The 288358-nt window shown below is 40.1% G+C and overlaps 1 protein-coding gene across 6 annotated transcripts; it reads right to left on the reverse strand.

The window, feature by feature from the left end:
- Nucleotides 1–80216: 80216 nt before the first annotated feature.
- On the reverse strand, nucleotides 80217–213535 carry LOC149205409 (uncharacterized). 6 transcript variants are annotated; one of them, XM_089395051.1, is made up of 5 exons: nucleotides 213345–213502; nucleotides 213213–213266; nucleotides 213049–213100; nucleotides 211413–211455; nucleotides 80217–80823 (listed from the first exon to the last, which is right to left on the reverse strand). In XM_089395051.1, the coding sequence occupies exons 1-5, from the start codon at nucleotides 213352–213354 to the stop codon at nucleotides 80674–80676; spliced, it is 309 nt and encodes a 102-aa protein (XP_089251177.1). In that variant the 5' UTR covers nucleotides 213355–213502; the 3' UTR covers nucleotides 80217–80673. The 6 variants fall into 6 exon arrangements, with proteins under 6 accessions (XP_089251177.1, XP_089251180.1, XP_089251175.1 ...); XM_089395052.1 differs by lacking the exon at nucleotides 211413–211455 and adding an exon at nucleotides 116937–117082 and having other exon boundaries at nucleotides 80675–80807; nucleotides 213345–213535; XM_089395050.1 differs by lacking the exon at nucleotides 211413–211455 and adding an exon at nucleotides 116937–117082 and having other exon boundaries at nucleotides 80675–80823; nucleotides 213345–213532.
- Nucleotides 213536–288358: the final 74823 nt, after the last annotated feature.

A 288358-nucleotide genomic window follows, 5' to 3' on the forward strand; every position in this document is an offset into this window, starting at 1 on the left:
AACATGCAGATCATTAGGCATCTACCATTGAGATGGACAGTAAGCTTTGTGATCAAGTTATTTCTATTTTGATTAATCATGGATCTAATTATAGTTATGTTAGTCCTGACTTTGTGGATAAGTGTGGTTTGAGTAAGGAATTTCATGCATAGTCTTGGTTAGTGTAGTTGGCTACAGGTACAAAGAAGTGAGTTCATCATTGGGTAAGAGTGTGTGCATTTGATTTGAATGGTATGCTTACCATAGCACACTTGAATGTATTACCATTGGGATCATGCAGTATGTTGTTGGGCATGGATTGGTTATATCTTCATAGAACCAAGGTAGACTGTTATGACAAATCCAGTGAGTGTGTTGATAACAATGGAGAACCAAGAGTCTTACAGGGTAAGAAGAAGCTGCATTAGTTAGGATGGTGACAACTATGCAAGCAAGGCGTAGTCGCGGGAAAGAGTGTAAGCTATTTGCAGTGTACATTTCTAGTGATAATGGTAAGGAAGTTGAAGATATAGATGTCTTCAGCAGGTACCCAATTTTACATCATTTCAAGGATGTATTTCTTGAGAATGTTACAGATTTTCTACCTCACAAGGAGGTAGATTTTTATATTGAGTTAGTTCCAGGGGCAGCTCCATCATCAAAAGCACCTTACAAGATGAGCGCACCTGAGTTGATCGAGTTAAAGTTGTAGCTAAAGGAAATGTTGGAAAATGGATACATTAGGCCAAGTGTATCACCTTGGGGCACATTAGTACTGTTTGTGAAGAAGAAATATGGTACTCTCAGTTTATGCATTGTGTTAACACTCAGGTTGTTCCCAAAAGTTGTAAGAAAGGGAAGAAAGGGAATACAACCAAGGTAACCACAGACCAATCTTTTAGACACGGATTTTGGCCAATCTGCATCCAGAGAGGGCTCTCTCTTTATAATTTAGCTTTGTTTTGAGGTGTATTAGGCTAGTTATGAAGTGCAAAGGTTTGTTTTTAGTTTTGGTTGGAAGGATGGGGAGTCAAAAGAACAGTGAGGTAAAACTGAAACATTTCAGTCCATTGGGCATGATGGAGTCAAGAAGGATGGCTTCCTGGGTTAAGTTTCTTATTAGAGAATTTATTACAGAGCAAGGTATGCAAATATGGAACAATTTTAAGCTGAAATCTAATGGAATGGAGTCAATGGGTGAAGTGCAGTTAAGAATTCTTCATCATGTTGACAGAGGGAAAATGGATGATTATTACCAAGGAGCAATTAAGAATTCCTTAGCTAATATTCAAGATGAAAGAACCAGGGGAAACAGGAGCAATAAAGAATTCACTGTTTATGCTAATTCTTGAAGAAAACATTAATAATAATAGAGATTGAACACAAAGTGCAAACAAGCAAATTCTGGGTTATTCTTTTTCTCTATTACTTAGATCATGAAACATAGATGATATAGTAAACACAAAAACTATAAAACACAAGTTAGAAGGGACTTATTAATCCATGAAATGATTCAAGAATTCTGCAACATGGTCCTTAGCATCAAACCTCCATCCAGTAAGCAAAACGAATGGTACCAACAGCCTTTTATTCCAAAAATTGTTTCAGTATTACAATCACAGCTATGAGCTTTCACCACCAACCAACCCCAAATACTTCTTCTGAGGGGGTATTTATACAAAAATTCTAAGACATTTGTGCAAAATATCTTATAGAAACAAATATCTGTAGACAATTAATGTTTCATTTACATTGATAGAGACAGGTAGTCTTGAAAACAGGGAGCCAATAAATGATGTAGTAAATTTGTGCTGCGTTGGTTGATCCGATTTAAAGAGAAGTACTGGAGGTAGATGTTGTAAGTCGGTCTTCCAGCTGTTTTCCACTGATCCTATGCGCTGATCTTTCTGTTCTGGCCGGACTTCCTTTAATTCTGATGTGATACGCTTTAATTTGCAGGACCGCGTTTCATTTTGTTCTGCGCATTTACAACAGATGGTGCACAATTTTGGTTTGACTGATGATAAGTCTGTAGGATCTCCAGCATGCTCTGCCACCACTCTGGTCCTAGTATTTGATGTCTTTGCAGCTTCCTTAAAGTCTCATCGGTCTCTGTGTACCTGAAGAAATTAGGTGGGGTAGTGAACAGATGCTTAACCTCATGCTCTATGTAAAAACGATTTTCTAGGCTGTCATAAAGAGACTGGCCAGATGGAAGAGATTTTTCTGTTGAAGTACTCGAGGATGCACTAGCTTGACTGACAGAAAATGTATTTAATTTGTGTATATAGTATTTGTTCTTCATCAAACTCTCATTATCACCCACAGGACTTGGCAAACCCTTTTGATTCAAGACCGTAAACTTGTCTGTAAAAGAGTCAATTTCTAGTTGCATGTCTTGGCATCTTCTGTCCAAGTTTTGCATTAGAGTTCTCATGGTTAGAACTCTCTTGACATCCAAAATGGTACTTGTTTGTCTCTGATATCTAGTGCTACCAGTTCCTCACTGGTTTTGGTGTTCAAAAAATTGATTAGCCTGTTAGCTTGCTCAGGCATTTTCCCCAATACAGCTCTTGTTTTCTAAACTTCCACTTGGGCTAGTTTTATCAAATCAATTTGTTCATAAATGGTCTGAATAGACCTCCATATACCATTGAGTGATTGAATGATGTTGTTCCACAGGATTGCTCTGATTTCTGCCAGAGGCTTGTGCAGAGAGAGATCTCTTTCTAGAGATCTTACCTTATTTTCCAATGCTTTGACTTCTCTTGTTTTTTCTGCCACAGTGATTTTAGATTTATCATAGTTCTGCTCAATCTTAGCTAGTTTTTCTTTTACTTGCTTTAATTCATATACTTGGAGTTTTAACTCCTCCATGGCTTTAATCAGTTGCTCTGTGGTCATGGCTGTACTGTTGCCTGCTGATGTTGCTGTTGATGTTGATGTTGCTCCTACTGCTGATGCTGGGACAGTGGAAGGCACTGTTGTTGAAACTGTGGGAGGGGCAGTTGTGGCCGATGGAGTTACCTGAGGTGGCTGGGAGGTCGACACTCCCTGCTTTTCTTATAATTCTTTCTCCAATTCCTGCTTTGTCTCAGTTAATCTTTCATTCAACCTCATGAGCAGGTCCATCATATCCTCCTCAGATTTCTTCTGCACAACATCTGCTGTCTGTGGATGCATAGAAAGAGGCATTTTGAGTTGTTTCCTGAGGGCAGCAATGTCCTCTTCCTTCTTCCTCATTAATTCTTTTATGCCCTTGGCATCTTTTGGATCATGTCCCAGCTCAATGATAATATCCTCCAAAGATTTTATTCTGTTTTCCTTTGCCAGAGAGGAAGCTTTCTCTAACTCTAACTGAGCAGAGGTGTTCTCCAATGAATTTTGAAATTTATGAGCCAACATTGCCTTGTCAGCTAGTGTAGAATACACCATTTCTCCTGTCTATTTGTGTATCTCAATCTGATCTATTGGATGAATGTCCTTGGCCAAGACCTCTAGATTTTTCCTTATATAATCAGCTGCTGACTTTGGTTGCTGCACCTTGGGCTTGAAGTAGCTCATGATCATTTTGCCCTCCTTTATATCATATACAGACATCAATCTTTGTTGTTTTGTGGGGGGCATCTTGAGATATTGGTCATAAATTTGCAGCCTCAATGGATCATTTCTAGCCTTAATCTCTGTGAATGTTCTTTTGACATCAGAGGTCTGCTTGCTTGGTGGTCTTGAGGATGAGACTTCCACACTATGCTGCCTTTCCAGCTCTTGCCTGTGTGAGCTGACTGATGTATCAATTACTGGGGAGGTCTGTGGGCTGGTTGCCCTCTCACTTCTTAGGCTTTCTAATGTTTCTTCCATGATTTCCTCTTCAGAAAGAGGATTCAGTCTTCGCCTTTTAGCACCTAGCTGTTTTGTAGGTCCACTGATGGGTGTGGCCTCTTCTCTGTCCCTTTTCTTACCTTTTTCCTCATTAAGAGGAGTCTACAGTGCTGGTATCTCTGGTGCTTTGGTCTGTACTGGAGGAATTTCCTCCGGCTGATCAATCATTTCTTGCTATTCGGTGCCTGCCACCTCCTTGCCCTTGAAGAACTTGAAATTGGTATGCTAGCCCCTTGTATAGGTTGTTGTGAAGTCCCAGCAGAAGATGTACCCACTCTCGTTTGCTGAGGCAGCTTGAAAGATACCTGTCCAAAGAGTCCAGGTCAAGGGTATTTTCTAAATCTTTCATAGCTTGTTCCGTTTTTTGTTGCCGAGTAATTTCTTCTACTAATGTGCCCTCTATCCATTCATCCTGATTGGCATATTGTTCTACCTCAGGGATCCTATGATGATTGTAAGTGGATAGCGGTTTTTTACATTTCTTTCACTTATAAAGCCATTTGGGTCATATGGTACCCACCAGAAGCTTTTCTTCAATTTAAGCTCTTCCCATAATATTTTATCAGCATCTTCCCATGCTTCTCTTTTGTTAATGATAAAGGGGCCTAATTGGTTTCTTATCCTCAGCTGAGCTTTCTTTTTGACATTGCAAAAATGAGTCAAATCTGCATTAATAAGTTGTCTGAAATATTCCAGAGAAAACAGTCTCATAGGCACATATTTTGGCAGTTTATAGGGGCACAGCTCACAGCCATATATCCTGATCTCAATGTGATCCTGGTAGAAGTACCAGTCACCTATCCTGTAGTTCTTGGAGAGCTGTAAAATTTTCCTTATGTCACCAAATAGCCTAGGAGGAGGAACCCCTATTAATAGAGTGGAGGTTGGATGTATGAACAGGTCAATGAATTCACAGTAAGTATAAGGGGTATCAGCAATTCTATGGAAGACAGAGGTCCAAAAGATTACAGACCTCCTCTCTCCTTTGGCATCCAATTTTCTTATGGGAAATATAAAAATGCCTGGGTGATAATACAACAGCAGATGATATATGAAATTTGTGTATTTAAACACTCCTTCTCTTTCCAAATTCATAAATTGACCATGGATTTTGTCAGCAATGAAAGAGGCATAGTCATACTTAATAGCAGGGGGTTGTCCAGGAGTGAAGGTAGATAGCAGAACCAGGACAGTTTCATCCAAAAATTCACTGGACCTGAATCCCAAGATTACTGCTATCATGTCAAGAATAATTGTTCCAATTTCATTGAACCAGACATTTAAATAAGGAGGAGGACCTTGGGGCTGGCAATCTGGTTTCATGAATAACTTAGCAATCCTGGCTATTTATGCACTGGACAATTGAGAGCCTTGCTCCAGCAAATATCCCATGGACAGAGCAGCAAGAGGCTGAACTAGATGAAATTGCAACATTTCATTGATGGACTCAGCAGTTATGTAGAAAAGGACAGTCTGTGATGGAGAGATAACTGCTTTACTGACAGGGTCATAATTTGCACAGCAGTGGCGAACAATATCTGGGAATATATTGACTGAGGGAAGGTAATACCTGGGGAGATTGGATTCCCATACTCCATAGATATCAGAATTGTCCAAATGACTGTTTCTGATTAGGCAGAAAGTTTGCAAATGATTTTGTATACCAATTGGGTCTTGTATCTGGAAATATCTGTCAGCCAAGGGTAAATGATGTTGGTCTGTATGAGGAGCATTGAGAGGCGCAACATTGAGGGCCATCGGGGCTTCCATTGTTCAATTTTTTGTGTTTTTGGACCGAAGGTTGGAAATCTGTGGATAAAAGGGCAACAGAGCAGTTTTGGTGTACTTCTATGAGAGCTATAGACGGAATTTAGCTTGAAATTCGGCTCTTTGGGTATAATTTACAGAAGAAAACAGAAAATACAGTTTTGGGAGGTAAGGCAGGGTAAATACATGTTTTCTGGAGGTGACCGAGTATATTTTGCAAATTGGACGATGAATTGCAGAGCGGGATGCTGGATTATGCTGGTCGGGTGGCGGACTGGAGCTCTGGTAGCAGTTTGAACGTAATTTGCATGCAACCGGACGTATTTTACATGAAAACAGTGCGCAGCAGAATGGACGAAAATGACAATTTTTCGCGTTTTTAACAAAAATTTTGCTTTGGTGGGCTTTTGGCGCTTTTGGTCGGATGATGTCAGCATGACGGGATAGTTTTGTCGCGATGCGGGGTACAGAATGCTGACGTGGAGGTGACGTAAGTGGAGGCGTCAGCGGGGGCGGTAAGCGGAATTAGCCCACACCACTTATGGGCCAAGGTGCTATTGGGAGGAGGGGCCACGAGCATGGTGGGAGGGCGTCGCGTGTCCTCTGTACGGCGAGAATACCGCTGGCTCCCCAGGCGGTAATCATTGGAGGGGAAAGGTGTCACAATATGCCTATGGGCCATCCGATCAACCGGACCAGATCCAACGGTCAGCGCAGATCTGAAGCGGCGGAGGGCTACGGCGCGGGGCCCAGCCATAATAAACATTTGTTTTAAAATATATCGGGGGCGCGTTGATTGGCTGGCGGGGGTTTAAACTTGTTAATTAACCAGGTGTTAATTAACCGTAAATTTTTGAGCGCGGGGAGGGTTTTATAAGGTTCCAGATGAGCCTATAATCCCTTTGTAAACAAAAATATGGCCGTAATCGACCGGGGGCGGGATTACTAAACATTTTGGGGTTTTTTCATATATTTATATAATACGGGGGGGAAAAATTATATAGGAATTATATAATAAAGTTAAGGTTAATATGAAAATTGGTATATGTAAAGAATAAGCGCTAAGTTATAATGTTTTAACAACTTAGGCTTAGGAGAAAGCAGGGATTTTTTACACAAGAAATGTGGCTTCTTTGCCTAAGCAAAATAGAGTTTTACTCAGGCTTTTTCATGAAAATAGAGTGACTTAGGAGTATTGAGCAGATCTCAATATCCTTAGGGGATAAGTTAGTAAGTGATTTTGGGAGAAATGTGAGGGGAAGTTAGATATGCGTCATCTGTTTTGTAGCCAAATAATTGCCATTGTATTTATGATATCAAATGAGATGAACCTACTGAGAAACAAAAGTTAATCATAAGCATGCTTCTGCAACATCAAAACTGCCTACCTAGCCTACTATACCTATCATTTTTTCTTCCTTTTACATGGGTGCACTTGGACTAGAAAACCCTTGCTCTCTTCTTTTCTTTTGACTGCAATCCTATCTAAGTCTGCCCTTATTTCTTCCAAGGGCTCAGATTCAACAGTTGAGCTCCTTTGCTTCTCTACCTATCTACTTATCTGCCAAGATTGGGTTGTTTGGACAGATTTTATTCTCTATCTCCAAAACAAGAAATTTAAACATGAACTGGCCAAGATTAAGCTGTTTGGCCATCCATCAACTGTGGCAAGAGTTTAACTAATTGCACACAAAGAAATTCTTTGCAAAAACAAAACAATAGTGGCATTTTGGACTAGCACACTTTCCTGGTCTTTTCTTTGGGGTTCATTTCTTTTCTTTTTGACCATTTCATTCTTTTTTCCCTTTGATCTTTGTTTTCGGGCATACCCTCTTTTTATCTTTTAAGTTTTTTTCTTTTCAAAAATATGGAACCTTTGCAGCAAGGAAAGGATGAACATATTTTGGATTTTACTAGTCAATCATGAAATATGACACCTATTGGTATAGGAGCATAACACTTTGACTACATGCAGTTGAACAAAGTAACCATCAAGAATAGGTATCTGTTGTCAAGGATTGATGACTTGTTTGATTAGATAAAGAAAACAGCAGTGTTCTCTAATATCGACTTGAGATCCAGATATCATCAGGTACACATCAAAGCGGAAAACATTTACAAGACCGCATTCAGGACCAGGTATGGGCATTATGAGTTTGTTGTTGCTCCATGTGGCTTAACTAATGCTCCAACTTCATTTATGTGCTTGATGAATAGTTTGTTGTGTCCATATTTGGATAATTTTGTTATTGTGTTCATTGATGATATACTAGTATATTCTAAAAATGATGAAGAGCATGTCGAACATCTAGCAGCAGTGTTGAGTTTGTTGAGAGAGCATCAGATGTATGCTAATCTGAGCAAGTGTCGTTTCTTTCAGACTGAGGTACACTACTTGGGGCATGTTGTCTCCAAGGAAGGCATGGTAGTAGATCCAGAAAATATAAGAGTCATCATGGAGTCGGTAGCTCCCAAGAATGTGGATGAGGTGAGATCCTTCATGGGTTTGGCAGGCTACTACAGGAGGTTCATCAAGAACTTCTCACAAATTGTTTATCCTATCACAGCATTGCAGAGGAAAGGTAATAATTTTGAATGGACAGAGGAGTGTGAGGCTAGCTTTGAGCATCTCAAGTAGTTTTTTACACATGCACCAGTGCTAAAGATTGTGGATCTAGACAAAGAGTTTATAGTATGCACAAATTCTTGCAAGAGAAGACATGGTGGATTCCTTATGCAGGATGGACAAGTGGTATCGTATGAGTCACGGAAGTTCAATGAACATGACAAGAACTATTCCACACATGATCTTAATTTGGCAGTGATTATACATGCATTGAAGATGTGGAGACACTATCTTCTAGGCAGGATGTTCACATTGATGAGTGATCACAGTGGTTTGCGATATCTATTTGACTAACCGAATCTGAATGGTAGGCAGGGTCAGTGGTTGGCTACGATCAGTGAGTATGATTTTGAAATCAACTATATCAAAGGTAAAGAGAACAAGGTGGCATATGCTCTTAGTAGATGAATGCAAGTAAATCACTTAGTATTTATGACCTCCTATGAGACAGATCTACAGGATAGGATCTTGCGGGCAGGTCAACAAGATGTCAGATATATGGATATTGTGCACATGTTACAATAGAATATTGGCACAATTACAAGTGATGGTATAGGTATAGGTACAGGTGATGGTATAGGTACAAGTAGTGGTAAAGGTATAGGGACAAGTAGTGGTACAAGTGTAGGTGCACAGGATGTGGATTATTTCCTTACAGTAGATGGATTGGTCAGGTTTAGAGATAGGATATATGTGTCGAATAGAAGTGAGCTCAAGAAGATGATCTTGAGGGAGTCTCATGCAAAACCTTATTCAGGTCACCCAGGTTATCAAAATACACTGACAGCAGTGAAGAGATTTTACTATTTTCTGAATTTGAAGAGGGATGTACCAGAGTTCGTGGCTAGGTGTTTTGATTTTCAGTGTGTGAAAGAAGAATGTAAGCATCCAGGTGGACTGTTGCAGTCGATCATGATCCCAGAGTGGAAATGGGAAGTAATTTCCATAGACTTCATTATAAGTTTGTCGAATATAGTGAGACAGCATGATTCCATCATGGTTATTGTGGATAGGTTGACGAAGGTTGCACATTTCATTCTAGTGAAGTCTACATTTTCAGCTAGTGATGTAGCACAGGAATTCATTCGAGATGTGGCCAGATTGCATGGTAATCCGAAGAATATTGTGTCAAAAATGGATGTGAAGTTCACTTCCAAGTCTTCTAAGGATTTATTTGCAGGTTTGGGCATAGAGTTGGCCTTCAATACGACTTATCATCCACAAACAGATGGATAGACAGAGAGGGTCGACAAGATATTGCAGGAAATGTTGAGGATGTATGTGATGCATCAGCAGCGAAAGTGAGAAGAGTACCTTCCATTGGTAGAGTTCACATACAACAATGGGTATCAGGAATCTTTGCGAATGAGTCATTTTGAGGCATTTTATGGATGAAGTTGTAACACTCCCATCAGTTGGAGTGATCTAGTTAATAGGGCATTGATTGGACCAGATATGTTGGCAGACATGGAAAAGGAAATGCAAGTTATAAATAAAAATATAAAGGTAGCACAAGATAGGAAGAAAATCTATGCAGATCGGAACAAGTTGTTCAAGGAGTTCCAGGTTGGGGAACAAGTGTACTTGCGCATCAAACCGAAGAAGAGATCATTGCAAATTGGATCATGTGCCAAGTTGGCACCACGATTTTGTGGATCCTTCAATATTGTTGAGAGGATTGGGCCAGTAGCTTATCGACTTACACTGCCTCCGACAGTGAAATTCCATGATGTTTTACATGTGTCATTTCTTAAGAAGTATGTTAAAGATATTGGATTGACTCGTTTATATTGCGCGTGGAACCAGATGGAGAATTACAACCAGAGCCTTAGTGTATATTGCAGAAAAATGTGCTCATGCTCCAAAACCGAGCAATCAAGCAAGTTAAGGTGCATTGGGAGCACTTTGGGCCCGATGAAGCTACATGGGAGATGGCAGATTAAATGCGGGCTATGTATCCTTCCTTATTTTCCAGTTGAGGCAAAGCATTTTTGGCTTGGTGTTTTGTTGTGGTTTGTGGTGTATATTTTGGTATATGTTTTGATGATGATGGTTTATGTACATACGTATATGGATGTAAATACCACCATGAGCTATGTTATAAAGCTCCAATAAGTGGTATGGGTGTCATATCATGATGATGTTATGTTGTTATGTTTCATGTTGGTTTGCTTCTCAATAGTTTGATCATTGTAAATATTGCATCGAGCTAAGTTATAAAGCTCCATCAATAGTATATTTTGCTTACAACAGTTTTGTGGTTATAGGTGTTGTTGAACACCGAGGACAGTGTTCCCCCAGGGGGGGGGGGGGGGGGGGGGGGTTTATAACAGCCTTGGTAAAAAATTCCATGTAATAAAAGTAAATAAAGGAAAAATAATAACCGCGCTTGATGGGACACTTATTCCAAGTTGAATGTTGGGAAAAATCATAGTGATGGGGATCACTTGTGATTGTTATTGGCTAAGGAAATTGGCAAAGGCAATGGCTAAGGCTTTGGAAAGGAAAAATGGAATTTTTGGCACGTGTGCTTATGAAAATAATAGAAATTATGAGAAAAGGGAGTTGAAAGGTCACATGTTTCATGTGAGGAGGAAATTGAAGGAAAATAATGGAAAATGAAGAAAATAGAGGCCTAATTCTCTCATTATTCTCTCTCTCTCATATTTTTGGAGACTTAGATTTTTCTTGGAGCACTCTTGGTGGTTGTGAAATACTTGGATTCTTAGAGAAAGAAGGCAAAGGAAGAGAAGGAAAGCAAAAGAGGACATCAGGATCAAAAGCTACATCAAATTTGCTTGCAGGTACTGAGTTGTATGTATGTTTTCTTCACTATTTTTGGCATGCATGGCATATGCATGTCGATTCTTAGCCATTATCTGTCATTGGCATGGAGGATTGCCTAGATTGACAATGGATTCCCTATCCTTGCCATTTCCTAGATAGCCATGGTGATTGTGGGTTTACTTTCATTATTTGTTTTATGGTTGGTTCTCATGTTTCCTTAGCTTGGGTTGAGTTATTATTTCCTGGAAGCCCTGGTCAAACAAACACTTTGGAAGCCCTGTAACATCTTGTGTTGAGTTACTAGTCCTGGAAGACTTGGTTGGACAAACACTCTGGAAGCCCGTCAGTAGCTTTGGGTTGAGTTACTAGTCTTGGAAGCGTTGGTTGGACAAACGCTTTGGAAGCCCTAGAAGGCTTGGATGGAGACCAATCTGATGATGGTTTTTTGATGTCCGACCGTGAGGTGGAATCACTGTTTGATGGGTTGGGGTGGATGGCCTCTGGAAGCGCTGCATGAGTTTTGATTGATGTATTCTATGAGATCCCACATTCATGCTTGGAATATGGCACAGTGGTGAATGGTTGGAGAGAGATTTGGCTCAGCCATTCTACGGTCGATTGGAACGTGGAATTCCCATCCCGGGTTTAAATTTTGCATCATCAATGAAAGTTATTTCTCCTTGTATTTCTATAAGAATTTTGATGAATATGTGGTCTATATGGACATACTTTCATGAGTATTCTTGCTGCTATTATGCGTGTTATATATGTGTTTTGTGATAGCGTCTATGTTAATGTATTTCATCATGTTTTTACTTGTAATTGAATGATCAATGTATCTATGACCTAATCGATAGAATGGAATTTGATGTATTGAGGCATCAATGGTTCTTAGCAATTCTCAACTAAGTATGAGACCCCTATGCTCGGAATTGTTATTTACACCTGTAGATTACATATTTGTGATATGTTTAACGAAATGCATGTCATGGCTAGTAGGGGTCCAATCAAGGTCCCATTCAAGTGATTGCATTTATACTATCATTTCCTTGTTAGTTTATTGTTCTGAAGAGATGGTTAAATTTTGGGTAGTGGCCTAAGCTCTGGGCATGAAAAAGTGGCTCAAATCTTGGGGTCGCTAGCATATCACTGACAAATTTAGTCTATGGTTGCTGGCAGACAAGCCTGTGAGAGTGACTTTGGGTTTCTTGACATTGTCATTCCTATAACATGAGAGAAATTGAGGCCTAAGTTGTCTAAAATCTTAGTGGGACCCAAGGGCAAGTTGTTTAAAGTATTGGATTGGTTCCTGAGGGTCCTATAGCTAATGTTGAATGTTTTTATGGTGTGTTTCTGTCGGTTCCACTTCCTTAATGTGACTTAGAAGGTCGAATCATATCATAGTGGCCTCGTGTCGCATGTTTACCCCGGTTGGTCAAATGCTTGAGTAAATGTGGGAGGAGGGTGTTATAGTATTAGATTGATTTTGATCAAATCAAGAGCTCAAAGACAAAGAGGGAGAAATTTGTTGTTCAGAGGAAGTAGCAACACAATTTCTCGAGGGTCTATGCAGGACCTAGCTAGACAATACGAGTAGAAGAGTAGAAGTTACATTTCCAGTTGCAAAGTGGAAGGAAAAGTTTGAATTTCTCAGAGTAGAGCTCCAACAGGTAGAGGTAGAGTCTGGAAATAATCCCGAAGAGCAGTGTAGAAGAATTGATGGGAAGATTTAAGCGGAAGAGGAAGAGAAATTGCACACACAAAGGGAGTTTCTCTCAGAGAGTTTCTAGTTTTAAAAATCCAAAATTTCCAGTTGCAGTAGGAAGTAGTAGCAGGCATATTTTCTCACTCCAAGAAGGATTATGAGTAGTAGTGCTAGCAGCCGAGTAGGCGAAAAAGGGATATTTCCATCCCAAGTCAATTTTTTGCAGTGATGGCTTCAACAGGACTTCGAGATCAAGACATATGAGAGGGTGCATCGAACTATTGTATCTAGAAGGCCATGATGGCATCCCTGCTAGCTGAATATGGTCTGAAATAGTACACATAAAACATTAATGACATGCCTACATATCTAGATCAGCTACCAAATTACAATAAGGAGATGACTAAGGCGAAGTGGTTGATTATTGATGGAGTTCAAGATCATATAGTCTCTCATGTTGCAGCCAGAATATGGCCAAAGAAATATGGGATGTTATTGCCTCACTATATCAGAACCCTTCTTAGCAGTGGAAGATGTTCCTGAAGGAAAAGTTAAGGAATGTTCGAATGCCGAAGGGTGAAGGCATCAACCCCTATCTAACCAAAATTCAAGTTATCCAAGATGAGCTTACAATCGTAGGAGAGTCACCTCCATCTATAGAACTTGTGTGTTTGGCCCTTAGCAGTGTCACCGAGGAATGGGAGACATTTTCCCAGGGTATTCTGGGATGCGATCAGTTGCTTGGGTGGAACCAAATGTGGGCATATATCACACAAGAGGAGATGAGACGATCTCTAGTAAAGAACTCCATCAATGGAAGTAGAAAAAAGGGATCAAAAAGTGTGAATGAGGAATAAAGTGTGGCCCTTGCATTGAAAGGGAAAGCAAAAGGTCTTAGTCATAGACAAGGCTCACAAAGAGAGAAGAAGAAGGATTTGTCCAAGATCAAATGCTTCAGGTGCGGTGATTTTGGCCACTATAGTATCCAGTGTTCTCAGAAGAAGAAGGACAAGGATAAATAAGATCAGGCAGAAACATTCGTAGAGATCGATAATATTTCCTCTTGGTTAGAAGAAGCTTATGCCCTGTATGCAATTATACCTCCAAGAGAGAAGTGGGGCGATATAAAGCTTTAGTCTCAGAGTTACAGAGAGTTGGGTAGGATCCATTGGAGAGAAACAGCAGTTGCAGTATACTCTTCTCATGGATCATTAACCTTGTTATAGGTGCCCACAATATTTAGTAGTAGGAGGACCAGTGTCAGTTGGCGTAGTCAATGCCAGAGCGATAGTTGCAGATTAGTTGCAACCAGATTGTAACAGCCCTGGTGAAAATTCCATGTAATAAAAGTTAATAAAATGAAAAATCAATAACCATGAATGAATGGGACACTTATTCCAAGTTGAATGTTGGGAAATACAACCTAGCAAGTGTTAATTTGGTTTTTTATGGCTAAGGAAATTGGCAAAGGAAATGGCAAAGGCATTAAAAGCCAAAAAGGAATTTTTGGCACATTTATTTATGAAAGTAATGGAAATTAGGAGAAAAAGGAGGTGAAAGGTCACAGGTTGCATGTGAGGAGTAAAATTAAGGAAAATAATGGAAAATGGAGAAATAGAGGCCTCATCCATAAAAATGCTTCTGAGGATCAGTTGGTAACCTTTTTTTAGTTTAGTGTTGGAGCTCTCTCTCATTATTTTCTCTCTCATACTCTTGGACACTTAAAGTTTTCTTGGAGCACTCTTGGAGGGTCTGGCATACTTGGATTCTTGGAGCAAGAAGGCAAAGGAAAAGCAGGAAAGTGCAAAGAGGCATCGAGATCAGTAGCTATATCAGATTTTCTTGCAAGTATCGAATTGTTGTTAATCAAGGTTGTCATTGATGTCAATATGGTATTGGTCGAGATGTAAAATATCCTTGCTATGCCTAATGAATATCATGAAACCCTAGAATGAGATGATAAGGTTAAAGACAATAGATGCTTGGTTCCATATGATGATGTCGTAACTCTTGTTTGATAAGAATGTCATCAATTAATATGTCAAGTCACTAATGAAGAAGTTTTAGGAAGTGCCAAGTGCCAAGTATTTGGAAGCCCTAGATTACATATGAAGGACGACATTTGATGATGTCATATTCTTGATTAATGAACACAATTGATGATGGCACTTGATGAGGTCTTGATAACATGGTTGGAGATCATTTGATGGTTAGAAGATTATTTTGGAGTTCTCCTAATGATGTTGCTCTATGACTGCACTAGTATATGATGACATTGTCCATGTGTCATGCTACATGGATGTTGCACTCCTACCTAATGACTCTATGATCCTCTGATGACATTGATAACAAGGAAGAAGCCAAAGAATGAAGAATCCACGTTGTCCCAAACATTCCTCATGTTGTCCCAAACTTTTTATGCAAAAATTTAAGGACAGTCACAAAGAAGAATTATTTTGGATACCTTGGAGGCATCCTTTCAAAGTGGATCCTAGACCATCTTAAAGAGGATTTTTTCCTCTTTCTAAAAAGCCTTTATTTTTCCCAAAACTCCCAATAGTTTGTGAGATATTGAGTTTTTAAGTTAAGGAAATTATTCCTAGCAGTGAGCCAAACTACACTCAGTCATACAAGTGGCCTCACTTCAAAGAGACATGTCCCTTCAATTATAAATGAAATATCTATAAATGGATGTCAAAACACTTCATTTTGATCAGCAATTTGGGCAACAATTCAGAGATATGAAGTACAGAAGAAGACAGAAGGTCGAGGAGAACAAGAGACAATTGTTTAGGATGAAAAAAAGTATAATTATGTTTGGGGATAAAATCTTGGTCAAAGCTTTCGTAGTTGCCGTGGTCGAAGTTGCCGTAGTTGGCATGGTCAAAGCTATTGTAGTTGTTGTGGTCGAAGTTGTCTTAGTTTCTATGGTCGAAGCTGTTGTAGTTGTCATGATCGAAGATATCGTAGTTTCCATGGTCGAAGTTGCCATAGTTGTCGTGGTTGAGGTTGCCATAGTTGTCATAGTTGTTGTGTTCAAAGTTTTGATTTATTGAGAGTGGACAAATAAATCTTGTTGAAGTCTTCTCTTGAGAACAGAATAGGGCAGAGTTGGAGAACTTAGTGAAGCAGCATATTAAATATTTGTGGAGATCATTGAAGATCATGATTCATTGAAGCCATCATGAGGTGGCCTTGAAGAATTTTTGTTTGGGTAACATGAAGAGAAGTGGTGACACCTTCATGTGAAGAACAATTTTTTCATTGATGATCTGACATGGAGACTAAGTGAAGGCATAGCTAAAGATTGATAGGGCTTGTTGAAGAAGACATTAGGAGTTGTGAACTATAACCAAACATATCTTGATGAAGTAAAGCTAAGGGTTGGATCCCAAGAGCTTGGAGCCTCAAAGAGACAAGGTTGCTGCCTTGGAAGATAGGGTTGGAGCCCCAAAAATTGGAGCCTCAAAGAGACAAGGTTGGTGCCTTGGAAGATAGGGTTAGAGCCCTAGAGGATAGTAGTCCTCAAGAGACCAAGTTAGTGCCTATACCAGAGAAATGGTTGGAGCCCTAGAGATTGGTGCCTCAAAGTGACAAGGTTGGAGCCTTGGGAAGTCCAAGTTGGTGCTTGGCAAAAAAAAAGTCGGAGTCTAGGAGATTGAATATCGATGTCTTCATCTAAGTTTGGAGCCCTACACAAATATTGTACTTGATTTATTGAGATTAATAAAAGTATTTATTTTTATTGTTCATTTTGTGTTCTAATTATAAGTGATCTAACTAGTAAAAATAACAATTGAAAAGAAATATTGATTCACCCCCCCAGTATTTCCAACAATTGGTATCAGAGCCAGTACCTTGACACAAAGCCTAATAACTTGAAGGTTGATCATTAGAACACAAATGGTGAAGCCAAGGAAGAAATTCACCAATCCTCCTAAAGATGTGTCTCCCTCAACCACCAAAACTGAAGTCAATCAATTTGTGAAGGATCCATTGTTCAATGGAAACTTTGATATATGCGAGGCAAGAATGAAGAATTTCTTAAAGACTCATGGCATTGAAGTCTAGAAATCGGTGATTGATGATAGCATGATGGATGGAGAATCCAAGGAACACAATACAAGAGAAATAAAAGCATTCTTGAATGGGCTACATGATTCTATGAAGGCCAATTTTGAAAAATGTTCGTCACCAAAAGGCATCTAGGATAAACTTCATGATCTTCACTCAAAAGGAGAGTTGACAATGATCCCTAGTCAAGAACATTATGGAAAACAAGAAGGAAATCCAGAGCCCATCAAGGAAGGTGAAGATAAGAGTGATAACATCAAGGCTAAAGAAGACCTAGAATATGAAGAGAATGAAAAAGATTTTGAAGAATCTCCTCACTAAACTTATGGCTACCATGGAAGAGATTAACAATTTGAAAAAGGAAAATGAGAAACTTAAGAAGAAAGCACAAATTGGTGACCAGGACAAGGCAAGGAAGGAAGTAGACCTTGTCAAGCTTCAAGTACAAGAAAGAGATGAGGAGCTCGCCAAGATTAAGGAAGAATTTCATCAAAACAAGAGAAATCATCATGAAGAATTCATATCCATGACAAATAAATTGAATAAGGCAAAGAAATGGGAAGATACCTTATCAAGCCACCTTGAACAAGGGCACAAAGACTTAAACAAACTTGAAGCAAAGATTGGTCAATAAAAGGAAGAAGTCTCCTCCCTTAGATCTCAACTAGAAGAAACAAGGAAACAAGCACAAGGACTTGAGAAGGTGATGGAAACTTTGACATTAATAGAAGGATGAGTTGATGAAGCAGAAAAGGAGAGAAACACAATGATATGCAACTAGAAGAAAAGGATGATGACATCACCAAGTTAAAATCAAAAATCACTTCGCTTAAGGCCCAATCATGTGAAGCAACCAAAATGAAGGAAGAAATGGAGATCATTCTATCAAAGAAGGATGAAGAATGCAAGAAAATGGAGTAAATTGTCTTTCTTAAAAAGGAATTTGACTTGCTAAATAAGAACTTGAAAAGTTCTCAAACCCTAGATGACATCCTAAGTCATCAAAGGTCTCCCATTGATAAATTAGGTCTTGTCTATGTAGGTGAATCCTCAACTAAGAATGATAATGCTTCAAACTACAAGGATGTGAGGAAGCCTGGAAGAAATGTCGATGCCCCCAGTGAAGGCAAGAGTCAAATTGACATTGGAAGAAATCCTACTCCAAGAAGAAATACATATGGTGTCAAGTATGCAAGAAGCAATGGTTATCATCAAAGGATCTCAAGGCGAAAAGACTTCAAAAGTACATCAAGGAAATCTCCATCTCCCAAGTACGAAAGTATATTTCTTGGTTATTGTTATTCTTGTACAAACTTTGGACACATGGAAAAATATTGTAGGGCTTATAATGGTCCCCATCAATCTCTTAGAAGTAATTTTGCAAGAATAAGTCATGATTTGTTATTCATGAACAACATGGAATGCTTCAATTGCCATAACATTGGACATATGGAACATGACTGTAACTTGACCTGGGTCCCTCAACAAGCTAAAACTATGTTAACCAAGCCAGAGAAGAAAGTTACACAAGTATGGAGAAGGAAGAAAATTGGATCTGGAAGTCTCTTGATCACTCCAACCAATAATACATGTTGTTGATTTGATGAAGTCATCCTTGATATTCCAAATATTTGATGGTGAGACTCTACCAAAAAGGATACCATGCATACAATTAGGGGGAGTTTGTGATTCTTGATCATTCTTGGAGAAACTATCCATAAATGGGCCCTATGAAATCCTTGATGAGTCATACATGGAAAATCATCATTTGATAGATCTTCTCTCGAGAGAAAATCCATTGAAGAATATGATCCCTTTCTCATCCGATGGACTATTATTGAGGATCTCTTCTTTTTTATCACTAAGAAAGTAATATATCTTGAGGTAGAGGAGTTTATGCAGATAGGGGGAGTTAGTTCATCCATGAAGAATTGCAACTTGGACCATATTTCCCAATGAAAGAGAACTATGACAGGGAGAGAAACATACCTATGAAGAACTATTATTAATGAAGAAAATATGATGAAAAGAAGCAGCTTGACAGGGGGAGTACTTGGGCACCCCGTTTTCCGTTGATGTCAAAGGGGGGGAGAATGTTGGAAGGGCAAGAATATTGCCATCAATGACAAAGGGGGAGATTGTTAATCAAGGTTGTCATTGATGTCAATGTGGAATTGGACGAGATGGAAAATATTCTTGATATGCCTAATGAATATCATGAAACCCTAGAATGAGATGATAAGGTTGAAGACAATAGATGCCTGGTTCCATATGATGATGTCATAACTCTTGTTTGATAAGAATGTCATCAATTAATATGTCAAGTCACTAATGAAGAAGTCTTAGGAAGTGCCAAGTGCCAAGTATTTAGAAGCCCTTGATGACATATGGAGGACTACATTTGATGATGTCATATTCTTGATTAATGACCACAATTGATGATGGCACTTGATGAAGTCTTGATAACATGGTTGGAGATCATTTGATGGTTGGAAGATTATTTTGGAGTTCTACTAATGATGTTTCTATGACTGCACTAGTATATGATAACATTGTTCATGCGTCATGCTACATGGATGTTTCACTCCTACATAATGACTCTATGATCCTATGATGACATTGATAACAATCAAGAAGCCACATTGTCCCAAACATTCCTCATGTTGTCCCAAAATTTTTATGCATAAAATTTAAGGACAGCCACAAAGAAAAAATATTTTGGACATCTTGGAGGCATCCTTCTAAAGTGGATCCTAGACCATCTTAAAGAGGATTTTTTCCTCTTTTTAACAAGCCTTTAGTTTCCCAGAAACTCCCAATAGTTTGTGAGATATTCAATTTTTAAGTTAAGGAAATTATTCCTAGCAGTGAGCCGACCTACACTTAGTCTTACAAGTCGGCCTCACTCCAAATAGACATGTCTCTTCAGTTATAAATGAAATATCTATAAATAGACGTCTAAACACTTCAATTTGATCAACAATTCGGGCAAGAATTCAGAGATACAATGTATAGAAGAAGACATAAGGCCGAGGAGAACAAGGAGACTATTGTTTAGGAAAAAAAGGATAATTCTATTTGGGCATAAAATATCGGTCGAAGCTGCCGTAATTTCCATGGTCGAAGTTGTCATAGTTGTCGTGGTCGAAGTTGTCATAGTTGTTGTGGTTGAAGTTGTCGTACTTGCTTGGTTGAAGTTGTCCTAGTTTCCATGGTCGAATTTGTTGTAGTTGCCATGGTCAAAGTTGTCATATTTGTTGTGGTCGAAGTTGTCATGGTTGAATTGTTGATTTATTGGAGTTGGAAAAATAGAGATTGTTGAAGTCTTCTCTTGAGAACAAAATTGCGCAGAGTTGGAGAACTTTGTGAAGTAGAATATTGAAGATTTGAGGAGATCATTGAAGACCATGATGCATTGAAGCCATCATTAGGTGACCTTGAAGAAGTTTTTGTAGAAATTTCACCTATAGAACAAATTGATATATGCAATGTCCTAAATCATAATACTTGTTCTACTTCTACAAAACATTAAGCAAAAGCATAATCGAATTCATGAGCAACATCAAGTAGAAACATGCATAACTGATCAAGAGAAATAATCACACATAACACAAGATATATATAGGGAAAGCACCAGCATAAAACCCCAACCATGTATTATCAATCAAGTGGAAATCCTCTTCACCATACAAAAAGAATCAATTCTCAAGCTATCTAGTTCTCAATGAACTATGAAGATATGAAGATATGTTTCATGAACCAACCAAACCCTGTTTATATAGGCTTTACCTATGGTCTTTACGTAGTTTTCTTAGGAAATAATAGCAAAAGAATATGCTATTAGTTCCAAACATACCAAATTAACCAATGGTCCAACTACGCAATCCTTGAGGACACTAGTTCCTCAACCATGCAAAAACTACTTACTAGAAATAGTCAAGCATCTGATAGTACACTGCCCCACATCTGATCTCAACTGGGTATCTAACAGAACTGACATGCAACAGTTATCCATGAGTGAATCCTCAGTTATCTAAAATAATAGTTGTCACATGCATGCAAGCATTAACAAACTATATTTTATTATTTTAACAACTTGCTAAAATAATCTAACTGGACTTGACTAGTTAGAACTAAGTCAACTGATTCTCTCATTATAGAACTCATACTTATTCCCTCAATCAGCGGAGGAAATTAAGGATAAATTCTTCAATCAGTGGGACAATTCATGTGCATGCTCACAAAGACTTCAAATTCGAATTTCCTTAACTAATTAACTCAACTGAATTAATTAATTAATATTTCCAACTGCTATTAAGACCAAAATTAATTTTACTTCCTATAGATAGACTAGGGACTGCTATAAATAGGAAGGGACCCATAAATGCTATTTTTAGAACTTTCTATTTTTAGCAGTTTCACCTCTCACCCAATGTGGCCAATGACCTCACTGGCCAAATTGCTATTTTTAGACATGCTATTTTTAGCACATTCTAAATTTAGCATTTCTTGTTGCACATTTTTCAACACTCCCTCTCAACAAGAAATGCCTCTCAAACCTGATCCTATTACTCTGGAATGTTCTGCATGCAACACATCTACCCGATCCACTTGCTCCAACAACACTTGGAACAAAAACACTCCCAACTGACCACTCTATTGGGCTAGGAACATACTCTGATGCTAAAGCTCTACCTGCCGCTGACAAGTGCTCCCTCTCTGACATCTGCGCTACTGCAACATCTCCATGCATCTCGCAACTTTGCACACCTCTCTGTGCCACCTAGCACTGTGCAAAACACTTGTGCCTCTCGCATTGTTGCATCCTACTAGCTATGCGTTGTCGTGGGATTCCTTGCACTGTCACTCTCTCTGCTGCTCCATTCGCATTTGTCTCTACCCAATCAGTCAGTTCCTGCTACTCCACATCGGGGCTCCCGTAGCAAGGTCTCATCCAATAGGTTGGGTAGCTCAAGGATTCTGCCCCTCCTCCTTGGAACGATCACTCTATATCACCCCACCTCCTACCTGGAGGTATGGCTGCATGTGATCCCTCAGCCCACCTGGCTCAAAGTTTCCCCCTACTAGAGGTCTCTGCATGAGTAGATGTCTCTACTCGATCTCCTCTCAGCTTCCCTTGTTGTGGCTCCTCCACAATTGTCTGAGACCTCTTCTGGCGCTGCATGTTGAGAGGTAATATACTCTCCCTCTCAACCACCAAGTCTCTAACCTTTACCTTTCTCCTCAAGGCTTTGCATGCATCTTGAACCTCAAGAGCATACAGGTTCTTGACCTATGAACCAATCCGCTTCACCTGTCTAGTGATGATGTGTCTAAGGAAAGCCTTTCCCTTGCTGAAGACTACATCATAGCCTCTGTCTTCCAGTATCGTGATTGACACCAAGTTTCTCTTCAGTCCTGGTACATACTTGACATCGGTCAAGGTAAGGCGAGCTCCATGCTCCCTCTGAAAAATAACAGTGCCTACACCTGAGACACTATACTTCTCATCATTACCCATCGCTATGAGTATCTAGAGATCTTTCTCCTCCAAAGTACTGAACAAACTCTTGTCGTCGGTCATGTGGAAAGAAGCTCCACTATCAAGAAACCAACCACTTCCCACCATGGATGAAACCATGCATGCGAAGAGTGTGAAATCCAACTCAAACTGTGAAGCAAGTGCCTCACCTTCAAATCCTTCCCCGGATCCCTTCTTGGATTTCCTCCATGGAAAATTTGCAGCATAATGGCCCACCTCATGACAACGAAAGCATCGCACTTACTCGCTAAGGCACAGTTCTCCTCATCATGCATGGATGAAGAACTATCTCTGGTGCTCCATCTAATCTCCTCTTGCATCAAATCCGACCATAGTCGTTCCCAATCTGGCAGTTTCTCCCTTCCATTCACCAAGTCCTGGTAGCTATGCTAGCTCTTAGGAAGGCCAAGGAGTGCTAGACTCACCATATCCTCATCCGATGTCACGACCCCTACACTTGCAAGCTCATCCCTGCATGTGATGAGCTTGGTCAGATACATAGAGATCATCTCATCCCTTTCACACTTGATCTTTCGAAGTTTTTCCTTCACTGCCAACTTCCTATGATCACTGCTATTCTGATATAAATCTTTCAATGTTTTCCACATTGCATGTGGAGTCTCCTTCCCATGGAAGCTCAAGACAATGTGATCTTGCACTCCCTCCAAGAGAATTCTCCTAGTTCTAGCCACACACTTCCTCCATTCCACTTGCTCAGTCTTGTGAGTAGGCTTAGGAATTTCTTGATCAATGAAATCCTTAAGGCCATTATCTTCCAAAATTGCCTCCATGCGATTCTTCCAAGCTATATAGTTTGAGCTGCCATCAAGGGCATACTCAAGCCTCAAACTATAGAACGCCATCAATGAAATAAATGTGATAAGAACTTGAGATCTATATCCCAAATAATAAACTTCAAATTTCTCCTGCTAGTATATTGTTCTTGCTTGATCACCTGTGCTCTGATACCATGTAGAAATTTCACCTATAGAACAAACTGATATATGCAATGTTCTAAAGCATAATACTTGTTCTACTTCTACAAAACATTAAGTGGAAGCATAATCTAATTCATGAGCAATATTAAGTAGAAACATGCATAACTGATCAAGAGAAATAATCACACATAACACAAGATATATCCAGGGGAAATCACCAGCATAAAACCCCAATCATGTATTATCAATCAAGTGGAAATCCTCTTCACAATACAAAAAGAATCAGCTCTCAAGCTATCCAGTTCCCAATGGACTATGAAGATATGAAGATATGTCTCATGAACCAACCAAGCCCTATTTATATAGGCTTTACCTATGGTCCTTATGTAGTTTGCTTAGGAAATAATAGCAAAAGCATATGCTATTAATTCCAAACATACCAAATTAACCAATGGTCCAACTGCGTAATCCTTGAGGACACTAGTTCCTCAACCATGCAAAAACTACTTACAAGAAATAGTCAAGCATCTGATAGTACATTGTCCCACATCTAATCTCAACTGGATCTCTGACAGAACTGACATGCAACAGTTATCCATGAGTGAATCCTCAGTTATCTAAAATAATAGTTATCACATGCATGCAAGCATTAACAAACTATATTTTATTATTTTAACAACTTGTTAAAATAATCTAACTGGACTTGACTGGTTAGAACTAAGTCAACTTATTCTCTTATTATAGAACTCATACTTATTCCCTCAATCAGTGGAAGAAATTAAGGATAAATTCCTCAATCAGTGGGACAACTCATGTGCATGCTCACAAAGACTTCAAATTAGAATTTCCTTAACTAATTAACTCAACTGAATTAGTTAATTAATATTTCCAACTACTGTTAAGACCAAAATTAATTTTACTTCCTATAGATAGACTAGGGACTGTTATAAATAGGAAGGGACCCAGAAATGTTATTTTTAGAACTTTATATTTTTAGTAATTTCACCTCTCACCCAATGTGGCCAATGACCTCACTGACCAAACTGCTATTTTTAGACATGCTATTTTAGCAGGTCTATTTTTAGCACATTCTAAATTTAGCATTTCTTATTGCACATTTTTCAACAGTTTTGTTTGGGTAACATGAAGAGCAGTGGTGACACCTTCATGTGAAGAACAATTTTGGCATTGATGGTGTGACCTGGAGACTAAGTGAAGGCATAGCTAAAGATTGATAGGGCTTGTTGAAGAACACATTGGGATCCGTGAAGTATAACCAAACATATCTTGATGAAGTAAAGCTAAGGGTTGGAGCCTCAAAGAGACAAGGTTGGTGCCTTGGAATATAGGGTTGGAGCCCTAGAGGTTGGAGCCTCAAAGAGACAAGGTTGGTGCCTTGGAAGATAGGGTTGGAGCCCTAGAGGATAGGAGTCCTCAAGAGACTAGGTTGGTTCCTGTACCAAAGATAGGGTTGGAGACCTAAAGGTTGTTGCCTCAAACTGACAAGGTTGGAGCCTTGGAAAGTCCAAGTTGTTGCTTGGAAAAATACAGGTTGGAGTCTGGGAGATTGAATATTGGTATCTTCATCCAGGGTTGGAGACCTACACAAATATTGTACTTGATTTATTGAGATTGATAAAGTTAATTTTTTTATTGTTCATTTTGTGTTCTAATTATAAGTGATCTAACTGGTAAAAATAACAATTGAAAAGAAGTATTGATTCAGCCCCCCCACTCCCCACCCTCTCGTTATTTCCAATAGTTGCATGTATGTTTCCTTAACTAGTTTTGGCATGCATGTGGTTTCTTGGTTGTGATCTATCATTGGCATGGAGGATTGCCTGGATTGATAGTGGATTGCCTAGCCTTGCCATTTCCTGAATAGCCATGGTGATTGTGGGTATATTTTCATTGTTTGTTTTTGGTTGGTTATCATGTTTCCTTAGCTTACGTTGAGTTATTAGTTCCTGGAAGCCCTGGTTGGACAAACGCTTTGGAAGCCCTATAACAGCGTGGGTTGAGTTGCTAGTCCTAGAAGCCTTGGTTGGACAAGCGTTATGGAAGCCCTTGGTGGGTTGAGTTACTAGTCCTAGAAGCCTTGGTTGGACAAACGATCCAGAAGCCCAGTGGTAATTGTGGGTTGAGTTAGTAGTCCTAAAAGCCTTCATTGGAACAAATGCTCTGGAAGCCCTGGAAGGCTTGGATGGAAACCAATCTGATGATGGTATTGTGATGTCCGACTGTGAGGTGGAATCACTATTTGATGGGTTGAGGTGGATGGCCTTTGGAAGCCCTGGATGAGTTTTGATTGATGTGTTCTATGAGCTACCACATTCATGCTTGGAATATGGCACAGGGGTGAATGGTTGAAGAGAGATTTGGCTCAGCCATTCTACGGTCGGGTGGAACATGGAATTCCCATCCCGGGTTTGGATTTTGCATCATTAATGAATTGTTATTTCTCCTTGTATTTATATGATAATTTTGATGGATTATATGTATTCTATATGACTGTACTTTCATGAGTATTTTTGTTGCTATTATGTTGTTTATGTACATGTTTTATGACAGAAGCCATGTGTGGCTCTCATCATGTTTTTACTTGTAATTGAATTATCATTATATCTATGACCTAATAGATGGGATGGTAGTTGATGTATTGAGGCATCAATGGTTCTTAGCAATTCTCAGCTAATTATGAGACCCCTATGCTCAGAACTGTGAATTACACATGTAGATTACACATTTGCAATATGTTTGACGAAATGTTTGTCATGGCTAGTTGGGGTCCCAAGGTTTAGAACAAATATTTTCTTTAGTACTGTCATTTCCATGTTATCTTATTGATTTGAAGGGATGTATCACTTCTCGGTAGTGACCTGGTCTCTGAGCCTAAAAAAGTGGCTTAAATCTCGGGGTCACTGGCACAACACTAACAAGTCTAGTCCACAGTCATTGGCAGGCAAGCATGTGAGAGAGACTTTAGGTTGTTGGCCACTCCCTTCCCCATAGCACGAGCGACTATGGCCCAATAGACCTAATACAGCAATGGGACCCAGGGACAGATTGCCTAAGTGGTTAACTTGTCCTCTGAGGGTTTTGTTGATGATATTGGATGTTTGTATGGTGTGTTTCCATCGGTTCCACTTCATTAATGTGACTTAAAAGGTCGAATCATATCATAGTGGCGTCTCGTCGCATGTTTACCCCAGATGGTCGATTGCTTGGGTAGATGTGGGAGGAAGGCATTACAGAGTGGTATCAGAACATGGTTTGCCCCTCGAACTGGATGGGCTATGTGTAGGTCATGCATGCATGTTAGTTGCATGTGTTTCTCTCACACTTGCCTTCCATGTGCTTGTTGCATTTGCGTGATGTTGTTCATGGCAGTAATGATGTCATCATGTGAAATTTTAGGTGTTATTGGGGAATGCATCATTGTGAGCGTATGACTAGTTACATGTTGATTTACGTCGCTTACATGTATCGTTGCAGTGTGCTTGGTTACATTCTTGCATGTTTGGTTACATTCTTGTATGCTTGGTTGCATGTATCATTCTTGTAGGTTTGATTTCAAATATTATTCATTCATGCTTGGTCATATGTGTTTATGCATATATGTGGATGGTTATGCATCGCTTATGCATGTTCATGTTTGCATGTGGTCAAGTGTATAGTGATGTAATGATGGTGGTTGTCATGCATGAGGTCGTGGTGTGTGTTGTTGTTGAGGTCATGCATTGATGACTGGACCCTAGCTAGAATGACAGTTGCATGGTTATATGTTTATGTACTATTTTTATATATCGTTATGATTATGTTATGCATGTATCATGTTGATCTTTTGATATTGTAGACAAGGTATCCCCCCCAAGCTATCCTAAGTTACGTTGGTTTATTTCGATTTGGTTTAGTTGACATGATATACCTTGCAGGAAGAAATATCAAATGGCTAGCAATATGGTTGACTACAGAGACTCTCCCTTTGAATCCAAAGAGCAGTGTGGTGTTGGGAAGTCTTCCAATTTGGCAGTTTCACTGAGAATCTTAAAGGAAGAGATATGGAGTTGTAAGGCAGATAATGACATAATCATATAGTCATGGGAAAAGTTAGCAGAGGTAAATACAGTCATACTTCAGATCTTGTCGAATTTGCAGTGACAGGGGCCGCTTCAGATCAGTCATGCGCAGGGCAACAAACCTAATGGGGCATATGGATGTAGCTTGCATGGTGGTCATCGATCACATAGAGAGGACACAATCCGAGATGGCAGATTATTGGACACTCCGGAGAGGAGAAGGGACAGACATAGGTATGATTCTAGTTTTGATTCAGATAGACACTATGATCATCATCGGTATCATCCTTACAAGAGGAGTGATAGGGGATACTTTCCGCATAAATTTAATAAAGTGAAGCCACCTAATTTTTATGGGGAAATGAAGAAACCACAGGATGTAGAGGCATGGTTGCTTGGCATGAGGAAGTTCTTCAGGTTGCATGATTATTCAGAGAACATGAAAGCTAGAGTAGCTACCTTCAGTCTCAAAGGTAAAGTGGGAATTTGGTGGGAAGATGTGAAGAATGTCAGGTGTATTCATGAGGAAGATTTTTCTTGGAGTGAGTTTGAGCGACTATTTAAGAAGAAGTACTTGTCAGAAAGGTACTTTGATGACAGGGAAAAAGAATTTTATGAACTAAAGATGGGTTCCATGACAGATGATGAGTACACTAGTAATTTATTGGAGTTACTGACATATTTTCCTTACCTCACAAAGGAGAAGTCCAATATTTAGAGATTCATTAGTGGGTTACCAGTTGCATTTAAAGACAAGATTTATTTCAATGAACCTAGATCTTTGGAGGAGTCCATTCGAAAAGTGAAGCGTTGCTATGAACAATCGAAGCAGGGCATTGAAACTAAGCTAAGCTGGAGAGGTAATGTAAAGAACAAAGGAAAATGGGATAAAAATCAAGCAAGGCCATAAGGTACAAATAACAAGGAGAATGTTGCACCACCTAAGAGGTTCAATGCATCAAATAGAGGACAGGGACATCGATCTGAAGAAAAGAATAAGGATGGAGGCTGGAAGCCTATAGAGTGTTGGACTTGTGGCAAAGATCATCGCAGGAGATATTGTCCGTGGAATCAAGGTGGTAGACCTTAGATATACAATGCAAAGGAAGCGCAAACTGTTGGAGACGTTGTTCAGAGTATTCCACGTATCTATGCAACCTTGGATAACAAACAAGCAAAGCATCAGGCATTTATCATCGAGATGGATGGTAAGCTTTTTGATCAAGTTATTTCTATTTTAATTGACCCTGGATCTAATTATAGATATGTTAGTCCTAACTTGGTGGATAAGTGTGGTTTGAATAAGGAGTTGCATGCAAAGTCTTGCTTAGTGCAGCTGGCTACAGGTACAAATAAGTGAATGCATCATTGGGTAAGTAAGAGCTTGCGCACTTAACTTAAATGGTATGCCTACAACAACACATTTGAATGTATTACCATTGGGATCATACAGTATTTTATTAGGCATGGATTGGTTGTATCTATATATAACCAAGATAGACTACTATGACAAAGCTATTGAGTATGTTGATGACAATGGAGAACCGAGAATCTTACAAGGTAAGAAGAAGGCCACATCAATTAGGATGGTGACAGTTATGCAAGAAAAGTGTAGCTGCAGGAAAGGGTGAAAGCTATTCATAGTGCACATTTCTAGTGATAAGGGTAAGGAGGATGAGAATGCAGATATGTTGAACAAGTACCTGGTTTTATAGCAGTTCAGGGATGTATTTCCTTAGGACATTACAGAGTTGCCACCTCACAGGGAGGTAGACATTTCTATTGAATTAGTTCCAGGGGCAACTCCAGCATCGAAAGCACCTTACAGGATGAGTACACCTCAGTTGGCTGAGTTAAAGTTGCAGTTGAAGGAAATGTTAGAAAAATGATACATTAGGCCAAGTGTATCACCATGGAGCGCACCAGTCTTGTTTGTGAAGAAGAAATATGGTACTCTCAGATTATTCATTAATTACAACCAGTTGAAAAAAGTGACTATCAAGAATAGGGACCCTTTTCTGAGGATTGATGACTTGTTTGATCAACTGAATGGGGAAGCAGTGTTCTCAAAGATTGATCTAAGATACGGATACCATCAGGTACGCATCAAGTAAGAAGACATTTACAAGACTACATTCAGGACCAAGTATGGGAATTATGAGTTTGTTGTAGTTCCATTTGGCTTAACTAATTCTCTACCTACATGCATGTGCTTGATGAATAATGTATTGCGTCCATATTTAGATAAGTTCATTGTTGTGTTCATTGATGATATATTGGTATAAAAAAAAAGAGCATGTTGAGCATTTAGCAGCAGTATTGAAATTGTTGAGAGTGCATCAGTTGTATGCTAAGCTTAGAAAATGTAGTTTCTTTCAGACGAAGGTACATTACTTGGGGCATGTCATCTCCAAGGAAGGCATTGCAGTAGATCCAAAGAAGATAAGGGCCATCATGGAGTGGGTGGCTCCTAAGAATGTGGATGAAGTGAGATCTTTCATGGGTCTCGCAGGCTACTACAGGAGGTTCATCAGGAACTTCTCACATATTGTTTATCCCATTACGTCCTTGCAGAGGAAAGGTAATAAGTTTGAATGGACTGAGGAGTGTGAGGCTAGTTTTGAGCAACTCAAGTAGTGGTTAACACATGCACCAATGTTGAAGATTGTAGACCCAAACAGAGAGTTTGTTGTGTGCACAGATGTGTGCAAGAGAGGACTTGGTGGAGTCCTTATGCAGGATGGACAGGTAGTATGCTATGAGTCGCGAAAAATGAATGAGCACAAGCGGACCTATCCCACACATGATCTTGAGTTGGTGGCAATTATACATGCACTGAAGATGTGGAGACACTATCTTCTAGGTAGGAGGTTCACATTGATGAGTGATCACAGTGGGTTGAGGTATTTATTTGACCAACCAAACCTAAATGGTAGGCAGACTTGGTGGTTGGCCACAATCAGTGAGTTCGACTTTGAGATCAAATACATCAAAGGCAAGGAGAACATAGTAACAGATTCTCTTAGCAGTGTTGGGTTGTGTTATATTCCTTCCACGACTAGCCCCCTAGTTAACGGGGGGGTTAGAGGGGGCCGAGCCCCCCCTTCGTTGCGTCGATTGTGCAACAGGGGGGTCACAGGGGGTTTGATGGGGGCGGGTGGCTCCCCTCTACAGGGTCCAAGGCAGCGCCCCAGGGAAAAAGTTTTTGGACCCTATATTAGGTGGGACGAACCTACCTATGGTTTTGTGCATGGTTTTCACACATGGTTTTAGGAGCGATGGTTATCAGTCCATGGTATTGGATGATTCGGCATGTATATATATGTATTATAAAATTGAAAGGAACATAATGAAAAATAAAGTTGGTATTCCCAGTTTTGGGATCCAGGGGAAAATCTTTGTGTATATGTGTATATGTGTTTTATTTGTTATGCTCTCGCATTGTTTATTTTTTGTTCTTAGAACTTGTATGCAGGTAATTTATGTATGGGGTTAAAACCTACAAGCAAATGGGTACAGGTGAATCACTTAGCAACTATGAGCTCTTACGGAACAAATTTATAGGATAGGATCTTGCGAGCAGGACAGCGGGATGTCAGATATATGGAGATTGTGCACAGGTTGAAACAGAGTACAGGTACAGGTACATGTGACGGTATAGGTATATGTACAGGTGATGGTACAGGTATAGGTACATGGGATGTTATAGGTATAGGTGCAGATGCACAGGACTTAGACTATTGTCTTACAGCAGATGGATTGGTCAGTTTCTGAGACAGGATATATGTGTTGGATGACAGTGATCTCAATAAGATGATATTGAGGGAGTTTCATGTGAAACCGTATTTAAGTCACCCACGTTACCAAAAGACATTGATAGCAGTGAAGAGATCTTACTATTGGCCGAACTTGAAGAGGGATGTAACAGAGTTTGTGGCTAGGTGTTTTGATTATCAGCGAGTGAAAGAAAAGTGTAAACATCCAGGTGGACTGCTACAGCCGATTGTGATTCTAGAATGGAAATGGGAGGTTATTTCCATGGATTTCATCACAGGGTTATCGAAGATAGTGAAGCAACATGATTCCATCATGGTCATTGTGGACAGGTTGACAAAGGTTGCACACTTCATTTCGATGAAGTCTATGTTCTCAACTAGTGATGTGGCACAGGGGTTCATCAGGGATGTGGTTAGACTACACGGTGTTCCAAAGAATATTGTATCAGAGAGGGATGCGAAGTTCACTTCCAAGTTTTGGAATGAGTTATTTGCAAGTTTGGGCATAGAGTTGGCCTTCAACACAACTTATCATCCGCAAACATATGGACAAACAGAGAGGGTCAACAGACTATTGGAGGACATGTTGAGGATGCATGTGATGCATCAGCAGTGGAAGTGGGAAGTGTATCTCCTCTTGGTAGAGTTCGCATACAACAATGGTTATCAGGAGTCATTGAGGATGAGTCATTTTGAGGCACTATATGGGTGAAGTTGTAACACTCTTATTAGTTAGATTGACCTGGTTAGCAGGATATTGATTGGACCATATATGTTGGCAAGCATGGAACATGAAATGTAGGTAATCAAGAATAATATGAAGGCAACACAGGATAGACAGAAGAGTTATGCAGATAGAAACAGGTTGTTCAAGGAGTTTCAGGTTGGGGAACAGGTGTACTTGCGCATCAAACCGAAGAAGAGCTCCTTGTGGATTGGCTCATGTGCCAAGCTGGCTCCACAGTTTTGTGGACCCTTCAGCATAATTGAGAGGATTAGGCTAGTAGCCTATTGACTTACATTGCCTCGACAGTGAAATTCCATGATGTTTTCCATGCCCATTGCTTAAGTATGTTAATCATGTTGATAATGTAATTGACTGGTCTGTATTGCAGGTGGAACCAGATGAAGAATTATATTCATAGCCTCAGTGTATATTGCAGAAAAAGGTACTCATACTCCAAAACCGAGCAACCGAGAAAGTTAAATTGCAATGGAAGCACTTTGGGCCCGATGAAGATACATGGGAGATAGCAGATCAGATGCGGGCTATGTATCCTTCCTTGTTTGTCGGTTGAGGCAAAGCAGCTTGACGTGGTGGTTTGGTATTTTCTTTATGATGGTTTGGTATTTTATTTATGGTGGTTGATATATGCTTTATGATGGTTTGATATATTCTATATTATGTTTTGATATATGCTTAGACATGGTGTTTAGTATATGTTTTGATATATGCTTTGGTATATCATCTAGCATATGTTTTGGTATCTATATTTTGATGATGTGCTAATGTACACCCGTGTATGGATGTAAATATCGTAACCAGCTATGTTATAAAGCTCCACTATGTGGTATGGTTGTCATGTTATTATGATACCATGTGGTTATGTTATCATGATGTTATGATGTCATGTGGATTAGCACTGAGCAGGATGATCATTGTAAATATCGTAATGAATTGTGATATAAAGCTCCACTATGTGGTATGTTGTCATGTTGTCATGATGTTCTTTTCTCTTGAGCAAATCTTTCAATGTAAATACTGCATCGAGCTGTGTTATAAAGCTCCATGATTAGTATGTCATCTTTCAGCAGGTTGCTGAGGTATATGTGTGATTGAACATCGAGGATGGTGTCCCCCAAAGGGGGGGGTTATATAACAACCCTGGTGAAAATTCCATGTAAAAAAGTTAATAAAAGGCAAAAACAATAACCAAGGATGAATGAGACACTTATTCCAAGTTGAATGTTGGGAAAGAAATCCTAGGGGGTGTTCATTTGGTCGTTTATGGATAAGGAAATTGGAAAAGGCAATGGCTAAGGAATTAAAAGGCAAAAAGGAATTTTTGGCACATTTATGTATGAAAATAATTTAAATTAGGAGAAAAAGGAGATGAAAGGTCACAGGTTGCATGTGAGGAGGAAAACGAAGGAAAATAATGGAAAATGAAGAAATAGAGGCCTTGTCCATAGAAAGGTTTATGAGGATCAGTTGGTAACATTTTATCAGTTCAGTGTTGGAACTCTCTCTCATTATTCTCTCTCTCATAATCTTGGAGACTTAGATTTTTCTTGGAGCACTCTTGGAGGGTGTGGCATACTTGGATTCTTGGAGCAAGAAGGCAAAGGAAAACCAGGAAAGCGCAAGGAGCCATCGAGATCAGCAGCTACATCAAATTTTCTTGCAAGTAACGAGTTGCATGCATGTTCCCTTCACTAGTTTTGGCATGCATGGCACATGCATGTGGTTTCTTGGTTTTGATATGTCATTGGCATGGAGGATTGCCTGGATTGACAGTGGATTTCCTAGCCTTGCAATTTCCTGGATAGCCATGGTGATTGTGGGTTTATTTTGATTGTTTTTTTTTGTTGGTTCTCATGATTCCTTAGCTTGGGTTGAGTTATTAGTTCTTGGAAGCCTTGTAAAAGCTTGGGTTGAGTTACTAGTCCTAGAAGCCTTGGTTGGACAAACGCTCTGGAAGCCCTTGGTGGGTTGAGTTACTAGCCCTAGAAGCCTTGGTTGGAAAAACGCTCTGGAAACCCGACGGCAGCTGTGGGTTGAGTTACTAGTCCTAGAAGCCTTGGTTGGAACAAACACTCTGGAAGCCCTAGAAGATTTGGATGGAGACCAATCTGATGATGGTTTTGTGATGTCCGACCAATAGGTGGAATCACTATTTGATGGGTTGAGGTGGATGGCCTCTAGAAGCCCTGGATGAGTTTTGATTGATGTGTTCTATGATATCCCACATTCATGTTTGGAATATGGCACGAGGGTGAATGGTTGAAGAGAGATTTGGCTCAGCCATTCTACGGTCGGGTGGAACATGGAAGTCCCATCCCGGGTTTGGATTTTGCATCATTAATGAATGGTTATTTCTCCTTGTATTTCTATGAGCATTTTGATGGATTATATGTAGTCTATATGACTGTACTTCCATGAGTATTTTTGTTGTTATTATGTTGGTTATGTACGTGTTTTATGACAGCAGCCATGTGTGGCTCTCATGTAATTGAATGATCAATGTATTTATGACCTAATGGATGGAACGGCAGTTGATGCATTGAGACATCAATGGTTCTTAGTGATTCTCAGCTAAGTATGAGACCCTTATGCTCAGAACTGTGAATTACACCTATATATTGCACATTTGCAATATGTTTGATGAAATGTTTGTCATGGCTAGTAGGAGTCCAGTTAAGGTCTTGAACAAGTATTTGCTTTAGTACTGTCATTTCCATTTTATCTTATTGATTTGAAGAGATGGATCACTTCTCGGCAGTTACTTGGGCTCTGAACCTGAAAAAGTGGCTTAAATCCAAGGATTATTGGCACAGCATTGATAATTCTAGTCCATAGTCGTTGGCAGGTAAGCCTGTGAGAGCGATTTTAGGTTGTTGTTCGCTCCCTTACCCATACCATGAGAGATACTATGGTCCAAGAGACCTAAAACAATCATGGGACCTAAGGACAGGCTGTTTGAGTGGTTGACTTGTCCTCTGAGCGTTTTGTTGATGATATTGGATGTTTATATGGTGTGTTTCTGTCAGTTCCACTTCCTTAATGTGACTTAGGAGGTTGAGTCATACCATAGTGGCCTCTCGTCGCATGTTTACCTTGGTTGGTTGCTTGCTTGGGTAGATGTGGGAGGAGGGTGTTTAAGAGGCGCAGAGAAGTGTTGATATCAGTGCAGGAGGCATAGTGCAGAGTCAATAACAAGGTAGATTTCCCAGTAGATAGTTCAGAGGTTAGTAGCAATCAAAGACTCATCATCAGAGACACGGTAGATTCATATACTTTTCAGTTACAGTATTTGCAACAACAACAACAACAGTGAGAGGGAGTGTTAGTTGGGTTGTAGTATAGATGCAGAGTTGGAAACAATACAGGTTTTATAGTGTAGTCTTAGCAGCATCACAAATGCAACATGGCTTAGCTACATCCAATAGCATATGAATAAGAGTTAGTACAGTGGTTGATGGACAGTGGCAAGCAGCTACGGTTGTCAAACTTCAACATTATGTATGGGAGGATGATGCAGAGACAGGGTGTTGTAGGAATGCATCACTAGAACACCTTCCTCGCTAAGAGGGAGTGTTACCTTTTGTAGCATCAGATGTTTTTCGAGTCTCAAACTTTGTGGAGAGGCTAAAACACGTGATTTCTCGATAACCCAGAAATCGTTTTTGGAAATTCCACCAAGAAATAGCTCAATGAAATTAGTTGACTGATAATCAAAAAATGCCTAAGTCTAACTTAGGGAAACCAATTAATTAATAGGAATTAATTGAGAAATGTGAGAATTATGTAGAAACTCACATGGAACAACTTAGAGATTATCTAAGTCGTTGATGAGGATTTAATCATGGTCCTTGGTTCCCCAACGAGAGATTATAAGTGGAGGTCGATGGGGTAGTTCGAGAACACACAAGTTGCAGATACTCAGTGATCAAGGCAATTCAATTCAGTAGTGAGATCGAGCCAGTGGTCGAGTAGCAGGTGGTAGGGGGGAAAGGTAGAAAATTTTAGGAGGAGTTTCCAATTCCGGAAGAATCAGGAGAGGAGGTCGTATTATTTCTTCAGGAGGTTGTGCAGGGGTTCTACAAAGCCTCAAGTGTGCAGATAGATTCAACTGAAGAAGAGTTCAATTCAGTTGCTAGTGGTCAGTAAAATTCCCTATAGGCCAAGCGAATCACTTCCAGAGGCAAAGACAGGAAGGATGTTTAATTCAAAGATAGTTTTGGGCAGTGTGTACAACACACTGTGCAAGTCATGCGCAAGGGTGGACACAGATCATTTCAAGAGTCAAGATCTGAGCTTAGTTTGTGGCTGGATTGCTTGTGGAGAGAGAGAAATTCCCTCAAATATTTTTTTCCAATAGTTCTCTCAAACATGATTGCCAGTTTGGCATCCATTTTATTGTACTCAAAATTTTTGTTGTTGCATAATAATAAAACCTCATCTGTTACATAATTTTTCTTGCATTAGGTTTTTCTAGGGGCAAATGTCCAAAAATAATGATGTTAATTTGTGTGTGTGATTGCTCTATATTTTCTCAGTTTCACATATTTTATTTCCACACATAATTTTCATTTGTGAAGAAACTAGAGTGTGAATTATTCATTGTTTGTCGTAGCAAATAAATTGCTTAATAATCAACCAGTTAGAAGAATAATTTCCAATTGCTACATTTCAAGGAATTTTCACATTGTGCATAAAACTAGTGTGTGTTCCTGGTTCTAGAGAATTGAGAAAGTTGGTGTTAAATTAAATGCATAATGTTCCATATGCAAAACATCGTTACCAAATAATAATTGTAGCAATAAGAAGCCAATATTTTTGGTCATGGATGAAGAAGGATGTGGCTAATTATATAGTTAGGTGTATGAATTGTCAAAGAGTGAAAACTGAGCATGGACACCCAAAAATCATTTGCTACAACAATTGCAAATTCGGGAGTAGAAATGTGAAGTCGTAACCATTAGTTTATTACTAATTTTCTTAGGATGGGAAGGAAACATGATTTGATAATGGTGGTGGTGGTTAAATCGATGGGTTTTCCATTTTATTCTAGTGATTGAGTCATAAGGAAGCTAATATTGCATAAATTTACATGAAGGAAATTGATTAATTGCATGGAGTGCATAAGACAATTGCTTCAAAAAGATATCTGAAGTTTACTTCAAACTTTTGGAGAGGATTATTTGTATGATTTGGTATAAATATGAATTTTAGTATGGCATATCATCCACAAACAAATGGGTAGACAAAAAGAGTCAACCAATTTATTGAGGATATATTAAGAATGTATGTGATGGATAAAGCACTAAGGTGGGAAGATTATTTGCATACAATAATAGGTATAGGGATTCAATAAAGATGAGTCCATGTGAAGATTTTTTCGGAAAAAAATGTAATATTCTAGTGAATTGGGACAACCCAACAGACAAAATAGTACTTGGGCCAAAATTGCTCAAGGAGATGGAACATCAAATGGTTGAAGTCAAATAAAATTCAAAGGTTGCACAAAGATAGGATGAAAATTTATCTAGATAAGAACAAGATAGAAAGAAAATTTAAAGTGAAAGAGGATTTATTTTTAAAATGAAATCAGAGGAGAGTTCCTTGAAGTTATGTAGTTATACAAAGCTGGCAACTAGATTTTACAGTTCATTTGAAATTTTGGACAAGATAGGACCATTTACATACATGCTTGCTGTTACGCAGTAATTTGTCACTGTCTCCCTGTCAGTCTCCCTAATGTCTCATGGAACCAAATGCACCATGCTCATGCTCTCTAAACTGGCCAAATGACCCACTTTTCCAAAGTTTACTGCATCAGCGCGTCTGTTATTAAAATAACCGCGCTGACGGGCGGCTTATAATGTTACTGGTGCGCTGCCAGCGCGGAAGAACACGGGTTTCCCGCGCTGGTCGAATTTTGTGCGCCAGCGCAACCTATGAAAGTATCAAGCCGCGCTGACACAGCCTTCACTGTTATTGTGATGCGCTGTCAGCGCGTCAGTTCAGTGTTGCACCCGCGTTGATCCAGTTTGGGCGAATTTGTTCCAACAGCCAGCCTTCCAGATGGTTCCAGGCCAGGTTGTTAGCCTTGTGAGTGTCGCCCTCCTTCCTATGGCATGTCTGTTCGTCATTTGGAACCACCTTCCTTGAAGATAAGCTTTTCCTCCCACCATTCATGGAGACTCCTTCTCTACTTAAACCTCCACCATTACCATGAGCAGCTAGTTTGGATAGTGTGGAATTCATAGTGCTTGGATTGCTGCTGTTAGTAGGTAGTTGGTGTGACAAGTGTGGTTTTGTTAGAGGAAGCTCAAGGAAGGTTGTGAGTATTGCTTGTGTGAGAGAGAGCTTTTGTATTGGGAGAATCTACCTCCAAGGGTGAATGCTTAAGAGACTTGCTGGCTGGACCCTCAAGAGAAGGACTCAGCGTCAGAACATTGGTTGTACCTTTCCCTGTTATTGATTTAATAATAGATGACTATTGTTATGGTTCCATTCTCATTTGTCTTGTGATGGTTAATGTGAATTACATCCTTTCTGACTGATGTATAATTGCTTTTATTAGATTTCACGCTTGCGTTTGTCTATCTCTTCGTGTGTGCAGGTATCTATTCGCGGAGATCGCGGAAGATCGTGACCGGCCAAAGCGAAGGAGCGAGAGCGGCATCTCTTCATCAAACAATAGCGTTGGAATCCAAGTAGGTGTTCTTTGCCTCTTGTTTATTTGCAATTAGGAACTTGCACAGTAGCATTGATCGATTGTTGCTAGACCCATTCTGGGCTAGTAGGGATCGCCTCTATCCGTAGAGGGGATTTACCTCTCCAACAATTTGGCGACTCCGCTGGGGAGCTGGCCTTTTGTCTCTTTTGTCCATCTTTGTGTTTGAATTTGATTGTTCTCTCTTTTTGAAATTGGGGATTAATTCTCTACTTTTAGCCCTCCTGGTTCAATCTGGGAAGTGTCTTAATTGTTTAAAGAGTTCTGGCCTTGGTTTGGGAGTTTTTGGCTTGATTTTGCCTCTTTTTTAACCTCAGCACGGTTTATATCAAAACAGTTGCGCTGACAGCGCATCGCTGTTTCTTTAAACCTGTTGTCATCGCGCTTGTACGTAAAACAGTCGCGATGGTTCTGAAATCGAACCAGCGCGCTTAATCCGTGTCCTTCCACGCTGACAGCGCCAAGTTGCTACGTGTGACCTCTTGTCAGCGCACAGTTGCTGAGCGCTACCCGCGCTGATCCTGTAAAATTGAATTTGTTTCAATTTTGCCTCCTGAGCCTGTTGGTTTCACTATCTCCAGCTTTTTCTACTTGGTTTATGACTTGATATCTATTGTTTGAACTGTCACACACTTGCTTGCGAAGTCTTGTTGGACGGATTTCATTTTTGTGTCCCGTGACCTAGTGCCATCATCCCGTTTTCACTGGATTGACCTTGTTTTGCTCACTTGTTCACTTGTTCACAAAAATTCGTTGCTGTTTGCCTTTTCTATTGCGGAAACCTTCATCTTTTTGCTTCTTTGCTTGTTTTCTTGAGGTGATTGTTGTTGAACCGATCCTTCAATTGTTTCACTACCCAGGCACAGATCACAGTTGCTAGGGTTCAATCGGCTCTTTTCACGCTTGTTGTGCTTTTCATTGAGTGATTTTAATTCTTTTTGCTCAGTGTTGCTGTCTCTCAAAATTCATTTTAAAGTGCATAAGTGCCATTGAAAGAGAAATCAAACTAGCATCTTTTGCATTCAATAGTTAATGAAAAGAAGAGCATTTCATTGATTTGTGTTCTCAAAAGAAAAATTTTCATTTCTTTGTCATTAGCTGCATTAGATTGTTTGATTGTTTTCGTCTTGTTTGATTGAAAGCTCTTAACCTTCTTATAGTTAGAATTCATCGAACAAAATGATATTCTTTGGCATGTAGTTTGCATCTAGGAAATTGTGAGAGATCATACGATAAGGCCTGAAACCGAAACTTAATTCAAGATCAACCATAAAATAAACCGAATAAATCTAAAAACGCATTGGAATTTAACGCTCATATTGTAGAGGTCTACGCTAGAGACGTGCTTCGGCGTCGTTAAACCTAGTCACTGTTGCTTCACATTACGGTTGGGTGATTCCTCCTCTTGTGACTCGATAGTGGTCTAGCACGGATTTGAGCTCCCACGTACCGTCGCGTATATAGGGGAGACCCCACTAGGTTATCGACCTTGATCCATAGGAAGCCGAGTCTGCCGCCCTGCGAGCCGTAACGCACCGAACACAGCATTCGGGAAGATTGACTGCAGTACGGAAAGTCCTTGGTTCTCATACGATTGCCAAGGTGTATACGCAGTTTTACGGATTGCTTGGTAAACCCTTTGCCTAGAGTCTCCAGAGCAGTCACTTTTGATCCTTTTCGGACTCCCTAAATGAAAAGGTGCCAGTGAGCTTCTTGTCACTTCGTGCTCATTAAACATTCGAAGGAGACTAGAGTCATCTTTTCGTCCTTTTCTCGACTCTTGAAACATGAAAAGGTCAAGTTCAGTTCCTGTGTCTTAAAAATTTATTCGGCTGCGATAACATTACCTGGTTAGATTTTGTATGCGTTAGTTTGAGTAGGGTCTTTGTCGTTAGGTTCCTTTAGCGTTTTGTGTGGGGTTTGTCATCCTGGCTGACCCGTCAACTCCCGGTCCAAGTGATCAAGGTTCTCCATCTTCTGTTGCTCCTGAGGTACCAGTTGTAAGCGATACTCTTCCGGTTATCCCGAGTATCCAGCCTATCAACGTACGTGCCCCGGGCGACCCGGATTACGAAGAGGATTGGAACCCTATCTGGGAGCCTGACGAAGACGATATTCCTGTTACCCCTCCCGGTATGTCGTCTCCGATGTCAACTTCCCAAATGGATGAGAAATCACCCAGCGCAGGTGAGACACCCGCGGTGTCAAGTATTGAAACTCCCATTCCAGCTACTTCTCCACTCCCCCCACGGTATCAATCAATGAGGGATAGAATAGCTGCCAGAATGCCTTCTACGACTATATGGGATCCTAGTGTCATTGCCACCACAGAACCCTTTCTTTCGCAACCCCCTAATACGCCTGTTACCTCAGTTCCCACAAATCCAACTGTTTGTGTAGCGTACTCAACTCCAGTCGTCAGTGCTGTAACAGCATCTTCATCTACAAACTCTGGGGCTGGTCCCTCTCACAGTCAAGTGAGCAGTGGCCAACCAAGGGTTTCGTCTGGAGTCATCGATCCTGCACAAAGTGCTCAGCCCTCTTCTGGTCCTGTTCCAGGAGCAGGGCCGTATGATGCCCATGGGCAACCCATTGTGGACCCAAATTACCAAGGTCCACTCTTCTATTATGATGCTAACGGTCAGTATCTCGAGCACGTTCAATCCCTGCCTCGTCAACCTTTCGTTGAAGTCTCGACACCATTAGACGTTACTTATGATCCCGTTACTCATACGTTTCGTGGGCGCCGGGCAATTCCTGGATAGCCTTAAGGACCACCCAATCTAGGCCAGCCACCTTATGTGCAAGCCCCCCAAGGGCAACCACTTTATGGCCAGTCTTACCCAGGACAATCTGGGGGCCCACAAGGACAACCCTACCTGGGACAACCTTCGGCCATGGGAGGTCCATCCTTTTCCTATCAGAGTCAACCTTCTGGTTACCCAGGGCAACCTGGTATCCAGCAAGGTTATCCGTCTGGTCAGCCAGGGCAGCCTTACATCCAACAAGGCCAACCTAGTTTTCAGCAAGGGTATCCCACTGGACAAGCTGGGCAAAATTACACCCCTCAAGGTCAACCAGCAGTCCAACAAGGGTATCCTTCTGGGCAGGGGGGGCAACCCTACGTGCAGCAGGGCCAACCCACTGTCCAGTCTAGTCATCCTTCTGGGCAGGGGGGGCAACCCTACGTGCAGTAGGGCCAACCCACTGTCCAGTCTATTCATCCTTCTGGGCGGGGGGGCAACCCTACGTACAGCAGGGCCAACCCGCTGCTCAGCCAGTACAACCCTCCAGACAAACGGGCCAACCCTCTGTGCAACAAGGCCAACCCACTGTCCGTCCTACTCATCCAGCTGGACAGGCTAGTCAACCGCAAGGTCAACCAGCCATCCAGCCAGCTCGGCCATCTGTTCCGCAAGGACAACCCGTGGTTGCTCAAGGGCAGCCTGGCGCCCAGCAAGTACATCCTTCTGGGCAAGCAGGTCCATCCCAGGTTCAACCAGGCCAACCTTCCGGCCAGATGATCCAAGCCCAGCCGGTTCAAGGACATTATTCTGGGCCTCAAACTCAAATGGGTTATCAAATGCAAGGCGGGCCACAGCCCCAGCCTTCCTATCAAGCGCAGCCTGCTTACCAGGCTCAGTATGGAGCCCAGCAAACGTATGGCTACCAGCAACCCCAGGGGCAAACTCAATTTACCCCTTACCAAAATTATCAACAGATGCAGGTCACTCCTTACCAAAATTATCAGTATGCTGCACCTGCGGGTCAATTTGCTAATACGTGGGGTGCTGGGGGGCAGACCCAGGGTCAACTGTCTGCATATGGACAGAATACATATGGGCAGAACCCCTATGGACAAGGTCCCTATGCGCCAGGCCCTTTTGGGCCAGGTCCATCGAGACAAGGTTCCTATGCGCCAGGCCCTTTTGGACCAGGTCCATCGGGACAAAATTCCTATGCGCCAGGCCCTTTTGGGCCAGGTCCATCTGGACAAAGTTCGTGGGGGCAACCACCACCTGGTTGGAACCCTAATACTGCCTCGAACCCACAGCCACAAATGTCCTTTAACCCTCAGTTGCCATTCTTAGCGACGTTGGAACTTCCGGACGTGTCCAAGTTAACGAATGATCCCATTCTGCATAATGTGTATTGGCCACCAGTTCCAACTAAAATACCCGGTGATTGTCCAAAATTTGATGGCAAAGCAGGTGAGGATCCTCAAGCACATGTTATGACCTATCACCTTTGGTGTTCATCGAACTCATGGCTTGATGACTCTATCCGACTTCGTCTCTTTCAGAGAACCCTCACCGGTTCAGCCGCTAAATGGTATATTGAGCTGAATCGCGGCATGTTTCAAGATTTCAACTCGCTGGCTATGGCATTTTTAACCCATTTTCAGTTACCCATTCGGTACGAGACTGGGACAAATCTCCTCACGTCTCTTAAACAGGATACGGCTACGCACATATCTGATCACATACATGAATGGAGAAGGCGTCGTCGATTGATCAAATTCTGGATTCCTGATCAACTCCTGACCGATTGGTTCACAACTTCCTTTGTCCCCAAGATTGCGAAGGACATCGCTATGGGAGCTTGTGTAACTGAAGAGCAAGCGATCGCGCGAGCTCAGTACCTAGACTTAGTATACTCTCAGTCGGGTACTCTATATGATTATTTGCCAGACGCCCCGAGGCCTGGACAGACCAAGGCTCCGCCAAAACCATCTGTCGATGGAGTCATTGGCTCTGTTAACTCGTCATCAAAGAAATCGACCGCGAACCCTGGGAAGCAAAAACAGAATGCTTCTAATGAAAATGCTCCTCAGGGCCAACCCAATCCTGGAAGTACCTCTGAGGTAAACGCCGTTCAGTCCACCGCGGCGGATAAATCCTCAAAAGGGAAAAAGAAGGGAAAAGCTAAAGATAAATCTGGTCAGCCCAAGCAGGATGCCCCTAAACCTCCACCGGAGGAAGGAGCTAAACGAAAACCTAAGTATCCTTGTCTCATATGTGATGAGGATCACTACACCAAGGACTGCCCAAGGCGGTCCGAAGTTAGTCGGTTATTGAAAGGTGCTCCTGGGACCCCTGCCGTGCTCAAAGAGCCTTTTCCTTCCCAGCAGACTCAAATGGTGGCAGACCCGTCTCAATCCTCTTCCTCGTTCGGTTCTCAAGTGTTCATGGCTGGCACGATCCCCATCCATGTTTCAACTCGAGCGAAAGATTATCCATCTCGTGCCGGGAAAGAGCCGGAGGTTCCCTCCAGCGCTCCTCCGTCTAGTTCTAGTCCTCTCCACATCGAAAGGCCCAGCACTGAGACGATCCCCCGACCCCCTCAAAAAGGTGTACTCAGGAAATCATCTTACAACCCTAATGCTCGTGCTGCCCAGCACTATAGCATTGTTGAGGACCTAGCCCAGGCCCCGTCTGCTATGTCCGCTTTAGAAGTCCTCCAGAGCTGCCCCTCCCAGAGGAAGTCCTTGCTATCAGCTATTGGAGGCATCGACCCGGCAGATTCGGATTTGATTTCTTTCGATCTCGAGGGTTTTACACAGCGACTGCCTCACCAAGTCGCTTTCCTTATACAGGTCATCATCAATAGCAGAACGATTCACCGTACGGTTATTGATGAAGGTGCCTCAACCTGCATCATGTTCGTTGCTTGCTGGAAAGCGATTGGTTCCCCTGCTTTGAGTCAGTCCCCTACCACGATCGAAGCTTTCGATGGAAGAGAATCTCGCCCTTACGGTATCCTCCAACGCTTACCCATCTCTTTGGAAGGAAAGACCGTAGAAGTAGAGGTTGAAGTTGTTGACGCCAATTTGACTTACAACCTCCTCCTCGGACGGAGCTGGACATATGCCATGCAAGCCGTGGCTTCCTCCCTGTTCCGTGTCATTCATTTCCCTCACCAGGGGAAGATTGTCACGGTGGACCAGCTCTCTTTCTTCGCCTCTTCTTCTGAAGGTAATGTGCCATTCGTGGAGCATACCTCGAAATCACTCGTGAATGTGGGTGCTGGACTTTTCAAAGATCCCACTCTAATGGGAGTCTTTCCCCACCCACCCCCAAATCTCGCCCCTATCAACATGATCTCTGTACGCTCAGATCCGTGGGTTCTTCCTCCTGCTAATCAGGAAGACTCTTGGGGTGATATGATGCCGTTGAGCCCTGCCGAACTCAACTACATCGAGATTGTCGCTGCATCGGCTCCCCCTGATGAACCTGCTCTCCCGGGCAGTGTTCCCGATTCATATGATCATTTCCCTTGGCTAGGAGATGAGGCTACGTCGGATCCATTGAAGGAAATATTTCCCTCCGACGAAGCCATCATAGAGACTATGTCTCTCGAAGAGCTACCTTGGTCAGATCACCACCATCGCTCTTCGTTTCTCCCTCCCCATCCGGAAATGACCGCATGTCTCGAGCGGTTTGCTTCTTGTGTCCCATCCCCGCCCCTCCAAACACCCATTCAGCTGTATCAAGTGTCAGAGGGCAATATGGGCAATATCACGCAAACCCAACCGATCGACATCTCTGTTAAACCAGGGATCGTCGAGCACATCCATATTGGAGTCACTTGCACTCCTGAGGAAGTTCAGCTCTATACTGCTCTATTTCGCGAATTTCGTGATGTCTTTGCATGGTCCTACGAGGAAATGCCCGGCATCGATCCTAACATCGTGGTGCACGAAATACCTACGTACCCAGGTGCTAAGCCTGTTCGTCAGCGCTTACGCCCTGTGCACCCCCGAAAGGCTGCAGCCATCAAGGCCGAAGTCGAAAAGCTTCTTAAAGCTGGCTTTATTTACCCCATTCCCCTTACGGATTGGGTGTCTAATATAGTCCCTGTGAATAAAAAGCAGGGTACTATCCGGGTCTGTGTTGACTATCGTGATATCAACTGTGCCTATCCGAAAGATAACTTCCCTACGCCCTTCATCGATCAGCTTATTGATGAGTGCGCAGGAAGTGAGATTTACTCGTTTATGGACGGCTTCTCTGGCTATAACCAGATCAACATTGCACCCACAGACCAGCATAAGACAGCTTTTATTTGTCCTTGGGGCACCTTCGCCTATAAGAAGCTTCCTTTCGGTCTAAAGAATGCCGGCGCTACATTTCAACGTGCAATGTCTTACGCCTTTCATGATATACGTCACATTGTACAACCTTACCTGGATGACCTTCCGGCTCATTCAGCTAAGCGTCAGGACCATCCTTCTCATCTTCGCGAGATTTTTCTCCGCTGTCGACACTACCGCATAAGGCTTAATCCTCATAAGTGTGTCTTCTGCGTAGAATCTGGCCGACTGCTCGGGTTCATCGTCTCCCGAGAAGGCATCCGCTTGGATCCCCTCAAAGTTGAAGCCATCCTGAATCTTCCTCCCCCTGCCTCTTTGCAGCAATTGCAGAGCCTGCAGGGCAAAGCGAATTTCCTTAGATGATTCATTCCGAATTATGCCGAGGTAGCTAAGGGTTTCACACGATTATTAAAGCGAGACACACCCTTTCGTTGGGATGCCATCACCCAGGAGTCTTTCGAGCGACTCAAGGACCTCCTTGTCTCGGCTCCACTCTTAAGACCTCCGAACTATCACCGTGATTATTCTCTCTATCTAGCTGCCGCTGACACCACCATCGACATGGTTCTGGTGCAGGATGACGATGATGGCAACGAGCACGTTATCTATTATCTTAGTCGCAATCTCTTGGATACAGAAACTCGCTACGCGTATGTCGAGAAGTTGGCATTGGCAGCTGTCTGCGTCGTCCAACGATTCCGGCACTATATCCTGTTGCGCACTACGACCATGATTTCCGACTGCAACCCTATGACCTACATCTTGTTGCATCAACTGCTGGGGGGCAAGTACTCGAAATGGATTGTCATCCTACAAGAGTTTGACTTGGAATTCACTGCCGCCAAGTCTAAGAAATCTCTGGTCTTTGCAGAACTGCTCTGTTCTTTGCCATCCCCTTCTGTACCAGCCCGTTCGGAAGCGCATATCCCGAATGAAACAATGTTTCTAATCAGCACCCTCGACCCTTGGTATGGGGACATCGTAGTATATTTGCAGACGTCTTCCTTCCGTCCTGATGTATCGAAAGATGCTCGACGAAGGATTCGTCACCAATCTCAACCCTATCGCATTATTGGCGATACCCTGTACCACCTCGGCGTTGATTCTGTTCTCCGCCGATGTTTGACTCTCGAGGAGGCTGCGCGGGTATTAAATGACTGCCACTCCGGTGCTTGTGGCCGCCACATGTCTGGATATGCTACCGCCCAAAAAATTCTCTGTGCTGGTTATTTCTGGCCTTCTATTTTCAAGGATTGCATCCTTGCCGTCCGTGCATGTCATGAATGTCAGGTTTACCACTGGAAAATGCGTGCACCTCCTGCACCACTGCACCCTGTTGTTACCGTAGGTCCATTTTCCAAATGGGGCATCGATTATACGTCTTGTAACCCTCGTTTGGCCGGGGGGCATGGATATATCATCGTTGCCATGGATTACTTCACCAAATGGGCCGAAGCGATGCCTACACTGAACGAAGACGGTTACACAGCGGCGCAGTTCTTGTTTAATCATGTCATTACTCGGTTCGAAGTCCCCCAGGCTATTGTCACAGATCACGGAAAACATTTCCGTAATCACATGATGACGGAACTAACGACCCAGCTAGGCTTGCGTCAAGATAGCTCGACACCGTACTACCCTCAATCCAATGGCCAAGTTGAAGCCGTGAACAAAGTTTTGATCACAATGCTCCAACGTACCGTGAATACGCACAAGTCTAACTGGCATCTGATGCTGTTCCCCGCCTTGTGGGCTTACCGGACCTCTGTGAAGGACGCCACCGGTTTCACTCCTTTTCAGCTTGTTTATGGACTGGAGGCCACCCTTCCTGTTGAGTGTGAGATTCCTTCATTGAAGTTAGCTGTCGAGTTACTTCCCAACACCACTCTGGTGGAGGAACGGCTTCTCTATTTAGAACGGCTAGACGAGACCCGTCGCTTAGCCTCTCTAGCTATTGAAGCGCAGAAGAAGAGGGTTAAGGCCCACTTCGACGATACCATTCGACCTCGTTCCTTTGTTGAGGGAGACCTAGTACTGCTCTATGATCAAGCTAAGGATAAGCTGGGGGCAGGAAAACTCGAATCCATGTGGCTAGGCCCCTATATCGTGAAGAGAGTTTTGCAAAAGGGGGCATATGAGCTGATCGATTACGAAGGAAATCCTCTTGACAAGCCCCGCAACGGGCTCTATTTGAAGAAATATTATGCATGATTTCGTGCACCTAGTTTGTACATACGTGTGTTCTTAGCAAGTGTGTCATGTGTGCATGATTTCTTGTTTTGCTTTGGTGTGAAGGCGTGTTTGCCTCTTATTTTGTTTTCTGCTTCTTGTGCAGATGTCTAGTACACCTTACGTTGGCTTCGCCGATGGCACCTGCCGTAGTACTTGCAATTTGTCTTCTGCGGCGTGGGCGATCTACGATCCTCACGGCGAGTTGCTAGATCTTCAAGGCGTGTGCTTGGGCTGTACCACCAACAATGTTGCCGAATACAGTGCTGTAATTGAATTACTAGCCGAAGCAGTTGATCTTGGCATCCGTGCATTAGTGGTAAACCTGGACTCTCAACTTGTCGTCCATCAACTCAACGGGCGATATTCCGTCAGAGACCAACGCATTCTAAGGTTGTATTTACGTGTGAGATTGTTAGAAAGGAATTTTGATTATATCACATATCAACATATTCCGAGACGATTAAATACGTTAACCGATGCAGTTGCAAACCATGTGTTGGATAGACATTTGCGTAATAGATAACCATCATACAAGAAGAGATAGAAAACATAATAGGACCATAGAATAAGCATATGTAAATAATTTCTTTTCAAAAGCATAGTTTGCATGTGTGCCTCCATATGTGTTTTAAGCTTGCATAAAAATTAAAATACATGGGCCGTGTGTGTTGTGCAACTGATACATAGATCACAATTGTGTCAAACATTTGCATAAACATAAAACAGTATGTATATATATATATATCGTGTGGCGCACTAAGCCGCTCAAAAATAAGTGTATATGTCCAAAAAGTAAAGCCGGTGTCCTCAGTACATCCGAGACATATGTCTCTCAAAACATCAGTGGAAAAACCTAGATAACTATTGGTCTAGGTTATGCTCTCTATAGCATACTGCTGCCCGTGCCACTCGCCTCAAAAGGCGGTGCATCCTGGGTGCCACCCCCACTGTGTGGATCTGATGCTCTATAGGGACCTCCTCGACCCCCTGGTAATCCGGCACCCCCTCCAGCAAACCCTCGAGGTTGCGAGCTACAGTCTCCGATGTGTCAACTCCCGGAGGAACTAGGGCCAGGGCTCCAGCTCCTTGCCCCTCTCTCCGTGCCATCGGGGCTAGGCCAATGGGTCTCACGGGTCCCACATCTGCACACCGTGACATTTATCAAGACATGTACATGAAAAATCAAAAACATTAAAAAATATTGAAAAGAGATCAAGTGTCATACCTCCATCGTCCCAATGCTCTCCTGCGGGCAGTAGCATGTCAGGATCATTGCGGAAGTCCATGCCAGCATATGGCCAGTCCTCCACGATGACAACCTGTCGATCCAGCCACTCTCGGAAATACACTCCCCAAGATACTGGGCGGCCTCCACCTCCACGTGGCATGACGCGGGCCCATCGACTGGCCCTCGTCTCCCGAGGACCTCTAGGTGGATCCACGGCCATGGTCTGTAGCTGTAGGGCCGGCACCCGCTCCAGCATGAGCGGAAGTAGAAGCGACCCATATGCAAACTGCTTCGACTCTCCGCGTCGGCAGTTGTTCAGTTGCCTCTTCATGCTAGTGGTCACAGTTGCTGCCCAGTTGAAAATGGTGGGCTGTAAGCACTCCAGAGCTAGTAGTAGCTGGGTCTTTGAGGCCTCATGATTGGCCAAAGAGCCCGCTGCCCGTGTCACCAGAAAGAGTATGGTGCGAAGAGGCATGTCCGCCACTGTCGGAATACCAACTTTCCTGCTCCGTGTTTTCGCAGCCCGTGGGCACACTCGAGCCATGAGCTGATCAAGAGTCTCACCGCTGGGTCGTTGCCCCTCCAGGATGGGCATTTGGCCCCGGCGCGATAATCCAGTCAAGAAATAAATGTCCGTGGAATCAAACTCAATGTCCTGGCCACGGATCGTGAATTTGCCATCCACTGGGTTCCAAGCTCTGATTAGGAACTCAAGCAAGTCAGGTTGCGCCCTCAGGCGCGGAATAAGGAAGAATTTCAGGAACCCGCATGCCCGCATTGCATTTCGGCATTCGGCAAGTGCATAGGCGGCTATATCCTCATCATCATGAGCTCTCTCTTGCCAAACAAAAGACATTTTGCCCTGCAAGACCATGAAAAAATATTAGGTTGCTAACCGTTGAGATTTGTACGTCCAATTCTTAAAAAATAAATCTTTACGGCGCCAGCGCGACTGTTTCTAAAACAGTCGCGCTGAAAATGGCGCACCGTTGTTTTTTCACTGGGTCAGCGCGGAAGCACACGTGTTTTCCGCGCTGACCCATGTGGTGGTACGTGTAAATATAAATCGATCAGCGCGGTCCCGAGCGGGAAACCCGCGCTGACCGAGAGCGCACCAACGCTCAAAAAATTCGCCCAAAGGGCCACATCCCACCGTGGAATTGCTCAAAAAAAGGCTCAAAATGAAACGCAGGGAGAGGAGAACCTACCTGGAACAAGCTGCCGGATGAATGGTGTCTGTACGGGCTGGAAATCGCTCCGTCAACCTTGCAGCTCCTCAACGTTCTTCACAACTCAAAATGGTAACAATGGTAAAAAATGACTTTTACCCCCCTATTTATGGTAAAAAATTCATAATTAGCCATAATTTCTTATCAATGTGGGTTTTTGTCGTATTTTCACCATGGATTTAGCGCTAATGTCACTGAATTATGCCTTTATGCATGTTTTACTATGTTTTTACACATATCGAACAGGTTTATGCGGGTAGTGTTCTTGTCCAGGTACTAGTAACCGGCGTGGTCATAACGATTTTTCGCACACTTGGTCCCAAAAAATGTCATCTTTAAGCTCTTTTCCGACATGAATCAAGAAAAGATGGCCGAGCTTCCTTTCGGTTCGTTAAAGGGAATGAGAGGCGGTCGTTTTAAGCTCTTTTTCGACTGTGCAACTTAAAAAGATTTCCGGGTGTTTGTCGTTTCGCACTCGTTACTGGCTCTAAAACGACGTGCTTCCGACCGTTTTTTTTACTTTTTCGGGTCGAAGCTACTATTCACGAAAAGTACTCCTCTATCGTAATGGTCGGGCGGTTCTTTCAAGCATTGTTTTATACTTTTTCGGGCTCGAGAGACACAACTTTACGAAAAAGGACCCCCCTAGAGTTTCCTTTTCCGCTGTCTTTTCAGACTCTCTAAACAGGAAAAGACGCCGAGCTCCTCCTTTGTCAGGCTCGTTAAAACTTAATGACATCGGATATTGTCAAAATGACACCTCTCCAAGCATATGCTACCCCCGTCAAGCTTGTCATCCAAAAATAACCGGGGTACCTGCCAGAAATGGTGGGGAAAATGAAACTGTAATAATGGTCGTGTCGGCAGTATGTCGCTCTTGAACATGGCACTCCTCTACATTCGTGTCTGGGTGGGGACTTCTCATCTTGTTTTACACTAGCCTCCATGGGTTTGGGTTATCCTATTTGACCTCTCATCTGCTCATTGCCATTGTCACCATGACCTCTACTCATTTGATATCAAATACTGCCAAATCCGTTGTCGTGCCGCCGATATGTTCAAGAGAAGTTGGCCTCTGCAAGATTACCACCTCCCTCTGATGTCTCACACAAAATCTTTTATCCTTCTCTGTCTCGTGTCGATGATGTGGGAAACATTATGGCCCACCTTCGATCACAGTTACCTCATGTCGACTTCAGCTCATTATCCAGGAAAGTGACCTAGAGACTCCCTTCAGGTGCCTTAGAGCCTGCATGCCTCAATGGCAAGTTCTTCGTGTTCGACGTGAGGTTTTCATCATTGGCCTCCGATCGGATGATTCTGCGGGTGTTCGACACCAGCTAATTGATTCACACGCCGCGGATTGTACCTATAAGTACCTTGAGGACCATTGTCATTACTGGTGGTACCTCTCGCGTCTGTTAACGGTTTCCATCATTGACTGGTAATCAGACGATGTTCATGCATGTTCGACTTCAACTCATGTATTCACATGCTTGAACTTGTACTTTGTTCGGGTTGGGATGGAGCGCAAGACCCTGGTTTTTGTCTGTTATGAACCAGGCTGCGATTTTGTGGATTGTTATTGCATGACTCATTGATGGATGGCTGCGCCCATACCTGAGTCTTTGGGATGGCTGCGACCATACCCTCTTATCTTTATGGTCTCTTCAGCTGGGTGGCTGCGTCCATACCACAGACCTTCTTCGTATGTCTTTTGGATGGCTGCGCCCATGCCTAGACTACATGTGATCGAGATATCAGTTGTACATTCATGCAGGTCCTTCCTGGTGGTGTTCCAGTTCAGCAGTTTTGTAAAGCATTTCACCCCTCCCACTCTCTCGGGTCTCATGCTTTAGGGGGCATCTGTTACGCAGTAATTTGTCACTGTCTCCCTGTCAGTCTCCCTAATGTCTCATGGAACCAAATGCACCATGCTCATGCTCTCTAAACTGGCCAAATGACCCACTTTTCCAAAGTTTACTGCATCAGCGTGTCTGTTATTAAAATAACCGCGCTGACGGGCGGCTTATAATGTTACTGGTGCGCTGCCAGCGCAGAAGAACACGGGTTTCCCGCGCTGGTCGAATTTTGTGCGCCAGCGCAACCTATGAAAGTATCAAGCCGCGCTGACACAGCCTCCACTGTTATTGTGATGCGCTGTCAGCGCGTCAGTTCAGTGTTGCACCCGCGCTGATCCAGTTTGGGTGAATTTGTTCCAACAGCCAGCCTTCCAGATGGTTCCAGGCCTGGTTGTTAGCCTTGTGAGTGTCGCCCTCCTTTCTATGGCATGTCTGTTCGTCATTTGGAACCACCTTCCTAGAAGATAAGCTTGTCCTCCCACCATTCATGGAGACTCCTTCTCTACTTAAACCTCCACCATTACCATGAGCAGCTAGTTTGGATAGTGTGGAATTCATAGTGCTTGGATTGCTGCTGTTAGTAGGTAGTTGGTGTGACAAGTGTGGTTTTGTTAGAGGAAGCTCAAGGAAGGTTGTGAGTATTGCCTGTGTGAGAGAGAGCTTTTGTGTTGGGAGAATCTACCTCCAAGGGTGAATGCTTAAGAGACTTGCTGGTTGGACCCTCAAGAGAAGGACTCAGCGTCAGAACATTGGTTGTACCTTTCTCTGTTATTGATTTAATAATAGATGACTACTGTTATGGTTCCATTCTCATTTGTCTTGTGATGGTTAATGTGAATTACATCCTTTCTGACTGATGTATAATTGCTTTTATTAGATTTCACGCTTGCGTTTGTCTGTCTCTTCGTGTGTGCAGGTATCTATTCGCGGAGATCGCGGAAGATCGTGACCGGCCAAAGCGAAGGAGCGAGAGCGGCATCTCTTCATCAAACAATAGCGTTGGAATCCAAGTAGGTGTTCTTTGCCTCTTGTTTATTTGCAATTAGGAACTTGCACAGTAGCATTGATCGATTGTTGCTAGACCCATTCTGGGCTAGTAGGGATCGCCTCTATCCGTAGAGGGGATTTACCTCTCCAACACTTGCATTCCATGCTCCCATGAATGTACATAATGGGTTCCATGTGCCTTTGCTGAAAAAGTATGTGCATTATTAATCCTAACCATCTCATTGATTGAACTCTGATTCAAGTGGAGCTAAAATGAGACTTCTAAGTACAACCAGTGTGTATACAAGACAAGAAGGTCATGGAGTTTTGAAACAAAACCATAGAGCAGTGAAGGTCCAGTAGACATGCTACAAAAAGCGACATGGAAGCAAGAATGTACAATGCAAAATACACACCCTTGCAATTATTTTTCATTTTTTATAAAATTGTGTATATGTGTACACGTGCATGATGATGTGCACTAAGGACAATGCCAAAATAAGGTTGAGGGTAATGTAATACCATGATTTTGATCCTTAAATTAAAAATGTGTGTTTCTACATGATAAAAGACTGGGGAGCCTAGCTATGGAATAATTTTCTAATATTATTAGTTAAAATACATCTCTAATTTCAAATGAACAAGGACAAGAGTTATGGGGGCTATGATTCCATGAGGAGTGGGGGTAGATAGAAAGGGTAGACATTTGTGGAGAAAAGAGAGTTACATGAGCTTCTTGGGTAATCCATATACCACAATATGAGAATTAATTTATTAGCCTTTTTTTATGGTTGGGGGTATTCCTCATTATTTTTTTCATTCATTCTTGCTCTTGCTTCTTGGAGAGAAGAGTAGAATCTCTTTGTAGCAGAATCATTGTTGTTGGTTGTATGAGAGGATCGGTTATTGTCCTGTAATGTGAATTTTCCTAAGTGCAGTGATGCATTGGCATGTTGAGAGTCTATCCACAACTATGAGTATTTAGAGATTCCAACAATGAGGTTTCCTTACTAGTAGCACTAGATCCCTGGAGGAAAATGGAATAGCCTAAAGGACTACATTATAAAGAAAGGGATTCATTTATTTGGGTTGTGCATGCTGAAGGGGAAAGAGAGTTAGTAAGTTGAGATTATTATGTGATTGTTTGAGCAAACTATGACAACATGTGATATCTATATGATTATGAAAACTATGACAGCTTGAGAGTTTTGGCTGTCTATGTGAAACTAGAGTTGGCCTAGGCACTTATCTTTGTCGATTCATAACCTCAAGGCTGACTCGTTGCTAAGAGATTTGGAGAAGTGATATATATGTTGGGTTGTGTTATATTCTTTCCACCTACCTATGGTTTTCTGCATGGATTTCGCACATGGTTTTGGGCATGATGGTTTATTGTCCATGATATTTTGTTAAACCATCCATTATATTTTGTAGATTCGTTCAAGAAAACTAAGGTTATGTTCTAATACAGGGTTAATGGATTAGGGTTTATGGATGCTTCGTAATGTATATATATGTATTGTAACATTCAAAGGGAGATAATGAAAAATAAATATGGTAGTCTCGGTTTTGGGATCCTAGGGAAAATCCATGTGTATATTTGTTTTATGTTTTATTTCTCACCATTGTTTATTTTCTGTTTTTAGAATTTGTATGCAAGTAATTTTTGTATGGGGTTAAAACCTACATTTGGTATCAAAGTTGGCTTCAGGGGGACGTCTTTGCTGCTGAGGGGTTTTCCTCAGGCCTGTGGTAGACCCTATTCAGTGAGAGATCTGCAAGATCAATTCTTGTGGTGAAAGAAGATGGCGAGCAGCGTAAAGATAAAGATCGAGAAATTTAATGGTGAGAGTTTTGAGTTGTGGAAACTCAAGATGGAGGATCTGCTGGTGGATAGATCAGTGGATCGTGGTAGATCTGGGTACTAAACCAACAACAATGTCAACTGAAGACTGGGCAAAGTTGGATCGGAAGGCTAAGAGCACAACACGATTGTGTGTCTCAAATCCAGTATTGCTAAATATATCAGGGGAAGCTTTGGCGAAGACTTTGTGGGACAAGTTAGGGACTTTGTACCAATCTAAGTCTCTGGTGAATAAATTTTTCCTACAAAAACAGTTGTATAACCTGAGGATGAAATATGGAGACTCCATGACAAAGCATCTGAACGCATTTAATATTGTGGTAAGCCAGTTATTATTTGTTGATATTAAAATTTCAGATGAAGATAAGTGCATCAATTTGTTGCGTTCTCTACTAGATTCATGGGATAGTTTGATTGTTGCAATAGGTAGCAAAGCAACTGCCCTGCAACTTGATGAAATAGTCTCATCCTTGTTGTCAGAGGAGATGAGACGGAAAAATATGGAGGGCCATAATGGTGATGCTTTGTTTGTACGAAGACGGTCCCATAACAAAAACAAAAATAAGTCCTCGAGTGGGAGATCTAAATCTCCAGGAAAACCTGTAAAGGTGTGCTAGAAATTCGGAAAGGAAGGGCACTTCAAAAGGCACTGTAAATCTAAAGCTCTTGAGAAAGGAAAGGGATTTAATGATGCTTTTTCTACAGAGGCGAAAACCACCTCAGATGAAAGTGGGGATGTGTACTTGGCTTCTTCTTCAAGTACACATGTAGATCATGAGGCATGGTTGATTGACTCAGGTGCATCCTTTCACTTCACTCCCCATAGATAGTGGTTCTATGAGTATGAGAAATATGATAGCGGTGATGTCTTCTTAGGGGATGACAAGAAGGCTAAAATCATTGGTCGCGGAAAAGTCAAGTTGAAGTTGCAAGGTGGAAGGATTAAAGCACTTCCGGGTGTTCTGCATATTCCTGCATTGGCTAGAAATCTGAGTTTAGTAAGCAAGTTGGATGATGCAGGTGTAAAAACAATGTTCGAAAAAGATATCTACAAGATGGTTCGAGGAGCACTGGTATTGATGTAGGGAGTTCAGATTGGAACTATGTACAAGATTCAAGGTAGCATTGTTATTGATGGGTGCAATAGTTTTGTGGTTCCTGAAAGTGGAGCATAAAATCTAGTGGTATCTGGAGAAAAGACCATGTTATGGCATCAAAGGCTTGGACATATTAGAGAGAAGAGCCTTCGAATACTTCATCATAATAGTATGGTAGAAGGTATGTCTAATTGCTCTCTAGATTTTGATTTCTGTGAAAATTGTGTATATGGGAAGCAGAATCGAGTGAGTTGTCCCTCTGGTGGTAAGAGGGCGAAACGGATATTAGAGCTTGTGCACAGTGATGTGTTTGGACCTGTGTCGGTTCCATCGCTGGGTAAGTTTGTATACTATGTATCATTTATAGATGACTTCTCAAGGAATACATGGATATATTTCCTCAAGAATGAATCTAAATTTTTTGACAAGTTTAAAGAATTTAAGGCTCTGATGGAAAACTAGACAGAGAAGAAGATAAAGGTGTTGAGGACAGATAACGGTGGAGAGTTTTGCAACAAATAATTTGAAGAGTTCTGTAAGAAGTGTTGTATAGCATAGCAGAAGACTACTCCATACACACCTGAGCAAAATGGAGTTGCAGAAAGAATGAAAAAGACGTTGATGGAAAGGGCAAGAAGCATGCTCAGTGGTGCCAGGTTAAGACAGGAATTATGGGCAGAGGCGGTGGAGACTGCATGTTACCTGGTCAACAGATCACCTTCATCAGCGTTGGAAGATAAGACTCCACAAGAGGTATGGACTGGTAAGAAACATTCTCTTTCACATCTAAGGGTATTTGGATGTGATGCATATGTACATGTTCCAAAGGAGAAAAGAACAAAGTTGGATAATAAATCTGAAAAGTGCATCTTTATTGGGTATAAGGATGGTTTAAAAGGTTATAAGCTTTGAAACCCAGAAACAAGGAAGGTTATGTACAGCCGAGATGTAGTGTTTAGAGAGCTGAAATATGTTATTAAACATGAAGTCCTACCAAAGGAACCTGAGAAGATAGAGTTTGAGCTAAAGGAGGAAGAATCATACTCTACAGCAGAAGAGGAATTAGAAGATGAAGAGCCACAAAATCCGACTGTGAGAAAATTAGTTCGAGAAAGAAGGCAGTCAGAAAGGTATAGTCCATATGCTTTCTGTTTAAATTTTATTTTATCTATTATTGATTATGATCCCAGAACTATGAGGGAAGCAGTAGATTCAGAGGATGGAAAACTCTAAAAAAGGCCATGGTTGATGAAATGGCATCTTTACACAAAAATGAGGCTTGGGATCTAGTGGAGTTGTCGGTTGGAAAGAAACTCATTGACAGCAAATGGGTGTTAAAGAAGAAGATGAATGCAGAAGGAAAGGTGGAAAAATACAAAGCTCGGTTGGTAGCAAAAGGTTATTCCCAGGTGCCAAGAATTGATTTTGTGATATTTTCTCTCATGTTGCCAAGGTAGCTTCTATTATATTACTTTTATTTATTGTTGTTGCTTTTGATTTTGAGGTAGAGCAAATGGATGTGAAGACAACATTTCTTCACAGGGATCTGGAAGAAGAGATCTACATGAAGCAACCTAAAGGCTTTGCAGTGAAGGGTAAAAAAAAATTGGTATGCAAATTAAAAAAGTCTTTGTATGGGTTAAAACGGTCACCCAGGATGTGGTATCAAAAATTTGATACGTTTATACGGGGACTTTGCTTCACCAAAAGCAAAGGAGATCACTATGTGCATTTTAAATTAATTGGTGACCATGTTATTTATATGGTCTTGTATGTGGATGATATGTTGTTGGTTGGAAATGACAAAGAAATTATCTAGGATTTGAAGACCTAATTGTCCTCCAAATTCGACAAGAAATATCTTGGTGCTGCAACCTATATTTTAGGCATGGAAATTAAATGAGATCGAGGAAGGAGGAAGCTCTTGTTAAACCAGAGGAAGTATGTTGAGACAATACTGCAGAAGTTTAATATGCAGGATAGCAAACCGGTGAAGGTTCTTATTCCTATAAGTGTAAAGTTATCTGTTGAACAATGTCCCAAGACAAAAGAAGAGGAAGAGGACATGTCCTGTGTTCCATATGCAAGTGCAGTCAGCAGCCTGATGTATGCAATGGTTTGTACTAGACCAGACATTGCACATGAAGTGGGAGTATTGAGCAGGTTTATGTCAAAACGAGGGAAGGAGCATTGGACAACATTGAAGCGGGTTTCAGGGATTTGTGTGGCACTAGTGATTATGGTTTGTGCTACCAAGACCAGGATTGGACAGAGTTTTGTACATACGTGGCTTTGTTGATGCAGACTGGGCTGGAGATCTGGATCAGAGAAGATCTACAAGTGGATATGTGTTTAACCTATTTAGCAATGCAGTTAGATGGATGAGTAAGAGACAGTTTGTAGTGGCACTTTCAACTACAGAGACAGAATACATAACAGCCACTCATGCAAGCAAGGAAGCAGTTTGGTTGTAGAGATTTTGTTCAAGTATGGGGTTAGTACAGCGAGCTATAAGGATAGATTGTAATAGCCAAAGTGCAATTTTCTTGGCAAAGAACCTTGCTTATCATTCAAAGACAAAGCACGTTGATGTTCAATATCACTTTGTGAGAGATATGGTTTAAGGCAAAAGGTGTTGTTGGTAAAGGTGGACACTTTGAAAAATATTGCAGATGCATTGACAAAGTCTGTGAGGACTGAGAAGTTCTCTTGGTGTAGAGAAACAATGGGCGTTGTAGGGTTGAATAAATGACAAAGTTCTCCTGTAACCCCTTGTGAAAAGAAAAGAAGAAGTGGAAAAATGTGGGTTGTCTTATATTATTTCCACGACTAACCCACGTGCGGGGTATGCAGAGGAGTAGTAGCCCCCCTACACGAGGTCCGCAGCAGCGCCCCAGAAAAAAAAATTTGGACCCTATATTAGGTGGGCAGACCTACCTATGGTTTTGTGCATGGATTTTGCACATGGTTTTGGGCATGATGGTTTACTATCCATGGTATTTTGTAGATCCGATTAAGGGAACTATGGTTATGTTCTAATCCAAGGTTAATGGATTGGGGTTTATGGATGTTTCGGCATGTATATATATATATTGTAACATTGAAAGAAACATAATGAAAAATCAATCTAGTAGTCTTGGTTTTGGGATCCAGGGAAAAATCTCTGTGTATATTTGTTTTATGTTTATTCTCTCATCGTTGTTTATTTTCTGTTTTTAGAATTCCTATGCAGGTAATTTTTGTACAAAGTTAAAAACTACAGTATATGGTTGAGTGGAACATTCGATGCTTGCAATCAATTAGTGTGTTTATTTGATAAAAATAAGAGCTCTTTGATTATTGTATTCATGTTGTCTTTTACTCTATTTCATCTTGTTTATATTGTGTATATCTGCTTATGCTATGCACTATGTGATGAATATGTATTTCTTATTTAATGCATAATTTTTCTTGATTATGACATCAATCCTTTTCCATTGCATGCTTCTTGTTTTATCTACTTGGGTATTAGAATTCAAAATTTAGATCAAGAATGCAAGTTTTTGATGTACCTTGCAATTTGGATTCATTATAGTTGCTATCAAAGTGGGGAATTTGTCGTAACATGGCCTAGCACGAGGATGGGTGCATTACAAACACCTTTTATTTCCTAGCTTTGTAGTGGTTGTTTCCCTTGGTCAAACACAAGGCATTTTTTGGATGGTCCCTCATCGTAAGGGGTTATGACTCTTTGCCACTAACTAGTCCATTATAACATCCCCTACCCCAAAGAAAACTTCCATGGATTCTACATCTATATTAAATCTACTTGAAGTTGAGTCACCCAATTTTGCGGGAAATTCTCACCACACCAATCTCATGGAACATCACTCTTTTAGGAGACAAATGTTAGGATATTCCAACACATAGGATATAGTTAAGTTCAACTTGGTCTAGTATAGAGTTAGGTTAGAGTTAGGTAAAGTGTGTTTCTTTACCGTTGTACATTTTGTAACTTACAATCCGACGGTCACGATATGTAGTGATCCGACGGTTCACTCTCACCTCGGTATTACCGACACTTGATCCGTGGCTTGACACCCGATTGGTCCATGAGTTCTATTTAAAGCGCATGGAGGGTCATTGTTCGGGTAATCCGTGCATCAGAGAAGCTTATGTAAATTTTCATTCTTTGATTAATAAATTGCCTGTAGTACCCACGTTGGGACAGGCCGTGGATTGTTTCCCTCCTTGCACTCTGAGGGTTTTAACCACGTCAAAAATACTGGTGTATTGATTTGAGATCTGGTTGTGAGCGGTGTCCTTTTGGTATTCTTTCTGTGGAACTTACCCTGTATATTCCTACATGGTATCAGAGCTATTTGAGGGCCGCGTCCGTTGGTGATCCAAATCTGAAGCCGATAGAACTGCATGCGGCTGTCGTTTCCTAGATCTGCTGTTTCTGACTGCTTTCGGGCCGAGAGGACTGCTCTGTTGCGTTCGGAGCATCTGTTCCAGTGAGGAACCCCTTTCGTTTCACGCGAAAAGGTTTCCGGTAGCCCTAGCTGCGTCATTTTTCAGATCAGGAGGTATACAGTGTTTCTTTTGCAGTTTACTGTTATTTTCTCTCTGCTTATTTCGGTCTCAGTTTATTTAGCCTTTTTTTTTAACCGGATCTATACCTTTCATTTCTGCGTATGCTCTTTGCCCTGCGACTCTGTGCGATCTGGGCAAATCAGAAACAGAAAGGAAGGATTTTTCTCATGCGTATGCTCTTTTCCCTGCACCTTAGTGTGATCTCGGAAAATCAGAAACATTGAAAAAAATATTTAGTTTTTCGGCTAAAGCTAACTTTGAGATTATTTTTTAAAATTTCTATTTTTTTGGCTAAAGCTAACTTCGAGCCGCAAGGTTCGTTTTTCTTTGCATATTCGTGTTGGGCTTTGTGTTTTGTGTTTTGTAGGGAAAAAGAGCCTTCTCAAGGCAAGCACGCAAACCAAGGCCCCCCCCCTCTCTCTCTCTCTCTCTCTCTCAAATTTTTTGTATAGATCAATTGGTTCAAAGCTATTTTAAGAGAGTAGAGGTCTTGGGTTCAAGTCTCCATTTTGTGGGGGCGGATTTTTTCATTCCCGCACATTCGCGCACTTTGCCGGCAACATCAACAATTTTTTTTCAAAAAGCCATAACTTCTTCATCCGGAAGCCTTTTTCAGAGCCGTTTTTTTTAAAACCGCCTATTTTTTCGAGATCTATCCGTTGGAACACTTACTTTCAGCATCTTCAGCTTCAGTTTTTTTTTAAATGGAAAGTCCATGCCAAGTCATTCTTGACAGCACTAACTACTTCCAATGGGTAGAATACATGGAAGATTTACTTAGAAGTAAAGGTCTCTTCAGAATAGCCACAAACCAAGAGAAGAAACCAAAAGATGAAGACAAGGCGGCAAAATGGGAAAATAGACAAGATCAAGCACGTGGTTTGATAGGGATGTCTATTTCTCCTGATCTTAGATTCCACATTGCAGGACTTGAGACTCCTCATGAAGCATTAGAAAAACTTGCTAAAGTTTTTGGGATTAAAAATGAAATTAGAGCCCATCAACTTGAAAATGAGCTGCTTACTTTGGATCCTAATAATTTTTCTTGCATTGAAGATTTCTTGTCCAAATTCAAGACCCTTAGATATCTCTTGGAAGGTGTTAAAGTTAAGAAAGAAGATGGTAACCTTATTTATTCCATCCTTACTAAGTTGGGACCAGCCTACTCTGTATTTGTTTCCACTTTCCATTCTACAAGGGAAGCTTTCATTTGTCAAGGACAAGACTACAAGGCCCCTTCCTTTGACTCCTTTTGTGATTCCTTAATAAGAGAAAAAGAAAAACTCTTACACCTTGGTCTTCTTAATCTTGGAAACTCTTCCACGAAAGCGTTAGCCGCCCAGCAGCAACCAAATTCAAAGAATCCTAAGAAGTCATATCCTCAAAAGAATGGTCCTAAACCATCTCAGCCTCAAAATGAAAGATCATTTCAGCAAAATGATAAGACCAATAAAAACAAATGGAAGAAGACTGATAGACATTGTAACTTTTGTAATCGAGATGGCCACTTAGAATCTAAATGCTTTAAGAAGATGGAAGCCTTGGAAGCCGCAATGAAGAAACATAACATCCATGTGGAGCCTACTTCAACTTCAACTTTCGGAATGGCACTTTCTGCATCTCATTGTCAATCATCTCAATCTGGTTATGCATTAAATGTATCTTCTTCTTCTTCTCATTCTCATGAGTGGCTCATCGATTCTGGAGCCTCTTGTCACATGGCCAAAAACCAAGCCATGTTTTCTTCTTTAAATGATTGTAACACCAAAAATATATATATTGGTGATGATAGATCTCTTAATGTTGTAGGGACTGGAACTGTTCATCTAGACAATGGTCAGTTTAATGATGTATTATGTGTTCCAACCTTATCCTGCAACCTTCTATCTGTCTATCAGATAACTCACTCAGGTGAAGGTAAAATTGTTGAATTTTCACCTCATGATGTTGTAATCAAGGATCTAAAAGATCCTAAACAGATTCTAGCTACTGGTCTTGCTGATGATTCCAAAAGGTTGTATAAGTTTCACAACTTTGGGTCATCCAATCTTCCCTCAATATTTGTTGCTCATAATGATGAAGTGAGCAAACTTTGGCATGAGCGATTTGGTCACTTAAACTATCGCTCCCTTCAGCATCTATGTAAAGAAAATATGGTGACAGGTCTTCCTATGGTATCTTGCAGAGATGGTGTTTGTTCCGGATGTGTACTCGGAAAACATCATCGGGACAGTTTTGACAAACGTGCCTCTTGGCACGCCTCAGCCCCTTTACAGCTTGTGCACAGTGATTTATGTGGTCCTCTTCCTGTTGCTTCATTCTCTGGCTGCAAGTACTTCTTAACTTTCATTGATGATTTCTCCAGACGCACTTGGGTATACTTCTTAAAACTCAAGAGCGAAGTATTTAACACTTTTTTGGCCTTCAAAGCCTTTGTTGAAAAACAATCTGGACATCAAATTCTTAAGCTAAGAACTGATAATGGTGGAGAATATGTTAAAAACACATTCATCAACTTTTGCACCGAAAATGGAATTCAAATGCAACATACTGTTCCATACACTCCACAACAAAATGGTGTAGCTGAAAGGAAAAATCGCACCTTAAAGGAAATGGCTAATTGTATGCTGCAATCTAAAGGACTCAGTCTTAGTTTTTGGGCCGAAGCAATTAATTGTGCAAATTATATAATCAATCGCACTCCTACTAAGGTTCTAGAGAATATCACTCCAGAAGAAGCTTGGAGTTCCATTAAACCAGATGTAAGTCACTTTCGTGTGTTTGGAAGTGAAGCATGGGCCCATATTCCAGATGAAAAGCATAAAGCTTTAGAACCTAAGAGTGAGAAATGTACTTTTGTTGGATATTCTGAAGATGTAAAAGGTTATAGACTTATTCCATTTAAGTCCAAAAATGTTATCATTAGAAGAGATGTAAAATTTGATGAAAATAAATCGGCCTGCGAGCCTAGTCCGGCGGATGTGCCACCTCTTCCTATCTCTTCTACTTTTGAAAACCTTTCTTCTTCAGATGATGAAAGCGAGGATGATAATCCTCCCCCACCTTCTCAGGATCCTCAACTTCCAAGATGGGTCCGCGCTACTCGGGATGCAGCAGGTGATCTTGCCGGTGATCCTACAGATCAGCGACGTACACGTTCTCAGTTTGAAAGAGCCTCTTCTTTACTGGCTCAAGCTCCAGTAAATCATGATCCTGACACTTTTGCAGAAGCTTCAGGCCATCCACATTGGGAAGCAGCTATGAATGAAGAATATCATTCATTAATGACAAATGATACATGGGATCTTGTTCCTCTACCAAAGGGACGCAAACTTGTTAGATGTAAATGGGTTTACAGAACCAAGTATGGACCAGATGGGAAAGTTGATAAACATAAAGCTCGTCTCGTTGCTAAGGGCTTTTCACAGGTTGAAGGCATTGACTACACTGAAACCTTCTCCCCTGTTGCCAAAATGAACTCTATCCGCCTTGTTCTTTCCCTTGCTGCCTCTTTAAAATGGGAAGTCCATCAGATGGATGTTAAATCTGCCTTCTTACATGGGGACTTGCAGGAAGAAATCTATATGGAACAACCCATTGGCTTCATACAAACAGACTCCAGCCTTGTTTGTCGACTTAAGAAATCCCTTTATGGCCTCAAGCAAGCTCCTCGGGCTTGGTATGCCAAAATGGATAACTTTCTTTTAGAATCTGGCTTTTCTAGGTGTCATTCTGACAATACTGTCTACACCAAGAAAGTGGGCAACTCTCTTATCATCCTTGTTCTTTATGTTGATGATCTTATTCTTACTGGTAGTGATCCCAACCTTATAAACCATGTGAAGTCCAGCCTTAAAAAGAAATTTGAAATGACAGACTTAGGACATTTACACTATTTTCTCGGTCTTCAAGTCTTGCAATCCCAAGAGGGTATTTTCCTTTCCCAGTCCAAGTATGCTTGTGATATTCTTCGTCATTTTCACATGGAAGACTGTAAGCCAGCCCCTTCTCCCTTTCAGTCTGGAGTCAAACTTTCAGTCTCTTGTACTTCTCCTGAAGTTGATGCTACCTTATACCGTCAACTTGTCGGAAAACTCTTGTATTTAACCCATACTCGTCCTAATCTTTCCTTTGCTGTTGGCCTTGTTGCTCGTTTTATGCAAAACCCCCGTGAAAGTCATTGGAAAGCAGCTAAAAGAATACTTCGTTATGTTCGAGGTACAGTACAGTTTGGGATTCATTACAGTGCCAAAGCAGCTCCTCTGTTAGTTGGTTTCACTGATTCTGATTGGGCTGGTGACCCTGATGATCGGAAGTCTACTGCCGATTATGTCTTCACTCTTGGTTCAGGACCTATTACATGGGCTTGTAAGAAACAGGCTGCCATTTCTCTTTCGTCAGCAGAAGCAGAGTATCGTGGTGCCATGGAAGCTAGTAAGGAAGCCTTGTGGCTTCGTCAGATCCTATCAGAGTTTGGCTTTGAGCAGCAGCATCCAACCACACTTTGGTGTGATAATCAAAGTGCCATTCAGCTATGCAAAGATCCAGTCCAGCATCAGCGCAGCAAACACATTGAACTACACATGCACTTCATCAGAAAGCTCATTCATGACCATGTTCTTGAAGTGCAATATTGTCCAACAGATGATCAGGTTGCAGACATCTTCACAAAGGCTCTCACAGAGGCGAAGTTCACTAAACTTCGATATATGCTTGGAGTTCAGGAAGTTGTCACTAAGGGGGGATAGGCTCTAGTGCCTCCTTCCTTCTCCTATTGTGTCATATTTGTAAATCCTTCAATCCTATCCCAAGTTGTTCTTAAGGGGGGATGTTAGGATATTCCGACACATAGGATATAGTTAAGTTCAACTTGGTCTAGTATAGAGTTAGGTTAGAGTTAGGTAAAGTGTGTTTCTTTACCGTTGTACATTTTGTAACTTACAATCCGACGGTCACGATATGTAGTGATCCGACGGTTCACTCTCACCTCGGTATTACCGACACTTGATCCGTGGCTTGACACCCGATTGGTCCATGAGTTCTATTTAAAGCGCATGGAGGGTCATTGTTCGGGTAATACGTGCATGAGAGAAGCTTATGTAAATTTTCATTCTTTGATTAATAAATTGCCTGTAGTACCCACGTTGGGACAGGCCGTGGACTGTTTCCCTCCTTGCACTCTGAGGGTTTTAACCACGTCAAAAATACTGGTGTATTGATTTGAGATCTGGTTGTGAGCGGTGTCCTTTTGGTATTCTTTCTGTGGAACTTACCCTGTATATTCCTACAACAAACTTCCCTTTTTCGTGCAACTTTGGAGCTCAAAAAAATTAAAGTTTTATTTGTAATTTTGAAGAAAAGAAATATTTTTATATTTTATCAAGCCCAAAACCTTCTCATTTTTCCATGATTCACTTTTCGTATTGTCCCACTTACAAGAGCACCAAGGGTAAGGGAGTACTCTCGCACTATGAGTATGGAGCCACTTGACTCTATTGCGCCACTCACATTAAGAGATCACGGCGCTGTGAGGGAAAGTCAAGGCACAAAGTTTGTTGAGTTGTTCAAGAAAGAAAAGACCAACAACATAGTTGGGCTCATAACCTTCTTGTACAGCCCTTGAATGATCAATTCTCAAAGCTCACCGTTGTCATTTTAGAGAATAGGAAGCCCACCAATGATGGTTGGGTCCTACAACTTAGGAACTAGCCCAAATAATTATTTATGGTTGTGGTCCTACAGTTGATGACATGGTCTAACTTTTATATGTAGGTATGATCGTAACAATAGTTTAATTGAAATTTATGGATATGTAAGCATATTTTTGTGCCTTAATTGCAAGACTCTATAGTGGTTTTGTTTTCTGGTCAAGTGGGTTTTGGGGACAATAACCTCCTTATTGTATGCCCACGTGGCAATTTTGTTGGACTTTAAACCTCTGGCAAGTTTTAATAGTTTTCAAAGCCTTTTGAGCCAAATTTTATTAGCTTGCAATGGTTGCTAGTCACTTTTCATTTTTGTTGAGAAAAGTTATATATATATATATATATATATATATATATACAAAGAAATATTTTAAATTTTTTTAAATTAAAATGATAAATGGCATAAACATTACTAATAATCATTTTTACAATTATAACATAGTATTGACTATTTTGTAGTATTTACAAAATTGATTGCAAAATAAATAAATAAACAATATCCTTTTTAAAAAGCCATATATATATTATAATGATGAGAGACATTAAACCATAGTGAACACATATGGAAATGAACTATTGAAGATAGATTGGGAAGAATGAAAATTCATATAACTTTATAAGAAAGAAAGAAAAAAATGAAAATGATCAATTTAGAAATAAAAATAGAATATAGCTTTTAACGATCAAACGCAATTAACCCTTTCTTATATAATTAAACATGATTATGGTTAAATGCATCTACAAAATTGAATTTTCATAATGTGTATAATCATTACAATTATTATGAATTTTAAATTTTTATTCTAAAATTTTAACAATGTAAATAATCATCATAATTACCATATATCAATAAATTTAAAACCCTACTCTATTTAATCACCCTTGTCCTTTTTAATAATAAAAATCTATCATAATAATATAAGAAAGCCAATCATATACTTGTCGCAGAGAAATGTAAAATGGTTTTTTCAAAATTAAACTTTCTAGAGACGAACTCCAAACTAGGTTGTTAATCAAGAAGCAGTAAAAAAAAAACTTGCCCATCTTCACAGAGTATAAATAAGCAGTGAAAACAAGATTGAGCACGTGCAACGGAAGGCGCAAGGCGAGGGAAAAAATGAGGTGTTGCAAGCTCGGGATTTTGTTTGAAGTTACTAGTAGATTGGCACGGAGAGCAGCAGAGGAGGACCGCGCGCAGCCATAACTGCTGCAGCACCAACGCGAAGCAACATTGTTGCGCCTCCACGGCCTAGCTGCTGAGATCTGCTCGACAGGCATTGGACGGAGAGATCAGCTACAGCGTTTGGCAGGCAGCTACTGCTTTCAGATCAAATTAGCCCTCAGCGGCCTCCTGCTGCTGAGGTTTGAGCATCATGGATCCATCAGAGGATGAAGATCATCATACAGATCAACAGCAAGAAACAGAAGTAACAGGAAAAGCCTTTGCCTCCCTTATCTCTGCAATGGGTCCGGCAAAGAACAGACCGTCAGTTTCAAAGTTTGTTAAAAGAATGGAAGAAATACCAGAAATATCCCTTCCACCAGCACTTCCAAGAAAAGCAGCACTCTCTCTGGCAGAAAGAGGGTTAGTAGGGCAGTTTACTGGGCTGTGGCCGTCACCCAAGACTGTGCAAAAGTGGGTAGAGAGAAACTGGGCTGCATCAATAAATGGGAAGATCTCAATCAGGTTCTGTGGAAGAGGTTATTATACCTTTCATTTTGAAACCAAAGAGGACCGCGATCTGATATTCAGGAATGGTCTGTATTTTATGGATATAAGGGGATTGTATCTTAATAGATGGAAACCGAACTTTGATCCAGAAATGGATGTCCCAAATGCCGTTCCAGTTTGGGTAAGATTGTCGCACCTTCCTCTCCACTGCTAGGGAGACGATTCAGTTAAAGCCACAGGAAACGCAGTAGGGAAATACATAGACAGATGCGAGCCTAAAGAAAACATGCATGCATGTGCCCGAATCTGCGTGGAAGTGGATCTAGGGAAAGGTCTCCCAGAAGCTATCAAAATCAAAGTGGATCAATGGACGCACATAGAACAACTGGATTATGAGCAAATACCCTTCAAATGCAAGGTATGTCATGAATACGGTCATTTCGCAAATAGATGTACAAAAAATAAGGAAAATGACAGTGAAAAGATTAAAGATCTGAAAAATAAATGGGAACATGTTAAACAAAAGAAGATAGCTAACAAACAACCAGTCCAGCCCTCCTCCCAGCCATCATCATCTGTTGAAGCTCATCTCTCACCAAAAGCAAACTTAGCCAACCAAAACCCCTTTGATCCACTGCTCTCATCAGCCCCCCCATCCCCTGGACCCAAATCTAGATCTAGATCTAGAACCCCTCGCTCCCCAAACCCCCCTCAGTCCCCTACCTCCCCCAGAGGATCAACTCACCTCTCTCCTCCTCCTTCAGTGGACAGGATATTAACAAGAAAACAAGCAAAAGAAGCATTCCCAAATGCAGAAAACCAAAAAAAAGTAGGAAGAAAAACAAATAAAGAAATAAGGGATGAAGCAGCAGCAAAAGAAATGGCTCTAGGAACACAACAACCTATGGATACTTACCTAGGGAAAAGCACAGGAAATATGGAGAAAAGTCAGCAAAAGGGGAAAAGTACCATGCACCACCCAACAAGTAAATAATGATAATAGTCTCCTGGAACTGCAGAGGAATGGGGACTCCTTTTAAGGAAAATGCAACAAGAGATATTCTGACAAAAGAAAACCCGGATATCCTTATGATCCAGGAGACAAAAGTAAACCAACAAGAATCTGAAAATCTAAAAAAAAGTTCAGGAAATATGAAGGGGAAGCAATTCAAGCAACAGGAGCATCAGGAGGTATATGCACAATCTGGAAAAAAGGAATATGGGAATTAATGGGAAAAAGAACAGGGCAGCACTGGATTTTAATGGACCTAAGGAGGATAAGCACAGAAGAGAAATACAGGGTGATAAATATATATGCCCCTAATCACTATAAGGAGAAAGAACAGTGCTGGGCAACAATGAAGGATGTATTACAGGAAATGCAAGCCGAAAAAATAATTTTAGGAGGAGACCTAAATCTGGTGAGAAGTATAGAGGAAAAGTTTGGAGGAAACTATCAAGTAGATCCATCTAGGGAATCTCTAGAAGAAATAATGGAAAAACACAGCCTCCTGGATATTCCTCCAAATAATGGAAAATATACCTGGAATAACAAGAGAGTGGGAAAAAGTAACATAAAAGAAAGACTGGATAGAATTTTGATCCAAGAAAATATAGCAGCAATGTATAGCTCAATCAAATCAAAAATCATCCATGCCACAGCCTCAGATCATAAACCGGTAATGATAGCATTGGGAAAAATGGAAAACCAAGGCCCACTCTCGTTCAGGTACAGCTCAACCTGGGACAATAGCAAAGAAATCAGCGAATTAGTTAAATCAGCTTGGGAACCAAGAATATCAGGTTCACCACAATACATATGGGAGACAAAATTAAAAAATGTAAGGGTAAAGCTAAAGGAATGGGTAAGAATAAATGAAATAAAAATAAAATAAAATAAATAAATAAATAAAAGAGCTACAACAAAAAATGGACAGCATGCAAGCAGAAAAAGAAGGTAAAGAAGAAAGTAAGCAAGACTACCTAAAAGAAAAAGAAATATTCAGGGAGATATACAGGGAAAACAGGAAAGAAGAGGAAGAGGCAAGACTGAAATCCAGAAGCCTCTGGCTCAAGGCAGGGGACAAGAATATATCATTCTTCCACAACAATATGAAAATTAGAAGGGCCAGAAACCAGATAGAAAAAATACAAGTGGAAAACCAAGAAGTAAAAGGAGCGGAAGAAATAAAAAAAGCAGCATACAAGCACTTCAAAAACTTACTGTCAGCGACAGAAGAAACGGCTGAATATGAAGAAATATTGCAGCATACAAAAAGAAAAATCAAAAAAGAACAAAACAAAGATATGTGCAAGGATCTCACAGAAGAAGAGACTGTGGAGGCCATCTGGAGCCTGCATCTGGATAAAGCGCCCGGGCCAGACGGATTCACAATAGCTTTCTACAGGAATCATTGGCACACAATCAGGAAAGACTTTGTAAGAATGGCAAAGAATGTTTAAAAATAAATGGGAAGCAACACAAGATCATCCTATCTTGCTCTGGTCCCAAAGGAAGCAAACCCCTCCACCTTCAACAGGTTCCGGCCCATTTCTTTGTGCAATTCCTCCTACAAGATAATAACTAAAATAATGGAAAATAGAATCAAGAAAGTGTTGCATCTTATTATCTCAGAAAACCAAGGAGGGTTTGTCCCAAACAGACAAATCATAGACAATGTCATAATAGTTCAGGAAGCTGTCCACTCCAGTATTCTAAAGCAAGAAAAAGGTATGATAGTCAAATTGGATATGGCAAATGCTTTCGACAATGTCAGCCATCCATATCTAATGGTTGTACTCCAGAAGCTAGGCTTCTCAAAAGAAATAATAGAAGTGATTCAAGAATGCATCTCCACTCCCTGGATCGCCCCCCTCATCAACGGAAGACCCATTGAATTCTTCCAAAGTACAAGAGGGCTCAGGCAAGGCTGCCCCCTATCCCCTTTTTTATACATAATAATGGCAGAAACATTAAGTAGAGCATTGGAAACTCAGAGGAAAGAAAAAACCATCACAGGTCTGAGAATAGCAAAAGGAATAAAAACCATAAATCATTCCTTGTTTGCAGATGATACACTGTTGCTGGGAGGAGCATCAACTATAATAGCAAGAAGATTCAAAAAAATACTGGATGCATTTCTAAAGGTGTCAGGTGGGCTATTGAATAATACAAAATGCAGGATCTATGGGTGGAACATTCCGCCTAGAACCATGCAAAGAATTTCTCAAATCATGGAAATCCCAGCACAGGAAAATTGGAGCCACTTCCTATATCTGAGACTACCAATATCAAAAGAGAGCATGAAGGCAAATATATGGACAAAACAAATTGGGAAAATTCAAGACAGGATAAAGAATTGGGAAATGATGTGGCTAAATATCGTTGGAAGGGTGATATTAATTAAAGCTCTTCTTGCTGCATTGCCAATATATCAATATGCACTAATCATGGCACCAGCAAGTGCCCACAAACAAATGGAACTAATATTAAGAAGCTTTCTATGGTAGGGTGGGAAGCAGGAAAATAAAAAGTTCAGTTTGGTTAGGTGGGAACAAGTAGTGCTACCATATGAACAGGGAGGCCTATCCATTCGGTTACCTGGGCTCATGAATGCAGCTCTGGGAATGAAAATAGTTTGGAGACTCATAACAGGTAAAGAGAGCTGGTGGAAAAAAGCCCTCATAAACAAATACCTGAATGGTTCCAAGGAGAAATTGCTAAATGAAAACATCCCAATAAGGCAAAGCACCCAAGTATGGAAGCTAGTTAAAAGAGTCATCCCAACAATGAGCAGATACATTTCCAAAACCCCAGGGAATGGACAAAAAATATCGATTTGGGAGGACAGAATTATGGGAAAAGAACCACTACAGGAGCACCCGGAAATGGATGGCATTCAAGAATGGATGAGAGGGAAAGGCCTTAAAACTTTACATTCAATTTCTTTGTGGAATCAGAAAGAATGGCAGGAATGGAGAAGGCCAGCAATACCAACAAACCTAGAAGGACAATGGGAAAAAATAAAGCAGCATTTAAAAGGGGCAGCACCAACTCATCAGGATGAGGAAGATAATTATCTTTGGGACCCAAGTAATGGGCAATATACAGTCAAAACTGGCTATAAAATTCTCCAAGAACAAACCAACCAGCAAGATTGGGAACCATGGAAGATAGCATGGAAATCTGAAAGTTTGCCCAAGATAAAAAAAAAATATCTGGACTTTATTAAAAGGAAAGATATTAACAAGTGAAAATCTTAAAAAAAGAGGCTTCCAAGGGCCATCAAGATGCCCATTATGTCAGCAGGCAGAAGAAAACATACAACATTTATTTCAGGATTGTAAATTCTCAAGAGAATGCTGGGAGCAGCTCTTGAGCCCGCTGGAAGTGAATATAGAGTATGGGAAACCAATGCCAGAATTCCTCAAAAATCTAGAGAAAGCCTATCCATACGCAACAAAGAAGAAAGCCACAATTATAAGAATATGGAAATGCATTCCAACAATCCTATGTTGGCAAATTTGGCTGACTCAGAATAAATGTATCTTCAAAAACCAAAATCCTAGAATTGGGAAAACACTATCAAAAGCATGGGGACTAACATCAGAAATTCTCAATGAAAAAGGAACTGCCCCAACAGATAATAGTATCTTTCAGCAGGAAGAAAGAGACTGGCTTAGCAAAGCCATAATGAACAACAATGGTAAAAAAGAACAGAGAAAAGAAAGCTCAAGAAAAAATTGGAAGCTAAGAATGACTGAAGAAGAAACTGAAAGCTGGAAAAGAATTCAAAACAGATATTGTATGCACTTTGATGGAGCCTCCAAGAATAATCCTGGAAAGGCAGGAGCAGGGGGAATAATTTATGACCCAAGTGGGAAAAAAATAGTCACATACGAATGGGGATTGGGACAAATCTCCAACAATAGGGCCGAAGCCTACAGTCTGCTCATGGGGGCAAAAATAATCAAAAAAAGAGGAATCCAAAACCCAATAATCCTGGGAGACTCAGCCATCATAATCCAGGCAATGGTCCAAACCAAAAGTCCAAGCAATGAGTTTATGAGCAGAATCATCAAAAGAATTAGAAGGAATTTAGAAGACTCAGGCAATGTAACCTTCAAACACATCCTGAGACACCACAATCAGCAAGCGGATCAGTATGCAAATAAAGCGGTGGAGAAGAATGAAGGAAGAGTCAGGGAGAACAATGAAGAATACTACCTCTCTGTGCCATAATATCAAAACAAATATGATAAGAATAAAATTATGGAAAATAAAGGGTCGAATCAAGATAAATCAGGGAGAAAATCAAAAAACAAAAAACACAGCAAGCCAAAAATCATACAGCGCAAAGAAATCTCAGGAAAGCACGGGTAGGCAGAGGAAAAAGCAGGGAAACAAGGATACGCACAAGATAGTTGACAGAGAAGGCAATCTAAGTCACAAGGCCCACGAGCAAGCAAATCTTAGCTCAGGAGATTCTCGAGATTCTGAGGACAAGAGCGCTCAAGTGGCAGCTCCCAAAACCAATGCATGGGTCGATCGTCATAACTATAAGAACAGAGGTAAGCTAGCAAAGTATTTGCATCAAAGGATCGGTCGAATTGTGATTTGCAGACCGCGCACTGAAGCCTTAAATTGCCCGAAATTTGTGACTGGCCTCCAGCTCTTTGCTATAATCCTCTTAGCTCACCATTCCTTCAGCGCAGTCATTGCTCTCTGCACATTAATCATTTGCTATTCACCGCAGATCACATCACGGCCCATAAGGAGCAATCAGTTCTCAGCCCATTGTATTCTCTGTCTATCAGGCATCGCACCCTCCGGCACTCATCGACCTGTCTCTGCTCATCAATTCCTTATCTATCAAATTCTTTGCTCTCTGTCTCAGTCGAACCGGTCTTTGTCTCTCAGATCTCTACTTAACTGCCCTCTGTCTCTATATGACCAGCCTTCGCTTATCAGCTTTCAATCCTCCCCGCAGATTGCTCCATTAATCTATGCCTATTGCCCACCTATCCTAATTTGCAGGCCTCTCACCACCGCTATTTACTCAGTGGTAATTTCCACAACAAATCAAAAGGCCCAGGACAGAGACTAACAAATCAGAGCAACGCATGAACAAGGAAGCGCAGGCAGCAGCAGCAAAGCAAGAGGAAGAAGCAGTTAGATGGAGTTTAATCCCATTGAGAAGGTAGCTAGGAAGGACTCATGCCCAGCTTGCAAAGGGAACAAGGTCATGATACATTGGCTGCAACAGTGTCTCAAAGACCTGAGAAGCGAAACGAGAATCGAGTATAGCCTGCAGAGGCGAAATATGGCAATGCAAAAAGAAGAAGTAATGGAACTGAAATCCAAGTGTAAGCATTTGGAAGAGGTAGTAGACTACTACAAGAGAAAAACTATAAGCAGCGAAGGAGAGAATTTAGCGAACAACAACAATAAGGCTGAAGCAGCTCAAGAATACTCGGTCTATAAACCATAATGCCTATTAGAATATATGTTATGTAAATTTGCTTTCTTAGTAGGTCAATACGTCTGGCAGTATACTAGAATATTTAAAAGAATTTATGAAGTTTGGGAATTAAGCATAGGAGAGGGGACTGCGCTCTCCTCTCACTTCTTAGTCTACTATCCAAATACAGCTGAATGCAATAGGAGCTTGCTCCAAGTCCCTTTTTGGTAATATATCATCTAACCAGTGAAACAGGAATCGGCGATTTTGTCGATTAATCGTGATTCCAACTATGCTCGGCCATGAAACGATCTGAACTGAATCTTTGCGAGTCAAATCGCGTTGACCGAGTTTGACTCGTGGTCAACGCAAGTTTGACTCGCGAGTATGGCGATTATTCCGATTCTGCGTTTTTTTGGCGAGTCCTGCCAGTTTTGCGTTTAGGTTTATCGAGTTTTGGGTTTCGGATTGTGGCGCGTTTATAACTTTATCGGTTACGTGAGTTGTTTCAATGTTTCATAGTCCCGAGTCCGCAGAGTCCTCAGTCGACACCGCCGCAGAGCCGCAGAGCTACATTCGACGCCGCAGAGCCGGATTGCTGAGATATTCATATACCTACATGAGCCTTCAGCCTTGAGGTAACCTGCGTGAACGGTGACGTATTCGGTATTCATTTTAACTTTATATATAATGATGTCTGAGATATAGATGTGAATCATGATACTGTGATGCGATACAGCAGAGAAGAACAGAGATGCTAATGCGGCAATGCCATATATATAACTGTGATGTATCATGTCATACTCGAGTGCCTAGTCGGCTAGTCCATCGACTCCATCCATACATATAACTGCGATGGCATACAACAATAATGCCTGCACTGTCACATGTATAAATATAGCATTGTCACGACTCACATGTATATAACAGCCTTAACGCAGTGACATTGTGATTTTAGCAGCACATACAGTAGCTTAGAGTCAGCACCACGTACTCCAAAAAGCAACAATGAGAGCAACGAGAGAGCAGATTCCAGTTGAAGAGCCAGTGGAGGTCCCACCGAGATCTGAGTTTGGTGAATATTAACTTATTAAGGCTAGTAGCATAGGCCAGAGTCTTAACCTCTTCCATCTTTTGAGTGATGAATGGTCTATATTCATATTGGTCAATGAACGACCACTGACATTGGTCTAGGTTGGGCGATGAATGGCGACCACAGAAATTTGTCATATTGTTAATAGTGATATTGTGATCCAGGACGAAGGCAGTTTCTTTTGTGTCAGTGGAACAACAGAAATCAAGGTTTGAAGTTTGAACGCAATTCTTGGAGCTGAGACAAAACAAAACAGAGATAGAACTGAAACAAACTTTCTGTGTATCAATTTTCAAAAGGAAATAATGGTTGTTTGAAGCCTTATCTTACCCTGACTTGAGCAACAAGCACACTTACCTTAAAGCATCAGTGTATATTCCAGGCATCATTAGATCATCAAACATCTAGTAGAGCATCAGTTTTTAAGATAGTTCTCTGAATCAAATTCTACAATATTTATGATTAGTCTCAGCCTTAATCAGAGCTTTCCTTGGTAACTCTGATCATTGACTAAACTAAATGTTTTGTGGCCTTTGTTTAACCCTTCTCAAGAAACAAAGAAACTATCATTTGTTGTAGAAAGCTTCGATGGCACAACATGATATATCTTCAGAGGCATTCATAAAATAGTGACATATTCAATCTTCAAGTTGATTGTGATACATTGTGAGCCCTTTGATACAAGATAGAGCTGATGCTTGTGGATGGTGATTGACCTAACCTATAGATTCCATTGACAGTGACTTGACATATTAACATATAAACTTAACATATAGACTTGACAGTGATTTGACACATATATTTGATACATGGCAGAGATCTAAGTGATCTTGCAGCAATCTTCATATGCATAGATGACAGATGATGGCACTTTCTTGGTGTGCTTTTGTGCCAATTTTTAGAGCTATGTTGTGCTCCATTGAATAAAACCAGGGTTCTACATGTTTTCTGGTTTTATTGAAAGGCAACATTTCTATATGTTTACTGACATCTGTCTTCATTTAATTTTTAAAATTTCTAGTATATTTTAAATTTTTGGATCCTTTTTAAATTTGATTTTTTGTTGTCTTTCGCAGGAGGCACAAATTAAATGACTCCAAATCTTAACAGAAGCCACAAATTAAACACAAGTTCAAAGCAACAACAATGCCGAGAGAGAAGGACTTTGCTTGGGCTTATTGTGACAAGATTCCCGGAAACCCCAAGCTCCTTTGTAAATTTTGCAAAAAGGAATGTAGTGGAGGCATTTATAGATTCAAGTTCCACCTTGCACAAATACCTGGCCATGATATAGGTCTTTGCAGCAAGGTTGACGATAATGTCAAATACCAAGCAGCCTTGGCCCTTGATATGATAGATCAACATAATTCCAAGAAAGCAAAGCAAAATACTGAAATAGGAACTCCTAGAGTTGATAGATTTTCTACCACTATCCCCATGTCACCTCACTTTGTTGAATACTCAATGTCATTCCCATGTTTTCCACACATGCCTCCAAGGCCAAGTCAAACTCAAAGCCATACGAGTCCTTCGACTCCTTCCTTCAACACTGGAGGTGGAAACATAAACACCTTTTTTGCTCCCCGCACAAAACCCGGTTCCCAACCTACCTTGGATGCCACTGGTTGGAAAAAAATATCCATAGTCAGGCAAGGAAGGCCATTGCTAGCTTTTGGTACTATTCTGACATACCTTTCCATTGTGCCAGAAGTCCTTATTGGCAAGCTATGATTGATGCAATTGCTATTGCAGGTCCAGAGTTCAAAGCCCCTACATCAAAGAGCCTTAGGACAGATATGTTGTTAGAGAGTGTTGAAGATGTCATGCTTGTGCTAGCTGAGTTTCGTTCATCATGGGTAGAAACAGGGTGCACCATCATGAGTGATGGATGGACAGATCAGAGGAATAGAACTTTAATAAATTTCCTTGTATCTTGTCCCGCGGGCACAATGTTTCTCAAATCAATGGATGCTTCAGACAAGGTTAAGACTGCCCAACTTATCTGTGAAATGATGGAGGAAGTCGTTCAGGAAGTGGGAGAAGAACATGTTGTACAAATTGTCACCGATAATGCAGCTAATTATATGGCTGCTAGTAGACTTTATGAGATTAGGCACCCCACTATTTTTTGGACCTCTTGTGCTGCCCATTGCATAGATTTAATGCTTGAGGACAATGGTAAGCTTCATTGGATACATGAGGTTGTGGAGAAGGCAAAATCCATAACCAAATACCTATACAACCACACTATTGTCCTAAACGCTATGAGAATATACATTGAAGGTAAAGAAATTGTTCGACCTGCAGTGACTAGATATTCAACAAATTTCATATCTTTGCAATTTGTGGTTGAGTAAAAGATAAATCTGAAGAGGATGTTCTTGGGACCTGAGTGGATGGGATCTAAACATTCCAAGACCCTTGAAGGCATCGAAATTGCTGCACTTGTGTTTAATGATGGTTTCTAGAAAGATGCCGAAGAGATTATTGCTGTGATGGAGTCCCTTGTTAGAGTTCTCAGGTACTTCAAGTCTTTTAACTTTTTCATTTTTTAAATTCCATTTCAAGCTTCTTTTTATTTACAATGTTTCATATTTCTTTAAATTTGAATGCTTGAACTTTCAGGATGGTTGATGGTGACAAACCCGCTATGGGTTACATTTATGAGGCGATGGATCTCCGAAAGGAGGCCATCAAAAGAAGATATGGGGATGATGAGACAAAGTATATGCCTCTTTGGGACATTATAGATGCACATTGGGATAGGCAGTTGCATTCCCCCTTACATGCTACTGGGTACTTCTTAAACCCACAATATTTTTATGATAAGAGCAAATTTAATGAGGATGGGGAGGTTGGCAGAGGACTTATGACATGCGTGGAAAGGTGCTTCCCTGATCCAGAACAGCAAAGTCGTGTCTTTTCCCAACTACAAGATTATAGGGCACCATCTAAATTGTTTGCCTATACCAGTGCTATAAGACAAAGGTCTAAGATGTTGCCAAGTACCCAGCGTGAAGGCTTCATCAATTCATTAAATTTGTTTAAACTTTATTTTTTATGTTAAATGTTTTATTAAATTTTCTTTTCTTTTCAAGTTTTTACTATTTACTAATTTAGTACTTCTACTCACAAACCCTTACCACTTGCTAGGTCTTTGGTGGCAAAACTTTGGTAGTGATACGCCAGATTTGAAGAGATTTGCCATTCGAATCTTAAACCAAGCATGCAGTGCTTCAAGTTGTGAACGCAACTGGAGCATGTTTGAGAAAATACTTTCTAAGAAGCGCAACCGATTGACACAAAAACGCTTGAATGACCTTGTATTTGTCCATTACAATCTACGACTTCGCAACAAACAAATACAAGGTGAGATTCGAGAGCTTGAATTTGAAGGTTTCATAATCTAGTTCATACTTTAAAATTCAAACTTCAAACTTCAAAGTGAAACTTTAATTCACATTTCAATGTCTCATGATAATGACAGGTATGGATCATTCACCAATCGACCTTGAAGAGAAAGATTTGCAAGCTACAAATGCCGCAGACTGGGTTCAATTAGATGAGCCTTCTCTTTTAAGCCTTCATGACTTGGAGAACTTTGAGAGTCAAGCAAGCGAAGGAGTGGAAGGAATCGCTTCTAGTTCTCACTCTTAAGAGTCTTAGAGACTTAGACTCTTAGTCGCTGATTTTTTTTTGATTAGTATGCAGTTTTTTGTAAACTTTTAGAAGCATATGCTTCTAACTTTCTAAGGACTCAAGACTCAGTGCTTTGGATCATATTTGGACTCATAACATATATGAGATACTTATTTATTCATGATATTTTAGACATCTATTGATATTATGAATTGTTTGGACATGCCTTTACCCAATATTAATGAAAAATGGTTTTTTTAATTCAATATATGTGTATATTTTTATTTAATGAATTCAACAATTTTTTGCCGATTTTTTCCCGATCCGATTAAAATTCTTCGCTCTTTTGCCTTGCCGATTTATTGCCAATTCTGAGTCTGGTAACATTGCATCTAACCGATCTTGTCAACAAAAAAAAAAAAAGGCAGTGAACACTGAAAACACATATAGAATCCATTAGCAAGAAAGCCACACAGTTATAAGCATGGCAAAAGGTAACAACAGGCACAAATGAATCATTTAGGTTTTGGGTATTTTATATAATCGCAACAAATATCAGGTATTCTACATCAATTTCAATTCTATTGGATAAAGAATATTCTTTACATTTAGAAAATAGAATAAAAACTGAAGGATGGTCTTCCAACTGTATGTTGCAACATGGCGCTATACATGTGTCATGCCCACTACTAAGCTATCTCTGATTCTCTCTGTATATTAGTTTCTAAAGAACTTCTAACTTCAAATGCAAGGTGATCAGATTATCGAGGAAAGTCTTGGGTTTCGTCTAATTGAAAAGGCCTTCTGAATTACAGGTAAGTTTCATGGCATATTATTCACCTACCATAAACAAAAAGAGTATGCTTGGAATTAAATTTAAATTAGATGTGAAAGCAATCAATACAATATATAGGAGAAGCAATGGTATCACCTAAAGCAGAGATGTAGATTTCAAGACTGTTCTGATTACAAGGAATTTATCTCTATTCACTATACTCAGCAATCATGGAAAACTTTCAAATGCTAGTTAAATAACACTGCCATAAATAGTATTGACGGCATGGTCACTTAATTTACATAATGATGAGAACATTACAGCTTCATCTCAGGCTTACTTGCAAGCTAATGAAAAAAATCAACACATGGATTTACATGTATTGGATAAGCCACTGCAGATCAAACATGAACTTACTGTGATTTTCCTAATTAATCTCCATATATGAATTCAATTATCTTTCTCCCTCCTTTTGAAATCCTTGATGCAGCAGCAGAACAAGAGGGTTCACCTTCATACTTTGACAAATTAAATGCTTTAAAGCTATTGGAAAGACTTCCCCTTGAATAGTGTCCGTCCAATGGACCAATTTTGAAAATCGTGTCCTACCCTCTTAAACCATGCTTGTAGTAAAAGCCGATGATGAGATGGATTTTGTAAAACTTGCATCACTGAGTCTGCAGTAATGTTAGCCTACAGAGCGTTATAAAAGGAAAATATCAGTCGGTAGTTTTATAAACACATTTCTACCCTAATATCTCATTATTGAAAATATCCCTGGTTAATTGCACATTAATATGCTAGTTTTAATTATGTCATTTCCTGTAGCATAAATGCAAATAATAGCGAGCCTGATGCTTCTAGATAGCAGTAATAATGTTCTGAAAAAAGGAAACAGAGTAGACGTTGTCTAGTGTCATTAAGAGTTTCTTGTAAATCAGGTAGCAGCTAATGTCTTGATGGTTCATATCTCCAAAATTAGGAAAACAGTGAGAAAGTTTGGATATTAATTAGTTATCGAGTGGAAACCAACGTAAACACCAACATATCTTTACATATAATAGTGTCACACTCGTAGAAAGTTTAGATTCAAGCTCAGTGTTCAAGCACTTAGATAAAAATCAGTTTAGATTCAATCTGTCTTCAAGAATTTAGATATAACATCCATGTAGCTCCTGTGCTTTAGGTGTTTCTGCGGCGATAATTTATCTTCCTCGTGTGTCTTTAACATAGTTTTAAAACTAGGCCGGTTTGACTAGGAATCAGCTCAGTTGACTCAGCCATACCCCTGCCCAGACCAACTAGGTCAATTATCCGGTTCGGCGGTCGGTCCATTACCGAACCAGCCGAGTTGGTCACCGATTTGACTGGTTCGGTAATGGACCAGCCGGACCAACCGAGCCCGACTTAAACCGGTCGATCTTGGCAGCAGGATAAAAGGCGTGCTAGGCGGACTTGAAATTAATTTATTTTTTGTTTAAACTATTTCCTAGTTACCCTTCTCCCACGCCTATAAAGGTGACCTAACCCCCTCATATTTCCTCACAACTATCTCATTGCATTTATGTGAGCATTTGTGAGGAGTTTGTGAGCAGTTGGAGTTGGTTTTTGGAGCAGCGTTGAAGAGGTTCTTGTGCGATCTTTGGAGCAGCATTGAGAGTTGGTTTTTGGAGCAGCATTGGTTATGTGTTTTTGTTCTGATCTCTATATATTACATTTATTGGACAGTGCACTTGGTGCCATTTTGATATAATAGATATATTCATGAGCATGCTTTGACCAAGTGTCGTCTTCTCTCTGTTATTCTAATGCTTTGAGTTTGGAAACATGAATGAAAATCTTTAAAAATGTGATTTTTCATTAAAATTTAATATTTAATGTACTTTTTACAAAGATCGAGCCATTGGAATCAACTAGTCCGAGTCAGAGTCTGAGTCGGAGTTGACCGTCAGCCAGTTCCGAGTCTGAGTCCGAGTCCAAGTTTTAAAACTATGGTCTCTAATGCAAGCATGCCTCTTTGAATACATTTCTTTGTTATAACAGTGAATCAATAGTATTTCAGGCTGAACCATTTTCTAGACATACAATTTGTGTCATTGTCCAGGGAAAAATGTATGTTCTGCCGGTGTTTAATGCAAAGAAGATTATGTGCTCTCCAAATAATGGATTAATAATATATTTTTATAGAATTAGGGAAAAAGAAACAGCAAGTTACTCGGATAATAATCAGAAACATGTCAGAAAAATGCACAACACGTGACATAAATCATTGCAAGAATGCTTGAAGCAGAATAGCAGGTATATTAAACATAAACTAACTTGAATCTTGTCATTATCAGATAGATTGACCTGTTATACATACAAAATGGTGCCTGAGGCACACGATAGCCTACATTAATTCCTATAATCATGTTTCCAATTCTCAAAATATAAATTTCCAAGCCTTTCTCCCCTACATCCAAGGAACCACCAATAAAATTGCTAAAATCCCTGGAAAAATACAATCACAACTGTCTTCAAACCTCTCAAGACTCTGCAAAACACTTTCATCTCTGTCAAAGAGAAAAAATTAACCCCCTCTATGAACAAGTGTTTATGAAATCACGCACTCGTGAAAATAGTACTACCTACAATGGCCAAAGCAATCATTCCATTGAAACTAGGCTCAATGAACACATCATTGACACTAATCATGGCGAAGTATAAAACTGTCATTGCAACGCATTCTCTTCAAATTAAACACCACATATGTTATATTTAAACTTAAGTTGCCAGGAAACGCGCATTCGGATACAGGTATTGGGACGGGTACATCACTTTTTGAAACAGGTGTGTGGATTCGTTGAGGGTATATACTATACTATAGTTTATATATATTATTATTATATAAATTATAATATATATGAAATTTCAATTATGAAATTCAAATTATGAAATTTCAATTTTGAAATCTTCCAATTTACAACAAGAAAAATAAAACATTGAACATTCACATTGAAATTTCAAATTTAATATCAAGCAGAGAGATATGAATCATGATAATAGATATATATTATATGTCCAGGACTCCATTGTCATACTACATTCAAAATTTGCCTTAAGGCATTTCCACACATGAAATAGAAAATTCCAAAAAAAAGTGAAACTGAACAATGAACAAGTCTCAAGATAATTAATTTGGCTTCCTCAAGCCATGTCATCACTCATCAGCATCCATGTCATCATGATCAACATCACTAAGCTCATCAGTCAAAAGGCTCTCTAGGGAGGGATCACTCTCATCTGGAGACTCCTGCTCATCCATAGCATCTGGAGGTAACTCAATAAGACCACCTTTTGTTGTCTCCACCTTCTCCTCCTTTCACTGTCGCGCCTTCTCCTCTCAATGCTCTCCTCTTCACCCAACCACAAATGCCATAAGCAATGAAAATTAAACAAAGCAACCACAATTTTTTTGGTTTAGCAAACACTAGGGTTTAGTGGGAGCATGGGACCACAAAGCCATGTCATCATTTTTTAATATTTTATTAAAAATCCAAAAAATTAACTTTGTCGCTGACTAAGTAGGCGTACCCTCCACGTACCTGTTTTCGGGGAACCACAGACCTTTTTATAGGGTATCAACTACCCATCACAAACAAAGAACCCATTTTTAATTTTCAAAGTATCAAGTTCTCCATACCCGAACCAGGTTCGGAAGGGTGTGTTTGAGAAGAACCTAAACCAGTTTCTAGTGCTTCGTTGCACGAATCGGGTACGAGTACAAGAACACCACCCCTAGGTTCGGGTACCCCTGCTTCACAGCTTTAAACCAAAATTCTTGATAAAGACCACCATATTCTACCTGCTTAAAAATGGAAAGCATTAAAATTGACAAGAATCCCAACAACATGAATAAAGAAGATGGCTTACACCTTTAGTCAACCCTAGGTTCCTATCAATAATCATACTTGAAACATCCCTCCTTCCTGCTAATTTTCTCACCATCAGTCACTTGTTTATCTTTAAATTTACCTCCCTCACATTTTTCCTATTTTGCATGAGTTTCTGGAACATGGGAACATTGGGAACTTGGGTACGGATGTCCGGAATGGCTTGAGGTTTCCCCAAAGTTTACAAGAAACAACTAATTGGGAGCGGTAATATTATATAATAAAAAAAAAATCCAAAACAAAAAAAATTATATAATTTATATAATAATCAAAATTAATATTGATTCAAAATATTTAAATATATAAATAATAAATATATAATCTCTCTTATATATAAATATATTCTCTGGGTGTCTCTCCTCCCGAGTCTCTCCCTTTTATATATATAAAATGTCAAGTTCATTATCAGTTCTCTGACATGTTTCTCTAGTTATTCTTACGAGAAAAACAACTCTAATGTTTAAGCATTGACTTCCACATACAATATGCACACACAATATTTTGTGATAGATATACATAAACAGCAAAAGAAATACTCATTAGCATGACATCCCAAATATCGCCCTTACGTCGAGGTGCCACACACTTCCTTAACCCATCAAGAGATTGCTCCAGTTTCTCAATTACGGATATCGGTGTTAAGGATGTCTTTGGCCTTTCTTCCTGCGAAGGTTTCAACATAGGTTCATGGTATGTGGGTAATTCAACATATTTCTCTACCGGCTTTGTATTCCCCTACCCCAGGGAATGTCGAAACTCCAAAAAAACAGTATTCAAAGCTCCTGGAACTTTCCGCAACTCCCATTGCAGCTCCTGCTGAAAAGGTAACGTTCCCATATAGTTCCCAAGCTCCCGAGAGCGCAAGAACCATTGGAACGGGTTTCCCTCCTCTGGGGACTGGTTCCGGTGTAACAGAGCATTTTTCCTTTCACCCCTTCCTTCTAGCCTCATTAGCCCTATTAGTCTTGTTCTTGTTGCCTCTAATTCCCTCAAGATCATTCATAATCAATATTTTTCCCATTTTAACCTTTCAATCTTCTAATAATATCCTTTCTCTCTCCATTTTCTCTCTTATCATGTCTTTTTAATATTGTATCACATCATTCTATTAACTTCCGGTTTTTCTTCATTACCCCTCCTTTTCATATCCTTTTATATCTAAGATTCTTTTTCATTTCTTTAATATAATCACCAAACTAAAATAATCAGGTCAATTCAAAGTGGGCTCACATAGACTTTGGGTAGAGGCAGAGCATCAGCTTGACTAGTCATACAGAATCTGTCAATTGTGCCATCTTTGGGAGGTTAAGATAGAGGAGCACTTCATTTTCTACTACCCCATTTACTACAAGACCAAGGACAATTATACTACTTATTCTAAGAATCATAGGCCCTCTCTAGTTTTTCAAGTACCTTGATCAGAGATGCCTAGCTTCACACATGTAGAAGCAAGGTTGTTGGAAGAAGGGAGAAGGGAGTGGAAAGCGCAATTTTTAAAAAACCTTTGGGGGCAATTTTTATATAATGCATATTTTGATGCACATATATTCAAAAAAAATCATGCATAATGTTGAATCAAGTATAGAAAACATGAGAACACAGATTTAAATTCTAAATTAATGATGATTATTAAAGCATCAATCATTTAGTACAAATATAACATCATTCATCTAGTATTTATAACATTGACATCAAATGGTCAATCATCAAGCTTCAAGTTTCAACATTTAAAATTGGCCATCCAAATTGTAATAGATAACATCAACCATGAAATGAAATAGAGCATCATATTCATTACCAAAGAGTTGTAAGATGCAGTCAATAGTTCAAAGGTACGTTCAAAGTTCAAATTTAAACTATCATATAATGTTTACAAAATTAGCCATAATAAAGACAAAGTACTAAGTTCTTGTGACAACTACTAAATAGGGGCAAAAAAAATATCAAGTATCTACTAGGCTTTCCTCTTGCCACGAGAAACTTCTAGTTCTTTTATCATGATCTATGAAGAGGAACAGAAGCAAGTGGAAATGTTTGTGGAATAGACCAATAGCTACATCGACCCCATGTAATGTTGGATGTTGTGAAGATAAAAGGAAAAACTCCTACATTTGGAAACTTGTTGGTGAATAGCAGTGGCATATCTACTCCATTAATATGATCAACATCATGATCACCCAAAAGTTTAATTTCCAAGAACTAAAACTATGGCTCCATCCTCCAATTTAGACTCCTCTAGATTGTTGTCCCAAGTTACATATGTTTTATCATTTTGCATTGCATCACAATAATGGGACAACAAGCTCAAGTTGTAGTGCACATAAACCAAGCCTTTTTCCAACTCTACATTTAAGTTGTTTCTCTTCAAGTTGTGGATGAAGTTATAGGTGCTCCAACACCTCTTTGTAGAAGAAGCGTTAACAACATATGGAAGCACCCTCAGCCAATTTATGCAAATATGTGGTAGAGGAGCCATACATGTTCCAGTGTTCCACCATTCAATGGGATTCAACCTATCTCAATCCTTAATTACATGCAAATTAGCAAAGAATCCATGTTCACTGATGTACTTGCTTAATTGGATTCATATCTAAGCACAGTCCTCTTCATCAGGGAACTTATCTACTGCAACCATATACCCATTTTGTACCTCTAGAACTGTCTGGTTTTCTCCTAACCCCACCCCTAGGCGTTGGTTGGGCCAACCAAGATGGATACTAATATTGAGTGTAAGGACATATGTTAGGGCATGGGGTGGATCACATTTCTCGACTCTACAATGTCTTTGATTTGGCCTATCATGTTGTCCATCTACCCATACACCTCCCCAATCACTAGTTGATCTATATCCACAAATCGAATCATACTATAATGGGTTTAGTGAACTGCAGAACATACCTACCCTGTCGACAAAACTAACCATCAAGCATTGTGTCCTCCACCTCCTAAAATCCATGTCTATCTGATGTGGATGCAGCCTTGTCTTTCAAATCCCACCATGAATCACTTCAGAGCATTCTAGTCAATGCCTCTCTTACCTTCAAAAGGTGCCCAAAGGTGAAGTAATAGCTAGCACGTTTCGTCTTTGCAATCTTTAGTAGCTCCAACTTGGAGTGATTACGAAAAATGTAGTGGGCCATGTTATGATTGGCAATAAATTTTAGCATTTTCTTCCCTCTTTTACAATGCATAAATCCATTTATAATCATGGTCCTTCATCTTAATAATATCATGCATCAAGCAGTTCAATATAGGGAGATACCCTCAATGATTCCTCTTACTGATTACAATTAGCAACATTACATGTGTTGACTTGAATGACATTGTATGGCCCAATCTCTTGAATGGTTTGAATTAAGGCTTCTGCAATATTATGTTAGGCCCCTATAATACTAGTGATTCCCCCATTACTATTGTCATTGCATCCCTTATCGTTATTATTGTGCCCCTATTGTCCCCATTTTGTTATTAGTATGCTTCATGGAAACCCACTATTGTTATTTTTGTGCCCTTATGTTATTATTGTTATGTCGGCTTGATTATATTATGACCCCTTAGACTCCTATATATAGAAGGGAGGCTTAGTCATTTGAATCATCCAAGAATTGTTCATTTGTGTAATGTAAAGGAGGTTGCCCCCTCGAAGAGGCTGAATTCTAAGGTGTTTATCTATCTTTTCTATCTTTTTGTGAGCTGGTTTCATAACATTTGGTATCAGAGCTTTGGATTCTAGGGTTTCGCTGCTCCAAATAGGTCATCATGGCATTTTCGCTATAAATTTTTTTCTACGACGTTTCAGAAGCTACAAAAAAACCCATTTGAACCGAAATCGTTCTGAACTTTGGGTCCGAATTTCAGAGCTTGTCTTGCTATATTTGCGGAGATATGATCTTAGGAAGTTAGGGTTTTTGCAAACTCCCGAGTTACATTCCAAACAGGTGACCTAGGGACAATCGCCGTAACTTTGGTTTTGAGCATCAGATTGAAATTTTGTAAGAAGTTTCAAAAAGACGATGGCCTGTAGTTTTCTGTGTATCAGTTTCAAGTACTAAGGTCGAAATAGTGACACGTGGCATGTCGTACAGTTCACTCCATTGAACTAGTTTATAATCAGGTCACCGTGGGAGATTTGGCATAACTCTTCCTTGGAGAATCCAATCTTGATCAGACTTGCAGGGTTAGAAAGAGGACGCAGAGGGCTACCGCAGGACGAGATTTCAAATATTCGAGATCCGCAGTTACATAGATACAACAGATTCAATATCGAGCTCTTACAAAGTGAAAAAAAAAAGGGTGTGTAGTTTTTTTTAAATTTTGCATAAGATTGGTTTCAAAAAATAGTTTGAAGGAATTCAAAGGGAATAGTGAAAAATTATTAGTACTAATTAATACCCCGAAGAAAGAAAATGGAAACACCTAGTAAGCAACTTGAAAGCTCTAGCATGACTTGTGAAGAAGCAGAAGACATGCAACATGATATATCAAAATTACAAGACCAAATACAACAAATTTCAATCTCACTAAAGGTAAATGAAGCCAAGATGAATGGCGTGGAAGCTAATATGAATGGCATGCACGTTAAGATGGAAGCTAAGATGGATGGCATGGAAGCTAAGATGAATGGCATAGACGATAAGATGGAAGAATTGAAGATAAATTTGAATAAGTTGCTACAAGAAATGGTCATTAATGGTGAAAGGGTAGTAAAGGAAAATCATGATGAGAACAAAAGAAATGTTAATCATAATTTCATAGACACTAATGTTGGATTGAAGACCCACCATGTTCCAAAAATTGATATGAGGAAGTTTGATGGCAAAGATCCCGGAACATGGATACTACAAATGGAGCAATTTTTCGATCTCCATAATGTGCAAAACACACAAAAGGTACGTATTGCAACTTTATATTTGGAACCAAATCAGTTTGTATGGTATCAATGACTTTGCTCTCGTAAACAAATTGTCACTTGGGCAATTGTTACGGAAGAAATGATAGCACATTATGAAGATACAAAAAGCAACACCTTTTTTAGCCAATCGATAAATCTCAAACAAAAGGGTTCAATGATGGAGCACATTGAGGACTTCCAAAATTTGAACATAAGGGTAAAAGATATTCCAGAGGAGCATAGGATTGATGTGTTCATAGGGACTTTAAAGGATAATATCCAACATGAGGTTTGCCTTTGGGAACCTTATTCATTGGAGAAGGCATTCAGGTTAGCAAGAAAAATGGAAAGCAAAATTATGGCAACCAGGAAGCCTACCACTCATAACTATAAAAATGGAAGTGTTGTTGCCCCTAGCCTTCCACAACCTACAAAGTTCACACCACAAAAATTGGAAGAAAAAAGAGCAAAAGGGCTTTGTTACAGTTGTGATAGCAAATACACTAAAGGTCACAAGTGCGTTGAGAATAAATTACTCTACATAGATTGTGAAGAGGAGGAAGAAAATGAACAATAAATGTCAAAAGAAGAGGATATACTACAGGAACAAACCCTAGATAAAGAAGAAATTAATCCAACCATATCTTGTAATACATTGGCTGGAATTACCACTGCTCAAACTGTCAAGATAAAAGGACATATCAAGAAAAAAAAAGGTAATAGTGTTGATTGATTCAGGAAGTACCCATAATTTTATTCATTGTAAGATAGCAAAGGAATTGAATTACTTCCTATATCCAGCACCAAAGTGTCAAGTGATGGTTGCAAGTGGAGGAACCATAAATTGCTCTAGAAAGTGCCATAATATCAAGCTATCCATGGGAGAATATGTATTGAATAGCCCAATGCTTTCCATTCCAATGGGTGGTGCTGATGTTGTACTAAGAGTCCAATGGCTACAATCCTTGGGTACAATAGCTTTTAATTTTCAAGAACTTTTCATGAAATTTTGTGCGGAAGGAAAGGAAGTTGAATTAAGGGGTATTACAGGGAAACCAAGAAAGATAATCAGCTCTAACGTATGACAAAGCTTCTAAAGAAGGAACAATGAGGTGTAATTGCACAATTATGTTCACTAAAGGTTCCCACATCGAAATCATCTATTTCTCCAGATCTCCAAAAAGTCTTAGACAATCATTCCAAAGTATTTGAAACTCCCTAGGGTATCCCACCTATTCGTGATCATGATCATGCTAATCATTTGATTCCAGGAAATGTTTCTCCAAACATCAAGCCGTACAGATATCCCTATGCCCAAAAGAGTGAAATTGAACGTATGGTTGCAGAAATGCTAGAGGTTGGTATAATTCAACCTAGTCAAAGTTCTTTCTCTGCTCCAGTAATATTGGTGCACAAGAAGGATGGATCATGGCGCATGTGTCCAGATTATAGGGAGCTCAACAAGCTCACTATTAAAGATAAATTTCCCATTCCTGTCATTGATGAATTATTGGATGAATTGCATGGATCAATTTACTTCACCAAGTTGGATCTTCGTTCAAGATATCATCAAATCAGAATGAAGACTGAAGACATTCCAAAAACAGCATTTAGAACTCATGAGGGTCATTATGAATTTTTGGTCATGCCTTTTGGCCTTACCAATGCACCTTCTACATTTCAAGGTTTGATGAACTCCATTTTCAAACCCTTCCTTAGAAAATTTGTGTTAGTATTTTTTGATGATATACTAAGCTACAGCAAGCCTTGGAAGGATCATGTTTAACATGTTGACAAGGTGCTCAAACTATTGGAGGAGAAACAATTATGTGCAAAAAGCTCCAAATGTTTCTTTGGAGTACAAGAGGTGGAATATCTGGGTCATATCGTATCTCATGAAGGTATTAAGGTAGACCCTAGCAAAATTAAAGCCATTAAGGAATGGAAAATCCCCACATCCATAAAGCATCTGCGAGGATTTCTTGGGTTGACAGGGTATTATCGCAAGTTTGTTAAGAATTATGGGAGAATAGCAGCACCTCTAACAACATTATTGAAGAAAGATGCATTTTCATGGACTCTAGAAGCAACAAAGCTCTTCAAACATCTTAAAGAGGCAATGTGCCAAGCACCGGTCTTAGCTACGCCGGACTTCACAAAAACCTTTATTGTGGAATGTGATGCTTCGGGAAATGGAATTGGTGTTGTTTTAATGCAAGATGAAAGACCCATTGCTTTCGAAAGTCATCCAATCAAGGGATAGTATTTACACAAAGCTATTTATGAGAAGGAAATGTTGGCAATACTACATGCACTTAAAAAATGGCGACCCTACCTAATGGGAAGACACTTCAAGGTAAAAACAGATCATGATAGTCTTAAATACTTTTTAGAACAAAGATTATCCTCTGAAGAGCAACAAAAATGGGTCACAAAGATGTTGGGTTATGACTTTGAAATCATCTACAAAAAAGGGAAGCAAAATGTTGTGGCTAATGCACTCTCAAGAAAGGATGAGGATGTGGAAGCATTGTTGTGCGCCATTTCTATTATCCAACCAGATTGGATAAACGAAGCAAGGGAGGAATGGAACAATGACGAAGAAGTGTCGGCACTCATTCGAAAGATACAACAAGATCCCAGTACATTTGATACATTTAGCTGGAAAAATGATTCGTTATGGTACAAAGATCGCCTATACCTATGTAAGAATTCCCAACTCAAACAAAAGATTTTTATGAAATTGCACACTTCTCCCTTAGGAGGGCACTCAGGATTTTTAAAAACCTACCACAGGGTTAAGAAGGAATTTTTTTGGGATGGCCTTAAATCGGATATTCAAAAGTTTGTGGCAGAATGTTTGGTTTGCCAACAAAATAAAGTTGAAACAATTAAGACCCCAGGTTTATTACAACCTTTATCCATTCCAAGCCAACATTGGGAGGATGTTTCAATGGATTTTATCACAGGTTTACCCAAGGCCGAGGAAAAGAGTGTCATCATGGTGGTAGTTGACAGACTTACCAAGTATGCATACTTTTGTGCATTATCACATCCATTTAAAGCCGGTACAGTTTCTACTACATTTATGGAAACAATTCAAAAACTACATGGAAACCCAAATATTATTGTAACCGACAGAGATCCTCATTCTGATGGGCAAACTGAGATAGTAAACAAATGTTTGGAAGGATATCTTCGTTACTTTGTATCTGATAAACAAACACAATGGGTCAAATGGTTGCCTCTGGCTGAATGGTGGTATAACACTTCCTTCCATACTGCAGCAAAAATGACCCCATTTATGGCACTTTATGGATTCATCCACCATCCATCACATCATATTTAAGAGAAAATTCTAAGGTTCTGTTAGTGCCTAGATTTACCTCAGGCTGATAAAGGTAGGATCCAGGACCAACATCAAACCATGCTTAACCTGGGAGCTAGCCCTACCAGGTCGGGAGAGGGCTCTCTCCGGGTCAATCTTAGCAAAACATGGTCGATGGGGGCTTGAGATGACTGATAGAAATACTGATCTTAGGCTAGGTATGTGTGTGAAAGAGTTTGATTGAATAAAATGATGTTTTTGTTGGCTCAGATGAAAAGGTAGATTTTAGGTGCGGGGATTGAGGCTCAGTCTTGCAGAGATCTCAATGGGGCAAGGTAGGCAATTGTTTTTGGCATTTCAATTTGAATGAGATGGAAGGATTAGACAGGTGAGGAGCTGAAGAGGGCAAGAGAACTCATGGATCCTCTCCAAACAGCTGAAAACATCAAAGACTAAAACAAACTTCAAGTAGAGCACTGCAATTTCAATGGATTCTACTTACACTCTTGTTTGTTTAGTTAATAAGAAACAAGATAGAAAATGGCATACATAACACATAAGCAAATTCACCATAACAAAATGAAGCACTGTACCAAGACAAATTGCCACATGGATCCCAAAGAGAGCTGCAAACCCTGGTCTCAATTCCTTAGCCAAAATGCTGATATGAGTGCACAATGAAGCTCCAGCGTTTCTCAAAAGTCCAACCATGCTAATGACTGCAAAACAACATAATATAGACAAACCATAGTTCATCCTAGCCTCTAGGGGTCGAGCTCACATGTTTAGGAGCTGTTTCAACTAATTTTAAACTGAGAACTAGAAATCAGGCAACAGAACAGCATGCCTCTAGAAACAAGGGAACTGATTCATTCAGTTTCAAACAACTTTTAAACTGATGAATCTACCTCCATAAGTGAAAATTTGACATATTTACATCATGATCCATCAATGTACATTAAATTACATCACAAATTTGACATTAAAAAAGTGAAAAAGTCAAACTCGCCAAAGCTAGGCGAAAAACAGAGTAATACTTGGTCAAACTGGCAAAATTTCCTCTATGCGCCGCGCCTGATTCTCTATGCGTAGCGCCTGTTCAGACCCACTTTTGGAGGCCTTCCCGGTGTCCAATTTCGCTCCAAGTGTGCTTGCTCGAAAGATCTGCCTGTCTACTTTCCAACCCAAGGGGAATTCTCCAATTTGGCCTCCATTTGCGCCTCTAAAAGTCAGTTCTCCTAACACTACTTCCTGTGTGTCAAAATAGGGGCAATGAGGTCATTTTTTGAGTGTTTTTGACCTTTTTGAGGGCTCAAAACCTGTCTAAATTTCTTGGCCATTGGTAGGCAAGCATATTTTTTCATGCCAAATCCAAAAATGTTGAGTTTTTGTGATTTAGAGGCTCTTAGCAAAAGCAAGCGCCATGGGGCGCGGCGCATAGGGCAGAAAATCCTGTTTTTTGTGCCAAAAATTTCAAAAATGCAAAAAATGCCCAAATTTTTTGAAATTTGGGCTGAGTCTTCTCCATCAAGCATTGTGTTGGGCCAAGGAAGCCTCAGCCAATATTTGAAGTTTATCATGCTCCTTTCGCCTCCTCGATGCCCTTTTCAACTTTGCTTTCAAGTTTCTGATTCTTGCCTTGCAACTCATATTCCTCGCCATGTAATGGCGGGCCATGCGCCTCAACATTGTTTTCTCCCTATTCTTCTCCAACAACTTCTCCAAATAAATATTCACATTCTCCAGCACATATTCCCAGTCCTCGTCCTTTTGCTCAATGGGTGTCAAATTGCATTGTGCCCTCTTGATTTCTTACCGGTTTTCTTTAATGATTTGTAATTCCATCATAGCTTGCTAATCCTCAAGTTGCTTATTTCTTTGCTCCGATACTTTACTGTCCACTTGGCCCTTTCCAAGTTGAGGGACAACGCATTGATGTTCGCCTGCTGCTCTTGAATGACTTCTTTGAGATTTGTGCTTTGTGGGCCCATATCAGTATCATCACCCTCAATGAGAATGAAATCAGTCTCATGCTCACCTGATGGTCCTTCATCTTGTAGTGGCCTCTTGCCTTTGTCCTGAACCTATTGTGCTGATGACGGAAGCGAGACCCCTTCCACCCCGGGTGGAGATAATACTCGCTTAGTTGCTGCGAACAACTGTCTAGTGCCCTTCTGATAGGTGATAAACACAGGCATGCTAGCGGTCTGTGTCTCATGATCCTCATGCTGATAAGAAGGTACACTTGTCTCATGCAAAGCTTCTCAAGGTCCCTGAGGAGCTCTGAAAAATTCACAAGAAATGAAGTCCTCCCAAGTGATGCCCTGTAAGCCAAGCTGATGGATGACCACAATTTTAATGAGAGCAAAATGATATATACTGTTGAACTGCTGCTGAGGAGTCTTGTGCTGTAATAGGGTGGTCATCTTCTCAATATTTCGGCACATGAAGTAGGGGAGGTTCATCATCCTCACCCTGGTAAAATGCATCAGTAGCCTGATATGATAAGCATATAAACGAAAAACCGGTCCTCACAACTGAAATACTTCATGATCAATTTCATCAAAGGAGCATAAGAATCTTTGAGGTATCGGAAAGGAAACACTCTGCTGAGTTGTCTCAAATAACCGGGTTTGATGTATGGTTCATAATGCTGCCGGTCAATTTGTTGCCTCTTGTTCCATTGCTCTCCAATGTTAGGAATGTCGATTGCTAGTGAAATAGATTCTGGTGTTAATGTGAAAGTGACACCAGTGAGAGTGGCTTGACCATCATGTAAATGCAACAAAAACAAACGAGCCAACTCATGATGAAACTGAATGCTAGCAACCTTCTCACAAAATTCATAGCAGGACTGGTGCTGAAAACAAGGGATGGCAAGAGGGCAGGCCTGTAACTCAGCAAGAGTGGTTGATTCTTCTCGAATATGATTGCCACCTCTATGAGGCCTCCTGGGTGCATGTACCTCTGTAGGTGAGTCACTATGTGTCTCCTCTTCATAATCATATGAGGGATCAGATGCCATTTCTGCTAGTGGGTGAACGGTCTTGGAGCTGCCTTGATGAGAAGTAAGTGATTGTGATGTTTTTTTACTGTTTTCACCAAGGGAAACAGTGATATGAGGCATTGTGGAGGGAGGAAACAATGAGGGATTTAGGGACTGTTGGGACAGGGGTTAGTTAAGGGAATAGGGAATTAGGGAATGTTTTGGGAGTTTTTGGTATAGGACTAGGGTTTGGGAATTTGTATTTGGGATTTGGGAAATGGGAATTGGGGATATGGGATTAGTGAATTTAGGGATATATGAGTTTAGGGAATAGGGAAATGAGGAAAAATGGAGTGAGGGAGTAGAAAGGTGATGGAATGACTTGGCAGCCAAATAATTGATACAAACCCTAGCACTGTTTTCTTTGGAGAGAGAGGTAGGGTTTGATTTTCTTAGCCAACCACCATAAGACAATCACCATAAAACAACCACCAAAATTGGATGAAAAGCAGTGATAGAGGCTCAACCTACTTGCACAAATGATGATCCACACGTTTTGGGCGATTTGGAGTGAGTTGGTGAAGGTTTCGGGCTTGCTGGCTGTATGCGCCGCGCATCAAACCCAACGCGTCGCGCCAGTGTAAATTTGCACTGAAGATCGCGGGCCAATGCGTCGCACCTCTTTTTTTTGGCAAATTTCTCCCACTTTCTCTTGCTCACGCTAGACACAGCTTTGCTTTGCTTCCAAGAGTGCAAATGAGCTTTCAAATTGAAACAATGACTTATATTCATGGAGCCTTTAATTTTTATTTCACAAAACCCACTTTCATAATGTTTGGAATTTGACTTTATTTTAAACTCTGTTATGAACTTTTTCACTATGTTAGAGCTTGTGATGGACTAAATGACCTGTATTTTGCTTGTTTTGCAGGGGGTTGGAGCTACTGAGACTAGGAAAAGTGACCAAGGTTGCAGGTGAAACAATTTACAGATGAAGGGATAAAATTATATAAATTTGTACAATAAAAGCAAAAATACTTTGTTTTTCCTCAAAACAGGGTTTTGAGGAAAGACACATCTCTGAATACTTGATTATAAAATTTATTGAGACTAGAACATCCTCATGTGCCTGTTGGTTATTATTGGACACTTTGAAACACTTTTGATGAAACCCTAATAAAACCCTAGACCAAAATGACAATGAAACCCTAGTAAAGACTTCTGCAATCTTTAAGACAAAAAAGGTGAGTACGTACAATTTTTTATGAATAAACATGAGCCAGCAGGGAAATAACATGAGGGAAACTGTAGGAGAAGCCACTACCGTCAAATGATCCATGCACCTAATGGAATGCAGCTAACTGAGCGGGACACCTAATATGCAATGCAACAAGAGGATTTGATCTCTAACGGAGGGATGAAGATACCGACACTAACATTGGCTCCAATGGGGATGGTAGCTCCTTGGAGGTGCCAAGAACTATAGATCTCTAGGAAAGCAAGCAGTGCCTTCGTCCATTGGGCTATGGAGTCAATAACTTCGACAAACCGAAACCAAACTCTTGACTCAATGACTCAATTTCAGGACTGAATGTGACTCAAAATTGACTCATTTTCAAGACTGAAATTGACTGAAAGACCTGACTCTATCAAACCAAAACAAAAACTGAATCAAACCTCAGCTTTATAGCCTTCACCTCGGGCCCCAAACTGAAGAATGAAAACAGTACACACTTGCAATGGAATTTAAACAAACCGGTATATACAATGATGAGTAGGACAGCAGAAAACATTTCACAAATAATACCGTTTGAGGAGCCGACCATTGACTGGCCCACCAGGATAGTCTTCACCATTCAGCTCTTGCAAAAGGAAAGCATTCTGGCCCCGATATGCAGCAATCTTGTACGGTCCTTTCCAAAGATTTTCAAATTTGTCGTGTTTACCTTTCTCTTCATTCCTTGCATCCCATTTCAGCACTATGTCTCCTATTTCAAACCTGTCCGCCTTTGCTTTTCGGTCATATATCCTCTTAATTCTTTCCTGCAGCTTGGAAGTATTCTGAAATACCTCCTCTCTAGTTTGCTGCAAATGTATCATTTGATTGATCCTCTGCTGCAAACTATCATCTTCGTTGTCGGCTTCTTGCAAAAGTTTGACCATTGGGACTGCCAGAGAGGTCGGGAAAACTGTGTCCACACCGTATGCAAGCTCAAAAGGAGACATGCCTATAGATTTCTTTGAACTTACCCTGTCTGCCCAAAGTGCATTGACCAACTTTTTGTGCCAACTTTTCTTGTTAGTTTCCAACAGCTTTTTGATAATGTTGACAAGAGATTTATTTGAGGATTCCGCCAATCCATGACCTTGAGGGTAATAGGCAGTGGAGTGCCCCAAAGTGATTTGACACTTATGACAAAAGTCAATCATTCTTTTTGATTTAAAGGCTGCTGCATTGTCAGTGATCAACTTATTTGGACAGCCAAAACGATACAAAATGTTATTTTCAAGAAATGAGATAATTACCGAATCAGTAGCCTGCCTTGTAGGAATCGCCTCAATCCATTTGGTGAAATAATCCGTCGCTGTGAGAATCCAATTATGTTGCACTGAAGAAGAAGGATGAATTTCACCAATGAAATCCAAACCCCATTGCTGAAATGGAGCACTTACTTCAATGGGCTTGAATGTAAAGGCTACAACTTCCTCTGACCTTGAAAAATCTGACATTCATGGCAGCTGGCCACTGTTTTGTACACATCAACAAAAAGAGTTGGCCAATAATACCCCGCTCTCAAGATTTTATTAGCGGTTGTTTTCCAGAAAAGATGGCCTCCGCAATCTCCCTTGTGAAAATCTTCCATCACCTGTTTTGCCTCTTCTTCTACCAAACAATTCAGCAAGACACCACTAGGATCTTTCCAATAGAGCGCACCATTCATAATACAAAATTTTGCAACCTTCAATTTCAGTGTCCTACTTTTGTTTTTAGCCATTCCAGGTGGTGATGAGAGATTTTGGAGTACATAAACAATGTCTGAATACCAAGGAGAAAGAAGGAAAATTTCTGATACCTGAGAGGGCAGATTCTCTTCGTCTTCCTTGGACATAGGAGCGATTAGATTAATGTCTAAGGCATGCAAATTTGACTCAGCCATTAGTTTAGCCAACCCCTATCCTTTAATGAGCTTTGTCGGTTTGATTTCCACGTCATACTCCAGCAAGGCAGCAATCCATTTGCCTCTTCTCCCCTCCGGATCCGTTTGCACTAGGACATCCTTAACAGTAGCATTAGGGACATAAGCGAGGATGTGAGAATCCAAAATATAAACCCGAAAATCTTTCAATGCTTTTACCAAAGCAAGGGCTTGTTTTTCAATTATATTGTACTTCAATGCCACATCCCTTATGGTTCTGCTGAAGAATGCAATTGGTTTCTCAAGCCGGTCTCTTTTCTGCATCAAGACCGCTGCCATAGTATGATCCGAGGCAAATGAAAACAAAATAAAATCCTTGGTATAGTCCAGGCTGATCAAAACCGGAGCTGAAGAAAGAGCTAATTTTACTAAATTAAAAGACTTAACTGCTTCCTCAGTCCACCTTACTGCACTATCTTTTTTGAGCATGTTTGCGATTTCTCTCAAATGTTCTGCAAGATTGGACACAAAGCGACGTAAGAAATTTATCTTACCATTGAAGGATTGGATTGCTTTCTTACTTCGTGGGAAATCAATCTTTTGAATGGCCTCCACCCGAGCTAGATCGATGCGGATACCCTCCTTTGAGATAATATGCCCGAGAAGCTTGCCTTCATCCATGGCGAACAAAATTTTCTTTGGATTGAGAGAGATTCCATACTTCCTACACTGCTGAAAAACAACCTTCAAATGATAGAGGTGATCTTCATCTGAATTAGAGAACGTTGTTAAGTCATCAAGATAAACAACTAGAAAGACATCTTTTTCAGTAGCAAATGCGATATCCATCGCCCGTTGAAAGGTTGCACCAGCATTTTTCAATCCAAACGGCATTTTTGCATAATGAAAAGTTCCCTACGGAGTGGTGAACGTTGTTTTGTCTCTATCATCCTCATGGACCAGAATTTGGTTATAACCCGAATAACCATCGAGTAGCGACATGCGGGATGCTCCAACTACTCTCTGAAGTATGTGATCCATCTTAGGCAATGGATAGTTGTCTTTCAAAGATACTTTGTTCAAATTTCTAAAATCAATGCATAATCCCAAGCGAATACATCAATAAAAGAGGATAACAAACTGATATACTTTGCTTTTCCCTGTGGAGGCAATGCTTTTGATAATTTCACCATCTTAGGATTTTCAGCTTATCCAATGTTCACGTCCTCAACTCCTTTCAAGGTTGGCAGCAAGCTCGGTTTCCGGGCCATATCATCTTGATCAAACAGCTCCTCTAAAGGTATTAGACCTTTAGGAATGATGTTTTCTTTGAGCTGCAAAACTTCCATTTGATTGACTTTTATATCCGCTTCACCATCATCGTACTCCACATCAATAGAAGTGTCTTTGAACTTACCTTTATTTTGCAGAAATTCATTGATCTCATCATCATCTTGAAACACTTGCCAATACCTTTGATTGTCAAGGACAGATGGGTGATGCTTAACGTGAATCTCAAACTTGTTATTGGAATTCATCGAAATTTTCAAATTACTTGCTGTTGTTGCAAGTGAATCTGCAATGACATTCTGAGCGCGAGGAACACAAGTTATAGTGTAATCAGAAAATACTTTCAAGATATCCAACACCACATTGCGGTAGGCCCGCATTCGAGGATGCTTAGCTTGGTATTCCCCTTTCACCTGCTTGATAACTAACTCGGAGTCGCCATACACTGAAATCCTTTTAGCATTCAATTTTCTAAGAACTTTCAAACCGGCAATTAAAGCTTCATATTCAGCCTCATTGTTTGAACAGTCAAAAGCTAGTTTATAAGAGCAGACCCTTACATTGCTTGGCACTTTGTTTGGGGCGAAAACAGGGTTGCGTATCCAAATACCAATTCCAGTACCTTCCCTTCCTACCGCGCCATCAAAGTCCATGCTTCACAAGCCTGTTTCATCCTCTTCTAAATGCTGAAACTCTGTTTCTTTCCCTTGCTGTCCATCAATATGTTGCTGCTGTCGGACGACTGATTGCTCAGTGGTACTATCAAGTCTTTGCCTTTCTTGTTTCAAGACTTCTCTGAAATTTTCAATAATCTCGGGAATGTCTTCTACTTCAACTACTTGGCTATTTAGATCATTAAAACTATCTGAATACAAAACAAATGATTCTAAATCAGTATGTACATAGTTGATTGGATGATTTACTAGCTTCTCCTTGCTAGTGATCATGTACTTCATTTTCTGTTCCCGGTATAGTTTCCTCATCTGACCAAACACGGGAATGGTAGCATTGGAGAAATCAAGCTGCATTGTCCCTTTAATCTTTGCTCCCCAAGATTTGGAAAGAAGCATGCCAAATCTAGGAAGTATATCTGCCACCACCACGTCCATCAAAACATTTTTAGCCGGAATCTGATCCACACTGACCACCAAATCCTTGATAAGACCGATGCACCTTACTCTACCGGAATCGAAAGAGTAAAGGTCATGACATTTTCTAGTGATATCCAATCCCAATTTCTCCATGATAGCTTTCAGCATGAGATTATGAGAGGCTCCGGAATCAAACAAAGCATTATGTAACACAAATTCATGCACCCTGAAACTAATATAAAAAGAAGCGACATCACTGTCTTGAGACTGACCTTCCAATGCTGGCCCAAAAATCAACTCGGGACTGTCATCCTCCACGTTTACCATGTCGGATGATGGATCTAAATTCAAAATTTTAGACACCTGACCTTTATAATTACTGTTCTTCATCAACTCAGTCAAAGGAATGGATATTTTCAACTTAGCAATTTCATTTTCTAAGTTAAAAACTGAGACATTTTCTACCTCTTTCACTGGAACATCCTTCTTTTCCGTTTTCTCCTTTGACACATTTGGCTGATTGGGTCTTTCACTTGCTGATGTCATTTTGTTGGTGTTAGGATCAGCTGTCTCTTTTCCCTTTTTCTGCACATTGGAAAGATCATTCTTTGATGTTGCTGCCTCCTTCCTTTTTTGAATTGGATTTACGGGCACATCTCTACTTCGGAGCGAATATTGTCACTGTTGAGCTGACAAAGCATTCATGTATCCTCTTTGGTATTCATCGGACTCTTCCTCAAGAACTGTTTCGTTTGCCAAAATGAAATTTTCATCCCTTTGTTCAGCTGAATTCTCGGAGTACTCCTCATCTTTGGTGATGAAAATTGGCATATTATCGGGCATAAAGAAATGATTTTCTTCTCCAATCACATTCTCCTATTCATCTGATTCCGGACCATGTACAAAATTCTGCTATAGGGGTGTCTGCACCTGCTGCTGCGCTGCTTGATCTTGGGCTTGCTGCTCTCTTTGTTTGATCCTATATTGTGGCTGCTGCTGGCCACGGAAGTTAGGATTTTTTACTTGTGGTTCAGACTTGTCAAGTTTCATCCTATCAAGCATCTGCTCCACCTTCCGAAGCACTTGATCTGACGAGGAAGACTCTTCTTTTATTGTGACTTTCTTTTCAGCTCTTGCTCTAGCTCTCTTGGCAAGCAGATTTGCTTCAACGCTGACTGCAATCTTCTGCATGTCTTCCAAAGTGGTCGGATCTCTCTCTCTTAATTGATAAGCCATATCAGTATCAAAACCGTCCGGAAACTTAATCAAGGCTAGCCCCATGGGTGGCTTTATATGATCAGGAATTGCATTGTAAACGGAATTAAATCTAATACAATAATCTTGGACAGACTCACCAACGTTCCGCTTGATGTGCTCGTATTCGGAAAGGATTTGAAGAGGATTTTTCTTCACTTCCCAACGATCCAAGAATTGTCTCTGCAGATTAGCCAATGTAGTGATGCTTGCAGCCGGCAAAGCCCTGAACCATTTCCTTACTTCACCACCAAATGTTTGTACAAACAGTCTCATTGTCACATTTTCTGCATCAATCTCATGAAGATCGAAGAAATCCGTCATTCTGTCCACATGTTGCTAAGTTATAACACTATGAGGAGTGCCATCAAACAAAGGAATTTTACTTTGATAATCGGCAGACATGTCATCCAAATTTTGAGGCAGCACGAGGGGTGCAAAACGAGCAGCCATTGCTCTTGGTGGATTTGCAATCGGTCTTGGGGATGTTGGGGGAGTGGGTGGAGCTGATGTATGGGGGGTATGAGGAGGTGTGTGTGGAGGCGAAGCAATCTTGGATGTTTGAGGAGTAGAAGGAGTGGATGGAGGTGACACTACTGCAGATTTTTGATCAGAGACAGTAGGCTGCACAGGGATGGTGGGAATGAAAGGCGGTTCGGTGGGAATTCTTGAGCTAGATGCAATTGCAGATGACCCAAGGGTTGCAGAAGCAGTCTCTAAGAAATCAGCAATATTGGAAGCCACAATTGAAGTCTGGAGTTGATTCAAGATATAATCATCAATGGATTTATTGGCCCTTTCAGTTTCAAGATTTCTAATAAACTCAGGATTTAAGGCAGTTGAAGCAACAGCACTTTCAGATTTGGTTTCAAACAAAGACAACTCGAACTGCTCATCAAACTCAAGATCCTCGAGATACTCAAAACCAACAGGACATGAATGAGATTTGAACACAGGAATCACAAAACTTCCTTGGCGAAGGATTCTCAGAATAAGATTGGGATTTTCGTACACAGGAGGGGGATCAGGATCCGGATTTGCTCTGGTATGTCTTCTGGAAGCCAGTGTGCTATTATTTCCAAGAAATCAAATGGACATTAACAACTTGTTCAGCCTATCAAATCCTAAACTTATCATCCAAAAGCTTAGAATTATCAGATGTACTGGGGTGATCTGCAAGTTAGATATTCCATTTATAAGACTAGACCGGAGATTGACTGAAGTAGCATTTATCTACTTGCGCTAATGCAAAGCAAAAGCGTTTCGAAGGCTACCTGGCTAATCTTCAGGCTCCGTCTGTAGTTTATAAAACGAAGAACACTAACAAACAAACTATCTCTTCCCCAATATGGTCGCCACTATGTTAGTGCCTAGATCTACCTCAGGCTAAGAAAGGTAAGATCCAAGACCAACATCAAACCACGCTTACCCTGGTAGCTAGCCCTACCAAGTCAGGAGAGGGCTCTCTCCGGGTCAATCTCAGCAAAATATGGTCGATGAGGGCTTGAGATGACTGATAGAAATACTGATCTTAGGCTAGGTATGTGTGTGAAAGAGTTTGATTGAATAAAATGATGTTTTTGTTGGCTCAGATGGAAAAGTAGATTTTAGGTGCGGGGATTGAGGCTCAGTCTTGCAGAGATCTCAATGGGGCAAGGTAGGCAATTGTTTTTGGCACTTCAATTTGAATGAGACGGAAGGATTAGACAGGTGAGGAGCTGAAGAAGGCAAGAGAACTCATGGATCCTCTCCAAACAGCTGAAAACATCAAAGACTAAAACAAACTTCAAGTAGAGCACTGCAATTTCAATGGACTCTACTTACACTCTTGTTTGTTTAGTTAAGAAGAAACAAGATAGAGAATGGCATACATAACACATAAGCAAATTCAGCATAACAAAATAAAGCACTGTACTAAGACAAATTGCCACATGGATCCCAAAGAGTGCTGCAAACCCTGGTCTCAATTCCTTAGCCAAAATGTTGATATGAGTGTACAATGAAGCTCCAGCATTTCTCAAAAGTCCAACCATGCTAATGACTGAAAAACAACATAATATAGACAAACCATAGCTCATCCTAGCCTCTAGGGGTCGAGCTCACATGTTTAAGAGTTGTTTCAACTAATTCTAAACTGAGAACTAGAAATCAGGCAACAAAACAGCATGCCTCTAGAAACAAGGGAACTGATTCATTCAGTTTCAAACAAGATTTAAACTGATGAATCTACCTCCATAAGTGAAAATTTGACATATTTACATCATGATCCATCAATGTACATTAAATTACATCACAAATTTGCCATTAAGAAAGTGAAAAAGTCAAACTGGCCAAAGCTAGGCGAAAAACAGAGTAATACTTGGTCAAACTGGCAAAATTTCCTCTATGCGCCGCGCCTGATTCTCTATGCGTAGCGCCTGTTTGGACCCACTTTTGGAGGCCTTCCCGGTGTCCAAATTTGCTCCAAGTGTGCTTGTTGGAAAGGTCTGCCTATATACTTTCCAACCCAAGTGGAATTTTCCAATTTGGCCTCCATTTGCTGCTCCAAAAGTCAGTTCTGCCAACACTACTTCCTTTGTGTCAAAATAGGGGCAGTGAAGTCATTTTTTTAGTGTTTTTTACCCTTTTGAGGGCTCAAAACCTGTCCAAATTTCTTGGCCATTGGTAGGCAAGCATATTTTTTCATGCCAAATCCAAAAATGCTGAGTTTTTGTGATTTAGAGGCTCCTAGCAAAAGCGAGCACCATGTGGCGTGGCGTATAGGGTAGAAAATCCTGTTTTTTGTGCCAAAAATGCAAAAAACGCCCCAAATTTTTTGAAATTTGGGCTGAGTCTTCTCCATCAAGCATTGTGTTAGGCCAAAGAAGCCTCAGCCAATATTTGAAGTTTATCATGCTCCTTTCGCCTCCTCGATGCCTTTTTCAACTTTGCTTTCAAGTTTCTGATTCTTGCCTTGCAACTCATATTCCTCACCATGTAATGGCGAGCCATGCGCCTCAACATTGTTTTCTCCCTATTGGCCTTCTCCAGCAACTTCTCCAAATAAATATTCACTTTCTCCAACACATATTCCCGGTCCTCGTCCTTTTGCTCAATGGGTGTCAACTTGCCTTGTGCCCTCTTGATTTCTTGCCGGTTTTCTTTAATGATTTGTAATTCCATCATAGCTTATTGATCCTCAAGTTGCTTATTTCTTTGCTCTAGATACTTTATTGTCCACTTGGCCCTCTCCAAGTTGAGGGACAACGCATTGATGTCCACCTGCTGCCCTTAAATGACTTCTTTGAGATTTGTGCTTTGTGGGCCCCTATCAATATCATCACCCTCAATGAGAATGAAATCAGTCTCATGCTCACTTGATGGTCCTTCATCCTGTAGTGGCCTCTTGCCTTTGTCCTGAACCTGTTGTGCTGATGACGGAAGCGAGACCCCTTCCACCACGGGTGGAGATAATACTCGCTTAGCTGCTGCGAACAACCGTCTAGTGCCCTTCTGATAGGTGTAAACACAGGCATGTTAGCGGTCTGTGTCTCATGATCCTCATGCTGATAAGAAGATCCACCTGTCTCATGCAAAGCCTCTGAAGGTCCCTGAGGAGCTCCGAAAAATTCACGAGAAATGAAGTCCTCCCAAGTGATGCCCTGTAAGCCACACTGATGGATGACCACAATTTTAATGAGAGCAAAATGATATATACTATTGAACTACTGCTGAGGAGTCTTCTGTTGTACTAGGGTGGTCATCTTCTCAATATTTCGGCACATGAAGTAGGGGAGGTTCATCATCCTCACCCTGGTAAAATGCATCAGCAGCCTGATATGATAAGCATATAAATGGGAAAACCGACCCTCACAGCTGAAATACTTCATGATCAATTTCATCAAAGGAGCATAAGAATCTTTGAGGTACCGGAAAGGAAACACTTTGCTGAGTTGTCTCAAATAACCGGGTTTGATGTATGGTTCATAATGCTGCCGGTCAATTTGTTGCCTCTTGTTCCATTGCTCTCCAATGTTAGGAATGTCGGTTGCTAGTGAAATAGATTCTGGTGTTAATGTGAAAGTGACACCAGCTAGAGTGGCTTGACCATCATGTAAATGCAACACAAACAAACGAGCCAACTCATGATGAAACTGAATGCTAGCAACCTTCTCACAAAATTCATAGCAGGACTGGTGCTGAAAACAAGTGATGGCAAGAGGGCAGGCCTGTAACTCAGCAAGAGTGGTTGGTTCTTCTCGAATATGCTTGCCACCTCTATGAGGCCTCCTGGGTGCATGTACCTCTGTAGGTGAGTCACTATGTGTCTCCTCTTCATAATCATATGAGGGATCAGATGCCATTTCTGCTAGTGGGTGAACGGTCTTGGAGCTGCGTTGATGAGAAGTAAGTGATTGTGATGTTTTTTGACTATTTTCACCAAGGGAAACAGTGATATGAGGGACTGTGGAGGGAGGAAACAATGAGGAATTTAGGGACTGTTGGGACAGGGTTTAGTTAAGGGAATAGGGAATTAAGGAATGTTTTGGGAGTTTTTGGTATAGGACTAGGGTTTGGGAATTTGTATTTGGGATTTGGGAAATGGGAATTGGGGATATGGGATTAGTGAATTGAGGGATATATGAGTTTAGGGAATATGGAATTGAGGAAAAATGGAGTGAGGGAGTAGAAAGGTGATGGAATGACTTGGCAGCCAAATAATTGATACAAACCCTAGCACTGTTTTCTTTAGAGAGAGAGGTAGGGTTTGATTTTCTTAGCCAACCACCATAAGACAATCACCATAAAACAACCACCAAAATTGGATGAAAAGCAATGATAGAGGCTCAACCTACTTGCACAAATGATGATCCACACGTTTTGGGCGATTTGGAGTGAGTTGGTGAAGGTTTTGGGCTTGCTGGTTGTATGCGCCGCACATCAAACCCAACGCGCCGCGCCAGTTATGTGCGCCGTGCCTGTGTAAATTTGCACTGAAGATTGCACTGAAGATCGCGGCCCAATGCGCCGCGCCTCTATTTTTTGGCAAATTTCTCCCACTTGCTCTTGCTCATGCTAGACACGGCTTTGCTTTGCTTCCAAGAGTGCAAATGAGCTTTCAAATTGGAACAATGACTTATATTCATGGAGCAATGACTTATATTCATGGAGCCTTTAATTTTTATTTCACAAAACCCACTTTCATAATGTTTGGAATTTGACTTTATTTTAAACTCTGTTTTGAACTTTTTCATTTTGTTAGAGCTTTTGATGGACTAAATGCCATGTATTTTGCTTGTTTTGTAGGGGGTTGGAGCTACTGAGGCTAGGAAAAGTGACCAGGGTTGCAGGTGAAACAATTTACAGATGAGGGGATAAAATTACATAAATTTGTACAATAAAAGTAAAAATACTCTGTTTTTCCTCAAAACAGAGTTTTGAGGAAAGACACATCTCTGAATACTTGATTATAAAATTTATTGAGACTGGAACATCCTCATGTGCCTACTATTTATTATTGGACACTTTGAAACACTTTTGATGAAACCCTAATAAAGCCCTAGACCAAAATGACAATGAAACCCTAGTAAAGACTTCTGCAATCTTTAAGACAAAATAGGTGAGTATGTACATTTTTTGATGAATAAACATGAGCCAGCAGGTAAATAACATGAGGGAAATTGTAGGAGAAGCCACTACCGTCAAATGATCCATGCGCCTAATGGAATGCAGCTGACTGAGGGACACCTAATATGCAATGCAACAAGAGGATTTGATCTCTGGCAGAGGGATGAAGATACTGACACTAACAGGTTCAAGCAGTGGAACATCACATCGAGCATCAACAACAAGTTCTCCAATTCTTAAAGGATAACCTCGCGTTGGTGCAGAATAGAATGAAACAACAGGCAAATCAACATCGCAGCAAAAAGAAGTTTTGATGTAGGTGACTGGGTATTCCTACGGCTACAACCATATAAACAAATGTCCCTCAAGCAAGATAAGAAGGATAATAAATTATCACCAAAGTATTATGATCCGTACAAGGTGTTACAAAAGATTGGTACTATGGCATACAAATTGGAGCTTCCTGCAGCTTCCCGAGTGCACCCAGTGTTCCATGTTTCATGTTTAAAGAAGGTTATAGGTGACAAGCTCCCAATTCAAACAATATTGCCAGAACTTGACGAAGAAAGAAAAATCATATTGGAACCGGAAGCAGTCACAGAAACAAGAACTCGACAACTACGAAATCGATCAATTTTGGAGTATCTCATCAAGTGGAAGAACTTATCCGCTGAAGGTTCCACATGGGAGGATGAGAGTTTTATACAGAAGCATCCAGAACTACTCAAGCGTTGAGGACAACGCTTTTCGGAAGGAGAGGGGCATGTTAGGCCCCTATAATACTAGTGATTCCCCCATTACTATTGTCATTGTATCGCTTGTTATTATTATTGTGCCCCTATTGTCTCCATATTGTTATTTGTATACCCCATAGAAACCCACTATTGTTATTTTTGTGCCCTTATGTTATTAATGTTATGTCGGCTTGATTATATTATGACCCCTTAGACTCCTATATATAGAAGGGAGGTTTAGTCATTTAAATCATCCGAGAATTGTTCATTTGTGTAATGTAAAGGAGGTTGCTCCCTCGAAGAAGTTGAATTCTAAGGCGTTTATCTATCTTTTCTATATTTTTGTGAGTTGGTTTCATAACATATTAATATCAGTGTTGTAATGATCTAAGTAGTCATGGACCTAAAGGAAAACCACATCACCAACAAACACTAATAATATTTATCAATGGCTTGCCTTTAACATTTTTCCAACCATCAGATACAACAGATACCCCACAATGGTTCCAAGCATTTGTAAATTTTCCCAAAGTACTATGGATTTAGTCTCTTTCCTTATCAACTCCCATGGTTTTAGCTTTGTCATGCCTGGAGATCTTATATCCTTTAGGAGCACCATTAATGTCTTATACCATTTCATGCCAATAGGATGAGCAAAGAACATTGAATAGTACACCACATGCGTAGAGAAACATAATAAATTTTGCATCGACATCATCTCTACAACCTTAGTCAAGGAAATATGATATTGTTCAATACCTTGAATGCATAGGCAATAATCCTGTTGATTTGGGGTAGCATCGGATGTGCTCTAGCCACAAAATTTGGTGGAGAGGTTGGGGCACATGAGATCTCCAATACCCATAAAGGGATTGGGCAAATTCTAAATAGATCAGGAGATATTAAAATAATTAATATTTTTAATGGAGTCCCTAAGTTTAAACTTAGGGAAAATAAAATATTAATGTGTATTAATAAGAATCTGTGTTACAGTGATCCAAAAGACATGGATCAAGCCAGATCTAATCTTAGCCATTTATTAGGGACTTAATCTCGGCCGTTGAATCGTCAACAAGAAAAGTATAAGAGGAGGCTTGAGGGTCACTTGGAGAACGCACAAGATGATTAGTGATTCTATTCTCTAGAGCGGGATTTGCTAAGAGAAATCGAATCAGTGACCGAGAGAGCAGCTGAGGGGCATTGAGTACAAAGGAACAGAGAAGGCAGAGATTGTGTCGGGAGAGCAGCACAGTAGCCCAGGAGGGTGACGCAAAGCCAGCAAGGGCTCACGCAGGGCCACGCAGAGGCAACCAAGTGCTGCGCAGAGCACCAAAGGGGCCAACATAGCTGATGTAGATGCTCCCAAAGCTGACGCAAGGCCTCCTGGGGCTAATGTAGACTAGGAAAGGCTGATGCAGGGTCAGCGTGAGACAAAGAGGGGCTGACGCAGTCCAAATTGGGCAGACGCTAGGATTGCAAGAGCAGTTTTGTGTTGAGAAGCTGCCGGAAGGGTTTTCCGTGGTTTCAGCCAGGAGATTTCTCTCAAACTGTGAGGTATAGCTGCTAAGGAAATTCTCTGTTGGGTAGGCTAGTTACGACACCCAGATTGTACTCTGATATTGCTTAATAAGAAAACCCTCAGATAGCTGCACCGGTTTTCCCGCATTGGGTTTTTCCGGGGACATTGGTCCAAAAATAATGGTGTCATGTGGTGTGTTTGTTCTTGTTTCTTTTAGTTGTTGATTTGTAATATGTTGAGCATGCACTGGTGTTTATTTTCAGTATTTACTTTGTAAATAACTTGTTAAAGAAAAAATTAACAAATAGGTAGGAATAAATCAGAAGAAGTGCATGAAGGGTTTCTAAATTAAGTAAACTTAGAAACTTCAACATGGTATCAGAGGGTGATTGCAGATCACAAGAGGACTAAAGACATCAGCCGAGCGGAGCAATAGCAGCAGAAAAAAGTTGTCCTGAGGTGACAGAAGTTGTTTCTAGCAGCGTAGAAGCCAAGAAATGTGACACAGAGCCAGCCAGAGCCACGCAGAAAAAGCTGGGAGTTGCAAAGAGCCTCAAACAGGCCAGCGTTGCTAACACAGAGGGCCAGAGGGCTGACGCAAGGCATCCCAGGGTTGACGCAGGGCATCCCAGGGCTGACGCAGACCCATCTGGGGTGACGCAGAGCCAACGTGAGGCAGAGAGGGGCTGATGCAGTTCACATAGAAGTAGTTGCTGGAGTCTAGAAGGCTGCAGAAATATTGCAGAGTGGAGCTGGTGAGGTACTGTAGTCAAAACAGTACCTGACGGAGCAGGGCCAAAGGAGTTGTTACCGAGGATTTCTAGGCGAGGAACCTGGATCAGCAGTGCAGTTGCACAAAACGATTAGAGTAGGGGACATCTCGACAGGCGGCAAAAGGATTTCCAGGAGGGAAATCAGGGCTCAGAGGGAGTCCAGAAGAGAACTTTCAGACGGGAAGTAGAGACTCAGAGGAGTCGAACAGAGAACTTCCAAGAGGGAAGTAGAGGAGCGTCATGACACTACACAGGGTAAGAGACCAGGATAGACTGGACGGAGCATCGAACTTCGCAGTCTGGAAGGCCAGAATCTTATCAATGCTTGACAGGAATCATGTCAAGAACTTCGCCTTGAAGGTTATAGCTATCCCAGTCGACCCCAATGATAACGACAAGTATGAAGAAGCGATGGCGAGGGCCAAGTGCATTATCCTTGACGGGGTCAAGGATCATGTGGTACCACATATAGCCGAGAAGGAAACGGTAGTTGAGATGTGGGAGGCTCTCAAGAACTTGTACCAGCATACTTATGTGCAGAGAAGAATATTGCTCGAGACCCAGATGATGTCATATCAGATGAAGAAGTGTCAATCAATTGAAACCTTCTTCGGAGGACTGAATGAGATCCGAGACCAGTTGACTGCTATAGGAGCAACACCGGATTAGGAGCTTATGGTGAGGACAACCCTGAATGTTGTCTCAGAAGATTGGGAAGTGTTTGTCCAGAATATCCTCGGCAGAGGGACTCTCCTACCTTGGGACGAGATGTGGGCATCTCTTCGCCAAGAAGAGATCAGATGACAATCAAAGACAAGTAGCAGTAGCAAAGGGATCAAAGTTTAGCAAGAGGAGGAGGATGTGGCCCTAGCATCTAAGGGAAAGCAGGAGAAGCGGAAGAAGAAAGATCTCTCCAAGATCAAGTGCTTCCACTGTGGAGAAATGGGTCATTATGCGACCCAGTGCCCAAGGAAGAAGAGTAAGGGAGAGTCTTCTGAGACTAAGGCAACGCCAGCACGAGCAGAGAAGGAAGTTTTAGCAGATGATGATTGTGCCATGAGTACATACATGCCACTTGAGCAGAATGGGGAGACATCGAGTTGTAGTCAGGTGGACTACAGGCGATGAGGGGCAGGATCCTCAAGGTACCCAGCCTCTTGGATTAGACCTTGCTACGGGAGCTCCGACGAGGAGTAGCAAGATTGGCTGGGTGGGTAGAGATGGATGCAGATGGAGCGGCAGAGAGAGCTACAGTGCAAGAGTCCTAAGACAGCGCAGAGCTAGCAGGCTGCAGCAGTGCAAGAGGCACAGGAATGTTGCACCAGTGTAGGAAGGCACAACGAGGTGTGCAACAGTGCGAGATGCAAGGAGTTGTTGCAGCAGCGCAGAGGTCAGAGAGAGGGAGCACTTGTCAGCGACAGAGGGAGCTTCAACATCAGTGGGTGTTTCTAGCCCAACAAGGAGGTCAGTTGGGAGATCAGTTACTTACTTCTCAGTAACTAAGTTGCAGTGTAGCAGTGGGTAGCACGATGCAGCATGATGAGAAGAGGTGCAATGCGGATGCAGTGCTGGGAGAAAGGACCAGCAGCAACACGGATGCAGAGGGAGCTGTCGTACAAATGCAGCAGTGGCAGTGGCAGAACCATGGGCAGCAGTACAGGAGGCAGCAGTGCAGAGGATGTTGGGCAGGGAGGCCTAGCATCAGCACAGGTACTGATGCCAGATGATCAGAGTAATACTCAGTGAGGAGTATTGCTAGAGCACAGTCCTCGCTAAGAGGGAGTGTTGATTTGGGGTAGCATCGGATGTGCTCTAGCCACGAAATTTGGTGGAGAGGTTGGGGCACATGAGATCTCCAATACCCATAAAGGGTTTGGGAAAATTCTAAACAGATCAGGAGATATTAAAATAATTAATATTTCTAATGGAGTCCCTAAGTTTAAACTTAGGGAAAATAAAATATTAATGTGTATTAATATGAATCTGTGTTAGAGTGGTCCAAAAGACATGGATCAAGCCAGATCTAATCTTAGCCGTTGATTAGGGACTTAATTTTGGCCGTTGAATCGTCAACAGGAAAAGTATAAGAAGAGGCTTGAGGGTCACTTGGAGAACACACCAGATGATCAGTCATTCTATTCTCTAGAGCGAGGTTTGCTAAGAGATAGAATCAGTGATCGGGAGAGTCGCTGAGGGGCATTGAGTACAGAGGAACAGAGAAGGCAGAGATTGTGTCGGGAGAGCAGCACAGCAGCCCAGGAGGGTGACGTAGTGCCAGCAAGGGCTCATGCAGGGCCATGCAGAGGTAGCCAAGTGATGCACAGAGCACCAGAGGAGCCAGCGTAGCTAACGCAGAGGCTCCCAAAGCTGGCGCAGAGCCTCCTGGGCTGACGCAGGGCGAGCATGAGACAAAGAGGGGCTGGCGCAGTCTAGATTGGGTAGACACTGGGGTTGCAGGAGCAGTTTTGTGCTGAGAAGTTGCCGGAAGGGTTTTCCGGGGTTTCAACTAGGAGATTTCTCTCAAACTGTGAGGTATAGCTGCTAAGGAAATTCTCTGTTGGGTAGGCCAATTATGGCACCAGATTGTACTCTGATATTGCTTAATAAGAAAATCCTCATATAGCTGCACCGGTTTTCCCACATTGGGTTTTTCCAGGGACATTGGTCCAAAAATAATGGTGTAATGTGGTGTGTTTGTTCTTGTTTCTTTTAGTTGTTGATTTGTAATATGTTGAGCATGCACTGGTGTTTATTTTCAGTATTTACTTTGTAAATAACTTGTTAAAGAAAAAATTAACAAGTAGGTAGGAATAAATCGGAAGAAGTGCATGAAGGGTTTCTAAATTACGTAAACTTTAAAACTTCAACAAATCCATGAGCATAAGGAGGTGAGGATCAACCACTAAACATTCTTTAGGTACTCTCATATCCAACCCTTGATTTTTTGGATTTGTTTTGTGCAACCTTCTCTTCCTTCCTATATTTGTTTCTATCTTTGATTGGCCCATCCTCATAGGTTTTGGCTCCTATTCTTGCCTTCATCACATGGCATAATCCCATACAGATGCTTTTTCACATGGGTCTAGGAAGTTGTGTAAGTTTTATGACAATGGGGGCATACAAATTTTGTGGTTCCAACCCTTTTACCTCCCCAAATTTTGTCAGATACTTCCACAAGGGTGTTGAGATCCCTTTGGGTTTTTGTCCATCAACACTGTCACTTTCATTATCACCAACCCCTTCCATTTCTTCCTCCTCCATGGTATGTGCTGTCTACTTCTATTTCTTCCTCATCATCACTAGCATTTCAACATCCTCCCAACACCACCATCATAATAAAAAGTGGAACCAAAAGCATATATACCACATTAACATACCCATTATGCTTGTTCAATCTTGACTCTTGAGAATAACTCAGTACCTAGAATAGAATGATGGAGAAGGAGAAATGGGAAAATGTAGGAGAAGAGAACATACAAGTACTCAACATAGCATAATATACTAGTTTACAATACATGAAAAAAAAATTAAAAACAAATAAAAATGAGCTTTAGAGCTTACCTCTTCAACTCTCCAATGGTAGTTGAATGAAACTCTGGCAATGTTCAATCTCCCTTCCAAGCTCTCATAAATTTGCTTCTCAAGAACTAGCAAGAAGTTTGCTCAAAACCTTAGCAAAGATGAGTGAAATAAGTGAATGAGAAATAGAATGAGAGCAAAATGAAGTGAGGGAGTGTTTTAATCCCCCAAAACGCTAGCCCTGCTTTTTGTAACCTTTTAGAATCTTGCCTTGGTTCCCAAGTGCAAAACAAAATTAAAAAGATTGCCTCATCATGCGAAAGTACTTGGGGAGTGATTTTTAGTTCTTAAGACTCAAGAGCATCCCTGGAGAGTTCTAGAATCATTCTAGGAGAAACACTCCCTAATCACTCCCTAGATGCCCCTTGAACTGATAGGGAGAAAAACCTTTTTATGGGACACACAGTCCCAAAATTCACTCCCTCTGGGAGAACACTTTAGGAGCAAAGCACTTGGCAAGGGGGGCACACTCCCTACAGCATAGGGCAAGAGGCCCTCATGCTACATTCCCATGCTCATCAGCGACCTCTGATGCCAATTGTAATATTCCTACTAGGAAATACAGTGATAAACAAAGCAACAATTTTACATGCAACACATAAAATCCAACATGCAATAAGTGACCCACAAATTCAACCAAAAACTGCACAGATATGAGCCATTTTATTATATATGTAAGAGGAAAGTACAAATCTAAATGGAATGTATGCACCTAGGCTTGCTAAAGCAAGCTTGACAACCCCAGGTGAGAAATTGTGTTGCCCAACCGCTAGGAAGTACTTCCCCTTCTATTTTTGCGCTGGCCCTAGAAATCTGCAACTGCTGGCTGGAAAGAAGTTGTTGTTTGGCCCCTCTAGAGTGCTCAAAAAATTCTAAGAAATTAGCCTTGGCCTCTCCTCAAGAAACCCACAAAGACCCAGAAAGGGTTGGTCCCGATTCCAATCTCCGAAATTCACCTCAATTTTAGCGTGCTCCTCAACCAGTTGGGTAATTCGAACCCCCAAGAAATTCTGCTGCCCAAGTCCTCCAAAATGTTGAGTAACCTTCTCCCAAAATTCTCCTTGTGCCTCCAAGCCAACTCAGCTCCAAACTCTTGGAATGAGCCCTCACAACAAGTGGTCGTCACAAAGGCACTGCGCAGACCCAGTCCATTCACTTTTGCGCTAGCCCAAATGAAGAAAACTCAGCATGTATTGTAGCTCCTCCAACCATCAGACAAACGCCTGCAAAATTGATGCTAATCCCCAAGGGAATTCGCTCCTAAATTCACGGAAATGATGTTGCTTTGTAGCTCCCTCTCCCTAGGAATGCGTAGTCCCTCTCTGTGCCCAAATTTCTCTAGAATGCCATGAAATTACTTGTAGAAATACCTATGGAAGAGTTGATATCTCCCCTTGGAAATCTCGTGTGTTGAACAACACTTGCAGACTTGGCTCAACAGCTCAAGCGTGCTAGGTAAGTTTGTTTGTCAAAGGTTCAAAAGCCCCAAAATGATGCATGCTTCTCCTATTTATCCTTGAGCTTCCTTTTCTCCATGTGGGTCCCATGCATCGACCCCCTCTTGACTTTCTCCCTCCAAAAGTGTGAATTGTCTAAGGGGTGCATATTTCCCTTTTGGGGTGGCCCCCACCATCCACTAAAAGTTCAAGTTGCCTCTCTTCCCCTATGTTGGAGTCTTCTTTAGCCAAAAATTGCAAGTGGGGTCCTACAACCCACTTTCCCTAAGTTGAAAACCAAAAATGTCAAAATTGAGAAAAATTGTATTTTCACTTAGCAATATTTGCTAAGTGGGAATATCACACCAACATCCACCCTGATGATCACGTCCTTTTTTGTAATGCTTCCATCCACTAGGGGCACCAAGAGATAGACTGATGCTTAGCCTAGCTTACGATTACAGATTAGTGCGGCCTAGGGAACCATCCTTACTTCATGGAGACTTTCGTAGCATTGTTAATCCAAAACCCATATCACAAGACCCCCACACCATAGCCGTAGGAAACCTCTTCTAAGCAACAACACATTATGTAGTCAGGTCCTCTTCCAGCTCTTCCTCTAAAAATTTATCCAACTTGATTTATCTCCACTCAACATTGTATGTTAGGGAAGATAGTCCTAGTGAACCTTGATTCATTTGCTTTATATGTACTCCAAACTATGGATCCATCCCCATTGTATATCCTTCTCCTAGATTAGCTAATTGTTTGGGGAATTTGGTTTTTAGGCATTAGCTTAGAGAAACTCTTTATTTTCTACATCTTGCTTCTTATAGGAGCCATGTTTTGCAGTCCCAATATTACATTGACGTAATTGTATCAAGTAGTCCCATTGACCTAGTTTAGTGGTCATTTGTTGGAAATTAATAAAATTATCTTTACTTTATCTATCTCAATAATAGCATTAAGCCAACCTTCACCAAAAATAGAAAATCTCAAACCCTTGTAACTATTAATATACACTACATCACTTCAATTTCTTTTCTCAACAATACTTCTTCCTATCCCTAACGATGAGCAAAGAATCTACTCAAAACATTAGATATGGAAAATTTATACCACAATCTTAAAATCCAAAGGGAAAAATGGGTAACTTTCACAACTACAAAAGCCTAAATCAATAAAAAAAATTGCTCTTATGAAGTTACAATAAAGTCAATGGATGTTGGGGGGGTGTTTGGAATCACACCTCTATTGACCAAGAAACATAACTTAGAGATTGGGCAGCGCTGTGTAATGAGGGTTGATTCTATCAGCTGGCAATATTTTTTGGTGGCCCTCTAAGCTCACCATCAAATGTTCCCATACATTCGTCAAGTGGTAGTACATGGCAATCTGACCAAGATAAATATCATTAGATGAGAGTGCATCAACAATTGATAGTACGCTAACCAAATGCACACATTAACATATGCCTTCTCTTGCAGATTTGTTAATATCGTGCATTGAATAAGGAAAGCATAGTTCCAACTTAGTACATAATAAAATTATGCTCTAATTTGCATATACTAATTACTCATCAAAAGGCTTTTTGTTTGCTTAGTATTGATTAACGCAAGCACACACTAACTGTACTCAATACATAGCCCTTGAATGATGTTTTATCCTTGAAGCTTCCCTCTGTTAATCAAGGTTGTCATTGATGTCAATATGGCATTCTTGGGATGGCAAATATTCTTTTGATGCATATTATGATGATATCCTTGCGCACAAGTCCCTCTTGTTTGATAAGGATACCATTAATGAAGGTGTCAAGCTATTAATTATGCCATTATGATGTCGAGCCACTAAGAAGATGTCTTGTCCTAGATGCTTGAACTAACCATGAAGACACCATAACCTCATGTATCCTTGTTCTTGATGAAGAAGCCCTAGAAATCATGATGATGTTCTTACCCTTGAAGAAGCCTAGAACCCGGATGATGTCCTTACCTTGGATACTGAAGGACTATACATGAATGACCACACTTGATGATGTCATACGTGATGGCACTTGATGAAGGTCTTGATGACATGGACAATGATTGGAGACATGACATGAAGGACTTGGAAATCACTTAATGGCAAGACATAACATGAAGGACTTGGAAATCTCCTAATGGCAAATTAATAAATGCTGCACCATGGTTGGTGACATATCAGTGCACTATTATTGGATACATGATGCTACACTATCATGATGACATGAATGCTAAATACGCTATCATGATGCCAGATACACTATCATGGTGACATGGATGACTTAAATGATGACAAAGCACTTGGGGACACACTAATAACCTCTTGCTGTCCTAATCATCAAGCCCTAATGACCTATTGCTATCCTACTCATTTTCTGCACTAAAAATTCCAAACAGTCATAAAGAAAATTAATTTTTGACATCTTGAAGACATCATTTCATTATGACTCATTGACTATCTTGTAGAGGACTCTTTCCTCTTTCTAACGAGTCCTCACTTGCCTCGTAACTCCTAGTAGTCTAAGAGAAATTAATTTTTTAACTTAATATATCCTATTTTTTAAAGCCAGCCGACCTACACTCAGTCTGTCATGTCGGCCTCCCTCCATAAGACATGTCCATTCATCTTAGCGTCAAACTCTTATAAAAAGGAGTTGCGGACTACTCATTTGACTAAGCAATTTCGGTGAAAATTTCAGAGATAAAACAAAGAAGAGGACAGAACAGCAAAGAGGCCGAGGAGGATTGTTTTTAGAGCACTGTTTGGGCATTTTTAAGTTAACATTATCGCTCGGAATTGCTGTAAGCTCGGACAGGAAACAGTAGCAGACATAACGCACCTGTGGAGCCCTGAAAATTCGGACCTGTGGCACTGTAATTACAGTCACCTGTAGCTGCGTTTTTGGACAGAACAGTGGTGGATTTTGACTCGGACCTGTGGTAACAGGATTGCAGAACCTCTTTTCTAAATGCAGTCTTGTGGAAGGACTACATCTTTAGACATGTGACCAGTCTCCTTGGAGACACAGCTTTTAGGCTCAGTGGTGTACTATCCTTGAAGGACAGTCATCAAGATGTGGACAGTCCTGTAGTGACACTTCTCTCGACCCTGTGACAGCTTGAAGGAGGAACCAGACCTGTGGACAGTCAAGGTGGTTGGACAGTAGTTTGAGGAGCTCATTTCTTGAACCAGCATTTGGGTTATACACCTGTGACAGGAAGTCTCCTGTGAAGCTCAGAGTGTGGAGAATTTTTCTGTGGTACAGTCACATATCTTGTGAATCTGAGGGAGCCTGCATTTCTTGAAGACATATGATGGCTTGTTGATAGTTTGGGACCTAGACTTGAAATAAGGCTCCAACCCCTAGGGTTGGTGCCCTAGGGGTTGGACCCTGGGAGATTGAAGATTGGTGTCTTCATCTAGGGTTGGAGCCCTATATACATTGTGCTTGATTTATTGTGGAAAAGAAATTTATAAAAGCATTTATTCTTATTGTTCATTTTGTGTTCTAAATATAAATGATCTAACTAGTAAAAGTAACAATTGAAAAAGAAATATTGATTCACCCCCCTCTCAGTGCTTCCAACACCCTCGAGATTATCTAAGACTTGGTCGTTCAAGTGTGGGAAACCAATGGGAAGCAAAGGTGCGGAGGCACATACTAGTGATAAGATGGAAGGAACATAGTCCAAGAAATCTAAGCATTCAATAACTAGGACTTAATAAAATCCCAAAGGTTCAAAATTTGGAGTGGTCACCTAATCAAAGAAATCTCAACACTATGACCACTATTTACTCCAATAGGGGACTTGGTGTTGGTGGAATTGGCGACGACGAGACAGGAGTAGGTGGAGTTGTGGAATCAAAATGTGGAAAGACATGACACTTCATGCCCTTGTAGGATCCCTTTCTAAGTCAACACTACGACTATCTTCAATTCAACTAGTCATTGATAATGGATCATAGACTATTGCACAATAGGTCTGCAGTTTCATTTGAATGCCAAGGGACACCACTCCACCACTCGTGGGCTTGTGGTCAATGGGAGCCTCACTCCAGCAAGGTTGGCAAAGGTGGGAGATCAGTGTCTAGAAGGAGCTAGTGCCTTTTTGGGAATTTTAATAAGGATCTAATTTATGGCCCACATTTGTTTTCTATCACCAAAAGTATGGTGTTAGTTTAGCTATTCCTCAAAGAGTGTTTGACTCATGTTCTGAGAGGGATGCATCAATGGGAGAGAGTCTCATGAGGGTGAGTTGTCACATAGCCGCTTTTAACATTTTTAAGCAATTGAGAGTTACTTGGACTAGGAGGGTGCAATACTTAAGTAGTCACATAAAAATATGTGTTGTTGCATAAAAATGTGGATTGGGTGTGCGGCATGTGTAGACATGTACCTGCCTTTGGCATATGTGGAGCACATTACTTGAGTTAGTTACTTGGAGAAGAATTTTTGGCACAAGTTGTCATGTAACCACCTATCCTTAGCACATGTGGCACATAACTTCTAAGCATGAGAGCTAGAGTGTAGTGTGATGTGATAGCTGGGGTATTCTAGATAAAGTGTTTTGCTTTATGATCTTCCAAGATGATAATAGGTTTTGAATCATGAGCTTGGCTGAGTTTGGTTTATGTAATCTTCTTTCCTACTGTAATAGAAATATATGGGATTGTTCGTGCATATCAAGTATGTTGGTCTGGTTTTTCCAGATCTTATTTGTATTTGCAGTTGGATTGGGGTTGAGCTGATTTAGCATGCTAATTTGATTTTCAGATTCATTTACATTCTATTTAGTGCTGAGCTTCTGCTGAGATAGTGTGGAGTGTAGTGTGATGTGATAGCTGGGGATTTTAGTTAAAGTGTTTTTCTTTATGATCTTAAGAGGATGGTAGGTTTTGTATCGTAACCTTGGGATAAGTCCATTTGGTTTATGTAATCTTCATTTCTATTGTAATAGAAAAATATGTGATTGTTGGTGCATATCAGGTATGTTGATCTGGTTTTTCCAAATCTGATTATTATTTACAGTTGGGTTGGGGCTGAACTGATTTAGCATGCTAATTTTATTTGTGGATTTGATTTACATTCTACTTAATGTTGGGCTTGTTCTGAGCTGATTTAGTATTCATATCTGATTTTCATACTCATATGTCCCTAGATCTATCAGTGGTTTGCTGCTATAATAATCTAGTCTTTTAATATTCGATGTCTGCACTCTTCAATCTTTCGTATAGCATTTCGGTATGCAGATCCAAATTTTGTTGATAGGCATTTCAGAGTTTTTTAGATTCCTCTATAGGGTTTAAGTTCTATAAGCGAATGTCCATTATCATGAGGTGATATTCTAAAATGGTATCAAAACTTTGTTGCTGGAATTTTCAAAACAAGTCCTTAGAGAATTCATCTACTTATGAGAGGGATCTAAGAATGGAAGACTTTAATGGTTCTAATGCCTAGAAAGATCCAGTGACTAGAGCAGATCCATGCATGTGAGAGGCACAGAGACTTACGAGAGCTTCGTGGGTGGCATGGCTTGGAAACTCCAGTGTTTGGAGTAAGTTTTTTAATCCGTAAGAGTGGTAATTTGAACTTGTGATAGGTTGTTTCTTTGACTGCTCTATTTCGATTAAAATTGCCTTCAAGGGTATTGCAAGAGTGGCTAACTTGATGTCAAGTCTCAAAGAACGACCGACTAGAGGGAGCTTCCAACTCCCCCCTTGGAAATGAAAAATGCAGATACTGATAGAAGATATGGATCTCTAAAATTTATTTGAGGGGAAGATTATATTTCCTTTTGATCCCCAATAGTTGACTCAACATGAGAAAAAGGTTGTTAAGGAGAAGATAAAAATCTTGAACGCCATGAAGGATCACTCGATTCCTCATATTGTATGAGGCATTGACTTCTCCATATCAAAGTGCCAAAGTTTCCTAGAATTTGTTCCTAACGGATAAGCTCACTCATACTTGAACGAGTAATACAAACACAATGACTAGTTCCCACCTAAAGATTGTCGAGTTTAGAGATTAGCTCTTTCTATTTGGTATGAAGATTGGTGATGAGGAGTCAGTTGTTGTTTTTCCACGATAGTGGTGTCAAGGATAGAATCTTAAATCCCTGATGCTACCAAACCAAGTATCAAAACAAATCTACTTTGCACATCAGAATATAAACAACAGAAAATCTCCTAGTGCACAAACTATACACAACTTTTTACAAAATATGTACAATAACCCAACTCCATTATATTAATCAAACTGATAATACAACAGTCTAGGGCTCCTGTACCAGGGATAATGGCTCTCATACATCCACTAATACAAGATATAATACAACTAGGGCTTGGTGTCTGTCATGACTCGTGATTACCACCAATCTACCTTGAACAAGATACTTTGACCATCTGGTCGTTGCTCGCTCTCAACTCCTCTCGATCGTACCTTGTTCACATCTACCCGATCCTTCAGCTCTCGATCTACAGCAACTCAACTCTGCCTCTATCAATGCACCAAGTCCATCTGGCCACTGAATCTTGGCTATCCAATTCACTCTCTCGCTGACCGTTAGTCCTTCAACGCATCAACACATCGAGACTCTTGTCGAGTTGTTCACAACTCCATTTGTGAACAACTCTCAACTGCCCACTGTTGCTCCTCGGCTACTTAAGGACTTCAGTGCACTATAGTCTTCTTTTGCTACTCCAATGAATACTAACATAGGGCACAAAGGGATGCCACCTATCACTGTAAGATGTCCTTCTCCCACAATGAACACGAGCCACGAGGACTGCCCAACTTTTGTTTTAGATGTCCTTCTCCACAAGACAAGTCTAGGGCTACACTAACTGCTCCCGGCTAATCAGACCTATGAGTTCTTCTTCTGCCACATCTAACAATCCCTTAGTCCTTCAAGAGACTTGTTTCTTCGAGCTTGAAGCAAGCCTCTACAATCCTCCCAAGTTGTTCTTTAGGTTGCTCCAACTCTGCCTCTTCTAGGACTACTCTTGTTCCACTCTCACGCTGCCCTCCAATAGACCACAAGCGTCTAATACATGTCGTGGTATCTGCTCACTAGTTAGGGCATCCAACCTCTAGGATCACCCTTCCTCTTCGCTGCTAACAGTCTCCCACAAACTCCACCTAGCATCCATCCATCACCAAAGAGTCATCTACAACGTATTGTTGCTGTCTCCTTGCCTAGGATTATGTGCACGTACAAGTCTGGTCACAGCCCTAAATTCTCGCTCCTATCACTATGTTTCTTCTCCCAAAGAACTGCTCCTTTTACTGTCCAAAGATAGGCACCAAAACTTATTCTAGGCTCCTCGTTTCCTCCTCAACATACCCTATACTACTCCTATACAAACCGGCAACATCAGACAACCCAAACACATGAAAGAAACACCTTTTTTCACCTGCGTTGTACTTGGAGAAGCTGCGGCTAGGTCAAAAGAGCTTTCCTATCCCACTCAACACACAAAACAGACCTCCCAACTTCTTGTTGTAGGTGTCCTTACCTGCAGCCTGAACAAAGACAACATAACCCTTAAAATATGCACAAAAGTCCCTGAACTTACCTCTAAAATTGCGATCCGATCTGGTTGAGTTGTCCCCCCTTGAATCTGCCCAATACACATCCTAACTTTCCTTGTAGAGTGCCTCAGTCTTGCGGCCCCTCTCCCCCAAAAAACTCACACCAAATCACAGATATAACACTCCAAACTCGGCCCTTGCTCTTGGACATCCTTGCCTCAGATCTACATTCTATTTCAGAGCTCTTCTATGATGTTAGATGCACTTTGGATATGTCTTATGCCTCCACACATTAGTACTTTTTATATTTTCTCATGTGGCTTCAATAAACTAACCATGTGGAGTTTTACAACTGTCATAAGGCCTCCTAATAGCTAGGCCGACCTTAACATTGTGCCACATGTCCACACCATAACTTCAAAAATTCATATCAAAAGATTGACGACTCGGATTTCGATGATTTTCATTGCCTTCGGTTCCTCTCGAGGTCCTCTATCATCTCCATCAATCACATCAAAATGTCCTCATGGTTTTCGCCCCACACCTATGGGAACAAGACCCCAAGCTTGGGTTCCAAGCCCACAAAGTGCTTTTGTGGTGCTCCAACCTCCCATCCTTGAACCATAGGACTTGGAGTACCTCCCTCTTAGCGAGCAAGGTACTTCCAAAACTAGGAAGTCTCCATCAACATCATCTCCGACGACACTAGCCAATCTGGTGTCCATCACTACAACATACTCTGTAGAATGAACCTAGCAATCTCGGTAATGCCTCTTCCTCATCACATTTGAACTTAATGATCCCAAACCTGCATAGGGTTGCTCCCTTTGAAGCTAGACCTGCAAGCACTCATCCTCCTAGATCAAATACCACTCATGCAAATCCCTCCAATTTGGGATATGCAACATCACCATCCAATGAAGAAGCTAGCCAGCCAATCTGCAGTCCATCACATGAAGTGATCTCAATCATATTGATCTTGTCCATGCCAAAGCAATCCTCGATTTGTCCCAACCATCCATGACAAGTCATGGAAAGTCCACAATCAGCAGCTTGCCCTACAATAAAATGTTGTTCACGAGGCTCACCACCAATCCACCAGAACTCCCAACCAATCTCGGTGCCAAGCCAATCAAGACCACATCTCCATGTCTTCAGTTGAACCCTCTACTCCATGGTCTAGACAACCTCTGCTCCCTCTGAGTTGCTTCATTGTTCTCACTATTCACTGGCCCTTCTAAGTATCTCTGATACCATGTTGTTTTTCCACAATATTGGTGTCTAGGATAGAATCTTAAATCACTAACGCTACCAAACCATGTATCACAACAGGTCTACTTTGCACAGCTGAATATAAACAGCAGTAAATCTCCTAGTGCACAAAATATACACAACCTTTTACAAAATATGTACAATAACCCAACTTCATTATATTAATCAAATTGATAATACAACAGCCTAGGGCTCCCATACCAGTGATAATGGCCCTCATACATACACTAACACAAGATATACAACAACTAGGGCTTGGTCTGTCATGATGACCACCAATCTACCCTGAACAAGATACTCTAACCATTTGGTTGTTGCGCACTCTCTCAACTCCTCTCGATCATACCTTGTACACATATGCCCGGTCCTTCGGCTCCCAATCTGCAACAACACCACTTTGCCTCTATTAATGCACCAAGTCCATCTGGCCACTAAATCTCAATCTGTTCTTTTGTTGATCGTTAGTCCTTCAACGCATCAACACATGGAGACTCTTGTCGAGTTGTTCACAACTCTATTTGTGAACAACTCTCAACTGCCCACTGCTGCTCCTCAGCTACTCAGGGACTTTAGCCCACTATAGTCTTCCTATGTTGTTCCAATGAAGACTAACATAGGGCACGGAGGGCTGCCACCTATCACTGCAAGATGTCCTTCTCCCACAATGAACACGGGCTAGGAGGAATGCCCAACTTCTATTGTAGATGTTCTTCTCCACAAGACAAGTCTAGGTCTGCACAAACTGCTCCTTGCTGATCAGACCTATGAGCTCTTCTTTTTCGACATCTAATAATCCCTTAGTCCTTCAAGAGACTTGTTTCTTCAGGCTTGAAGCAAGCCTCTACAATCCTCCCAAGTTGTTCTTTAGTCTACTCCAACTCTGCCTCTTCTAGGCCTACTCTTGGTCTACTCTCACGCTGCCCTCCAACTGTGAAAATCTAGAAATTCCAAATCCTACTACAGCAACTAATAATATTTCTTCTATTTGTTAATTTACTGAAACAAATTATTCGTAGTTGTCTACGATAAATATCGAAATGCATGCACTGTAGCCTTCACAAATTAATTACTGCAGAAAATAAATGTAAGGAAACTACTAGCACAACAATAACACATTAACACAGTTATTTTTGGACAATCATCCCAGGAAAAACCCAATGTGGGAAAACCGATGCAACAGATGATGGTTTCTTTTATTATTCTTCAGCAATATCTTATGTACAATCTACGGATAGTAGAATAGAAGAAGAATTATTGAGAGAAATTTTACAAACAAATTACTCCACTCCACTGTGAATTTCTAACACTTGAGAGGACCTGTTGTCCTCACACTAGCCACACTATGTCACTCTTTGCACAGTGACTACGTTGTCCCTGCGTCACTGCCTATGCAAGGGTGATCTGCATCCCTCTTTTGCCCTGCCTCTTCCTGCTGTTTTCTGCACTCTCGACTATTGCTGATACCCTCTCTCTCTCACCTACAACTCACCCTCTGATTCGATTTCCTCTTGCCGAACTTCAGCTAGTGAGAAAATCGATCTACTTAGGCAACTGAGTATCTGCCTGGTGTGTTTTCCAAATGCCCTAAGTCCTTCTTATAATCTTCTCGTTGAGTAATCAATGTCCCAAATTAAATTCTAATCAATGGTTCAGATCACATTGACTCGATATTTGTCCTCTTCTAGAAGATTCACACCCAATTTTATTAATACCCTTTAATTATTTTAATTTCCTAAGTTTAGACATAAGCATCCATTAAAAATAATTAATTATTTTAATAAAACTGTCTCCAGGTGGAATTTCTCAAAACGATTTCTGGGTATTCTGGAATACATGTGTCCTAGCCTCCATATAAATTTTGAGTCTTAGAGCACATCCGATGCTACCATAAATCAACACTCCCTCTTAGCGAGGAATGTGCTCTAGTAATGCAACCTGCTGAAGCATCACCCTCACTCTGTAACATCTCCCTTTATGCTATTGATCACCGGCTATTACAGAAATGTTGCATCTGTGTTGCTGCTAACTCTGCATGTTGCTCCCAACTACATCTGCACTGCAACTCCCTGTCATCTATTGCTACTGCAACTGAAAAAACCCTTTGTTTCTGCTATTGAAACGAGTTCTCTACCTTACCGATCTACTCCCTGAACTGGATGAACTTAGCTCTAGAGCCTTTGTGAGTACGTCTGCTACCTAATCTCCTATGGGGGCATACTGCAACTGTACTACCCCACTTTGAACACAGTCTCTGATAAAGTGGCATCTGATATCAATGTGTTTCAACCGATCATGAAATACTAGATTCCCAGAGAGTTTCATACAACTCTAATTATCGCAGTAAACACAGGTTGCTTGCATCCTCTTCTTGAACAAATTCACAAGCAGTTTTCTAAGCCATATAGCTTTACACGTAGCTGTGTTGGCCGCCATATATTTTGCTTCTGTTGAGATCAGAGCTACCGACTTCTGCTTCCTGCTTCACCAAGAGATTGTTGGAAATACTGAGAAGGGGGGTGAATCAGTATTTATTATTTTTTGTTCTAGTGATTGCCAAAAGCATATATAGATATGTATATGTATACACAGAACACAGAAATCAACAGCTGGAATAAATGCTTTTATTAAAACTCAAGACAATACAATGAAATAAATACAATATACATATATATCTGACTGTGAATAGTTGCCAAGCTCCAACTTGGACTTCAGTGAGGCTCCAACCTCTTGGGCTCCAACCCAACTTTGGTATACACTGGTATGTTGCTGCACTCTATTCAGCTGAGGTTCTCTCACTCCTACTCTCCTGCCTCTGCTGCTTCTGCTACCTCTTTTTGCCTCTGCTGCTTTCACTATCTCACACTCAGGTTATTCCTCACAACAACAGCAGCTGCATAAAGACAATTCTCTGTTATATAAGCCTGATATGCTGACCTTTGTCCTCCTCCTTGCTCGCTTGAGCTTCGGCTTCCTCAACACTCGCTCGACCTTCTGGCTTCCCTCCTCCATTCGCTTTAGCTTCCTCTGCGCTCCGCAAGTTTTTATGACTTCCTAAGGACACGTGGATTCATTAGAGAGGTCTAAATAATCCACGAAGAACAAGCCTTCCCGGTTACAATTGTAACAGTGCTCCTTTGACAATGATTGCAGGCATACACCGAGACGGTTTCGTTTAACGGACATGTTACGCTCCAATCGTAATCTACATCGCCCTAATGCACCCCATGTAACTGACGCTCAGCCTTCTAATTCATTGGAAACTGCCATCGTAAGCCTTTCGGCCTAAAACAGCCCGCGCCAATCAAATATTTAATTTCATAGAGAATATGATAAACACAGTCCAAAAGACTAAGAGGCGGACTTGAAGCAATATTACACCTGCATTTAAACGACATCGGGTCCGCTCCTCCACAACATTATCGCAATAGGCAATCGCTGCTTCCCAGAGTTCTTTATATAGTGACCTCATGACATCGCCGATGGCCGATGGGCCAATCCACCTGCGGACGCGATATGGCATTAAACAACAGTTGATATTCTCGTCGAGTCCGCAACCATTCATCGCAATCGGGGTTTGCCCTTGGCAGAGGTCCGATGCGATATCGCTATCGGCGATCGCAAGTTGCACAGGTTCAGGTCCGATGCGATATCACTATCAGCGATCGCAAGTCGCATATGGTCAGGGCCTTACACTGTATTACCTCCACTCCGATTTCCCGACGCGATAATTGCTATCGATGATCGCAAAGGGGCCGCTTGACACACTGTAACGCCCGCTTCCGAAGTGCCGATGCGATGTGCTGGACCCAATAGGATCCCAAATCTCCCGTGCATATGTTTTCAAGTCCGGTTTCCGCCTGTGATAGTGTAATGGCATATACACGTGAGTTTTGGCCTCCGATAGTGTATTGTCGGGGATGCATAACTTGCCCGCCAATAGTGTTAAGGCCGCTCCCGATAGTGTTTAAATGCATGCATATATATATATATATATATGGGTTTTGCCTCTGATAGCTCCTCTTCTTTGGCATATATATATGTTATATATGTATGGCTCCTCTGTTTGCTCCTCTTGCTCTAATGTGGCTCCTCTGGCTTGGTCTGCTCCTCTTGGCTCCGTTTGCTCCTCAAATATTGCCATATTGACATCAATGACAATCTGTGTCCAACAATCTCCCCCTTTGTTATTGATGGCAATATTCTTCTGCTCTCCCCCTTTGACATCAATGGCAAAGGAATGCATATGGACTCTCCCTGTCAAACTGCTCCCCCTGTCCTGCTGCATCTTTATGAATCAACTTGAGTGATAATAAAGAAATAACCCCCATCTTTTGACGCAGATGTTCGAATGCTTCTCGAGGAAGAGGTTTTGTGAAAATATCAGCTATCTGCTCCTTAGCACTAATATATTCCAGGACGATGTTTTGTTCAGCGACTTTCTCACGGAGGAAATGATACTTGATCGGTATGTGTTTGGTTCTTGAGTGCATCACTGGATTTTTGCTGAGACTGATAGCACTTGTGTTGTCACAATAAACGGTAATTGGTTGATCTGTACATATGTCGAGATTCTTTAGAGCTTCCTTCATCCATAGTATCTGAGTACAACAGTCTGCTGCAGCAATATACTCGGCTTCGGCTGTGGATAATGATATGGATGACTGTTTTTTGCTAAGCCAGGATACCAAACAGTCTCCTAGGAAGAATGCATTTCCACTCGTCTTTTCCGATCATCTATACTTCCAGCCCAATCAGCATCAGTGTATGCAGTTACAGTCAGTGTTGAGTTCTTTGGGTACCAAAGACCGAAATCAAAAGTTCCATTCAGATATCTGAGAATTCTTTTTACAGCTAATAAATGGGATTGTTTGGGAGCAGATTGAAATCTTCCCACCATTCCTACTACTTGCATTATGTCTGGTCATGTAGCTGTCAAGTATAGAAGGGCTCCAATCACTGACCTGTAATGAGTTGCATCTACTAGAGGGGAGTCATCATCTTTGCTCAGTTTGCAGTTTGTGGTCATAGGTGTGCTCATGGGTGCACAGTCCTCCATTCCATATTTTTTGAGCATGTCTTTTAAATATTTGGTTTGAGATATACACAATCCTGCTCTGGTTTGAGATACTTGGAGTCCAAGGAAGTGGGACAGCTCTCCTATCATTGACATCTCAAACTCTTTTGACATGTTTTGAGAAAATTCATGGCTCATTTCATCATTATTACTAGCAAAAATCAAATCATCGACATAAATAAGAGCAACTAGTAACTTACCTTGATCTGTCTTTATGTATAGATTGCTTCCAGCCACTCCCTTTTTGAAGCCTTGTTGTTGTAGATAGTGATCCAGTCTTGCATACCAAGCTCTAGGAGCTTGTTTCAACCCATATAAAGCCTTTTTCAACTTACAAACTAAGTCCTTTCCTGCTGTTAGATCAAAACCTTTTGCCTGCTCCATGTAGACTTCCTCCTTGAGTTCCCCATTTAAAAATGCTGATTTCACGTCCATTTGATAGCTTTTGAATCCTTTTGAACAAGAAAATGCCAAGAACATCCTGATACCTTCCATACAGGCCACTGGTGCAAATGTCTCTTCAAAGTCAATTCCTTCAATTTGTGAATAGCCTTTGCAGACAAGTCTTGCCTTGTTTCTGATAACCTGTCCTTCCTCATTCATTTTATTTTTGAACACCCATTTGGTTCCTATTATGTTTTTGTCCTTTGGACGAGGTACCAGCTCCCATGTCTTGTTCTTCTCAATTTGGGACAATTCTTCTTCCATGGCTTTTACCCAATGAGGATCCTTACTTGCTTCTGCAAATGTTTCTGGTTCTATCATAGATAGGAGGGCAATGACTTTTCTCTTGGGTGTGATTGATATCCTTCTTCGGGTCTGCACACCTTCATCTCTATCGCCAATGATCTACTCTTTTGGATGATGTCTTTGGACATACTTCATCTTTGAAGGGGTATTAGGTGGTTCTCTTTCCTCTTCTTCTTCTTCTTCTTCCTCATCTATTACTTCTTCTTTAGGTTCTTCTTCTTCAATGAGAGAGTCATCTTCATGTTCTTCAATTTCCCTTTCTAGAAGATCTTCATCAACCTTTACATCAATGCTTTCCACTATTTTCTTAAGTTGATAATTGTAGCACTTGTAAGCCTTGCTCCGTGTAGAGTATCCAAGAAATATCCCTTCATCAACCCGAGAATCAAACTTTCCGGGTGAGCCATCATTTATTTTTATGAAGCACTTGCTTCCAAAGATCTTGAAGTACTTCACCGAAGCAGGTCTTCCTTTCCATAGCTCATAAGGAGTTTTTTCACAATTTGGTCTTAATTGAGTTCGATTCAGTGTATATGGAGTTTTTTCACAATTTGGTCTTAATTGAGTTCGATTCAGTGTATAGACAGTTGTTCCTACTGCTTCTCTCCAGAATTTGGGTTGTAAGTCTGCTGCTAATAGCATAGTTCTTGCCATTTCTTGGACTGTTCGATTTCTTCTTTCAACTACCCCATTTTTCTAAGGTGTTCTGGCAGCCGAGAATTCCCTTTTAATTCCATGAATATTACAGAACTCACTAAAATCGTTTGATGTGAATTCTCCTCCTCTGTCTGTTCTGAGGCACTTAATTTTTGAATCTTTTTCATTTTCTACAAGGGCTTTTAGATTCTTAAAACACTCAAACATTTCAGATTTATACTTTATGAAATATATCCACATCATTCTAGTATAATCATCAACAAATAACACAAAGTACCTTTCTCCTTGGAGTGCTTGATTTCTAGTTGGCCCACACACATCAGCATGGATGATCTCTGAGGGCTTCGATGTATAGAGCTCCTTTGTCTTGTGGCTGGTTCTGGTCTGCTTTCCATGTTGACATGGACCACACACTGCTTGATTTGGTTTGGACAGCCTTGGGATGTCTCGTACAGCTTTGATCTTGCTGATATTGATCAGATTTTCGAAGCTTATATGTCCAAGTCACTTGTGCCACAGCCAACTCTCATCTGTCTGACTCAAGTAGCATTTATTTTCTTGAATATTGTTAAGAATGTAAATGTTGTCTGGTGTTCTCACCCCTTTTGCCACAAATTTCCCAAGGCAGAGTTCCTTATTTCACAGTCTTTGGTGCTGAAAACGACCTTATGTCCTTGATCACAGATTTGGCTGACACTCAGGAGGCTGTGTTTGAGCCCGTCAACTAGCAGAGCATCTTAAGCTTTTCCTTTTCCATTGATCAAAGTAACTGTTCCTTTTCCTGCAATTCTGCCTGATCCGCTTCCAAAGGACACATTCCCTTCCTTTTTACTTAGTGAGACAAACTTCCTTCTGTCTCCTGTCATGTGTCTGGAGCAGTGTTGCGGGGGAGCGCCCCCCCCCCCCCTCGCTCCCGCTCCCGATCCGCGCTCCGGGCGGGAGCGACTCGGGAGCGGGTCGGGAGCGCGCTCCCTAAAAAAAATTTCGCTCCCTGCCTTTTCGGGAGCGTTTTGCCTTTTTTTGCATTTTTTTTTTGTAGTAATGTTCGAAATGCAATTTTTTTTGAAAGAAACAAATAGTTTTTGAGTGGGGCAACTTAATGATCAAGTCTAGGCCCTAGTATTGATATGCTATTCATGGTAATGTTAAATTCTTAAAGTAAAAGTGACATTTTCTTTAATTTTCATTTTCATCCTTTTACTTAAATTTTTAACATTACCATGAAATGACTCAGGATGTTTGAGAGTGGTTTCGTCCTCATTGGATTTCATATGGAGAAAGTAGAATTTTAGATTTCATTCAAAATCCAGCAGACTTATCAGTTTTTCAGGATTTCAGGATTGGGGGATTGCAATGTTTCCATTGAATTTTGTCATGTATTAGGGTATGGAACTCATATTTAATCAAGAGTACCAATCCCTCTATGTACCTTGATGTTAGTGACATTGGTTGTCGAACTCCTCTATCATGACCCTTCTAAAAATGTACGCATCACTCAAACAAAATCTTGACTTGACATGCTATGCTTTTTCTATCTTATGTTAATGCTTAGAGGGTGATATTAATGACAAAGATCCCTATACAGATACAAAGGTAATGACAAAGATACCTCTGGATATTAATGCTTGGAGGGTGATATTAATGACAAAGATCCTGATTTTGCAACAAGACTAAAAAATTAGACATTTCTCGTGGTGGCAAGAGGCCCAAGCATAAGAAATAGATAATAGATTTACTTCTCTTTTCTAGTTTCTAGTAGCTTTTATAACTATTGACTCTTTCATATTTATTATGATATTTTTTTAAACAATATATGACAATTTAAGTTTGAAGTTGGCAATTATAACTCATTAGTAATGAATTATGAATATGATGCTTCATGAAAGTTGAAAGTTGTTTCATTTCATTTCATTTTATAACATTTCATTTCATGTTAGATATTATTTGTTGTAATGGTTACACTTAGCTTACAAGTACAACTTTGGTGATCAATGATGATAAATGTTATATATTGAATTTTGAAAGCTTGAAACTTTAAGATTGATGAATCATGAGACTCAATATGTTGTATGTTACTATGTTACTAACTTGCGGACGTGGTTGATGAAGATTATAACTTCTAGATGATTGTTGTTATATGGTTCAATCTATGCTTTTTTATGTTTTTTATATCTAATTCATCATTCTACATGTTTTTGTTGACATATATGTATCAAAAATTAAAAAATATAAAAAATATATATATTTTTAAAAAATCGCTCCGGGATTCGCTCCCAAACCGGGAGCTTCTGAAAATGGTCGCTCCCGCTCCCGCTCCCAAGTAACATTGGTCTGGAGCACCCACTATCTACAAACCACTGGTTTTCATTATTTTGAGCATATAGAGCCAAGCCGCATTTGTCCATGCTGGAGTTCTTGCTGCTCGTCTTTCTTCCTTTGAGTGGGCAGTCTTGTTCATAGTGTCCATTATTGTAGCAGAAAGAGCAAACCAGATCAAATTTGGTCAAGGGATCAAATGAATTGAAGGTTTTGATTTGTCCCTGCATTTTGGGGGCATATGAATTGATTATTCGGTCCTTTAGCTTTGTCTTTTCACTTTTGCGAACCATACAATGTCTGGCTTGATGACCGAAGTTTTTACATTGAAAGCAGTGTCCAAGAAAGATGGTTTTGTACTTGTTGAAGCAACCACGGTTTGAGTCGATTTCCTTCCTGGGAATTACTCCTCCCTCGTTCTTTGGATTTGCGGTGGGCCCTTGGTGGAGTACAGGTTTGTATTTGCTGTAATGTCCATGATTCGACTCCACATTCTTCTTTGGAGTAATTCTCTCTTCATTCTTGGGATCTGGGATGCACTTTTGATAACATACTTTTTCATCTTTTGGATTGTAGGAGAGTGCATCGGCATAGCTTTTCGCACTATTCTTAGTGCTTGAGGATTCTCCTTTGAAACCTATTCCAGACTTGTCATGTTGAGGTTTTTGATTTTTCATAATAGTCTCAAGTATTTGAGAGCTTTTACAGCCCTTTTTAATTTGCTCCAACTGCTTTCTCAGGGACACTATTTCGGCCTCACGTTTTTCACAAGTCTCTTATTTTCCTTTAAGCTTTGCTTCCAAGAGATCTTCTCTCCTTATTTCCTCGTTTTCCACTTTGAGAGAAATGATTTTGTTCCGTAATTTCTCATTTTCTTCAATGGCGCTTATTAACAGTTCATCTACATTCCCTTCCAGCCCTGAGTCATCATCATCTGCGAGTGCCATGAATAATGCTTCTTGGCTTTCATCATGATCACTTTCCTCATCTGATTTCTTTTTTATGACCATAAACTCATCCTCATCAGACTCATCTTGCTTGGAGAAGAAGTTTTTCTTATTAAACCCTTTCTTTTTATGTGCCATTCTTTTAGAATTTCCTTCATCATCACTGTCATGTTTATGAGGGCATTTCGCTGCATAATGACCTATTTTACCACATTTAAAACAGATAAGAGGATACTTGTCTTTAAGCTTAGATCCTCTCTTCAGCTTTCGTACAAATTGAGCCAATTCGGATTCCACATCTGACTCATCACTACAGTCATTCCTTTCTTTCCCCTTCTTTGACTTTGAGGCCTTGAATGCTGCATCTTTGGAGCTTGGGCCACCTTTCCTCATTTCATAGGCAGTGAGAATTCCATGGAGTTCATCCATTTTGAGGGTATCTAGATCCTTTGCTTCTTCTATAGCGCTTATTTTGGAGTCAAATCTATCTGGAAGAGACCTTAATACCTTTTGAACAATGGTACTTTCTTCCACTTTTTCGTCCAATCCTTTCAGGGAATTTACCACTTCAGCTACTCGGAGGAGGTATGCTGCAATATCTTCTTCATCTTCCATCCTCAAACTTTCAAATTGTCTTCTGTGAGTTTGAAGTTTTTCCTTTTTGACTTTTGAGTCTCCATCGTACAAGCCAACTAGCTTCTCCCACATTTCTTTGGCAGAGGTACAGTGCATGATTTTTGTAAACTCAAAGTCAGTGATTCCACTAGTGATGGAGTTCATGGCCTTTGCATTTGCGATGTAGGCTTTCCTCTCGTCTTGGTTTGTTGGAAGAGTGGAAGTAGTTTTGTATTCATTTTGAACAAAATGCCAGACTTCAGGTCCAAGGGACATTAAGTAGTAGGTCATTCTTTTCTACCAGAAACTAAAGTTAGTGCCATCGAACAAAGGAGGTCTTCCTGATGCTTCGTGATTTTTCATCATGGCTGCGGATCGTTCTTCAAGCTGTTAGGCTAGTATGAAGAGCCCTGCTCTGATACCAATTGTTGGAAATACTGGGGGGGGTGAATCAGTATTTATTATTTTCTGTTCTAGTGATTGCCAAAAGCATATATAGATATGTATATGTATACACAGAACACAGAAATCAACAGCTGGAATAAATGCTTTTATTAAAACTCAAGACAATACAATGAAATAAATGCAATATACATATATATCTGACTGTGAATAGTTGCCAAGCTCCAACTTGGATTTCAGTGAGGCTCCAACCTCCAGAGCACCAACTCTGTTTAGCAGTGGTTCTGTATTTAGGAGCACCTACCCCTAATGACTTTAGTCCTGTTCAGTTCTGAGGCTCCAACCTCTTGGACTCCAACCCAACTTTGGTATACACTGGTAAGCTGCTGCACTCTATTCAGCTGAGGTTCTCTCACTCCTACTCTCCTGCCTCTGTTGCTTCTGCTGCCTCTTTTTGCCTCTGCTGCTTTCACTATCTCACACTCAGGTTATTTCTCACAACAGCAGCTGCATAAAGACAATTCTTTGTTATATAAGCCTAATATGCTAACCTTTGTCCTCCTCCTTGCTCGCTTGAGCTTCGGCTTCCTCAACACTCGCTCGAACTTCTGGCTTCCCTCCTCCATTCACTTTAGCTTCCTCTGCGCTCTGCAAGTTTTTATGACTTCCTAAGGACACGTGGATTCATTAGAGAGGTCTAAATAATGCACGGAGAACACGCCTTCCCGATTATAATTGTAACAGTGCTCCTTTGACAATGATTGCAGGCATACACCGAGACTGTTTCGTTTAACAGGCATGTTATGCTCCAATTGTAGTCTCCATCGCCCTGATGCACCCCATGTAACTGACGCTCAGCCTTCTAATTCATCGGAAACTGCCATCGTATGCCTTTTGGCCTAAAACAGCCTGCGCCAGTCAAATATTTAATTTCACAGAGAATATGATAAACACAGTCCAAAAGACTAAGAGGCGGACTTGAAGCAATATTACACCTACATTTAAACGACATCGGGTCCGCTCCTCCACAACATTATCGCAATCGGCAGTCGCTGCTTCCTGGAGTTCTTTATATAGTGACCTCATGACATCGTCGATGGCCGATGGGCCGATCCACCTGCAGACGCGATATGGCATTAAACAGCAGTTGATATTCTCGTCGAGCCCGCAACCGTTCATCGCAATCGAGGTTTGCCCTTGGCGAAGGTCCGATGTGATATCGCTATCGGCGATCACAAGTCGCACAGGTTCAGGTCCGATGCGATATTGCTATCGACGATCGCAAGTTGCATATGGTCAGGGCCTTACACTGTATTACCTTCGCTCCGATTTCCCGACGCGATAATCGCTATCGGCGATCGCAAAGGGGCCGCTTGACACACTGTAACGCCCGCTTCCGAAGTGCTGATGTGATGTGCCGGACCTGATAGGATCCCAAATCTCCCGTGCATATGTTTTCAAGTCTGGTTTCCGCCTACGATTGTGTAACGACATATACACGTGAATTTTGGCCTCTGATAGTGTATTGTCGAGGATGCATAGCTTGCCCGCCAATAGTGTTAAGGCCGCTCCCGATAGTGTTTAAATGCATGCATATATATATATATATATATATGGGTTTTGCCTCTGATAGCTCCTCTTCTTTGGCATATATATATGTTATACATATATGGCTCCTCCGTTTGCTCTTGCTCCAATGTGGCTCCTCTGGCTTGGTCTGCTCCTCTTCACTCCGTTTGTTCCTCGAATATTGCCATATTGACATCAATGACAATCTGTGTCCAACAGAGATCATTCGTGATCCAATGTTGAATCAATACCCAGAGATACTTTTCCAGTCTACTGAACTACCCGCCCAATCTACATCTGTGAATTTGCTCAATCTAACGTCATCTCCTCAGGTGTATTTCAACCCATATCCGACTATTCCACACACATATCTAAGAATATGCCTAGCTACTGCGCAATGTACCCTTTTCAGTTCCACCATGAACTGACTGAGGGTGTTGACAGCAAAATAAATCTCTGGCCTAGTGTTGACCAGATACATGAGCGACCCAATGAGTTGTCTGTACAAGGTGGGGTTCACTTCCTTGTCTCTTGATGCATCTATTTTCTTCCAGCTGGTGATCATAAGCATAGCCATGGGCTGGCTGATCTGAAATGGGGACCTAAAGGCTTCTTGTCAACCTACAAGAACCTCTCCCACTCCAAAGCTTAACTAATTTCCAAGATTATGCTTAAGATTGATAAATTGCGGAAATAAGCACTTGAAATAGGTGTATGCTTGTGTTTGCCTTTAACTGCTTAATTACCTTTTAAGTTTATTTGCTTAAACTGATATATAAACAACATAATAGTAAAATGCAGCAAATAAACAAACACATAAGACAACAATATAATATGGTGTTCACCCTGATATCTTGGGCTACATCTCCTTGAGCTCTAATCAACTCGACTAGGCTCTTTGGAATTATGGTAATGCTTCTTTTACAAGTTCCACACTTAACTCCATTGGTTTACCACTGCACCTATGGGTTTAGAATACCATCTTATCCCGCTGGTTGTGCATACTCTACAGACAGATCTAGGCTTGTCTAGACTAGATTCCTTCAATCAGCGCTCCGGGCTATCTTGAACTCCTGGCTTGCACCAACTCCCTCATAATTTTTTTACTGTCTCTGGAATTCCTTCTTTTGTCTTCCACACACATCAAACACCAGCAACAGCTTGATCATTTGATCTCTTTGTTGTTTTGAACTTCATTACAGTTCCATGGCTCTTAGAAGTCTACTTTGAGCTCTTTGGCTCTGAGGCTCTGCCTCCAACCTCTGGTGGCTATGCCTTTGTCGAGCCTCCAACCCCTGGTGGCTCTTTCGTTGTCCTCCCAACCTCTGGTGGCCCTCTGCGAATCCTGGGACTCTATGGCCCTCTGCGCTCTCTGGCCTTCGGCGCTCTGCTTTTTTCGACTCTCCGAGCATTCACTAGGCCTTCCAATGGATTCCCCAGTATCTTTGCTCTGCCCAAGCACTCACTGAGCATTACGGGCCTCTATGAGCTTCTCAGGGCTTCTCCTGAGCATCATGTTGCCTCTGCCTCTGAGAATTCACCACTCTCTGTTTGTCTGTGTTTCTCTCGGCATTCGCACGATTCTGGTTTCGCTCGACCTCCAAGCGACCCCCTGTCAATTGTGCTCTCTGTGTATTTATTGTGCATCGGTTTTTGCCTCTGCAAGCATGGAAGACCGATCAATTCATTAAAGAATCAGTTTTCCCATTGAAACGCACCAGCAGGTACAGGAAACCCAGTTGTTTGACCTCCTCCTGCAATCATCCCGAATTCCAACACGTCATGGCAATACACAGAGAAACACACGAAAAACACATTATTAGTTGTTTAGCCAGACTTCAAATAATATAGAATCGCATATATATCCCTCTCAGGTCCATGTTCTTCATCGCTCATCGCAAATCACATTGCCTATGGCCAAACACCAAATACAAAGAAATACACTGAAAATCCAAAAATCCGGACCTCAAAATTTATGCAATCGCATTCATAAACCTCATCGGGTCCGTGCCTCAATCGCATATTGCAATCGCAACGGCCCGGGGGTCTATACCACTTTCCAATGGACTGTACCAACCAATATATATATATCGCTGATGCCGATCCGCCGATCTGATCATCACAATCGCAAGTCACCCATCACAATCGCTAATCGGCTCATCACTTTAATCGCAACCGGCTCCGCCTGGGGTTCCGACATTTGATGAAGGCTTTCCTCTGATGCGATATATCGGAGATCGTAATCGGGGAGTCCTTCCGCCCTTTCTCTAAGTCCTCCTTTGGCTTTTTCCGATGTAATTTCCTTAGAGGGCCTTAAGTCCATTTTTACAAGGAAATGCCTCCTTTTTAAAGGACATTGGGCAATTTCTTTTTGCAATAACTCCTCCTTCCGGAGTCCATTCTGGTCCACTCAAATTGCAGTAGATTCAGATTGAAAAGATCTACGCAATGAGACTATTTCCAAGAGCATCTTTTGACTTTCATTTTTGATCATTAAAAGTCATCAAGGATCATTTTCTGATCACCAGCAATCCTGCATTCTGAATCTCTTCAGAATCTCTATAGATACCTTCCTTTCCCAAGGAAGATCTCCCCATTCTTCTGCCAAACTTCCAACCCTAGAAAATAATGCATCAACCCCATATCCTTCATGTCGAATTCTGGTTCAAGATTCTTCTAGCAGTTCTTTATGAGCCTAGATGACCCTGTTAAAAATAAGTCATCTATATATAATACCACAATAAGTGGCTCATTCTCCACCATTATATAGTATAGATTAGGATCAGCATCACTCTTGATGAATCCCAACTGCTGCAAGTAACTATCAATCCGACCATACCATGCTCTGGGTGCCTACTTGAGCCCATACAGGGCTTTCTTTAACCTGCATACATGAGTTCTCTTTTCATGAGTCTTGAAGCCTTCGGGTTGTTCTATATACATCTCTTCTTCTATCACCCCGTTCAAGAATGCTATCTTGACATCCATCTGGTGAATGTCCCATCCCATTTGAGCTGCTAGGGATATAACAGATCTAATAGAGGTATATCTAGCTATTGGGGCGAAGGTCTCCTCATATTCTATTCCTTCCTTTTGTGCATACCCCTTTGCCACAAACCTGGCCTTATACTTCTCTATTCTGCTATCTGCAGTGTACTTGATCTTGTAGATCCACCTTGATCCTACAATTGATCTATCCTCTAGTCTAGGTACCACTTCCTAGACATCATTCGTCATGATAGAATTGTACTCTTCTACCATGGCATCCACCCAAACTTGGTGTTGTACAGCTTCCTGAAAACTGGAGGGTTCTTCAACCTGTGCTACCAAGGCTTGGTACCTGTCAGGCTGTCTACGCTGCCTCTTCTCGGTTCTAGGAGCTCCGACAAACTCCTTTGCATCCCTCAGTGTTTGTTGTACTTCCCTGTTGGTTCTACCACCGATGGTGGGAGGCTCAATCAAATCCTCCTCCTGTTCCATTTGCTAAGAACTACATAGATCTCCTATGCCTGAGGAAATACTAGTGTTGGTTACAGTACTCAATCCTGATATTTGTCCACCTGCTTGTCCTTCCTGCCGCCCCTGCTGCTGTTGGACTAATGGAACATCTGCTGACTGATCTTCTGCTAGCATCTCTCAAGATTTTTTGAAGGCTCTATCTTCCATGAACTTTGCATCTCGTCTTACTACAATTTTCCTGCTACGTGGAATGTAGATTCTGCATGCTTTTGAGGTCTCGCTATACCCTACAAGGTACCCCTTTTCTGCAATCTAATCCAGCTTACTACGCTTCTCGTCTGGAATGTGATAATATGCCACACTTTTGAATATCCTGAGATGACTCACCTCTAGCTTTTTCCCTGTGTAGACTCCTTCAGGCGTTTTCTTCCCCAATGCTCTATGAGGAGTTCTATTAAAGTTATACATTGTCGGGTTGCATGCCTCTACCCATAAGAATCTAGGCAAGTCCTGGTATATAACATAGCTTTTGCTGCCCCGACAATTATTCTATTCTTCTGCGCCGCTACTCCATTCTGTTGTGGATTGTATGGAGTTGTCCACTCCCTTTTGATGCCCTCCTTTGCCCAGAAATCTGTGAAGTTTTTATCTGCATATTCTCCACCATTATCTGAACACGATACCTTTATCTTTTTCACTGTCATGTTTTTTACGAGAGCCTTAAACTCTCTAAACCAATCAAAGACCTCATCCTTGGTCTTTAATAAATAGATCCAGGTTTTTCTAAAGTGATCATCAATAACGTTGACAAAGTACTCGCCACCACTAAGAGCTTTCATGGACATCGGGCCACAAATATCTGAGTGTATCAATCCCAACACACCTCTTACTCTGTTGTCACTTCTAGGAAAAGATACTTTAGCGTATTTCCCTAATACGCATCCTCTGCATACATCGTCATGCTCAGTACTGAGGATTGGTATTCCTGTAACAATCTCTCTGAGCATCCTCAGTGCTCCATGATGTAAGTGTCCCATTCTTCAGTGCCATAGTTCATTCAGTTCCTTTTCACCATTATGATTACTGCCTATTAGTGCCATTGGAGATTCGAGCTGCAATCTATACAATCTGTTGCTTCATGCTCCAATTTGTCTTTTCTTCTTCCAACTAGGATGTTTGACATACACTTTCCTTCCAATGAAGTATACATTGTACCCTTTGTCCTGTAATTGGACACTGAAATCAGATTCATTACTAACCCCGACATGCAGCACATTAGTGGCTTTTATGTTGGTTTCGGCTTCCGTCTGAAACGCTATGGTGCCTCTCCCTACCGGAGTACACTTTGTTTTGTTTCCCATAGCGATCTAGAAGTCCATCTGCTCTTCTTGATAGCTAGAGAAGTACTCTCGTACTCCAATCATGTGAGATGAAGACTCGCTATCAATATACCAAACACTTGCTGATGCTGAACTTGACAAACATGTGAATTCTTCTTCCAATCTGGAAGATATTAAATCTTGACTATCCATGTTCCGTGCTATTCTCCTTCTCAACGTTGTACTTATTACTGCAAGACATTGTGTTTTAGCTGGAGATCTGCTCTACAAAAGAGCCACAGTTGCTCCATCTGTCTCTAACAACCCTTCGATCTGGAGATTGATTCTCTGCCAACTCACTCAGAGAATTAACTCTCCCTCGAAGTCTTACCTGCCTGGCCCAAGGGTTGTGCAACCTTCTGGGGACTTCGAGCAGTTGCTTACGCAATGCTACGCTGCTCCCTTTTCTTTTGCACTGGATCTCTGTTGCGTCCTGTCTATCCTCTGATACAATGTGAAAATCTGGAAATCCTAAATCCTACTGCAGCAACTAATAATATTTCTTCTATTTGTTAATTTAATGAAACAAATAATTTGCAGTTGTCTACGGCAAATATCAAAATACATGCACTGCATTGTTCACAAATTAATTACTGCGGAAAATAAATGTAAGGAAAATACTAGCACAACAATAACAAATTAACACAGTTATTTTTGGACAATTGTCCCCGAAAAAACCTAATGTGGGAAAACTAGTGTAGCAAATGAGGGTTTCTTTATTATTCTTTAGAAAAATCTTATGTACAATCTATGGATAGCAAAATAGAAGAAGAATCACTAAGGGAAATTTTACAAACAAATTTCTCCACTCCACTATGAATTTTTGACACCTGAAAGGACCTATTGCCCTCACGCTAGCCACATTGCGTCACCCTCTGCGTAGTGACTGTGTTGCCCCTGCGTCACTGCCTCTGCGTGGGTGATCTGCGTCCCTCTTTTTTGTTGCCTCTTCTTGCCATTTCCTACACTCTAGACTATCGCTGATACCCTCTCTCTCTCACCTGCAACTCACCCTTTGATTTGATTTCCTCTTGTCGAACATCAATCAGTGAGAAAATCGATCTACTTGGGCAACTGAGTATATGCCCGATGTGTTTTCCAAATGCCCATCGAAGTCCTTATAATCTTCTCGTTGAGTAATCAACGGCGCAGATTAAATTATAATCAATGGCTCGGATCATATTGACTCGATCTTCGTCTTCTTCTAGAAGATTCACACCCATTTTTATTAATACCCTTTAATTATTTTAATTTCCTAAGTTTAGACTTAGGCATCCATTAAAAATAATTAATTATTTTAATAAAACTGTCTCTGGGTGGAATTTTCCAAAATAATTTCTGGGTATTCTGGAATACATGTCCCCTAGCCTCCCTGCAAATTTTGAGGTTTAGAGCACATCTGATGCTACCATACATCAACACCAATAGACCACGAGCGTCCAATACATGTTGTAGCATTTGCTCACTGGTTAGGGCATCCAACCACTAGGATCACCCTTCCTCTTGGATGCTAAAAGTCTCCCACATCTGTCCTCTATTAAGACACCATCAACCTAGCATCCATCCATCACCAAAAAGTCACCTACAACGTACTGTTGTTGCCTCCTTGCCTAGGGTTTTGTGCACCTGCAAGTCTAGTTACAACTCAAAATTCTTGCTCCTATAATTGTGTTCTCCCAAAGGATTGCTCCTTTTGTTGTCCAAAGATAGGCACCCAAACTTACTCTAGGGTATGAGGCTCCTCCTCAACATACCCTACAAAAATCCTATACCAACCAACAACATCAAATAGCCCAAACACATGGAAGAAACACCTTTGTTCGCCTGTGTTGTACTTGGAGAAGTTGCGGCTAGGGCAGAGGAGTTTTCCTAGCCCACTCGGCACACAAAACAGATCTCCCAACTTGCTGCTAAAGGTGTCCTTACCTACAACTTGAACAGAGACAACATAACCCTTAAAATATGCACAAAAATCCCTGAACTTACCTCTGAAATTGCGGCCTAATCTAGTCGAGGAGTCCTCCCATGAATCTGCCCTAGTCGAGGAGTCCTCCCATGAATCCGCCGAAGACACATCCTAACTTTCCTTCTAGGATGCCTTAGTTCTGCGGCCCCTCTCTCCAAAAAAACTCGCACCAAATGACAGAGATAACCACTCCAAACTCAACCCCTACTCTTGGACATCCTTGCCTCAGATATGCATTCTATTTCGGAGCTCTTCTATGATGTTAGATGCACTTTGGATATGTCTTACACCTCCACACATGAGTCCTTTTTATACTATCTCATGTGGCTTCAATAAACTAACCATGTGGGCTTGTACAATTTTCATAAGGCCTCCTAACAGCTAGGTCGACCTTAACTTTGTGCCACAATGCCCACACCATAACTTCAAAAATTCATATCTCAAGATTAACAGCTCGGATTTCGATGATTTTTATTGCCTCTGGTTCCTCTCGGGGTTATCTATCATCTCCATTTATCACATGTCAAAATATACTCATGGTTTTGGCCCCACAACTATGGGTACAAAACCCTAAGCTTGGGTTCCAAGCCCACAAAGTGCTTTGCGGTGCTCCAACCTCCCATCCCTGAACTCTAGGCTTGGAGTACCTCCCAAGCTACAAATCTCAACATCAGTGCCCATTGCACTAAACAGTTTTATAACACGATGGAAAAACTTTGGGTAACGTGTCTGTGCTCAAGAACCTCTTTCGACTTTTGAGAAGCTTTAGAATGCATTCGTGAAGGAAGAAACAATGTGAGAAACAAAGGAAACAAGAGTAGATGAAACCAAAGACCTTGCCCTTGTTGGGAAAGTGAGGAAAAGTGGTAAGAAAGGAAGACCATGAAGGGTAAGAAGGAAGGTGCTATAAATATTAAACAATATATAAAAGTATAGGAATATTGGACCTTGGTTATAATATAAATCTATGTAATTACTATAAGGTACAATCATAAAGACATGATTGTACATGAAGTGTCACCATAGGCATATAAAACTGAACATCTTCATCCATGTAAATCATCAATCAATTTTATATTAAAAAAAAAAAAAAAAAATTCCAAACTGGAACAATCAAATATAAGAGTAGTGAGTTTTATACTTCATTTGGAATTGGATCTTAATTCTTAGCCAATTTGTGGGTTAATTCCCTCAAGCTACCATGTTGTACCATCTATTGCACATACCCACTTAGTTGTCGTGTTCTTCCATAAGTATATACCACTAAGTCGTTGTGCCTCTTCTCATTCATCATCTTCATGGGCATTTTCTCCAAACCATCAAACCCAACTTCCCTCCAACATCACATTCAAATCCCTAACAATTTCACTGAGTTTGTAAAAGGAGGAACTATACAAGAAGAGGATGAAAAATATATATGAAATTTGGAACTTGACAAAACAATTGTGAAGCAATTTATACGTGACAGTGAAGGATACTATCAGCCAAGAAAGCGAAGAAGATAATCACGAGATTGAAGAAAATCAATATCATTGCTTCTCAAATGAAGAAAGTAAAAATGAGAAACCAAAGGCAAAATAAATTTTGCAACTCAACTTTCAAGTTTGACCCAAAATGTGAAACTGATGAAAATCACAGTGATTTTGAAGAGGATGCTAACAAGGAAAAACATGTCATGACATGCAAGAAGCTCTTTCTAGCAATAATGGTGATCAAAATTCAAGACATAAAGGAAGCGAAAATGTTTCTCTATCTTCAAATAATATCACTGAAATATTGGCTTCTCACCGATTAGTATTTATAGCCCACAAATGTGACAAAGGAACCATAGAACAAGTGTAGACCATTGAGAGAGAGAGAGAGAATCAATTATGTAATGCAAATGGGAAGAAACATGATGGAAAATATTATTCTATAGAACTGTGCATGACAGAGAACTAGTAAGGGAAACGATTTATCAATGCAACGTCCAAAGCGTTGCACTGATGTAAAGAATAGTGTGAGATGCAAAAGAGTATCAATGTGCAAAATCTAGGGAGTGTTGCCACAAAATCTAGCAGGCCTTGGAGAAAGGTACCCTACAAGGCTTTCACTAGACTAAGTGACAACAATGGGATAATGGCCCATTGTCACAAAAGCCAAAACCCCCTACTATTTATGGACTTTCACCAATGGGAGGAGTCCCAATATAAGGTCACCTATAAGAGATATTCTATGTACAAAGGTGTTAGGATGACCAAGAGGTTTCTAAGGAAAGGCTCAGTTTAAGTACAAGGCTCCTGTTGTCACACAAAGTGTCTAAGCACCGTAACAACGCTCAAAGTAAGGGTTGTCACTCTAATCCTTACTCACTCTGTTTAGACTCTCTCTTAGACAAGTCAAGGGGGGTAGTCCCTAAGGTGAATGAATGAAAATAGCCGGTGGAACGCAGGCTCTAGGAGACTTAAAAATGGACAACTTAACGAACGTAAATGAGTCCTAGTTAACTGAGATGAATAGATTAAACACTAATACAACCAAGACACAACCACAAGATAGAAATGATTATAGACCAGTGCCTTTATATTCAATTAACCAAAGACTAAATAAAAACAAGTTACCCAGAGCAATTTATAATGTGGCGAAAGTGACGATCATGATGATTAAATATAAACGCCCAAAACTGCAATATATTCTAGCAATTAAATCCCATGAAGAATTATGAAAATTAACTGCTAAGCACTGATTCTAGATTAAAAATGATTTTCTATAATAACCCAAATCTAGAACTTATCTTTCTCCTATAGTCAATGATTTTAAAACATTAATTGCACTTGACAATAGAGAAATCACCACCACAAAATTTAAAATTTTACATTTAACACAAAAAACACCAAGGAACTTTAAATTAGAATTTAATTATCCCTTAGGTAAGTTTAATGCGCTAAGCATATGAAGCAAAGTTTAGTGTGGCAATTAAATTTTTTAATGTGACGAAACAAATAAAAAAAATCAAAAGTACTTAATTAAATTTAATTTTTTTTGGGCCATAGGCCACATAAAAATTTAAAAAAATTAAATGTGAGGGCTTAAGCTCTACTTTTGTTTTTTTTAATTTAATTAGCAACTAAAGTCACCAATAAAATTTGAAATTTTTTTATTTTTTAGATTTTTAATGTTTTTTAAATATTTTTTGAATGAAATCAAAAATCAAAATAAAAAAATCAAAACACAAAGTCATAAAAATAAAAAATAAATAAAAACAACCAAGAACCCAAATATACAAAATAAATAAAACCCTAGCAATCCAAGTCAGAAAACCAAAAAAAATTATAGATCTATGCACAAAAATGGTAGATCTATTAGATCTGAGGAGTATGCGTCCAACTCTGCTCTCAGATCTGATAATCTAAGACTCTCAATAGCCAGATCTATCAATTTTCCACACAAAAAAATAAATTTTTAAATTTTAAAGGAGGTGCTAACTCAAAACCCTTTATGAAAATTTCTAGATCCAAGAAATTTTAAACCCTTGGACTGCAAAAAATTTGAATAATATCCGTGGAAAATTAGGTTGATAAACCCTAGAGATCCAGATCTTACCCTCCAAGGCCTAGATCTCAACTCTACACAAATTTCTACCTCAAATCTGTAGCTTCACGACAACAAAAAAAACACCCAAATGATATATGCAATGATAAAAACTAAAACCCAGAAGAAGAAAAAAAAAAAAAAAAAAAACCCACGTTAGAAAATTGATTACAAAATTTACAAACTGCAGGCTCTAATCAGCGAAATCTATCATTATGTTGCACATAAATTTAAAGATTTCTAAATTTTAAAAGTGCTAACTCGAAACCCTCATGCATCAATAAATCAAAAAATCTTATGATATGCTCGGGATTAAATTCGTTGGGCCCTTCAAAAAACACGGAACAGGAGTTGGCTGCTCCAACTGAAAACTTCCCCTAATGCCCGAGGATCTAACTCAAGATTTCCCTGTAAAACTCAATCCAGCCATTAAAAATAGCGCGGGAAAATAATATTAAAACTTAGACAAATAGAGATACCTACTATTACGTTCAAAAATTTAAATTATTATTCAAACCCAAGCAACTGAGCAAGATACCTGTACTCAAATCACTCTTCAGAAACTATCATCAATGGCTTTAGAAAAAATTATGCATGAAATAAAAAACATCTTACAACATTCCCATGAAGAGTAACACCAGCAAAACTTAACCCCAAAGCCTTTCTTTATTATCCATAAAAAGATTACACAAGAGCTTCTTGCTAAGCACATGACTCAAAAGTCGGATCGATCAACTGACAAATGACTTCCTATTTAATGATAAATCCTCCAATGGCTAGTTCGAGTGATCCTCGTCAAAGCAATCTCGACCGTTGATGAGGATTAAAATTTCTTTTAATCTCACCCGTCGAAATATTCAATTCTTGAGGAAATTCAAATTTTTCAATTAAATGCATTTTAATTAATTCAAAAATTTAATTTTTAATTTAATTTTCTCAAAATTTTGACTTTGACTTAACCCCGGGGATCAAAGGCTTAAAATTTATCAAAATAATTAATTTACCTTAGTCCCTATACCTCTTAAAATTTAATTTTTAAGGACCGACGAATTTTTCCTTTGGAGAATTTAAATTTACCTAAGACCTAGAATTAATTAAATTTTTGGCTTAGACCTAGAATTAATTAAATTTTTGGCTTAGGATTTTAATAAATTTTTGCCAGAAAATTTAATTAATTAACCTATGAGGGGATAAATTATTTTTCCAACCCTTAAAACACTTTACATCATGATTTTCATATTTTTTACATCATAAGGGGGGAAATCCATTTGTAATAGACCCTCACACACTATCCATTTCTGCGACACAAATATAATCCAGCAGACCAAGCAATTTGTAATGAAATAACCTAACCAAATAGTCAAAATTATTCCCAAATCACTTTTACATAGACTCGATCTAGAACACTAGGACTCGCCTAAGATCCTAGTGGCAAAATCCATTCTGGCTTTGGAGTAAGACTAAAGGAAAACTCTGCCAACCATCTGAGGATGGATCGATAAGACAAAAAACCTCCCGTAATGAAGATCGTCACCAGAAAAGTAGGCTTACCTAGGCAATTACATACATGACATGGATCTGTTGAGATTATTTACGTCATATACATGCAGAATGAATTTACATTATAACATGATGATCGAGCTAATGATGATAGCTGGACGGCACGGACACTTCGATCGAGCACTATCGCTTTTGCGATAAAAGGGGGTGTACTACTATGGATCGTTCACACGTAGTGGTCAACAGCTCCAATCAACAAAAGAAGGCAATTTGCTTTCCTTAGAGAGGCTAAATTTGTACAACACAAGACCGAGGGATTGATTAGTAGGTTGAGAGTTGGGATGGCCAAAGGTCAACGTATAGAGAAAGGGTTTCCCACGATGTATTTCAGCAAAGATATGGCACATTAAACCCTCAATAAGTCCTCAAGTTGAAGTTAAAACCAAACTAGGGTTTTGCCCTCGAGAAAACAACTAAGGAAATTTATGGACAAAATTGGAATGAATGCCTACCAAAGTGAGTGATTTTGTGGAAACCACCCTATCCTTTATATTTAGATTTTCTAAGAGCCAAAATTTGGCTTCCTAGTCAATTTGCATTAGGCATTGTTACCCACCAAAACTGGGTACCCCTAGGAGAACTTTTCTCCTAATCACCTTCTTCCATCCAATAGCCCCTGACAACCACCTTGTAACTGATGCGATGTGCCACTTTATCTCTGCCACCTGCAATCAATCATATGTTTCATTACCCATTTGTCAAGAGCACATGTTAAAAGGTGGGAAATCCAATCCAAAAGGTATGTTATTCATTGTGCAATCGAGTGCTTATGCTTGTTTTTCATTTGGGCATTTGGCATAGATTATTGGGTGACTTGGAAGAAGGAAGGATGTTGGCCGTGCTTTTATTCCCTCACCTTAAATGGGGGGTTAATCTTCAATCATAGTCCAATGGGACCTCCCATATTGGCCCATGGCTTTAGGAAGGGCACTACTTGGGAAACCCCGATTTTGGTAGCGTGGTCTCATTTTCCCATTCCATATTTATCACTTCCCTCCGCACATTACGAGCCCTCTACACCATCTCCCCTCTCTGGGTCCACCGGATGTTGGGACAGCCCCTCCCCTTGTCCACATATCTAGGTTGAGCTTGGAAACGTTGCCCTTCAGGTTGATGCAACTAAAATAAAGATAAAAGTGTATCATGGCCACAAGCAAGAAACAGAAGAAAAAAAATTATAAAATGCAAAAGATGGTCAGGACATTTATATTAGCACATGGGCAAAAGCTAGGCATGACCTCTACCCCTTATCATTATGTTCATCACCCAGTTTCTAGGGCCAATGTTACCCTATTACATCATTAAAAGGAACCCTTGCATGTCCCAACCCTTGGTAGGCGATAAACTGCCCCACCTTTAAGGGGGTAAACATTGCGACACCTCATTCACAACATGCTCGTATTTCCTAGAGCTTTGAGCAGTAATACAAAGAAAAATCAAGAAAAGGAAAAAGGCAATAATGTGTTGATTATGTGACTGGTTTGTCATGGCTTCATTCTGGTTAAATGCTTGTTACATGCATGGTATATTTCTTATTATACGAAGTGCTCTTGTTATTGATCTTGTTCACGATTAACAGTCTCTTGGATGTTTTATATTGATGTATGAGCTAATCTGTGGTTTATTGCAGCTAGCATGAGAGGGCAATAAGCCTCCTTGTTGAATCTCTAACAAAACTAATGAAATAGTGAACAAACTATGCATCCAAATTTATAGGCACCTTGGTCACAACATGTTTGTAAAAATGAATAACTTGTATCAGGAAATCTTGAGCAAGAACAGAGTGTGAAGACTCAGGAACCTTGTTGACAGAGTTTTGGACAGTTCTCAACAGTTGGCTTGAAAGTTGGCCTTAAATTTTTGGAACAAAGTTTGTGGTCACATTGTCAGAACTGGGAAATTTAGGCCACAGTCGCACCTAGGAAGGCTTATCCGTGCGGTTGGAGCCCCCTGGCCACTCTGACAAGCATGTATCTATGCGAATGGGGTGTAAGCTAGGACAGAGGACAGAGACTGGACTGAGCTCAGGGGAAATGGCCACCTAGGAAAAGTAGGTTGATATCAGTGTGATCATATACCCATATGTGTTTTGCAGTCAGGTTGACAAGTTAGACCCCATTTCCGTAACTGCATGTTGGAAGCTGGATTATGCATAGTAACTCTCAACTCATGTTTACCCTGGAAAGCAAGCAAAAGTGGGTAAATGTGGGGTGGGGTGCTTATAGAGTGGTATCAGAGCAGGTTCACAACATTGGACCTCAGGGCGAATGTGTTTATTTCTGATAGCATCAGATGTGCTCTAAGTCTCAAAATTTGCATGGAGTCTTAAACACATGCATTCTCCAATACCCAGAAATCATTTTGGGAAATTCCACCCGAAGGCAATTTTATTAAAATAATTAATTATTTTTAATGGGACCCTAAGTCTAAACTTAGGAAATTAAAATAATTAATGGGTATTAATCTAAACTGTGGGTGTAACTTGTAGAAGAAGACAAGGATCAAGCCAAAATGATCTAAAGCCATTGATTAGAAGTTAATCTAGGTCGTTGGTTGTCCAATAGAAAGATATAAGAAGAGGATTGAGGGGCACTTTGAGATTTCCCCTGATCCAGGAATACTCAATAAAGGAGGCAGAGAGAGATCCATGAGAGGCAGCGCTGAGCCAGAAGACGCTGAAGCAAAGTTGCAAAGAGCCACGCAGAGGCAGCGTAGAAGCCTTGAGGGAGTCTAAAATTTGCCGAAGGGTTTGATTTCTGTAGCTAGAAGCCGAGGTGTGAGACTGGGAGAGCAGAAGTCTGAATCTCAAAGGCAAATTGATCAGCCAGGAAGAGTGACGCAGGTCCTAGACAGTGTGACGTTGGGATGATGCAAAGGTAGCCAGGGGTTGTTCATTCAAGGGTTTGATCAGCCAAGACTTCCAGTGATAGTGTGAGGTAATCTCACTGTCAGTGATATTCTCTGTAATTGGATTGTCGAGAAGGCATCTAGAAGTTGTATAATAATAAAACCCTCAGAACTGTTGCACCGGTTTTCCCGCATTGGGTTTTTCCGGGGACATTTGTCCAAAAATAACTATGTGGATGTGTGTATGATTATTTCTCTCCTGTGTTGTATTTAGTTCCCGCAGTTTTATTTTGGTGTAGGTTGCAGTGTATGTATTTCAGTGTTTGCCATAGAAAACTGCAAATAACTTGTTCAATTAATTTAACGAGTAGGGGAAATATAATCAGTTTGCTGCAATAGGAATCGGGTAACCGATTTTTCACATGGTATCAAATGATAGATCATGACCAGAAGAGCTTAAGCAGAAAGGAAGAGGGAGTTCAAAATTTCTGTAGAGGCAGCGATTCAAAACCCCAGGAGGTAGCCAGTTCGAAGGCCGAAAGGGCGAAGGTTGAGGAGAAATCGATTTCTCTGAGTAAGTCGACAGAGAAATTCGATTTCCAGTTCGAAACACTCAGAGGCAAAACCAGCAGCGTATTTTCTTGCAGAGCAAATCTTCAACTGGGACGCAAATATTTTGCAGCAGTTGTCGGGAAAATAGTGTCAGTGGGAGAGAAGGAGACACACTGAGGGAATTCTTCCTCAGAGGACTTCCAGCCAAGGAGTCTGAATTCTCACTAGCTGAGCAGCAACGGAGAGGGGCAGATCTACAAGCTCTAGAAGGGAGTGTGTAGGCCAGTCTAGTGCTGCACAGAGGAGAGAGGAGGCTATTCGACTTTTTCGATTGGCAGAGATGGCAGCGAGTGGACTGAGAGATCAGGATAGGTTGGATGGGGCATCCAACTATGTGATCTGGAAGGCAAGGATGTCATGCCTTCTAGATGAGCATTTTCTCAAAGTCTACATCGACAACGTGGAAGCTGAGCCCATAGACCCAGATCCGCTCAAGAAGTACAAGGGAGAAATGGCAAAGACAAAAAGAATGATCCTTGACAGAGTAAAGGATCATATAATCTGTCACATCCCTAGCAAAACACGGCCAAGGAAATGTGGGATGCATTTTCGACATTGTATCAAGGATCTTCCGAGCAGCGAAAGATGTACTTGGAGCAGAAGATGAGATCTATGCACATGCAGAAGGGGGAACGCATTGATTCGTTCCTTGCAAAGCTTCAAGAGACTTGAGATGAATTGGCATCTATGGGGTCAACACCTCAAGGTTCCGAGATGGTAAGACTGGCCCTAAACTCAGTATCTAAGGAGTGTCAAGTCCTTGTCCAGAGCAGCCTGGGCAGGGCAACTTTGCCAAACTGGGATGAGATGTGGGTAGCTCTTAAGCAAGAGGAGTTGAGGAGGGACTTGGTCAAGTGTAAACTTGACGGAAGCAGCAGCAGTGGGTCGAAGCCCAAGGAGGAGGAAGAGAATGTAGCCCTCGCATCCAAGGGGCAGCAGGAGCAATGGAGGTAGAAGAAGGACGTTTCTAAGATCAAATGCTTCAAGTGTGGTGAACTCAGTCACTACGCAACATAGTGTCATCTCAGAAAGAAGGACAAAGATGAGAAGTATGATCCAAAAGTTACAGTCGCGAAGATCGAGGAGGATGAGTTTTCCATGACAGCCGAGATACCTCTAGGAGGAGGTGGGTTGATTTAGAGTTGTAGTTCGAAAGAGCTACAAATGGGCAGGATCCTTGAGGAGCCCACCTCTTGGATCAATTCTTTGCTACGGGAGCCCAGATCAGAAGTAGCAGGATGAACCAATGTCAGTGCAGAGGAGTGCCGAAGTGACAGTTGCAGTGGCTAGTAGCACCAGAGACTGAGCAGCACAGAGCAGAGTTGGCAGCAATGCAGATGGCACAGAGCATAGGTCAACAGCAGCACAGAGGCTTCAGAGGGTCAGCGTAGAGACTAGCAGCAGTCAGAACCCTAGCGTCGAGATGCATCATACTCAACACCAATTCAGTAATTTGGGATGCTTTTCCATTGCTGATGTAGTAGCAGCAGTAGTTGGAGAAGGTTGCAATGCAGATGCGGTTGGCAGTGGCAGTACCAACAGCAACATGGATGCAAATTGAGAGGGAGTTGGAGTACAGATGCAGTCTTAACAGTGTCAGGGTTAGCAGCAGTACAGATGCAACATTTGCGTAGTAGTTGGTGGACAGGAAGTCAAACATCAGCAGCGCATAAGGAGATGTTACAAAACAGAGTAATGCTTCAGCAGGTTGCATTGCTAGAGCACACTCCTCGTTAAGAGGGAGTGTTGATTTCTGGTAGGAACGGATGTGCTCTAAGTCTCAAAATTTGCAGGGAGGCTTACACATGCATTCTCCAATACCCAAAAAAAAAATTGCGAAATTCCACCCGGAGACAGTTTTATTAAAATAATTAATTATTTTTTATGGGACCCTAAGTCTAAATTTAGGAAATTAAAATAATTAATGGTTATCAATCTAAACTGTGGGTGTAACTTCTAGAAGAAGGTGAGGATCAAGCCAAAATGATCTAAGCCATTGATTAGAAATTAGTCTGGGTCGTTGGTTGTCCAACAGAAAGATGTAAGAAGAGGTTTGTGGGGCACTTGGAGAACACAGAGAGGAGTTCAGAAGATTGAATTTCTAAAGCATAGCAACTGCCGGTGAGAAATTTGAAGTGAGCTTTTGCAGTGAGGGGCAGGGATAGTTCTGGTTGGAGATTTCTCCTGATTCGGGAATACTCAACAGAGGAGGCAAAGAGAGATCCAGGAGAGGCAGCGCTGAGCCAGAAGAGGTTGACGCAGAGCTACGCAGGGCCACGCAGAGGCAGCGCAAAAGCCTTGAGGGAGTCTGAAATTTGCCGGAGGGTTCGATTTCTGTAGCTAGAAGTTGGGGTGTGAGATCGGGAGAGAAAAAGTCTGAATCTCAGAGGAAAATCAATCAGTCAGGAAGAGTGACACAGGTCCTAGATAGTGTGACATAGACATGACATAGACACTGCGCAGAGGCAGTGCAAAAGCAGCCAGGGGCTGTTCATTCAAGGGTTGGATCAGCCAAGACTTCCAGTGATAGTGTGAGGTAATCTCACAAATCTCTCTGTTAGTGATATTCTCTATAACTAGATTGTCGAGAAGGCATCCAGAAGTTGTATTCAGAAATTACTACTGCATAATAATAAAACCCTCAGAGTTGTTGCACCGGTTTTCCCGCATTGGGTTTTTCCAGGGACATTTGTCCAAAAATAACTGTGTAGATGTGTGTATGACTATTTATCTCTTGTGTTGTATTTAGTTTCCACAGCTTTATTTTGGTGTAGGCTGCAATGTATGTATTTCAATGTTTGTCGTAGAAAACTGCAAATAACTTGTTCAATTAATTTAACAAGTAGGTGAAATATTATCAATTTGCTGCAGTAGGAATCGGGTAACCGATTTTTCACAGAATGCAGATTGTTATGCGGATCTATATGTTTATTATGCATGCATATCAGTTATTTTATTGTCAGTCATGTCAGTGATTTTATTGTTATTGCTATTATATCTATGTATATGATGTTGTTATAGTTTTGGTGTCATTATTTTGATTCATGTATGAATTGATATGCTCTTGATATTATTATGTATCGTGCTAATTGTGATTGACTTGTGCAGATGCAATAGCCTCACCAGAAATCTAACAGTGGTAAGTTGGAGGAAAATAGAAGGCCAAGGGATGAAGAGTAGAGTGGTTGAGTACAGTTCATACTTCATATGACTCCCTGCACAAGCCAGAAGAGAAATCAATGGGATGGGAGAAATTTGTTGAGTAATAGGGAGAGGGAGACTCTGTTGATCTAGCAGACGCATTAAGAAATCTAAGGGCGGAGATCAGAAGTTGTAAAGTTGATAATGAGCAGTTGATTGAAGCCCAGGAAAAGCTTGCAAAAGCTCAAGAAAAGTAAGCTAAGGTTAATGCAGTTATTCTTCAAAGCCTTTCATATTTACAGAAGCACAGACAGTTGGGGACCAGTCATGGAGATAGACAAGAAGAAAAGACTCATAAAAGGTATAGGATGGACCATGATGATACAATAAAGAGTGGCAGACCCTTGAGTACACTTGAGAGGAGGGCTAGTACGCATGGATTTTATTCTAGCTCTACTTCTAGGAGACATCATTGCCATCACCACCAACATCATCATAGGAGGAGTGAGAAGGAGTATTTGCCAGAGGAATTCAAGAAATCCAAGCCTCCTACTTTTGATGGTGAGATGACCAAATCAGAAGATGCAGAAGCATGGTTGCTTGGAATGAGAAAAAATTTCAAACTTCATGATTACTCAAAGAATATGAAAGCCAAGATAGCTACTTTCAGTCTCAAAGGAAAAGCAAATATCTGGTGGGAAGATGTCAAGCATGTCAGGGGAATCAGGGAAGAGAAGCTGACTTGGGAAGAATTTGAAAGACTCTTCAGAAAGAAGTACCTATCTGAGAGGTATTATGATGGAAAGGCCAAGGAATTCTATGAGCTCAGGATGGGTTCTATGCCAAATGAAAAATATAAAACTAGATTTCTAGAGCTATTTAGATATGTGCTATATATCAAGGATGAAAAAGCAAAGATCAAAAGGTTCATCAGCCGATTTCTATTATCATTCAAAGACCGGATTGAGTTTCATGAGCCTTAGTCATTGGAAGAAGCCATCATAAAGTTGAAGCATTGCTATAAATAGTCAAAGCATAAGCTTGAGTTCAAGCATGACTGGAAGGGTAGCAAGAAGACTAAAGGAAAATGGCTCAAGAAGTGAGGAAGATCTCAAGATGTAGATGAGAAGGAAAATATGGCTCCTCATAAGAAGTCCAATGCAGCTGAGAAAGGACGTTGGTCTCAGCTTGTGGAGTGGAAAAATAAAGGCAGTGGCAGAGAACCATTGAAGTGTTGGACTTGTGTTGGAGACCATCACAAGAGGGATTGTCCATCGTATCAGGGTGCTAGGCCTCATATCTATAGTGCTCAGGAGGCGCATACAATTGAGGATGTAGCTAAGAGCATTACTTGGATCTACGCAGCGGTTGATAACAAATAGTCAGACCACCAAGCATCTATCATCAAGATGGATCAGTGTTGTTTGGATAATGTAGTGCATGCAGAATCTTGGTTGGTGCAGTTGGTTACAGGGACCAAGAGAAGAGTTCACCATTAGGTAAGTCTTGTGCATTTGAGCTTAATAGCATGCCTACACCAGCAAACTTGAATTTGCTTCCTTTGGGTGCATATAGCATGTTATTAGGCATGGATTGGTTGTTTATTCAGAAGAACAAGGTATATTGCTATGAGGAGGCCATTGAATTCCTGGATGAGATGAGACATAAGGCCAAGTGTATCTCCCTAGGGAGCACCAGTGTTGTTTGTAAAGAAGGGCGGTACTCTCTAATTGTACATTGGTTATAGGCAGTTGAACAAAGTAACCATCAAGAACAGGTATCCATTTCCTCCGATTGATGATTTGTTTGATCAGTTGAAGGGAACTACAGTATTTTCGAAGATTGGTATGAGATCGGGATATCATCAGATGCACATCAAAGAAGAAGACACCTATAAGACTGCATTTTGTACAAGGTATGGGCACTGTGAGTTTGTGGTGGTTCCTTTCAGTCTTACCAATGCTCTAGCCACCTTCATGTGTATGATGAACAATGTGTTGTGCCCTCACCTCGAAAAGTATGTGATAGTCTTTGTTGATGAAATATTGGTATATTCAAAGAATGATGAAGAGCATGTAGAGCATTTCGCAGCGGTATTTAGATTGTTGAGAGAGCATAAGTTGTATGCCAAGCTCAACAAATGTAGTGTCTTTCAGTCTCAGTTTCATTACTTGGGACATGTTTCGAAGGAGGGGATAGCAGTGGATCCAGAAAAGATTAAGGCTATCATGGAATTGTCAACTCCAAAGAATGTGAATGAGTTCAAATCATTCATGGGACTAGTAGGTTATTACAGGAGGTTTATCAAGAACTTCTCCAAGATTGGCCATCCTATCATGTATTTGCAAAGGAAAGGAAAGAAATTTGAATGTATTGATGAGTGTGCAACCAACTTTGATCAATTGAAGCAATTGTTTAACAATGCTCCAGTTTTGAGGATTATAGATCCCAATAAGGACTTTGTGGTTTGGACAGATGCCTGCAACGAAGGACTTGGTGGAGTCTTGATGCAGGAAGGGCAAGTGGTTTTCTATGAATCACGAAAGTTGAATGAGCATGAGCTTACCTATGGGACTCACGATCTTGAGTTGGCAGCTATCATTCATGCATTGAAGATGTGGAGACATTATCTCCTTGGCAGGAAGTTCATTTTGATGAGTGATCATAGTGGACTGAGGTACTTGTTTGACCAACCCAATTTGAATGCAAGGCAAGCTAGATGGTTGGCTACTCTTAGTGAGTTTGACTTTGAAATCAAGTACATCAAAGGCAAGGAGAACCGAGTTGCAGATGCACTCAGTAGGAGAGTACAGGTGAATCATATTTTAGTTGTGAGCTCTTATGGGACAGATTTGAAAGAGTGAATCTTACATGCAGGGAAACATGATGAGAGGTACCAGTAACTAAAGCAGAGATTGCACCAAGAAGGAAAATGTGATAAGGATGAGGAGTATCACCTCACAGCAGATGGCCTGGTTAGATTCAAGAGCAGGATCTATGTGTCAGATAGTAGTGAATTGAATAGTAATGAATTGAAGAAGCTCATTTGAGAGAGTTTCATGTCAAACCATATTCAGGCCATCCAAGATACCAGAAGAATTTCACAATTATTAAGAAGTTATACTATTGGCCTAATTTGAAGAAAGAGGTGACTGAGCTTGTTGCTAAGTGCTTGGACTATCAACAAGTAAAGTCGAATGCAAGCATCCAATTGGTTTGTTGCAGCCTATTTCGATTCCAAAATGGAAATGGGAGGTTATTTCCATGGATTTCATTACAGGATTGTCAAGGACATCGAGGCAGCATGACTTCATCATGGTTGTGGTTGACAAGTTGAGCAAGGTAGCTCACTTCATTGCAATAAAGTCTACTAATTCAGCTAGTGAAGTGGCTCAAATCTTCATTAGGGAGATAGTGAGGTTGCATGGAGTTCCCAAGAGGATTATATCAGATAGAGATGCAAAGTTTACTTCCAAGTTTTGGAATTGTTTGTAGGCTTGGGGACAAAGCTAGCCTTCAGTGCAGCTTATCATTCGCAGATAGATGGGAAGATCGAGAGATAGAGAGAATTAACATGATCCTTGAGGATATGTTAAGGATATATGTCATGCATCAGCAAAGGAAGTGGGAGGAGTATCTTCCACTGGTGGAGTTTGCTTATAATAATGGGTATTAGGAATCCTTGAAGATGAGTCCATTTGAGGCTCTCTGTGGGAGGAGTTGTAGTACTCATATCAGTTGGAATGATCCAGTGAGCAGGGTGTTGAATGGACCTGACATGTTGAAAGAGATGTAGGTTATCAAAAAGAATTTGAAGGCAACTCAGGATAGGCAGAAGAGCAATGCGGATCAACACAGAGTATTTTAGGAGTTTCAAGTTAGAGAGCATGTGTACTTGCATATCAAGCCCAAGAAGAGCTCCTTGAAGATTGGATCATGTGCCAAGTTGGCACCTCGCTATTGTGGACCCTTTGAAATCCTTGAAAGGATTGGACCAATAGCATATAAGCTTGCTTTGCCTCCATTAGTGAAAATCCATGATGTTTTTCATGTTTCTCTGCTTAAAAGATATGTACAGAATGTTGATCATGTGATTGATTAGTTGGTATTGCAAGTGGAACCAGAGGGAGAGTTCTAGCCAGAGCCTCAATGCATTGCACAATAGAGGAAGCTCATGCTCCGGAACCGAGCAATAGAGCAAGTTAAAGTGCAATGGAAGCACTTTGGGCCCGAGGAAGCTAACTGGGAGATGGTTGATCAGATGCGGACATTATATCCTTTTTTATTTGTTGGTTGCAGCAAATGTGCTTAGGTATATATATGTCATTGTAAATATTGTATCGAGTTGCGTTTATAAAGCTCAAATAAGCTGTATATTTGTCATGTTTTCAACAGTTTTGTCTTGTTATAAAAGTCATAGAACACCGAGAATGGTGTTCCCCTAAGGGGGAGGGGGTTGTAACAGCCTCGAGTTAAATTTCCATGTAAATAAATAATGTATGGCCATTATAAAAGCAAAAATCAAACCAAGGTCATGGGACACGTATTTCCACCTAATAGAGTTATCTATTAGCCACTCCTACCTATGGAAGTAACACTATTACGTGATCAAAAACCCCAAATTTGGAAGAGAAGCCCCATATGAAGTATCAATTTTCCCTTGACTAACAAGCTTGGTTCACTTAGATGCACTAATGATTATTGTACCTGATGGAGAAGATGCAACATTGGACATTGTGTGTGATTAGCAGGTGGTTTTCATCATGGGATGGGCAACTTAATTGGGGTCCAAGTCCAATAGAGGAGAAAATGACATCATACAAGTGAAGCATTGAGAGCCATGGAAGTCCTACTACTTGTAGAGCATCATTCCACTCCATGGGCACCTACAACACCCCAACCAGTCTGCGCTTTGCCCCACATTATTCGCTAGATGATGCACTTGGACCAGTATGCCACAACCGGCTTAGCAGTGATCATGTGGTTTGGAAGCTCATCTGAGGCCCAAATGAGGTTTGTGTAACAGCCCAGGGTTAAATTTCCATGTAAATAAATAATGTATGGAAATTATAAAAGCAAAAAATCAAACCAAGGTCATGGGACATGTATTCCAAGTTGAATGAGGGGAAAAACATTACACTTGTGGTTAATTATTTATTGGCTATGGAAAGTGGCATTGGCGAGAGGAAAAAGGCAATAAATGGCATATTAATTATTACAAGGCAGCGAGGACATGAGGCAAAAATGCAAAAGAAATAAAGGAAAATGAAAGAAATTCCACTTCAGCAGGTGGGGAAAGGAAGAGACAAGAAAAAGAGATAAATAGTAAAAGAATATGCATGCAAGTGCAAATGAAGAAAAAGGAAAAGAAAAGAAAAGAAAATTGGAGAGAGAACATTCTAGCAATCTTTTGGGGTAAAGAGAGGGAGAACATGATAGCACTTGGACACAAGCAAGCCACGCAAGACACAAGCAAGAGACAAAGCAAGGAAAGCAAAGAACGCAAGAGGAATTCAAATGGCAACCAAGAAGGTTTGAAAATCGGATAGCAAGGGCAGAAAAGGACAGAGAAAAGGGCATCCAGCAAGAGGATTTTTGCAGGTAACAGTGTGCATGTTTGATTATCTTGTTGGGATTTGAATGCATGGTTCATGCATCGATTTGCAAGTCATTTTTGTTTTCATTGGCATGGATATTAGCCTGGATTGATAGTCATGTATAGCCTTGCCTTATGTCATTTCCTGGATAGCCATGATGTAGTGGGTTCCCTATTTGGTTAAGGTTTGGATGCCAATAGATTTTGGATCATGGTTGAGGTGGTCTCAGAAAAATCCCAAGGGTTTAGGGTGGAGATGGTTTTCTCCGAGTAAGCTCTTGACAGGTGGGTGGACACAAGAAAATTCCTCTAGGTATGGTGAAGAAATCTTGAGGCATCCAAGCTTGTGTTGGTTTTGGTGATTTCTAGATCCAGTGTTGGGTGAAATCACTGTGGCTTGAGGGTGGAGGTGGTTTTCCTTTGGATTCCCTATATGGTTACGTTTTGGTTTATCCCAAGTAATCCCACATTCATGCTTGGAATAATCCCACGAATTGGTTTAACCCCAATCTATGATCGAGTGGAACTTGGAAGTCCCTGCCTTTGGTTGGCACTATGCATATGTTTGTTGATTTGGGTAGCATCGGATGTGCTCTAGCCACGAAAATTGGTGGAGAGGCTAAAGCACATGAGATCTCCAATACTCATAAATGGTTTGGGCGGATTCTAAATAGTTTGGGAGATACTAAAATACTTAATTTTTTTAATGGAGTCTCTAAGTCTAAACTTAGGGAAAATAAAATATTAATGTGAAATAATATAAAATTGTGTTAGAAGGGTCCAAAAGTCATGGATCAAGCCAAAGTTAATCTTAGCCATTGATTAGGGACTTAATCTCGGCCGTTGATTTGTCAACGAAAAAAGTATAAAAGGAGGCTTGAGGGTCACTTAGAGAACACACCGAGTTTATCAAGATTTCGATTTTCTGGGGCAGGGTTTGTTGAGGAAGTCGAAAGAGTGATCAGAGTTACAGCTGAGGGGCAGCGAATACAGAAGCAGAGAGGCAGAGAGGGTACCGGGAGAATCAGCGCAGAAGCCAGGAGAGAGGGACGCAGAGCTAGCCAGAGGCCACGGAGAGCCAACTAGGGCCCACGCAGAGCCAGCTAGGAGCTGCGCAGTGCCTCAGAGAGCCAGCGTGGATGACGCAGTGCCTCTAGAGGTTGACGCAAGGGTTATTGGGCTGACGCTGGGCCAGGAAGGGTTGACGCAGTCCCTAGAGGCAAACGTTGGGGTTTTCGTGAGGCAGATTAGCGCTGGGAGCTGTCAGAGTGTTTATCCGGAGTTTCAGCCGAAACATCTGTCTCCGACTGAGAAGTACTACTGCCAAGATTTTTCCCTGTTGGGTGAGCCGGTTTTGGCACCTAGATTGTATTCTGAAACTGCTTAATAATTAAAACCCTCAAATAGCTGCATCGGTCTTCCCGCATTGGATTTTTCCGGGGACATTGGTCCAAAAACAACGGTGTCACTTGTGTGCTTGTTTTGTTTCCTTCAAATGATGATTTGTAATGTGTTGAGCATGTACTTGTATTTATTTTCAGTATTTACATGGTAAATAACTTGTTAATTAATCAAAACAAGTAGGCAGAAATAAATTAGAAAGTACATGAAGGGTTTCTAACGGGTTAGACTAAGAAATTCCAACAATGTTAATATGTGTTATTCTTTAATGAAGATCAATGAGCACAAGTTTTGGTTTAATGTGTTGATTATATGATTGGTTTGTCATGGCTTCAATTTGGTTAAATGCTTGTTACATGCATGGTATATTTCTTATTATATGAAGGGCTCTTACAAGTTTTGGTTTAAAGTGTTGATTATGTGACTGGTTTGTCATGGCTTCATTCTGGTTAAATGCTTGTTACATGTATGGTATATTTCTTATTATATGAAGTGCTCATGTTATTGATCTTGTTGATGGTTGATAGGCTCTTGGATGTTTTATATGTATGTATGAGCTAACATGTAGCTTATTGCAGCTAGCATGATTGGGCAATAAGCCTCCTTGTTGAATCTCTGACAAAATTATTGAAACAGTGAACAAACTATGCATCCAAATTTACAGGCACCATGGTCACAACATGTTTGTAAAAATGAATAACTTGTACCGGGAATCTTAAGCAAGAACAGGGCCTAAGAACAAAGCATGAAGACTCAGGAACCTTATTGACAGAGTTCTGGATAGTTTTGGGAAGTTGGCTTAAAGGTTGGCCTTAAATTTCTGGAACAGAGTTTGTGGCCGCATTGTGAGAACTAGGAAATTTCGGCCACAGCCGCACCTATGAAGGCTTATCCGTGAGGTTGGAGCCCTCTGGCCACTCTGACAGGCCTGTATCCAAGCGATTGGGATGTATGCTAGGACGGAGAGTGGATTGAGCTCAAGGGAAATGGCCAACTGGGAAAAGTAGGTTGATATCAGTGTGATCGTGTACTCTTGGGTGTTTTGCAGTCAGGTTTGCGAGTTAGACCCCATATTCATAAAAGCATCTTGGAAGTTGGGTCTTGCTTAGTAAATCTCAACTCATGTTTACCCTAGAAAGCAAGTAAAAGTGGGTACATGTGGGGTGGGGTGTTTACAGTTTGTCTCACCCATTGAGGCATGGGAGGGCTAGCACCATCCTAAGGGCCCTCAACTTTGGAGCAGAATCTGGCTATTCTATTACCAAGATACCCATGAGACCCATTTTGTGCCCCAAACACAAGACTGGGGTCCACAGGATGATTTGCATGGAGATTTAGGGTCCAACCCTTAGATCATGATTTATGGAGCCCTCTACACTCACCTGGCACTGGAGGAGCTCGATGTATGCCCTAGAAGGGCCTACACATGCATGATGTCAGCATTTCAACCTCTTTGTGGGTTAATTGTTATGTTTTTCATTGGCTATGAGGTTGGCTTGTAACCTCACAGGGTATCAGCCCATTATTTTATGACTTGAGGGGCTTTAGGCTAAAATTAGAGATCATTGAACATGTATAAATTAGAGAGAGATCATTTCATTCTCTCATCATCATCACTTGGAGAATTCAGACCACATTAGAGAATTTGCACTTGTTTCATTATTGGTTATTGGAGATTTCCTAGATGCATTTCAATTATTGGAAGCTAATTTGGATTGTCTTTGGAGAATGGATGGATATCCTACATCTTATCTTGTAAGTGTTGAGAAACCAAGTGTTGGAAGAAAATGATTGACTTCTCTTAACTTGATAATTACTTGTGAATATTGTTGGTTTCTTATTAAATTTTATGTTCTCTTCATTAAACAATTACCAAAACATAAAGATCACAAAGAGGCCAAGAACACAAGAAGTTAGGCTCCAAGCCAGGGCAAAACCCCACAAGGGGGAAAACCCAAAATCCCTTCTCTTATAGAATCAGATCAAAATGAGATATCCAAGGCCCAAGACAAAGACTAAGACTGCCACAAAGACCACAAGTCAAACCTCCTCCAAGTCACCTCCAACAACTCAAAGTCAACAAAAAGTCAACGATGGTCAAACCCTTTTGAAATCTGGTCAAATCACAGAAATTCTCAAACTTGCAATGGAGGCCAAATTTTGGCCCTGTAGTAGCCTCAGAAAACCACAAATTTTTCGCACGTGTGAGAAGAATTAGGGAAAAAACTCTATTTTTCTCTCTTCTTTGACTTCGCCTCCTTTTCCTCTTGTTCTTGGCACAAAAATCGATGTGATAAGTTGATGAGTGAATGGTCTTCCAAGTGGTCAAGTTGACGTGTATATATACATATCCAAGAGGGTCGAATAGCTACCTCTTAGGCCAACTTGGTCTTGTGTTTGACTATTTGACTCAAAATAAAATTATTTTTCTTTTTCTTTCAAAAGTCCAAATGGGACTTTACTCAAATACATTTCTTTTGACTCGCAATAAATTCTCTTTTAACTCTTTTGACTCTAGAAGCATGAAGAACATGCTTTTGACCAAAAACAAAACTAATAATAATGAATATAATAAATATATCAATGATAAAAATTACATTTTATTACATAATGAAGACCGACACTAGTTACATTTTTCAACATTCCCTCTTAACTAGGGAGGTATTCATAATGACACAACAGGATATTATCAAGTTGAAATATTCATATAAGAAAGGATCCGGATTGAAAAGCATCAATGATGATTTATATCATCATAGCCAACATTATCAAAATAGCAAGGCTTTGACTAACAAGCCTTATCTCTCCATTAGATCATAGCAAAATGTTGGGAGGCATAAATTTGGATACCATCACCTCTCTAGGCACATATCCCATCCGGATGTTCACCAGGTATGTCCTCACAAGACTATTTCCTAATCCATTATCACAATATTTGACACCAGGAAATATCGGTCCTTAGGACTATTCTTATCTTGGATTAATGTACTTGACTTATGGCGGTTAGTCTTGGTCAAAGTACAAATCCTCAAAGAATATCGGTCCCAGATGCTTATCCAATCCACCATTCTCCCTACCAGTGCCTTTACTAGGCTTACGACTATTAGTCCTGGCCATAGTACATGACACATGGAGAATAAGGTGTCCATCCTCACTCCCTCTCAACTAGGGAGGAGACAACCACCTCACTCCCTCTCAACTAGGGAGGAGACAACCACAAGCCTAAGCTTGTCTTAAGAATACCCATCGAACATCATCAATACATCAGTTACCTACTTCGTCAATGGAGACATTGTTGCTTCACGAATTCATCTTGCATCACGTTATGAATCATAAAGCACTTTGAGCTTCCTAGTTCTCTGAAAATTTTCATGTAGCTTTGATCAATATCAAAATCGAATTGAGCATGTCATCAAGTAGTTCATCAAATATTCTAAGGAGTCAAACTGCTTGACAACTGATTATACCAACCGCCACATCATTTGCCTCTGAAATGCATAGAATTTTGCTTCATATTTTTCTAGAAAAAATTATACCAGATCTCAATCATTAGTAGTAACCTAAAGTCCCATGTTAGTAAGACTCTTCACGTCAATTTCTACTTTTAGCTCCCTCTGAAGTTGACATTACTTTCTTCGCATTATCTAGCTTCACATTCTTTCAAGAAATTGCATTGAATTCCAAACATAAACGATCACTGGTAGTGTCAACATATGATCAAGGTTTTGAACCGTTAGATCAAGGCTCCTTAGTGATCTTGCCATATATCTATAGACTGTCAACAAACCTTCTTGAAGAATAAGTATATTTTAACTTTTTTCCCAACTATCTAGAAGTCATGTATCTGACCCACATGTAAATTGTCTTGTTTCCAACTCCCTCTAAAGATAATATCCGGCTGTCTTGAATTTGATTTGATTCCTAGTTGCAAGATCATCTATGATTATGAGACTCCCTTTTTACCTAAAAGGAGTCACTCCTTCCATCTGAGGTAAGAGGAACCTTTTAACTAGCTTCCATGTTTCCCTTTAATTGATAGTCTTTAATGTATACTATTAAATTGTCTACTCTTCCTGTAGAATAAGCTTTACTACATCCCTTTATTACTTCCATCTATTTTGTCAAAATCTAAAATGCTTGGTTCTGGTTGCGTTGTTTGACTCATTATTATCTTCGTTGGTACTTGAGACAAATATCATGTTGGAGAAATGTTGCTTTATTGCCCTTGACTCTGCTATTGTTATGCTTCTATTGTTAAGTTGTAGTTCTTGATGCTAAAAGAGATGATGACTGCTACAGTGCTACTAAATCTTAACTACAAATGTATGCCTTTCCTTGTGTAGACAAATTTTGATGGCTTCAAAACTATATGTTTCCTCTTAAACTAGAACTCCACAGCTTCCAAATTTGTCACAAAAATCTTTTATCCTTCAAATGTGACTATAACTGCTACTCTAATTGTTGCCTTCTAAAATCAAAACAAACTTGCTTGCAAACCTAGTACTTGCTAAATTTTTAATAGTAGAGGTCCTTATTGTCTTCAATCTTGGGTTTCTTTTCAGCTTCTTCATCTTCTGTTGCATGTGCTTCATCTCATTCTTTCATTTTGTTGCTCTTTTTGTTATTAGGGTCCTCATGACAATCCCTCTTATAATGTCAATATTCATTGCAACCAAAGCATTGAATCTTAGACATGTCTCGGTTTCCACAAGGCTTGTTGTTGTTGTGCTTATAATGAGATCCAAATCTTCCAAATTTTCATAACTTTTCAATTTAGCAGCAAATGCTTGAGAGTTTTCATTATGGGGTTCGGTATCATCTTTAGCCTTCGATCTTGTTTCTTCTAAAACACAGTGTTATCACCAAAAAATTGATCATCTAGCCTAATTTACTAGATGGATCGAAGTACACCATGTAAAGCCAATTTTACCATAGTAAAATTGCTTTCACTGTGAAAAATTACTTAATAAATCACCCGTTTTAAGTCATTTATAGTTAAACCCATGAAAAATAATTAAATAAATCACTATTTATTTGATTTTCTTCTAGGAATAATTAATTAAACCATTGTTTTATTATTATTCCTTGTCATATTTGACCCAATCATGAAAAATAAACAAATAAATCATTATTTATCTTATTTTTTTCTAAGAATAAGTAATTAAACACTAATTAATTACTATTATTTGTTAAATTTGACTAAATCCCTTGGGAATAATTAAATAAATCCTTATTTGTTTATTATTCCTTAACAAATTCCTTGAGATTATTTATTATTTCTAAATAAAAGTTTAAATAATTTTTCCCTCCTAACCAAATATAATAAAATATTCCAAGTGGTTATTCCAAGAATGAGATCAATAATATTTTATTATTGCTCATTATTTGAGGATAACTCAATATTTTGTTATGAATAGAAGGGTTTTCTATTCATTATTCACTTTTGATTATTTTCATTGTTGCACTCACTGTTGTAACTCTGATTATTTTCATTGTCGCACTCCATATTATGTTAAGTTTTCACATTATAGAGGAGAGAGACTCTACACAAGCTGGAGACGTTTGAGGATAGCCAAGAACCCATCCCATGGAGGGGCGTTGGTAACATTTATTTGTTCCCTTCATAGGTGTTATAATAACATTATTCTTTACATATATGGTTTCCATTGGATGATTGGAATTATTACTCTTTCCTTTTTTTATTTAACTATGATTGTGGCATAGATCTGGACTTCGGCAGGTTTTGTTTCTATCAGTTGTTGTAGATCTACAATGTTTAGCAGCCATTTATATTGTTGAGATTGTTTGTCATCCACAATCTTAAGTGGGTTCTTTTTATACATCACTGAGAAGAAAACACTACAACACAAAGAGCCCATAGTTCTTCAAAAGATGGAGTATCTTTTCTTGCATAGTTCCACTTGCAAAATCATTCCAAGCTGGAGGTAGAGCATTGAGTAGGAAAGTGATTAATTCAGAATCAGATATGATATCTCCAAGTCCTTGAAGTTTATCCTTTATTTTTAAAATCTTCACAAAGTATGAGGCCACATCTTCATCTTTTGACATTCTTGTTCCATAGTTGATTTCATAGAGATATCCTCTAACTGGTAGTATTAACATAATATAGTTTGACCAATTTATCATAGACTTCTTTGGATGTGGACAAATCTGAAATGAAAGAGATGAGCTATCTTGATAGACTCAAAGAGAATTTTGGCCACTTCTTGAGCATTGCTCTTGTTTGGTGTTGGACTCTTGGAGGTTTGCCTTCAACAAATTACATGACCTCATTTTCTTTGAGAACTAGATCAATTCTCTTCTTCCAAGCCTTGTAGTTAGAAGCTCCATCGAGTTTGTTGCCTTCCTTACAAATAGAAACCAAGTGCTAGAAGAAAATGATTGATTTCTCTTAACTTGATAATTACTTGTGAATGTTGTTGGTTTCTTATTAAATTTTATGTTCTCTTCATCAAGCAATTACCAAAACATAAAGATCACAAAGAGACCAAGAACACAAGAAGTTAGGCTCCAAGCCAGGACAAAACCCCACAAAGGGGAAAACCCAAAAATCCTTCTCTTACAGAATCAGATCAAAATGAGATATCCAAGACCCAAGACCAAGACCAACACTGCCACAAAGACCCCAAGTCAGCGCTCCTCCAAGTCACCTCCAACAAGCCAAAGTCAACAAAAAGTCAGCGTTAGTCAAACCCTTTTGAAATTTGGTCAAATCACAAAAAATCTCGGACCTTCAATGAAGGCCGAATTTCGACATTGTAGTATTATCAGAAAACTGCAAAATTTCACACGTGTGAACAGAATTAGGGCAAAAAAATGATTTTTCTCTGCTTTGACTTTATTCTCTCCTTTGACTTTGGCTCATTTTCCATTTGTTCTTGGCATAGAAATCGATGCGATAAGTTGATGAGTGAATGGTCTTCCAAGTGGTCGAGTTGACTTGTATATATACCTATCCAGGAGGGTTGAATAGCTACCTCTTAGGCCGACTTGGTCTTGTGTTTGACTATTTGACTCAAAATAAAATTATTTTACTTTTTCTTTCAAAATTCGAAATCGGACTTGACTCAAATACATTTCTTTTGACTCACAATAAATTCTTTTTTGACTCTTTTGACTCTAGAAACATGAAGAACATCCGTTTGACCAAAATAATAATAATGAATATAATAAATATATCTATGATAAAAATTACATTTTATTACATTATGAAGACCGACACTAGTTACATTTTTCAATAGTAAGTGCTTATTGTTGATGACTTTTATCTTGAAATTGTGTAATGTATGGAATTGTTGCCTCTGGATTATGCTTATTTGTGCCCTAATTGTTGAAAATTAATTTTTGGAAAGGTTATCTAGTTGGGAATTGCATATATTACTCATTGTATAACATGTAATGAATGTTCCTAGTGGAGGAAACCTATAACTCTCCATCAAATTCCACTTTCCTTAGAAGTGGGTAAATGCTAGAAATTGATACAAGGGATTCAATCTTTAGCCTCCTTAGAAACAATTTACCTTATCTAGAGTCTCCTTGACTCCATATGCCCAAAGGGCAAGGCAATGATCCAAGTCCTTTGTGATCATTCCTACTTTTCATCCATAATTTTTCCTCTTAAAATTTTGGCCCTCTTAAGGATAGGACATCTAACTAGGGCTTAGAGAGAAATTGCTTGGGAGAGGTTTTATCGAGACTTAAGAGTCTAAACATCAAGTGGAGGGTCTTGGCTACTTGACCTATAAATTTGGTGGGCATCCACTTAAGTTTCCTCCATAAAATCTCTTGCCCTAGGTGTTGCCCTAAGACGAAAACCGTAGTTTTTCATCTTGAGGGCTTTCTTGAAGGTTGTATGAGCTTAGTACTTGTTTAAGTATATCATAAGAAGCCTTTTCTCTCAATTTCCTTGACCTCGGAAACTCCTAAACATAAGCAAAATAAAAATAAAAAGCCTAGGTTTTGTGCATCTTCTTCCTAGGTCTCTCATAGAAAGCATATTGCTTCTTAGTGAAGCCTTATACCTGAAATTTGAGTCTTTCTTAAGAGATTCTAGCCTATCACCTTATACCCTAACCTTAGAATACCTTTCATAAGGTGATCCTATCCTATCGAGACTCCTCCCATTGGTGAAAGTCTGTAAAGAGCAAGGGGTTTTGGCTAAGGTGACATTGGGCCTTTACCCCATTGTTAGCACTTAGTTTGGCTTCTAATCTTGTAGGGCTTCCCTCTCCAAGGCTTGTCAGATTTTGTGGTAACAGTCCCTAGGTGGTCGCTTGGCCTTAAGAGGACTGAATTAGGTAGAGAGAAAGCAAGAGAAAAATTTATGGATAAATTTTGATTTGATCACCCACAAAGGATGGCCAATGCCTAGTCTTAGAGTTAATGGAGTCTATGGGCTCCTTAGGTTGGCTAAAACTTGCAAAGGAGTAAGGTTATTTTGATGCCCTAGCATCAAAACCCTAACTATTTTCTTTGTGAGGGATTGAAAGTCACTTGGGAGAGCTAATGTACCAAGTGCTAATGTAGGATCACCAAGGGGATTGTCATTCGCATTATCATACTATGAGTAGTGCATGCAATAATATGACCTAGCTTCCACAAAATTGATCTTCAATAAAATTAGGGCACAAAATTTAACCTAGATCACTAATTTATTCCATTCATTGGACATGAGATCAGAAACTTTCAATAAAGAAGCACTTACAAGATAATATGCATGAACAATCCAATCATCAATCCAAGATAACTTCTCCAAAGACAAGACAATAGCTCAAAGACAAATTTCGCTCCATAAACCACATCTCTCCAATAGGAAAAGAGGTCAGAATACAAAAGAAGAGAAGGTCGAGTTCACAAATGATGATGATGAGAAATGCAATAGTCCTCTCCCCTATTTATATGAGGAGGAATAGTTCCTAATTAGCCTAAAATCCCCTAGGAAAACAAATCGAGTCATCATGATGCATTGGTTTACAAGCCAACCCACTAGCTTAGACATAAATCAAATGATTTGCCCACACGTGTGAGCCGCAAGACCTAGAAAGGTTAACAACATCCATGTGTTGAGCTCCATGCAACATGCGTTGAAGTTGTAATGTGCCATGAGTGGTGTAGAAGCCTCTAAAAATCATAATGTGAGGGTAAGACCTCCAATCTCTGTCAAACTCCCTCTATGGGCACCAAAATTCAGTTTGGGGCACCAAAGGTGGTCTCCTAGGTCTCCAATTTCTCCAAAATGTTTATCTTTGCTCCAACATTGAGGGCTTTCTAGGTGCTACCAGCCCTCCCATGTCTCAGAAGGTGAGACCATCCTCATTTGTACTCTAGATTAGTTGCCATCTCTCAGAGAATCCTAAGACTGACCTGGGGGCAGGTTAGTCTAGGTGCATCATCCTGAAGAAACATCAAATATAGTGCAAAGTGGCAGAATATCCTAGATGTAGAAGGTGTCCAAGGGTAGGTGTAATGTGTTGCTACTACTATAATGTTCCAAACTTAAACAAACAGTGATATACAAAAGCCAATTTGATTTATGCACAAAAAAATTAAATGATCAGCAAATATTCAATAAACAACATAAATGAGAACTAGCTGAGCCATTTTATTCATTAATGGAGCAATGTACAATAGTATGGAAAGAGCACCTGGGCTTGCCTCAAGGGCAAGCTAGACAAAACCCAGGTGTCGACAGTAATCCCAAATGCTAGAAAGTAATTGCTCCTCTAAAGCTCTGCGTTGTCTCCCAGTTACGGGAACTGTTGGCTGAAAAGGAGTTGCAAGAAACCTCGCCTCTGGGGCTAGGAAAATTATGAAACTTAGCCACAAAATCCTTGGCAAAAACCCACAAAAACCCAGAAAGGGTTTGGCCTAAAACCAACCACCCCAATTCGACCTCCTCTATGGCCTATGCCCTCCAAACAGCTCCAGCAATACTGCCTACAAGAAATGGCCACAAAGTCTTCCTCCAAGCTCTGGAAAGGGAGCAAACTTCACCCCAAATAACTCCTCCAACCTCCACGGCAAAGCTCAGCCACAAGGGTTGATACTCTAACCACCAAATGAGCTCCCCAAACACTGCCTCCGCATTGGCCCACGTAGTGCGAAAGTCACATTGCCAAGCCTAAAGCTCAATCAGCTTCCAAACTCCCCCAAAGGCTGACAATCCTCCTTAACCTCTCCTCTGGAAAATCTCACAACAAAACTCCATTGCTCAGCTCCACAAACAACTTGGCCTCCTCTCTCACTGCGTCCTCCAGAAATACGCACCACCTGGAAGGAAATGCTACTACTGGAAATCACAATGTGAATCTCCTCCTAAAGAAATGAAGGAAACCTTCCTAGGGTGGCACTTGAAGTCCCTCGAAGAAAGGGTGAGCTCTTCGCCTGAAGAACTTGTGCTAAGCAACCAGTGACTCGGCTAAGCAGCTCGAGCAACCAAGAGATATCGATATACACTCATGCATGAATAAGAACAGAGTTTCCCTCCTTATATAGTTTTCGTGGGGGAAGTTTCCCTCCATTTGGTCCTCCATCATGGGCCCCACTTAACCAACACCATGCAAAATTTATCTCCCCTCCATGCATATCGAACTAGGGAGTGCATAATTCCCTAGTGAGTGTGGCCCCCATGTGTAACTTAACTTCAAAACAAAACATCTTCTCCTAGTCTAATCTCCTAATAACATCAAATGGGGTCCACTAACTCCAAAATTGGCCCCATAATACAAAATTAAATCTTGTCCCAAAATTATTTATGAAGGGACATGATAGTCCTCCCCTCCCAAATGTTGCTTGTCCCCAAGCAACTTCAATGTTGGATGCTCCATAATGTTCTCTCCCTCCCAAGTGGCATCCTTATCCAATAGATTCTTCCATCGCACCAAGTATTCTCTGATTATCCTGCTCCTAAGCTTTCTCTCTCTTGTTTCCAAGATGGCTTCTAGCTCTAAGATCAAATGCCCCTCATCATCAAGCGGAGGCAACTCCAAGACTACTATAACCTGTTGCCCCAACACCCTCTTGAGGCATGACACATGAAAGATGTTATGAATCCTGCTCCCTGGTAGTAGCTCCAAGTCACCCTCCTCAAAATGTCTCTCTACTCGATGCCAATCAGCATACATCTTTTGTTGGTTCTGGGTTGTCGGTAAGTTATCCTTAACAGCCTTGAGGATATCTTGGCTCTCTAGGATCCAATCCTTGGCCTTTGGGGCCCTGCTGTCTCCAAAAACAATATCAACAAAAGACAAAGCATCATAACCATATAAAGCACAGAAAGGAGTCATACCAATGGACATATGATGGGTGGTGTTGTAACAATACTCTCCCAAGTGCAACCATCGAATCCAAGCCCTCTGCTGCCCTGTCACATAATTCCTGAGATAGCCCTCTAACCACTGGTTCACCCTCTCTGTCTGACCATCAGTCTGTAGATGATAGCTAGTGCTCAGGGTGAGCTCAGTGCCGACTAGTCTGAAGAGCTCCTGCCAAAATCCTCCAATGAATCGGCTATCCCTGTCACTGACTATGGTCTTAGGGAGCCCATGCAGACGAAAAACCTCCATGAAGAACAACTTTGTCACCTGTGAAGCTGAAGATCGCATCAATATGGCAAAGAAGTGTGCAAACTTGGTCAACTGATCGACCACTACAAAAATTGTTAAAATTGGCAACTAGGGACAAACTCCATATGGGTCACCTTATTTATGACAGCTGATATTTTTCTTGAATTCCTCTCTCCGAGAGGTGTAGGATTGATCTAAAGATCATCCGATTCCAACATGTAAAAATGAAGATATGAATTTATTCGTATTATTGACAAATTGTCAAGGTCGGCCAGCAATCAAAACAACCATTTTTACCCCTAGTTCATCCTCAACGTTGCATATAAAAGGAGGAGACCTCAAGTCATTATTCCATCATCTCATCTTCACTCATCTCTCTCTCCTCACTTGATTGGATACGCAAATTAGGGCAGCTTTCTCCCACACGTGCGAAGGAAGGAGGATTTTCTGTTTAGTTGCATTGACCAAGTTTGACCAAAGTGCAGAGGTGTTGTTTTGGGTTGCGTTGACCAGTGTTGACCTCTCTTTGACTGCGCTTTGGGTGTGGCTGCTTCTCCTTGGCAGGCCACAGATTTTGGCACAGAAATCGAGGTGATCTGACCTCTGGTTTGACCAGCGTTGACTACCCTAGTTGCTGGATGTAATTTGACTTTCGTTGACCAGCATTTGATTGGACCTTTCAGGGTTGTTTTGGACTATTTGGGTTTGCTATTGGAGGCCGAAGTTGACTGGATTTGACCGAGCTACTTGAAGGAAGAATTCTGCCTTGTTTGACCAGCATTGACTTTTCTGGTTAGGGCTTTACTGCTGTTGTCATAAATTATCAGATTTGTAAATTTTGTATTATCTCTCTCTGTTGAACTATTGAAGAATATAAGAACAAATGATCAAGGGTTTCCCCACATTGGGGTTTGTCCCTAGTTGGTGCCACATCTTGTGTCCTCTTGTCTTGGTTTGTCTTCTGTTGTTTATGTTTATGTTCTATCTGCATTTTACTATCATGCTGATGTGATTGCTAAACTGGATATTGATATTGGGCTAATTAAGAAATTGAAGTAAATTGCTCTTAAGCATAGAACATACCAAAAATTAACATGGTATCAGAGGTGAGGTGAAGACAAAGCCCAAGCAAGAGTGAAAGAGCAATCACAGAAAACATTTGGACAAGAACAAAAGGCTCAATGGGTTCCCCATCCCACTTCTTATAACTGAAAACAAGCTCCGTGAAAAGTCTGACTATCATGGATGGAAGATGTCTCTTGATCTGACATTGGAAGAACAAGAAGTGTTGGACTATGTGAGGGGTAAAATCCCTGAGCCTCCTTCAAATGCACCGGCTACTACAAAGAACAAGTACAACAAGGCTGAAGTCAAAGCGAAGAAGATTATCAGAGATTCCATTGACAAGTGTCTGGTGGCCTACATCTCCGATCTAAACACCTCCAAGGAAATCTATGACAGGTTGGTCAGCATGTTCAAGGTTAGTGATGCAAATCAAATTTTATTTCTCAAAAATAAATTGAAGGATATTAAGAAGGGCAAGGACGAGGATATTCAATCCTACTTCTTAAGGATCATTGTGATCAAGAATGATCTTCTATCGATTGGAGAGGTCATTCTTGACAAGGAACTTACTATCGCTACCCTTGGAGGACTCCCATCCGAGTGGTATATATTTAGAACCACTATTTTCAATAATGATCGAATTCCGGAATTTGAAGAATTGATGTCAAGATGCATTTAAGAAGAGACAAGAATGGTGGAGCAAGAAATGCCTTCTAAAAGAGGCAACCCCGCTACTTTCTCCGCTCATGCCAATAGGAGAAATAATGAAGGGTCTAAAGGTCATTTCAATGGAAATCCCAGATCTAAGGGTGGACGGAAAGGCAGGTGCTTTGTTTGCAATAAGTTTGGCCACTATGCGAGGGAGTGTCCAAATAGAAGGGACACATCACATGATGATGATCACAATCACTCAAGGGGCAACTTCAACAACAACAATCAAAGGAATGGCAGGTTCAATGGCAAATGAAAAAGGAATGCGAGACATCAAAGAAATGGTCAACCCTCCAAGAAAGCAAGGAACTCTAGGTATGAAGAATCAAATGTTGTTAACAATAAGCAAAAGGAATATTATCTTATATCGGCCCTCTCCACTACCTCTCCTCCGGACACTTTGGGGAATTGGCTAATTGATAGTGGTGCCTCAAGGCACTTCACCGGGTACAAGGAAGCTCTCTCTAATCTAATAGAGAAGGAGACAAACTTGGAGATTATTCTTGGAAATGATGCCACCTATCCTGTGAAGGGAGTAGGGAATGTTACCCTTCAATTGAATCAAGGTAAAATGATTCACTTACAAGAAGTTCTATATGTACCTGATCTCAAGAAAAACCTAGTGTCCATTTCGGCTATGGAAGACAAAGGATACAAGGTGGCATTCATCAATGGAAAGGTACGTGTTTGGAAAAGAAATTTTAAAGATGCTTTTACTCTTGGGTTCCGGGTTGACACTTTCCATCAAGTTGGAGGAAGTCCATTGGAAGCCATGTCCTGTGACACATCTTTACAATCCGAACTATGTCACCAGAGGTTTGCCCATCTTCATTATAAGGCTCTTCCCGATGTGAGACAGATGGTGATAGATATGCCCAAGTTCAAAGTAAAGCATGAAGGTATATGTCCGGGATGTGCCGAAGGAAAACTTACAAGGGGACCATTCCCCTCAAGTAATAGCAAGACCACCAATATATTGCAGTTGATCCACTCCAACATATCTGGTATGATGCCCGTAAACTCTTTGGGAGAATACTTATATTATCTCACCTTTACGGATGACTATTCTCGCAAGACTTCGATCTACTTCTTGAAAAAGAAGGATGAAGTGTTCACCTGGTTCCGTCACTTCAAAGCCATGATCGAAAATCAATCTGAGAAGAGAATCAAGATATTGAGGACTAATAATGGGACTGAGTATGAATCCAATGAATTCCATGATTATTGCAGAGGAGCTAGCATTAAGAGGGAGACTACAACACCATACACTCCCAAGCAGAATGGTGTGGTTGAAAGGAAGAATCGTACTATTATGGAAGTTGTTTGTGCCATGCTTCATGATTAAGGACTTCCGAAGTTTCTATGGGCCGAAGCTGCGAATACCGTCGTGTATCTTAAAAACCGATGCCCTCGTCAAGCATTGGACTCCTAGACTCCCGAAGAAATGTTCACTGGTAAGAAACTCGATGTCTCTCATTTTGGAATTTTTGGAAGTCCCGTATATTTTCATGTACCGAAAGAGAAAAGAAGCAAATTGGGTGCATCTGGGAAGAAAGGTATCTTTGTGGGCTATAGCGAAAATTCTAAGGGCTATATAATTTATGTGGTTGGTCAAAGGGAAGTTGAGATAAGTCATGATGTCACCTTTGACGAAGATATGGCTCTTAGCAAGATCAACAACCTTCCTATCCCAAGGAAGAACAAAGAAGCAAACACCGGAAGATAGGGTGAAAAAGAGGACGAGACAATGCCAGATGTTGATGAACCTATGGATCCTATTGATCCTCCTCCCCAAGAGCCCTCCTCCTCCAAGAGGAGACCCTCATGGCTTAGGGAGACTCTCGAAGATGCCGAGAGACATATTGCACCGAGGGGGACTTTCCGTGAGAGCAAGAAGTCGAACAGGTATCAAGGATACTTGACCGCCATGAGCACTATCATTCAAAATGAACCTTCATCATTTGAAGAAGTCGTGAAGCAACAAGTTTGGAAGGATGCTATGAATGAAGAGTATGAGTCTATTATGAAGAATGATGTCTAGGATGTGGTCCCTAGACCCCAAGACAAATCAGTTGTCACCTCTAAGTGGCTCTACAAAATCAAGCATGGAGATAATGGAAGTGCTTAAAAGTTCAAGGCTCGCTTTGTTGCTCAAGGCTTCTCTCAAAAGGAAGGTGTAGATTACGATGAGATATTTGCACCTATTGCCCGATACACCACCATCCGCTCGATCATAGCCCTTGTTGCCTCGCAAGGATGGAACCTACATCAGATGGATGTCAAGACCACTTTCTTGCATGGTTCGATCAAAGAGGAAGTCTATGTGGAACAACTTGAGGGGTTTGAGGTTCATAACCGGAAATCTCATGTATGTAGGTTGAAGAAGGCTCTCTATGGCTTGAAGCAAGCACCCCGGGCTTGGTATGAGAGGATTGATAGCTATCTGATGAAGTTGAGATTCACTAGAAGTGAAGTCGATCTGAACCTTTACTTTAAGGTTGAAGATGATAAACCTCTCATACTGGTACTTTATGTGGACGACCTCTTTCTGACAGGTGCAGACCCTCTCATTCACAAATGTAAGAGGGAGTTGGCTTCCGAATTTGAGATGAAGGACCTAGGACTGATGCACTACTTCCTAGGGTTGGAGGTCTGGCAAAAGCCAGGAGAAATTTTCCTATCTCAAGGAAAATATGTTGTGAAGATATTGGAAAGATTTGGGATGGTGGACTGCAAGCCTGTGACTACCCCAATGGAACTTAACTTCAAGAAGTTATGTGGTAGTGCTGTCGGACCTAAATTGGGAAATGACTCTGAGTATCATCAACTCATAGGAGCACTCATGTTCTTGGTGAACACTGGTCTAGATATATGTTTTGAAGTTAATACGTTGAGCCAATATATGGTTGAACCTCATCATATACATTGGATTGGTGCCAAGAATCTTCTGAGATATCTTCGGGGCACAATCACTCATGGAATGAGATACACTGCCGGAGATGTGAGGCTACATGGTTATTCGGATGATGATTGGGTCGGCAGTGTGGTGGATCGTACGAGCACTTCTGGATGTTGTTTCTCTTTGGGTTCTGCTTTGATATCTTGGATGAGCTAGAAGCAAAAGTCGGTTGCCTTCAGCACCGCTGAGGCCGAATACATAGCTGCAAGTATGGCCTCCTGTGAAGCTGTCTGGTTGAGGAAGCTCTTCAACGAGTTGTTTGGACATGTGTTGGATACCACCGTGATCCTCTGCGACAACCAGAGTGGGATCTGATTATCAAAGAATCCCATATTTCATGATCGCTCCAAGCACATCGATATCAGGTACCACTTTATCTGGGATATGGTATAACGAGGAGCAATAAGGCTCCATCACATTGGGACTGATGAGCAGGTCGTCGACATTCTAACAAAGCCCCTAGGAAAGGTCAAATTCTTGACTTTCCAAGAACAACTAGGAGTCGTGGACAGACCCTCTTATGAGGGTCCTGTATGATATGGACATTGAGCTCTGGGAGCTCCCGGGGGCTTGGGGTACTTCTTGGAGCGATAAGCAACCATAGGGTGAGTGGTTCAGCCTCCCCCTGTGATACCTTGGCGCGACATGTATGCAAGATGAGTGGTTCAGCCTTCCCCTAGTGGTTCATGCAGTCTGGGACTCATGGGAAGTACCTCTCATCTGGCCAATGAATAGGGAAATGAGGATAGGGACCATAGTACTACTGATGGACACATCGTGTACTACCGTACTCCCTATGCTAAGATGATATTGATCTAGGATCAATTGGAACTAACTTCGGGTCAGTAAGAGTGGTATAAGACTCTCTTTTATCAAGGACTGACTTCGGGTTAGTAGAGAATGGTATGATACATTCTCGATCACTTCTTCTTCTTCATAGTTCAGAAGAGCAGAGTAGAGCAAAGAAGTGCATTGATGGCAGAGATAATACCGACTGGCAGATGGATTGGCAGATGGAGTTTTCCCTAGGGAGAGATAAAATTGGCAACTAGGGCCAAACTCCATATGGGTCACCTTATTTATGGCAGTTGATATTTTTCTTGGATTCCTCCCTCTGAGAGGTGTAGGATTGATCTAAAGATCCTCCGATTCCGACATGTAAAAATGAAGATATTAATTTATTTGTATTATTGACAAATTGTCAAGGTCGGCCAGCAATCAAAACAGGGATTTTTACCCCCGGTTCATCCTCAACGTTGCATATAAAAGGAGGAGACCTCAAGTCATTATTCCATCATCTCACCTTCACTCATCTCTCTCTCCTCACTTGATTGGGTACACAGATTAGGGCAGCTTTCTCTCACACGTGCGAAGGAAGGAGGATTTTTTGTTTAGCTGCGTTGACCAAGTTTGACCGAAGTGCAGAGGTGTTGTTTTGGGCTGCATTGACCTCTCTTTGATTGCGCTTTGGGTGTGGTTGCTCCTCCTTGTCATGCCACAGAATTTGGCACAGAAACCAAGGTGATCTGACCTCTGGTTTGACCAATGTTGACTGCCCTATTTGCTGGTTGTATTTTGACTTTCGTTGACCAACATTTGACTGGACTCTTCTGGGTTGTTTTGCACTGTTTGGGTTTGCTGTTGGAGGCCGAAATTGACTGGATTTGACCGAGCTGCTTGAAGGAAGAATTATGCCCTGTTTGACCAACGTTGACTTTTCTGGTTAGGGCTTTACTGCTGCTGTCATAAATTATCAGATTTGTAAATTTTGTACTATCTCTCTCTACTGAAATATTGAAGAATATAAGAAGAATTGATCAAGGGTTTCCCCACATTGGGGTTTGTCCCTGGTTGGTGCCACATCTTGTGTCCTCTTGTCTTGGCTTGTTTTCTACTGTTTATGCTTATGTTCTATCTACATTTTACTATCATGCTGATGTAATTGCTAAACTGGATATTGATATTGGGCTAATTAAAAAATTGAAGTAAATTGCTCTTAAGCATAAAACATACCAAAAATTAACAAAAATACAATCCTTCCCTTGCATTGAGGGAAGTCCAGTAATGAAGTCCATAGAGATGCTCTCCCATTTCCCCTCAGGGATGGGATAAGGCTACAACAATCCTGTTGGATGGGTCAACTCTCCCTTATTCCTCTGGCAAGCTTCGCACTCATGTACATGCCTCAACACATCTCCCTTGAGGCCCTTCCAAGTGAAGCACTCTCTCTGCCATATATGTCTTCCTAAATCCCTGGTGCCTGGACAAAGGAGAATCATGAGCTGCTCGAAGGACGTGCTCCCTCAACTGTGATCCTGAAACCAAAAATATGCATCCCTTATAATAAATGACCTCATCCATCACCCTGTAGCGCTCATCTGCATAGCTACCCTCCAAGATCTCGCATGCCCGACGATCCTTGGAGTACTCTACCAGTAACTGGGCCTTCCAGTCATGACAAATGCTCATGAGTGTAAGCCCATCTACTCTCTTGGATAGTGCATTCGCCACTACATTGTGCTTTCCCCGCACATACTCAATATCAAAATCATAAGCCTGCACTTTGTTGACCCATCTCTGTTGTTTGTCATTGAGGCCCTGTTGCCCCATGAAATGGCGAAGACTGTGTGATCCGTCTTCACCCGAAATTGATTCCGCACCAAATACTGTCTAAATTTGGCTAATGCATGCATTATGGCCAACATCTCCTTGTCGTAAATGGAATACGACATCTCATGAGGTATAAGCTTCCTACTCTCAAAAGAAATGGGGTGCCAATCTTGGGACAAGACTGCCCCGATCCTTACACCTAATGCATCGCACTCCAATGTGAAAGGCTGAGAAAAATCTGGGAGTGCTAAAACCGGACAACAACTCATCACCTCCTTGAGGCGATCAAACGCTACCTGAGCTCCCTCTGTCCACGCAAAGGCCCCTTTCTTAGTCCGATCAATAAGTGGTGTTGCCCACTGTGAGAAGCCCTTCACAAACTTCTGATAATAGGTACAGATGCCCAAAAACCCTCTCAATGTTGTCACATCTCGGGGCTCTAGCCAATCTCGAATGGCCTGAATCTTCTCCTCATGCACCTTGACCCCATCTGCACCGATGATGTGTCCCAAGTAAAGCATCTTTGTCAATCCAAACTCGCACTTAGACATCTTCGCGTAGAACTGTTGCTCCTCCAATATACGCAAGACTGTCTCCAAGTGTTGCAGGTGCTCCTCCCATGTCCTGCTGTAGATCAAGATGTCATCAAAGAATACCAGTACAAACCTCCTCAGTTGGCCTCGGAACACATGGTTCATGCATGACTGAAAAGTAGTCGGTGCATTGGTCAACCCAAAAGGCATGACCAGGAACTCGAAATGCCCATAATGACACCTGAAGGTTGTCTTCAGAATGTCCTGCTCTCTCACCCGAATCTGATGATACCCTGACCGCAGATCTATCTTAGAGAAGTACTTGGCCCCTCTAAGCTCGTCCATCAACTCATCAATGCACGGAATGGGATACCTGTTCTTCAACATCTTGTTGAGGGCCCTGTAGTCAATACACATGCGAAGAGTCCCGTCCTTCTTCACTAGCACAATCGAAGAAGCAAACGAACTAGAACTCGGTCTAATGTGACCCAATGCCAACAACTCCTGGATGGCTCTCTCGATCTCATCCTTATAGGCCTTGGGATGCCTATAGGGTGTGGTGATGACTGCCTGCACACCAGGCTCCAACTCTATAGTGTGCTCAAATCCTCTATCAGGTGGTTGCCCTGGTGGTATATCTCCAAAAACTACCAAATATTTATCCAGTACTGCCTGTATGTCCGGATGTGGTGGTGTGGTCTTTCCCCCAGCCTCTGAAATCCTCAGCTCTATTGCCCATGCTATGTCTCCATGCCTCAAATCGACCTCCATCTGGTGAGCCGAAACTGTTTGAGGGGGGTACGAATGCATGCCCCTAAGAACCACCGGCTTGCCATCTGGTCCAGTAAACTCCATCACCAATTGTTTCCAATCGGTGGTAACCGACCAAGGCAATACAACCATTGGACACCTAGCACCACATTGGTGTTCGATACATCCACCACGAAAAAGTGGTCTGTCATCGAATAGTCACTGTTAGAGTGGGAATATATCGAGTGCACTGCATAGTCTTGTCCCCTAGTATTAGCAATGTTTTAAAACTCCGACTCCGACTCTGACTTGGTCGAGGGTCGACTCCGACTCAGTATCGACTCGGCCGGCTCGATTTCAATGACTCGGTCGTTGTAAAAAATACATTAAATATTTATTTTTTATAAAAACACATAATTTTAAAGATTTTCATTCATGTTTCCAAACACACAGCATTAGAATATAGATAGAAGACAACATATGATCAAAGTAGGCTCATGAATATATCCATTATATCAAAATGGCACCCAGTGCACTGTCCAATACATACACGATGATGATATAGAGATCAAAACAAAAACACATAACCAAGGAGGCTAGAAATGGCCTCTACAACAAAAGTCTGTGACCAGTACTACTGGCTACTGCTAGAGTTGCCAACATCATCTGGCTCAGTGTTACTTGGGAGCGGGAGCGAAAGCAGGGAGCGGGAGCGGGAGCGACATTTTCAGAAGCTCCCGGTTTGGGAGCGAACCCTAGAGGAGTTTGACAACCAATGTCACTAACATCAAGGTACATAGAGGGATTGGTGCTCTTGATTAAATATGAGTTCCATACCCTAATACATGACAAAATTCAACGGAAACATTGCAATCCCCCAAACCTGAAATCCTGAAAAACTGATAAGTCTGCTGGATTTTGAATGAAATCTAAAATTCTACTTTCTCCATACGAAATCCAATGAGGTCAGAACCACTCTCAAACATCCCGAGTCATTTCATGGTAATGTTAAAAAATTTAAGTAAAAGGATGAAAATGAAGATTAAGGAGAATGTTACTTTTACTTTAAGAATTTAACATTACCATGAATAGCATATCAATACTAGGGATCAGAGTCAGACAAGGAAACCCATGAGTCAGACAGGGAAGCCCAGGGAGTCTCCAAAAATAAAAAATATATATATATAAAAAAAAAAAACCGTTTTTTTGGGTTCATTGGCCGCTATAAGTAACCCGGTCGGCCGAACCGATTCAATGGCCGGGTCACAAAATCCAAGGCTGGCTCGGACCAACTCGGCCGAGTCAGTTCCAAGCCGGCCATTTTTTAACACATCAAGTATTAGGACTGAAAACCCCTCAAACTCTGTAGTGGTGAGGCCCCTCCTTTGGACCATCTGAGCATCAATAAAATTGTAGGCGGCCCAACTATCTACCAAGATTGAGACACATTGCCCCTACACCATACCTCTAATCCTCAAAGTCAAGAATTTCAGAATCCCGCACAAAGAAGCTAGGACTCCCCCTGTTGGTGCGAAGGATGCTCCTCCTTGAGGTGGTGGTGGTGGTCCTTTCCCTGCTGGCTCCTCATTGTCTCTGCCACCAAACTCCAACTCCTCATCATCCTCCTGATCACTGTCTAAGAAGACCTTGATGTAATGGGCCTTGCCTGTTGTGCACTGATGACCAGGTGCCCAAGGCTCGCGGCATGTAAAGCATAGCTTCTTCCTCCTGAGGTCTCTCCTGGTCTCGTCATCCAACTGACCACGCCCTTGGGTTGCTCTCTGTGTTGTGGGTGCTCGAGTGTCACTTCCCTTCTGAGGGTAGGGAGTGCGTGTAGGAAATGGAGCTCGAGCCTTGGGGATGGCCCCCTACAAATCCCAAGTGCAAGATACTGCCTCCAGAAGAGTCAATGGTTTGTGAGACTTCACCAGTCCTCGCAATGGCTCTGTCAATCCCTCCACAAATGTGTATACTCTCCTCACATCTGACAAATCAAGCACCATGACTGAGACCCTCAAAAACTCCGAGATATAATGCTCTGGATGCCCTGTCTGTCGGAGTTGGGTCAACTCTCTGAAGTGAGCCTTTGGATCCTTCCGATCAAAGCGCTCCACTACTCTCCATGTGAAATCCTCATAGGAGGTCACACTGGCATGCCCCAGAGTGGACAAACCATGAAACCACCAATCGTGTGCCTCCCCCTCCAGGTGCAATGTGGCCATCTTGATGGCTTATACTTCTGTCATTCGATTCAGCTAGATGGATCTAGCTTCTCCACCCAAGCACATGTTGTGCACTTGGAAGTGCCATCATAAGTAGGGAAATACATTTTCCCAATAGAACGATGTAGCTCATAGTTCTGAGTACCATAGCCTTCCCCTTCTCGTTCTATTTGAGCTTGCAAAAGTCTCTAAAGGTCAGAGCCTCTCTAAAGTCTGCCCCCATGGACTGCCATTCCCGGAAATTCTCCCCCATCAACGATGGATCCTCACCTCCACCAGTCTCTCCCTACGCCAAAGGTATAAAAGAGGGTAAAGTAGCTCGAGTTGGCTCACTCGAGGATGGTCGTTGCGTAGTGGGAGAAAGATGATCGAACTGTTGAGAGGCCCCAAAAGTCTCTCCAACTACGAACTCCCGGTGAGTGCTTCGCTCCCGGTTCTGCATTTTGATCTCGTCCAACATCTCCTTCTACCCCTTTGCCAAATCACTCAAAGCCTTCAAGAGGCTATCGAAAGCCATCTCTTCCCTACTCTTGGGCTCACCCATATCTTCTGCTACTACAGTCTTCCCACAATCCTCCGTGTCTAGAGTAATCTCCAACTCCCTTTCCCTGCTCCGGTACCTCTGCCTTTTGTAAGTGATATTCTGCCGATCTTCTTCACTCATAGAAAAGTTTCCCCACGACTGAGCCAAAATCTAAGCTCTAATACCACTGTAATGTTCCAAACTTAAACAAACAGTGATATACAAAAGCCAATTCGATTTATGCACAGAAAAATTAAACGATCAGCAAATATTCAATACACAACAGAAATGAGAACCAGTTGAGCCATTTTATTTATTAATGGAGCAATGTACAATAGTATGGAAAGAGCACCTGGGCTTGCCTCAAGGGCAAGCTAGATGAACCCAGGTGTCGATAGTAATCCCAAATGCTAGAAAGCAATTGCTACTCTAAAGCTTTGTGTTGTCTCCCAATTATGGCAATTGTTGGCTCGAAAGGAGCTGCAAAAAACCTTGCCTCCGGTGCTCAAAAAATGATGAAACTTCAGCCACAAACTCCTTGGCCAAAACCCACAAAAACCCAGAAAGGGTTTGGCCTGAAACCAACCACCCAAATTCGACCTCCTCTATGGCCTATGCCCTCCAAACAACTCCAGCAATACGACCTGCAAGAAATGGCCACAAAGTCTTCCTCCAAGCTCTGGAAAGGGAGCAAACTTCACCCCGAATAACTCCTCCAACCTCCACGGCAAAGCTCAGCCTCAAGGGCTGATACTCTACCCACCAAATGAGCTCCCCAAACACTGCCTCTGCACTGGCCCAGGTAGTGCGAAAGTCACACTGCCAAGCTTGAAGCTCAATTAGCTCCCAAACTCCCCCAAAGGCTGACAATCCTCCTTAGCCTCTCCTCCGGAAAATCTCACAGCAAAACTCAACTGCTCAGCTCCACAAACAACTCGGCCTCCTCTCTCATAGCGTCCTCGAGAAATACGCACTTGGAAGGAAATGCTACTGTTGGAAATCACAATGTGAATCTCCTCCTAAAGATAAGAAGGAAACCTTTCTAGGGTGGCACTCGAAGTCCCCTGAAGAAAGGGTGAGCTCTTCGCCTAAAGAACTCGTGCTAAATAGCCAGTGACTTGGCTAAGCAGCTCAAGCAACCAAGAGAAATCGATATACACTCATGAATGAATAAGAAGAGGAGAGTTGCCCTCCTTATATAGTTTTTGTGGGGGAATTTTCCCTCCATTTCTTCCTCCATCATGGACCCCACTTAACCAAAACCATGCAAAATTTATCTCCCCTCCATGCATATTGAACTAGGGAATGCGTAATTCCCTAGTGAGGGTGGCACCCATATGTAACTTAACTTCAAAACAAAACATCTTCTCCCAATCTCATCTCCTAATAGCATTGAATGGGGTCCACTAACTCCAAAATTGGCCCCATAATACAAAATTAAATCTTGTCCCAAAATTATTTAGGAAGGGACATGACAACTACTCAGAGACCTAAGGCTCTCAACGCTTCAGCTGTGGGTACCAATATACTTCTGAAATGGCTTGGGTACCTATGGGTAAGGTGCCCAATGCCTGGGCTTCAAAACCGCCTGACAATTACAACAAAATGTCTAGTGAAAGCAACCAGTCATCAGGGACAATAATCATTTTTGCATCTAAGTGAACCAAGCTTGAATGTAAAGAGTTATTTAATACTTCAAATGAGACTTCCCTTCCAAAATTAGGGCTTTGAATTCACAATGGATTTTCCTCCCTAGGTAGGAGTGGCTAAAGGACAACCCTATTAGATGTTTCCAAACCCCAAGGGAGAATAACATTTCCTCAATCCACCCTTCAATCAATAGGTGTTAGTGAATAATGATGGTACGAAGGGGAGAAGGCTTCGTGGCCAAGTGCCATGATAAAAAGGGACCAGCATGATAGGGATCCACATCCTAAGTGTATAGATGTGAGGAGGGAGCAATCATGGATGCATGAAGTACCAACTCGGCCTTTGTTTTCCCACCCCTCTTGTGCACCTTTTACTTTTGCTTGATTTTTCTTTGTATTATTACTCGTAGCTCAAAGGGTTAGAACTTGCTTTGTATGATGTATAGCAGTTTTATTACCCCTTAATGGTGAGGCAGCTCATTTCTCATTGTGGTTGGGACATGCAAGGGTTCCTTTTTATGATGTAATGGGGCAACGTGTGTTCAGGAACTAAGCAATGACCATAACAAGCTTTTGCCCAAGTGCTAATGTGTATGTCCCGACCATCTTTTGCATTTTGATATTCTTTTATTTTATTTTGTGGCCATAATAATGGTTTTTCTTTTTCTTTTAGTTGCATCAACCTCCCAAATCAAAGTTTCGATCCCTACCCATGCATGGATGCCAAATCCCAAAGAACCAATGGTTAGTTGAACCCAAAGAATGGAGGTGGAGTATGGGCTTGTAATGTAAGATGGAAAGTGGTAGGTATGGAATAGGGATAGATGGAACACGCTATCTCAGTCTAGGCTTCCCTAGTAGTGTCCCTCCTATACGCATTGGGCCATTAGGGGAGATCCCACTAGACTAGGGTCGAAGATTAACCCCCCATTAAGGTGAGGGACCAAGATCACAGTCAAAACCCTTCTTTCTTCCAAGTCACCCCATAATCCATATCAAAATCCCAAATACAAACAAGCATAAGCAACCGATTGCAAAATGATTAAGTACATTTTGATTAGAAGCCCACCTTCGTCCATGAGCTCTTGTCGAATGGGTGAGAAGATATATGATTGATGCAGTTGGCAAAGATAAAATGGCACACGTCATCATCAGCTAGTGGTGGTTGTCAGGGGTTGTTGGTTGGCCGGTTGGATGCAAAATGTGGGAGAAAAAAGTTTATCCTATAGGGTCACCCAGTTTGGTGGGTGACAAGGAGTACATGTTAATGAGAAAGAAGATAGTATTATCATGTGGGTAGTTAAAGACCCCACGAATGAATTTGTAGTTTATGACTTCAAGGAGCATAAAGTTTTGGAGCTTACAATTCCAAAGCATATAAAAATATGAAACCAAGTATAGAGGGAGCCTCACCATCCCAAGAATGGCTCTAGTACAACACAATCATTAGCTGCTTATAAATAGTGGACCACTTTTATGAAGTTCAAGTATGAAAGATATCTTTGCATTATCAATGCTAGTCCAGTAGAAAGCGTGTCCATGACAATCTCTCTTAGCTCAAACCTTATGCCACTCCAACAACTGAGTTTTCTAAGGTGATCATGAACCACTCTAGCAATGACTCTGATAATCTGAAAGTATGTCAAAGTGCACCAAAAAAATAATTTCCTTGTCAAGTCGTGGCAAAAGAATTAGAAATGCAAAAGGAACTTGGGGCATATACTTATTTGTCCAAATGAAACCATATTTTTCTATTAAAAAATAACATATAGTATTATAGATGTGTTGCTTAATATGATATACCATATTTGGTGTGGCATGAGAATATATTTGAAACATGGAATGTGCAATATGGAGTCCAAAACGATTATTTTATCAATTGTTGAAATGTTTTGAAGCAAGTGGCAATGTTATGAATATAAAATAACATGTATAAACATAGGAATATAGAATTTAGGTTAAAAATAAATCTTATGTAATTATTAAAAGGTGCAATTGTAGAGACATGATTGTCCATGAAGGGCCATCAAAGGCATATAAAATCCAACACCTTCATTCATGTAAATCATCAATCGATTTTATATATATCTACATTTATTTTTATTCTAAATTGGAAAAATCAAATATACTAGTATTATACTCCATAAGAGTCATGTTCTTCTAATCATGGTAAGAAGGATTTGAGTCTAGTGATTTGCTTCAAGTGCGAAGAAAATAAAAATTTGTATGTGAAGGGTCACCATGGGCATATAAAAACCAACACCTTCATTCATGTAAATCATCAATCAATTTATGTATATACATTTTTTTTAACTCGAACAATCAAATATAAAGTAGTTTAATACTCCATAAGAGTCATGTTCTTCTAATCATGGTAAGAAGGATTTGAGTCCTATGACATGCTTCAAGTGCGAAAAAAAAAAGCAGAGAGACGTTGTGTCAATGTCCTAAGTGTTATTTTTGTAGCATTGAATGTGTTCTCGCCACAAAATTTGGTGGAGAGGCTAGAATACATGAGATCTCCAAAACCCAGAAATCGTTTCTGGAAATTCCACCTAGAAATGATTTAATTAGATTATTAACCAGTTTTTAAATATTTCCTAAGTCTAAACTTAGGGAATATGGTTAATTAATCAGTGTTAATTAAGTCAAGGCGAGAATCATCTAGAAACTCACATGGATCGATCCAAAGATGATCCTAGCCATCGATTATGTTTTAATCTTGGTCGTTGGTGCTCCAACAGAGGATTATAAGAGGAGGTCGATGTGGTGATGGAGAACACACTTGAGCAATTTGATTTCTTGGCAGATCGATTTCCAAAGTAGCAACAATCAGTTGCCAGAGAGAGCTAGAGATCGAAGTAGTGAGTGAGGGGCAGAGACAGTGAGGCTGGAGGAAGTATTCCAAATCCAGTGAGTGCATTTGCAGAGAGGCAAAAGAGCCACAGAGAAGCTGACGCAGGGGCAACGCAACAGCTTCTAGAGGCAAGTTTGATTTGCTGAGAGGGAGAGACGTCTTCAGTTCCAGAGGCTGGGAAGGAGTCCCAAAGTGTCGGAGAAGCATCTTTCCAGCCAACAGAAGGCAAAACGACTTCATCAAAAACTAGTTAGAGGCTTGACATCCAGCAAGTTGCGCAGAGGCTTACACAGAGGGTCAGAGAGCCGAGTTTCGGAAGGCAGGTTGTGCCAAGAGTTTTCCTATGTGGTGAGGAAAATTCCTCACTAGATTTTTTGCTAGTATTTTTCTCTGTAGGATTGCCAGATTTCAGCATCCAATTGTACTCAAAAATTCTCACTGCTGCTTAATAATAAAATCGCCAGCTGTTGCACCGATTTTCCCAAGTTGGGTTTTTCCGGGGACTTTTATCCAAAAATAATTGTCTTAATTTTGTGTGTGTGCTAGCATTTTTCAGCTTCCAACATTTTATTTTTCCGAAAAAATTTATTTGTGAAGGTTGCAGTATATTTATTTCGATATTTGTCGTAGCAGATAAATTGTTAATTAATTAACAATTAGGAGAAATAATATCAATTCCTGCAATAGGGTTGCAATTTCGAATTTTCACATGGTATCAGAGAGTAGTTGATTAGCGAGAGAGCTCAAAAAACGAAGGAAAGGAATTTCATTACTCAACGAGGGCAGCAAGATGAAATTTCCAAGGGCAACGCAATATTTTGCTAGGAGGTCGAGTTGCTCGAGGAAAGTTCGATTTTTCTGAGGGGCAGAAAAATTCGATCCTTCCAAATCGATTGATTCCAGAGGCAGAGGGAGCAACTCAGTAATTTTCTTGGGCAGATCTCTAGCTGGACACAGAGGTTTTTGCAACAGTTCCCTAGAGCGGAACCAGCGTGGGGGTGGAAGAGAGAAGAGCACACATAGAGGGTAAATTTTCCTCAGGGAACTTCTAGTCCCAAGAAGTTCGATTTTCCCTACAGATCCACAGTATTTGTGAGCAAATCTTCTCACTCTAGAAGGGAGTGTGAATAGCAGAACAACAGTTGAGCAGAAGGAAAGAGGAATTTTTTCAACAATTCCTTGAGATGGTCACTATTGGGCTTCATGATCGAACAGGTTGGACGGAGCTTCCAACTACGTCATCTAGAAGCCAAGGATTTCCTTCCTTCTAGATGAAATGGCTTGAAAGCCTATATTGATGCAGTGATGGCATTTCCTCAGGATGCAAATCAGTAAAAAGAGTACAAGGAGATGGCATGGGCGAAACGGTTGATCCTAGATGGAGTTCGGGATCATGTTGTTTCACATATAACTAGCAAAGATACTGCCAAGCAGATGTGGGATGCTCTCTCCACATTGTACCAGGGTACTTCCGAGCAGTGGAATATGTACCTAGAGGAGAAGATGAGACTCATCCGAATGCAGAAAGGGGAAGGCATAGACCCCTTCCTTACCAGGATTCAGGAAGTCCAAGATCAGTGGTTATCTATTGGGGCAGCACCTCAACCCACTAAGCTAATGTGATTGGCACTCAATAGTGTCTCAGAGGAGTGGCAGGTCTTTGTCCAAAGCATATTGGGCAGAGATATGCTACCAAAATGGGATAGAATGTGGGTCAATTTGCAGCAAGAGGAGTTGAAACGAGCTTTATTAAAGAACTCCATCAGTGGCAGCAACAGCGGATCGAAGACGGTGAAGGAGAAGGAGAATGTGGCCCTCACATCAACGGGTCTCAATCAAAGGCAGGGGGATCAGAGAAAGAAGAAGGACATGTCAATGGTCGAATGCTTCAGGTGTGGTGAGCTTGGTCGCTACGGTACCCAGTGTCCTCTCAGGAAGAAGGACAAGGAGGAGAAGTAGGACCAACAGGCAACTTCAACAGAGATCGACAGGTTGTCCTCTAGGCTAGAGGAAGACTTCGCGATGTTTGCAGATATACCTTCAGGAGTGAGGTGGGAAGATTTGGTACTGTAGTCCCAGAGAACTATAAAGATTGGGCAAGGTCCTTAAGGAGACCACCTCATAGATCAATACCTAGATACAAGGGCCCAAAGTATTCAGTAGCAGGATGGATCAGTCACAATTGATGCAGTCAGTACAAGAGTGACAGTTGCAGACTAGTAGCAGTCAAAAGCTAGGGAGCGCATTGCAGTGTTGACAGCAGAGAAGGTGGCTCAGTGCAGAGTTGGCAGCAGCGCAAATTCCTCAATGATAATGCAGATGCTAGTAGCAATCAGAGACTCGGGAGACAAATGCATCATACTGATCACAGTTGATTCAGTATTTTGGATGCTTTTCAGTTGCAAATGTTGCAGTTGTAGCAGAAACATATGAGAGGGAGTTGGAGTGCAAATGCAGTGTCGCCCGCAGTATGGCAGTGTCAGCAGCAACACAGATGCAACGTATATTAGAGTTGCGTAGTGGTTGGTGGGCAATATAGCCAGACATCAACAGCATGACAGGAGATGATGCAGAGGCATAATGTTGTGGCAGGGTGTGCAACACTAGAACATATTCCTCGCTAAGAGGGAGTGTTGGATTTTGTAGCATCGGATGTGTTCTAGCCACGAAATTTGGTGTAGACGCTAGAATACATGAAATCGTTTCTGGAAATTCTACCTAGAAATGACTTAGTTAGATTATTAACCAGTTTTTAAATATTTCCTAAGTCTAAATTTAGGGAATATGGTTAATTAATTAGTATTAATTAAGTCAAGGCGAGAATCATCTAGAAACTCACATGGATCAATCCAGAGATGAACCTAGCCATCGATTATGTTTTAATCTTGGTCGTTGGTGCTCCAACAGAGGATTATAAGAGGAAGTCGATGTGGTGATGGAGAATACACTTGAGCAATTCAATTTCTTGGCAGATCGATTTCTATAAGTGTAAGTGTAAGTGTAGTTGAAGCAAGCCGACCTACTTGATCAAAAAGCCAACTTGAATGATATCACTTGATGGGTGGCTCAGTATTTTAATAATACTATCAGTCTCCAAATAAAAGGAATTAAGTAACCTTGTACATAAAGTCAAGTGGTGTTGTCTATAGGAGCATTAAGTGCAATTCTTGAAGTGGCATTCTCTGTAGCAAAATTTGACAATCCTATGTTGACATAAAGAATTTTCAAAAGAGATGTTTAAAGCAAGAACAACTCTTTGTATCCCTTCTAGAAGTCAACGTTGAAGCTAGTTGAAGCATCCTTATAGATGCCGTTGAGGTTCCTTATAACAAACTTACGAAAGAGTTGGAACAAGCCTTGAAAAAGGAGTTCTCTTGAGAGCATTCTTGTCCTCTTATTGAAAGACTTGGAATTAGATTATGAAGGCTAAGTTCAAGTTTTGAATTTCAAAGAAGAAGTCATAAATGTCTAAAGACATTATGATCTAAAGAACATGGTTATAAGCTCAAAGATCAGATTAGTAAAGTCTATTGCACTATGAAAAAGGAAATACTACTACTAAGAATAAAGGGTTTCTTAATTTAAAGAGATCAAGGAAATCAAGGATGAATATTGTTTGATTGATGATAAGTCTGAATATCTGATCAGATTCACGGAATGTTTTGGGTTTGCAAAACCCTAGCAAGGGTTTGAACAAGAAAGCCCTAGGGTTTGTGAAACCCTAGGATTGCCAGTGTTGAAATTGATAAAATTGAAAAAAAATGTTGGATGTATGTTACTCAAATCCCTAAGTATAGTTGATGAACATAAATATTAAGGTTTGTAAACCCTAAAGATCATTATGGTTTGTAATTGAAACCCTAGCCAAACAATTGTTAACCCTATCTAGACAAAAAAAGGGGTTGGGAAAATAAAAGCCATTAGGCTTATGGAATGTTTGCTTCCGCTTAAAAGACAAAGAAACCCTCGCCTCTGGAGAATTTGACATCTTGATGATATGACTGATTTGCAAGCTGGATGCAAGAAGACCACAGATTAAGAGGGGGTTTCCATGTTCTCAAAAGATAAGTATCTTGAATTTCTTTTATTTCTTTTATCGTCACTAATGATATGTAACCCTTGATGATGATGTCGACAGGGTCAACTCCTTGATGATGTTATGGATGATGTTGACTCCTTGACAATGATGTGAACGTGGTCAACTCCTAGATGATGTGGATTTCTTGATGATATGGATGATGTGGATTTTTTGATGATGATATGGACTCCTTGATGATGTGGATTTCTTGATATGGACTCCTTGATGATGTGGATTTATTGATGATGATATGGACCCATTGATGATGTGGATGAGATTAACTCCTTGATGATTTGAACAAGGTTGATTGGACCCAAGAAGATTGAGATCAAGAGGGAGTTGACACACTCTCAAGAGATAAGTACTTTCTTAATTATTTCTATTATTATTTCATTGTGAGTCTCTTGTCTTTGTATGTCTTTTTTGGTTGTATTTGTTCTTCCATGGCCTCCTAATGAGGATTGCAGGACATAATAAAGACTGCCAAGGTGTGGCAATCATTGGAAATGGATGGAAGAACAATGTGACAAGAAGACTCATGATTGGATGAACGTTGTACTCAGAGGGAGCAAACAAGATCAGCCTGATTGAAGCATGTTTTGATCCATGATGTAAAGAAGTTAGTTGAGAAGATGGCTTGAAGTCTTGAAGATTAATGTTGATCCAAATATGTTGAAGAAGAGCCTGTGAATTTTCTACTTTGTATTGGCAATATGTTTCTAACAAGGACTGAGGTCCTCTTCGTCCAGTGTAAGAGGGAGTTAATTGAAGAATTGTAAGATTGAAAGTATGGCACGAGCCTAGTGAAATCCTTGTTAAGGTTGTGGCATAATGGATTGTGAGTCCATGGACACTTGCTTGAAGAAAATTTGAAGAAGTTGCGAGACTTTGTTCTTGATTTGATGAATCCCTCTGATTGGCTCGTTGAACCACCTGATGCATGAAATTGTTGACTCTATCTGGACTGGATGTATTATGGGTGTTGTGATTGGTCTAAATGACATGGATGGTTCTATTGCATATAGCACGATTGAAGCTAGAAATGTAGCTGATTTGTGAAGTTGGTTGTTGATCTATTTGATCTTTTTTGTTGATGAGAAGGTTTGTTGATATTTGCTTTTGTAAGAAGCTACTCATTGTCTGTTGTATTCGACTCTGGCACACTTTTTTGTTGATGAGCAAGTTGTTGATATTTGCTTATGTGAGAAGCCACTTATTGTCTGTTGGATTTGACCATGACTGTTGATGTTTACTTTTGTGAGAAGCCCCAGTTGCAGTTGAATAATAGTTGGATGTTGTTGTCTGTTGGAATGTTTGATAAAATGTTGAAATCCACCATGGCTACTTTTCTGTTGTTAAGCTAGTTATTGATGTTTATGTGAGAAGACTGGAATGGCTAAGAATCCCTTTGGAGGGAGCATTGATCGATAGCATCATGAGTCTTCCTTAAGTTGTGGCTATGAGACCTATGGATTGGTTGGGAAGATTGTCACTCCCTTAGGTTGTGGGCCGAGAGATCAGTGAGTCTAGTCCGGGAGATTGGTTCTAAGGCAGAGAATGATCCCTTAAGTCATGATGACTATGAGACTAGTTTGGTTGGGGACATTGATTTTGTGATCTCTCCCTTAGGCTAGGTGCCGAGAGACTTATGGATTGGTCGAAGAGGTTGATCTCAAGTTCTCTCTCTTAGGTTGTGGGTCGAGAAACCTTGTTTGTGGTTGGGGATTGAGATAGGGATTCCTCCTTAGGCTGTGGGTTGTGAGACCTTATTTGCAGTCAAGGAGATGTTACCTGAGGATATGATTGTTTTGGCATCAATGATTGATTGGATGTTATGTATCTTTCCTTGTGATGAGACCTGTGATCTCTCCCTTAGGCTATGGCCATGAGAACTATGCATTGGTCGGGGAGATTGATTTTGATAAAGAGAGAGACTTGTACTTGTGATCTCTCCCTTAAGCTGTGGCTGTGAGATCGATGGATTGGTCGGGGAGATTGATCTTGAGAGAGAGAATGAAAAGTACCTCCCTGACTAAGAGGGAGTGTTGGAAATATGGTAGCTAGGGTCGGTATTTTCATCTTGAAAAGAAATTGGAAAATTTGAATTTTAAATTTTTGCCTCCAAATATTTTAAGTCAACCTCGTGTTATTTTAAGTTGACTAGGCCCCTAAAAGGCACCCATTCGAACCCCCTTTGAAAATTATATAAAGGAGACTATCTCTCCTCATTTGGACATCACTCATATCTTGGTTATCTCTGATCCAGCAAAGCTGGGAGTGTTGGATATCGTAACTAGGTTCGATCTTCATAATGACCCTATTTATAATCATGACATTGTATACTTTGTATAAAGAAAGAAAAAGAAAGAAAGGAAAAATTTATTTTATGTAAAGCATGGGTTTCATGCTCAAGTCTAGGTCAAAAGCATGTTCTTCGTGATTCTAGGTCTTTCTAGGACAGAGAAGAATTTATGTCATGTGTTATAGTTCCATTTGGACTCATTGTAACACAAGAAAATATTTATTTTGTCAAGAAAAATCCATTTGTACCTCCAAGACCAAGTGGGCCCTAGTTAAGGTCAAGTCGTCCTAAGGGAGGGCTATTCGACCCCTCCAGAAGGTTATATATACAAAGCGCTCAACCTCATTTGAGACACACATCTTACACAAGTTTGATCTACAATAGCGAAGGAGAAAAAGAGTGGAAAGGATGAAGAAAAGAAGTCGAAGTGTCTTGGGATCATCTCTCTCTCTCTCCCCACACTTGTGAAGCTTGGGTTTTGTTGTTGCCAGTTGCAGGAGGCCAAAATTGCAGGGTCAAAATTATGAGGTGCAGTTGCAGGGCCGAAAATCGAGGACGAAGTTGCAGTAGGTCGAAGTTTGGAAGTTGCCTTGAAGAAGACTTTGCTGTGGGGATGACTTGGTGCTTGAGAGGGTCTTGGGCTTTGGTCTTTGGGTCTTGGAAGTCTCATTATAAGAGGAGTCTATAAGAAGAGAAGCATTATTTCTGGGTTTTCCACTTGGAGGGGTTTTGCCCTAGCTTGGAGCCTATATCTTGTGTACTTTGTCTTGTTGTGATCTTCACTGTTTTGGTAGTTGCTTGGTGAACAAGATCTAATAATGTAATAAAAGACTAGCACATATCACAAGTAATTATCAAGTTAAGGAAAATCATCTATAATACATACGTCTCTTGATTTTCCAAAAGGGAGTAGAATGAGGGGGCCGAAAATCTAAAGGAGGGCTTGGCATTTGACTTGGCACTTAATCTTATTGGTCACTGGTTTGGCTATTATCTTGATATTGTTTCTGATGTATTGATGAATCTTGGACTCTCTCTCTCATAAGGAAATATTTATGGGTTTTCCCCTTGTGGGTTTTGCCCTAGCCTAAAGTTTTTGTGTCTCTTGTCTTATTATCTCATGGTTATGTTTACTACTCTTTCATGTACAATGGTTGAAATTTTCTTTTGCATAACTACGTAATGATGTTAAATGTTATTGATGGTAACTAATCATTGGAAGTAGTTATCTATTAAAGGAAAATAATCTTCTAGTTTCTATGAACCCTAGAAAATTTAACAATTTATGTGATGCATGTTCATGGCATGAGTATGCGAATTCTAGCTGCGATGACTAAGAAATTTTATGTGTTGGTCTGTTGAAATCAAATGTATTCTTGATTGTCTTTAGGTATGGTTGTAATAGGCGCTTGTGAAGAAAAAACCTATGGCTAAAGAGATAGAGGGTAATAGCCCCTCAACCTCTTGGGATAGCGTTGAAGGTTGCATTACAAAGAAAGAACCATAGAGGGCCTTAGATATAAAGCATGGGTTTGCACCAACCTTAGGGGGAGAACACTTAATATATAATTAAGGATAGGTTGTACAGAGAATTGCGAAATTTGATTATGGGATTAAAAGCCCATGTGATTATAACCCTCGTACAAGGGTAAATGCCATGATTTTAGAGTGAAGACTCAATGGAAGGAGTCTTCGTAGATTATCTCATATAAGATGTTAGAAAGTACACTTATGAACTTGTGAACCAGTGGAAATATGTTGGGAGGATTGGTTAGGATTTGATGGCCATCAGAATCAGATTGAATGCTAAGAATTCCTTGTCGGGACAATTGTGTGGATGAGCAGTTACTTTGTATCCTTAGTTTGGGATAAGAAAAGCAGGAGGTCTTCTTTCATTTATGCCTCAAGGGGGGTAGGGGGGTGTTGATGTTTTTGGAATGAAATTGTTGCTTCAGCCCTACACCAACATCAACATCTCAGGCTTCTTGGCAGCTAACAAGAAGTAATGGGAACGCTATCCCTCAATTTAAGCCACTCGATTTTGAGTTGAGTCCACATTAATAATATCATAACTCAACCCGTTTTTTTTTTTTTTTTTTTTTTTTTTTTTTTTTTTGAGGTTAATTCTCGAAGACGGAGAGCGATGAACGACTGGCGATCACCTGCGCGCGAACTAGAACCCTAATCGCTCCTGCGCCTGGCAGCGCTACTGCTAGGCTAGCGCCCTCCCCCTGCTGACTTCCCCTCCTTCGCTCCTGGGCCTCCTGCCCTCCCCCAGCACCGGGGCCTCCCCCGGTTGTCCTCTTGCGGTTTCAGATCTGATCCTCCAATGCCTGAAATGGACCCCCCGTCTCAGGATCCTGAAGACCTTGAAAAAGTGTTTGCCTCTCTCATTCCCGAGAGCGCAGCGGGAAAAATCCGACCTACAGCCTCCAAGTTCATCAAGAAACTAGATGAAATACCAGAAGTATCTCTACCTCCTTCCCTCCCGAGGAGAGCAGCAGTCTCCTTAGCAGAAAGAGGCCTGGTCGGCCAGTTCACGGGACTGTGGCCCTCCCCCCGATCAGTTCAGAGATGGGTCGAGAGAAACTGGAACTCGATGGTGCAAGGGAAAATAGCAATCAGGTTCTGTGGCAGAGGATTTTACACCTTTCTATTTGAATCAATGGAGGACAGGAACCTCATCTTCAGAAACGGCCCTTATTTCATGGACTCTCGGGGACTCTACCTAAACAGATGGACTCCAGATTTTGACCCAGAAATGGACGTTCCCAACGCTGTCCCCGTCTGGGTTCGCCTGCCCCACTTGCCGCTTCATTGCTGGGGGGATGAGTCAGTCAAAGCCATAGGGAACGCAGTGGGCAAATACATCGACAGATCTGAACCGAAGGAGAACATGCATGCATGCGCGCGGATCTGTGTTGAAGTAGATCTGGGGAAAGGACTGCCGGAAGCAATTAAACTCAAAGTCGATCAATGGACGCACATTCAGCAAGTGGACTACGAGCAGCTACCCTTCAAGTGCAAGGTATGTCACGAATATGGGCATTTCGCCAATAGATGTAGCAAATCTAAAACAAATGTACCTGAAGGCAATGTTGAAACCCCCGAGGAAGCTTGGGAGCACGTCAAAAAGAAAAAATCAAACCCCCCTCCAGGCTCAATCCCAAAGGCTCCCCATGAAAACCCCCCCCTCCCCTCTCACCCCTCTGGCTCTGCCCCTTCCTTCCCCTCCTCCTCCAACCCCTTTGAAACCCTGTCCGCAGAGGACCCCCCATCCCCTCCCCCTTCCCCTCGAGGTACCATTGTTATATCCTCCCCTATCTCCCTCCCCCAGCCCTCTCCTCCCCCAACAGTGGAGAGAATCTTAACCAGGAATAAATCAAAGGAAAACAACCTCTCCACCGATCCCCCCAGAAAAGTTGGAAGGAAGTCTAACAAAGAGATCAGGGATGAAAACGCTGCAAAAGAAATGGCTACCGGAACGCAGCAACCAATGGACACATTTCTAGACAAATCCAAAGGAAGCGGAGAAAAAATGAAAGAGAAAAGCGGGGCAAACACCAAACAAGGTAAATGATGATTTTGGTCTCCTGGAATTGTAGGGGGATGGGCTCCACCCTAAAAGAAAATGCAGTCCGAGACCTCCTCAAATCTGAACATCCAGACCTTCTCCTTCTCCAGGAGACCAAAATCACAGAACAAGAATTCCAAAACCACATAAAAAAAAGCAAAAACTATGCAGGCATAGCAATAAGTGCAGCTGGCGCCTCAGGAGGCATAGGAACACTATGGGATAAAAGCAAATGGGAACTTAAATATCAAAAGTCTTACAGCTGGTGGGTAAGAACAGACATGCAGAACAAAGCCTCGAAAGAGGAATACTCTATATACAACATTTACGCTCCTAATCATTATAGAGACAAAGCTTCATGTTGGGAATCAATAACATCAGACCTCATGACAGTACAGGGAAGGAACATTTTCCTTGGAGGGGACCTAAACCTTATAAGGAATGCTGATGAGAAACTGGGAGGAAACTACTACGCTGACCCTTCAAGAGACTCATTAGAAGAAATAATCCAAACCCATAATCTAGTGGACATACCTCCGCAAAATGGGAGATTCACCTGGAGCAATAAAAGAACTGGCAACAACAATATAAAAGAGAGATTAGACCGAATCCTCGCTCAAGAAAGAACAGTGGCAAGATTTTCAAATATCCAAAGCAAAATCATACAAGGATACATCTCAGATCATAAACCAGTGTCTTTGACCTTAGATAAAGGGAAGAACATGGGGCCTCTTCCCTTTAAATATAACAAGGCTTGGGACAACAAAGAAGAATTCAGAAATCTGATCAAGGAGCAGTGGGCAAAAGAAATAATTGGCTCGCCTCACTACATTTGGGAAGCCAAGCTCAAATCTCTCAGGACTGTCATAAAACGATGGGCAAGAAACCACGCAGCAGAGGAAAGCAAAAAAAGAACTGACCTCCAAGCTCAGCTGGAACAATGGAGTCAGGAAAAAGAGAGAACACAGTATACAGAGGAAGACCAGGCCAAAGAGAACGAAATGTACAAAGAACTGTATAAGCAAAACAGGAGGGAGGAAGAAGAGCAGAGACAAAAGTCCCGCTGCCTTTGGCTCAAAGCCGGAGACAAAAACACTTCCTTTTTTCATAACAGCCTAAAGCTCAGGCGGGCAGGGAATCATATAGAGAGAATCATGATGGAAGGAAGGGAGCTTAGAGATCAAGAGGAAATAAAGGAGGCAGCGTCCAACACTTCTGCGCCCTCCTATCTACAGATTCTCAGCCCAACGATAATGCGGACTTCCTTAGCCTAATTGAAAATAAAATATCAGCAGACCAAAACAACGAGCTGGACCAAGAGGTCACGACAGAGGAAATTGAGTGGTCAATCTTCAGCATGGCACAGGATAAGGCACCGGGCCCAGATGGGTTCACAGTGGCATTTTATAGAAACCATTGGGAAATCATCAAAAAAGACTTCATTAGAATGGTAAAGAATTTCTTTTCAAAATGCAAAATGGGAAACAGCATCAAATCTTCTCACTTAGCCCTCATCCCCAAGGATCCCAACCCCCAATCCTTTGATCGATTCCGCCCAATCTCCTTATGCAATGTCTCCTATAAAATTATCACCAAAATCCTAGCCAACAGGTTAAAAAAGCTCCTCCCCTCCCTCATCTCCGAGAATCAAGGAGGCTTCGTCCCTAGAAGACAAATAACGGACAACGTTATTCTTATTCAGGAGGCAATACACAGCAGCATAAATAGAAAGGAAAAGGGCATGATTATCAAACTAGACATGGCGAACGCCTTTGACAGAGTCAATCATCAATTCCTAAAGGCAGTCCTCGGGAAATTTGGGATATCCAACACCTTCATCAGCAGGATCATGGAGTGTATTTCATTCCCTTGGACAGCCCCTCTGATTAATGGCAGGCCAAGTAACTTCTTCAGAAGCTCAAGGGGATTGAGACAAGGCTGCCCGCTCTCCCCATTCCTCTACATTATTATGGCCGAAACGCTAAGCATACACCTGGAAAATCTCCGCAGGCAAAAAGAAATCACAGGTATCAGCATAGTGCGTGGAACCAAGGGGATAAACCACTCCCTCTTTGCCGATGACACCCTCCTAATCGGAGGAGCTTCTAGTCTCATGGCAAGAAGGTTCAAGAAAACGTTAGAGCTCTTTCTTCAAGTGTCTGGAGGCAAACTCAATAATAATAAGTGCATGATATACACCTGGAACGTCCCCAGGCAGATTATTCAGAGAATCTCCACAATCTTGGACATCCCTGCTCAAAGGAACTGGAGTCATTTCATGTATCTGGGATTACCATTAGCAAAGGAGTCGGTCAAAACTGAAATCTGGGTTAAACTAATAGAGAAACTGAGAGGGAAGCTTCAAAGTTGGGGTGTGTCCTGGCTCAACCTGGCTGGAAGAACAACTCTCATTAAAGCCATCCTCTCAGCCCTCCCAATTTATCAGTTTGCAACCACTCTTGCCCCGGCCAGTATTCATAAGCACATGGAATTAATCATTAGGAGCTTCTTGTGGCAGGGAGGAAGGCAGGACTCCAAAAAGTTCAGTCTAGTAAAGTGGGATCAGGTCATTCTGCCTTTCGAAAAAGGAGGGCTTGGAATAAGAATTCCAAGATTAGCCAACATGGCCATGGGCTTCAAGTTGATCTGGAGAATTCTCAACGGAAAAGGAGCCTGGTGGACAGAGGTAATCAAAAGGAAATATCTGAATGGGGCCAACTCCAACATCCTATCGGAACCCATTGTTGACAGGCAGTGCACCCCGGTCTGGAAACTTATAAAAAAAACTCTCCCTCATTTCAAAGTATGTATCTCAAGAGCTCCGGGCAGCGGCAGAGACATTAACATCTGGACTGATCGTATAATGGGCTCAGAAGCAAGGGAAGCTCTCCCAAATCTCAGTCCCCTGCAATTGTGGATGGAAGGGAAAAATCTTAAGACCCTTTATGACATCTCCTCTTGGGACCAAAACAGATGGCTGGGCTGGAAGCACCTCCCCCTCCCAAACAATCTAAGGGATCTGTGGGTCGACCTCAAGCTATCTCTCTCAGGTTCAGCTCCCCTCAACAGTCTGTCCGAGGATAAGTATGTTTGGGACCCCAATGGTGGCAACTACACAGTCAAAGAAGGATACAAAATCCTCCAAAATGCCTCAGCCACAAACAACTGGCCTCTCCACAAAGCGGCTTGGAATCCGGAATGCCTCCCAAAGATCAAATTTTTCAATTGGACCCTCCTCAAAAACAAAATTCTCACAGCGGAAAATCTAAGGAAGAAAGGTATCCTCGGCCCTTCAATCTGCTGCCTGTGTAGAGCAGCGGAAGAAAGCAGCAATCATCTCTTCCTAGAGTGCTCCTTTGCTCGAAATTGTTGGAAGCTCATTACCAGTCCGCTAAGGATTGGTGATCTACCCAATCAGATCACCCTCCTTCAAAAAAATTGGGGGAACAGCTATCCCCACCCCAAAAATAACAAGACCCTCGCCAAAAGACTGTGGAACAGCATCCCTCCAACCCTCTGTTGGCAAATCTGGAACACCCGAAACAAAAGCATTTTTAATAACAAGAAGCCCAACATCTCCAGCACCCTTGCAAAAACAATTGCCCTCATCTCCGAGACCATTGGAGCGAATGGAATAGTCCAATCAGATCAAGATTCTGGGGACCCAAGCGAAATTGAGTGGATGGGCAAATTCAGCCATGAACCAAGGAACCACAAAACAGCAAGTACAGGTAAGAAAAAAACTGACTGGAAGCTAAGAGGCTCTAATGAGGAAATCAGAGAATGGATTCAAAATCAAAAGAGGCCCTCCCTTCAGTTCGACGGGGCCTCAAAAAATAACCCGGGTCAGGCAGGCGCAGGAGGAGTCATCAAAGATCATCAAGGGGAAATTATAGTGACTTACGAGTGGGGATTGGGTACAATGTCCAACAACAGGGCTGAGGCATATAGCCTTCTCCTGGGAACCTCCATAGTGAAAAAACTTGGCCTTCAAAATCCGCTTATAATGGGTGACTCAGCTATCATTATAGCTGCTATGGTCTCGGGGAGGGAATTCAAACAAACTGCACTGAACAATATCAAATCCAGGATTATGGACAACATTAGAGAAATAAACGGGGCCACCTTCAAACACGTCCTAAGGAGCAGCAACAAAGAGGCTGACGAACAAGCCAACAAAGCAACCAGTAGACCGGCAGGCCAAGTCAGAGAAAATGACTCTCTCTATGACAAAGCAATCCCCTAAAGAATCCTATCCCACTCCCTCTTCTCAGAATCTGAGTCACCTCAGACATCAATCTTCTCGAAATCTGTTCATCCCCGAATCCCCTCACTCTCTGCCAAATCTCCTCGACTGCGCAACTTCGTCCCTCTCATATCAGATCCTCCCCCCTGCGATTGAATATGTCACCTCTTCCAGCCTCGATTTTGTGTTTCATTCGTCCTCCGCCGTCATTTCTAAGCTCTGCGCAGATGGTCATCATTCCCTTATCCTCATCGCATGCAGCAAGATCTCTCCCTGGGCTCACAGTCACCTCAGGAATCGATCCAGCCAGCTCTGGTTCACGCACCCGAGATGCCCCCCTCCCTCTATTTATAGCAGCATGGACCTCTATGTCATCTCATCCTTCACTGCTGCAAAGGTTCTGGACCGCGCCCCCTCTCAGCACAGGCACTCTCTTGAAGCTGGGCACAGTCATCTGAAGCTCGGATCAAGCACATCGACAGCGGTAATCTCAGGCTCTTTTAATTTCAGATTTAATTTTCCTTCTAACTGGTGGTTTTTTTGGCCGTCGCAGCGCTCCCCCTCTCATCCTTCCGCTCCCTTGTCATCCTGTCCCTTCCCCCCCCTTCTGGTCCCCTCCCTGTGCAAAGCTTCGCACCCCTCCTCACTGTTTGTTTTATTCCCTTATATCGCCCTCATCCCCGGAATTCGTCCCTCTCCGCATCTCCAGCTCTCCGGTCTTCTTCCCCAGCTTGGTGAAATGGCGGACCAGCAGGATCAGCAAGGAGCTCAGGAGCCTGTTAACAATCCTCTAGAAAATGTCATCACGAACAGTGAATGCTCTCTCTGCAAAGCGCACACTTTCATGATTGGCAGATTCATCAAGCATTTCAACGACCTCAAAGATGATTACCAGGCGGACAGCAGATCAAAACGGAAGAAGCTTGAGAAACAAAAAGCAGAGATCGAGGCCTTGAAGGACAGGTGCACCCATCTTGAGGAAGCTATAGCGCATATCAGGACTCTCACCCAAAGTATGCAAGCGGAAGCTTCAACTAGAGCCAGCGCAAGGAAGGAATCCCTCCCTGATGATTCAGTTAACCAGAAACTCCCCTAGGAATTATGAAGTGTAAATTTTGTTGGCTTGCAGGCTCTTTTATCCGGCAATATAGCCGTTACCTCTTTCATTTCAGTTATCGTTTATGTAGCAATGAGGATCAAGGGTCTGTGAACCCGTTTTGGATCCTTAATGCCTTGGTCTGCCGTATCTATGTACTAGGACTCAGTCCCTGAAGTTTTTTATAATATACCAGTAACCGATTTTGTCAAAAAAAAATATCATAACTCAACCCTCTCACTTGTCAAGGAGTTGTTGGCAAGGAAGAGTCCTACAACTAACAACCCAAATGGCCGAAAGAAAAGAAAACAAAAACCTAGCTACCCTAACCCTAAACACAAAATTATATAGAAAGCAGCAAACTAATCAGGACTTTAGGGTTTTGGCCCTAGACTACTATAGAGCCAACTGCATTTAGTTTATGAACTAAAGAAATGAAATAGACTACGACGCCCTTTATGTAAGAAAAATTAAATAGATTATGCCTTCTCTTATTTATTTCAAACCTTAAACACATCAATGGATAAGTGAATAAGTAGAGGCATATTTATATATTTATTATTTCTTATTCACGTTAATGATGCTTTAATTGTTATTCAATATGTTTATATCATAGTATTAAAATCTTAATCATTTGCATGGTACATATCATTAATTCATAATGAATAAGACTTCACTAAAACAACAATTAAACATCGCGAAAGAGCATTAGTTGAGCCTTTTATTATATAATTTTAGTTCAATAAATGACCTTATTCGGGTTTGAAATTGTACAACTTATGTAATTGGCTATTTTATTATATAATTCAATTGTTGCAAATATCTTTATTTTATGAAAATGAAACCTTAGTTCATCATGTAAAATGTATGATTAGGTTATTAATGAATAAGGTTTTATTTTCACAACAATTGAATGTTAAGAGAACATGTAGCCAATAAAAGAAGACTTTAAAACTAAACACAAAAAAAATATGCACAAAAGTAAACAGAATTAAAAGAATACGGCTAACTAAAGCAAATATCAAATAAACAAAAAAGTTAAAGAAATAGTTAACACATTATTTACAGAAATGTGGGTTAGTATAAGAAACAGTGAAACAAAGTAAAAAATGAAGAATTTACATAACACGAAAAATGAAACATGTATATATTACAGATTTTATGATTGTAAAAAGGAATAAAGCACATTTATAAAGAGGAAAAACAAAAGTAAAATCTGAAAAATAAAAGTCAAATTTAAATAATATTTGAAAATGTAAACCCAAATGCCAAAAACCATTGAAGGGAGATTTGATCAACGAGGAAAATTCTTTTTTTATTGCATTTTCTCATCCAGGTAATTTTCTGCAAGGTGGAATATTCGAGAAAATGGAAGGTGATGCATAGTCGTTTTGAGTTGGTCGATAGTGAGCAAGAAGAATGTATCCTGCACAACAGTCACGAGGTCAATACCAACTTTAATGGTAAAACAACAAAATAAGTGCAATGAAAGATCTTAAAATTTGCTCGGTTTTAAACCAATGGAGCTCTGCAATCACTTTCCAGGAGACACTCGAAAGAGGCAACCTGCAAACTGACATTGACATCACACAAGCAGAAGTGAGTTGCACGAAGAAGGAAACAAGGAATAAAAGAAAGAAAACATTACTACTGGTCACCCTCACTCACAAATGGGCAATGTCTAGGTATCACAAGAGGGAATCCCTTATTCAATGTTCTTGCTTGCTTCTTATAGATCTTTTTAGACTGATTGATGGCTTTGATCCTCTTCAATTGACTGTCAGATGAGAGTTTGGTGGTGGCATTCGTTGCATTTGTTTGGCAACTGCCCCACACTTAATCTAAAACTTTGTTTAAAACTTCATTATTTGAATGCATAAGTATTATACTTGTATACTTACATACATATATTTGCCCTATTTATCTCTTGAAATATGTAAATCTCCTTTTTACTTTATCCAGGTTGGCAGACTTTTATCTGAAGCCACTTTCTTGTAAATCTAGGTTGCATTTGCACATTCACTGTATGGATAGTCGAAAATAACCATTTTTACCAGGCACATACCAAAGCAAAAATATCAATTAACTCATTGTACTCTGCTTTGTTTTTGATGTCATGGTCATTCCATCTTGTGCACCTGCCACTTTCTTGTAAATCTAGGTTGCATTTGCACATTCACTGTATGAATAGTCGAAAATAACCATTTTTACCAGCTACATACCAAAGCAAAAATATCAATTAACTCTTTGTACTCTTCTTTGTTTTTGATGTCATGGTCATTCCATCTTGTGCACCTCTCGTTGTTCTATATTGAGTTGACTGCCTCGAATCTTACTGATATGGGAAATAAATAGACATTAATGTAAAAGATACCATTCTCCTCCTCTATTCTCATAATGTGTGTATATCTTCTTTGGTACTGTCTCATTGTCCCCGGGATCTTTGGGCGAAGTTCCAATATGAAAAAATGTATGTATTCAGACTCAAGGTGAAAGCATGGCCATTTGTTATGTAAAGAATGTGACACTCGAGCAGCAAACACTGAGTGGACTAAGACTTTATGACAAGATCATTACAATACCAAATTGCTATGATGTTTTGTTGAGAAATGGTTTAACATTCTACCCCTCTGCTGCATCAATTTTTAGTCTTTTGCCTCAGGTGGACTTACCAGAAGACGAGGACACATTTTCTCTCTTCTTTCCACTGGGTTGACTGCAAGGCAAAGTAAATGGACAAAAAATAGCTCGTGTTGTCCCATGTGAAAGTGAAGCAGGAGTCGTTCTTGACAAGCAAGGGGTTGATGCCAGCCATCCACATGTTGGTAACAACCTCCATCTTCATAGATTTGGAAGGAGGGACTGCGTTTGACGTCAAATGATCTTCACCATGATTTCATCACATGTTTGGCCTGAAGAGGGCCTCACATTTGCAGTTGGTAGTTGAATAGAAATTGAATGCGTATTTGTTGATTCAAATATTGGGCATATAGTCAAGGATGTTGTTTTAGAGGATCTTAAAATGGGACAAACATCTTTAAATTTATGTGAAATGAGAATCAAGTGCACGGTGTTGTAAATATTTCGCATTATTTGCTACTGGAATACCGACATCATACATCGGTAAAAATGCTAGAAGATTTCTGGGGGAAATGACTGATAGAGAAACACCGCACTTAACATATGCCTTGGCAATTGTTTCTGCATCAATCCACGGTTGTGTTATTTATTCTTCCTTTTCATTTTGTCGTGTTAAACAAGGTAGTTGTGATATTACAATTGGAAGATAGCATGGCTTAGATGTTGCAACTAACACACAATGTTTTGTATTGTCTGTGTCATTTAAACTACAGTTTGGCCGGAAGAACACATCATCAATGCTTCAGCAAGTCCTCCTACTATGTCAGAGTCTTCTCCATAACCACCTCCAGAAAAATCTATCGCAGAAAGCCATTCCATGAAGAATGTCAAACTTTTTGTCTAAGGGCTCTATCTTGCCAAACCCACACTATAACAAGAATTTAGAGTGGGTTTGGCAAGACGGAGCCCTTGGACAAAAAGTTTGACACTCTTCATGGAATGGCTTTCAGCAACAGATTTTTGTGGAGGTGGTTATGGAGAAGACTCTGACATAATAGGAGGACTTGCTGAAGCATTGACGATTTGTTCTTCCAGCCAAACTACAACTCAAATAAAACAGACAATACAAAACATTGTGTGTTAGTTGCAGCATCTAAGCCATATTGTCTTCCAATTGTAATTTTTTGCCCATCTTGTTTAACACAGCGAAATGAAAACACAGAATCAATAACACAACTGTCGATTGTTGATGCAGAAACAATTGTCAATGCATATGTTCAGTGTGGTGTTTCTCTATCAGTTATTTCCCCATAAATCTTCCAACATTTTTACTAATATATAATGCAAGTAATGTAATAACGAACAATGAGAAATATTTACAACACACGGTGCACTTGGTTCTCATTTCAAAGAAGATTAATGATGCTTGTGCCATTCTAAGTTCCTTTAAAACAACATCCTCGACTATAAGCCCAATATCTGAATCAGCAGCTACGCATTCAATTTCTGTTTGATTACCAGCTGCAAATGTGAAGCCCTCACTGGGCCAAACAGGTGATGAAATCATGGTGAACATCATCCAATGTCAAATGGGGTCACTCCTGCCAAATCTATGAATATGGAGGTTCTTACCAGCGTGTTGATGTGCAGTGTTCTTTGTTATGATTAATTTGATTCTTCAAGTTAATTGACAGAGGATTAGGGGAAAATTATTGTCAGACTGAATAAACGTGAGACAACCATGACAACCCAAGGAGCAACAAGTCTCCTCCAATTCAAAGTACTCAACCAACCAAATGGAAGTATCATCCTCATGAGGCTATCATCCTGCAAACGCCTGTGATATGATGAAAATCATGTGTGATCCTCATGCTATGTGAGGGGTAACACACCCTAGTTGTGCAAAAGAGAGAAAAAAAAGGCACGAACTCAAATGAACGTACCAGCATGTGGCAGTCCATCCTCCATGCACTCATCCCTTAGCAAAAATAGGCCTGCTGAATATGGAAAACTGGTCAAAATACTTCATTGTGGTGCTTAACCCTCACTATCTTTGCTATTTTTGTATTTGAGATCATCAGGGCAAACTGTGAGCAAGTACCACAGCACATCCCTGCCTCCTATTTCACCGTACTGTAGCATGCAAACTGCCTTTTCTGCCTTTTCCGCCTCAGATATTTACCATGCACTCACTGAAATCCAAATATAGCTCAAGGGGAGCACTTTTATTCTACTTATACTGCGGACCAGTGATTGTTATGTTGGGAAAATGCCACAATCAAGCCACTACAGCACATCCTATCTGCTGTTTGACCAAAACAAAGGCATGTACAGGCTGTAACAGCCTCACTTGGGTGGATTACACTGGTGATAATTGTTGTTTGCATTGTAGTACACAATCTGCCAATAATAACAACCCTAGAGTGCAACCTCCACATGAAGCGTATTGTTTGCTAATTGTAATCACAAGTAACAGGCTGTAACAGCTTCCATTAGGGTATGCCTCTCTAAAAATACCTCTACCACTGTAAGTACAATGCCCAAATCTGCTAGAACCAAACATCCCAATGCTGTATTTTGTAGAATATTTTGATGATTGACAATCATAAATCACAAAACTGCTGGAGCTAAACTCAATCAAAGTGCTCCTCCTCTAATTAATGTATTGTATACTAACCACCAAATATGCTGGAATAGCTGACTGGAGCACACAACAGTACGCAATTATGGCAGTCTGCCAATATTAATAAAAGCAACCTGGTGATAACTCCTCCATAAAGCACACCAATCCTTCTGTTGGGTCATCTTTCCTTGAATTGAGTTATTAACAAATTGCATCATTCAGAAAAATATTTTAGTCGCGTTGTTTTTTAAAATCAGGAAAGCTGCTTGCATGCCTTTGCTTTATATATCTCTAAATTGGAATTTTTTTAAAAAGGTAGCATGCAAACTCTATGCTCATCAAGTCAACTCCACCTCTTAGGTTAACATAACAAGTTGAAAAGCAACTTGCTTATCTTGGATGACATCATAACTCATGATAAGGCTACCTTGTTTAATGTGCACAATAATATGCATCTATTTGGATGCCACATGTCTCAATGGTAACACCACTACCAACTGGTCAACAATTAAATTGAGCCACACACCCTCCACCCAAACCAAAACTTGGAAGCAAATCGACACAACTGCACACAAGAACCTTAACACTGTCCCCTGTACCTGCGAAAGATGTACTTGCTAAATATTCACATGCCCAAAAATAGTAGTCTCTGTATCCTAAAAAATAGGAAACTTGGAACATGAGAAGCACTGCAATGGGGGGCAACTACTAAATATAACACATCTAAAAATAGGCATTGCTAAAAATAGCAATGTATCTCATGTCATTGAAAATATCCTCATTAGATTAGTCTACCTATAAGGAACCCAAATATCTACTCAGGAATGATATACAAGCCTTGAAACATTAATTGCGAAAAATAGTAGTTTTTTAAAACAATAAACATGTCACCCAAATGAGGCTCATTGAGATTGTGAGCTCACCAGGATCGAGAATAGGTAGCTAACTCTGACATGCAAGACCTAAAACTCTAGCTCCTATAAAGTAGGAGAACTACTAGAAATAGCAAGTTCTCAAAATCTAATGACATGGACTATATAGCAAGCTTTGATCTGTGTAAAACGCTTGATATACCTGTAAATGAACCGACATGATGAAATTGTGCAAGAAATTAAACCTGCAGTTGTGCATGCAATATAGAGGTTAAAAAGTTGATGACCATTAAAATTGAGAACCTATGATATGAAACATTGGTTGTGTGCTTGCCCTGAGTCAAATGCATTGCAAATGCTCTATGAATTGGAAATGTATCAATACTATAAGCAATTTAAGAAACAGTGGAATTTGTTACCTAAGTGAAATACCAATCTAACTACATGCCCACAATATTATACTCATTAGTCTCAGAATATGATGGGGAACCCAGATATATTGTCAGCACTGCCATGACAAGACTGCTAAAAATATAAATATCTCAGAATCGGACAAAACCACCACCATGAAACTGATAACCCAATGGGGAGTCCAAATGTGTAATCAGACCTGACATGTGACCACTACTAAAAATAGTAAGTACTCAAAATCTCATGAAACCATACTCATTAGATTTGTCTTTCAATAAGGAATCAAAATCTGCAATCAGAATTGACATGCCAATACTACTAAAAATAGAAAGTGCTCGCATGTCACTCATAAGTAGCTTATCAAACTCTGAATCTCGTGAGGACTCTAAATATACCATTATATCTGACATGCAAGTCTCCAAACGAAACCTGCTAAAAATAGTAAGTGCAATGAATGTCACCTGAAGAAAACCTCACTAGAATCCTCAGTTCATAACATGTCATCAATATTGTTGTACCACCACTAGAACTTAACCTCCTACAAAGTAGGGAACCACTAAAAATAGCAACTCTCTCCAATCTGTGTAAAACTGTGTCTGAATCAATCCTGCAACTAGTCTCCCTAGGAACAAAACCCCAGCCTGTATCTGTGTCTGTCTCTAAACCTCCAGCCTAATGAAATGTGCTGGTCTTTAGCCCTCTAAATTTGTAAGGGGAACATTTTGGGTTAACAGATCCTTGAAGCTATATGTTTTAGGGAGAACAATGTCAATCTTGTTGGATTGTATAAACCTAATTTGATTTTGTTTACAAACCACAAATGGTTTCAACCAATCAACAAAAACCAATGAAGTTGTCTCATGGTGAGACAATGAGGGGAAGTCAAAGAAGTAGGTGAATGCCTAAGGTCTATTCAAATCAATGATAGACCAAAGAATTGCTTTTCAATGCATACAAAGAAACTAAAAGGGATTTTGAGCAAAGAAAAGATGAGTTTAATTTGCTTTCAATTTTGTACTATTCTTGACAGCTTTCTGACTAGCTATTGTTGATGCTCTTGTTGCATGATTTGATAGAACTATGTTTTTGGTGACTACTTCTAGACAGTGCTTTTTAGGAAACTTGTTCATACCATTCGTGCATAGGTTCTTGTTGCTCCAACTTTGTGTGTGGAGATGTTTTGGACGTTCAAGTTCTAAGAACTCTCTGCTCTAACGCCTTGTTGCATGAGTTCTCTTCATTACATTCCAAACAGGATTGGGTGGGGGGTGTTGTGGAGGTTACTGTTCTATTCCACCTTATTATACTATGCTGTGCTCAGTATAATAGTTATAAGTTTTACCTATTTATGTGACTGTGAGGGAGGCCATAAGAAGTTGAGCCAACTTTACCTTTAGAATCAAAAACTTAGTAATTACAGTCCTTACCTGTTGAAATACGAGATTCGCAGTAGCTTTGGTAAGAGGCACGACACAAAACCTGCAAACGAAAAAATATAGAACAGTGGCAACAGCAATAATAACAAGATACAACAGTAACAACAAAATTAAAAATAACACAAACGCAGCGGAGAGAAACGGCTGTGCCTTACATTCCTCTGCCTCCCAGCAGAGCAACCTCACCAGGATCCCTCCAGTCATCATATCTGCAATGCATTCAGTACCATGGTCATTGCATAAACATAGCGATGATTATAATAATGTTAGCATTCGTAAATACTTACACCCAACCATAGCGATGGTCGAATATGAGTTGCTTCTTCTTCTGCCTGCGTTTAGAGGACGACGCAATTCCTCCTTCCATTACCGAAAACCCAACTAAGTCTACCTACATTCGAAGTGCCCCTTATTTTGTTTTGTTTGCAGACACCATCAAGATATATATATTTATTTCGCAATAATAATCTAACAAAAGAATATGATCATATGCTATTAATAAAATTTAAGATGAAAAAAAACAGAGAAATAAAAATGTGCACGGCCAGAAGTGACTTACTTCAGGCCGGAATCTACTCCATGTTATATTATTATAGATGTTATTTTAATTTGGATGGTTGAGAGGGATTACATTATCTTAGATCTAAATTTCTTTAGATTAAAAAGAGATTTTATTGAACAATAATTAAGATGGATTTTAATTTTTTTTTTAAATAGGTTATATTCTACATGAATATCATGGGTCAATACTGTGATGGATCAATAGCATGGGTCAATACTATGAATTTTTATTTTTTTTTGAATGTTATTTTTTATTTTGATCAAATAATTTTATTTTTTATTTTATTTTTTTATGTAATTTGATCGAATCAAGATGTTTACAGAACAAGAATATCCATCTTAACGTTGGATTTACCAAGCACTAAAAGGGATCAAATCTCTTGAGATGGAAATATCTTAAGATGCAAGGAGGCCTTGGTAGATCTAGAGTTAAGATGGATATTGGTTGGTTTAATTTCCCTCTTTAAATAGGCTATATTCCACATGAATACCATGGGTTCTCATAATTCAGGAGCTCAAAGGCCATTGGTAACTTGAGCAAGTCAAGTTCACCTTAACTACTCAACAAAAATTAATAAAAATAATAATAACATAGAAATCTTATTTTAACAAAGGGTTATTTTTATTTTATTTTGACGGAGTTAAAATGTTTACATTACATTACATTAATTTTTTACTGAGTCAACATGTTTACAGGACAGGACATTACAACATCTCTTGTATACTACGTTGGAGAGCGCCTCTAGGCACAATAACCTCCACAATGACATTACAAGATATTATGTTTCTAGGAGGGGTGGAATCACTTTTTAATTTTGAAATAATTCAATACTAATTTTAATCTATTAAGGCCCATGGGGCGTAGAGCAGACGTTAATAGGGTGTTTTGTTAAGGCACTTTGTGGTGTAAAGGTCATCGATTTGAAACTCCATGGGCAAAAATCCAGTCATGCTAAGGGTTGATGTGGCCCAGGTTAAGTACGATCCCCAAATGATTTTGACAGTTTCAATGCCCCTAGGTCGTGATTACTCAAGCCACAAGTTAGGTGTACCAGTCTTCTCGACTCACATTACCTAACAAACAAACAAACAAAAAAATTAATCTGTTAAGAGTTTATTCTCTTTACGCATAAGAAAATAGATTAATGGTCAAGATTCATAGACATTTTATAAGAGTGAAAGGTTGTCCCCTTGTGAATCACGAATAAATCATTTTAAGTGGCCTAGTTTTCTTTAAATAATGGTGAATAATGGCTATGTGTTAAGTAGTAGTCACAAGTAACAATTAGAGACAAATGTGCTCACTACCAATTGAGAACTAAGTTATGATAGATTTTGCACTTTCAAAAATTAAAAGGGAAATAATATATATATAGTCAAATAACAAAAACAAATGTTAACATTACAACATTAAAGTTGTTGATATACGTCAACGGATTTGTCTTTAATGCGACTTTTTGGACTTTCCAGTGCCGAAATCTAGTGGAAAAATTTGAAGTGAAATCTTGATTTGTGTTATTTAAACTGGTTTTTTTTTACTATATATATGGATTCATCGCCCTGAAAAATCCTAGGGCACTTCAATTGTGCAGAGGTTACCCATCAAGATTGTGATTTCAATAAATTCCTACCAGATTTTAAAGAAATTAAGCTGCAAAAACCCACTAGAAAAGCTTCCAAAAAGTCTCACTAAAGACAACTTGTATGTCAATTGACCCTATACAATTCCCGTGGCCTTTCACAAAACATACAATGTTTAATTTAAATATATCATTTAGTATTATGTGGTATTATTTTTAAAGATTAATGAGCCATTGAGCATCTTAAAGTTATTTGTTGGTGCATAAGACTGCATTTGAATTTCTAATAATTTTATGAATAACAATTAAAATATAAAAATTGCCCAATAAAATCTTCAAAATCTCAATTAGGGAAAGAATTGAAGAAACCCTTGTTGTCTTGCTAATGGTTTTAGGTTTTGGAGCGTATAACCCTCTGCCTCCTCCCCCTAGTCCAAGCATTAATACTTTCAACGCACTAATTGTTGATGGTCTGAGATTCTAGTGCTCCAAGTCAAGCTGATTTGTAAAGATATCTGATGATCTCCCGAAAATTGTGGTTCATGCCCATCAATCATGTGTAATGGCTCAAGCTAGAGGAAAGGCGATTGATCAGACAGTTTATGGGCTTATGGCCCTCACCGAATATCTAGGTGGATAAAAATTGTAGACCAGTGATTATATCACAACTTTTTGTTTCTTTCTATGGGAGGGGCTTTTTATCTTTCTTCTTTAAAAAGAAAGCAAATCAAGATCTAATTTTTCAAAGTGGGCCATATTTTATGGGAGTTAAGGGTTTGTATCTAGATCAATGGAGTCTAGATTTCAACCCACACTACAACAAAATAGACCATTTTCGTCGAAAATGGCACCAAAATTTAGTGAATTTTTGTGTTCGAACTGGCTTCAATTGGCGGCACAAAACCCGACGCTACACTGCATCTTCACTTGGGTGTCAGAAATAGTGCCACAAATAGCGTCAGAAGTAGTGTTGATAATTGTTTCTTTCATTATTGCTTCCATTATTGCATCTATATGTACTTCTAGTTTTGCTACCAATTTTGCTTCTAGTTTTGCTTTTGGAATGACATCGAAAGTAGCTTCTTTTTTGGCTTCATAATTTACACTGAGTTATGTTTTCATTATAACATCCTTTGTTGCTTCAATTTTTGCTTTCAATATGTCAACGCTTGTTGCATCTAACTTTGTTTCCATTATGGCATCTTCTTTAGCTTCTAATATGACTTCCATTATAGTGTTTTTGTTACTTCTAATTTTGCTTCCATTATTACTTCTTGGTTTGCTACCTGAATGGCTTCTTTGTTTGCTTCTTAGGGAGCACCAAGTTTGGTTTCTTATATTGCTTCCATTATTACTTCTTTGTTTGCTACCTGAATTTCTTTTGTTTCTTCTTCTTAGGTGATGTCAAGTTTGGCTGCTAGTATTGCTTCTATTATTACTCCTTGGTTTGTTACCTGAATGGCTTCTTTGTTTGCTTCTTAGGGAATGCCAAGTTTGGCTTTTAATATTGCTTCCATTATTACTTCCTTTTTTACTACCTGAATTGCTTTTGTTTTTTCTTCTCAGGTAACACCAAGTTCAGCTACTAGTATTGCTTCCATTATTACTTCTTTGTTTGCTACCTAAATTGCTTCTTAGGTAACACCAAGTTTTGCTTCCAAGATTGTTTCTATTGTACTTCTAGTTTGGATTCCATTGTTGCTTCCATTGTTGCTTCGTTATTAGCCTCATGGTTTGATTTTTTTAGTTGGAAGGTTTTCTTCATGTTTAACACTTGGGTTTGCTTCTTTTTTAGGTCCAGGGTTTGCATCATTTAAGTGTTGGGATTTGCTTTTTAATTAGCCTCCAATTTTGGTTCTTGTTAAGCGACCAATTTAACTTCCTATTTAGAGCCAGTAATAGCTCCAAGTATGGCTTACAATTTAATGTTGAATTTTTACTTCCATTTTAGAGTCACATTATGCTTCCATTTTAACAACTCATGATACTCCCTTTATAGCTTCCATTTATAAATTTAATATTTTTTTATTTCAATTAAATTAGTTAAGTATATCATGTCTCTTAAATAACTTATATGATTATAGAGTAAGTCATATTGCATTTGAAATATTTTATAGCATAAAATTTATAAATATTTTTTAGCGAAATGGACATCCATACAAGCTAACAACATTTTTTTAACTATAACCGGTGTTTCTATATTATTAATAAACAAAATTATTGGTTGTGACAAGCTACACATAATGCAAGCCCATATTCACATCATATAGATTTCTAGAGCAGAGCTCCTTCAGGTTTCTTATAGTTACAGACCACACCACAACATTCGAATAAAATAACAAGATAATTTTTTGAACTATAACTAGTATTTTTTATTATTAATAAACAAAATTGTTGGTCTCTGACTAGCTACACATAATGCGGGCCTAGATAATACATGTAAAAATTATATAAGTCAAAATTATACAACTCATTGGTAATGCAGCTGAAAATGATACATATGATAATACACATGAAAAGAAGCATCATAACGATTTATCAACAATTATCCATGATGGACTCCATATGATCAATGTCACTAGCTACTAGCAGCAAATTACTAATCATCATCATCATGATCATCAACAATATTATCATCGTCATTGTTTGCCTCAATGTCCTTTCCATATACCGCATCATCATCGTTTCAAATGTTTGAACTAGACCCGACATAATCTGGATTGATCTCAAGATCAACTAGATCCTCTAGAAGGCCCATGTTCTACTAAAGAAAAATAAAACATTCAAAATGAAAAGTTATTATTTATTTCATGTAATATCTAATATTTTTGTTATATTTATAATATTACAACATATGAAACGAAACCATAATTATATCACATCATATCAAAGTGCGCATATCTACCATAATAAAATTTTAATTAAGTTATAGCTAAGATGTCATTACAATGATGTAAAACATGCAACAATTCCAATAAATGTTAATAAATCGTGGAGAAATCTAGAGGATCGAAATCTAGCCATCGCTCACCAGAGGAAGAAGCAGGTGTAGCAGCAAGAAGAGGACAAGAGTCAGGGACATACATAGATATCAACCCTAGAGCAACAGTGGTAGCAATGATTCTTTTTCCGAACATGCCATTGTGGAGAGGGATGATGTGGCACTCCCCTCCTAGGCTATTTTAAGAGCTCCAGAGTAACCAATCTCCCTGATCGCCCCTACAATTGTTGTACCAGAGGCTTGAAGACAATCTCAGTAAGGATAGAGATTACTAGATCCATGGGGATAGAAGGAGAATTGAGTGGCTCAAGGACGAGCCACATTTTTGTGTTAGGGGCCTACTAGAGCCCGTAAATTTTTTGGTGAATTTTTTTTGAAACAGTTAGGATTTTCTATTGATAATTATTGTAATTTGGAAAAGATGTTACAACTTTTTTATAAGCTTGGAAATTGTTATCAAATTGTCAATGTGTATTCTTAGATTAGATCACATGAGAATCAAGAGATTCTCATGATGATCTTATCGCTGTAATATAAAATTATAAAGAGGTGTGCTCTCTGCTTGCGTGAGATAGACATATAGAAACAGATAAGCAATGATAGAGGCAAAGATCACCATCATTGTACTTGTATATTTCATTAATGCAATCTCAATAATTCGTGGCGCCATACTTTTCTGTTGACTAGCTTGTGTGTTGTGTAGTGTACCAGCCCCTGCTAGGAAGGAAGGACCCTCCTTCTTAGCAAAGGTCACTGATTAGGAAGGTATTGTAGTTGTTTCATTTATTTCCTCTCCATTATAATTCACGTGTGATTGTTGTTACTGCTATTATTAGTCTTTTTCATTCTTTAATGATTGCATAATTTTAACTTCTATGTTGTTTAATGACATAGGTCTTGGACTGGTCCCTTTGTTAGGGTGACAGATATTTAATTCATTTTATAGTTTAACGGTGCGTTCATTTCATTCGAATGTGTGTTACAACATTTGTTGAGAGAATGGTTTCTAGGAGTGTTGTTCTTTTCTAAATAAGAGTGGCAGTGTGACAGAGTGGTTTTATTCTGCATTGTGTGTTTATTTCTTGAGTTTGAACATGATTTGAGAGTGTAACAACCAGAGTGTTGAATTGTTGAGAGTGTGATTACAACGATTGAGTTTGAGATTCATTAGCACTAGTCATCATTTGTCATCGCATGTATTTTGTGTAATAGCCTTGCAATAAGAAAACCTACCCGGATTGACAATTAATGTGAAGAGTTGGAACCATTTCTCTGAATTAAAAGGACAAATGTTCTACCCAACAAGAAGTTGAAGAAAAACCTATACACAACTTTCACATAATGCAAGTTGAAGCAAAATTTGGAATGTTGTATGAAATATGAAGCATAATTTTTTTAATTTTTTTTACAAAGTCGATTGCTGTATTAATATCTGAAAAGAAAAAGGAGGGAGCTTGGACTCCTGAGGTACATGAAGTGCCGTGGTATACCAGGATCAGAGGAGTTACAAAAAGGAATTTTCTCCTTAATCCTGCCTATTCTGGCTTTGAGAAAGTCTAAACAGAAATAGACTCTTACAAACTGAAACAACAAAAACTGACATTTGCAAAACATATCTAATCTATGTTAATGTGACTGATGTGCCGCGCTGTGGATTCCTCCGGATTTTCATCCACATCGATGTGCTTGGCACTTGAGGAGCTTGGGGCAACAGTGTTGCGCTTGTCCATCATATATTTCAGAACCTCTATGGACTCTTCCGCATGGCTACACCTGTTAGACAGGTGGTTAAACTGCTCATGTAAAGAAGAGACCCTGTGCAAAAACAGATTGATTTCCGCTTGATACTTGTCGTTGATGATAAGGTTCTGATTGTCGATTTTTGCATCTAAGATCTTCTGTTGATTGTCTAAGATCTTCTGTTGAGCTCTTATTTCCTCCAGCTCTGCTTGAAGATCCGCACAGTGGAGGCAGTCCTCACTGTGTGGCATTGCAAAGATTGGATAGAAGAGGTTGAGACTATGGAATGTGGCAATGAGGTTCTGTAGATGGGGTCGAACAGAGGAGGAAGCAAAAGACACGTTCAGGACTTCAAAGATCCAACGAGAATCAAAGGCTAGTGGAGAATAGGACCTCGGGGAAGAATGCCCATATAGAACAGGGGGACAGATAAGAGGAAGGGCGCTGAATAGAGGAAGGAGAAGGAGTAATATATAGAAGGGCGGGGATGATGAGGGGCAGTCACAAGAATGAAGAGAGGAATAGGGATAGGGTGCGGGAATTCTAGGAGGTTGTCCTGGGGAGTCAGAAGGGCAAGGTCGATTAGATAGAAATCGGCTAAGTTACTGATTGAATTCAGAGGAATGAGAGAATCGATTTTGAGCCAAATCCCAATGCTGATCATGATCTTGTTGTATGTTTGGAAAATCTGAATCCACTTCCACCTGTCAGAGCTATAAGATTTGTTGCAGGTTGAACTGATACGGTTCATGGCAAAGGTTGTTGAGTCTCCTCGGCATTGCATAGTAAACTGCCCTTTGTCCTGTCGCAAGCCTTGTTGGCATGCATGTCAGCTTGCTTATTGAATGAGCGAAGGATATGATGAAAATGAAAATTAGCCATTGTCTGATGCAAGAGTTGACAACGCTGAATGACCTGTTGTAGGAGAACATTAGGTGATTCTTTATTTTGAGCCATTAAACTAATAACAACCGATGAATCTCCAAAGATTTTTGTTGTTCTTATACCAAGTCTGTTGAGCTGGATTAGCCCTTGATATAGGGCCAATGCTTCTGCCCTGTTGTTAGAGATTTTCCCTAGTCCCCATTCATAGAAGAGGATACAGTCCCCATTGGCATTGAAGATTAGTCCCCCTGCTCCAGCAATTCCTGGGTTTGACTTTGATGCTCCTTAAAAAAAAAGATAGTAACTGTTGCAGTTTAACCAATTTGCAAACTCATCCTCTTTTAACCTGATTTTCCATCTGTGGGTTTCCTGGCTACGCTGTTCTTTAACTATATTGCCATTTTGAATGCTATTATTTTTATCCATAATATAGCTGATAAAACTCCTTTCTTCAACACTGTACATTGTTACATCGATATTGTTTTGAGATTTGACAGAAATAGTTTCAAGAGCGAGACTCTTTGCCTTATTGCAGATAATTCTTGTAGCCGAGTTCTTGTCCTTAAAGATTTTCCGGTTTCTTGCTAGCCAAATACTCCATAACATGGTGTAGGGGAGTGTATTCCAAACCCTCTTCACTAAATTGCTCCTCTTATTTTTCCAAGGACAGTTCTTTTTCCAATAATGAATCACATCTCCTATGGAGTTCTGGGAACTCCAAGGGAAATTATCAATGGGGGGTAATTTTTTCCAACAATCAATAGCAAAGGGACAGTTGACAAAGAGGTGAAGCATAGATTATTCAGCAGCGTAGCAGTTGGGGCAGCGAGAGGGACCATTGATATCCCTCTTTTGTAAATTTTCTGCTATCAGGATTTTCCCTTTTAGAAGGGTCCAAATAAAAAATTTAATTTTTGGAAGAGCCTCTAACTTCCAAACCATTTTCCAGTGATTCCATATTGGCATAGGGAAAGTGTTGTAGCAGATGTGTTGGTGGGCTGCTTGGACAGTGTAATTTGATCCAATTGGGTCCCATCGAAATCCATCCATCTCATTCTTTTTGATGGGAGCTTTGCTGTGGAGGAGAGATTGCAGAGTAGACAGGCTAGCTTTAAGATCATTGGGGATAATAGGAAAGGACCACCCAAGCCAGAGATGAGAAAGTGGATCCCAGCAAGAGATTTGATCCAAATAATGGATACCAATGCTGTTAAAAAGGTGAGAATAGGAATGGTTTCTTCGTGACTATTTATTGGCTATTGTCCCAGTATTTTATCAGCTCCAATATTAATACTGGCTCCTCCCTTGGGAACTTTGGAAATATTCTGAGCCATGAACGGAATAGATTTTTTACATAAACGCTAGATTTTTTATGAGTCTCTGTTGGGAATATCGAGATCTAGCAACTGCTATCTGGGGAAGTTCAAGTATTTAATTTCCAGTACCCTTTTCCACTAGGCAGAAAGACCAGTCATAAGCCTCCAAGCAATTTTCCCTCCAAAGGATAGGTTTAGAAATTTGGGGGATCTAATACCAAGACCTCCTCTGTCCTGGGATTGAATGAACCGTTTCCAATTGACTAAATTGAATTTCTTTTTGTCGTTTTTCCCTCCTTGCCAGAGGAATTGGCGAAGGATAACTTCCATTTTGTAATGAAAGGAAGTTGGAGCTTGGTAGAGAACGATATAGGGGAAGAGAAGAAATACCTGATTTAAGAAGGATGAGGCGGCCTGCTGGGTTGAGCGAAACAGATCCCCATTGCTGCACTTTCCACTTCACCTTGTCAATGATGATGTCCCAAGTGTCTGCCTTCAGAGGTCCTAGACTCACTGGCATGCCCAAGTAAAAGAAATGAGTCCACTCATAGTCAAGGGACTCCAAAGATATTTGCAATATTGTGAATGACCTGATTTGTTGCATTCCATCCATAAATACAACTTTTCAACTAGTTGACCAAATCGCCAGAATACCTCATAAATTTGCCTAAAAGAGTCTTGAATCTCCTGGCTATAGTGGTGGAGGCTCCTCCAATTAGCAAAGTGTCATTGGCAAACTGTGAGTGGTTGATATTCTTGACTCCATTCCCAAATTTGATTCCAATGATGAGATCCACCCTTCTATTGAAGTCCAAAGTTTGACTAAAGGATTCAGCCATAAGAATAAAAAGATAAGGAGAAAGAGGGCAACCCTATCTGAGACCACGGGAGGATTGAAAAGCTTCACCCGGTCTACCGTTAACCAGAGGGGAAATCCAGGGCCCAGAGATGCAAGCAGTGATGAGGCTAATAAAGGGTGACTCAAAACCCATCTTTTTTAAGACAGCTATAAGGTAGAAATGCCTAACTCTGTCAAAGGCGTTGGCAAAGCCCAGCTTGAGGATGAACCCTTTCTCCTTTCTAGAGAGGTTCGAATTAATGGCTTCTTGAACTAGGAGAATGGAATCAGTTATTTGTCTGTTGGCCAAGAACCCTCCTTGTTTTTCTAAAATAAGAGAGGGGAGGAGGGGTTTAAGGCGAGAGGCTAAGATTTTGGACAGAATCTTGTAGGAGGAATTGCAGAGGAAATAGGTCAAAACCGAGAAAAGGAAGTGGGCCGATTTTCTTTAGGAATGAGAGCAAGATAAGTGGCATTGGTATATCCTCCTATTTTACCCTTTCGCTGGATCCATCTGATAATTTTTGTCAAATCCTTTTTTATTAGTCCCCAGAACACCCTATAGAAGCAAATGGGAAATCCATCAGGGCCATGAGCTTTATCAGGTTGGAGTGTCCAAATCATTCTTCTGATTTCCTCATCATCAATTTCCTTATTCAGACTGTCATTCATTTCCTTGGTGATTCTATTGGGTAAATATTGAAGAAAATCGGCATAATCCTCTTCTCCTTTTGTTTCAGTTAGAAGTTCTCTGTAATGTTTTGTGGCAGCCTTTCTAATGGCCTCTTGGGTGATTTTTTGATTTCCCTCAGCATCTAAAATAGAGCTTACGTTGTTCCTGATTTTCCGTGCCGTGGCCTGTTTGTGAAAAAAGGTTGTATTCTTATCGCCACCTTGCAGCCATAGTTGCCTTGACTTTAATTGCCATTTTAATTCTTCTTCTCTATTTATATGACACAGCCGTGTATAGAGAATGCTTTCTTGTTCCTTATTCTCTTGAGAGAGGTCATGCTCTTCTATCGTTCTTTGGATGCTGTCTAAGTCATTCTTGATTTTCTTTTTGGTCTCCTCAGGCTCCTTATAACTAGATTTTGCCCATTCTTTGATAGCCTGCTTGGTTCTTCTTTGTTTGGTTTCCCACATGAAACCAGGAGAGCCTTCAATGTGCTGATTCCAAGTTCCCTGAACAATTTCTTTGACAATTGGAACACAAATTCCAGAGGGGACTATATTTAAACGGGATGGGCCCAAGGGGGCAGTGGGTTTCCAGAGTGAGGGTTATGGGATAGTGGTCAGAGGCTGAAGAGGAAAGGATGCTAGCATACCCCACAGAGAAGGAAGAACGAAATGGAAAATTAATTAAAAACCTATCCAGCCTTTCCATTATGTTACCAATGCCCAACCTGCAGTTGCTCCAAGTATACTTGCGGTTTTTTGGTGCAACGTCCACAAGTTCATGGTCTTGCATGATATTTTCCAAATGGCTTCTGAAGGGATCAGGTGAAAAGAAACCTCCCCGTTTTTCGTTGGCATGTAAAATAAGATTAAAATCACCTGCCACAATAATATTAGAGTTTATTTCACCATCGATGCTAGCCTTAAGATCATCCCAGCAGCATTCCTTTTCTCTATAGTGATTGGGGGCATAAACATTATAAATGATTGCAGTTTGGTTGTCTATTCTATATTCCAGAACAGTTCTGATCCAATGCTGATGAAGATTTACTGATGTGCAGTTCCATTTACTATGATCCCAGAGAATGGCAATTCCTCCGGATGCTCCTCTTGAATCACTGTACTACCTTTGTACTACTTCTGTTGATCTATTATTCCTCTCATTTCTTGCTAGTCTTGCTTTGTCTCTTGAATCAATAAAATTTCTGGTTTTTCACTGTGTATAAGTTCTCTAAGGGCTAAAACTTTGGAGGGGTGCCCTAATCCCCTGCTATTCCAAGACATAATTTTCATCATTGGGTATTGGGCGTATGGAGAGGTGCTCGCCTCTCTTGATCTTTGTGATTTGTCTCTTTCTCATGATTCCCTAGGATGAAAGATTCTATAGGGGTTTGAGTGCCCATGGCTATGTCTTTCCGAGCATTCTCATCTCTATGTTGCTTGGCCGATTTTCTACCAGGTCCATGTTTCTTGTAAGAGTTGCTAGAAGTTCCATGGTATTTAGAGGAGCTTCTGGTAAGCCTGATAAGAGGGGGGTCTAGAGAAGCCTGAGATGGGATGACCAAGGGGGGAGAAGGTTCAGAAGCTTCAGAAAGAATCAAGGGGGGGAGAGAGGGATCCACGGAAGGAGGTTCAGGGGGAGATAAGACTAGAAAGGGGTTAGATGAAGAGGGGAGGGGTGGATGGTCAGGAGGGGGGTGGGCAGACAAGAGAGGGGAGGATGAAGAGGGACGAGATGTAGTGGGAATAGGAGGGCCAAATTCAAGGGAGGCTTTGGACGAAGAGGCAAACTTCTTCTTTTTGACAGTTTCCCATTGGTCTTCTTGATTGTCGTTCTCTGCATCAACAAGTTTAGAACATCGATTGGCAAAGTGGCCGTATTCATGACATACCTTACATTTAAATGGTATCTGCTCGTAGTCCAGCTGCTGGATATGGCTCCACTCGTCCACTTTCAGTTTTATAGCTTCAGGGAGTCCTTTGCCAAGGTCCACTTCAACACAAATCCTTGCACAGGCCTGCATGTTTTCTTTCGGTTCGCTGCGATCAATATATTTTCCAACTGCGTTCCCAATGGCACGCACAGATTCATCTCCCCAGCAGTGGAGTGGGAGATGGGGGAGACGGACCCAAACCGGAACAGCACTAGGGACATCCAGTTCAGGGTCAAAGTCTGGGGTCCATTTGTTGAGGTACAGGCCCCTGGAGTCCATGAAATAGGGCCCGTTTTTGAAAATTAAATCCTTATCCTCTTTGGATTCAAAGTGGAATGTGAAATACCCTTTCCCACAAAACCTGATGGAGATTTTCCCTTGAATTTTGTCAGACCAATTTCTTTCTACCCATCTTTGAACAGTTTTTGGAGAAGGCCAGAGGCCTGTAAATTGACCTATAAGACCTTTTTCAGCAAGAGACAAAGCGGCCATGCGGGGCAAGACTGGAGGTAACTGAACTTCTTGAAGCACATCCAACTTCTTAACAAACTTAGAGAGAGCTGGCCGGGGGCATTGCAGTGGAAGAGATTTCACCAGATCTGAAAAGGCACATTATGGATCAACCCCCTACAAAGGAGGATCCGGAGGGGCCATGGCAGGAGGCCCAGGCCCAGGCGGTCACGAAGCAGGAATAGCGAGCGTAACAACAGGTTCTCAGAGGGGAGCGCGCATTCCTCCAATATTCTCCAGGATAATGTTTGTATGAAGCATAATTATTAAGGATCGAAGTAAACATATAATACTTCAAAAGTGTGCAAAATAATTAAATAAACAATCTACAATTTGAATCAATCAAATTGACCAATAAATGAAGTTTGGGCGTGAATTTTAGTGAAGCAAGGCCATTTTGGCTTGCTTCACAAAAATGCATGCCCAACCTTCATTTCAAGGCCAAATTGAATGATTTAACTTGGAGAATACTTTTTTACTCATAATTAACATTAATTTTTGCACATAAAAAATTGTGTTGTGCAAGAATATGCCAAATTAGATCAATTTCATAGGGTTAAAGTGAAGGTTTGTGTGCCTCAAATAAATGCACACCAGAACATGCACTTAATTGACTATGTGATAACGATCATTCCAACCTAAATATAAAACCATTTTATGCAACATATCATAGTCATTTTCATAAAGGGATGTTATACACCGAAATCCAAGTCTGTCGAAAAAACAATTGATCATATCTGTGACTGATCACAGTGAGAACAAATATGCACTCCCAAGCCAAACCAATTACACTCTTAGTAATGAAATTTGAAATGGGACATGATTGGAAAATTTATAACCTTATGATAACCTTTGCATCATGTCTAACAAATATCCTACATAATTATGTTTTCCACTTAGACACAACTTTCACATAAGGCAAGTTGAAGCAAAACTTAGAATGTTGTATGAAATATATAGTATAAATATTTAAGCTCAAAGTAAAGATATAACAATGTAAAAGTGTGTAAAATCATTAGATAAATAAGTTACAATTTTAATCAATTAGATTTCCCAATAAATGAAGTCTCGACATGCATTTTAGTGAAGCAAGGCAATTTGCCTGCTTCACAAAAAATGCATGCCTAGCCTTCATTTCAGGCCAAATTGAATGATTCAACTTGGAGAGTTTTTTTTTACTCAGGAGTAATAGTAATACAATTAAATATTTTAAATTTTCACATATATATTTTTGTTGTTCAAGAATACTCCAAATTGCATGGATTTCATAGGGTAAAAGGCAAGGTTTGTGTGTCTCAAATAAATGTACACCAGGACCTAAAATAAATTGGCAGTGATATAATGATCATTCCATCCTATGGGTCTATGAAATTATACCACAATATTGTGGTGTAACAACGCCCTAATGGGCCTCAATATTACAATGTAATAGTGCCCTAATGGGCCCCAGTCTTGTGGTGTAGCAGTGCCCTAAAGGGCCTTAGTTCTTGAGTATGTCAGCGGCCTCTTTGGGCCTTCTTATATGTGATATGAGAAAATATTATGACAGAGATACAGAGGAGATATGTTGAGCCCTATGACAAAGATATAAGGATAGACCTATGATAGTTATGTTGCATTGTTATTGCTAATGTTCTCTATACATAATTGCATATGACGATATGGGGTGAATGCAATGTGAAAATGTTGTAAATGTTTTAAAGTGCAATTATCTACAACGTATAATTCTAGACCTAAGAAAATTCACACTATTAGTACTCTAATGGTTAATGGTTATTCATGAATATGATTGAGTAAATGTTGAAAAATGCAATAAATTATATGGTTGTCAAACCGGGTCCATAAAATTAAACATCTGTATGGGAAGAGAGACAAAATTATAGGTCACCTATTTTATAGGGTAAAAGGAAGTGGTAACACTGTACTCCCACATTTACCCAAGCTAACCATTTCACTAGGGTAAACATGTGACGAAGAGTTACTATGATATGACTCAACTCCCCAAGTACAATTAAAGAAGTGGAACTAACGTTAAAAGACCAATTTGACCTTCCACACATGCTACAAAACCTTTAGGAGCCAACAAACCCTTCCAGGTGACCAACCCCTGAGGCAACTTGCTCTTTCACTGCCCTAGAGCCTCAATTGCTCCCATGACAAGGCGTGCATGTGACTGGGACCCTCCAGTTGCTCCCAAAGAGGGGCATCCATGAAACTGTGGCCCTTTTCAGGTAGTTTTGTGCCAACGACCCCGGATTTTGTGCTGCTTTTTCAGGGCCAGGACTCAGGCCAATTCCCAGAACTTCAAGAAACTTCCAAAAACGATAAATAACATTGAAACAAGGGTACTAATGCAAACACTTGAACAAGAACTTGATTTGACCCCTACTAGCCATGATAGGCATTTCATCAAACGTATCACAAACATGTAATCTACAGGTCACAACAACAGATTTGAGCATAAGAGTCTCATACTTATCTGAGAATCGTTAGAGAGGACTGATATCTCCTCATAGTAGCTGTATTATTATCTATTAGGTCATTCATTCACTAACATTTCATATACTAACCAAAAAACATGATAAGAGCCATACATCATAATTGTAATAAAACATACTTATAACCAACAAATAACCAGAGATATATTGATGAGGAACAACTATTAAAGCCACATAATATCAAGCACATTTACCCATGAAAATATCAAGGAAAAGGAGCTCTTATTAACATATGCAAATCCAACCAAGTTAGGGACTTCCACGTACCACTCAACCATAGATTGGGTTGAACAAAATCTCTATTTCATCCAATCATCCCTGCGCCATATTCGAAGCATGATGTGGGATCTCATGAAACAAATCAAACAAAACCAAACCAGGGCTTCCAGAGGCCAAACCACCTCAACCCTCAACCAGTGATTCCACCTCATGATTGGACATCACTAACCATCACCAAATCGGTCTCTACCCATGTTTTCCAGGGCTCCAGAGCATTTGTTCAAACCAAGGCTTGTAGGACTAGTAACTCAACCCATAGTTGTTGTCAGGCTCTAGAAAATTTGTCCAAACATGGCTTTCAGTACTAGTAACTCAACCCACCAAGAGATCTAGAACGTTTTTCCAACCAAGGCTTCCAGGACTAGTAACTCAACCCAATTTGTTATAGGGTTTCTAGAGCGTTTGTCCAACGAAGGGTCCAGGAACTAGTAACTCAACCCATGACCATAAGGAACATGAGGACCAACTAGAAAACAAAAGGAAAGAAACCCACAACACCATGGTTATCAAAGAAATGGAAAGGCTAGGCAATTTCACTGTCAATCCAGGCAATCCTCCATGCCAATGACAGATCATAACCAAGAAACCACACGCATGTGCCATGCATGCCAAAACTAGCAAGGAAATCATACATGCAACTCAGTACCTGCAAGAAAAAACTATTATAGTTTTTCATCCTGATGTCCTCTTGCACTTTCATGCTCTTCTTTTGCCTTCTTGCTCCAAAACTTGAGTATGCCACACTCCTCCAAGAGTGCTCCAAGAAAACTCTAAGTGTCCAGGAGTATGAGAGAGGGAGTAGAAAATGAGAGCTCCAAAACTAAACTAACAAAAAGCTACAAACTGGTCCTCAAAAGCCTTTTTATTAATGAAGCCTCTATTTTCTTCAATTTTCCATTATTTTCCTTCATTTTCCTCCTCACATGCAACCAATGACCTTTCACCTTCTTTTCTCCTAATTTCCATTATTTCATAAATAAAATGTCAGTTAATGCCACTTTGCCTTTCCAAAGCCTTTGCCATTTCCTTTTCCAATTTCCATAGCCATTAATTGATCACAATTGATCCCCATCACTTATGTCTTTTCCCAACATCCAGCTTGGAATACGTGTCCCATGACCTTGGTTATTATTTTCCTTTATTAACTTTATTACATGGATTTTTGACCAGGGTTGTTACAAAACCCTCCCCTTTGGGGGAACACTATCTCGGTGTTCAATGACACCTACAACCAACAATACTGCTAAAAAGCGAAACATACTACCCATGGAGCTTTATAGCTTAGATCGTTGCAATATTTACAATGATCATCCTGTTGAGAAACAAATCAACATGAGAAACATAACAACATGACAATCATAATGACATGACACCCATGCCGCTTATTAGAGCTTTATAACATAGCTCATGGCGGTATTTACATCCATATACATATGTACATATACCAAAACATCACACCAAAACATATACCAAAAACTTTCACTCAACCAATGAATAATGAAGTATACATGCATGCATCTAATCCGACATCTCCGATGTAGCTTCATCAGGACCAAAGTGCTTCCATGCACTTTAACCTACTCAATTTCTTAGTTCTGGAGCAAGAGCATCTTTCTCTACAAAATGCACTCAGGTTCTGGTTGGAATTCCCCTTCTGGTTCCACCTGCAATACAAACTAGTCAATTACACGATAAACATCTCTAACATACTTCTTAAGCAATGACACATGGAAAACATCACGACCTTTCACTATTGGAGGTAGTACAAGTTGATAGGCTACTGGTCCAATCCTTTCAATAATCTTGAAAGGCCCACAAAAACAAGGTGCTATCTTAACACATGATTCAATCCTCAAGGAGCTTTTCTTGGGCTTAATGCATAAGTAGGCTTGTTCCTCAAACTGAAACTCCTTAAACATCTTGTTCTAATTTGTATAACTTTCCTATCTATCTTGTGTTGCCTTCATATTCTTCTTGATTACCTACATTTCATGTTCCATCTCTGGCAACATGTTTGTTCCAATCAACACCCTGCTCAATGGATCATTCCAACTGATGGAAGTATTACAACTATGCCCATATAATGCCTCAAACAGACTCATCCTCAAAGATTCCTAGTACCCATTGTTGTAAGCAAACTCAACCAGTGGAAGATACTCTTCCCACCTCCGTTGTTGATGCATGACATACATCCTCAACATGTCCTCCAACATCCTGTTGACCCTCTTTGTCTGTCCATATGTTTGCGGATGATAAGTTGTACTGAAGGCAAACTTTGTACCCAAACTGGAAAATAACTCTTTCCAAAATCTAGAAGTGAACTTGGTATCTCTGTCTAACACAATCTTCCTCGGTACACCATGCAACCTCATTACATCTCTAATGAAGACCTGTGCTACATCATTAGCTAAATATGTAGACTTTACTGGAATGAAGCGCGCTACCTTTGGCAACGTGTCAACCATGACCATGATAGAATCATGTTGTCTAGATGTCCTCGACAAACCTGTAATTAAATCCATGGAAATGACCTCCCATTTCCACTCTGGAATCAGAATCGGCTGTAGTAGACCACCTAGATGCTTACACTCTGCTTTTACCTGTTGACAATCCAAGCACCTAGCCACAAACTCTGCCACTTCCTTCTTCAAATTCAAACAATAGTAGAGCTTCTTCATTATTGTCAATGTCTTTTGATATCCTGGGTGACTTGAATATGTCTTAGCATGAAATTCCTTCAAGATAAGCTTCGTGAGCTCACTTTCATCTGGCATGTATATCATGTCCCTAAATCTAACCAAACCATTTGTTGTGAGACGATAATCCAAATCTTGATAACTTATACCCTATTATAACATGTGTATAAGCTCCCCATACCTTTCATCCTACTGACCTGCCTGCAAGATATGATCCTGTAAATCTGTCACATATGAACTCATAGATGCTATATGATTTTCCTATATCCTCATGCTAAGAGAATTTGCAGCCCTGTTTTCTTTACCTTTAATGTACATGATCTCAAAGTCAAACTCACTAATCATGGCCAACCATCTAGTTTGTCTGGCATTTAGATTCGGTTGGTTAAATAGATACCTCAATCCACTATGACCACTCATCAAGATAAACTACCTGCCAATAATATAGTGCATCCACATCTTCAAAGCATGGATGATCGCTGCCAACTCAAGATCATGTGTTGGATAATTCTACTTGTGCTTATTAAGTTTCCTTGATTCATAGCATACTACATGTCCTTCATGCATAAGGACTCCAGAAAACCCTCTCTTGCAAGCGTCTGTACATACCACAAACTCTTTATTTGGATATGCAATCTTTAGAACTGGAGCATTTGTCAACAACTACTTTAACTGCTCAAAACTAGCTACAAATTCTTCTATCCATTCAAATTTCTAACCTTTTATTTGCAATGATGTAATAGGATAGGCAATCTGAGAGAAGTCCTGATGAACCTCCTATAATAACTTGCTAACCCCATAAAGGACCTTACCTCATCCACATTCCTAGGAGCTTCCCACTCCATGATAACCCTTATCTTTTCTAGATCCATTGTTATGCCTTCCTTGGAAATCACATGTACTAAGTAACGTACCTTTATCTGAAAGAAGCTAAATTTACTGATCTTAGCACACAACTGATGCTCTCTCAGCAATCACAATATTGTTGATAAATGTTTGGCATGCTCTTTCTCATTCTTATAATATACCAATATATCATGAATGAATATAATAACAAACTTGTCGAAATAAGGACACAATACACTATTCATTAAGCACATAAAAGTAGCTGCAACATTGGTCAAGCCAAATGGAACTACAACAAACTCATAATGTCCATACTTGGTTTGGAAAGCAGTCTTGTAGATGTCCTCTTCTTTAATGTGTACCTAATGGTATCTTGATCTCAGATCAATCTTCGAGAACACGGTTGATCCCTTCAATTGATTGAACAAGTCATCAATCCTCAGCAATGGATACCTATTCTTGATGGTCACCTTGTTCAACTGCATGTAATCAATGCATAACCTGGGAGTGCCATCCTTTTTCTTCAAAAACAACATTGATGCACCCCAAGGCGACACACTTGGCCTAATGTATCCCTTATCAAGGATTTCCTTCATTTGCAACTTCGACTCCACCAACTTTGGTGTGCTCATCCTATAATGTGCCTTTGATGTTGGTGTTTCCCCTGGTACCAACTCAATAGAAAATTCCACTTACCAGTGAGGCAACAACTCTAAAATCTTTGTTGGAAACACATTCTGAAACTATTGTAAAACTGTGTACCTGCTCAAGACATCTGCATCCTCAACTTCCTTACCTTTGTCACTGGAAAGATGCACTGCAAACAACACACACCCTTTCCTGCAACTGCACCTCACCTACATAGTTGTCACCATTCTAATTGATGTTGCCTTCTTGTTACCCTACAAGACTCTTTATTCCCCATTGTCATCTAAGTACTCAATATCCTTGTAATAAAAATACACCTTGGTTCTATGAAGATACAACCAATCTATACACAACAACAGACTGTATGATCCCAATGGAAGTACATTCAAATGTGTTGAATTAGACATATCATTCAACTCAAATGCACAAACTCTTACTCAGTGATGAACTCTCTTCTTTGTACCTGTAGCCAACTGCACTAACCAAGATGCTTCATGTACTTCTTTATTCAAACCACACTTATCCACTAGGTCAAGATTAACATAACTATAATTAGATCCAAGGTCAATCAAAAGTACAAACAACTTGATCAAAAAGCTTACCATCCATCTCGATAATAGACGCCTGGTGATCTACTTGTATGTTCTCCAACGCTGCATAGATCCATGGAATACTCCGTCAAACATCCCCCACTATTTTTGCCTCCTGTGCACTATAGATTTGTAGTCTACCACCCCGATGTTGTGGAAAATCTCTCCTACAATGCTCTCCACCACAAGTCCAACATCGTAAATGTTTCCTACCATCACCCTTGTTCTTCTCCTTAGACTGAAATCCTTGCCCTCTGTCAGATGCATTGGACTTCTTAAGTGGTGATGCATTCTCTTTGTTATCTGTGCCCTTAGATCTTGTTCGCTTCTTATCCCATTTCCCTTTATTCTTATCATTACTTTTCTAGTCTTGCTTAGTCTCAGATATGCGCTTTGATTGCTCATAACAATGCTTTAGCTTCTGGATGGCCTCCTCCATTGATCTAGGCTCATGAACCTCAATCTCGTCTTTGAATGCTATCGAGAAACCACTGAAGAATCTATAAACTTTGACCTTCTCCTCATTGAGGTAAGGCACATATCTCAATAAATCAAAAAGACTGCTATTGTATTCCTCATCGGTCATAGATCCCATCTTCAACTCATAGAATTCCTTTGCCCTATCGTCATAGTATCTCTCTAATAGATACTTCTTCCTGAATATTCTCTCAAACTCACTCCAAGTCAAATCCTCTTCATGAATACCTTTGGAATTCTTTACATCTTCCCACCAAATATCTGCTTTACCTTTAAGACTGAATTTAGCTATTCTGGCCTTCATGTTCATTGAGTAATCATGCAACCTAAAGAACTTATTCATCCCAAGCAACCATGCTTCGACATCCCATGAGTTATTCATTCCCCCATCAAATGTAGGTGGTTTTGCTTTCTTAAACTCATCCGATAAATATCCCGTAACACTCCTCGTGTAAGTATGATATCAATGATTCTCCCGGATGCGGGTGATTTTGTTGTGCGATAGGCAGGTGGCTCGTCACATGGGCAGGTGTCAGCTCAGACAAGCCATGATTAACCAGGACGCTGGCATAGTAAATACGCCGGAAGGTGAAGTAACTTGGGTTTTAAGGCATGTCCATTCGGCATTCAATGCGCAACAGAGAGCGAGGAGGATGGCGCTCCATAAACTCGAACCCCATGCCGCTTTCCTGCATTCCTTCAAGCCGTCCGAGCAAGCGCTGGCAGAGACGGAACATTCTCTGGTTCAGTGTAAGATTTCTCAGAGGAATTCTTGTCTGGAGAAAATTCGGGAGATGCAGAGAGAAAGGCCCAGAATGAGCAGTCGTCGTGGCGGTTCCAGGGGTCGTGCTGCTACTCAGCGGCCAGTCATTTCGCCTTCCTCCTCGGTGGAAATCACTTCTGAGCAGAATAGGAACCCGAGCAGACTTGCAGGCCGCAGCAATGTGCGTGGGCGGGGAGAAATCATGGATTGTGGTCATGTGGAGCATCCGGCTGTTCGCTACCGGATCCCCTGCACTCTGGAGAACAACACTCTCATTGTCTCAGTCTCGGTGGAACATTGCAGCAGTCTCAGGGGGCAATTGGAAGACCTGAATGTGCCAGTGGTTGACATGCAAGTTCCTATGGTAGATATGAGGCGGCCAACCAGAGCAGACATTCCCCCAGCCACACAAGCAGCTGATGCAGGCCCCAGTGAGCCGGTACAGAGGTCTTTGCTCTCGGACACGGAGGAATCCCAGAAGCTCAAAGGTAAAATGAAGGATGAGCCATACACAACTGATGAGGAATAGCTCAGCCATCATTCTGATCTTCGCTGCCGGGAAAGGAACGCAACTCTCTGTTCGTCTCTTCTGCTCTCTTTGTCTGTTTGTCATTCTGTCGGTTTATGTGTCCACTATGTCGGTTTATATGTCCACTGTGTCGATTTATATGCTGTCTATGTCGGAACTTTGCACCGTCAAAGGTCGCAATGCTAGTCAGGGTGGTAAGCTGATCCAATTTTTGTAATTGTGTTGCTCTGAAAGGTCCATTATGGGGAAAATGCCAATCTCTCTGGAGATGCAGGGCCACGGCCCTGATGTAAAAAATGCTGTAATTTTTGATATTTTGTAATATAAATAGCATAGTCTTACGTAGAAAAAAAAAGTATGATATCAATGATGACCATGATACATGTTTTAACCATAACTACAATAAATCCCATGTCCACTGCCTCGTCTATTAGATGTATCCAATAATCTACCATCTCTGACCATGTCATCTCTATCCAACCTGTGCCCACCATGCGACCTAATACCATATGCTCCATTAGTCCTATCCTCATATCCATGACTGATCCTAAATGGTCCTTGTCTCTGCAAGTTTGACAAGCTCTGAAGAATCACCGCATTGACCTATGCTTGTTTCTCATATACCTTAGAAATTCTCTCTTGTGATTGAATGATTCAGTCATTATCTTCTTTGCAACTCCTTATTTATGCATTCAAACTTCTTAGAGTGTCTGCTATGTTACGAGAATATCCCTCACCATGTTGCTCATATGATCTATAGGGAGAATCTTGTGAATTGTAGTCTACCATCTTGCTAGTCATCTTTTATCTTCTCGCTTGAAAGGTATATCATATCATCTAAACCAAAATATAAATGAACCAACATACCTCAGTGTAGTTTAGGGGAGGATATCTCATCTACAAGATCAACCAGATTAGCACAATACATGTATAATCATAATCATATCAATACATAAACATCATTTCAACCATCATCCAATTACCATGCATGACTATACCAATTACATACCATGATCTCATGCAAGACTACTATAACCATGTCAATAGATGCATAACAACATATAAGCACTGACATGCATAACCAATGCATGACCGACATACACTTATGACACACACATCCAACAAAAACACCATCAACTTTCACACAGTGACACGAATGCAACCATGACCAACACCATGCATACACAACAAGCACATATACCACAAGCATGAAGAACACATATGCAACCGATATGTATGCATGTCCAACACACACTGCCCATCTAGTCCAAGGGGTGAACCATGCTCTAATACCACTCTGTAACAACTTCCTCCCACATTTACCCAAGCTAACTAGTCCACTAGGGTAAACATGTGATGAAGAGTTACTATGATATGATTCAACTCCCCAAGTATAGTTAAGGAAGTGGAACCGACATGACAAGACCAATCTGACCTTCCACACATGATACAAAACCTTCAGGATCCAACCAACCCTTCCAGATGACCAACCCCTTAGGAAACTTGCTTTTTGACTGCCCTAGAGCCTTAGTCGCTCACATGAAAAGGCATGCATGCGACTGGGACCCTCCAATCACTCCCAAAACAAGGCATCCATGCGAATGTGGCCTTTTTCAAGCAGTTATGTGCCAACAACCCTAGATTTTGTGCCACATTTTGAGGGCCATTACTAAGGCCACTTCCCAAGACTTCATGAAACTTCCAGAAATGATAAATAACATCGAAACAAGGGTACTAATGCAAACACTTGAACAAAGACTTGATCTGATTCCTACTAGCCATGACAGGCATTTCGTCAAACATATAACAAACATGTAATCTACAGGGCACATTAACATATCTGAGCATAGGGGTCTCATACGTTTCTAAGAATCGCCAAAGAGGACTAATATCTCCTCACAATAGTCACATTTTTACCTATTAGGTCATTTATTCACTAACATTTTATATACTAACCAAAACATGATAAGAGCCATATATCATACTTGTAATAAATGATACTTATAACCAACAAATAACCATAGATATATCAATGAGGAAACAACCAATAAAGCCACATAATATCAGGCACGTTTACTCATGAAAATACCAAGGAAAAGGAGCTTTTATTAACATATGCAAATCCAACCAAGTCAGGGACTTCCACATACCACCCGTCCATAGATTGGGCTGAACCAAATCTCTCTTTCAGCCAATCACCCCCACACCATATTCCAAGCATGAATGTGGGATCTCATGAAACAAATCACACAAAACCAAATCAAGGCTTCCAGAGGCCAAACCACCTCAACCCTCAACTAGTGATTCCACCTCACAGTCAGACATGACTGGCCATCACCAGATCTGTCTCTACCCAAGCTGTCTAGGGCTCCAAAGTGTTTATTCCAACCAGGGCTTCTAGGACTAGTAACTCAACCCACAGTTGTTGTCGGACTCCAGAGCATTTGTCCAACCAGGGCTTCCACGACTAGTAACTCAACCCACTGTTGTAGTACTCAACAACCCCCATTATCCTTAGACTTAGAATAAGAAATAATGGGGATCCTTTAAATTTTTAGGAATAAATCCTTTCTTATTTTAATAAAATAAGACAAGTTTTATATTTTTTCCCTTTTTTCCATAGTTCTTAGGAAATAAAATGCAAATCTAACAAATCCTCTCAAACTATGTTTCCATCAAAAAACCTTTTAAAACGCCACCAAAGTTTCTAAAGGTTGTTTTAGCAAATAAATGGAAATATATTAAAAGGATGGTCCCATTAAAAAACCACATGTGAAGTGCAATCAACTTATCAATGTCGACAATTTCAAAGTGTGTACTCATAGCAAATTGTCGATAGTGAACTACCGATTGCGATATCACATTCCGTCAATTACCCGTATCGCATTCTGTTAACTGACGAAGGTCGATATCACATTTTGTTAACTCTTGGCATTTTGATATCGTACATCTCGCATCCCGCTCTGTGACCAACCAATGTAATATCGTAAATCGAATATCGCAAGGTCATGTTCATATCACCCGATACCGAAACGCCGATAAAGTAATTTCCCGATATAATGACAAGTGTCAACATCACGTGAACAAACGTTTCAAAATTAAATGGCCACTCTATATGTTTATAGTTTAAAGGTTTAAACGATTTGTAATAATTTGATGTAATGTAGAAGGATTTCTCATTAAAACTCACATTCAATTAATAAGACTCTTTGCATTTTATGAGTTCTTGTCGCTCATCCCGGTTTGCTTCTTATAGGATAATTTTGATAAACAACAGTTACAGGAAATGTCAGGGATAATCAAAGTGAAGAGAAAGTTCGTATTTCAACCACAACCAGTTTTGGGTCCTGAATAAGTTCCTGAGATGTCTCCATTGTTTATGGATACTACATGCACTCTTGACGCTGGGTCCTCCTCCTCGGAGGTCATATACAAAATGTTCGAGGATGGAAGTCAATTGAAAAGCAAGGTGCTATTGGTGACACTCCCGCTTCATATGTTAGCATTGCATGGAATGATGTGGCTAATTTGTTTTTGCATAGAATTGCTACCCATCCCAAAATTATACCCTACTCAAATATGGTAAGATGGGTCATTTACCATTTGGATATTACAAACATAGTTTTTATGACTCCGAAGAAGACAATTATTGGATTGTTCAAAGCTGAGGACTTAAGGAAAATGTACCATTTGCTGCTACCATAGAAAAAGTATGATACTCAATTTGTCCAGAATTTCATGCAGGAGATTTGAACCTTTTAGCTCTACTATAAACTTCAGCGTTTAAGGTCAAATTTGGGTCTGGTGATGGGTTTATGCCGAAAAGGAGAGCTCAGCAGTATTTTTACCTTCTTCTCCTTCAGTTTCCTTACACCCTCTTAACCTCTCGCTACTTCTATTTTCCTCCAAAATCCTTTATAAACCTGTATTCCCATTTGCTCCCGCTTATACGTTCAAGCCCACATACCCGCGCGCTTTCGCAAAAAAGCGCTATAGGCCTTTTCCCCTCAGTCGCTATCGCAAATCGCCCATATAACCCTCTGCCTTGATCCCCGCCATCGATCGCATCACGATCCGACAGTTTTCACTGTTTTTACCATTCATTAAACCTTGTTCACCTCCCCGCCGTCCGATCGTCCATCTCCAGATTTGACGGTTGTCACTCCTCCCGACACCGCAACCTGCGTGCTTGTTAATCCGCGGGGAAAATGGTTTTCCTCCGCCATGTGTTGTGCAAAGACTGGATTGCGCCCCCGCATGGAAACTGCCGGACGCCGAAAGCGGTGCGGGGAATACTGCCCGCTCGCGAAACCGCCTTTCCCCGTCCGTTATCGTCCGTGTGTTTTTCGCGCCCGATCGCCGTTGGATCTGTCCACCCGCGATTCGATGGCCCACATTGGTTTGACCCTATTGGTTCCCGCTTCTCTCCCGCCGATAGATCTCTGTCATCCGTGCACTGGATCCGACGGCTCACAGCTTTCTTCCGCCTCGCCTCCCGATATTCCTCATCGAGCGATCTCTGCCGTTGATCTGTGCCATCCGACGGTCCGCCTCGTTTCTCTATTCACTATGTCCACCCACCATGAAGTATTTACTCCTTTGACTGTCTTGAGCTCCCGAAGGATGAAGCCACCAGCTACTAAGTACTCTGCGCAGTTAATACTTCATCTACCTGCATTCAAACAACAGAGTGGCCAAGAAGAAAAGTATAGAGCTCGGGCAGATAAAAGCATTAATCAGCTATGGTGCTCCTCTCAGACAACGTTCCACCTGCTCAGGAAGGACAACAAAATATCAGAAAGATCAGATCTGTCCATTAAAGCAGCAGATCATAGCAGAGGCCCATTCCAAAGAATTAATGTAGTTGGTGGTCCATTATGACCCCTCCTCATATAGCGTAGCAGAGTGTTTTTGTAATCAACCTCTAAATATATCCAGAAGACAGAATGATGATGGTGGATGAATGTTATTTTGATGTAAAGTTCAACTTCTGGAGACTGTAACTACTGTGATACCTACAACGTCTGGTCTTCATTTTCAGCTAATGCAAGCTTCTTTTGTTGTTAATTGCTCACTTTCCACTTCTTCTTCTTTGTTCCAGGCTGTGCCTGTTATGCATTTTTAATGTGCTCTTGATGTTTAGCATTAGAGGGGTTGTCATCCCACCTTTGTGTTAGAATCTAGTAGGTATTATTGAATATGTATGCAGGTTTCTGTTGTTTTAATGCCAGAGAGCTGTCATCCTGTCTGTGCATTAGGAAATAGATTTGCAGACCTATTTACTGGTTGCAGCCGGCCATCACAGGGTCCTGTGCATCTGCTGGTGTGGTCAGTATTCTCCATGTTCACCTATTCCTTAAACTGTGAGTAATTGGTGGTCTAAAGCCTTGTAGTCTGGGGGTGTTCACCCATGTCTGGGGTTAAGCATAGTAGAAGTGGTTATCTGGCTTGAATATGCATCATTCCTTCCATTCATCCACCATTTTCCAACATTTTTGTTGAGTTTGTAATGTTCCCGAGCATCTCTGATATACAACCTAGGAGAGTTTCTTGGGGTGATAACAAAACCCATAAGATCGTATTAGAGAATGGAGAAGGGACCCAAGCAAACACAACCACGAAGACAGGGGTATGTATTCATTAGCCTCTATTGTTGGTCCTTTCTCTCATATTGTTGTTATGATGTGTCGTCTCTATGGTTACCCCAATACACATAATTTTTCAGAAGTATGGGTACCACTAATAGAGGCCGCTTCTGATGGTTATATCATGGATTGGGCAAATATTTTTTTCCAATAATTTATCTACTCAAATCCGTAGTTACAGACAGACGCGTAATGTTATTGAGAGAATTGCTCCCCCTTTCTTTATGAGTGCCTATCATGGATGCTATTTGTTTTTCTTATGATTTCCCATCTCTAAGATGGAAGTGGACAACTCAATACCCTATGCCTATTCATGCTTACCTTGATATCCTGTGAGAAACCAAGTATCATCCTCATTTTTATAAAATATGTCATGAAATTATTCTCCTCATTCACCAAGAAGTCTTTTGCAGCAAAGCACCTAGACTTTCCAATGAAGCTAATAGAGACTTAAAGCCATTAGGAAAATGGTTTGGGGAAGAATCATTTACTTATATTCGAGTTTTTGGCAACCTTGCCCATCCTCATGTTTTTCCTCTTTTTGTCCCAGATAGATTACTAGCCAATGAAATTGCCTACCAAACTGTTGGTAATGGTTTGACTAAAGTGCTTAAGGATGCCAAGAAATCTTTTTGGCCTCCTTTTCCTATTTCTTGTGGTACCTATACATTGGAAAATTTCATGTGTCCTTGGCTTGAAATTGACCAAATCAAAGCCTTTAGTTTTCCAACCCTCCCAAACAGGGAATATGATCCCAATGGGGTTGCAAAACATGTCACGAAGGAAGCAAGAATCAGGAATTTTTCGAGCGAGCCTGACAAATTCGATGATTTATTTGAGATGGTTCTAGAGTATTCTATAGTTGAAAAGTTGGTGGCAAAATTTTTAACTCTCGAAGAATTGATTAGATTTAATCAATATCGAAATAAGAGAATAACCCATCTGCTAGAAATTTTGTTAAGACAGTCTTGACAAAATCTTGAAGTTTCAAGTACATCAACCTCCTCTTCAAAGAATCCAATTATGATCTACGTGGTTATTGCTATCCAACCGCCTATTCCACCTAGACCCCCCAGTTAGTTTCATATATTTCCTTGTTCATTTCAACATTTATTATTTTTAGCATTTTTTGGGTCTTGAACTTTTAGAGCAGTTTGGACTCCCTAAATGACGTTTTTTTGGGGTTCACAGCAGGCCCATAGCCATAGGAAAGGGCTTGTGGCGAAACCTGTAGTACTCGGCGAGACCTTTCTAACATGGTATCATACTTGCCAAACAAAGATAATATTACCAAGTTATGACCTCAGAAGTTGGCTGCCCAACTAACCTCAATGGGGCCCACAAACTCTTGGTGTTACATCTCCTAGGGTTAGGGTTTTGGTTGTTTAGGGTTTTCTCATGTTTTCCAATAATAAATGGGCCCTTGAGCCTCATTGTAACACAGTTAAGAGGCATGTAGCCGCCACATATCTTCTCAGAGATAAGCTACCATCACCCAAGCTATCTTATTTCCATTATGTTTGTAAGCATAGTTCAATATTTTTCTATTAATGAAATGAAGTGTTTTTCTATTGCATCTCTGTGTTTATGATTATATTTGTAAGTTGTTGCATTCATGTTTAAGTTCAAATCAGTGGTATTAGAGCGGTCTGCTCTTTCTCTATTTTTCTTTGCATGTCCCCAACGAGGTCAAGGTATAAGGAGTTAGGGCTTGATCTGGTTGAACCATTGCAAGATCAGCCTCGCAAAACCCAACAACCTCCCATGGCGGAAGAAAAGAAAGACGAGGGGGCAGGAGATCCTTTCAAAATGTTGCTTGAGGAAGCCCTTGAGCGACAGAGGGATGCGATGATGGATAACTTTGCCCAGATCCTTCGACGACTACCCACAGGCGATGCATATTCATCCAACAGCCACTCTGGAGGCGCCACTCCTTTTAAGGTACAAGTTAACTTCGATATTCCCATATTTGAAGGCCTAATAGATGTAGATGTCGTAGATAAATGGTTAAATATGTTGGAAGGATATTTTTCAGTTCATGACTTTTCTAATTGGGAAAAGTTTACTTTTGCATTTACCAAAGCTGCCCCAAATGTCAAGGACTGGTGGGAAACCTACTATGAACAAAAGGACGAGAGTGAACCCTCACTATTTTTAGCTGCACCCACTTGGAATTCTTTTCGAGACGCCATCAAGGAACAATATTACCTGTCAGTAGCTATGAAGGCAAATACATAAAGTGGACCACGCTACGACAAGGAAGGGACCGAGATGTGTCAGAGTTCACAAATATTTTCCACACCCTTGCACGAAGTTGGGTATCAAGGATACTGAGCAACATTTGGTTCTTAATTACAACAAATGTCTACACAAGTACATCCAGGACGAGATGTAGTTCCCGAACATTTCCTCGCTTGGCACGACGTATCGGTACGCTGTCAAGATTGAGTGGAATTTTAAACAGAAGAAGTGGGACTTTGGATGTGCAAATCCAAAGCAAGGAAAAGGCACCCCAAACCACAGAACAAAGGACCAAGCCAAGGCGGGGCTACGCAGGACAACTCGTTGAATTCGCAAGCAAAGAAAAATACCATGAAGATGAAGAAGGACATGGTAAAATGGTGTGAGTTCCATAAGAGCTCCACTCGCAATACAAGTGATTGTCGGACCAAGCAATCACTGGTCGCTGAGCTGAAGGCTTCTGAATCAGACATAGGTACTGACTCTGAATCAGAACCCAATAAAGGAAATCACAAAGGGAAGTAGATCATTGATGCAGAGCCCACTGCCACTGTGGCCACCACCAAGTTCTAGAATATTGAGCCTAAAGATCCAGAGGAGGGGGAAGCCTCTTCCACTCACAGATGTGGGTGAAGGGTTCTCTGCTGTAGTTCATTGTTGACAACAAGAACCAAAAGAACCTCATTTCAGCAGAGGTCATGAATCGGTTGGGCCTAAAGACTACAACACATCCACAACCATACACCATCGGGTGGCTTCACCAAGGATGAGATCTTCACGTAAGCCAACCATGTCGCCTTCCCTACAATATCAAGCGCTTCACAGATGAGGTATTGTGTGACGTTGCTCCTCTTGAAGTTTGTGATGTAATGTTAGGTCAACCATACTTGTGGAAGCGACATGTTGTATATGAGTCTAGACCTCGCTCTGTGATTATTACTTTGGTTAATAAGTCGTACAGGATACCAGAGATAGCCCCGCCTACCACCATCTCTTTGATCACTGCAAAGCAATGCAGTAAGATCATTTCCCAGACCAGGAAATTTGTTTTCCTTATGATTCGCCCCCAGGGAAAGAAGAATGTTGTGGCCACGGTTTCCAGGTAGGGCTCCTCTGCACAACAACAATAGATGGACAAGGTCATGGAGGAGTACAGGTATATTTTCGCCTCACCCATAGGGGTACCTCGACACTATCAGGTCAAGCACTCCATCAATCTGACCCCAGGCACGTCGTACCCAATGGATTGATATATCAATGCTCTGTTCTGGAGAACGATGAGATCAAGAGGTAGATTCAGGAACTATTGCAGAAATGGCACATCAGGCCAAGCTCATCACCTTATGGGAGCCTGATTGTATTGGTACAGAAGAAGGATGGGACCTGGAGGCTCTGTATTGACTATCGAGCACTGAACAAAATCACTCTCCAGAATAGGTACACAATCCCGTGGATTGATGACCTTTTGGACCATCTCAAAGGGGCCAAATATTTCAGCAAGTTTGACTTGAAGTCAGGTTATCACCAGGTGCCTATCAAACCCTCTGATGTGTGAAATATTGCCTTCAAATCCAAGGAGGGCCTTTTCGAATGATTGGTCATGCTGTTCGGATTGACGAACGCCCCTGCAACCTTCATGAGAATGATGGACAACATCTTGCAACCCTTCACCAATGCATTTGTGGTGGTGTATTTAGATGAAATCTTGATCTTCAACCAGAGTTGGGAAGAGAACCTCCACCATATTCGACGGGTTCTTCAAACCATATGACAACACAAGTTGTGTGCTAACTTGGAGAAATGCACCTTTGGCCTGACCCAGGTTCAATATCTAGGATACATCATTGATGAGCAAGGTGTACATGTGGACCCATCCAAGATACAAGTCATTCGGGATTGGCCAGCCCCAACCACTCTAACAGAGTTTCACATCTTTTTGGGTCTTGCCAATTTCTACCATAGGTTCATGTTGGGTTGTCTCATATCACTTGGAATTTAAGTCAAGTCACCAAGGGCGAAGCGAAAGCAAAGTTTTTTTGGTCGAAAACCCAACAAAAAACATTCTCCGAGTTGAAGAATCACCTCTGTTCTGCACCAGTGCTCACATTACCAGACCTACAACAACCATTTGATATTGACGCAGATGCCTCTGACTATGTTATTGGTGCAGTTCTTACTCAGCATGGGCATCCAATGGATTACCACAGTGAGACACTTTCAGACACAGTCCGAAAGTACCCCACTTAGGACAAAGAAATGTATTCCATTGTGCAGGCCTACCGTAAATGGAAGCATTAGATTATGGGGAAGGAAATGGTCATCGACATAGACCACCGACCTTTACAGTTCATACAAACACAAGGGAAGTTGCAAAACGATCGCCATTAGAAATGGTCCACCTATTTGCAACAGTTCCATTTTAACATTAAGTATAAGAAGAGCAACACCAATATCATCGTTTATTGTCTTAGTTGACCACCAGTCATGGCGCTAATCACTATGCTTGACTCCTATGGGCACAAGACATCCGGTTGGCCACATCTTTACAAGAGCGATCTAGAATTCGACATCATATACCAGACACTCCTAGAAGTGAAGCAAGTTCCAAATTTTCACCTTCAGGATGCACTGTTATGCCACTTGCGACACATCTGTGTTCCTTCAAGTGAGCGTGCGAAGATGATTTGGGAGGCGCACTACAGTCGGGTCGCTAGACATTTCAGAGTAGAGAAAATAGTGGCAGTATTGTAGCAATATTTTTATTGGCCGAAACTTTGTCAGGTTCATGGGAAGTACATTAGATCCTGCACAGCCTGTGCCATTGCCAAACCAACCATCAAGAAGCAAGGGTTGTATACTCATCTACCTACTCCTAGATGGCCTTAGGAATCTGTCTCCATGGATTACATGTTGGGCCTTCCTTCTACTAAGCATGACAATCATTGTGTTTTCGTTGTCGTCGACAGATTCTCTAAGATGGCCATCATGGCGACGTGCAAGAAGAGTATCACAACAAAGGCCATTATTAAGCTCTTCTTTGAGCAAGTGTGGTTACACTTTGGGATCCCATAGTCCATTGTCTCAGATTGGGACAATAGATTCCTGAGTGCATTTTGGTCAAATCTATAGTTGATGCTGGATACAAAACTTACAAAGTCCACGACTTTCCTTCCCCAAACTGATCGCCAAACAGAGGTTGTCAATAGGATGATCATGCACATTGTACGCATATACAAATCAAAGCATCCACACACGTGGGATGAAAGTATCCCTTATGTACAACATAGCTACAACAGATCTCTCCACAGCTCAACAAGCCACAACCCCTTTAAGGCAGGGCTAGGATTTCAGCCATTATGCCCAATTGATGTGGCCATACCATTTGCAACCACTTAGGTAGATTCTGCTCACGTTCGGTTTGAAGCTGAAAGGGCTAACAAATTCATTGAGCACATTCAACACATCCGCCAACAGGTCCATGATATATTATACAGAGCCAATGCCAAGTACAAGTAGCGCCATGATCAACATCGAGTGTCGCACAAGTTCTAGGTGGGCGACAAAGTTTGGCTACATTTGTAAAAGGAGTTCCTTGCTAGACCCTACCGCAAGCTTTGTTTGCTCCGATATGGGCCATACACCATCACCAAGGTCTTTGGCGACAATGCATTCGAGCTCAATATCCCACCATTCCTTGGCCTGCACCTAGTGTTTAATGTGGATTGCCTTCGGCCATACTTTTCACCATTATTGGACACATTTGACATTGCAGAACATCTCACACCAACAGAGCTCAACGTGGACTGCCTGGAACATGCCACAACTGATTAGATCATGGACACATAGATCAAGAATAATTTCCAATAGAGGATACAATTATATTGAGTTGTCAAAGCAGGCCAACTCCTTCACCAGGGCAAGTGGTTCACCAGGGACCAGGTTCAACAAAAATTTCCTCACCTCATGGAGGCTCTGCACGTAATGGGGACCATTGCTTCCTAAGGGGGAAGGAATGATCCAGGTGGATATTGGTGGCCACCTGCCTATTCCACCTAGATCCCCCAGTCAGTTTCATATGTTTCCTTGTTCATTTCAATATTTACTATTTTTAGCAGTTTTTCAGGTCCTAAACTTCTGGAGCAGTTTTGACCCCCTAAACGACATTTTTTGGGGGCCCGCGGCAGGCGCATTGCCTTTGGAAAACGCCTATGGCGAATCCTATAGTACTCGGTGAGACCTTTCCAACAAGGTATCGTACGCGCCAAAAAAAAATAATATGGCCAAGTTATGACCCCAGGAAGTTGGCTGCCCAACTAACACCAACGGGGCCCACAAACTCTTAGTGTTACATATCCTAGGGTTAGGGTTTTGGTTGTTTAGGGTTTTCTCATGTTTTCCAATAATAATTAGGCCATTGAGCCTCATTGTAACACAATTAAGAGGCATGTAGCCGCCACATATCTTCTCGGAGATAAGCTACCATCGCCCGAGCTATCTTATTTCCATTTTGTTTGTAAGCATAGTTCAATATTTTTCTATTAATGAAATTAAGTGTTTTTCTACTGCATCTCTGTGTTTATGATTACATCTCTAAGTTGTTGCGTTCCTGTTTAAGTTCAGATGAAATTATTTCCCAAATCTCATAGATAGCTAATGCAATTGTTGAACAAATGATGAAAGTAAAAGAAGAAAACAAGTTGGATGAAGTGTGGGAGGAGTTTAATCATGTCTTATCAACTGAAGAAACTCAAGATGTGAATACTACAGTAAAAAAGGAAACAAAATAGGCTCTAGAAACTGAAGGGACAACCTCGTTCATTGCTGAGGTCCTTGAAAAAATTACTATTCTTGAGACTCCCGAAAATACTATTGTTGCTGAGGTTTCTGATAAAACTATTGTTGCTGAGGATATGGAAATTATCCCAACATTTCCTACTTCAGAGATAGTCCTTAAAATTGAAGAAATCACTCCTTTGGATGTATTTTATATTCCAAAACATAAAGCAGTAATGAGCAGGTCAAGGAAGAAGAGCAAGTTAGAACAAGCACAAGCATTAGTTTCAAATGAGACTCGTTTTCAAGTTCTCTGGAAAGGAGCACAAACAACCCCCGATGAAGAGTTAAATAGAATTTCACAGTTTTCAAGAGCTAATGCTAGTGCTTCTATTGATAAAGCCACGAAAATTCAATTGTTTATCAAGGAAAATAACCAGAGGAATTTTCAGTTAGAATAAGATCTCTAGAATGAAAGGCAGACAATTGAGCAACAATGGATAACAAACCTTGCCGAATTACATAAAAGTTTTAATGACTTAAAACTACAATTTGAATTTGAAATCAAAGACAAAGATGCACAGGTACAACAACTGCAACAAAATATTAACCAGTTGAAGGAAAATCCAGAGATAAGTGAAGTCCAAAAGGAAGCATGAGAACAGGATACGCTCCTTACAAAGCAACATGTTGTTTTTTGTCACCAATTAACTTTAATTCATAATTTGTGTAACTAGTGATTATTTAGTTAACTAGTTTTCCGATCTGCAGACATTCTATGAAGAAATTGATGAGAAAATATATGAGCATATAGATTGGCAAGACAATGCTGAAGGAAGATCAATTAATCTTCCTCGAAACGAAGAATCTCAAAAGGATATCATTTTCAGTGACTGGGATATCAAAATGAAACAAGGAGAAATGGATATTATCAGAGCCATAAATATTTCTTCAAACTTCATTGAATATATCACCTATACCTTATTGCAGGCCAATATAATACAGGAATGCCCAAAGGACACCTTGCCAGATATCAAAGCTCTGAAGCAGTCATGGCAAGAAACATCAAAGAAGAAGGTCGAAGGCATCCAAAGCTTATCAAAAGTAAACCTTGAATATTATTGGCATTTCTTGATGAAACCACATAGTCAATAGCTAGCGCTGAGGTGTCTCTTTAATGCAACAACTCAACTTCTTCCAGCACTCAGTGATGCAGTATTTACGGGGTAGATACACATGCAACCGATTCATCCCCTCCAATTAAAGCCAATGATGGACAGATGTGGACTCAGAGAATGAATGAAGAATCAACTTGAATCATAGTCATGAATTTCTTGTTGCAACAGATCGCTATATTTATCTTTGCTTTGGAGCTTTTCTAAAGACTTTTATTTAGTTTACTATTTTTTTAATATTAATAAGCTATTTAAACCCCTTTCATGTATTTAGAAAAGGGTTCTGAATTTTTGATAGACAACTTTGAACTTGCACTATTGTTTAATCGAAAGCTATCTAATCGAGAAGCAGAACCGGAAGTTATCTTTTTCATGAGCATAGTACTGATGCATTAGGTACTATTATCTTTATATTACTGCTATGTTTCATTGAGATAGATAGTGAATTTCTTATATGTTATGTCATTATTTGAATACTTTGAGAACAATCATACATTGTCACTATTGATGTGTAGGATTCTATAATTTGTGATTGTATACGAGATAATGAGATCTTATATGTGATTAAGTTTTAATCAACTATTTAATTAATTTAGTTTATCTTATTTGTTTTCCTTTCATAAAGTGTTTAATGATCTATATTATTACTGCTTTGTGAAATATTTTTATGAATCACATATAAAGAATTATTATTCCCGAGAAGTAAGTAGAATAAGTGTATTTAGTAATATCATCTTTAGCTTTTAAATCATTCCATTAGTCTCATTTTTATCCATTATTCTATTATATCTCTTTAAACGGGAAACTGGTCCCTTTATCCCTAGTCGGACCCAACAATTCCAACGGAAACGGAGTTGCCTTAAGTTCCTGACCAGGTGGTATTCCCCGATGTTGAGGTAAATATTTTCCAGCCTTCAATATTTTTGGTGCTAGAAGGAGGGCCCCGACTAGAATGGAAACAAGGTTTAATCCCAAATCAAAAGGTCATCTAAAGAGTCATTGTCCCTCAAAATCTCCCCCAACTTCCATATCTCATTCGAAATCTCCTACTCCTAGACCGAAATTTGTAAAAACAACTACAAAATCTCCTAGTACACAACCTAAGACATTTGATCAACATCCTTTTCAGGATTTACCTAAGGTTTAGACCTTAATTAAAAATTAGAAGGAATTTTTATTTCAGAAGAAAGGCCTCAACAATCTGAGTTATCTGAACGTAGTATATCATCATCTTTTCCGACTTCTTGTATTTTGACTCGTTCCCAAAGTGAGAAACTTGGGATTACTCCATTTGAGTTCCCCTTACCCTCACATCGAAGAAAGACTAAGAAATCTGAATCACAATCATCTACTAGTGAGATTTTATCTTCTTCTCCACCACAAACACCTTTATTTCGTCCATCGTCATCAACTTCCTCTCATTCGATCAATCCTTCCATTCATACCCTCATTTTCAATCAACCGGTGCCATTTTGACCAGCACTAGCACAGGGGCTACTTCTTCCTCACAGTCAGCCTCTTCTACTATTACAGTTTCTTCTACGCAAATTCCCATAATGGTTAACAGGTCATGGACTAATCCAGGTGCAGTCAACATGCCTGCACCCCTTCATCCTTTACCTAAACATCCAGAGAGATGGTTACCTAAGTTCAATCCCAATGAAGGGATGTCAGCTAAAGAACACTTACATAATTACATGTTGGTCATTAACCTTAGTGGGGTTTCAGAAAAAGATTATGTATGTAGACTTTTTCCCTATACTTTTGTAGGATCAGCAGGATCCTAGTATTTTTCTTTACCATCAAGTTCAATTAATAATTGGAATATGTTTCAAGAGCAATTTCTGACCAAGTTTGGTGATGATTGTACAACAACTACTTTAATTAATGATATTTCCAATTTTAAAACAAATCAAGGTGAAAGAATCAAGGATTTTAATTCTAGGTTCAATAAATTGCTTAATAAGATTCCAAAAACTTCACATCTTGGTGAAGATGTACAAATAGAATGCTATATCTCTACACTTTATTCTAATATTGCAAATTTCATAGATAAAGCTAGTAAAATCACTTTAAGTGACAACATGAAAGAGGCTTTATCTGTCAAAAATAGAATTGTAGATTTAGAGAAGAAAACCATTCTTGAAGAGATAAAGTCAAAGAAAAAACCAAAAAGAAGCCACCTAAGGACCCTTTTGATTTAAAAGGATTACAAAAAGTCATCAAAACAATGTCGAACGAAATGGTTGAGATTAAGAAACACGTATCCGATTCTTCAAAAACACCATTCAGACCTTTCAAGAAAGCTGAACCTTCGTCATCTCCACCAGCTAATATTATATCTAATCCTGAATTAGATCAAGAGGAAGATGAAGATGGATTATGGGATTTTATTCTTACTACATCAAAAAATGAAGAAGAAGGAGAAGATCTACCAGTAGAGACCAAGAGTAAAAAATCTCTTGATTCATCATCATCCAATCAGAAACAGAGGTCAACTACTCTTGTCAATAAAGATAAAAGTGTAACAAAGATATCTCCTCCTAAAACTTCTGAATCCATTCCATCCTCTTCAAATTCCCCTTCTGCATCACTCTTGTTATTTCTGATAAAGATATAGAGTATAACATTGCTGAAGATATGAATAAAGTTAAAGCTAATATTTCCATGTATGAGGTGAGCAAGTTGAAGCAACAACAAAAATTATTTCTGAAATAATTAAATTCGTTCCTACATCTCCTTTGCCAACTGCAAGAGCCTCACCTGGAAAAGGAAAGCCTCCAAGTGATTCCCTAAACAAAATTGATGCTTCCAATGCAATTCTATTTGGAGATAGATCTAACTCCCATACTGATCTGAAATCTAGCAGATTAGTAATGCTGTGCTAATTCCCCATTCAGAATAAAACCCAAGATGCTTATCATTCGCTTATCAAGTTCTTAAGGATTCAATATTTTTTGCTTAATTAACTGATTCCCATGAGAGTTTCTTATGTAAATGTTAGAAACAATTTAATATAAAAATATGTTGAATAACAACAAAATAACAACAAAAAACATCAAAATACAACACACAACAAGCACATGATAAAGGAGTTCACCCCTCTTGGGCTACGTCTCCTTGGTCCAGCTTCCAATGGCTTGGGTGTCTCTATTATGCTAAAATTACAACAAAAGTGTGTTTACAATGCTCAGATGCCACTGAAACCTGTCTCAACGAGTTCAAAATACTAAAAAATGTCCATCTAGCCTCTTTTGCATCCCATTTGGATAAGAACTAAAAAAGTTATGACTTCTCCTAGTTATCCCACTATTTGTTCCACAAATTGATTCAAAACTGACCAAAAACCTCATTTCCACTCCAAAATCTACTAACATAGCGAGAAATTCGATCTTGTCGGCCATATCGCAAATTGCAATCGGCAAGTGCTGCGGGCTCTTATGGAATGACAAAACATTGCGATTGCGATATTGCGGATCCACCGGGATAATTAATTGCAACATATAAAATCTTGCATCTAGAACCGATCGCTCATCGCAATCGACGAAGTTCAGTGGCCGAAGGTTTTGTTAACATTGGAACACTGAAATTGCGGTTTAAACTGTGTCATATAAAATTCCCACGTCAGGGATCTTATTTCTCATCGCAATCAGCGATCAACTGCGAGCTCTTAACACAGAAAAATGTTGCGATGCGATATCACAGACCCACTGGGACATTAAACTGTAACACAATAAAGTATCATGTTTGAGCAGTCATCACAATCAGAACTTTATCAGTGGTAACAAATAACAACGAGGTTTTAGGTGTGATGTGTGATTATCGCAAATCAGAACCCAACCTATCGGGGGCCGATTCTTGTCCTGCATCCTTTGATTTCCCTGATATACGAGACCCAGTTGTAACCTGCCACTTGGTACTTCCCCATTCGCTGGGACCCTTGCCATGTCATCCAATCCTGCTATAGAGACAAGTCAAACTTGAACTTTGACTTGCTCTAACTTCTGCATACGAACTCAGATTTGAGTGTCGTTCACACCATTGGATGAAGAATGACAAGATCTTCAATAAGAAGCTGCGTCTGACAAGATTGTGAAACTTTGATTTTTGAGCAAAATTTTGAGCACCTAATCACTCCTCCCCACTGGAAGCCCTTTGGGCCCCAAAAGATTTATATTCAAGTATTGAACAGATGAGGGTATTGTTGCCTTACCTTCCCCACTTCAATCCATTTGGACTTTGATGGATTTGTACCTTTGAGACCCACCCGAAGATAATCAATACTTCCCCTTTTAGTTGTCCTTGTCCTTCTATCAAGTCTAGTGTCTTGCTGATGCACATCAAGGAATTTTGGAGAAAAGTCTTCAATAGATGGAATTTGAACATTCTCTCCTTGATCTTCAATCAAAGGAGGTTCATAAAATCTCAAATTTTCAACATTAACAATGGAATAGATTTGCATATATGAAGGCAAATCAAGCTTGAAAGCATTATTACAAATATTTTCTAGAATTTTAAATGGACCATAACAAATTGGTTTCAACTTTCTACCTTCACCTTGAAGCCTTTCCTTGCTAATGTATAACTCTACTTGAAAATGATGATCCACATGATGCTTATCATGTCTTGCCATATACTTGCCTTGACTCTTTTCTAGTTGTTCTTGCATTGTTTTGTGAATCAACTGAATTTGCTCAATGAATTTCTTTACTCTGTCTATGTCACTATGTCCATCTACAACTACATCTTTCTGAAAGATGGAATCCAAAGCTGATTTAGGAAAATAACCAAGACATGCCGCAAAAGGTGAAGTTAGAGTAGAAGAGTGTTTTTCTCGGTTGTAAGCATGCTGAATATAATGCAATTCTTCATCCCACAACTTAGGATGTTTGCTGCAATATCCTCTTAGCAAATGAATAACTGTCATGTTAACCACTTTAGTTTGACCATATGTTTGTGGATGGAAGGTTGTACTTTTCTTCAATTTGGTGTCCATCAATTTCCATAAACTTGACCAAAAATTCCCAACAAATCGAGAATCACAATCACTTACAATAGAATTAGGCAATCCAAAATTAACCCATACATTTTGAAAGAAAAGTTGAGTTGTTTATTCAGTTGTGCTTTGTTTTTTACAAGGAATCAATATGCACATCTTGCTGAACCTATCCACAACTACATACAAATAATTATGACTTTTCTTTGATAAAGGAAGACCTCCTACAAAATCCACAGAAACACTTTCCCATGGTTGTGAAGGCACTAGAAGTGGTGTGTACAATCCTAGCTTCCTATTACTAGGTTTACTGACTGCACACAATGAACAACCTCTGACAAAACGTGACACACTTTCAAGCATACGAGGTTAGTAAAAATACATTTGAAGATTTGCCACTGTTTTACTTAAACGAAAATGTCCAGCAATAAGAAACGCGTGCGCTTCCCTTGTGACATTTACTCTCTCTCCCTATGGAACACAAAGTTTTCCCAAATGATACAACAAATTATCATGTAAATGGTAGTCTAATTCCTCAAACTAGTGGGCTTGAATCAAGTTTAAATAGACCTCTTGAAAGTCAGCATCCTATGTGTATTGTTCAACATAACTTTCAGGCATAACAGAATGATTCTTGAGTAAAATGGATATATTAATAATTGGTCTAGTAAACATATAAGCAACTCTATTATAAATACCTTTCTTGTACCCTATTACCAAGTGGAATTGCCGTAAGAAACCCATCCAACGAAAGTGCCTTGATTGTTGCAATTTGGTTTGAGAATGGAGATATTGCAAAGGTTGATGACCTGTGTGAATAATGGTTTCTTTTCCCATCAAGTAATGTTTCCACTTCTTCACACTTTGCACCAATTCATAATGCTATTTATGATACGTAGGATAATTAATAACATCACCATTAAAAATCTCAGAATGAAATGAAATGGGCTTACCATGTTGTAAGAGAACTGCACCCATGGTGTAGTCACTTGCATCTGTTTGTATTTCAAAGGGTTGTTTCAAGTCCGACAATGCTAAAATTGGTGTTGAAATGTTCTTTTGTTTCAAAGCATCAAATGTTTTTTGCTATTTGCCTCCCCATTGGAAGACAACCTTCACGTTGGTCAAAGCATGTAGTGGAGTTTCTATGGAAGAAAAAATAGCAATGAACGTCCTTCAGTACTGCACTACTCCCAGAAAACTCCTTACTTCTGTAACTGATTTGGGTATTGGCGAATTCACAATGATCGAAACTTTAGAGGGGTCAATCTTTAGCTCACCTCCTCCAACTATGTGGCCCAAATACACTAAGGAAGTTTTTTCAAATTCACATTTAGACATCTTCAGAAATAACTGTTCTTTTCTCGTGATAACCAAAACTTTCCTCACATGCTTAACATGCTCTTCTTGTCATTTGTTGAATATCAAAATATCATCTAAATAGACAATTACAAACTCATCAAGAAATGATCTTAAAACATCATTCATAACTCTCATGAATGTAGCTAGAGCATTGCAAAGACTGAAAGGCATAATCAACCACTCAAACAATCCTTGTTTGGTTTTAAAAGCATTCTTCCAAATATCCTCCTTAGCTATTCTAACTTTATGATATCCACTTCTCAAGAATAATTTAGTGAAATATTTTGCATTCTTCAACAGATCTAGTAAATCATCTGTTATGGGCAGTGGGTATCGATTCTTTATTGTAATCTTATTCAAAGCTCGATAATCTACACACATGCACCAGGTTCCATCTTTCTTGGGTACCAAATTGACGAACCACACAGCGAAGTCGAGGGACGAATTACACCTTTATCTAACAATTCCTGGACCTTTTTCTTAATTTCTAAACTTTCTAGAATTAACATTCGATACATACCGATGTTTGGGAGTGGACAATCTTGTTGTAGCTGAATTTCGTGCTGAATTCCCCTTTTTGGTGGCAATCCCTTTGGTTCTTGAAACATGTCTCCATATTGATTGACCACATCAACCAATTCAGCTTTCAGCTTCACGTCACAGCCTACAAAGGATTCCTGCTCCGTGTCATTCTTCTGCTTGATCATAAGGAGCATGAGACTCTTGCTGGAATTTACGAGTCGCTTCATTTCCCCTCCGCTCGCCAAAGATAGATTAATCTTTCTGCAATTGGCTCTCACAATATACTCCACTCTCTCTTTGAACAAATGGTATTTGTTCTCAAATTGGTGGAAAACGGCTTTCCTATCATACAAATATGGGTTTCCCAACACAATCCCATAAATATCTAATGGCACAACGTATAATTCGACTTCATAAATCAAATTGGCAGTAATTGCAAACCTGAAAACACATTTACTTGTGACTTGCAAATTGGCATCCTTGGTTATCCAACCCAACAGATACATTTTATGATGAGGCACGGTTTCCGGATTAAAATTCTTGACCAAATCTGTAGAAATTAAATTTTCCTGAGATCCACTGTCAAACAACATATCAATCTTGGTGTGTTTGGAAATAACTTTGATATGAAACAACTCTATTCTGTTTTCCTCATTTGAAACATTATTGGAGTTATTTTTTGCGCTGGTTCTTGCCACGAATTCCTTTTTTCTTGTCTTTGCCATGACTTTCCCTTTAGTGATTGTGACTGCAACCTTCGTTTCATCACCTGAGTCAAAACCCAAGTCTTGTTGTGTAGCAGTGTTTGTCCTCTGTTTCCCTTTATTGTTAGATTTCTTCGGTTGTAATTCAGGATGAAGCTGCCAACAATGCGCTTCATCATGGCCCGCTTTGGAACAATCCTTGCGCACAGGTTTCTTCCCTTCTTTCTTAACAAAAGCATTTTTCTTCTACTTCCCTTTTAATTTCTTCCCTTTTTCACTACTCTGAAATGGCTTCTTCTTACCTTCTTCTTGTACATTTTTCCCTCTTGCTTCGAGGTGTGTAGCTTGAACACAGACCTCATCAAGATTTGTGGGACTAAATATAAGAATGGTATGTCGAAGATAGCTATGCAACCTTCCTATGTATTTAAGCAAGGTATCTTGTGACTGTAAGACTACTCCTAGCATAAGAGATCTTCTCCTAAACTCTTGAGTATAGTCTTGCACATTTTGACATTTTAATTGTCTGAAATTTTGCCAATTCATGATAGCTTTTTGCATATGAGCTAAAGGGTAGAACTTTCTTTTTATAGCAGTAATGAAATTAGACAAAGTAATAGAGATCTTAGCATGTTTTTTGATCTCGTCTTGAGTCCTTGATTCCCACCATACAAGTGTTGCACCCTCCATTCTCAATGAAGCCAACTGAATTTTGATATCATCCTCTTGAAGGTTCTGTTAGCGCTTGAAATTTCACCTCAGGCTGAGAAAGGTAAACCTCAAGGCTACATCAAACCATTTAGCCTCGTAGCTAGCCCTACGGGGCAGGAGAAGGCTCTCTCCGGTCAATCTTGGCAGATCTTCAATGGGATGAGATGACCAACAAGGTAACACTGATATTAGGCTAGTAAACTGATTAAAAAGGTTGATTTGGGGTTTTTTGGGTTTTTGGTGGCAAATTGAGGAATTGCAATTTTGGGTGCGGGGATTTGACACAGTTTCTGCAGGGGGTTCTTTGGGGCGAGGTAGGAGACCGTATTGATGCCTTTGATTGAGGTGAGTGGATGGAGAAGACCGGTGAGGAGCTAAGGAGAGCAAATAATACTTTGAATTCTCCTTAAACAGTAGAAAACATAGAAATTAAACAAATTTAAAAGCAGAGCATGGCAAGCATGAATTCTTACTTTAACACTTCATTTGTTTAATGTGCAACAGTAAAGGAAAGGAAATGATTCACATAAACACACTTACAAGAACATTGAGAAACACACCATCAACACATGAGTCCACAAGAATCCCAAAGAGGACTGCAAAACCCTGGTCTTCCTTAGCCAAAAATTGCAGAGATACAGTGAAATAATACAATGATAGCTTCTCCCTCAAAAGTCCAACCATGAAAATGAGCAAGAAAATACATAATATAGATGATCTAACCTCTTTCCCTGCCTCCATGGGTCGAGCTCACTATCCTAGGAGCTGTTTCAACCACTTCTAAACTAAGCACTACAATCTAGGCAGTCAAAACAACTTGCCTCTATAAACTTGGAAACCAATTCATACATTACATATTTACCCATTACATGAATGAATCTTCTAGAAGTGTTAAACAAGAGTAAAAGTGTCTTAGAGTTACAAAAATTACATCAAAGATAATCATCTTCAACCCCAAAAAGTCAAACTGAGTCAAATCTACGTTTTCTGGGTTGTACAGTGCAATCTGGCAAAAAACTGCCTGACAGGTCGTGCCCCCCTGCCTGACAGGTCGCGCCCCTTTGGAGCTCTGTTTGGGGTACTTGCAGGTGGCCAAATTGAGCAAAAGTGGGCTTGTTGGAAAGGTCTACGAGTCTACTTTCCAACCCATCTGGAATTTTTGAATTTGGAGTTCATTTGCCATGTCAAAAACCAATTCTCCCAAGATAGCTTTCTGCAGTTCAAAAAAGTGGCAGAAAGTCAAATTTTGCATGTATTTTGACCTTCTGGAGGCCCAAAACTCCATAAAAACTCAAGTCCATCCATGGGCATATGTAACTTTGCATAAAAAATCAGGAAATGCTGAGTTTTTGTGAAAAGGAGTTGCCATGACAAAGGGTCTCACGGGGGGTGAGACCCGTTAAAGAGCCAAAACCTGTAAATTACCAAAAAATGCCAAAATTACCCAAAATTCTCAAAAAAATTTGGGATTTGAGCTGTGGCTAGGCTATTGAGTGCCATGATCTTTGAGTGAAGCCTCAGCCAAGATACGGAGTGGATTGGTCTTCTTCTTCCCTTTTAGGGCCTCGGACAACCGCCTTTGAAACATCTTCATTTTGGCCTTGCACACATGCATTCTTGCCCAGTAATGGTTTTTCATGTTCCTCGGCAATTTATTTTCTTAGTTGGCCTTAGCCAACAGCCTCTCCAAGTGTGCGTTCTCCTGGATAAGCATAGACTCTCGGTCAGCAGGCAATGGGTCACCAGGTCTTCTTCGGTTCAAGACTCGGTCACTACAAATCCTCCATAACTCATCAAGTGCCTACTCATCTTCCAACTGTTTGTTGCGCTGCTCAAGGTAGGTGATGGTCCATTGTGCACCCTCTAGTCTCCTCTGTACCTCAACCTCTGACACTGATGCTTGGTCATCACTCTGCTCATATGTTTCGGTTTCTGACATGTTTGAGGAGCAGAGTGGACAAAATGTACTGCTGTTTCTGCTTGTAAAAGTGCTGAACCCTATGCTGTTTCAAGGGGACAATGACATGAGGGAAATGTTAGGGGAGGGACCTCTTGCACAAGAAATTGGGAATATATGAATAACAGGGAATTTAGGGAATACATTGCAAACAAATATTTGCATATATACAGGCATACATGTACATAACAAGGATATAGGGAATCATTTACAAAATCACTGCATATAGGAATACATGTATAAACAGTGAACATAAGGGAATACATGTATGTAACAAGGGGACATTTGGAAACTTATTTACAAAACTTTCACATATTCGCCAAGAAATTTTTATGTTTATAGCATGCATATGGTGAAGCAAGAGTAGGGTTTGAGTTTTTGATGCTTTGGGAGGGGGAAAGGGTTTGCAATTATTTACAACATAGCATGGGGAAAATAGATATGAATGCAAATATGAGTAAAAAGGGAAGGAGGGAAACAATTTACCAAGGGGAATACCTTGAAACAACACAAACCCTAGCACATTTACACATTAACAATGCAACCATATAGTGTCTTGTCACTTGCATGATTTGAGGTTAAAACACAAGCAATGAGGGCTTACATTCATAACCAACCACCAAAATGATGTGTAGAGAGCCTACCTTGAACAAATTTAACAACTTGTGGTTCCTTGGCAGCTCACTGGCAAAGTTCCGTGGAGAAATCCCCAACGGGTCGCGCGCCCCTCACGGGTCGCGCCAGTGTAATTTTTGCACTGGCAGAGGGTGCCTGACGGGTCGCGCGCCTTTCAGGAGGCTTTTGGAGGCCTTCCCAGTGTCAGAATCAGGTGCAGGATAGCTCGTTGGAAAGGTCTTTGAGCCTACTTTCCAACCCAACTAGAATTTTTCAATTTGAAGTTTATTTGACCTTTCAAAAATCAAATCTCCCAAGACTGGTCAAAAAGTGCCAAATGAGGCTGCCTGAAGGAAGAGTGCTGTTGCAGTCAACTTTTGAATGCCTTCCTCAACCCCAAATTGAGCTCATGATAGCTCATTGGAAATATATTTGTGTCTAGTTATCATTTTACCCATCAAAAAAATCATTTGGCCAACCAAGCTAGGAGAAAACTTGATTTTCCCAAGGTCACTTCAGAGGTGTCTTTGATTCTCCTGAGGCAACGATATTATTGACATTTCTCTCAAACCATGACACCTGTGTAAAAAGTGAAGGAGGTTTTTCTTCCTTGGCATGTTTTGAGCAAAAACCTCTCTCAGTTTTGCAAAATTCATCTTTGATTTCTCTGAAACATTTTTTGAGTGAAACTTATCCCGATGTGTGGAACAAGGAATTTTGTCGAAATGGAGCGAAATGAATTGGATAGGGGGCTTTTAAATTCTTGGGGAAATTTTTGGCAGTGGGGAGGGATGTTAGGAAGCAGGGGAAAGTGGAATCTCAGAGATTGAGCGAGGGGAAGGGGTCCAAAAGGGCAAAACACAGGCCAAACCTAGAAAATTGCCAAGTTGTAGCTAGAAACTAGGGTTTGTGCAAAAATGAGGATTTTAGCGGATCTAAGGGATGGGAAGTGTTTTATAAGGTACTTTAAGGATAGGGGAAGGTGTATGAACATCAGGAAATAAGTTTTGCCGATGATTTGACCGTCCAAGAGAAATTGGCTTCAAAACCCTAGGAGAGGGAAATGACCTTGCCTAGGCACAACTGAAGCATGAACAAGATGTAAAATGACTCATTAGACACTGACATGATAATGAAAACCCTATGAATGATGATAGACTCAGTTGAATGATGACATGGACCGCCATTTGGACCAAATTTTGCCTGTGACCAAATTTTGCCTAGTGACCTAATGCCTAGTGACCAAATTTTGCTTGAAGACTCACTGAAATGACAAAATTTGACCTTGACACTTCAAAATCACTTTGTAAGAGCAAATTTGATCACTGGAGGAAGGCTGGAAAGACTGACACTAACATTGGCTCCAATGGGGATGGTAGCTCCTTGGAGGTGCCAAGAACCTCAGACCTCTGGGAGAGAAGACCAGTGCTTTCATCCATTGGGCAATGGAGTCAAAAACTCAAGCTGAAATGCATGACTGAAAAATGATGACTTGATAACACAAATTGACTCTCACTCAACTAAAAACTGACTCAACGCTTAAACACAACCGACAAACTGAAAATGATGCTCAAAGGGGAGCTTATTCATCACAACCTACTCTAACAGTTTCATTCATCACCTGATCAAGTGAAATGAAACAACCAATGCAACCAAGTAAGTATACCGTCTGCTGTTTGAATTCTCCGCAAGTGCTCGCTTATGAACAACAAGAGAGAACTACTGAAAGGCAACTCCCATGACAACTTAGAAACAGATCCGTTGAATGATATGAACTCTCTATCTGCCTCCAAAAACATTGCATAAGGATCTTGAAATTCATGCACACTGGAACTTAGCTCATCCAATGGATTACTTCTCTTTCCCTCATACCATGAATGCAAACTTTGATTTGAGCCTTGTGATGAGACCTCTACTGAAAATGACAAAGAAACCGGCTGCTGGATCAAGTTCATATCAGTACATGTTTCAAGCTCACATATAGTCAATGGAGAAAGACTTTGACTGCAAACCTCATCCAAAACATCAGCTATTGGATCATGAAAAACTTGAAAGGATTGCTGCAATGTATCCATTGAAAATGTATGACATCCTTCTAGCTGTTCATCTTTTTCTTGAGAGATTTTACGAAGATTCTGCCTTATAAACTGAAATGCTTCGAAACAAAAGGGTATAGAATCTTCCTGCTTCATCAAATCATGTATTTCAGCTGCCATACCTTCATATGTAATCTGCCCTTCATCCTCAACATTAAAACTGAGTGATTGTTGATTTCCTACAGGTTGCTCATTTGAAGATTTACTATGCAATCTACCCTTCAAAAACTGAAATGATTCAAAACAGAATGGTACGAAGTCACCTTGAATCATTAAATCATGTGTGTCCACTTCCAAGTCTTCAGCTGCAACTTGACAATCAATGGCTTTCGGGGGTTGCAAATCTGAATATGAGAAGTCTTGAACAAAATCTTCATTGCTCTCAATATGATTCAAATCAAGATTTGTTGACATTTGATTTCTGATTGCATGGTAGTTATCTCTGATGAACTGAAACGAATCATAACAAAAAGGAAAAGATCCTTCACTTACTTCAAACTTTGATGCACTTTCCTCATCAACGTCATAGCTGATATGTGATGGCTGAACATTGTTTTCAAACTGCTGAAAATGAACTTCTTCCTCCCACAAACTAGCTGCTGATTTGTCTGTAAGATTAGCTTCTTTTTGGAGAACATAATCATCGTCATACTCATCAAACTGAGGCAAATCATCATCAAACATACACGTCATATCAACAGATCTCTCTTCTCCAAGGTGATCTACAAAACAATCATTATCAGATCTATAACAATTGGGATAAGAAACAAAATGTTTTGGATCAGCAACTTGTTCTTCTTCAATCAGCGCGCCATGGGCTTGAACATCATAATCATTCCTTGCGTTGATCTTGTCCATCATCTTTTCCACTGCACTTACCAAAATGTCAAGCTTCACCTCTAGAGATGTTGATTCGGCCGGATCTATGTTTTTCATCTCTTCTTCCTTCATCCTTGCCCTTCGGATCAGCAAATGCGACTCTACATTTACTGCACTGTTTTGCATCTCGTGAAGTGTTGCAATATCCCTTTCTCTCAGCTGAAACTCCATTTCCGGATCAAAGGCACCCGGATAGTGCAAGAGAGCAGATCTAGGAGAAGGTCTAATATCAACTGGCATCGAATAATAAACTTGGTTAAATATGGCTGAAAACTGTTGTACTGTCTCCCCTGGTAGTCTTTTTAGCTGATTATACTCTTCTACAATCAAGAAAAGGTTCTGCCCGATCATCCACCTGTCGAGAAAAACTTTGACAAACTGCTGGAAATCTGAGATGCTCGCATCAGGCAAGGTTTTGAACCAACTCTTGACTTTGGCTTGCAAAGAAAGAGCAAAAAGCCTTATACTAACATCTTCTTCATCAACTTCAAAAAGATCTAGAAAATTCTCAAAATTCTGCACATGTTGCTCGGCATTGACATTCTTACATTCACCGTCAAACCTCGGCAAGTATAGATCATAGTTTTTGGGGAAAGCATGAAGAACAGAAGGTAAAACAAGAGGTTTATACCGATCTGGAATTTTACAAGGGGTAGGGGTATGTACAGCAGGTATAGAATCAGTCTTTGTTTCTTGAGATTCATCAATCTGAAGATGGTCATCACAAAATTCGGAAAAAGGATCTTGATCAAGCTCAAAGGCATGCAAATCTTTGGTTTTCACACTTTTCAAAGGGAAAGAATCAACTGCAGGCTGAGGATCTCTTCTCAAATACAATATACTTTGCAAAGTCTTCTTGACATTCTTGGGAAAAGAGAAGAAATAATTTATGACAAAGAACAAAATGTCTTGGATGAAATTCCAACTTGAATACCTGGTCTGTCCATTTTGTCCTTTCATGTTTTTGCTGGTCGGGATCATCCTCCAGTGGAGTCTTTGGATCTGATCTCGAAAATGATTTAGAGTCCCCAAGTGAATGATTTCAGCCTTTCAAGTGCCTGATCGTTTTTCACCATCAAAAATCAGATCTAAACTTGATACATGTACTGGGGTAAAATGCAAATGAAGTGCTGTATTCACAAGCTCACGGAGATTGACTGAAGCAGCGTTTATCTACTTCCGCTTATGCAAAGCAACAACGTTTCGAAGGCTACCTGGCATAACTTCAGGCTCCGTCTAAGACTTATGAGACAAACACATCAATCCATAAACAAGTTTGTTCTCCCCAGCGGAGTCGCCAGTATGTTAGCGCTTGAAATTTCACCTCAGGCTCAGAAAGGTAAACCTCAAGGCTACATCAAACCATTTAGCCTCGTAGCTAGCCCTACGGGGCAGGAGAAGGCTCTCTCCGGTCAATCTCGGCAGATCTTCAATGGGATGAGATGACCAACAAGGTAACACTGATATTAGGCTAGTAAACTGATTAAAAAGGTTGATTTTGGGTTTTTTGGGTTTTTGGTGGCAAATTGAGGAATTGCAATTTTGGGTGCGGGGATTTGACACAGTTTCTGCAGGGGGTTCTTTGGGGCGAGGTAGGAGACCGTATTGATGCCTTTGATTGAGGTGAGTGGATGGAGAAGACCAGTGAGGAGCTAAGGAGAGCAAATAATACTTTGAATTCTCCTTAAACAGTAGAAAACATAGAAATTAAACAAATTTAAAAGCAGAGCATGGCAAGCATGAATTCTTACTTTAACACTTCATTTGTTTAATGTGCAGCAGTAAAGGAAAGGAAATGATTCACATAAACACACTTACAAGAACATTGAGAAACACACCATCAACACATGAGTCCACAAGAATCCCAAAGAGGACTGGAAAACCCTGGTCTTCCTTAGCCAAAAATTGTAGAGATACAGTGAAATAACACAATGATAGCTTCTCCCTCAAAAGTCCAACCATGAAAATGAGCAAGAAAGTACATAATATAGATGATCTAACCTCTTTCCCTGCCTCCATGGGTCGAGCTCACTATCCTAGGAGCTGTTTCAACCACTTCTAAACTAAGCACTACAATCTAGGCAGTCAAAACAACTTGCCTCTATAAACTTGGAAACCAATTCATACATTACATATTTACCCATTACATGAATGAATCTTATAGAAGTGTTAAACAAGAGTAAAAGTGTCTTAGAGTTACAAAAATTACATCAAAGATAATCATCTTCAACCCCAAAAAGTCAAACTGAGTCAAATCTACGTTTTCTGGGCTGTACAGTGCAATCTGGCAAAAAACTGCCTGACAGGTCGCGCCCCCCTGCCTGACGGGTCGCGCCCCTTTGGAGCTCTGTTTGGGGTACTTGCAGGTGGCCAAATTGAGCAAAAGTGGGCTTGTTGGAAAGGTCTGTGAGTCTACTTTCCAACCCAACTAGAATTTTTGAATTTGGAGTTCATTTGCCCTGTCAAAAACCAATTCTCCCAAGACAGCTTTCTGCAGTTCAAAAAAGTGGCAGAAAGTCAAATTTTGCATGTATTTTGACCTTCTGGAGGCCCAAAACTCCATAAAAACTCAAGTCCATCCATGGGCATATGTAACTTTGCATAAAAAATCAGGAAATGCTGAGTTTTTGTGAAAAGGAGTTGCCATGACAAAGGGTCTCACGGGGGTGAGACCCGTTAAAGAGCCAAAACCTGTAAATTACCAAAAAATGCCAAAATTACCCAAAATTCTCAATTTTTTTTGGGATTTGAGCTGTGGCTAGGCTATTGAGTGCCATGATTTTTGAGTGAAGCCTCAGCCAAGATACGGAGTGGATTGGTCTTCTTCTTCCCTTTTAGGGCCTCGGACAACCGCCTTTGAAACATCTTCATTTTGGCCTTGCACACATGCATTCTTGCCCAGTAATGGTTTTTCATGTTCCTCAGCAATTTCTTCTCTTAGTTGGCCTTAGCCAACAGCCTTTCCAAGTGTGCGTTCTCCTAGATAAGCATAGACTCTCGGTCAGCAGGCAATGGGTCACCAGGTCTTCTTCGGTTCAAGACTCGGTCACTACAAATCCTCCATAACTCATCAAGTGCCTGCTCATCTTCCAACTGTTTGTTGCGCTGCTTAAGGTAGGTGATGGTCCATTGTGCACCCTCTAGTCTCCTCTGTACCTCAACCTCTGACACTGATGCTTGGTCATCACTCTGCTCATATGTTTCGGTTTCTGACATGTTTGAGGAGCAGAGTGGACAAAATGTACTGCTGTTTCTGCTTGTAAAAGTGCTGAACTCTATGCTGTTTCAAGGGGACAATGACATGAGGGAAATGTTAGGGGAGGGACCTTTTGCACAAGGAATTGGGAATATATGAATAACAGGGAATTTAGGGAATACATTGCAAACAAATATTTGCATATATACAGGCATACATGTACATAACAAGGATATAGGGAATCATTTACAAAATCACTGCATATAGGAATACATGTATAAACAGTGAACATAAGGGAATACATGTATGTAACAAGGGGACATTTGGAAACTTATTTACAAGACCTTTCACATATTCGCCAAGAAATTTTTATGTTTATAGCATGCATATGGTGAAGCAAGAGTAGGGTTTGAGTTTTTGATGCTTTGGGAGGGGGAAAGGGTTTGCAATTATTTACAACATAGCATGGGGAAAATAGATATGAATGAAAATATGAGTAAAAAGGGAAGGAGGGAAACAATTTACCAAGGGGAATACCTTGAAACAACACAAACCCTAGCACATTTACACATTAACAATGCAGCCATATAGTGTCTTGTCACTTGCATGATTTGAGGTTAAAACACAAGCAATGAGGGCTTACATTCATAACCAACCACCAAAATGATGTGTAGAGAGCCTACCTTGAACAAATTTAACAACTTGTGGTTCCTTGGCAGCTCACTGGCAAAGTTCCGTGGAGAAATCCCCAACGGGTCGCGCGCCCCTGACGGGTCGCGCCAGTGTAATTTTTGCACTGGCAGAGGGTGCCTGACGGGTCGCGCGCCTTTCAAGAGGCTTTTGGAGGCCTTCCCAGTGTCAGAATCAGGTGCACGATAGCTCATTGGAAAGGTCTTTGAGTCTAATTTCTAACCCAACTAGAATTTATTAATTTGAAGTTGATTTGACCTGTCAAAAGTCAAATCTCCCAAGACTGTTCAAAAAGTGCCAAATGAGGCTGCCTGAAGGAAGAGTGCTGTTGCAGTCAACTTTTGAATGCCTTCCTCAACCCCAAATTGAGCTCATGATAGCTCATTGGAAATATATTTGTGTCTAGTTATCATTTTACCCATCAAGAAAATCATTTGGCCAACCAAGCTAGGAGAAAACTTGATTTTCCCAAGGTCTCTTCAGAGGTGTCTTTGATTCTCCTGAGGCAACGATATTCTTGACATTTCTATCAAACCATGACACCTGTGTAAAAAGTGAAGGAGGTTTTTCTTCCTTGGCATGTTGTGAGAAAAAACCTCTCTTAGTTTTGCAAAATTCATCTCTGATTTCTCTGAAACATTGTTTGAGTGAAACTTATCCCGATGTGTGGAACAAGGAATTTTGTCGAAATGGAGCGAAATGAAGGGGATAGGGGGCTTCTAAATTCTTGGGGAAATTTTTGGCAGTGGGGAGGGATGTTAGGAAGCAGGTGAAAGTGGAATCTCAGAGATTGAGTGAGGGGAAGGTGTCCAAAAGGGCAAAACACAGGCCAAACCTAGAAAATTGCCAAGTTGTAGCTAGAAACTAGGGTTTGTGCAAAAATGAGGATTTTAGCGGATCTAAGGGATGGGAAGTGTTTTATAAGGTACTTTAAGGATAGGGGAAGGTGTATGAACATCAGGAAACAAGTTTTGCCGATGATTTGACCGTCCAAGAGAAATTGGCTTCAAAACCCTAGGAGAGGGAAATGACCTTGCCTAGGCACAACTGAAGCATGAACAAGATGTAAAATGACTCATTAGACACTGACATGATAATGAAAACCCTATGAATGATGATAGACTCAGTTGAATGATGACATGGACCGCCATTTGGACCAAATTTTGCCTAGTGACCTAATGCCTAGTGACCAAATTTTGCTTGAAGACTCACTGAAATGACAAAATTTGACCTTGACACTTCAAAATCACTTTGTAAGAGCACATTTGATCACTGGAGGAAGGCTGGAAAGACTGACACTAACATTTTCTGAATTCTACAATACACCTCCAATTGACGAATCTAGTTATCCAGCTTCTCTGCATTTACTTCACCATTGTACATAGGCAACTCGAATTTAAAATCAAGCTTTAAAAAAGTTGATTTACCAGTTCCTTTCGAAGAATGACGATGAGTATGAGTAGTGGTGGTATTAGTGGAAGAGGGTGAAGATGCTTTCGAAGAAGAAGATGAAGAATATGGTGGAGGTTTGCCTCCATTCCCATTACCTCCTCCTTAAGAGCCTTCTCCATTGGGAGGTTTGGAACTTTCTCCTTGCATCCTACTATTCCTCTATTCATAGAGGACCTTAACCATCTCTGTCATATCAAAGAAAGTGTTATGAAGCCAGCTCAAGAAAAGATAGAAAAGATAGATCAACGCCTTAGAATTCAGCCTCTTCGAGGGGGCAACCTCCTTTACATTACATAAATGAACAATTCTTCGATGATTCAAATGACAAAACCTCCTTTCCATATATAGGAGTCTAAGGAGTCACAATATAATCCAGCCGACCTAACAATAATAATATAAAGCCAAAAAAATAACAATAGAGGGATTCTATGGGGCACAGAAATAACAACATGGGGGTAATAGGGGCACAACAATATAAATAAGGGGTATAACTACAATAGTAATGGGGTAATCACTAGTATTATAGGGACCCATCATGCCCCTCTCCTTCAAAAAAGTGTTGTCCTCAACGCTTGAGTAGTTTTGGATACTTCTGCATAAAATTCTCATCCTCCCATGTGGAATCTTCAGCGGATAAGTTCTTCCACTTGATAAGATACTCTGAAATTGATCGATTTCGTAGCTATCGAGTTCCTGTTTCTGTGACTGCTTCCGGTTCCAATATTATTTCTCCTTCCTCGTCAAGTTCTGGCAATATTGTTTGAACTGGGAGCTTGTCACCTATAACCTTCTTCAAACATGAAACATGGAAAACTGGGTGCAATCGAGAAGCTGCAGGAAGCTCCAATTTGTATGCCATAGTACCAATCTTTTGCAACACCTTGTACGGACCATAATACTTTGGTGATAATTTATTATCCTTCTTAGCTTGCTTTAGGGATATTTGCTTATATGGTTGTAGCCGTAGGAATACCCAATCACCTACATCAAAACTTCTTTCACTGCGATGTTGATCTGCCTGTTGTTTCATTCTATTTTGTGCCAACACGAGGTTATCCTTTAAGAATTGGAGGACTTATTGTTGATGTTCGATGTGATGTTCCACTGCCTGAACCTTAGAATTTTCTCTTAAATATGATGTGATGGATGGTGGTTGATACCCATAAAGTGCCATAAATGGGATCATTTTTGTTGCTGTATGGAAGGAAGTGTTATACCACCATTCAGCCAGAGGCAACCATTTGACCCATTGTGTATGTTTATCAGATACAAAGCAACGAAGATATCCTTCCAAACACTTGTTTACTATCTCAGTTTGCCCATCAGATTGAGGATGATAAGATGAGCTATGAGCTAACTGAGTACCAAGACAAGAAAATAATTCTGTCCAAAAATTTCCAGTGAAAATGGGATCTCTGTCACTTACAATAATCTTTGGGTTTCCATGTAGCTTTTGAATTGTTTCCATAAATGCAGTAGAAACTGTACTGACTTTAAATGGATGTGATAATGCACAAAAGTGTGCATACTTGGTAAGTCTGTCAACTACCACCATGATTACACTCTTTCCCTCAGACTTTGTAGAAGCCTGATATTGAATCTGATGTATCTCTGTAATTTCGTATCATCTAGTTCTAAAATTGAGACTTGTAATAGCCTTCTGCATCCTCTTTCCAATGCCACAAGTCTGACCCAAATTGGATTCTCCAAGGAAGAGTTATGTGAAATCTCCCACAGTGACTTGCTTCTAGACTAGTTCAGTAGAGCGAACTTGTGCGATGTGCCACGAGTCATTGTTTCAACCTTTGGATCTGAAATATGCATACAAGAAACTACAGTCCGTCCTCTTTCTGTACCTTCTTACGAAATTTCAATCCGATCCCCAGAGAGAAAGTTATGACGATTTTCCCCAGGTCACCTGTTTTGAATGTAATTCAGGAGTCTGCAAAAAGACCAACTTCCTTAGATCATATCTTCGAAAATATCGCGCAAGAAGCTCTGAAATTCGGACCCAAGGTTCAGCGCGATTTCTTCTCAAATGTGTTTTTTTGCGACTTCTGAAACGTCACAGAAAAAAGTTATAGCGAAAATGCCGCAATGACATGTTTGGAGCAGTGAAACCCTAGAATCACAAGCTCTGATACCAAATGTTATGAAACCAGCTCAAGAAAAGATAGAAAAGATAGATCAACGCCTTAGAATTCAACCTCTTCGAGGGGGAAACCTCCTTTACATTACATAAATGAACAATTCTTCGATGATTCAAATGACAAAGCCTCATTTCTATATATAGGAGTCTAAGGAGTCACAATATAATCCAGCCGACCTAACAATAATAATATAAAGCCACAAAAATAACAATAGAGGGATTCTATGTGGCACAGAAATAACAACATGGGGGTAATAGGGGCACAACAATATAAATAAGGGGTATAACTACAATAGTAATGGGGTAATCACTAGTATTATAGGGACCCAACATGAAGATGCTTTCGAAGAAGAAGATGAAGAAGATGGTGGAGGTTTGCCTCCATTCCCATTACCTCCTTTTCCATTACCTCCTCCTGAAGAGCCTTCTCCATTGGGAGGTTTGGAACTTTTTCCTTGCATCCTACTATTCCTCTCTTCATAGAGGACCTTAACCATCTCTGTCATATCAAAGAAAGCCTTTCTGAAGGTCTTCTCATTTTCTGTCATGATAGGTTCTCCTTCATGAGACATGATCTCTGGAGACTCAACTGCAACTTCTGCAACTTGAGGATGTACTGGTGTAGAATACTTTGGAAACCTTGCTCTTCTTCCACTTGACCCAATTTCAGGGCTTTCAACCATCTTTCCTTCACCTCTTTTGAGCTTCAACCTTGTAAGCATGACATAGACTTGCAAACAATTAAATCATGCTTTCACAAACAAAATATTGTAAGAAAAAACCAGTGCTATGATACCAACTTGATATGAAATGGAGCAGATTAGTAATGTTGTTCTAATTCCCCATTCAGAATAAAACGCAAGATGCTTATCATTTGATTATCAAGTTCTTAAGGATTCAATATTTTTGCTTAATTAACTGATTCCCATGAGAGTTTCTTATGTAAATGTTAGAAACAATTTAACACAAAACATATGATGAACAACAACAAAATAACAACAAAGAACATCAAAATACAACACACAACAAGCACATGATAAAGGAGTTCACCCCTCTTGGGCTGTGTCTCCTTGGTCCAGCTTCCAATGGCTTGGGTCTCTCTATTATGCTCAAATTACAACAAAAGTGTGTTTACAATGCTCAGATGCTTCTGAAACCCATCTCAATGAGTTCATAATACTCAAAAATGGCCATCTAGCCTCTTTTTCCATCCCATTTGGATAAGAATTAAAGAAGTTATGACTTCTCCTAGTTCTCCCACTATTTGTTCCACAAATTGCTTCAAAACCGACCAAAAACCCCATTTTTCTCCAAAATATGCTAACGGAGTGAGAAATTCACCGCACAGCGGGCTATATCTTGTTGGCCATATCATAAATCCCAATAGGCAAGTGTTGCATGCTCTTATGGAACGACAAAACATTGTGATTGCGATATTGCAGATTTGTTGGGGATAATTAACTACAACATATAAAATCCCGCGTTCGGAACCCATCGCTCATCATAATCGACGAAGTTTAGCGGCTGAAGGTTTTGTTAACATTGGAACGTTGCGATTACGGTATTGTGGACCCGTGGGGGTATTAAACTGTGTCATATAAAATTCCTGCATCTGAGGTCTTATTGTTCATCAAAATTGGTGATCGACTGCGGGCTCTTAGCACAACAAAACATTGCGATGCGATATCGTGGATCTGCTAGGACATTAAACTGTAACACAATAAAGCATCGTGTCCAGGCAGTCATCCCAATCAGAACTTTATCAGTGGTAACAAATAACAATGAGGTTTTGGGTGCGATATACGACTATCGCAATTCGCAACCCAACCTGCCGAGGGTCGATTCTTGTCTTGCATCCTTTATTTTTCCCTGATATGTGATATGCTAGACCCAGTGGAAACCTGCCACTTGGCACGTCCCCATTCGCTCAGACCCTTGCCATGTCATCCAATCCTACCACGTAAACAAGTTAAACTTGAAGTTTGACTTGCTCTAACTTCTGCATACGAACTTAGATTTGAGTGTCGTTTACACTGTTGGATTCAGAATGAAGAGCTCTTCAATCTGAAGACAAGTTTGACAAGATTATGACACTTTTCTTTTTGAGCATAATTTTGAGCACCCGATCACATACCCCACCTTTTCTTTTAACCTTTGAGATTTTTAATAAGAAATTTCATAATTGCTTTATAGACTAAGGTGCTTCTTCAAATATTATGCCATATTCAGTTTATCTCAAGCTGAACATAATGCCTGAGAAGTTTGTTATCTAAATTGTGCAATTATACATAACAAAGATTAAGGTGTTGGGAGAATTAAACTCTGCTTTAATAAGGTTATCCTCAAATTCAAAGATATGTGAAATTATTGATATTGTGATTATTGATATTCCTAAATTTTTTGGTCTTATTTTAAGCAGAGACTGGTCCGAGAAATTGCACGGTTATTTCACCATAGATTGGTCACACATATGGCTTCCTTACTATGGGAAACCAAATTAGATTCGGGTGGATAGAGAAAAGCATATGAAATACTCGGTTACCGATTTGGATGAAGAAAATGAGCCTGTGCTTTTCACAAACAACATCCTTGGGAATTATTCTTTGGAAGTTTCACAACTTAGACATCCCCTTTCTTAGAAAATTTTGTTTCATCTCAAGTTGAAAATTATTCACAAACTAATTTTACTAATTTTACTAAATGTATTAATGTTGTAGATACACTTGTAATTAAGCATAATTCATTATTTTGGACACTTTATTTTGATGTTTCTAAATCGAATGACGGTGCAAGGGCGGGATATATATTGGTAAGCCCTGATGGTGAAAAAAGGCATGCAGATTAGAGTTTGAATGTATTAATAACATAGCACAATATGAAGCATTAGTACAAGGATTGCATAAATATATAAGTCTTGATGTTGAGTACCTTCAAGTCTTTGGTGATTTTGAAATTCTTATAAAATAAGTTAGAAACAATATTCATTGTGTTTCTAATGATCTTAGACATTATCAATCCTTAATTCAAAATCTTACTTCACATTTCATTGCCTTTAATATTTCTCCAATACCCAGGCTACAAAATGTCAGTGCTAATGTTTTGGCCAATGTTGCATCTAAACTGATCCCACTTGAAGATTTTAGTCCTGATAGGTTTTCTATAGAGTTGATTTTTCGCCCTTCCATTCCTGATAATGTCACCAATTGGCGAGTATTCAACGATGATGAAGATATCCTTTATGTTTTAACATCTGAAGAATCTTATTTTGACTAAGTAATTGATGAGAATGAACATGATAGACAATTGAATAAATCAAATGAACAAAATGCTCTGCCAAAACCTGTAGTTAAACTTGAGGATCTTTATGATTTAAAATTCAGATTTAAAAAGGCCAGCGATTGCAAACTTCAAAGTTCAACTTAACCTTGGATTTGATATCAAACCTCGAAATATTAACTTAGGTCTTGGTTATCATCAGAAGAAAGAAATGCATTTATTCATATGTTAAAAATATATAAAAACATATTTGCTTGGAATTATCAAGATCTCAAAACTTGTGATACTTCTATCATTCAACACATTATCCCAATGATACATGATGTCAAACCCATTCAACAAAAACTTAGAAAAATTCATCCAAATTTGGAAACTCAAATCAAAAGTGAGTTGAATAAACTTTTAAAAGCCAAAATTATCTTTCGAGTAAGACATTCCAAATGGGTTTCTAATCTTGTACCAGTTAGGAAAAAGAATGGTGATATCCACATTTGTATTGATTTTAGGAATTTAAATAAGGCATGTCAAAAATATAATTTTCCCCTCCCACCAATGGAACAAGTCCTACAATCAGTTGTTGGTTCTGAACTAATGTCTTTTCTAGATGGACTCTCAGGTTACAACCAAATCCTTGTTCATCTAGAAGATATATTAAAGACTACATTTATAACAAAATGGGGAACATACACATATCAAAAAATGCCTTTCGGATTGATGAATGCATGAGCTACGTTCCAGAGAGCAATGGACATCGCTTTCAAGGGTTTAATTAATAAAAATATTGTGGTATATCTAGATGATATTACCATATATTCCAAGAAGAGAATGAATCATTTGCACGATTTAAAGCAAATCTTTGAAAGATGCAAAAGGTATGGAATTTCTCTAAATCCCAAGGAATCATTTTTTTCTCTTAGTGAAGGTAAACTCCTTGGTTTTATTGTATCCAAAAATGGAATTTGTATTGATCCAGAAAGAATTAAAAAAATCTCAGAAATTTCGTTACCACATACTAAAAAATCAATGCAATCTTTTCTAGGCCAAATTAATTTTGTTAAGAGATTTTTCCATGAATTTTCTCAAATTGTTCTACCATTACAAACCATGATCAAGACTAATTCGATTTTCAAATGGGGAGATAATGAACGAGAGGCATTCAAAGTAATCAAACAAGTTGTAGTTGATGCAACCTTTCTATCAACTCCTAATTTTCCCGATCAATTCATTTTATATACTTTTGCCTCTGAATTAACATATACGACAGTCTTAACACAACCAAATGAACAAAAAATTGAAGCTCCTATTTCTTTCTTTAGTTCAAAATTTTAAGGAGCTGAATTAAATTATTCTGGAGTAGAAAAGCAAGCCTTTGTAGTTTACAAAGTCATCAAGTATTTTAGAACTTTTCTCTTAAAAACTCATATTAAATTCATTGTGCCTTTCTCAGCAGTGAGGCAACTACTTATTCAAAAAACGTTAGGAGAGAAAAGAGCTAACTGGGTCACTGCCTTACAAGAATATGACCTAGAAATAAAACCTGCTAAAATTGTAAGAGGTCAAGGTTTTTGCAGATTGATTACAGGAATGAATGATACATCAATTGATGAAAGTATAGGTAATAATGTTGAAATCACAGTGGTACTCCCTGTTGACACCGAATCTCAATATGTTGACTTAATCTTTTATTTTAAAAATGGTTATGCTCTATTTGAGCTTGATTTTAAAAGAAAGAGAGCCTTGAGATTAAAAGATAATTAATATCAACTCATTAATGACATTTTGTTTAGAAATAATTATGATTATGTTTTGTTAAGATGTTTGGAGAAATCTGAAGCAGAAAAAGTCTTACAGGAACTTCATGATGGCCCAACCGGTGGACATTACAGTGGATATACAACTGCTCATAAAATCCTAGATGCTGGATATTACTGGCCAACTTTGTTCAAAGACACTCACATGTATGTGAGAAAATGCAAATTTGTCAAACTGCTTCAGGAAGACAGAAGAAACCATCTATGCCTTTGTAGCTTGTTAAAATAGAACAATCTTTCGAGCAATGTGGGCTAGATATAATAGGTGAGATCGTTCCTCATTCTTCCAAGCATCATAAGTACATTTTGACTACAACATATTGCTTTACAAAATGGGTAGAGGCAATACCTCTAAAGCTAGCCAATTCTAAGAGCATTACTGAATTCATTGATCAATTTATCATTACCAGTTTTGGTATCCCTCATGCTCTTATTTTTTATAATGCTTCTTATTTTTCTCAGAATGCAATGACTGAATTTTCTCTAAAAAGAGGATTTAAACTTAAGTATTCTGCAAATTACTACCCTCAGGGAAATGGATTAGCATAATCCACTAATAAAAATATTATAAGAATTATCAAATGAACCATCGACCAAAATCAAAAGAATTGGCACAAGGCTTTAACATTTGCTTTATGGCCTGATATAATAACTGAGAAAACCTCAATAGGTACCTCTCCTTTCCATATGGTATATGGGAAAGAAGCTATTTTGCCTCCAAATTTAGCTCTACCCTCATTGGCCCTAGTCGAATTCATTGAAGAAAATCCTTCTTCTGCTCTACAATTGTGAATGTCTCAAATCCTTAAATTGGACGAAGAAAGAAATAAAGACAAACAAGTCCATGCCCACCATCAACAATTGGTCAAAGCTTCATTTGATATAAATTTAGTCAAAGATATTTATTTTTTTTGAAATTGGAGACTTGGTTTTGAAATGGGATAAAATGCATGAGGATAAAGGAAAACATACTAAATTTCAAAACCTCTTGCTTGGTCCGTCTCAGATTTTTGAGAAGTTAAGTCCATCAACTTTTATCTTGCAAGATTTGCAAGGGAAGAAGGAAACTCTTCACGTTAATGGAATTATTCTCAAAAAATATTTTTCTTGAAAAGGACATGTGTTCTCTTGTAAAATATGTAAATAATCTTATATGTAAAATAATGTTTCTAGTTTTGTAGTGCTAAGTAGTACAATTTTGAAGTATACATTGGAAGTTTATCTTCATTATTAAGGTGCTAACTTGCTCAAGAAAGAATTCAGAAAGCAAAACTATGAATTGAAATCTAGTATTGTATATATTTCAAAACTTTGAAATGTGATAACCATTTAATTGCGAAATCTTTTGACTTGGAACTTTTAAAAAATCTAGTTGTTTGTAAGTCGGTTTTGAAAATTTATTTTTATGAAAGCAAAAATTGTTATAAATCTTTAACATCTTTTACTTAGTCATCCAAAAACTCTTAAGAAGTAAATGAAAGCTCCCCTTCCATTAATTTTAATTTTTTTAGAGTGTAATTCAAAAATATAAAAAAAAAACTTAAAAGTTAAGAGGTCTCATCATGATCCCGCTTATCATGATCATAGGAAACTAATGACATTGACATTGTCACTATTGTCAACCAAACCAAGATGATGGCTTATTGTCACACGAATATAAGGCAAGAGTTCTCATTACGAGCCGACTTGTTCAATTTTATTATGACTTGTGAATGGCATTATCATCATCTGGCTACCAAACCGGGATAATGACTTTTCAGTAAAAAATTCAAAAAAAATCCAAAAAAATAAAGAGATTCATTACCTGTAAAAATGCTATTAGGACATGGATGGGATACTGGTTCATTTTTGGTTAAATGGTAACTCTGTCAAGGCTATGGACACCTGCTGGCAGCAGTGGCTCTACCAGTGAAAAATAAGTTTGTTCAATACACTAAGCTTCTAATAGTTTTCACTTTACTTTTTCAACCTATTACTAATCGATTTGCACAATGAAGATTTTCATCTATAACAAACCCTGAGAAGATTTACGATAAAATATGTTGTTTCACTTCACAGTTATCTATATCGATCTAAGTTTCAATCATTCTTAACTTTCTGAAAAGATTTCTTGATAAAGATTAAGGTCTTATTTATTATTACAGAGATTAACTATTTCGTCCATTGTGTCACCAGTTGTTATAGAACTCAACAACTCCCATTATCCTTAGACTTAGTGTTTAGTCAATTTAGTGTTATCTAAATTGCTAGTATTTATTGTCAACCCGGGGCTCGTAAGCTGATGAAGTGAAGGTGTACTATATGTACTTAAGTATCCTCTTAGAGTTTTTCTTATCGTTGGGGGTGTTGTTGCGGTTTAATTATGTTCCTAAATGGAATGAGAATTTATAAACAAGTGAGTGATGGTGTGTGTGTAGAGTGAATTCTAAATGAGTGGAAGTGTGTGTTGAGTGATCTCTAACTATTTGCTTGAAAGGAAATGCTTGGAATGAATAAATGAAATTGAAATGACTTGAAATAAACTTGAAAGCAAATGACCACTACCAATGGCACTAGACACCGTTCAAGTTGCTGCTAATAAAAGGAAAAAGAGTCACTTTTAAAACCCAAGAATGAAGATTATCTCTCTCTAACTCAATGCCTCAAAGCACATGTACTGTGTAAAGCACGGAAAGAAAGTAGCTTAAGTGGAATTATAAAAGTGAGAAAAATATGCTTGAAAGACTAATGATAATAATTTGCTATTTCTAATACTCTACTTCAGCCATATGTACTATGGGAAGCATGATTAGAAAGTAGTGAGGAAATAGTCTAGGAAACACTTTAAAATCAAAACTTTTACTTTAAAGACTAGTGGTAATGATTTACTCTTTCTAACTCAATACTTCAAAGCACATGTACTGTGTAAAGTAAGGAAAGAAAGTAGCTTAAGAACAGTCCAAAAAGCACCCAAACAAGCTGCAAGTTAGTGATATTTTGATCTTAAAAGATAGTAGTTTATGATGAAGATCATTCATGTATGTTAACAGCTCTTTGAGAAATAAGATTAAAAACTAACTATAAAGACAAAGGCAGCACTTGAATTGTCAACTTCAAATACCATTAGCTGTAAAGCAAACACAACACATATAAAAATAAATCCCGGGCTAAAAGAAACCTGCAAAGAAATAACACTGATCAGCTGAAAATAAAGGAAAACAAGTAAATAAAACTATACATGCTTAAGGAAACAAATGAGAAAATAATGAAATGCTGCACATGAAATACTTTACAAAGGCTGAGATGAGCAGGGGCCCTCTGTTCATTCAGCCACAAGAGAACTCAAAGATCTGGAAACTTCAAAACAGTGCTATATTGATTTCTCCATTTGCAAAAAGTTTACAAAACAGAGTGCTGGAATAGCACTAGAAAACAGAGTTCACAAACGCTTCTAAATTCAACACGAGTGCAGCAAAATACAACTAATCAAAAGTTCTTTGAGCGTACGCAGACGCATCAATTTATAGGAATTTCTAAGCTATCCTTTGCGTACAGCTAGTTAACAGAAAAACGATAACAGTCATGCGTATTAAATGGCTCTTTGACACATCACGGTTGCATAAACGAGTTTGGTGGTTCCTGTCATCATGGATAATAAATCCCTGTTGGATTGCGTCCCCTGCCGTCTTTAGAACCTGGACAAATCACCATTGGAGATGACGTGACCAAATAGCTTTCAAACACCGTTAAACCACTTTGAGTTGACCGTGGTTAAACCAGCTTTGACCATGGATGAAAGTGACGTGGATGGTTGGAACAATAGGATAGGAACCTCGACCACACTGATACCTGAGTGCCCATGTGGCCCGTCTAGCAAACTGACACGTGGATCATAGTGTTTAACAAAAAGGCTGCAGGATCTTCAGATAGCTGCGGGATCATCAGATAGCTGCGGGATTCCTGCAAGTAAGTCAAAAACTAAACAAATAGTCATCCATTAGCAAAACTTGCTTGATCATGCTTATTGACACTGAATGTAATGATCTGAGAGGTTTTATGGTGGAAATGAGGCAAAAGTGAAGGAAAGATAAGGAAAAGTGGAGGAAAATGGTAGACAAATAGGTGTAAAATAGAGGTTCTACACTTAGAATAAGAAATAATGGGGGCCCTTTAAATTTTTAGGAATAAATCCTTTCTTATTTTAATAAAATAAGATAAGTTTTATATTTTTTCCCTTTTTCCATAGTTCTTAGGAAATAAAATGCAAATCTAAGAAATCGAGTCAAACTATATTTCCATCAAAAAAACTTTAAAAACATCACCAAAGTTTTTAAAGGTTGTTTTAGCAAATAAACAGAAATATCATAAAAGGATGGTCCCACTAAAATCCCACACGTGAAGCACAATTGACTTATCAACGTCAGTAACTTCAAAATGAGTATTCATAGCAAACTATCGATATTGAATTGTCGATAGCGAACTGCCGATAACAAACTACCGATAGCGAACTGCCGATTGCAAACTGTTGAATGCAATATCGCATTCCATCAATTACCGGTATTGCATCCTGTCAAATGACGAATGATGATATCACATTCTAATAACTCCCGACATTCCGATATCAGACATCCTGCATCCCGATCTGCGACCAACCAACGTAATATCAAAAATCTCATATCGCAAGGTCATGTTCATATCACCCGATACTAAAACGCCAATAAAGCAATTTCTCGATATAATGACAGGTGTCAGCATCACGTGAACAAACATTTGAAAATTAAATGGCCACTATATGTGTTAATAGTTTCGAGGTTTTTAAACAGTTTGTAATAACTTGATGTAATGTAGAAGGATTTCTCATTAAAACTCATAATCAAGTAATAAGGCTCTTTGCGCTTTACGATTTCTTGCCACTCATCCTAGTTTTCTTCTTATAGGTGAATTCCAATAAACAACAGTTACAAGAAATGTTAAGGATAATCAAAGCGAAGAGAAAGTCTGTAATTCAGCCACAACTAGTTTTGCCTCCTGAAGAATTTCCTGAGATGTTTCCATTGTTTATGGATACTACATGCACTCCTAAGGCAGGGTCCTCCTCCTGGGAGGTCATATACAAACTGTTCGAGGATGAAAGTCCAAGGGTAATTGAAAAGCAAAGTGTTATTGCTAACGCTCCCGCTCCGGATGTTAGCACTACATGGAATGATGTGGCTAATTCGTTTCTGCAGATAATTGCTTCCCGTCACAAAATTATACCCTACACAGATATGGTAAGATGGGTCATTGACCATCTGGATATTATAGACAAAGTTTTTAAGACTCCGAAGAAGACAATTATTGGATCGTTCAATGCTGAGGACTTAAGGAAAATGTACCATTTGTCGCTACCACAGAAAAATATGATACTAAATTTGTCCAGAAGTTCATGCAGGAGAATCTTTACCTAGTAGAGCTTATCAGAGAATGGAAAAAGGACCCAAGAAAACATAAGCAAAAATAAAGGGGTATGTATTCATTACCCTCTATTGTTGGTCCTTTCTCTCATATTGCTGCTATGATGTGTCATCTGTATGGTTACCCCAACATACAAAAATTCTCAGAAGAATGGGTACTGATAATAGAGGCCGCTTCTGATGGTTATATCATGGATTGGGAAAATATTTTGTCCAATAATTTATCTACTCAAATCCGCAGTTACAGACAAAAGCGTAATGTTATTGAGAGAACTGCCCCCCCTTTCTTTATGAGTGCCTATATCATGGACACTATTTGTTTTTCTTATGATTTCCCATCTCTAGGATTTAAGTGGACAATTCAATACCCTACCCCTATTCATGTTTACCTTGATATCTTGTGGTAAACCAAGTATCATCCTCATTTTTATAAAATCTGTCATGAAATTATTCTCCCCATTCACCAAGAAGTATTTGGTAGCAAAGCACCTAGACTTTCTGTTGAAGCTAATAGAGGCTTAAAGCCATTAAGAAATGGTTTGGGGAAGAATCATTTACTTATATTTGAGTTTTTGGGAGCCTTCCCCATCCTCATGTTTTTCCTCTTTTTGTCCCGGATAAATTATTGGCCAAAGAAATTGCCTACAAAATCGTTGGTAATGGTTTGACTAAAGTGTTCAAGGATGCCAAGAAAACTATTTGGCCTCATTTTCCTATTTCTTATGGTACCTATACGTTGGAAAATTTCAAGCATGCTCAGCTTAAAATTGACCAAATCAAAGCCTTTAGTTTTCCAACCCTCCCAAATAGGAAATACGATCCCAATGGGGTCACAAAAGGTGTCAAGAAGGAAGCAAGAATCATGAAATTTTCAAGCGAGCCTGACAATTTCGATGATTTATTTGAGATGGTTCCAAAGTATTCTATAGTTGAAAAGTTGTCAGAAGAACATCTAACTCCCAAAGAATTTATTAGATTCAACCAATATAGGATCATAGAATAGCCCATCTGCTAGAAATTTTGTTAAGACAATCTCAACAGAACCCTAAAGTTTCAAGTACATCAAAATCCTCTTTGAAGAATCCAATTATTTCCTAAATCTCAGAGATAGCTAATGCAACTGTTGAAAAAACAATGAAAGTCAACGAAGAAAAAAAGTTGGATGAAGTGTGGGAGGAGTTTAATCGTATCTTATCAAGTGACGAAACTCAGGATGTGAATACTACAGTCAACAAAGAAACAAACCAGACTTTAGAAACTGAGGGACAACCTCGTTCACTGTTGAGGTTCCTGAAAAGATTATTGTTCCTGAGACTCCCAAAAAGACTATTTTTGTTGATGTTTCTGATAAAACTACTGTTGCTAAGGATATGAAAATTATCCCAACATTTCATAATTCAGAGATAGTCCTAAAAATTGAAGAAATCCCTCCTTTGGATGTATTTTATAGTCCAAAACATAAAGCAGTAATGAGCAGGTCAAGGAAGAAGAGAAAGATAGAACATGCACAAGCATTAGTTTCAAATGAAACTCCTTTTCAAGGTCTCTAGAAAGAAGCAAAAACAACCCCTGATGAAGAGCTAAACAAACTTTCACAGTTTCCAGGAGTTTATGCTAGTGCTACTATTAATAAAGCAGTGAAAATTCAACTACTTATGTAGGAAACATACCAGAGGATTATTTAGTTAGAACAAGATCTCCAGAATGAAAGGCAAATGATTGAGAAACAATGGCAAGTAAACCTTGTTGAATTATAGAAAATTTTTAATGACTTAAAACTACAATTTGAATTTGAAATCAAAGAAAAAGATGCATAGGTACAACAACTGCAACAAAAGATTAACTATTTGAATGAAAATCTAGATATAAATGAAGTCTAAAAGGAAGCATGAGAGTTGTATACACTCCTTACAAAGCAACAAATTATATTTTGTCAGAAACTAACTTTAATTCATGATTTGTGTAAGATTAGTGATTCGTCAGTTAATCAATTGTCCAGTCTGTGGACATTCTATGAAGAAATTTATGAGACAATCTCTGAGCATATAGATTGGCAAGACAGTGCTGAAGGAAGATTAGTTGATCTTCCTTGAATCGAAGTTTTTGGTGACTGGGATATCAAAATGAAACAAGCAGAAATGGCTATTATCAGGGCCAAAAATCTTTCTTTAAACTTCACTGAATATATCACCGATACCTTATTTTAGGCCAATCTAATATAGGAATGCCCAAAGGACACATTGCAAGATATCAAAGCTCTGAAGTAGTCACGGCAGGAAACATCCAAGAAGAAGGTCAAAGACATCCAAATCTTATCAGGAGTAAAACTTGAAGGATATTGGCATTTCTTGTGAAACCATAGTTGATGGCCAATGTTGAGTTGTCTCTCTAATGCAACAACCCAACCTCTTCTAGCACTCAGTGATGCAGTATTTATGGGGCAGATGTGCATGCAACCGATTCACCCCCCAACTAAAGCCAATGACAGACATATGTGATCGCTATCTTTATCTTTGCTTTATTTTAGCTTAGTTTGTTGGACCTTTTCTGAAGAATTTTATTTACTTTACTATTTTTGTAATATTAATAAGTTATTTAAACCCCTTTCATGTATTTAGAAAAGGGTTCTGAATTTTTTATAGACAACTTTGAACTTGCACTATTGTTTAATTCAAAGTTATCTAATTGAGAAGCTGAACCACAAGCTATATTTTTTCATGAGAAGAGTACTGATGTATCGGGTACTATTATATTTATATTACTGCTATGTTTAATTGAGATAAATAGTGAATTTCTTATATGCTATTTCATTATATGAATACTTTCAGAACAATCAGAATTGTCACTATTGATGTGTAGGATTGTATCATTTGTGATTGTAGACGAGATAACAAGATCTTATATGTGATTAAGTTTTAATCAACTAAATCAATTAACTATTTAATTAATTTAGTTTATCTTATTTGTTTTCCTTTCATAAAGTGTTTAATGATCTATATTGTTGCATGCTTTGTGAAATCTTTTTATGAATCACATATAAAGAGATATTATTCCTGGGAAGTAAGTAGAATAAGTTTATTTAGTAATATCATCTTTAGCTTTTAAATCATTCCATTAGTCTCATTTTGTTTCCATTATTCTATTATATCTCTTTAAACGGGAAACTGGTCCCTTTATCCCCAGTCGGACCCACCAATTCCAACGGAAAAGGAGTTGCCTTAAGTTCCCGACCAGGTGGTATTCCCCGATGTTGAGGTAAAGATTTTCCAGCCTTCAAAACCCACCAAGTGCTCTAGAGCGTTTGTCCAACCAAGGCTTCCAGGAATAGTAACTCAACCCAAGCTGTTACAGAGCTTCCAGAGCGTTTGTCCAACCAAGGCTCCAGGAACTAGTAACTCAACCCACGACCATAAGGAACATGAGAACCAACCAGAAAAATAAAGGAAAGAAACCCACAACACCATGGCTATCCAGGAAATGGCTAGGCTAGGAAAATCCACTGTTAATCTAGGCAATCCTCCATGCCAATGACAGATCATAATTGAGAAACCACATGCATGCTAAAAATAGCAAGGAAATCATACATGCAACTCGGTACCTGCAAGAAAAACCCATTGTAGTTGTTCATCATGATGTCCTCTTGTGCTTTCCTATTCTTCTTTTCCGTTCTTGCTCCAAATCCCAAGTATGCCACACTCCTGCAAGAGTGCTCCGAGAAAACACTAAGTATCCATGAGTATGAGAGAGAGAGTACAAAATGAGAGCTCCAAAATTGAACTGATAAAAAGCTACAAACTGATCCTCATAAGCCAGTTTCTTAATGAGGCCTCTATTTTCTTAAATTTTTCATTATTTTCCTTCATTTTCCTCCTCACATGCAACCTTTGACCTTTGACCTTCCTTTTCTCCTAATTTCCATTATTTCATAAAGAAAATGCCAATGAATGCCACTTTACCTTTCCAAATCCTTTGCCATTGCCTTTGTCAATTTCCATAGCCATTAATTAATCACAAGTGATCCCCATCGATTATGTTTTTTCCCAACATTTAGCTTGGAATACCTGTCCCATGACCTTGGTTATTATTTTCCTTTATTAACTTTATTACATGGATTTTTGAGCAAGGATTGTGTGCCTCAAATAAATGCACATGAAGAACTGCGATTAGTTGGCAGTGTAATAATGATCTTTCCATTCTAAAGATATGTTGTAACATTTTATTGTAACAAAATTTTCATATGATATTCCAAAATATTTTAATTTTATGTACTTTGTAAATACATATATTTACATTTTTTATAAGCATCACATATGTGTGTGTGCATGTGTGGTTTTATTTGAATAAATCTTTTGAAAGAAGTGCTTTGGTAAAGTGCTCACACCTTTGCGCGGTGCAGATCTATCACAAAAAGATAGGTGGTCATAAATCAAAAGCAAACCCCCCTTGCTTGCTCCACGTTTAAATGGGGGGGGGGGGGGGTCTGTGATCGATTGTTTTCATAAAACCATGTTTGAGTATGTGGTAATGTGTGGTCAATAGCGAAACCCCCCTCGGAAAATTTGCCTCTGGTTTCCACCAAAATCTCGTTGCTGCCAACTTTCTTTTAAGTTACCACCATTTTATCCACTACTAAATTTCATTGTTTCCAACTGCTATTTTTACCAATTTCCCTTGCTGCAAAATGTTACTGGTATATTGTTTGTGCTTGTTTTATTAAAGCCACTTACTTTTTTCCCTTTGTTAAAGAGTCAAAGCAAAAGAAGAACTCCACCACCTCAAAACAATCAGCTGCAAGTTGTTTTCATGCACCGCAATTTCACGGGTAATCTTATTTTCTTTTGCCCTCATTTCACATTGAAAAAGCGAGTTTATAAAAAGGAAAAAAACACTAAAGCTTAGTAAAAAAAACCCAGTTCTTCCTGTGTCATTAAAACTCGATGAAATGCAATCCTAGGCAATCTGCAACAGGGAACTCCTCATCTCATTTTCATATGTCGTCACTTCCCACATGAGATGAAATGGTGATGCGGTGGTAGACTGGATGGAAAATTGGGGAATTCTCCACCCCGAAAGGGACCTGATATCTAGTTGGGCTTTTGAATTTCACCCTGAAGACATGGAAACGATGCAGAGATTGGTTGATCAATATCCTCCCTCCTCGATGGGGGTGTATACTCAATAACCACACGAGGAAACATATCGTTTGGATGATTTTTCACATAACCCAACTGATGGGATCAATGGTATGGAAACGTGTTAATGGTACAAGAATAGAGAGACCCAAATGGCAGAAGCCAGGAACATTGAGAAGGAGGCCATGATCCATTTATATGGTCATCCGAGTTTGATGTGTGTTATATGCCTGTTGGTTATGGGAGTAGTGGTGTATGCACAGGTACTCCTCTTGTGTATGCAAGCCAAAACCTGTAGAATTAAGGGCGCCTTCAGTGAGGTGGATGGGAGCTTGGTGTCGTCGACTGATTTCTGGTCCATTGGGAGGGAGATTTGGGACCTAGGTGCTCATAGCGTTTTTGGTGTCTCGGTAGAAGTTGCAACCCTCGCCTTCCATAATTTTTCTCTAAGCGTCAAGGAGGGATCTTGAGTTAGCCAACTATAATGTTTGTTAGTGGTGTTCCCTTCTGCTTGGTTTCTCTCACAGGGTGGTAGACGACATTGCTTTGTGGTCTTGCGACTTTTGGTTATTATTGGAATTCAGTATTGGTTCCCAACGCTTGGGTGTTATGAGGTGACTTGAGTGGTGTGGGAGCTTTATAAAAATGGAGAGCATTGTTGGGTGGACATCAATGGGATAGGGACACAGTGAAGTTTGTTTCACTAAGGTACGTGGGATCGAATATTCTTGAAAAAGATGAAACATGGGTCTAGTGGGCAAGAGGAGACCGACACATAATAAGGCTAGCCCTACTTGATGGCGTAGAAATGCAACGACAAAGGGGTAGGACGAGACATGGAGCTGGCCACTGGGGCCAGTTGGAGGCAATGGCAGCGAGAGGGGATGATCGTGAGGAGGAGGGCACCCTGATGGAAGAGGAGGTGGTGGAGGATCTGCACCAGTCATCGGGTTGTGTCAAACAACACTAAACATTGTAGACCATCACGAAGTAGCTACAGGGCATCCAAGCTAGCCTGTACATTCTCTGAGAGCAACGATATGAAAAAGAAAATGAGGTAATCACATATATCAATGATTTACAGTCTTCTGAAGATTAAATTCTGGAACACTTAGCCTCTATCCATCGCAACCAACACTGAGTTGATGAGAAGTTGGATGAGATAGTGGCTAGATTGGCTCACATATATTTTCATGCCGAGGAGGGGTGATGTCCATTAGAGGCTCCGAGTATTGTACAAAGGCAAAATCCTCCTATGTAATTGTGATGATAGTTGGTAGCTTTTTTGTTTTGGCAGTTTTCTGGGTGTTAGAGCCTATTTATTTTTTGGTATTTTTTAAAAATAACTTTTTGTTATCTAGGTACTGTCCAACTCTCTCGGCTAAAAAATCTAGTCAAAGTGAGGTTGGGAGAGCTAAGAAATCACTGATCATTTCTTACTCCTTTTTTAAAAACACTAATATAAGAACTTGACCGAAAAAAAAGCTCGATAAAATGCCTTTAATTGATCTAGAAGCTAAGATTGTTGAAACAAAGTGTGAATTTGACCTTTACAAATTAGAGAATTGGGCATTGCAAAGGTTCCAATAAAAAAATGATGACTTTTCCCTTTGGGAGTCCTTCCTTCCCCAATTTGTGTTTCCACTGTTGAGAATGCAACAAGATGATGGAGCTTAGTGGAAAGAAGTTGCCTTCACTAAGTGGGCCCGCAGGCTATTTTTGGCGCAAAGTCTATTTTTAGACATATGGATCATGGTCTATGAGCTGCAGGATGCTATTTGTGGATGATTGGTCATGTTGGTAAAAATAGATGGTGTTATGAAACCAGCTCAAGAAAAGATAGATCAATGCCTTAGAATTCAGCCTCTTCGAGGGGGCAACCTCCTTTACATTACATAAATGAACAATTCTTGGATGATACAAATGACAAAACCTCCTTTCTATATATAGGAGTCTAAGGAGTCACAATATAATCCAGCCGACCTAACAATAATAATATAAAAGCCACAAAAATAACAATAGAGGGATTCTATGGGGCACAGAAATAACAATATGGGGGTAATAGGGGCACAACAATATAAATAAGGGGTATAACTACAATAGTAATGGGGTAATCACTAG

Source organism: Pinus tabuliformis, chromosome 1_2 (genome assembly GCF_031772625.1).
Source record: "Pinus tabuliformis cultivar Carrire ecotype Pingquan chromosome 1_2, CPIR1, whole genome shotgun sequence".
NCBI lineage: Eukaryota > Viridiplantae > Streptophyta > Pinopsida > Pinales > Pinaceae > Pinus > Pinus tabuliformis.

What these genes read in the sequence shown, in the direction of transcription:
- LOC149205409 (XM_089395049.1), bottom strand. Translation starts at nt 213,424, where the DNA reads ATGGAAGGAGGAATTGCGTCGTCCTCTAAACGCAGGCAGAAGAAGAAG. An exon ending in GACCATCGCTATGGTTGGGT is followed by an intron (nt 213,267 to 213,344) that starts GTAAGTATTTAC and finishes AATGCATTGCAG; the next exon opens with ATATGATGACTGGAGGGATC. An exon ending in CGAATCTCGTATTTCAACAG is followed by an intron (nt 80,824 to 213,048) that starts GTAAGGACTGTA and finishes AACGCTCTGTAG; the next exon opens with GCTAACATTACTGCAGACTC.